This window comes from Acinonyx jubatus, chromosome C1 (genome assembly GCF_027475565.1).
Source record: "Acinonyx jubatus isolate Ajub_Pintada_27869175 chromosome C1, VMU_Ajub_asm_v1.0, whole genome shotgun sequence".
In the NCBI taxonomy this organism is placed as follows: Eukaryota; Metazoa; Chordata; class Mammalia; order Carnivora; family Felidae; genus Acinonyx; species Acinonyx jubatus.
The window spans coordinates 77,004,139-77,281,627 of NC_069381.1; the positions used below are offsets into that span (position 1 = coordinate 77,004,139).

The following is a 277,489-nucleotide window of genomic DNA, read 5'->3' on the forward strand; positions in this document are numbered from 1 at the left end:
TTCTTAATGTCTGAATAAAGAACTGAATATATTTTGCTTTATCTAAACCATATACATACATGCCCAAACCTATTTTTAAAAAGCTTTTAAAGCCAAACAACCAGCTATTTTTATTTAAAAAAATTTTTGTAATGTTTATTTATTTTTGAGAGAGAGAGAGAGACAGAGTGCGAGCAGGGGAAGAACAGAGAGAGGGAGACACAGAATCCAAAGCAGGCTTCAGGCAATAAACTGTTTACATCCAATCATTTAAAAATAGGAATTTATATACATGGTGAGTTTTGAGAATATAGTACTGTATCAGTTCCTGTATCAACGACAATTGGGGAAAGGCTAGATTTGAAAACAGCCACTTTTCTTTCATCAGATTTCCTCTACGTTCCCTTAGTCTTTGTGTATGTGTGTGTTTCCTTTTGACAGTTTAGAACATCAAGGTCAGAATGTCAGGAATGAAGCAGATAACAAAAAGAACATCCAGTAGAGCCTCAAAAGAAAATGCTTGTTCAATATTTGCAACTGACTAAAAGGGAAAAATATTGAAGTACATTGACTATCATAGATCTGTCAAAGCATTCAAGCCACTAAGTAGATTAGAAGGTTTGCTGCTGCTTATGAAACTGAGACATCTCACAAAAAACATTAAGCTATTCTTTGCACTGTCTCATAACAGCTTGTCATTCTACAACTAATGTGGAAATATGGCATTGCAAGGTTTATGAAATATATATATATATATATTTTTATTGATTCTATGCTTTCAAGTTCAAGCTTACATTTTCCATTCAGGAATAAATAATTTACAGAATTAATTTTTCATTATAACTTTCTCACAGCTGCTGAATTAGGGATGTTCTGAAACTAAACATGAATGTAAATTGAACATATTTCTGTGTAGGAATTCTAGGGAGTAGTGAATCATAGAGTTGAGCTGTTATAGAACTGCCAAATATATCTGTGTAGTCAGTTTCAATATATTTGGACCTGAATTGGGTAGATGACCTTTAAAAGCACAACTCAAACAGGCTTATTTATTCTGTTAATAAATGAATCACAGTAATACATAAGACTCCCAAATGAAAACTTGTTAGCGGGGTTAGCTGCTGAACATTCATTTCAAGTAAACACCTCTCAGACAAATTAGCCTGAACCAGAAGACCAAAGCTTGAAATAAATTAGTTCAAGCCTAACAGTAATAAGGCTAAGACTCTTAATAAAAATAGAAGACCCTTTGGTACCGTTCATATTATGGCTACTAACATTCAATGAAGTCTGATATGTTATCACTGAGACACAAACTAGAAGGTGCTTTATATGTCAGGGTGAATGATACTTCAACATTTAATTAGATTTATTAGTGCTTATTAGGTACCAGACATTGTTCTAGGTGCTAGGGATTCATCAGCAAACAAAACAGACAAAAGTCCATGCTCTTGTGGAGTTTACATTCTAGTGAGAGAAGAAAGGCTATAAACAAACAAACAAAAAAACATAATATGTAATATGTTAGAAGGTAGCAAATGACATGAAAAACAAACAAACAAACCCAGCAGGTTAAGAGAGATCAGGAGTGATTCTAATTTTAAATGAGGAAGTCAAGGTGGGCTTTATTGGGAAGACGACAGTTGAGTTAAGTAAGATTTGAAGGAGGGGAAACAGAGAGTGAACTATGAATATATCTGGTTCAAAAGCCCTGAAGCAGAAGCATGCCTAGATATGAGGACAGGAAGGTCTGAAACAGAATGTATCTGGGACAGAAAAAGTAAGTTAGAAAAATAGTAGTAGAAGGGGTTTAGATAGGTAATAGGGTAACTGGCTGACTTAGGCCATTGTCAGTCATCAGAAGGACTTAAGCTTTAATTCTGACTTCTATTTTAATAAGATTACCCTGGCTGCTATGTAGAAAAAGGACTGTAAGGGGCAAGGCATAAATAGGAAGATCTGTGAGGAAGTGATAGCAATAATCCAGGTGATTGGTGATGGTGGTTCAGACTAGGGAGGTGGTGAGGATATGGATATATTTTGAAGGTACAGGCCACAAGATATCCTGATGGGTGAGGTGAGGCATATAAGAAACAAGCAAGGTATTTATATTTAACAACATGAAAAGTGTGAGTTATTAGCTGCGATGGGGAAGACTAGGGGTGGTATAGGTTTGCAGAGGGAAATTAGTTCAGCTTTAGAAGTGTGAAATTTAAGATGTCTTTTAGTGGAAATATTAAATAGGAAGCTCCTTATACCAGCTGGAGTCCAGGGGAAAGGCTAAAGCTGGAGATACAAATTTGGGATTTGTCAGCATATGGATTATATCTAAAGCCATGAATTGATGAGATCACCAAGGGAGTGAATATAGCCAGAGAAGAAAAGAGGTCTAAGGACTGTATTGGGGGTTCTCCTACAAGGTTGGGTATTGAAGAAAAAAAAAGTGGCCAGTGAGGTACAGGAAAACCATGGTATGGGGTAAGAAGTATTTCCAAGAGGAGAAAGGGGTCAACTGTGACAAATGGTTAAGTAAAATTGGTATTGAAAATTGCTGGATTTAACAATGACCATGACAAGAGCAATTTCTTTGGCATGGTGGAAATGAAAAAGGCAGCCTCCTTATAGTAAATGTAAGAAAGAATTAGAGAAGAGGTATTAGAAACAGAAATTACAGACAATCCTTTTGAGTTTTACTATAAAAGAGAGTAGAAGAATGGATGGTTAGCTAGAATGCAAAGAGGGAACAAAAGATTTTAAGATGGGAGAAATAATGACATATTTATTTCCTAATGGGAATGGTCCAGTACAGACGAGAAAACTGATGTCGTAAGAGAGACAGGAGAAAATTGTTGGAACTATGTTCTTGAGTAAACAAGAAGAGATGAGATCTAGTGTCCATCTGCAGGGTTGACCTTATTTAAGAGCATGCACAGTTAATCTACCAAGACTGGGAGGAAAACAAAATCTGCGGGTAGAGATGATGATTGGTGGGTAGATGTGCTCATGAGCCTCAGTGGAAAGTTCACTTTTGGATGCTTTGATTTCTCTCATTTAAATAGTAAGGAAGACCTTCAGCTGAAAGTAGGGATGAGCAAAAGGTGCTAGAGAATTAAGGAAAGGAGAAGGTATGAAACAGTTATGCAGGAGAGTGGGAGAAGGAATGGACTGGGCAGATACTGTACAGCTGCCAGATGACATTAAAGGAACATTTGAATAATGATAGCATGTTAAACATATTGAGTGCTTGTTTTAGGCACGGCTTTAGGCTTACATATATTGATCTATGAACTAGCACAATTATTATTCTTAGTTTAAGATAAGAAAACCGAGAGGGGTGCCTGGGTGGCTCACTTGGTTAAGCATCCAACTTCGGCTCAGGTCATGATCTCTCAGTCCGTGAGTTCGAGCCCCACATCGGGCTCTGTGCTGACAGCTTGGAACCTGAAGGATGCTTCAGATCTTGTGTCTCCCTCTTTCTCTGCCCCTCCCCTTCTCTCTCTGTCCCTCCCCCACTCACACTGTCTCTTTCTCTCAAAAATGAATACATGTTAAAAGACATTTAAAAAAGAGATTGGTAAGGAAATTTTAAAAAAAGAAAAAAAAGATAAGAAAACCAAGAAGCTGTCACTTATCTGTGTTCACATAGCTAAGTTAACGGTGGAGGCATGATAGGAAGCCAGGCTGTTTGACTCCAGACACTAGGCTATTTTTCTTCACAATCAAATATTTGTTGATTGAAAAAATGAAGGATAAATTAAAGGAAGGAAGGATGAACTATCAATGCTATCTCCACAGTCTGTGGCTTTTTGCTAAATCATTTTTATACTTAGGTAACCTAAATGACGTTTTCCAGGTCTTATAACTGGATCTTTGTGCAGAGAAGGAACTGTAGTGGTAGGGATGTGGCCCAGACATCTGATAGATTTAGGTGTGAATCTCAGCTCTTTTTTTACTAGCTATATCACTTTGGCCAACTAAATCACTCTGAGCCCTAGTTCCCTCATCTTTAAAATGAAAATAACGTATACTTTATAGCATTTATGGAGAAGATCAATAGAATCATGTATGCAAAGTATCTGGTATAGTACTTGGTACAATGCAGGTTTTCAGTAAGATCAGTTTGCTTTTCCCTCTCTGTTCTGGTCAGTTGCCCAGAACTTCAGTATCCTCCCCAGAATGGACCCTTCTTTGCACTTGCCAGTTTCACTACCAGAACTAGAGTCTCTGCTCTCATTCCAGCTAAATCTCCTTGTGGTATTACAGGTAGAAAGGGAAGGCTATCCTGCACTCTTACTTGTTGGGAGCCTCGGCAGTTCACTCTTGGATGTCTCTCCTACCCCTTTACAATTAGCCAGCTAGAAACATGAGGGCCTTCCAAGAAGAGTCCTCTGGCAACCTAACCTTCCTGCCCCCACCAGCAGCTGAGTCAATTCCTTGAATGCCCAAATCCACAGGTGTGGCTGGAGTCAGGTCTTGATTAACCTGACCTGCCCTGTCCTGGCTTTAACAAACTGTCCAACAGGGGCAGCAAAACAGTGCCCCTAATTTTAATAATATCAGATATACAAGTCAAAATTTACAAAATAGTTACTGTAGGGAATAATGAATCCGTATTATAAGTGTGCTCCAAAGGATTTTTTCTGGAGCACTATTTTTCTTCCCAGCAATACATATTTTACTAAGGAAGACATAGTTTTGCATCCTAACCATTAAGCTCTAGACAAGTGGTGGATTTTTCTTTTTCAATTTTTACAATTGTGAACACCAGCGCATAATAATTTGCTGAGTTTCAGTTAGGTTGAAAACAATGGATTCCAAAAGAGCAAACACACAGGCTTCTATATGTTACAGTTACAGCTACTAATAAAAAAGTGAGTATTTTTTCATAATTTGGATATACCTGAGGTCACTGTGACCTTATGTTGTCAATAATAAAAGAATTGAGCCTAAATTTAAAAAAATTGTGAAAAATTAACTCCAGGCAAGTAAGTCCAACGCAAAAAACAACTCAAAAACAAACAAACAAACAAACAAACTTACTTTCTTCTAACCACTTCCTGGCTCCTTCAAATCTTGCCATTTAATGATCAGAAAAGGCGGGGCCAAAGTTAGCAAGGTCTGCGGCTGCGCGGAAGCGCAGCACATGAAGAGCAAGTTCTGCGGCTGGGGCGGCCACGAAGACGTCTGTGCTTCTCTGCTCTGCCGCCGTACTTCCGCTACTCTTGGAAAGTTCTGGAAGTTGGGAGGTGACGTGGCACCACGGACTTGCTGGTCGGGTAGGTGTGTTTACAGCCACTGCGGACCACGCTCTTCACGTTTTTTTTTCATTCTCCTGCCAGCGTGTTTTTTTTCCTCAGACTTGCCGGGTCCAGTTTTTACCTCAGAGATTTGGAGACGTGAGAGAGAATCCTCCCCACCATCCTTTCTTTTTGAGAGTCATATGGAACGGGGTTTCCTGAGGTTTTTTCCCATAGGGTTGTAGAACCTTCCTTTTCGGAACCCTTGTAGTCAAGTCTGCGGATTTATATTTACTTTAGGTATTGTTTGTATCCTGGTAGGAAGACTCTTAAGAACGGAAGCCGCCGTGAAGATAGTTGTGGTCCAACCTCTCACTTGTCAGTTAAGGAGACTGAGCGGGAACGCGATTTACAGGAGATTTTTGTGCAGTGTTAAGTTGATTTGAATTTGAAAACTTGGGGAAAACAAACGAAATCCTAATAGCCCAGAATCCTAGGGACTTGGAACGGGGTAATGCCTTAAGAGCGTGTGAGCTTTTTATTTTCAGACGAGGAAGCAGGCCAAGTGGAGGTGAAGGGATTTGCCCAGAGTTGCGGAGCTCTGGAGTGGATGAGTCCCCCCCCCCACCCCCCCGCGTGGCTGCTCGCCCGGGGGGCGTTTCCCCAGAGATACTGAAGGAGCCTTACTGCCGCAGCCCTGGTTGTCTGCCTCATTTCTATTCGTTAATTGTACACTCGTGGGGATCTGCGGACCCCAGTTCCTTTCTCACTTATTAGAAGTGCACAAAATTAACAAACCTCTCATAGCTTTACTTAAATTGTTTATAAAACCTACAATAACGGTGTGAATAATTAAATGGCTATATATTATGTGTGTATTATCAGGAGGATGATCGTTAGCTACACAGTGAATTGTATGGGAGGGGTAATTGAAGTTGCAGTCCTTCCTTTAACCAGCTAACCATTTACTCATCCAAAAACAAGTATTTTTTGAGTGTCTACTTCTGCCAGGTGCTGGAGATAAAGTACTATTCGTACAATAAATGAGGAAATTATGGAACATTTGGCTTCAACCCAGCAGGAAGAACTTTCTAATTATTAGAGTCATTCAAAAGTAGAATGAAACTGCCTTAGGAGATAACTAACTCACCGTAAACTGAAAGTGACTTTCATCTGGATTAGTTGGTTTCTGAATTTTGCTTTGAACTAATTTTATATTAAGTAACATGAAAAAGTAGATATTTGGTTGAGGTTAGGATGCTTATGTTTTAGGGGAAATGAAATATGTTTATAAATAATTTTGTTGGACAAAATGTGATAGGTGCTCAACCGAGATATTCTAAGGTGGATTCTGAGGAAGGAGAGGTCTCATTTAAGTTTGAGGGGCCCAGGGATAGTTTCTTGCAGGAGACAGCATTTCTAATGGGCTTTGAAAGAGAAGTAGGTTTTTTGTTTGTTTGTTTGTTTGTTTGTATGTTTGTTTTAATAGACTTCATTTTTTTACAATAGTTTTAGATTTACAGAGAAATTGAGGCAAAAGCCATAGTATTCCCACATACTGTTTTAGTTTCCCCTATTACTAACGTTTTATATTAGTATGGTACATTTGTCACAATTAATGAACCAATATTATTACATTATTATTAACTAAAGTTTATTCTGATTTCTGTAGTTTTAACTTAATGTCCTTTTTTTTCTGTTCTAGGATTCCTGTCACTATACCAAATCACATTTAATTTTAATGTTTTCTTAGTTTCCTCTTGGAGGTGACAGTTTGTCAGACTTTCTTTGTTTTTGATAACCTTGATGACTTTGAGGAGTGCTGGTCAGGTGTTTTTTAGGTTGCTCAATTACTGGAATTTGGTGTGTTTCTCACTTTAGGACTAAGACTATAGATTATTGAGAAGAAGGTTACATTGTATCATTGGTACATACTATCAGTGTGATTTATAGCTATTGGTGTAGACTTTGACCACCTGGCTGAGGTAGTGCCTGTCATGTTTTTCCAATGTCTTCTACCTGTCATGTTTCTCCAATGTGTCTTGAAGACATTGTCAGGAGATTTGTCACCTCTCCCCCATTTATTAATTTTTTAATTCATTTTAATCAGTATGGATGTGTGACTTCTTGTTTTATAGTTTGAAATATGATAAATGTTATGACTTTTATATTATTAATATAATTTAATATTATTTTATTATAATTTTACTTATTTTGCTACTCAGATTGTTCCAGCTTTAGCCATAGGAATCTCTTTCAGGTGATTCCTCTACTCTTTTTGACATACTTCTCTCAGTTTTAGTTTTTCCTTTGTTTTTTTAAATTTATGTCTGAGAGAGAAAAAGTGCACATGCACACGAGATAGGGAGGGGGATAAAGGAAGAGAGAGAGAGAGGGAAAGAATCTTAAGCAGGCTCCATACTCACTATGGAACCCAATGTAGGGCTCAATCCTGTGACTGTGGGATCATGACCTGAGCCAAAATCAAAAGTCAGACACTCAACTGACTGAACCACCCAGGTGACCCACTTTGTTTTTGTTTTTAATCACTTCCTTCCTTTCTGGCACTACAAAATACCCTAGGCTCAGCTTGTATACTTCTTGTCCCACTTCTTTTCACCATTTCTCCCAGGGATCTCCAGTTCTTTTTATTAGAGAAAAGTATTAGAAACCAAAGTCTGAGGCACCTGGGTGACTCAGTCAGTTAGGCACCTGACTTTGACTTAGGTCATGATCTCACAGTTCATGAGTTTGAGCCCTACATCAGGCTCTGTGCTCACAGCTGGGAGCCTGGAGCCTGCTTTGGATTCTGTGTCTCCCTCTCTCTGCCCCACCCCTGCTCAAGTTCTAGCTGTTTCCCTTAAAAATAAATAAACATTAAAAAAAAAAAACAAAAAAAAATTTGGCTGCTAGGTGTGATTGTTTCTGAGAAGGTATCATTTATTTTAGGCCCCTCTCAGATAACAAAGCAAAGAGATATATACATGTGTATGTACTAGTCTATCTATGTCCACCTATCTGTAAGTATTTTTATATATGTTCAGTTGTATCTCTATTAAGCTAATAGTGATTTCATAAGAGTGTTGCCAACACTAATCCATTACCACATGGATCATTCTAGCCTCGAAAGATTAAAAAAGAAATTTAAGCAAAAGTATGAAGAATGAACTTTTAAAATGCTGTTATGAACATTCTTGTACAAATCTTTTAATACATGTTGCATGCATTTCTTTCCAGTATAAACTTACAAGTGCAATTGCTAGGTGTGTATCTTCCAACTTTAGTAGATAATGCCTATCAAGAACTCTGAAAAGTCTGAAATTTTATCCTACTTGTAAGCTAACAAGTTGACCTGGTATTGTTTAATTGATGCTGGCAGAATATACATACATGATGCCTGGACGAGGAACAGGCTTTAAAAATCATGGCAAAAGTAGTAGCCACAGGTTTAGGTTCCTCATGGTTTTCCTTGGCTCCCAAATCCCAAAGTGGGTAGATGTGTTGGAATAACAGAAGTGGACCTAGATGGACACATGCAATTGGTTACATTAACAAAGAGAACACTTATTAATAAGCGGTGACAAGCTTGCTTACTGCATTTCTCAGTGTTGCTCATTGCAAATGAAAAATGATCTGGATAGAGTCAGGGCCTTATGTTCTTGGCATTTCAGAAAAAACCTTCAGGCACACTGGGGGCCCATTGAAGACTACCCCAGTAATCTCTAATTGTTGACAAAGTACAGCATTCATGATAAAAACCCTCAGCAAAGTAGGTTTAGAGGGAACATAACATAATAAAGGCCATATATGAAAAACTTATAGCTAACATCATTCTCAATGGAGAAAACTGAGAGCTTTTCTCCTAAGGCCAGGAACAAGAAGAAAAAATGTCTACTGTCACCACTTATATACAACATGGTACTGGACATTCTAGCCACAGCAAGCAGACAAGAAAAAGAAAAGACATGTAAGTTGGTAAGGAAGAAATAAAACTTTCATATTTGCAGAAGACATGATACTCTTTATAAAATCTTTATGAAAGATTGTGCCAAAACTGCTAGAATTGATAACCAAATTCAGTAAAATCACAGGATACAAAATCCGTATACAGAAATCTTGCATTTCTATACACCAATAATGAAGTAGTAGAAAAAGAAATTAAGAAAACAACCCCATTTACAATTTCACTAAAATAATAAGATACCTAGAAATAAACCTAACCAAGGAAATGAAAGATGTATGCTTTGAAAACTATAAAACACTGATGAAAGAAATTGAAGACAACACAAAGAAATGGAAAGACATTCCATGCTCATGGATTGGAAGAACAAATATTGTTAACTCTTTTTAATTTTTTTTAATATGAAATTTATTGTCAAATTGGTTTCCATACAACACCCAGTGCTCCTCCCAACAGGTGCCCTCCTCGGTGCCCATCACCCACCCTCCCCTTTCTCCCACTCATCAACCCTCAGTTTATTCTCAGTTTTTAAGAGTCTCTTATGGTTTGGCTCTCTCCCAATCTAACCTCTTTTTTTTCTCCTTCCCCTCCCCCATGGTCTTCTTTTAAGTTTCTCAGGATCCACATAAGAGTGGAAATATATGGTATCTGTCTTTCTCTATATGACTTATTTCACTTAGCATAACACTCTCCAGTTCCATCCACGTTGCTACAAAAGGCCATATTTCATTCTTTCTCATTGGCAAGTAGTATTCCTTTGTGTATATAAACCACAGTTTCTTTATCCACTCATCAGTTGATGGACATTTAGGCTCTTTCCATAATTCGGCTATTGTTCAAAGTGCTGTTGTAAACATTAGGGTACAAGTGCCCCTATGCACCAGCACTCCGTGTCCCTTGGGTAAATTCCTAGTAGTGCAATTGCTGGGTTGTAGGGTAGTTCTATTTTTAATTTTTTGAGGAACCTCCACACTGTTTTCCAGAGTGTCTGCCCCAGCTTGCATTCCCACCAGCAATGCAAGAGAGAACCTATTTCTCCACATTCTTGCCAGCATCTGTTGTTGCCTGAGTTGATAATGTTAGCCATTCTGGCAGGTGTAAAGTGGTATCTCATTGTGGTTTTGATTTGTATTTCCCTGATGATGAGTGATGTTGAGCATTTTTTCATGTGCCTGTTGGCCATCTGGATGTCTTCTTTGGAGAAGTGTCTATTCGTGTCTTTTGCCTATTTCTTTACTGGATTCTTTGTTTTTTGGGTGTTGTGTTTGATAATTTCTTCATAGATTTTGGATACTACCCCTTTATCTGATATGTCATTTGCAAATATCTTTTCCCATTCTGTCGGTTGCCTTTTAGTTTTGCTGATTGTTTCCTTCGCTGTGCAGAAGATTTTTATTTTGATGAGGTCCCAGTAGTTCATGTTTGCTTTTGTTTCCCTTGCCTCCAGAGGTTTTTGTTTCCCTTGCCTCCAGGTCAAAGAGGTTTTTGCCTGCTTTCTCCTCCAGGATTTTGATGGTTTCCTGTCTTGTCTTTCATCCATTTTGAGTTTATTTTTGTGTATGGTGTAAGAAAGTGGTCCAGGTTCATTCTTCTGCATGTCATTTTTCCCATCACCACTTGCTGAAGAGACTGTCTTTATTCCATTAGACATTCTTTCCTGCTTTGTCAAAGATTAGTTGGCCATACGTTTGTGGGTCCATTTCTGCGTTCTCTATTCTGTTCCATTGATCTGAGTGTCTTTTCTTGTGCTAGTACCATACTGTCTTGATGATTACAGCTTTGCAGTATAGCTTGAAGTCTGGGATTGTGATGCCTCCTGCTTTGGTTTTCTTTGTCAAGATCGCTTTGGCTATTATGGGTCTTTTCTGGTTCCACACAAATTTTAGGATTATTTGTTATAGCTCTGTGAAGAATGCTGGTGTTATTTTGATAGGGATTGCATTGAATATGTAGATTGCTTTGGGTAGTATTGACATTTTAACAATATTTGTTCTTCCTATCCAGGAGCATGGAATCTTTTTCCATTTTTTTGTGTCTTCTTCAATGTCTTTCATAAGTTTTCTATAGTTTTCAGTGTATAGGTTTTTCACCTCTTTGGTTACATTTATTCCTAGGTATTTTATGGTTTTTTGTGCAACTGTAAATGGGATTGATTCCTTGATTTCTCTTTCTTTCGCTTCATTGTTGGTGTATAAGAATGCAACTGGTTTCTGTGCATTGATTTTATATCCTACCACTTTGCTGAATTCATGAACCAATTCTAGCAGTTTTTTTGGTGGAATCTTTTGAGTTTTCCGTATAGACTATCATGTCATCTGCGAAGAGTGAAAGTATGACCTCCTCCTGGCCAGTTCGGATGCCTTTTATTTCTTTGTGTTGTCTGATTGCAGAGGCTAAGACTTCCAATACTATGTTGAATAACAGTGGCGAGAGTGGACATCCCTGTCTTGTTCCTGACCTTAGGGGGAAAGCTCTGTTTTTCTCCATTGAGGATGATATTAGCATTGGGTCGTTCATATATGGCTTTTATGATCCCGAGGTATGCTCCTTCTTTCCTATTCTTGACGTTTTTTATCAAGAAAGGATGCTGTATTTTGTCAAATGCTTTCTCTGCATCTGTTGAGAGGATCATATGGTTCTTGTCCTTTCTTTTATTGATGTGATGAATTGCGGTAATTGTTTTGCGAATATTGAACCAGCCCTGCATCCCAGGTATAAATCCCACTTGGTCGTGGTGAATAATTTTTTTAATGTATTGTTGGATCCGGTTGGCTACTATCTTGTTGAGGATTTTTGCCTCCGTATTCATCAGGGAAATTGGTCTATAGTTCTCCTTTTTAGTGAGGTCTCTGGTTTTGGAATCAGGGTAATGCTGGTTTCATAGAAAGAGTTTGGAAGTTTTCCTTCCATTTCTATTTTTTGGAACAGCTTCAAGACAATAGGTGTTAACTCTTCCTTAAATGTTTGGTAGAATTCCTCTGGAAAGCCATATGGCCCTGGACTCTTGTTTTTTGGGAGATTTTTGATTACCAATTCGAATTCCCTACTGGTTTTGGGTCTGTTCAAATTTTCTATTTCTTTCTGTTTAGTTTTGGTAGTGTATATGTTTCTAGGAATTTGTCCATTTCTTCCAGATTGCCCATTTTATTGGCATATAATTGCTCATAATATTCTCTTACTGTTTTTATTTCTGCTGTGTTGGTTTTGATCGCTTCTTTTTCATTCTTGATTTTATGTGTTCTTGTCCTTTCCTCTTTCTTTTTGATCAAACTGGCTAGTGGTTTATCAATTTTGTTAATTCTTTCAAAGACCAGATTCTGGTTTCATTGATCTGTTCTGTTTTTTTTTTTTTTTTTTGGTTTCGATAGCATTAATTTCTGCTCTAATCTTTATTATTTCCTGTCTTCTGCTGGTTTTGGGTTTCATTTGCTGTTCTTTTTTCAGCTCCTTAAGGCATAAGGTTAGGTTGTATATCTGAGATCTTTCTTCCTTCTTTCGGAAGGCCTGGATTGCTATATACTTTCCTCTTGTGGACTGCCTTTGCTGTGTCCCAGAGGTTTTGGGTTGTGGTGCTATCATTTTCATTGACTTCCATATACTTTTTAATTTCCTTTAACTGCTTGGTTAGCCCATTCATTCTTTAGTAGGATGTTCTTCAGTCTCCAAGTATTTGTTACCTTTCCAAATTTTTTCTTGTGGTTGATTTCGAGTTTCATAGCATTGTGGTCTGAAAATATGGACAGTATGATATCAATCTTTTTGTACTTACTTAGGGCTTATTTGTGTCCCAGTATATGGTCTATTCTGGAGAACGTTCCATGTGCACTGGAGAAGAATGTATATGCTGCTGCTTTAGGATGAAATGTTCTGAATATATCTGTTAAGTCCATCTGGTCCAGTGTGTCATTCAAAGCCATTGTTTCCTTGTTGATTTTTTGATTAGATGATCTGTCCATTGTTGTGAGTAGGGTGTTGAAGTCTCCTATTATGATATTACTGTCAATGAGTTTCTTTATGTTTGTGATTATTTGGGTGCTTTCACATTTGGTGCATAAATGTTTACAGTTGTTAGGTCTTCTTGGTGGATAGAGCCCTTGATTATAATATAATGCCCTTCTGCATCTCGATACAGCCTTTATTTTAAAGTCTAGATTGTCTGATATAAGTATGGCTACTCCGGCTTTCTTTTGTTGACCATTAGCATCATATATGGTTCTCCATCCTCTTATTTTCAATCTTAAGGTGTCTTTAGGTCTAAAGTGGGTCTCTTGTAAACAGCATATAGATGGATTTTGTTTTCTTATCCATTCTGTTACCCTATGTCTTTTGATTGGAGCATTGAGTCCATTGACGTTTAGAGTGAGTACTGAAAGATATGAATTTATTGCCATTATGATGTTTGTAGAGTTGGAGTTTCTGGTGGTTCTCTGGTCCTTTATAATCTTTGTTGCTTTCGGTATTTATATATATATATATTTTTTTTTTTCATCTTTTTTCCCCTCAAAGAGTTCCCCTTAAAATTTCTTGCAGGGCTAGTTTAGTGGTCACAAACTCCTTTAATTTTTGTTTGGGAAACTTTTTATCTCTCCTTCTATTTTGAATGACAGTCTTGCTGGATAAAGAATTCTTGGCTGCATATTTTTCTGATTCAGTACACTGAATATATCCTGCCACTCCTCTGGCCCGCCAAGTTTCTGTGGATAGGTCTGCTGCAAACCTGATCTGTCTTCCCTTGTATGTTAGGGACTTTTTTTCCCTTGCTGCTTTCATGATTCTCTTCTTGACTGACTATTTTGTGAATTTGACTATGATATGCCTTGTTGATGGTCAGTTTTTGTTGAATCTAATGGGGGTCCTATGTGCTTCCTGGGTTTTGATATCTGTGTCCCCAGGTTAGGAAAGTTTTCTGCTATGATTTGCTCACATAACCCTTCTACCCTTATTTCTCTCTCTTCCTCTTCTGGGACCCCTATGATTCTGATCTTGTTCTTTTTTAATGAGTCACTGATTTCTCTAATTCTTAAATCATGCTTTTTTGCCTTAAGCTCCCTCTTTTTTTTCTGCTTCATTATTCTCTATAAGTTTGTCCTCTATATCACTGATTCTCTGTTTTGCCTTATCCATCCTTGCCACTGCTGCATCCATCCATGATTGCAGCTCAGTTATAGCATTTTGAGTTTCATTCTGGCTATTTTTTACTTCTTTTATCTCTGCAGAAAGGGATTCTAATCTATTTTCGACTCCAGCTAGGATTCTTATTATCGTGATTCTAAATTCTGGTTCAGACATCTTGCTTGTATCTGTGTTGGTTAAATCCCTGGCTGTCGTTTCTTTGTGCTCTCTCTTTTGGGGTGAATTCCTTTGTCATTTTGAAGGGAGAAAAGGAATTAATGAGGTAGAAAAATAAAAATTAAAAAAAATTAAAATTTAAAAAATACTAAAATTTAAAAATTAAACACACACACACAAAAATTGAATAAATGATGCTAGATCCTAGGTGTGTTTTGGTGGGTGTTGAAAGTGGTTTGACAGATTAGAGAAAAAAGGGGGGGGCAGGAAAGGAAATCGTTTGAGAATTTGAAAAAATGAATACACTGAAGTAGACTAAAATGAGATGATGGGAGTAAAATAGAATTTGAAAAAAATTACACAAAAGTAAATATAGTAGAAAAAAATTTAAAATATTTTTAATAAAAATTAAAAATAAATAATTTTTTCTCTTTTTGTATTCAAGAAAAAGAAAAGAAACAAAAAGAAAAAAAATCATTTGAAAATTTGAACAAGTGCATACACTGTAGTAGACTAAAATAAAATGATGCAAGTAATATAGAATTTGAAAAAATTTACATAAAAGCAAAAAATATAGTAAAAAAATTAAAGAAAAATATTTTTAGTAGAAATTGAACATAAAAATGAGGTTTTTCTCTTTCTGCATTCAAGGAAAAGAAAAACAAAAAGGAAAAAAGAAAAAGAAAAAGAAATCGTTTGAAAATTTGAAAAGGTGAATACATTGAAGTAGACTAAAAGAAAATGATGGACGTAAGATAAATTTGAAAAAATTTACACAAGAGTAAAAAATATAGTAAAAAAAATTAAAAAAACATTTTTAATAAAAATTGAAGATAAAAATGATTTTTTCTCTTTCTGCTGAATTCTGTGGTTCAGGTTGTGCAGATTGTTGTGTTAATCCTCCAGTCAGTTTTCTAGGTGTGTAGGATGGTTTAGTGTTGGTCTGGCTGTATTTCATGGACACGAGAAACACAAAAAACTTCCATGCTGTTCTGCCATCTTGGCTCCTCCTAGACTTTAGATTTGTTGTTACCATTGGGTTCATATTATAACTTCTTATGTTATAACAGTCTATATCAATGTGATGGTTGCTTAAGTTTGAACACATTCTAAAAGCACTAAATTTTTACTCCCTACTCCATATTTTAGGTATATGTTGTCATATGCTACATCTTTTTATTTTGTATATCCTTTGACCAATTTTTATCAGTATAATTGATTTTACTACTGTTGTGTTTTAATGTCCACATTGGCTTTATAAATTATTAATCTTCCTTTATGTTTGATTTTATCTATGAATTTATTTCCTTTCATATTTTTTTTCCACTTATGGCCTTTTCTTTCTTCTTAAAGAATTATCTTAAACATTTTTTGTAAAGCTAATTTAATGGTGATGGACATCTTTAACTTTTGTCAGAGGATCTTACAACCTCTCCTGTTCTGAGTGATAAACTTGCTGAGTAGAGTATTCGTCACATAGGTTTTTTTCCTTTCAGCACTTTGAATGTGTCCTGCCTCTCCAGTCTGGTCTGCAAAGTTTCTTCCCAAAATCAACTGATAGCTTTCTGGCATTTTCCTTGTATGTAACTGTTTTCTTTTTTCTTGCTCCTTTTAAAATTCTCTATCATTATTTTTGTTGTTCTAAATATGTGTATTGGTGTGGACTAACTTGGGTTTACCTTTATATAGGCTGACTGTACTTCCTGGACTTGGATGGCTGTTTTCTTTTCCAGAGTAGGGAACTTTTCATCTGTTATTTTTTTTAGGTAAGTTTTCTGCCCCTTACTCTTTATCTGTTTATTCCAGGATCTCTGTAATGGGAGTGTTACTGTACTTGATGATATTGCTGAGTTCCTTTAACCTATTTTCATTTGTTATTACTCTTTTTGCTATTAAACTTGGTTGCTTTCCATTACTCTGTCTTCCAGATCACTGATCCTTTCTTCTGTATCCTCTAATCTGTTTGTTGATTCTCTCTAGTGTATTTTTTTTATTTCAGTTATTGAATTTTTAAGTTCTGACTAGTTCTTTTTTATATTTTATGTCTCTTTGTTGAGGTTGTTACTGAGATTGCTGTCTTTTTTCAAGTTGTATTTTTATGATCATTACTTTGAATTCTTTATCTCTGTTTCATTTAGTTCATTTACTATGATTTTGTCTTGTTCTTTCATTTGAGACATATCTTGTGTCTCCTTTTTGTCTAATTATCAGTTTTTGTTTCTATGTATTAGGTAAGTCACTTATGTCTCGTGGTCTTGAAAGAAGTAGCCTCATGTAGAAGATGTCCTATGGTGCCCTGTAGTGCAATCCCTCTGGGTCTCCAGAACCAGGCTCTCCAATGGTCTTGCTTGTGTCTGCTGTACTAAATGATAAATGTCATGTTTGTTCTGACTGTTCTGCCAACCAGCCGTTCCCCACCATTCTCCCTTGGGTTTCTCTATTCCCTGAGGCACAACAATATTGAAATTAGGCCAGTCAGTAACGCTACAGTGGACTCTGAGTGTTCATGTGAAACGAAGAGTCCACACACCTCACCTTAAATTGAAAGCTAGCAATAACTAAGCTTAATGAGGAAGGCATGTCAAAAGGCCAAGATGGGCTGAAAGTTAGGCTTCTTGCAGTTAACCACTTAGCCAGGTTATGAATGAAAAGAAAGAGTTTGTGAAGGAAATTAAGAGTGCTATTCCAGTCAACACACAAATGATAAGAAAGCAAAATAGCCTTTTTTTACTGATAAGGAAAAAGTTTTAGTGAGCTGAATAGATCAAACTAACTACTATAGTCCCTTAAATTCCTAATCCAGAGCAAGGCCCTAACTCTTTTCAATTCTGTGAAGACTAAGAAAGGCCAGGAGGTTGTAGAAGTAAAAATTTGAAGCTAGCAGAAGTTGGTTCATGAGATGTAAGAAAAGACCTCTCCATAAAAGTTCAAGGTGGGGGTGCCTGGGTGGCTTACTTGATTAAGTGTCCAACTTCAGCTCAGGTCATGATCTTGCAGTTTGCGAGTTTGAGCCCCACATTGGGCTCTGTGCTGACAGCTTGGAGCCTGGAGCCTGCTTCAGATTCTGTGTCTCCCTCTCTCTCTGAGCCCCCCTGCCCCCCCGTCTCTCTGTCTCTCTTTCAAAAATAAATAAACATTAACAATTTTTTTTAAGTAGAAGGTGAAGGAGCAGATGCTGATGTAGAAGCTTCAGCAAGTTATCTAGAAGATCTAGCTAAGATAATTCATGAAGGTGGCTACATAAACAACAGAATGTAGATGTAACTAACAGCCTTGTATTGGAAGGAGATGCCATCTAGGACTTTGTTAGCTAGAGAGAAGTCAGTGGAAGTCAATACCTGGCTTCACAGTGCCAAAGGATAGATAGGCTGACTTTCTTGTTAGGGGCTAATGCAGCTGATGATTTGAAGTTGAAGCCAGTGGTCATTTGCCATTCTGAAAATCTTAGGGCTTTTAAGAATTGTGCTAAATCTGTGCTTGTGCTGTATAAATGGAACAACAGATCTGAGTGATGGCACATCTGTTTATAGCATGGTTTACTGAATATTTCAAACCTACTTTTGAGATGTACCACTCGGAAAAAAAGATTTTTTTTAAATATTACTGCTCATTGGCATTGCACCTGATCACCCAAGGGTTTTGAGATGTACAGTGAGATTAATGTTGTTTTCTTGACTACTGACACATCTGTTGTGCAACTCCTAGATCAAGGAGTAATTTCGACTTTCAAATCTTACTATGAGAAATGCGTTTCATAAGGCTACCGTTGCTGTAAATAGTGATTCTTCTGATGGATCTGGGCAAAGTTGGTTGAAAAACTTCTGGAAAGGAGTCACCATTCTAGATCCCATTAAGAACATTCATGATTAATGGGAAGGGGTCAAAATATCAACATGAACCAGAGTTTGCAAGATGCTGATTCTTACCCTTATAGATAGTGGAGGGGTTCAGGACTTCATTGGAGGAAATAATTGCAGATATGGTGGAAATAGCAAGAGAAGTAGAATGAGAAGTAGAGCCTGAATATGTGACTCAATGGCTGCAATCAATGACTGAAAGACTTTCACTGAGGAGTTGTTTCTTTTATTTTTTAAGTTTATTTATTTTGAAAGAGGGAGCATGCAATCAGGGGGAAGGGCAGAGAGAGAGAAGAGAGAGAATCGCAAGCAGGATCCACGTCATCAGTGCAGAGCCTGACATGGGCTTCGACTCCACGAACCATGAGATTAAGACCTGAGCCGAAGTCAAGAGTCAAATGCTTAACTGACTGAGCCACCCAGGTGTTCTTGAGAATGTACTTCTTAAGGATGGGCACAGAAAGTGGTTTCCTGAGATGGAATCTACTCCTGGCAAAGTTGCTGTGCAGGTGGTTGAAATGACAACAGAGGATTTAGAATATTACATAAACGTAGTTGATAAAGCAGCAGCAGGGTTTGAAAGGACTGACTCCAATTTTGAAAGAAGATCTACTGTCGATAAAATGTTATCAGACAGCATCATGTGCTATAGGTAAATGGTTTCTGAATACAAGAGTAAATCAGTATGGCAGACTTCCTTGTTGTCTTATTTTAAGAAATTGCCACAGCCAGACAAACTTTCAGCAGCTACTATCCTGGTAAGTCAACAACCATCAACATTGAGGAAAGACCCTTCTCCAGCAAAAAGATGACATTCACTGAAAGCTCAAGATTACGGTTAGCATTTTTAGCAAAAAAGTATTTTGTTTTTCTAATGTTTATTTATTTTTGAGAGAGAGACAGAGACAGAGCATGAGCAGGGGAGGGACAGAGAGAGGAGACAGAATCTGAAGCAGACTCCAGGCTCTGAGCTGTCAGCACAGAACCCAACATGGGGCTGGAACTCAGGAGCTATGAGATCATGACCTGAGCTGAAGTCAGATGCTTAAATGACTGAGCCACCCAGGCAAGCCAAAAAAGTATTTTTTAATTAAGATATGTACATTTTTTAAGACATAATGTTGGGGCGCCTGGGTGGCTCAGTTGATTAAGTGTCCGACTTTGGCTCAGGTCACGATGTTGGGGTTTGTGAGCTGGAGCCCCACATTGGGCTGTGTGCTGACAGGTCGGAGCCTGGAGCCTGCTTCCAGTTCTGTGTCTCCCTCTCTCTCTGCCCCTGCCCCACTTGTGCTCTGTCTCTGTCTATCAAAAAAAAATAAATGTAAACAAAAATTTTTTAAAAAGACATAATGCTATTGCACACCCAGCAGACTATAGTATAGTAGACAGAACTCTCTTTTTAAAGTTTATTGATGTATTTTGAGAGAGAGCACAAGTGGGGGAGGAGTAGAGAGAAAGAAATTGAGACAATTTCTCAATTGGATGGGACGCCTGAGTGGCTCAGTCATTAAGCATTTGACTTCAGGTAATGTCACAGTTCATGAGCATGAACTCTGCTTTGGGTGAGCACGAGCCCTGTGTCAGGTAAGCACAAGCCCTGCTTCCTGCAAAAACATGAGTTCCACTTCTGGTGAGCCCAGCTTCTCTCTCTCCCTCTTTCTCTCTCTCCCTCCATCTTCCTCTGTCTCCCTCTCTCTCTCTCTGCCCCTCACTCACTTGCTCTCTCTCTCTCAGTCACACACACACACACACACACACACACACACACACACACACACACAAAGAAAAAAAATCCTAAGTATGCAAGCAGCCTGTGAGCTGCTAGTGCAGAGCCCAACTCAGGGCTCCTACTCTTGAAACCATGAGATTATGACTGAGCCAAAACGAAGAGTCAGATGCTTACCCTACTGAGCCACCCAGACGCCCAGTATAATATACATAACTTTTTTACTTTATTTCTATTATTATTTTTTTTAAATAGGCCCCATGCCTAGTGTGGAGCCCAAAGCAGGCCTTGAACTCATGACCCTGAGATCACAACCTGAACTCAAGATCAAGAGCCAGACCCTTAACTGACTGAGCGACCCAGGTGCCCCAAGCATATGTAACTTTTATATGCACCAGGAAACCAAAAAATTCATTTAACTTACATTATTGTGATATTTGCTTTACTGGGGGGGGGGGGGGATCTAGAACCTAATTCACAATTTCTCCGAGATATACCTGTATTTAGATTTCTCTTTTCTTATTTCCATATCTTCACTATTGAAATTTTTGTCTTATTAGAACAGTGTCCATTTCATATAGGCATCAAATTTGCTGATACAGAGTTGTTAAAATCTTTATAATATTTTTAACTTCTGAAAGTTTGGCAGTGATATTCCTTCTTATATTCCAGATTTGGTAGTTTATATCTCCTCCCTCCCCACTTCTCTCCTTTTTTCTCTCTGTTAGTTTAGCTAAATATCAATTTTTTTTCATCTTTTCAAAGAGCCAACTTTCTCTTTCATTAATTTTCTCTGGTGTTTTTCTGTATTCTATTTTATGGAATTCTGTTTTAATCTTTGTTACTTTTTTCTAATTGTTTTGGCTTTAATTTGTTCTTCTGGGTTGTTTTTTTTTTTTAATGGAGTAAGGTACTAACTTGAAATCTTCTTTTTAAATTTAGTCTTTTAAAGCTATAAATTTCCCTGGATACTACTTTAGCCATATCCTATGAATTTTGATACATTTTCTATTTCTTCTCACTCAGCTCAAAATAATGTCTAATTTCCATTGTGATTCCTTTTTTGACGCATGCATTTCTTATGTATGTTTAACTTCTTTATTTGAAGAAATTTGGTTTTATTGGTATTGATTTCTAATTTAATTCTCTTATGGTTAGAGGGCATGCTTTGTATGATTTTTGTTTCATGTGTTTTGGGTCTCTGTTAGATGGGTCTCTGTTAGATGTTACGTTTACAGTTGTTATATATTCCTGATATATTGACTCTTTTATCATTTTAAAGTATCTCTCTTGGTCTCTAGTGATGTTTCTTATCCTGAAGTCTATTTTGTTTTTTATTAATACAGCCACTCCAGCTCTCTTATACTCTTTGCATGGTGTATCTTTTTCTTATGACTTTCAGTCTGTTTATATTCTTGAATCTATGACAGCGTATAGTGGATTTTGCTTTGGAACATTTTTCTGTTCATATTTGATGTAATTATTCAATATGGCTGGATTTATGCCTATTATTTAAAATTTATAAGAGATATAATCCACATAACACAAAAATAACTTTTAAAGTGAATTAAAATGAATTTTTAAAGTGACTTAAAGTGAATTTTAAATTCAATGATTTTTAGTATATTCACTTTGCTGTACAACCATCACCACCATTAGGTCTGCCATTTTGTCATTTATTCTTTATAGGTCTTTTGTTGTTATTCTTCTGTTATTTTTTTTTTACTACGATTTTTGTGATGTATGAATATTTTTTTTAGTTTACAACTTTAATTCCTCTTTATTTTTTTACTTTTTGTTTTTTAGTTACTTTCTAAGTGTTTTTAGACTATAATATGCATCTTATTATTATTTCAGATTAATACTTCTACTTGGTACTATAAAATGGATTCTCCCACTGAGAGATGTTAGAAGTTAAATATATGAGATATTTATTACAATTAAAATAGTTTCTTTCATTGCTAGAAGCCTACTGTTAATATTACCAGTGTATCTCATCACTGATGTTATAGGAACATAATTCATTGATCAACTACTTAGTAAACCCCACTATGCTAAGTGTTAAGGGAATATAATAAGGAAGTAAATTCATATCTCAAACAAGTAGAGGGAAATTCTTTAATGATGTTAATTGGGAAAGATAATTATGGGATAATATTTGAGGTTTTGTAGATAGAGATGAGATTTACATTTTCAGAGATAAGAGGGGCATTTCATTGAGAAACCTGAGAAAATTTTGGAAGTTTAGAATATGGATGGTGTATGTAAGTGATGGCAATTAAAATACCACAGACATGGGGCACCTGGGTGGCTCAGTCGGTTGGGCGTCCGACTTCGGCTCAGGTCATGATCTCACGGTCCGTGAGTTCGAGCCCCGCGTCGGGCTCTGTGCTGACGGCTCAGAGCCTGGAGCCTGTTTCAGATTCTGTGTCCCCCTCTCTCTCTGACCCTCCCCCGTTCATGCTCTGTCTCTCTCTGTCTCAAAAATAAATAAACGTTAAACAAAAAAATTAAAAAAAAATACCAAGATTTCGTGCTTAAAATGGCAGATTGACCCCATTTGTTTATCTTCTCTTTTTCTCCAAAGGCTTTTGAAATGACAGTAAATATTTCTTTAAAAAGTTAACAAACACAAAGATATGAGGAATAAAATAGCAAATGAGAGATTTAAATGAGTAGGAGGAAGCTAGAAGACAGGAATGGTAATTGATTTGGTTATAAAAGAAAATTATCTATGTGTCTACAGAGGGAGAAATTAATGAGAAAAGAGGAGTTTTGCTTCATGGACCTCCTGAGAGACTGAGTACTGTACTTAGAAGCATCAGGTATTGGTGCCATCAAGAGCAGAATGTGGAAGAAGGAAAGATTGTTGAAAGTTTATATGCAAATCTGTTAGAACCTCCCTGGGTTCTCTTCTCCATCCTGAACGTCCAAGCAAATTCACTCTACAGTTCTCCTATGGAGGAGGCTGGAGGTTTGTTTTCTGGAGTAGTTCAGCTGGGAAGATGGATTTGGGAATACCAGGCCAATGTCTTACCTTATAAGAGATGTCTTCTCTGACCATCCCAACATAAAATAACAGCCTCCAGCACTTACTCCCCATATACCCTGATTTATTTTTCTCCATGGCACACATTACTACCTTCCATCACTCTCTCCTTATCACCCATATTTGTCTTTTGTTTTTTAATTGCTGGAATCATCCCACTAGAATGGAAGCTTCATGAGAGTAGAGATTTGTCTGTTTTGTTCACTGTTGTGTCCCCAGTCCCTATAATAGTATCAGATATGTACGTAAATATTTTTAATTAATAAATACAGAAATAAGAAAAATTAAGGATCACTAGACAGAAAACTCCAACACGAAAACTAGATAAGATAATCAGAAAAAAAGAGACCTGTAGAAAACAGACCATATGGACAACAGAAGAAAACTTTTTGAAGATGTAACTAATTACCTCAGGGAAATTACAGATTTTTGAGTTCATAAAATAAACAGATGCCATAAAGAAGAATGATCAGAGAGTAAGAAAGAACCTCTAATAACTATATATATCATATATATGATATATAATCATATGATATATATGATATATATCATACATGATTTGTGTGTATATATATATATATATATATATATACACCATATATATGTATATGTATATATGATAGTTTAAATTTTAAAAAACAAAACTCTTGGCTTCTGGTTGCCAGTCCAGCATGTAAAGAGCATGAAGCTAGTAACTCCATCCTATTAATTAGTAAAAAGGTGAACAAACTGAAAAATCAACAACTCTTCTTAAATCTGTCAGGGAAGTGAGATTACATGGCAAACTTCTGCACCCAAAATTTTAGAGGCAGAGAGATTGATACAAAGAATCACCTAATTGGAGCAGAAACCAATAAGCAGAAACCTCTGCAGGAACCAGTACTGGGATAGGAAAATCTAAAGTGTAATTGAAGAATTCCTGAAAGCACTGTGTCAATAAGTGCGGAGATCAAATCATTAGGGGACCCTGTCTTAGTTTGACCTGCCATAGCCATTCCCATAGACTGGGTGGCTTAAACAGCAGAGATTTATTTTCTTAAAGTTCTGGAGGCCAGAAGTCTGAGATCAGGGTGCCATCTTAGTGCTGTTCTGGTAGGAACTTGCTTCCTAGCTTGCAGATAGCTTTCTTGCTGTGTCCTTATATAGCAGGGAGAGAGTGACTGCACTAGCAAGCTCTAGCATCTCTTCTTATAAGGGCGCTGATCCCATCATGAGGGGCCCACACTCTTGATCTCATCTAAACCTTCCTATTTCCAAATACCATCACATTGAGGATTGGGGCCTCATTATGTGATTTTGGTGGAACATAATTCAGTCCATAGCAGGCCTCCGCATTTTGTTAGTTCTACCTCCAGGAGCTCTACCAGGTTCTCACAGTGAATATTGAAGAAAACTTCCTTTGTGCTTCTGGTTGGGGGCTGGGGGTGGGGGGTATTTTGAAATATGCAAGCATCCTGTTCTTTTTTTTTAATATGAAATTTATTGTCAAGTTGGTTTCCATACAACACCTAGTGCTCCTCCCAACAGGTGCCCTCCTCAATACCCGTCACCCACCCTCCTCTCCCTCCCACCCCCATCAACCCTCAGTTTGTTCTCAGTTTTTAAGAGTCTCCTATGGTTTGGCTCCCCCCCCCCTTACTTTTTTTTTTCTCCTTGCCCTCCCCCATGGTCTTCTGTTAAATTTCTCAGGATCCACATAAGAGTGAAAACATATGGTATCTGTCTTTCTCTGTATGACTTATTTCACTTAGCATAACACTCTCTAGTTCAATCCATGTTGCTACAAAAGGCTATATTTCATTCTTTATCATTGCCACGTAGTATTCCTCTGTGTATATAAACCACAATTTCTTTATCCATTTATCAGTTGATGGACATTTAGGCTCTTTCCATAATTTGGCTGTTGTTGAAAGTGCTGCTATAAACATTGGGGTACAAGTGCCCCTATGCACCAGCACTCCTGTATCCCTTGGGTAAATTCCTAGCAGTGCTATTGCTGGGTCATAGGGTAGGTCTATTTTTAATTTTTTGAGGAACCTCCACCCTGTTTTCCAGAGTGCCTCCACCAGTTTGCATTCCCACCAACAGTGCCAGAGGGTTCCTGTTTCTCCACATCCTCTCCAGCATCTATAGTCTCCCGATTTGTTCATTTTAGCCACTCTGACTGGCGTGAGGTGGTATCTCATTGTGGTTTTGATTTGTATTTCCCTGATGAGGAACGACGTTGAGCACATAGACCAATGGAATAGAATAGAGACTCCAGAATTGGGCCCACAAAAATATGGCCAACTAATCTTTGACAAAGCAGGAAAGAATATCCAATGGAAAAAAGACAGTCTCTTTAACAAATGGTGCTGGAAGAACTGGACAGCAACATGCAGAAGAATGAAACTAGACCACTTTCTTACACCATTCACAAAAATAAACTCAAAATGGATAAAGGACGTGAAGGTAAAGGACGTGTGAGGCAGGAAACCATCAAACCCTAGAGGAGAAAGGAAAAAAACCTCTCTGACCTCAGCCGCAGCAATTTCTTACTTGACACATCTCCAAAGGCAAGGGAATTAAAAACAAAAATGAACTATTGGGATCTCATGAAGATAAAAAGCTTCTGCACTGCAAAGGAAACGATCAACAAAACTAAAAGGCAACCGAAGGAATGGGAAAAGATATTTGCAAATTACATATTGGACAAAGGGCTAGTATCCAAAATCTATAAAGAACTCCCCAAACTCCTCACCCAAAAAACAAATAATCCAGTGAAGAAATGGGCAGAAAACATGAATAGACACTTTTCTAAAGAAGACATCCAGATGGCCAACAGGCACATGAAGAGATGCTCAATGTTGCTCCTCATCAGGGAAATGCAGGCATCCTGTTCTTAAAAATTCTGCCCTCAAGAGAAACTACTTTACCAGAGCCTAATCCTGTTGGGGTTTTATCATAGCCTAATCAACGTGGGAGAAGGGAAATACCCAGCTTTAGTCCCCTCCAGGCATCCTGTCTCACCTAACCAGAGGAAATACTGGACAAACACAAGTGAAATTCTCAGCTAAGGGGTGCAGGCTCCCAAAAAGACTGAGACCTAATAATAAGACTGTGGAATGCTTCTCCTCCCTGTACACCTTACCACTGTCACCAAAGGCCTGTGTACCAGAGTTTCTTTTACCAGGTACATCATGTTAGGCTTTAAACAAAAAATGATAAGGCATGCTAAAAGGCAGAAAACATAATTTGAAGAGACCATAAACATCAGAATCAGACACATCTAGATGCAGCAGGAATGTTGTAATTATTAGACTAGGAATTTAAAACAACTATAATTTATATGTGGAGGCTCTAATGGAAAAAGTAAACAATATACAAGAACAGATGGATAATGTAAGCAGAGAGGTGGAAATTGTAAGAATCCAAAAAGAAATGTTGGAGATAAAAGACAATGTAACAGGAAGAATGCATTTGATGGGCTTATTAGTATAATTGACACAGCTGAGGAAAGAATCTCTGAGCTTGAGAATATGCTAATAGAAACTTCCAAAACTGAAAAGCAAAGAGAAAAAAAGTCCAAACAATTGAGCAAAATGTCCACCAACTGTGGGACAATTAGAAGAAGTGCAATATACGTGTAATGTGAATATCAAAAACAGAAGGAAGAGAAAGGAAGAGAAGAAATACTTGAAGCAGTGACTAAGAATTTCCATTTCCCCAAATTAACGCCAGACACCAAACCACAGATTCAGATATCTCAGGGAACACCAAACAATGATAAATGCCAAAAAACTACCTAGGCATATTATACTCAGACTACAGAATATCAAAGATAAAATATCAAAGAAACCACCTTATCAGAGGAGCAAAGATACAAATTACATTACACCAGATCTTGCTGGTGCTGTCACTCTCTGTGCCATGTGAGGATGCAGCAAAAGGTGGCCAACTGTCTGCAAGCTAGAAAGAATGTTCTCACCAGAACCCATCTAGGATGGCACCCTGGTCTTGGATGTAATTGGATGTAAACCATGCAAGCAAGAGTGTGGAGTGAAATATTCAAATTATTGAGAGAATAAAACCATCCACCTGGAATTTTGTGTCCTGCTGTCTTCCTTCAAAAGTGAGGGAGAAATAATTTTTTTTCTCACATGGGCAGAAATTGAGAGATTTTCCTGCCAGTTGATTTGTTTTTCAAGAAATGGTAAGAATTTATTGAGAGAACACTTTATGTTAACTAACTGGAATTAAAATAAAAACTTTAAAAAATGAAAATAAAAACATCATACAACTTAAAACAAGAAAAAAAATTTCTTGAGAGAAGGAAAATGATAGTGTCAGGAACTCAGATCTATATAAAGAAAGGCAGAGCAATAGAGAAGTAATAAGTGAAAGTAAAATAAAAACTTACTTATCCTTAATTCATCTAATAGATAAAAGCTTTTTTCCCAAATAATAGTAACAACAATGTATTTGATGGTTATAGCTGATGTTAAGGTGAAAAAAAATGACAGCAGTGACATAAGGGATGGGAGGGTGGATTTAGGAATGTTTTTTATTATAAGGTACTTGTACTATTTATGAAGTGGTATACTGTTATTTGAAAATAAGCTTGGCTTGGGGCGCCTGGGTGGCTCAGTTGGTTGAGCATCCGACTCCGACTCAGGTCATGATCGCACAGCCTGTGAGTTTGAGCCCCATGTCGGGCTCTGTGCTGACAGCTTGAAGCCGGGAGCCTGCTTTAGATTCTGTGTCTCTTTCGGTCTCTGCCCCTAACCCACTCATATTCTGTCTCCGTCTCTCTCAAAAATAAATAAACATGAAAGAAAATTTAAAAAAAAGAAAATAACCTTAGCTTGGTTATAAATGTATATTGCACACTCTAGAGCAACCGCTGAAACATAGTAAAACAACAAAACAAAAAACAAGCCTTTAAGGTTGGTTAGGGAATAACCTGGAAAATGACAAGAAAAAAAAAATGAAAACAGGAAAAGACCAAGATCAAGCTGTGAGATCTAATACCCAACTGATAACAGTTGAAAAAAACAAAAACAAAATGAAATACAAAAGAATATTGGGAATATTAAATATTTGATTCTAGTTTTCTAGGATTGAGGAACATGAGTATCCAGATTAAAAGAGCTCGCTGAGTACTCAGTACAATTCAGGTAAAAAGATCTACCCAAAAACACATTGTTGTGAAATTTCAAAAGATTAGAGGTTAAGAAAGACCCAAAACATGAAGGTACCATAAAAGCTTTTGGAGAAAACAAATGAAAAATAAGTCACTTATACAGGAATAGGAATCAACATGGTATGTCCACAGCTACATTGGTTGTCTAGATGACAGTAGAGTAATATTTATAAAGTTCTTAAAGAAAACCTATCTAATAAGATATATATGTATATGTATATATACATACACCCACAAGCATGTATATAAGTACAAACACATGCATATATACATATAAGTATCAAATATGGAGATAGAATAAAGACTTTCAGACATGCAAGTGCTCAAAATACATCTATATATTATCTGTTTGCCTTGCATCTTTTTAAGAGAACTACTAAAGAATGCTTCATAAACCACAATGAGATACCACGACACACCTGTCAGAATGGCTAAAATTAACAACTCAGGCAATTACAGATGTTGGCAAGGATGTGGAGAAAGAGGAGCCCTTTTGTACTGCTGGTGGGAATGCAAACTGGTGGAGGCACTCTGGAAAACAGTATGGAGGTTCCTCAAAAAATTAAAAACAGGACTATCCTATGACCCAGCAATTGCACTACTAGGTATTTATGCAGAGGATACAGGTGTGCTGTTTCAAAGGGACACATGCACCCCAATGTTTACAGCAGCACTATCAACAATAGCCAAAGTATGCAAAGAGCCCAAATGTCCATCAATGGGGAATGGATAAAGAATATGTGGTATATATATATATACACACACACACACACACACACACACACACACACACACACAGTGGAGTATTACTCGGCAATCAAAAAGAATGAAATCTTGCCATTTGCAACTATGTGGTATTATGCTAACTAGAGGGTATTATGCTAGGAGAAATAAGTCAGAGGCAAATATATGACTTCACTTGTGGAATTTAAGATACAAAACAGATGAGCATAAGGGAAGGGAAGCAAAAATAATATAAAAACAGGGAGAAGGACAAAACATAAGAGACTCTTAGATACAGAGAACAAACAGGGTTGCTGGAGGGATTGTAGGTGGGGGGGGATGGGATAGATGGGCAAGGGGCATTAAAGAAGACGCTTGTTGGGATGACCACTGGGTGTTACATGTAGGGGATGAATCACTGGATTCTACTCCTGAAATCATTATTGCACTATATGCTAACTAACTTGGATGTAAATTTAAGATATATATATATATATATGTATGTATATATATATATGTATATGTATATGTATGTATGTGTATATATATATATATATTTAAAAAATCCTTCAGCAAAAGAAAAGAATACATCAGGGAAAGGGAAACATGGCTCTAACACAGGAGAGAGGTGAAGGGAAATCCCAGGATGACAGCTAATGAATCGGGCCCAGGTAAATATCCACTTTATATCTGCAGGAAAGGGAAGGGAACTCTAGGGAGAAAAGTGTTACTAAGGGATTATTTGTGTTGGTTTGAAAAAAGTGCTGAAGGTCTTATAAAAATGGTTTATTGTTTGGTTTGTGTTGAAAGGTTTGACTAAAGTAAATAATGATGGTAATAATGTATTTGTATTTTACTATGTATTATGTCATCTTATTTTTTTTAACCAGTCTGAGGGATATCAGCAAGCCAATATTATTCATCTTATAGTATGTAATTATATATATGTTAAAAATAGGCTTAGGGGCGCCTGGGTGGCGCAGTCGGTTAAGCGTCCGACTTCAGCCAGGTCACAATCTCGCGGTCCGTGAGTTCAAGCCCCGCGTCAGGCTCTGGGCTGATGGCTCAGAGCCTGGAGCCTGTTTCCGATTCTGTGTCTCCCTCTCTCTCTGCCCCTCCCCCGTTCATGCTCTGTCTCTCTCTGTCCCAAAAAAAATAAATAAACGTTGAAAAAAAAATAAAAATAGGCTTAAAGGCATTGAGTGATTACAGTGTTAGAGGTAAGACTAGAACCCTGGTCTAACTCCTGTTGTGTTTTTCCTATTATACAATCGATCTTCTACCAAAAGGTTTCAATGTATACCTTATGTTTGATATATTCCACATACGCTACACATCCTCACTGCATCATAAAAGCCATAAGCACCCATTTTGTCTTTTGCATTCTCCCCTCCCCCATCTACCCTCCCCACCAGTATTTTAACATATTCTTTCTTGTTCCTGACATTTTTTTTTTGTTTTAGTTTTTTACCTTTCACTGGACACTAAGGTGACACGAACCTTCATTCTGCCTCTAGAATTTGTCTTTATATTTGATCCTCCTGGCTTTTGAATTGTACCTTTCTCTTTTGTTTTCTTTTTTCTTTCCTTTCCTTTTCTTTCCTTCCTTTCTCTTTCTTTCTTTCTTTCTTTCTTTCTTTCTTTCATTCTCTTTTCTTTCTTTCTTTCTTTCTTTCTTTCTTTCTTTCTTTCTTTCCTCTTTCTTTCTTTCTTTCTTTCCTTTTTTCTTTCTTTCTGACAGAAAGAGAGCGTGAGCAGCGGAGGGGTAGAGAGGGAGGGAGAGAATCCCAATCAGGCTCTGGGCTGTCAGCATGGAGCCCAATGCCTAGCTTGAACCCATAACTGTGAGATCATGACCTGAGCTGAAACCAAGAGTCAGACACTTAACCAATTGAGCAACCCATGGGCCCCTGGGGAGAGAGAATCTTGAGCAGGCTCCACACCCAGCATGGAGGCCCATGTGATCTCACCACTGTGAGAAGATGACCTGAGCTGAAATCAAGAGTCAGATGCCCAAAAAACTGAGCCACCCAGGCACCCCTATTTTTTGTTTTGTTCTTTCTTTCTTTCTTTCTTTCTTTCTTTCTTTCTTTTTTTAATTTTAGAGAGCATGCGAGCAGGAGAGAGGGACAGAGGAAGAGAGAGAGAGAATCTTAAGCAGGCTCCATTCTCAGTGCAGAGCTGAATGTGGAGCTTGATCCCACGAACCTGGGATCATGGCCTGAACCAAAATCAAGAGTTGGATATTCAACTGAAAGAGTCAGTTGCCCCTATTTTCTTTTCTTTTTCTTTCTTAAAATATCTATCTCTCTTTCAATTTATGATTTATTTTTGAAAGAAAGGAGAGAGAGAGTGCACAGGGGAGGAGCAGACAGAGAGGGAGAGAGAGAATCCCAAGCAGGCCCCACACTATCAGCATGGAGCCTGATATGGGACTGGAACTCATTAACTGAGATCATGACCTGAGCCAAAATCAAGAGTCAGACTCTTAACCAACTGAGCCACCCAGATGCCTGTATTTTGCTCTTTTAAACATATTTGGAAATGAACTTTTATACATTTAACAATGGATGCAGTTTTTTTTCTTTTTTATTCTTTTTTAAATTTTTAGAAAAATGTTTATTTTTGACAGTGAGAGACAGAGCATGAGTGGGGGAGGGGCAGAGAGAGAGGGAGACACAGAATCTGAAGCAGGCTCAGGCTCTGAGCTATCAGCACTGAGCCCAACATGGGGCTTAAACCCACAAACCACAAGACCATGACCTGGGCCAAAGTCTAACTGAATGAGCCACCCAGATGCCCCATATTTTTTATTTATTTAAATTCAAGTTAGTTAACATACAGTGCAGTATTGGTTTCATGAGTAAAATCCATTAACTCATCACTTACATTGAATACCCAGTGCTCATCCCAACCAGTGCCCTTCTTAATCCCCATCACCCATTTAGCCCATCCTCCCACCCACCTCCCCTGTAGCAACCCCCAGTTTGTTCTCTGTATTTAAGAGTCTCTTATGTGGCACAAAAACAGACACTCAGATCAATGAAACAGAACAGAGAACCCATAAATGGACCCACAAACGTATGGCCAACTCATCTTTGACAAAGCAGGAAAGAATATCCAATGGAATAAAGACAGTCTCTTCAGCAAGTGGTGCTGGGAAAACTGGACAACAACATGCAGAAAAATGAACCTGGACTACTTTCTTACACCATACACAAAAATAAACTCAAAATGGATGAAAGACCTAAACAAAAGACAGGAAGCCATCCAAATCCCCGAGGGGAAAGCAGGCAAAAACCTCTTTGAACTTGGCCACAGCAACTTCTTACTCAGCACTTCTCTGGAGGCAAGGGAAACAAAAACAAAAATGAACTGTTGGGACCTCATCAAAATAAAAACCTGCACAGTGAAGGAAACAATCAACAAAACTAAAAGGCAACTGATAGGATGGGAGATTTTTGCAAATGACCTATCAGATAAAGGGTTAGTATCCAAAATCTATAAAGAACTTATCAAACTCAACACCCAAAAAACAAGTAGTCCAGTGAAGAAATGGGCAAAAGACACAAATAGACACTTCTCCAAAGAAGACATCCAGATGGCCAACAGGCACATGAAAAAATGCTCAACATCACTCATCATCAGGGAAATACAAATCAAAACCACAGTGAGATACCACCTTACACCTGCCAGAATGGCTAACATTAACAACTCAGGCAACAACAGATGTTGGCGAGGATGTGGAGAAATAGGATCTCTCTTGCATTGCTGGTGGGAATGCAAGCTGGTGCAGACACTCTGGAAAACAGTGTGGAGGTTCGTCAAAAAATTAAAAATAGAACTACCCTACAACCCAGCAATTGCACTACTAGGCATTTATCCAAGGGATACAGGTATGCTGTTTCGAAGGGGCACATGCATGCCAATGTTTATAGCAGCACGATCAACAATAGCCAAAGTATGGAAAGAGCCCAAATGTCCATCGATGGATGAATGGATAAATAAGATGTGGTATATATATACAATGGAGTATTACTCGGCAATCAAAAAGAATGAAATCTTGCCATTTGCAGCTATGTGGATGAAACTAGAGGGCATTATGCTAAGCAAAATTAATAAGAGAAAGACAAATATGACCTCACTCATATGAGGACTTTAAGATACAAAACAGATGAACATAAGGGAAGGGAAGCAAAAATAATATAACAGGGAGGGGGACAAAACATAAGAGACTCTTAAATATGGAGAACAAACGGAGGGTTACTGGAGGGGTTGTGGGAGGGGGGATGGGCTAAATGGGTAAGGGGCATTAAGGAACCTCCTCCTGAAATCATTGTTACACACTATGCTAACTAATTTGGATGTAAATTAAAAAAATAAAATTATTTAAAAAAAGAATCTCTTATGGTTTGCCTCTGTCTCTGTTTTTATTTTTCCTTCCCTTTTCCTATGTTCATCTGTTGTGTTTTTTCAATTCTACATATGAGACTGAAATCTCTTTTGTTCTTTTTTTTTATGTTTTATTTTATATTTGAGAGACAGAGAGAGAGAGAGAGCGCATGAGCAGGGAAGGGGCATAGAGAGGAAGACACAGAATTCAAAGCAGGCTCCAGGCTCCAAGCTATCAGCACAGAGCCCGATGCGGGGCTCGAACTCACGAGCAGTGTGATGATGATGACCTGAGCCAAAGTCAGGCGCTTAACCGACTGAGCCACCCAGGCGCCCCAAAATCTCTTTTCTTCTTGACTAGACTCTGCTGCAACTCATGGAACTCAGTGCCATATACCTCTTTTAGTTTAAAACAACTTTGCATCCAGTTGGCCTTATTTTAGGCAAGAATAAGCATTTGGAAAATATTTCAAATTCTTCAGGGATGATCCTTACATAATGGAATACCAGGTACCTACTTCCTGATGGCTGTTTGCTTCTGCCATATCGCCATCGAATCGGGTCATCCTCTTCAAAATATTTCTTGATACCCAACAAGATGTTTTGCAAACATGTACTTCTATTTGAATATTTATTATGATCTATGACGTGGTGCCCAGGGAAAAGTCCCAAAAGGTCATTTAATTCCTTTCTGACTACATATCATTCCATTTACTAAACGGACTTTCATCAGCATGAGATTTTCATAATGGGAAAAGCTCTCACCAAGAAAACAGCTTCTGTAGAACCTAAGCTTATTCATTTACTACTTAAGAATTTAGGAATTCTTGGAGCGCCTGGGTGGCTGAGTCGGTTAAGTGTCCGACCTTAGCCCAGGTCATGATCTCACGGTTCATCAGTTTGAGCCCTGTGTTGGGGCAGGAGCCTGGAGTCTGCTTTGGATTCTGTGTCTCCCTCTGTTTCTGCCCCGCCCTGCTCTCACTCTATCTCTTTCTCAAAAATAAACATAAAAAAAAAAAAAAAGAGGAATTTAGGAATTCTTCTGTTTACACAGGTTACTTTACCATTTGTACACTAACTGCAGATCTGGATTCATAGCATGGTTTTTTAAAAATTAATGTATTTAAATTCACATTAGATAACATACAATGCTGTATTGGTTTCAGGAGTGGAACTGATTCATCACTTACATATGACACCCAGTGCTCCTCCCAACAAGTGCCCTTCTTAATCCCCATCACCCACTTAGCCCTTTTCCCCACCCACCTCCCCTCTAGCAACCCTCAGTTTGTTCTCTGTATTTAAGAGTCTTTGACGGCTTGCCTGCCTGTCTGCTTTGATCTTATTTTTCCTTCCCTTCCCATATGTTCATCTGTTGTGTTTCTTAAATTTCACATACAAGTAAAATCACATGATATTTGTCTTTCTCTGACTGACTTATGTCACATAGCATACTCTAGCTCCATCCACATTGTTGCAAATGGGAAGATTTCATTCTTTTTGATCACTGAGTAGTAGCCATTGTATATATATACCACGTCTTCTTTATCCATTCATTATTTGATGGACATGATGTGCTCTTTCCATACTTTGGCTATTGTCAGTAGCACTGCTATATAAACATTGGGATGCATGAGCCCCTTTGAATTAGCATTTTTGAATCCTTTGGATAAATAACTAGTAATACAGTTGCTGGGTCGTAGGGTAGTTCTATTTTTAATTTTTTGAGGAACCTCCATACTGTTTTCCACAGTGGCTGCACCAGTTTGCAGTTCCAACAGCAGTGCAAAAGTGTTCTCCTTTCTCTGCATCCTCACCAGCATCTGTTGTTTCTTGAGTGGTTAATTTTAACCATTCTGACATATGTGAGGTGGTATCTCATTGTGGTTTTGATTTGTATTTCCCTGATGATGAGTGATGTTGAGCATCTTCTATGTGTCTGTTAGCCATCTGGATGTCTTTGGAGAAGTGTCTATACATGTCTTCTGCCCAATTCTTCACTGGATTGTTTGGTTTTTGGGTGTTGATTTTGAGAAGTTCTTTATAGATTTTGGATACTAACCCTTTATGTGATAGGTCATTTGCAAATATCTTCTCCCATTCCATCATTTGCCTTCTTGTTTTGTTGATTATTTTCTTTGCTGTGCAGAAGCTTTTCATCTTGACGAGGCCTCAATATTTTATTTATGCTTTTGTTTGCCTTGTCTCCAGAGACATGTCTAGTAAGAAGTTGTTGTGACCGAGGGGTGCCTGGGTGGCTTAGTTAGTTAAGCATCTGACTTGGCTCAAGTCATGATCTCGTGGTCCGTGAGTTCGAGCCCCATGTCAGACTGTGCTGACAACTCAGAGCCTGGAGCCTACTTCAGATTCTGTGACTCCCTCTCTGTCTGCCCCTTCCCCACTCACACTCTGTCTTTCGTTCTCAAAAATAAATAAACATTAAAAACAAAAAAACAAAACAAAAAAAATGAAGTTGCTGTGGCTGAGGTCAAAGAGGTTGTTGCCTGTGTTCTCCTATAGGATTTTGATGGTTTCCAGTCTCACATTTAGGGTTTCATCCATTTTGAATTTATTTTTGTGTGTGGTTTAAGAAAATGGTCCAGTTTTATTCTTCTGCATGTTGCTGTCTGGTTTTCCCAGCACCATTTGCTGAAAAGACTCTCTTTTTTCCATTGGACAGTCTTTCCTGCTTTGTCGAAGATTATGTGGTTAGACATTTGTGCATCAATTTATGGGCTCTCTGTTCTGTTCCACTGATCCATGTGTCTATTTTTGTGCCAGTACCATACTGTCTTGAGGATTATAGCTTTGTAATACAGCTTAAAGTCAGGAATTGTGATTCCTCCAGCTTTGCTTTGTTTTTTCAACATTACTTTGGCTTTTAGGGTCTTTGTAGTTCTATGAAAATTTTAGGATTGTTTGTTCTAGCTCTGTAAAGAATTCTAGATAGGGATTGCATTGAATGTGTAGATTGCATTCGGTAGTATAGACATTTTAACAGTATTTTCTAATTCATGAGCATGGATTGTTTTTCCATTTCATTGTGTATTCTTCAATTTCTTTCATAAGCTTTCTATAGTTTTCAGCCTACAGATTTTTACCTCCTTGGTTAGGTTTATTCCTAGGTATATTAAGGTTTTTGTTGCTCTTATGAATGGGATAGATTCCTTGATTTCTCTTTCTGCTGCTTAATTTTTGGTGTATAGAAATGCAACCAATTTCTGTACGTTGAATTTATATCCTGCGACTTTGCTGAATTCATGCATTGATTGTAGCCATGTTTTGGTGGAGTCTTTGGGTTTTCTATGTAGAGTGTCATTTCATCTGCGAAGAGTTAAATTTCAATAAAAAAAAATTGACTTCTTTTTACCAATATGCATGCCACTTATTTTTTTCTTGTCTGATTGTGAGTCTAGGACTTCCTTCCAGTACTATGTTGAACAACAGTGGTAAAAGTGATCATCCCTGTCATGTTCTTGACCTTAGGTGAAATGCTGTCACTTTTTCCCCATTGAGGATGGTATTAGCTGTGAGCCTTTCATATATGGCTTTTATGATGTTGAGGTATGTTCCTTCTTTCTCCCCTGCTTTCTCAAGGGTTTTTATCAGGAAAGGATTCTGTATTTTGTCAAATGCTTTTTCTGCACCTATTAAAAGGATCATATGCTCCTTACCCTTTCTTTTAATAATGTGGCATATCACATTGATTGATTTGAGAATATTGAACCAGCCCTGCACCTCAGGAATAAATCCCACTTGATCATGGTGAATAATTCTTTTTTTTTTTAATATGACATTTATTGTCAAATTGGTTTCCATACAACACCCAGTACTCATCCCAATAGGTGCCCTCCTCAATGCCCATCACCCACTTTCCCCTCCCGCCCACCTCCCACCAACCCTTAGTTTATTCTGAGTTTTTAAGAGTCTCTCCTGGTTTGCCTCCTTCCCTCTCTGTAACTTTTTTTTTCCTTCCCCTCCCTCATGGTCTTCTGTTAAGTTTCTCAGGATCCACGTAAGAGTGAAAACATAGGTATCTCTTTCTCTCTATGACTTATTTCACTTAGCATAACACTCTCCAGTTCCATCCATGTTGCTACAAAAGGCCATATTTCATTCTTTCTCATTGCCACGTAGTATTCCATTGTATATATAAACCACAACTTCTTTATCCATTCATCAGTTGATGGACATTTAGGCTCTTTCCATAATTTGGCTATTGTTGAAAGTGCTGCTATAAACATTGGGGTACAAATGCCCCTATGCATCAGCACTGCTGTATCCCTTGGGTAAATTCCTAGCAGTGCTATTGCTGGGTCATAGGGTAGGTCTATTTTTAATTTTTTGAGGAACCTCCACACTGTTTTCCAGAGTGCCTCCACCAGTTTGCATTCCCACCAACAGTGCCAGAGGGTTCCTGTTTCTCCACATCCTCTCCAGCATCTTTAGTCTCCTGATTTGTTCATTTTAGCCACTCTGACTGGCGTGAGGTGGTATCTCAGTGTGGTTTTGATTTGTATTTCCTTGATGAGGAGTGACTTTGAGCATCTTTTCATGTGCCTGTTGGCCATCTGGATGTCTTCTTTAGAGAAGTGTCTATTCATATCTTCTGCCCGTTTCTTCACTGGATTATTTGTTTTTCGGGTGTGGGGTTTGGGGAGTTCTTTATAGATTTTGGATACTAGCCCTTTGTCCAATATGTAATTTGCAAGTATCTTTTCCCATTCCATCAGTTGCCTTTTAGTTTTATTGATTGTTTCCTTTGCAGTATAGAAGCTTTTTATCTTCATGAGGCCCCAATGGTTCATTTTTGTTTTTAATTCCCTTGCCTTTGGAGATGTGTCGAGTAAGAAATTGCTGTGGCTGAGGTCAGAGAGGTTTTTTCCTGCTTTCTCCTCTAGGGTTTTGATGGTTTCCTGTCTCACATTCAGGTCCTTCATCCATTTTGAGTTTATTTTTGCGAATGGTGTAAGAAAGTGGTCTAGTTTCATTCTTCTGCATGTTGCTGTCCAGTTCTCCCAGCACCATTTGTTAGAGACTGTCTTTTTTTCCATTGGATATTATTTCCTGCTTTGTCAAAGATTAGTTGGCCATACTTTTGTGGGTCCAGTTCTAGAGTCTTTATTCTATTCCATTGGTCTATGTGTCTGTTTTTGTGCCAATACCATGCTGTCTTGATGATTACGGCTTTGTAGTAGAGGCTAAAGTCTGGGATTGTGATGCCTCCCGCTTTGGTTTTCTTCTTCAATATTACTTTGGCTATTTGGCATCTTTTGTGGTTCCATACAATTTTAGGATTGCTTGTTGTAGCTTCGAGAAGAATGCTGGTGTAATTTTGATTGGGATTGCATTGAGTGTGTAGATTGCTTTGGGTAGTATTGACATTTTAACAATATTTATTCTTCCAATCCATGAGCATGGAATGTTTTTGCATTTGTTTGTATCTTCTTCAATTTCCTTCATAAGCTTTCTATAGTTTTCAGCATACAGATCTTTTACATCTTTGGTTAGGCTTATTCCTAGGTATTTAATGATTCTTGGTGCAATTGTGAATGGATCAGTTCTTTATTTGTCTTTCTGTTGCTTCATTATTAGTGTATAAGAATGCAACTGATTTCTGTAAATTAATTTTGTATCCTGTGAATTTGCTGAATTAATGTATCAGTTCTAGCAGACTTTTAGTGTAGTCTGTCGGGGTTTCCATGTATAATATCATGTCATCTGCAAAAAGTGAAAGCTAGACTTCATCTTTGCCAATTTTGATGCCTTTGATTTCCTTTTGTTGACTGATTGCTGATGCTAGACCTTCCAACACTATGTTAAACAACAGTGGTGAGAGTGGACATTCCTGTTGTGTTCCTGATCTCAGGGGGGAAGCTCTCAGTTTTTCCCCATTGAGGATGATATTAGCTGTGGGCCTTTCATAAACGGCTTTTATGATGTTTAAGTATTTTCCTTCTATCCCAACTTTCTTGAGGGTTTTTATTAAGAAAGGATGCTGAATTTTGTCAAATGCTTTTTCTGCATCGATTGACAGGATCATATGGTTCTTTTCTTTTCTTTTATTAATGTGATGTTTCACATTGATTTGCGACTATTGAACCAGCCCTGCAGCCCAGGAATGAATCCCACTTGATCATGGTGAATAATTCTTTTTATATGCTGTTGAGTTCGATTTGCTAGTGTCTTTTGCATCCATATTCATCAGGGATATTGTCCTGTAGTTCTCTTTTTTTGCTGGGTCTCTGTCTGGTTTGGGAATCAAAGTAATGCTGGCTTCATAGAATGAGTCTGGAAGTTTTCCTTCCCTTTCAATTTTTTGGAACAGCTTGAGAAGGATAAGTATTACCTCTGCTTTAAATGTCTGGTAGAATTCCCCAGGGAAGCCATATGGTCTTGGACTCTTATTTGTTGGGAGGTTTTTGATAACTGATTCAGTTTCTTCACTGGTTATGGGTCTGTTCAAATTTTCTATTTCTTCCTGTTTGAGATTTGGAAGTGTGTGGGTGCTTAGGAATTTGTCCATTTCTTCCAGGTTGTCCAGTTTGTTGGCATATAATTTTTCATAGTATTCCTTGATAATTGCTTGTATTTCTGAGGGATTGGTTGTAATAATTCCATTTTCATTCATGATTTTATCTATTTGGGTCCTCTCCCTTTTCTTTTTGAGAAGTCTGGCTAGAGGTTTATCAATTTTGTTTATTTTTTCAAAAACCAATTCTTGATTTCATTGATCTGCTGTACTGTTTTTTTTAGATTCTATATTGTTTATTTCTGCTCTGATCTTTATTATTTCTCTTCTTCTGCTGGGTTTGGGGTGTCTTTGCTGTTCTGCTTCTAGTTCCTTTAGGTGTGCTGTTAGATTTTGTATTTGGGATTTTTCTTGTTTCTTGAGATAGGCCTGGATTGCAATGTATTTTCCTCTCAGGACTGCCTTTGCTACATCCCAAAGCATTTGGATTGTTGTATTTTCATTTTCATTTGTTTCCATATATTTTTTAATTTCTTCTCTAATTGCCTAGTTGACCCAGGCATACTATGGAGGGTTGACCCTCCATACTTTTGGAGGTTTTCCAGACTTTTTCCTGTGGTTTATTTCAAGTTTCATAGCATTATGGTCTGAAAGTGTGCATGGTATGATCTCAATTCTTTTATACTTATGAAGGGCTGTTTTGTGACCCAGTATGTGATCTATCTTGGAGAATGTTCCATGTGCACTCGAGAAGAAAGTATATTCTGTTGCTTTGGGATGCAGAGTTCTAAATATATCTGTCAAGTCCATCTGATCCAATGTATCATTCAGGGTCCTTGTTTCTTTATTGATCCTGTGTCTAGATGATCTATCCATTGTTGTAAGTGGGGTATTAAAGTCCCCTGCAGTTACCACATTCTCATCAATAAGGTAGCTTGTGTTTGTGATTGTTTTATATATTTGGGGGCTCCCGTAATCGGCTCATAGACATTTATATTTGTTAGCTCCTCCTGATGGATAGACCCTGTAATTATTACATAATGCCCTTCTTCATCTCTTGTTACAGCCTTTAATTTAAAGTCTAGTTTGTCTGATATAAGTATGGCTACTCCAGCTTTCTTTTGACTTCCAGTAGCATGATAGATTGTTCTCCACCCCCTCATTTTCAATCTGAAGGTGTCTTCAGGTCTAAAATGAGTCTCTTGTAGATAGCAAATAGATGGGTCTTGTTTTTTTTTATATCCATTCTTATACCCTGTTTCTTTTAGTTGGAGCATTTAGCCCATTTACATTCAGTGTTATTATAGAAAGATATGGGTTTAGAGTCATTGTGATATCTGTAGCTTTCATGCTTGTAGTGATGTCTCTGGTACTTTGTGGTCCTTGCAACGTTTCAGTCACATAGTCCCCCTTAGGATCTCTTGTAGGGCTGGTTTAGTGGTGATGAATTCCTTCAGTTTTTGTTTGGGAAGACCTTTATGTCTCCTTCTATTCTGAATGACAGACTTGCTGGATAAAGGATTCTTGGCTGCATATTTTTTCTGTTCATCATATTGAAGATTTCCTGCCATTCCTTTCTGGCTTGCCAAATATCAGTAGATAGGTCTGCCACTAGGCTTATGCATCTCCCTTTATAAGTTAGAGCCTGTTTATCCCTAGCTGTTTTCAGAATTGCCTCTTTGTCCTTGTATTTTGCCAGTTTCACTATGATATGTCGTGCAGAAGATCGATTCAAGTTATGTCTGAAGGGAGTTCTCTGTGCCTCTTGGATTTCAATGCCTGTTTCCTTCCCCAGATCAGGGAAGTTATCAGCTATGATTTGTTCAAGTACACCTTCAGCTTCTTCCTCTGTCTCTTCTTCTGGAATTCCTATGATACAGATATTGTTCCGTTTGATTGCATCACTTAGTTCTCTAAATCTCCCCTCTTACTCCTGGATTTTTTAATCTTTTTCTCAGCTTCCTCTCTTTCTGTAATTTTATCTTCTAATTCACCTATTCTCTCCTCCACCTCTTCAATCCATGATGTGGCCGCCTCCATTTTGTTTTGTGCCTAATTTATAGCATTTTAAAATTCTTCATGATTATTTTTTAGTCCCTTGATCTCTGTAGCAATAGATTCTCTGCTGTCCTCTGTGCTTTTTTCAAGCCCAGAGATTAATTTTATGACTATTATTCTAAATTCTTGTTCCATTTTATTGCTTAAATCAGTTTTGATCAATTCGTTAGGTATTGCTACTTCCTGGAGTTTCTTTTGAGGAGAATTCTTTCGTTTCATCATTTTGGCTAGTCCCTGCGGTGGCTCCAAACTGCAGGGCACTTCCCCTTTGCTCTCCAGAGAAACTTGTGTTGGTGGACGGGGCTGCAGTCAGACCCGATGTGTGCCACTAGCCCACTGCTGGGGCCACAGTTGGACTGGTGTGTACCTTATCTTCCCCTCTCCCAGGGGCAGGACTCACTGTGGAGTGCTATGGCCGCTGTCTGGGCTGTTTGCATACTGCCAGGCACAATTGTGGTGCTGCTTTGATGGGATCTGGCCAAGGGTGTATTAGAGGGGTGGGTCTGCAAGGTGCACAGGGGCAGGAGGGCCAAGCTTAGCTAGCTTTGCCATAGGTGGTCCCCTGCGGGAAGGGCCCTGCAGCACCAGGAGGGAGGCAGGCCCGTTGGAGGGATGGATCCACAGAAGCACAGTAATGGGTGTTTGCACGGTGCAAGCAAGTTCAGTGAGGGAAACTGGTTCCCTTTGGAATTTCAGCTGGGGGATGGGAGGGGGAAATTATGCTTGCCAGCACCTTTGTTCCCCTGCGGAGCTCTGTCCTCCTGGGGCTCAACAACTCTCCCTCCCAGCATCCTCTCACCATCCTCGCTCTCCGAGAGCAGAGCTGTTGACTTCTAACATTCCAGATGTTAAGTCCTGCTTGCTGTCAAAACTCACACAGTCCAGCCCCTCCACTTTTGCAAGCCAGACTTCGGAGGCTCTGCCTTGCCTGGTGGGCTGACCATCCACCACCCGGCTCCTCTGTCTGTGTAGCATGCACTGCCTCTCTGCACTTCCTACTCTCTTCCGTGGGCCTCTTGTCTACACTTGGCTCCAGAGAGTCCATTGTGCTAGTCTTCCAGTGGTTTTCTGGATTATTTAGGCTGATGTGGGTGGAATCTAAGTGATCAGCAGGACTAGGTGAGCCAAGCGTCCTCCTACGTCGCCATCTTTGGCTATTTGGTGAGTAATTCATTTAAGGTACTCTTTGGTTTGATTTGCTAGTATCTTTTTGAGAATTTTTGGATCCGTGTTCATCAGGGATATTGGCCTGTAATTCTCCTTTTTAGCGGGGTCTTTGTCTGGTTTTGGAACCATGGTAATACTGGCCTTATAGTAGAGTTTGAAAGCATTCCTTCCATTTCTATTTTTTTTGTTTGTTTTGGAACAGTTTGAGAAGAATAGGTATTAACTCTTCTTTAAATGTCTGGTAGAATTCCTCTGGGAAGCCATCTGGCCCAGGACTCTTATTTGTTGGGAGATTTTTGATGACAGATTCAGTTTCTTTGCTAGTTATGGGGCTGTCAAATTTTCTACTTCTTCCTCTTAAGTTTTGGTAGTGTGTGAGTGTTCAGGAATTGTCCGTTTCTTTCATATTGTTCACTTTGTTGGTGTATAATTTTTCATAGTATTCTCTTATAATTGTATTTCTGTGGTGTTGGTTGTGATCTCTCCTCCTTAATTCATGATTTTATCTATTTTGGGTCCTCTCTTCTTTTTGTTAAGTCTGGCTGGGGGTTTATCAATTTTGTTTATTCTTTCAAAAAAAACCACCACTTTTTAGTTTCTTTGATCTATTCTGTTTTTTGTTTGTTTGTTTGTTTCTATATCATTTAGTTCTCTCTGAGTTTTATTATTTCCTTTCCACTGCTTTGGGCTTTATTTGCTGCTCCTTTCCTAGCTCCTTTAGGTGTAAGGTTAGGTTGTGTATTTGGGACCTTTCTTGCTTCTTAAGATGGCCACAATTGCAATGTATTTTCCTCTTAGGACTGCCTTTGCTATATCCCAAAATGTTTGCACTGTATGTCCTCATTTTCATTTGCTTCCGTGTATTTTATTCTTTAATTTCCTGGTTAACCCATTCATTCTTTACTGGGATGTTATTTAACCTTCATGTATTTTTGAGGGCTTTCCAAATTTTTTCTTTTGGGTGATTTCAAGTTTCATAGTGTTGTAATCTGAAAACATGCATGATATGATCTTGATCTTTTTGTACTTGTTGAGGGCTGGTTTGTGACCCAGTATGTGATCTGTTCTGGAGAATGTTCCATGTACACTCAAGAAGAATGTGTATTATGGTGCTTTTTAGGGTGAAATGTTCTGAATATATCTGTTAAGTCCATCTGGTCCAATGTGTCATTCAAAGCCATTGTTTCCTTGCTGATTTTCTCCTAACTTCATCTGTCCATTGCTGTGAGTGGAGTATTAAAGTCTGTTACTATAATGGTATTATTATCAATGAGTTTGTTTATGTTTGTGATTAATTGATGCACATATTTGGGTGCTTCCATGTTAGCATAAATATTTACAATTGTTAGATATTCTTGATGGATAAACCCCGTTAATTATGGTATAATTCCCTTCTTCATCTCTTGTAACAGTCTTCGTTTTAAAATCTAGTTTGTCTGGTATAAGTATTGCTACTCTGGCTTTCTTTTGACTTCCATTAGCATGATAGATGGCTTTCCATCTCCTCACTTTCACCCTGCATGTGTCCTTAGGTGTAAAATGGGTCTCTTGTAGGCAGTATATAGATAGATCTTGTTTTTTTATCCATTCTGCTACCTTGTGCCTTTTCATTGGAGCATTTAGTCCATTTACTTTCAGAGTGATTATTGAAAGATCTGAATTTATTATTATTATCTGTAGATTTGGTGTTTCTGGTGGTGTTCTCTGGTCTTTTGTAGTCTTTGCTGCTTTCCACTCACAGGGCCACCCTGAGGATCTCTTGTAGAGCTGGTTTAATGGTCATTAACTCCTTTAATTTTCATTTGTCTTGGAAAGTCTTTATGTCTCTTTCTGTTCTGAATGACAGACTTGCTGTATAAAGGATTCTTGGGAGCATGTTTTTCCTATTTAGCACATTGAATATTTCCTGCCATTCCCTTCTGGCCTGCTAAGTTTCAGTGGACAGGTCTGCTACTAACCTTATGTGTCTACTCTTGTAGGTTAAGGACCTTCTCTCCCTAGCTGCTTTCAGAAGTCTCCCTTTATCTTTGTATTTTGCAGGTTTCACTATCATATGTCATGGTTTTGAGCTGTTTTTGTTGATTTTGAAGGGAGTTCTCTGTGCCTCTTGGACTTAGATGCCTGTTTCCTTTTCCCAGGTTAGAGAAGTTCTCGGCTATAACTTGTTCAAATAAACTTTCTGCCCCTTTTTCTCACTCTTCTTCTTCTGGGACCCCTATGATATGGATATTGCTTCATTTCATGGAATCAGTTAGTCCTCTATGCCTCCCCTTATGATCTAGTAATTTCCTTTCCCTCTTTTTTCAGTTTCATGATTTTCCATAATTTTAACATCTATTTCATCTATTCTCTCCTCTGTTTCTTCCATCTTGCTTCACTGTATCTAGCCTATTTTGCATCTCATTTATAGCCTTTTTAAATTCATGCCGACTAGTTTTTAGGTCTTTGATCTTTGCACAAGGATTTCTCTGGGGTCTTCTATGCTTTTTCAAGGCCACCTAGTAGTTTTAGGAGTGTTGATCTAAATTCTTGTTGATCTAAATTCTCAGATATATTGCCTATATCTATTTTAAGCAAGCCCCTGGCTATGATTTCTTCTTGACCTTTCTTTTGGGGAGAATTCCTCTGTCTTGTCATTTTGACTAAGTTTCTGTCAGTGTTTTGCATGTTCTAAAAGCTTGTTATGTTTCCTGCATCTGAGAGTACCACTATATTAAAAGGGGCCTGGCACTCCTGGCAGTGTTTCTGGTGTATGCTGTGTGCATTCTGCTGTTGCATTTTGGCTTCTCTTTCCCATTGTTCAGTCCTCTACAGAGCTTCTCATTACTTTCAGTGATGAATCGTCTGTACCTTTAATTAGGTGTGCTTTGCTTTGTTTGTTGAAGTAACCCTGAAAAAAAAGGAAAAGGGAGAAAACCCTGATGCCCTGCAATGGGAACCATTGTTTTTAGTAATTGTTAGTAGAGTTAAATAGAAAAAAATCAACTGAGTACATTTACCTTATGTTTTCACTCATATGTGGATCTTGAGAAACTTAACAGAAGACCATGGGAGATGGGAAGGGGAAAAAAAAGTTACAGAGAGGGAGGGAGATAAACCATAAGAGACTCTTAAATACTGAGAACAAACTGAGGGTTGATGGGGGGTGGGGGAGAGGGGAAAGTTGTTGATGGGCATTGAGGATAGCACTTGTTGGGATGAGCACTGGGTGTTGTATGGAAACTAGTTAGACAATCAATTACATTTTTAAAAAAAACCAAATTGGCTTTATTCCATGAATCATGAATTGGGCAGTATCCCAATTAGCAAGGGAAAGGAACTCCACCAAGCTGTGGGAAAGGGAAGGTTTTTTTTTTTTAATTGTTTATTTAGTTTTGAGAGAGAGAATGAGTGGGGAAGGGGCAGAGAGAGTGGGGGACAGAGTGTCTGAAGAGGGTCTGCACTGACAACAGAGAGACCAGTGTGGGACTGGAACTCATGAACCATGAGACAGGACCTGAGCTGAAGTAGGATGCTCAATCAACTGAGCCACCCAAATGCCCCAAAAAGGGAAGTGTTTAAAGACAGGAGTTGGAAAAAAATTATTTGCAAAGAATGCGTTTTTCAGGCAAGGTTACTTTCCTGAGGGGAAAGGAAGGGATTTACTGAGTGCATTATTTCACTAGTGCTGACCAAGTATTCAGTGTCAATTGGTTAAAGGTTACATTGTGGGGGGTGGGGGGGGGTGGTAAGTGAGGGATAGGGTGGTTGGGTGGTGAAACTGAAGTTAGGTTAGATATTAAGTCTTGGTTTACTGATGTGGGGTTTAGTGCAAGTGACTCCGTTTTGGGTCTACTATCTCCTTTTTAGCAATAGGAAGCGTGGTATTGATAAGTTTAATGTATAACAAGACATATTTTTAGTGTCAAATTTTAACTTTCAAATATTCTTTAGAATGTTTCCATTAACCTTGTTTGTTTGTTTGTTTCTTTCTTTCTAGAAAGCACCAGTGGGGGAGGAGCAGAGGGAGAGGGAGAGAGAGAATCTTAAGTAGGCTCTACACCCTTGGTGGAGCCTGATGCAGGGTTCGATTTCATGATTATGAGATCATGACATGAGCTGAAATCTAGAGTTGGACTTTAACCGACTCAGCCATCCAGGTGCCCCCACATAGTTTCATTTCTGTCTTCAATTTACTCATTCATCAAACATTTCTACATGTCCTCTTTCCTTTTACCTTTTTTCAGATTGTGGCACCGTTAGAAGCTGGGTTGATCCAAAGACAGACAGATGGCTGAAAATGGCACAAAAGAAAAAATAAAATGGACAACCACCATTATTATTAGCTCATCTCTTAAGGTAAATAGACATTTGGGCCATTGATCTTTAATTTAAAAATTAAAAACCATAGAACAATATTTTAAAAGATCCTTAGCTTGATTATCAAAGTTATGTGGATCAGCAAGCACATAAACTAAATGTATTTTAAAGATAAATTATAAATTTTATTGTATCTATTTTCAACATCTTACATCTCTAAATATTTGAGGGTTGGAAATTTTTTAAAGTTCTTTTTTTTCTTTATAAGCCTGTTCTAATAGAGATGTTAAAGGATTCCAGAAACAGTAACACATATGCACATATATATTATTTAAGGTTTTTAAAGAAATAAACCACAGAAACTGATTTTTTTTTACCTTAGTGGCATTAGGAGGAGGCTGTCTCCATAGTTTGGATGGGAGGGGATGGGAAGTTAAATGTCTGAAGGCACTTGGTCAGTCCACAGCTGTTTCTAACTCCTTAGTCAACAGGATTTCTCCATTGCCCTGGTATTTATCTGAACACTAGCTGATGTCTAGAGTGAAGGGGCAGGATATGACTATTCCACAGTAAAGAGGAGAGAGACAGAATAAGAGTTAAAATAAGATTTTTATCCACTCTGTCCTCTAACTGCTGCCTCAAGCTGCACTTTGCCCTATTAGCTTTAGCCACCTAGCTCCATAACACATACCAGTTTAGGACAGCCTTAAGTCTCACTGATTTTTTTTCATGCTTCTTTTTGTTAGGTTTCTAGAATTCATGTTTCTCTCTTAATTATATAGCTTTTTTAGACTGATTTTGAGAAAGGAAGCCAGCAATCCATGCTAATGTGTGAAGAGCAACTACTTTATAATTCATTTATTATGTTTAATCATCTTGTTTTTTCCTATTTGTCCCACCTTTTCTGTTTCTTTTTTCTCTCCTTTCTTGTTAGTTTTTGTGTTGATTGGTCAGTCTCTCTCTCTCTACCTCTCCCCCTCCCCCCATCACCATCTCTCTCCCTCTTTTACTAGTTTTGGAAATTATATGCCCTATTTCTACTATTTTAGTGGTTGCCCTAGAAATTTTAACATGTATACTTAGCTCCACAAAATCACAGTGAATAATTACCTCTATCCTCATCTTAAATCACAAAAGAATCTTAGAACACTCTTAGAACAAGATTCTTGTTGTTATCATATTTAGTTTAATTCTGTTTTTTAACTCCACAAAGTCTTATTTTCTAAAGTTAGCATTTGTTTAGACTTACTCATGTCTTTGCTGTTGTTTTTGCTTTCCTTTTTTTCCTTTGGCTCAGACTTCTCTTTTTAAATCACTTTCTTTTTATCTGAAGAATATAATTTAGAATTTACCTGTATGAGGATTTTCTAGAAGTAAAAAACTTACTCTCATTTTTTGTTAATATCAAAATATTTCTGTTTTCCCCTTGATTTTGAAAGATGTTTTAAAAGTCAATTTAAGTATAACTTACATACAATAAAATGCACTCATTTTAAATGTGAAGTTTGATGAGTTTTACAATCAAAATATAGAACATATGCATCACTCTAGAAAGTTCCTTTATGTCCTTTTATAGTAATTTCTTTTCCAGCCACCTGCCTCAAGTAAACCATTGATCTGATACTTATCACTATAATTGGTTTTGCCTATTGTAAAATTTCCTATAGATGGAATGACACAGTTGGTATTCTTTTGTGTCTTGCTTACATGTTGTTACATATTACAATAGTTTGTTTCCTTTTATTGTTGAGTAGTAGTTTACTGTATGAGTATACCCCAGTTTATTTATCTATTCACCAGTAGATGGACATTTGGGTTGTTTCCAGTTTGGGGCCATTTTTAAGTAAGCTGCTGTAAACCTCATTATATGTCTGTCTGTTGATCTGTGTTTTCATTTCTCTAGTAAACACATAGTAATGGAATTGCTGGGTCATATGGGTCAGATGTTTATTTTTATAAGAAACTGGAAAACTTTCTTCAGTTTTACTACAAATGAACACTGAATCTATTTCACTGCGTGACTAATCTGTGTAACTAAAATAAAAATAATGTGGGAATTATGGTTTTATACTCTCATCAGCAATGTATGAGAATTCCATTTACTCCAAAGTGAAAGATATTTTCACTAAATTTATAGATATTTTGTTTCAGCATATTGAGGAACTCATTTCACTGGATTCTGACTTCATTGTTATTGTTGATAAGATAGCATCAGTTTGTCACTTCCTTGAAGATTACCTGTCTTTCTTCTCTGACTGCTTTTCAGATTTTGGCATTCTGTGGTTTTAAGGTATAGATTTCTTTTTATCTTTTGAGGCTTCATGAATCTTTAAATTGTTATTACCAAGTTCTTATCCATCATCTCCTTTAATATTGCCTCTGTCCTATTTCCTTGCTCCTTCCTCTCTGAACTCCCATTAGATGTTTATTAGATCTTATCAGAATATTCTCCATGCATTTTGACTTCCCTTTCACTTCTTCTGTCTTTAGGTTGCAATCTAGGTAATTTAATCTGTCCTTTGTTCCATGTCAATATTTTTCTCTATTCCTATTGAACTCACCCATTGAGGGTTTTGTTTTGTTTTGTTTGACTTTTTTCAGCTTATGAAATACACATAGAGAAAAGTAGAAAAGGACATAAAAGTATATATGAACCATTTAATGGAGTTATTATAAAGAGAATACCATGTAGCCAATCGGGTCAATAAGTAGAACATTATTCATTTCCTTTTCTCCTCAGGACTTTTATTAATTATATCAATCAAACACAAATTATATTAGGTGTTTATAACTTATTAGTTATATCAAATGTGCATAACACTTACACTTTTTCTATAACCATAATTCCCGCATTTATTTTCATGTTGGTTACACAGTTAAATAGATTCAGTGTGTACTTGTAGTTTTCATGTAAAAGATATGTCTTTCCACTACTGGATTTTGTTCATGATTCATGAGACAAGCATTAGACACAGCTGAAATGTTCTTTCTCTAGAGGAGCCAAAATTGTCAGACATGGCTTTCAAAAATGTCCCTCAAAGTAGAAGTCTGTTCTTTTTTCATGTGTTTTGTTGGGAGTTATACATGTTTCCTACTTTCAACAAAGGAAAGTTTGCTATTGTTTCTCATTCTCCTTTGGTTTTTGTGTACTTTTCAAAGAAAGTAGGAGATACCACCATTTTTATTCTAGTAGTTCCTATATTTTTATATTTTAAATGCTGAGTCTTCATTTACCTTACACATAAATCTTTTTGTTTATTGCTAGTTTTTGCTTTAGAAAAATTCTTTGAAATAGAATAGTTGCATTAAAGAAAGAGACATGCACCATTTGAAGACTTTTGATATGTGTTGTCAAATTACCCTACAGGATGTTTTTATATACAGTGGCATCAGCAGTATATAGGAAGCTCAACTTATCCTCACCTATGACAGTTCCACATGTTATTTAAGAAAATCTTTGCTAGTTTGGTATTTTATATTTTATATTTCTTTGATTACAAAGGAGATTAAACATTTTTTCAGACACATTTTTATTTCTTCTGTAATTTTATCTTTCCTTTTTCTCTATTGGCATAAATAATAAATTTTTATTCTTTAAAATATTAAAAAATATAAAATTGTGTTATACTATTAAGATTTTTCTTAAGGTTTTTTTTTTTTGCCTTTCAATTTTATTTGGTATTTGTGAAATCATAAGTTGCATATTTTTATTTCTACTCTATCTTTAGGAATTAAGGCAGCTGTTTTTATTATAGTCAAATTTAACAGCTTCTTCCCTGAGATTTCTTAAATTGCTCTTATAAAATTTTTATATATCAGCCTTAAATATGTGTTATACATCTATACATATGCTCATATACAGATAATCATTATATAGTTTTGAATCTGATTCTGTTGTTTTCTCTTCAGTTGATGTATATATTAAATATTGAATCATTACCACACTTTTAAATTCATTGTAGTTGTGTGATATACCTTAAACTTAATAAGGCATGTTCCTTCCATACTGTTCATATGTTTCTAGAACGTATTTTTTCTTCTTGATCAGGGAATCATAAAACTATGGTGTATGCCCTGGCCTACAGCATGTTATTGCCAAGCCAATGAATTAAGCAGGGTTTTTACATTTTTAAAGGCTTATAAAAAAGAGAGAGAAAGAGAGAAAGAAGGAAGGAGACAGGAAGGAAGGAAAAGAAGAAGGAAAGAAGGAAGGAGGGAAAGAAGATGGGAAGGAAGGAGGGACGGTGAGAGAAAGAAAGGAGGGAGACAGGGAAGAAGAAAGGAAGAAAAGAAAAAAATGTGACAGAGATCATATGCAGCCTCACAAGCCTATAATATTTATTATTTGGCCTTCTGCTGAAATAGTTTGCCGAACTTTATTCTAGATGAACTTCAAAATCACTTTAAGTTAAAAAAATTTTCCATTCATTACACTTTTGATTTGAATTGAACTAATTTATTAAACGAGGGAAAAATTTATTCTTCCCATCCTTTGAACACATGAGATATATCGTTTTTTTTCAAGTCTTTATTTTCTCAGATAATTAAGAAATTTTTTCTTCATATTAATTCTGTTTCTTTTTAAGTACCTTGATAGTTGATGTTTTTGTTGCTATTATGAAATATTTCCCCATGTTTTCAATCTGTAAGTAGAAACTTTTGAGTTTGTGGTAATTTATTTTTATTATTATTTTTTTTAAATGTTTATTTATTTTTGAGAGAAAGAGAGAGCACAAGTGGGGGAGTGGCAGAGAGGGAGGGAGACTGAGAATCCAAAGTAGGTTCCAGGTTCTGAGCTGTCAGCACAGAGCCCCACACGGGGCTCACACTCACGAACCATGAAATCATGACCTTAGCCGAAGTCAGACACTTAACCAGGCGCCCCTGTGGTTGGTTGGTTACTACTTACTTACTTACTTGTTTATTTTATTTTATTTATTTATTTATTTATTTTACTTTATTTTATTTTATTTTTATTATGATTGCATTGACTCTATTTATTTATATTAAATATAATTTATTGTCAAATTGGTTTCCATACAATACCCAGTGCTCATCCCAACAGGTGCCCTCCTCAATACCCATCACCCACTTTTGTGGTTATTTATTCTTAATCACTGCACTGCATTTTCATAATTTATTATCAGTTGGTTCTATGGGATTTTCAAGGGAAGCAGTCATAATTTGTGATTAGAATTTCTGACAGCTATATCTCTTATTTTTATCTCATGGCCTTTTGCTGTGACCAAAACATCTAAAACAGTGTTTCTGATTTTAATGAGAATAATTCCAGTATTTTACTATATATGACGTACCTGTTGCTATAAAGTATTTACTGTATTGATATTCATCTAAGCTTAATTAATTATAAAATTTTTCTTTTAATCATAAATAAGTGTATAGTTTTTCAGTTGCATTGGTTTTTGTTGTCTCTTGAGAAGAACTTAAGGGACTAATCTTTTCATTTCTTGATTAAATTAATTGATCGTTGTGGATTTTTCTTTCATATTCTCTTAAAATTTGGTTTTCTAGTATTTTATTTTTGAATGAGTATTTACTAATGATTAGGCTGTGGTTTTCTCTTTCTGAGCTAGTTTTGTAGGGAATAGGGGGTTTCCTTTTTCATTCTTTTTTTTTTATTCCTTTTGTTTATATCTATGTAGTTATATAGCATGGAAATTTTAAGGTAAAAGGTGCTTTACTATTAAATTTTCTGTGCTGTTAATTTTTTTATGCAATGTAGAAAAATAGTGGTTTTGCTTAGTTAAGTTTTGCGCTATGTTATGAGTCTATTTCATAAATTATATATTTTTTCAAAAATTTACTAAATTATAGAGATAAATTTATTAAGTTGAAATTTATGAAATTGCCATTTCTGTGATTAAAATTTTCATATTGGCATTCATTTAATTTTCTCATTAACTATATCAGTTATTGAGTACCCTTTCTCATTTCTGTTTTTATTTATAGTTCCTTTCTAATGAGTAGATTTGGTAGACAGAATGTTAATTTTATAGAATATTGATAGGTGTTATATTTGTAGAAAGAAGTATTGGATTGTATTTGGAATTCTTGTATAAACAAATTTATACAATTTTTTTATTGCACTGTCTTAACAGCTGTTCATATGCTCAGATGCATTATAAATCCTCAAAAGGAGATAAAATAATATTCAGTGTTTCTAAGTATTAATTGAATAAGGAATACATTTTAATATCTCATGGGACTAATATTCCATAAAATATGCTTTGGAAAATCTAGTTTTAGCTCCTACTTATTTGAAAAATTAACTCTTGAATTTGGCTATTTTTTTTTCTAATTCAGTACTTTTTATTTTTATTTTTATTATTTTCTTTTATTATTTTTATTATCATTCTTTTAGTTGGCACCCCAGATAGCATATGAATTTTTTAAGTTTATTATTATTTTTTATTGAAGTGTAGTTGACACAGTGTTACCATATTTTCCAGGTGTATAGCATAGTGATTTGACAAATCTTGTACATTCTTCCATACTCACTAGAGGTGTAGCTACTAATAGAATATGATTAAAATTCATTAACATGGCATACATGGGTCCTTAGGTTATGCATGCATTTATTCCTAACACCATCTTCAAGTTCACTGACTTGTGTATACCTTACATACTTATCATCTAAGGATCCTACTTTTGGTTCTGAATGCCTGTTACTTTTTCTGTCCGTGCTTTTCTCACATTTATCTTCTTCCTTCACTTGTCTGCTTAATAAACTCCTTTCTACTTTAAAGGTTTAACTCATATTTTATGAAGCTTTTCTGACTCACGTCTGTTACATCCTTTTATAGTTTCTGGTTCTTAGCCAAATTTCTCAGTCTTGTCTTTCATCTCCTTGAACATAGTAAACATTGCTATTTTAAGGTATGGATCTGGTATAACTTCACTTTATGTATCCCCTGTGAGTCTACTTCTATTGCCTATTGTTTCTCATAGTTCTCTTCCAAGTATTTCATCTCTTTGTATGTCTGATTATTTTTGTGTATTGGAATTTGTATTTGAAAAATTGTAGAAATAATTTGAGGCCTAGAATAGTATTCTATTCCTCTAAGAAGCTTTAATTTTACAAGAGAATTAAACCCCTAAAACCTAAGCAGGGTTGCTACATACATTACAGGACATTCAATTACAATATTTGGGTTTTAGGTAAGCAATTAATTTTGTATAAGCACATCCCAAATATTGCATGGGACATACTTATACTAAAAATTATGTTGTTTATCTGAAATTCAAATTCAGCTGGGTGTTCTTTATTTTTATTTGCAAAATCTGTCAGTCCAAGCCCTAAAGCATCTATTGTATGTAATAAATGAATTACATCTAGAATGGTACTAGTTATGTGAGAATTGAAAGAATAGTCACTCAGATAATTTTCTTTGTAGTTCAAAAGAGGAAACCTGATTGAGAAAGGTTGCTCTAGGGAGTGGTTCTGCAAGATGGTTGTGAATACTAGTAATACAGTATCACCTAAAGACAATTTCTGGGATTAAAATGGTTTGAAGCTAGGCTATAGTCCCTGTGAGAGCTGTTCTACTTTTATCAGGAGCTGTGTTTAGCCTGTCAGCTCTTTCGGAATTGGCAGATGCCCTCAGGGAAAAGGTGGCCTAAATGCTGGTCTCATATCTTTGAATTTCTGTATGGATTTGGCCTTATAATTGTTCACTATCCTGCTAGCTCTCTGATGTATTCAAGAAGATTTTTTAAATTGTTCAGCTTTTCTAGTTGCTTCAGCAGGAGGTTTGGCTTAAATTGCTTAGTCTGCCATTGCTAGAATCAATGTATAGTTTTAAAACGGCAGAAATAAACTCATGGGAAGAGCCATAGTTGAACTCTAGGTCAGGATCTGTTTGGCACAAAATACTCTCTTTGGGACAGAAAGGAAGCATATATTTTGTACATAATTCCAGCCTGTGTACTTAAAATATACATGTTATAAAGCAAAATATAAAATTAATATACCTAAGGGATTTTTATCTACTTGGAGAATAATCAGCTTGAGCTGTAACCAATCGGGAAACCCTATTAACCACTTACATTTTAGTGGCTTGGATAAAATTATCTAAGTAATTACTTGTATAGAATAGAAAATGAGATGGTTTTTGAAATGGCATTCAAACAGAAGTCCTGTTGCTGTGTTCATACATGTTTTCTGACTCACCTAAGGCTTGAAGCATCTTAAAATTATAATAAAAGTAACTGTAGTATACACAAATAAATTGGAGAATTGGTTGTCTCCTTGTGGTATTTTGTACATCTGGCACTTCATGGTTCTCTGAGCCATCTAAGAAACTCACCACAACCCACCTTCCAATTTATATTAATGTATGCCAGGATCCATCTCCAAGTTGTGTTTTTAAAAGAACTTTGCGTTTGCTCTGCTTCTTATAGTTTAGTTCTTTAATACTGTCTTTTGTTTCTGTCTCTAAATAACATAACTAGTACACAATTCATTTCCAAACAGTGTGTTTCAGAACTAAATATTTTTGTTTTTACAAAAGTGTTTTCACCATAGAGAGCACATTTACTGTCTCCTTTGATGATCAGATATATAAGTGGTATAGTTATAAAAGAAGCTATTAAATTAATTTTTTCATTAGCTTTAACAAAAAATCATTGTAAGCATGTCTTAAGTTTATGTTTCTGAAAAAAATGTTTTTTAGAGTTGTGAAGTTGCAACTGCCCTAGATCGAAGCCACAAGATTCGGTATTCAGATTCAGTGGAAAATGGATCAATTATCTTTTCTCTTTCTGGTACAGTATATTTGCTGTCTTAAGTTTCTTATAAAATATAGAAGTATAAATTCTAATACTGGTAGTTCAGTAACCAGATAATAAGCTTAATGTACTATCTTTTCAGAGAGGTAAATGTATAAAACTATTACTGCTGCAAAAGTAGTGCATGTGGCTGATTACAACATGCATTTCTTTTTAGATTACAATTGTTGAACTAAAGCTGAACCAGTGGAGTGTGGTAGAAGATATTAAAAACTACTTGTTTTGGAACTAAGATGAAAATAGAACAAAGCCACCTCTCCAACAGTCAGTACTTAAAATGTTACCAGTATTAATGAAGAGGCCAACGTCACATTGGTCAAAAGCCATATACAAAAACAATATAGGAGAATGCTTTTTCATGATTTTGTACATGATTTTGATGAATATAACATAAACAAATACTAAAAGAAAAGAATCAAATGGAGACAAATAGAAGTTCCACGAATCATAAAACTGTACAATGGTCATGGGCAAAATAGAGGAAGGAATTAGATTAGGAGATGAGAAGCCTGGGACAATGGAAAGGGGGCAGCACAAAGCATAGTTTTGTGATAGGGAAATGACTGAAGTGATAAAAGGTGGAGGTAAAGAATTTTATCAGGAGGGTTGCAGACAGACTGATACTTTAGCAGAGGTTTTGGAAGACAGGCAGCTTTCAAAAGCTACTAGAAATAAAACTCCAGGCTGAAAGTGGTCCAACTTCAAACTCATCCTTCCTGGTTGAATAAAGAGCCCACTAGGGAGAAGTGAAATGTTCTTGAATACCTCCTATGTGCCTTGGCCACTTTATATACTGTATCTTATTGAATCCTCTCAACAAACCCATGAACAATTATTATTGCCATCTTACAGATGGGGGAACTTAGGTTCAAAGAGGTTTATATAAATTGCCCAACTTCACTCAATTAGTATATAATCACTTTCCTCAGATTGTCTACTCCTCATCATTTAAAGTGCTATAATTAGATCAAATTTCCTTTCAGGACTATTCTCACAGGCCTGATACTTTTTCAAAAATCCTAGGTAACTGCTTATCGAGTATATTAATGTATGTAATAGTTAATATTCTCTACAAAGGTTTCTTCAAGAAACAATTGAAGGCTTATCTTCCTTTGATTTTCAGCTTTAAAAAAAATCATTATAACACACAAAAAAACTTTTCACTAAAATTAGGCATTACTATGTATACAGTGCCATCATCAGAAATGACCAAAAACATTTTTCCTCTTATTTAGAATAAGCCATCCTTTTATATAGAGCACTTCAAAGAATTACCGAAATCATTTTGTAGTTTAAGAATTTTGTTATAGTAACTTCTGTTCCTTATGGGTTTAGGTCCTGTACATTTAACCAGCTATATGAATTTTTGTTGATTTTGTGGAGTTTACAAAATATTTTATTATTATGACAAAGTGATGTTTTATATTTTGTTCACCTTTCCTAGGAGTTGCATTTTTATTGATGGATGCTAAAGAATGCTTTACATCAGCTGAAGAAATATTTCTAGCCAAAATTGAGAAGTTTACTAATATTCACCAAAATAGCTTTTTGGTTCTGTCTGCTGCCTTCCATGGGCCTGAGGAATGGAAACTGATGTTCAGGATTCAGCAGAGGTATGGATGAATAGTACTATAGACTTTTCTTAAATTACAATATGCTCACTTTTGTTCTTAATCCTTTTAAACAGGTGAATTGCGTCTTGCCAAAAAATAAATGTTGTAATATTAACTTGTCACAGTTAACAAAATGCAGGCCTAATGGGTATTCCAAGAATGAGGGTAACAAGTTTCAGAGTTCATGTTGATTTCTGAGATTCTCCTGCAAGACCAAAATAAAAGTGAACATTTTAGTCTGTTCAATCCTGGCTATAAAGTTTATCATATCCTCTGTGGAATAGAGCAGGGCATAAATAAATGACAAGAGCTTTCTCTCTCCTTTCTGCTTACTTAACATATGTCTATATAAGTTATATAATGTATTTAACTTATGAATTATTTTTCAGATTCCTGGGTAGTAACTTACGGATACTTCCAGTACACAACACAGTAGATGTTATTAATCTTATGTGCACTATAGCTAAGGTGAGTCACCTGAGGAAAATGACACATACATAAAAACTCATAGATTTTAAGGTTCTTGACTTCAAAATGCACACTCTCTTGAGCAGGATTGACAAATACTGTTTCTGTTCCCCTCAGAGAAGTTGCTCTTTCAGCATGCAACTTTTGGAAGCCTGAACTCAGCCTCTCAAGTCTTCTCAATTTACTTCTGGTAGTCATTACCACAATGACTAATTTTAGGCCAAAAGAGCATTTGGCATATATACATTGTGTTAGTCCTACTGGTTACTTAAATCTTCCTTTAAGTTCTAAAATATAATTATTGATCAGGTTGTAGTCAAGAACTGTCAAAGTGCATTCTTTTTTAAAGTTTACTTATTTATTTTGAGAGAGCACGTGTGTGCATGAGCAGGGGGAGGGGCAGAGAGACAGAGAGAAAGAGGGAGAGAGAGAATCCCAAGCAGGGTCCACACTGTCAGCTCAGAGCCCCAGGGAGATCATGACCTGAGCTGAAATCAAGAGTTGGACACTTAAGCGACTGAGCCACGCAGGTGCCTCAAAGTACAAACATTTTATTTTATAGAATGATCTTCACAAGTTACCATTTTCTTTTCATGCTTGTCCTCTGTGAAGTGTGCCCTAGGCAGAGTTAGGTGTTTCTTACTCTTATACTTGGAACAGATCTTCATTAAAGCAATTCTTAAAGTATTCTTTTGACTTGTTTGAAATTCCTTAAAGACAGAGCTCAGGTATTTTTCTTTTACTGACTTAACTCACGCATAGTATTTAGCACAGAAGGTGATTTGATACTTGTTGAATAAGTGAAAGTTTATCTTTTTATATGACCCTGTAAAAATAATTTATTTCTGTAAATAATGTTGCATGTTTATAACTTCTTACAGATGGCCTCCAAACCATACATAGATAACATCTGCTATAGAATGGTAACAACTGAGGCTTACATCATTGAGCAAAGTCCTGTTTGGAAAACACTTCAAAAGTTAAAACTGAGTAGTGATTCATTTAACCCAAACTAGAGTATCAATTACAAATGTCCTTTTGGAAGAATATTAAAATAATTAGACCACTTAAATTATAATGTTAAAATATATATTTACTTTAAAGACTTTTAAAAATTTTAAATAAAATGGATATGACCAAAAATGATTTATTTTCAGTTTTGTTGAGTAATTCCTTTAATAATGTTTAGAAAACATTGGTACATACATATATTTAAAAAGTCAGATGCAGTTTTTTAATGATACAAATTAAGTTGGATGGATAAGTATTTACTACAAAATAAAAACACAGCATTTTTTAACTAGCCCCTTAGACTAAAAGGAAAGTCACATACACTTTTTAGCTTTTCAACAAAGGCTGCCAGTATTTTCTAAAATTAATCTTTGCAGATGCTTTTCATGTTGTAACTGCTGCTAGAGAGGTGGTGATGGAACTCTGCCCCCTAAGACTCCTCCTGAGGCAAGGAAAGGAAGGGAAATTAAGAGAAGCAGCCAACTGGCCCAACTGAAAACTTCTGTGTACACTTTTAGAGTGGTTTGATATCTTATTTGACACTAGGAGTTCTATTTTTTTTTTTATGTTTATTTATTTTTGAGAGAGAGAGACAGAGTGTGAGCTGGGGAAAGGGCAGAGATAGGGAGACACAGAATCCAAAGCAAGCTCCAGGCTCTGAGCTGTCAGCACAGAGCCTGACACAGGGCTTGAACTCACAAGCTGTGAGATCATGACCTGAGCCAAAGTCGGACACTTAACCGACTGAGCCACCCAGGTGCCCCAACACTAGGAGTTCTAAAATGTGTCATAGCATCTAACTGGAACATAAAGTGTATCAATGTATTTATAAACTCACTACAACTGTATGAATGCATAAAGGCAATTCAACTACATTTTATGAAATTATAACAAAATTATTAGTTTGTATTGGATTTTCAGTAGTAGGATTTAGAATACATATATGGGCATCATTACCATCTAGATAGATTATCTTTTTAAAACCAAAGAATAGTACTGATCCATAATGTGTCATCACAGAAACCAATAACTGAGAAAGGTTACATTTATTTTTCTAGTATTTTACAGAAAAGTTTTTATAAAGATATTAAATAATCATAATGGAAAATACAGTATTTTACTTGTTTTTATTTTGGGAAATGGAGGTTCATTTTATCCCAATATTTTCTTCAGGGGTAGACTTTGTTTTTATTTCAATGAGTTCTTCTACTCGAGCCAGAACACTTTCAATCAAATCAAATGTGAAAAGAGCTGAATGTAGAACCTGCAATGCCAAGGAAAGTTAGTGTTATATTAATGTTGCTGTTAAAACAAAAAAACAAAGTAGAAAGTCCTCAGCTGGATGTAGCTTAGGAAAATTTCAGATATACCTTAAGCTGCATTTCAGGTGGCATATTAGGGATCTCTTCTCCACCTACAGTTACAGAACAAAGATCTTTAGATTTCTGGACATCTGTTAAGGGAAGAAAAAAATTTAACCATTAAAAATCTCTCAGATTTCAATAATCAATTTATAACCTACTTTCATTATTATGTATCTGTTACACTAAAAAGAAATTTCTAGTAATGCCTTTAAGAAATATCCCCACAGATACATAGAAAAGAGCAGAAGATCATTATAGTAGAATTGCCGACTTTAAAAAGTAATTCTGAATCTGAGATTCTTTTTTGTAATTTATACAGATTTACTTGAGAGTGAGGTTGGCGGTGAGGACAGGTGGGGGGATGGACAGAGCCATACCAAAGTTAGTGAAATATACAAACAGAAATACTTGTAATACAGTTAGATTCTTAATCAGAATTTGATCTTAATCTGGTTTTAAACCAGAATATACTTCAATTTGTTTTAAATCTTTGTTAACCCAATTTCAATTTCAACTGGCTTTACAGATCTGTTAAAAATCATTTTAATTATAAATGAAATGACTTAACTGTCATGGTTCCTTGTTTGTTATAAAATAAACAACTATGATATTAGAGAGTTCTTTGTTTTGAATATACATAACACTTCTAAAATTTGACTAATTTTTAGACCTAACTAAAAATGAAATACACATTACCAACCTTGGCTATTTTCTTGGCTATTTTTAATTTCTGCTTCATAATGTGCTTTTGACATATTAAGTCCTGTATGGAGTGGCTTTAAGAAATTATTCTCAATCTTTCCAAGTTCTGTCCATAATCCAGTCTGTTCAGAAGAATTAATGAAAGAATTAGTTATTTGGTTCAACATTTTTTGATTGCCCACTATTATTAAACACATGTTAAGAGCTCAAGAAACAAAAATAAAATCTGATCCTTGCCTTCCAAGGTAGTTTACTATTTAATAACACATTCATGCATACATTTAGTTATTTTATGTGAATACCAATCAAAATAAAATACCAATCAAAACAAAAATGTACTCTGGATACTACACTCATTCCTACACCATCTGGACAGCTCCTGACTTTGAGATGTGTAACATACAAGTTTTATCCGTGAGAAAATTATTTGAGAATAATCCATATGATGAGACATTTCTTTTCCTGTAAAAACCATCCCTACAATGACTACCTTATATATTCCTTCAACTCATGATCTTTCAATTGATAGCCTTGTCACAGATCTAGTTCTAGAGGATTCTTTCCCTTCTCTATTAATGGAAACATTTCTAACATAAAGCTGTTAATGAACTTTCTAGTGATCCATATAGATAGAAATTTTACCTGCCTAGGACAGCTTAGGGTTATTCTGTCATCCATATTAGAAGTTTTTATGCCAAGAGCATTTCCTCTTATATTACTCAAAGGAGGGGAGTCACAAAGTCTTAATTTTATTAGAAAGGAAGAAAGGGAAATGAGAGGGGAGGGGTGGGTCATGGGAAAGAGAAAGGAGACAGGAGAGAACAAGAGGAGGTAGAAGAAGAGAGAGAAAATTCATTAATTTTATTAAAAGTTTCCAGGGGCTCTTTACAAAGGAAAATAGGTGAAAAAGGGAAACTTAGGAACCCAATTATCCTTAACTAAAAGTGGATCACTTGAAAGCCTATTTTGTATTCAAGTTTTGATTATTCAGTTCCAAATAGTATCTTTTATCATGTATACAAATATGTCATAAAATAGATTTTATTCATAGTTATATAGAAGTTCTTAAATGTTAATGTGCTAGTTAAAAATGTAGATTTCTGTGCTTTACTCGGAGACTTTGAGTAGATTTAGGGCTGAACCCAGGAATTTGCATTTATGCACATAAAAGAATACCCAGATGATTGTGATTAGGACCATATGTTAAGATATAATGATCCGGGGCGCCTGGGTGCCTCAGTCGGTTAAGCGTCTGACTTCGGCTCATGTCATGATCTCGTGGTTCTTTAGTTTGAGCCTTGCATTGGGCTCTGTGTGGACAGCTCAGAGCCTGGAGCCTGCTTCAGATTCTGTCTCCCTCTCTTTACCCCTCCCCCGCTCATGCTCTGTCTCTCTCACTGTCTCTCTCTAAATCAATAAACACACCAAAAAAAATTTAAAAAAAAGATACAATGATCCAAGGGGCACCTTCATAGCTCAGTCGCTTAGGCATCTTACTTGGGCTCAGGTCACAAATCTCTCAGGTTTGTGAGTTAGAGCCCCGCATTGAGCTCCGTGCTGACAGCTCAGAGCCTGGAGCCTGGTTTGGAATCTGTGACTCCCCTCGTCTCTCTGCCTCTCCCCCGTTCACGTTCTCTGTGTCTCTCTCAAAAAATAAATAAATGATGGGGCGCCTGGGTGGCGCAGTCAGTTAAGCGTCCGACTTCAGCCAGGTCACGATCTCGCGGTCCGTGAGTTCGAGCCCCGCGTCAGGCTCTGGGCTGATGGCTCGGAGCCTGGAGCCTGTTTCCGATTCTGTGTCTCCCTCTCTCTGACCCTCCCCCGTTCATGCTCTGTCTCTCTCTGTCCCAAAAATAAATAAACATTGAAAAAAAAATAAAAATAAATAAATGTTAAAAAAAAAAAAAAAAAAGATACAATGATCCCATCCAGGGGCACCTGGGTGACTTGATTGGCTGACCATCTGACTCTTGATTCCAGCTCAGGTCATGATCCCAGGGTGGTGGGATTGAGCCCTGCATCAAGCTCTGCACTGAGCATGGAGCTTGCTTATGATTCTCTTTCCCTCTCTCTCTCCCCCACCCGGGTTCATGTCCTCTCTCTCTAAAAAAATAAAATAGCCCTATCCAATGCCAATGAGGAAGAAAATTTTTAATTGAAAATGTTTTTTAATCCTAATTTTAAATAGTCATATGTGGCTACTACCTACTATATTGGACAGTGAAAATCTAGGAGGTCTTTATTAAGACTTTAGTTGTTTTTAATAGCAATTTATTTTAACATACAACACGTTATAAAACTTGTAATAAGGCAATAAAAACATGTGGCAAAATTAGGCTACAGCAAATCTGTTGGGAATTCTGTCCAGCTAATTCTACAAATCTTTCATATGATGAACTGTAATTTTAGAAGCATGTAGGAGTGAAGAAGTTGTGGAAATAAGAATATTCCCTCTCTTAAAATTAAGGTTACTAGGTCTTTAAAAAAAATACCACAAGGAAAATCATTTTAAGATTTCTTTTATCTTCAATGTCTAGAAAAAGTAACTTAAGAATTTTAAATAGTTACAATAAGGATAAAGATGTGATGTTCTCACAAATGCTTGCTTTTTTTCTAAAAAAATTTTTTTAACATATATTCATTTTTGAGAGATACAGACAGCATGAGCAGGGGAGGGGAAGAGAGAGGGACACACAGAATCTGAAGCAGGCTCCAGGCTCTGAGCTGTCAGTACAGAGCCCAGCGTGGGGCTCAAACTCACAAACCATGAGGTGATGACCTGAGCTGAAGTCGGACACTTAACAGACTGAACCACCCAGGCACCCAACAAATGCTTGTTTTTAATTTTTACCCAAGTAGACTCACTTAATGTAGTTAAATTCTTTCAGTTGTAAAGCTTACCTATATATTTCAAAATCCACTGGAGTCTATCTCACAAAAGGAAGACTAGGCAGTTCTGACACATAATGAAATTTATTGCCAGAACAGACAGGGACCTGTCAGGAATCAGCCATGACACTGAATAAATAAAGGAAGGAAACAAATAACACCCAGTTTTCCCCTTTCTCCTTATTTGAATATGATTCTTATTTATGAAGTATTATTTATTCTTATTTACAAAGCATACGATACTTATTTATGAAGTAGTATTGTAGAACTTCTACTGTTTCTAATATTAATACTGTAATAATAAGGAATGTGTGTCACCTGAAGTCCTCTTGCTCAGCAAATAATACACAAGGGATATGTTTCAATAAATGAAAACCCAAAATATGGATTACACAGGATTATATGTATGTGTATATATGCCAGATACAGTTATTTTCCTAAATGAAAAGCATATATGCCTATATTATACAATTCAATTTTTAAAAACTCCCAATTCTTGTAGCCTTTACAATCTCACATTGTTTCCTTTGACCTTGTTTTCATTGTACATATTATAAGCACAAATTATTTAGGACAAAGAATGGACAAGCAGGCAGATGGAAAAGGGTATGAGTAGATAGGACAGATAGTGAGGGATAAAATTATTATGGACTGTGTATTAGAATAAATTATTGTAATTTAAAACAACTAACATTTAACATATCATTAATAAAAACTAGGTTGAGGGTGCCTGGGTGGCTCAGTCAGGTAAGCATGTGACTCTTGATTTTGGTTCAGGTCATGATCTCATGGTCGTGAGATTGAGCCCCACATCAGACTCTGTGCTGACAGTGTGGGAGCTGCTTGGGATTCTCTCTCCCTCTCTCTCTGACCCTTCCCCACTTCCGCTTGTGCATTCTCTCTCTCAAAATCAGTAAGCTGGTTTTGCCAGTTGAGATGGAGGTTCAACTTAAAAACTGAGAACAAACTGAGGGTTGATGGGAGGTGGGAGGGAGGGGAGGGTAGGTGATGGGTATTGAGGAGGGCACCTTTTGGGATGAGCACTGGGTGTTGTATGGAAACCAATTTGACAATAAATTTCATATATTGAAAAAAAATAAATACACTTAAAAAAAAAAGAAGAGATGGAGGTTCAAGAAAAGTTTTGTTGAATCTGAAGTATGGGAGAAGGTGCCTATAACTTAGAAGAGATAAAGAGAAATGAAATAGGGTGAAGAGGGGAATGACATATGAAAAGAATAAGTCAGCTGACAGCAATCCAGAAGAGCAGGAAAAGAAATGGATGATTATTCAATTATGAATCACTTTGTTTTGTATTTGAATGATCCTCTTAATATCCCTGTATACCTTTCTGACTGCTTTTCAGCTTTTCATCTGGCTAGTTACCCTCTCAGCATGCTTAACTGATCAAAAACAGGTACTGGTAGGAGTCTTTTTGAATAAAACTACCCATAATTCAGCCTCACTAGGATATCATTTTGATTCTTCCTTAATCAAAATGTATAAAAACTCAGAAGCTGTCATTTTTTGATCAGCCACAGCACACAGATTTACCTGTCATGTATATACATGACCTATTATAACTGCACTTGGGAGAAATACTTCTTTGATGAACAAACAGGCTCTTAACCTGCCTCAAAGATAACAGGTTGCCCATCTTGGACTGAGTTTTTTTGCTAATCTCTTTGGTATAATAATTCTTATGGTAACTTGCATTGCAATACTTTGGGATATTTGAATCCCAAGAAATTTTTTTAAACCAGTAAATAATAAAGCAATCTTGTAAACTGGTTGTATCCTTTTCTTCACCATTTAATGTTCAAGCCAAATAAAAGGCATTATCTATGGGCATAATAGCAGATATTGCACAATGCTAAACTGCTCTGTTTTCCCTCTCTATGCAGAGGCCCATCTGCTGTCCCTGCAGTACAGTGTTCCATACCTAATAAATCTAACACTCCTAATCAAGAAGATATTATTTCTCCCTGACAGTCAAATTAGGTCATCTCTAGGTGTGGCCTTTCATGATAACTAAAAAAGTAAAAACTTACACCATACCCTAAGGACACCCTCCTGAAGCCTCAGGGCCTCCAATGCTGCTGAATATCACTTGTTAGCTTTTCTGTTTTTACCACAAGCTCCTTTAGGAATCAGGATATACTGTGATTCAAAGGTTCTGGCCATTGCCTGGGGTCATGGCTGTCTCTACCACTTACTAGGTATGGGCCCTTCTGCAAGTTAAAGATCCTTCCTAAGCCTATATTATTTGAAAAGCTATAAAAAAAAAAGGCAGAAAAGGACACAGCAAGCTTCTGATGACAACAGTGTTTTACATTTGATAAAGATTTGGATAAGGGGTGCCTGGGTGGCTCAGTTGGTTGAGTGTCTCTTAATTTCAGCTCAGGTCATGATTCCAGGGTTGTGGGACTGAGCCCCACATCAGGCTCTGCAATGAGTATGAAGCCTGCTTAAGATTCTCTTGCTCTCCCTCTGCCCCTCTCCTCTGCTCTCACTTTCTCTCTCAAATTAAAAAAAAAAAAAAAAAAAAGACTTGGATTAATCCTATCCATTTGCTACAACTCAGAGATATTCGCTTAAAATATGTGCATTTCATTTTATGTAAATGTTATCTCAAAGAAAAACTACAGACGGATATTTAACTCTATTGAAATATATGCTGAAATATGTAGGGGCAAGTATGCTCTCTGCATACAGTTTACTATGAAATGCATAAAAAATAGACTGATGAATAGATGGTAGAGAGATGGAGACATGATAAAAGTAGAGTAAAATGTTAATGGTAGCATCTTGGTGGTAAGTCAGTGTGATATTGTAAAATTATATTTCACTTTGGTTGTATGTTTGGAAAACTTCACTGCAAGATGTAGGGGAAAAATAAGCACCCTGTAGAGAATAAGCACTAGTCAACAATAGCAAGTAACTGTTTCTGGCTGAAGAGGGATAAACAGGTCAAAACCCTGCATCTACTAAATTCAGTCAAGAGGGAAGGAAATTGCTACTTACAAACTTCTCATTCCAAATCATGACTGACTTAAATTTTCTTTAAAAAAGCTCTCTGGCATCCTTACATAAAAACCAATTACTTTCATTTCTTTTATTACTTTCTTAAAAAAAAAAAAACTAAAACCAGATTAACAACACATGTAATTTAGGTAGTTACAATTTAAATAGAGATGACACATTGTGGGAAAACAACTATTAGAATAGGTAGAAAGAGAGGGGAAGATAAAAAGCAAATCTAATTTTACTGTATGACAAATCTTCCTCAAAGTTTTGTCTTCATTGAATACCTCTAATGATGCACTATTTAAAGAAAAAAAACAAATCACTTCCAAAGGGTGCTATTATCCACATTATCCAAAAGGTGCTATTAACAGATTTTAGTGCTGAAAATGCTTCAATTAGAGGATATCAAATTATCAGATGATTTTATTTTAGACATCTTAGACTTACAATCGTGAACTAGAGGTGGAGGCAACTGAGCAAGACACCCAAATATATGCTGGGCTCCAAAAGTTTAGTTAACTTACGACTTGCAACTTACCTACCTGACAGGGCTAAGCAATGCTTACAGCAAGATGGCAAGGGTTAAAAAAGAGAAATTGAAAGGGAAGCTGGATGTGAAGTAGTAAGAGCTCCTAAGAATTCACTTCATGTTTCAGAATTCTTACTGACATGCCTCCCAGACTTTGTAGCTGGGTAAGATATTAAATATTGGCTTGTGCATTTTGAATATACTCAGTTTAATTTTTAAAAATTTCACTTACTTGATTGTCTTTTTCATTATCTTTGATAACCAAATATCTCAATAAATTTAATGAAGCCATTATCCTGTTAATTAAAAACACATAACTTGTTATTTACAATACAGTATTATATAATCAGCAATTTCAATGAATAAAATAAGTTAAAACCTTGGGTATATTTTTACAATTATATTTGCCATTAGAAACTATTCCCTTTAACACATCTTTTGTAGTAGTAATTATCACTCTTGTTCTTCAAGTTCACAAAATACAACTGTGAAAATTATAAGGGAGCATTGTTATCTTTTAATACTTGAGAGTATCATCTCTTGCATCCTGAATTTTAAGATTCCTTTATAAATGCTTACAACCACTTATCATCCACTGTGTAGACTAAAAGTGAAATTACATGTTCTATATATAAAAAAAATGATATCCTTGGGGCACCTGGGTGGCTCAGTCAGTTAAGCGTCCAACTTCGGTTCAGGTCATGATCTCACAGTTTGTGGGTTCGAGCCCCCCGTTGGGTTCTGTGCTGACAGCTCAGAGCCTGGAGCCTGCTTTGGATTCTGTGTCTCCCTCTCTCTGTCCCTTCCCCATTCACGCTCTATCTCTCAAAAATAAATAAACATTAAAAAAATTGTTTTAATAAAAAAATGATGTCCTAGAAAACAAAACAATATAACCCAAACATGTAAGTCTTTTATGTAAGTTATACTGAAATTCTTAGTTTTCAGTCACCAATGCTTAGAGTTAGTTGCAAATCCTTATGAGCTGTACAATGGAATGCAGGGTACATCATAGGTATAAAATCATACTATTGGTCATGCTTTTGGAAAGAGGAGTTTTTAATTCTGTTTTTACATAGCATCTAATTACTAAAATATGAAAATCTTTATGTAATTTTATGAATTAACCATAACTCATAACAGGAAAATACACCTTATTTGTTTAGGTTTGCTAAGCAGGGGTTTCACATTTTTTTTAATTTACTATGTGAACCTTAGTAATGGTCAACCTTACCTATCTGAATTTTGAAGTAAATCTGTTTCAGCACCCTCTGGGAGAAAGAGTACCAAATCTAGAAGTGAAATCAGCTGTGGTCCTGTAAACCATTTGTTGTCATGTGTTTTCTGAAAAGCAAAAGAAAAATTGGGAAAGATTTTAAGTAATAGTTGGTAAATTCACGTGTTTTTCTAGTACCCTCACACTACAAAAATAAACATTACACATTTAAAATATGTTTCTAAACTTAAATTTTCATTCATTCACACTATTTCTAGACAATGGGAACAAATTGCCAGTTTGAAAACATTGATGCACTCTTTGTTTTCAGTATGAAATTACTATTCATAAACAGATTAGACTTAAGTTTCCATTGATATTTCAGAAGTACAGAGCAAAACAAAATCATATTCTCAGCTCAAAGAATTAATATAATTTAAATATATAGTTAATAAAATTTCAAAATTCATGTTTTTAAAAAAGAAATACTAGAAATGGTGAAAAAATATACCCTAATACTAGATATACATTAGTGTATTCCACAAATGAATATATATATCTCACAAAGTAAAAAAGATAATCAACACCTGAGCTATGCTCTTACCTTTAGTGACACATCAATTTGATTTTTGATATTTTGAATAATGAAAGCTTCCACACCTGAATGATTACTTGTATTCAATAAGCACCTTGAAAGCAAAATTACAATACATTTGAATTTATCCTGGACTCTATTATACTTAAACAATGCTGAAAATTTTACAAATTCAAATGGACCATGTGTTATTTCTAAAAATACAAAAATCTGTGAAGACAATTAGCAAGGTGATCAACCAATTGCCAAATTACTTGTTGTGGTTATTGCTCTAACTGGCAAATTCTATTTTCACTGGATCTTTCCAACAAGAAATTTCTATTAAATCAAATATGAATCTTTTGTGAATATAGTTGCAGTGATTTGACATGGCAAAAATGGGCACTAATAGCCTAAAATCTCCCAAAATTATTCCCTGTGAAGGTAGACTAGTCGTGTTAGATTAACTTAATTGCAAAAAAAGGAAACACAGTATGACTAGCTTAAGAAAGGGGGATTTCTTGGTAGGGACATAGGTAAATCAGAACAGGAAAACTGGTATTAAGACATAAGCATCAAATTATAATTTCATAAACCTGGCCTAAGTCTTATTGATAGAAGTAAAGATGGGATTAAGAATGCTAGTGTTGGCCAATTCCAAAAGAAGACTTACTAGCATTTTGACATTACCCAAATCGGTGTTTAACTCATTTTTACTACCAGGCATGTCAACAGACTAAAGTCTGCAGGCCAAATCCAACCTGTTGCCTGTTTTGTTTTATTGGAATATATTCACCTCCACTACAAAGGCAAAGCTGAATAGTTGCAACAGAGACTGAGTGATGCATAAAGCCTGTATTTGCTATTTGGCCCTTTACAGCTGCTCTTTAACTCAGAGAGTTGCTAGAATCTTTTCCTTTTCAAACAGCACAATTAATAATCTCTACTTTTAACTTAAAAGTGAATAGCCTATCCAAGTTATAACTCCAGAGCAATTAATTTCAACAGTGAATAATGGAGATTACTGACCTGTAAAGTTCCATCAGGAGATTTATCAATCTCTAATCTCTCTCTAGTCTATTTTAATTTTAGACTACTTCAATTAGTTGAGCTGAAATACTATTATTCATATGAGTCCATAATATTTAACTAACCCTTCTCTACCCATAGGGATAAGAGAATTTATTATAATATGGTTTCCAAGTACAGTCGATTACATGTAAAACATTCTGAAATACTGTAGCCTGGAATAATTAAATGGTATTAATTTGGTTTTTAATCAACTACAACCATTCTTGACAACCATTCTTGATACATACCTAAATAACGTATATTTGCCTTGTGAATCCAACTTGTTAATATACAGCTGAAGCATAGCTAAACTCTTTTTCCTCTAGAATCAAACAAATAATATTGTTACATAAACTGAATGAAGATTACAGTTGACTTTTCAACACAAGGAATTTGAAATGTGCAGGTCCACTTATAGTGCATTCTTTCTGGCATATAGTTCTGTAAATGTACTTTCCTTATGATTTTTTTTCCTATGAATTTTTAAATAACATTTTCTTTTCTCTAGCTTAGTTTATTGCACACATATAGTATATAATGTAACATACAAACCATATGTTTATGTTATCAGTAAGGCTTCTGGTCATTAGGAGGCATTATGGAGTCAAAAGTTATACCTGGCTTTTTGACTATCGCAGGGGGATGGCACCACTAATCTCTGCATAGTTCAAGAGTCAGCTGTAAATTATTCAAGAAAATTTCTCATTGTAAAGGAGCAGCTGGGTGGCTCAGTCAGCTGAGCATCCAACTCTTGATTTCACCTCAGGTCATGATCCCCAGGGTTGTGGGACTGAACCCCACATTGAGCTCTGTGGTGAGCTTGGATCCTGTTTAAGATTCTCATTCATTCATATTCCCTCTCTCTCTTTCCCCCCCTCCCTCCCTCCTGCTCTGCCCCTCTCCCTGCTCCAGCACACAGCCCAGCTCGCTCTCTCTCCCACTCAAAAAAAAAAAAAAAAAAAAAAAAAAAAAAAAAAAAATCTTCACTCTAACTCATTATTATTTATTTCCAAAACATTTACATACCAATGTCTCAATGGGGCAAAGCGTCATTACTTTGACTAGGCCCTGGAAATAAAAACAAAACAAACAAAAACCACCATTCAGATGATAATAGATTATATTGACAATAAACAACTATATTATCAATGGATACTAAAATTTCAGAGAAAGGAAGGTAGGAGATATAAAAATTAAGTAAATTTTTCTCTGAGCCTTTCGTTCCACTGTTACATCTGAGGAAGCAAAGTACAATCTGTTTTGTAAGTAATGTTGAATGGGGATGTTACAAAGCATAAATTTAGAAGTGTAATTTACAATTATGTCTAGGGTGGCAGAAAATGAAACCAGACATGGAAAATATAATCCATTCATTAAAAACAATCATTGTTAATATACTAATATCCATGTTTTCCTATTTAAATAGTAGAAAAACAGGTTTCTTCGTTAACATCTAAAGACCCACCTGGCTATGATAACTAACAGATAGTACTAAGCAAAATAAATCATAGGAGAGAAAAAATGTCTTTCTAGTAATGAGTCAATGCATGCCTTGATGGAGTCCTTAGGACTTGAGTTATGAGAAAAGTAAAGGAGCTTCATTTTTAAGGTCCCTACAGAAACAAAGTGTTTAAGAAGAAAATTACGTTTTTCCACCAGATGCTACACTATCAACTATGATAGCCACTGGTCACATATAGCTATTTAGGTTTAAATTAATTTAAATTAAATAAAATTTAAAATTCGGTTCCTTAACTCTAGCTACATTTCAAGTGTTCAATGTGGCTACTGGCTTTAATACTGTATCATACATAGCTAGAACACTTCCACCATCAGAGCAAGTTTTATTGGACACATGGCACTAGAGTTTTCAAAGGATATGGAGAAGGAAGTAGGAGGAGTCTGAAAAGACCTTTACTTAATTTTAGAATAGGAAAGGGGCTATTTCAGGATCAGAATACACATTTAACTGACCTGAGGTACAGTAAGAAAGCTCTTGATTTCTAAGTACTGGTGAAGTAAACTGTTGTCCTCTATTCTCAATAAACCATTCTCCAACAGATCCTATGGAGATACATATATAGCAAAGTCAACAGCTGTATTTGTGCAATGACTGTGTGTAAATTACAATGGGTGCAAACAAATCTTACCACTCCTTTGGAGAAAACAGACTCTTCTGTTCTGGAAGAGAATATTAAAATTTATCAACATGACTTTCTAAACTGTTTTAAATGATTCTTCATTTTAGGAAAAATAAAGCAAAAATTGAAATTAAAAGACTTTCAAAATATATATCATTAAGGAAAAATTCTATTGAAGAACTTAGTCAAAATTCTTAATCCACGTATGATCGGTCTTTTGACTTGGCTATTGACATCCAAATCCAACCCAAATCTACCCACTCAGGGCTTACTTCCTAGTATAACAAATCAACGGATCTTCAACAGTAAGTGCTAAGAAACCAATTATACATAATATGATATTATGTATTCCAGTTGATTAATCTGTAAAATCTTTTCAATTCTTTTTATATAAAAATAATAATTAAATGCTTTCCATTTGTGATCATATTTTTTTCAAGGTATATAATTTTTGTTAATTAAGTATTTAAGCTCTGTGGCAAAAAATATTATTTAAGGCCCAGGTTTTTATTCTAACCATGCAAGGAGTTAAAAGTGTTGTTTTTGTTCAATGACTAAATAGTCTGGAAATCTTAAGAATACAAAACGTAAGATTTAAATCAATACATATTCTCATTGTATGAATAAAATAGAGACTAAAAAGAATGTAAAACCATTAAGACATACATAATACAGTAAATTTACAGAGTTAAAAACTGCTTGTGCCAGGAGACCCTTGGAAATTCCTGCCTTGTAGGCCGAGGCTTTGGACATTTGCCATGTTACAAATCTTCCTTCACCTGGGAAGAGATGGGATTGATAAACTGTCACTAATGTTCCTATAGGATACTACTGAAAGGTCCTGACTGATCGCAAGAGATAATTTAAACATGTTACAAGGAAAGAACACAAAGCATATAGAGTTTTGCAAAATGCTTAAATATGTCTGAAAAAATTACACATATTTTTACTCTGTAATTTTTTTCAAAGAGAAAGACCTACATTCTTAATGCCTCAAGTAGAAGTTGTTGAATACAATCACTGTTAATAATCTGAGATATAAAAAGGTGGGGTCAAGACACCTCCTTCCTTTTAATGCAGTTCACATTGTGTCTATGAAGCAAAAACATGGATGAATTTCTTTTATTAACCACCTCGCTTAGATGGATAAGGCTGCAGTGGGACAGAGGTGTTTTAACTTACCAACTTTTGAAATAAGGGGAGAAACATCAGAAGCAGATGACTGGAAACTCCCTTAGAAGCTAATATTTTAATATTTAAAAGAGATTTCTGTTGTAAAACCTCTTTGACTCATTTTTGTTTCATATTTACATCACTGTTTTATAAAATAACCAATTAATTAATTAGGGTCTGGCAAAGAGAAGTAGTCTCCCCCACTTTTAACAAGAGCTACTTTAACACTATTTAATTCTGAGATGCCATCTAAATGATCTTACCTTTGCAAAAAGACTTCAATGTGCCCCATATTAAATTGCAATAGGTACGATGGGCTAAAACAGACAACATATATATGTATGTATATATCACCCACACGTATTTTTAGAAATTTTGTATACATCAATACTGTTAAAGGTTAAATTGTGCCCCCCTCAAAAAAGAAATGTTAGAATCCTAACCTCCACAACTTCAGCATATGACTTTATTTGGAGACAGGGCCTTCTTTTTTCTTTTTAATTGGGATGGGCAAGGGGGACAACAGGAACCCCCCCCCCCCCACCTGTGAGGTCATTCCTGTGAGCCCGAATCCAGTACAATAGGTGTTCTTATAATAAAGGGAAATGTGGACAGAGACATACACAGAGAGAATGCTATATGAACATAAAGCCAGATTGGAGTGACACATCTACAAGCCAAGGAACATCAAGGATTGCCAGCAAACCACTGTCACCAAGTGGAGAGGCACGGAACAGATTCTCCCTCACAGCCCTCTGAAGGGACCAATACTGCCCATACCTTGACTTGGATTTCCATCCTACAGAACTATGACAAAATACATTTCTGTTATTTTAAAGCTATCCAGTTTGTGGTGTTTTATTATGACAGCCTTCACAAACTAATATACATACCTAAGTCATTTTGATGGTAGTGTGATTAAGAGTATAGGCTCTAGGGATGCCTGGGTGGCTCAGTCGGTTAAGCATCTGACTCTTGATTTTGGCTCAAGTCAGTCATGATTGCATAGTGGTGAGATCAAGCTCCACATCAGCTCTGTGATGGGGATGGAGCCTGCTTAAGATTCTCTCTCCCTCTCCCTCTGCCCCTCTCCTGGGGCTTTCTCTCTCTCTCTCTCTCTCTCTCTCTCAAGTAAGTATAGGCTCTGGGGGAAGACAAAACTGTTTGAATCCACCTATTCCACTAATTAGTTGTATGATATTAAGTGGTATCTTAACTTGTCTAAGCCTGTTATTTTCATTTGTAAAATGAGAATACTCTATTTCATAGTATTATAAAGATTAGATAATGCATATAAAGCTATTGGCATGTTTAATACATGATGAACATGCAAGTGGTAGCCATTATTGCAGTATTTACACAGAAATATATCCCCAGGTACATTCATAAGTAAATATATAAATGTACACAAAGAAATACAACTATCATTTGCAAGACAAATACATAATCATTATTATGGATATTAAAGTCCAAGAGGTGTTATGTTATAAAATTATGTATCTTAAAAATAATTTTGATAAACTTTATGGGAAAAGAAGGGCAAGGTCAAGATAATTACAACAGGAAGATGCGACTGAAATTGGGTGATTAGTGAAGGCTTTCCTCATAAAGCGACATTTAAGGTTAAAGATGTTTGTTCTAAGCATATACAAAGGCCCTATAGCAGAAAGGTTTGTGACACATTTGAATAAAAAAACAAAAAAAGGTCTATGTTATTGGAGCATAGTAAACAAGAGAAAAAGTGGTAGAAGGTGAATCAGGGCAATCAAGCAGAGATCAGATAATGTATATAAGCTTGTCTTATATAAAGACTTTTAGACTTTAGAACAATAAAAAGCCAGTGAAGGGTTTACATTAAGGGACTACTCTTAAAGCTTCACTTTCTGTGTTGAAAATGAGTTGGATTAAAAGGGATTGAGGTTGGATATATAAATAACCACTCGGGACTACAAGAGTAATCCAGTTAAAAGATGATGGCATTTTAGATACCCACCCCTCCACCATGGGTAAATGAGCAGTTCCCTCTCTTATAGTACAGGGCGATCCCCAAAGCTTCAAAACCAAGCCCAGTTTCACACTCTTAAAAAAATTTTTATTTAAGTAATCTGTACACCCAACATGGAGCTCTTGAACTCACAACCCCAAGATCAAGAGTCAGATGCTCTTCCAATTGAGCCAGCCAGGCGCTCCCAGTTTCACACTTTGACTCTTGTCCCCACCATTATGTCTATTTCAATTCTCACCCCCAGCCACCACCTTTCACTATTGGAGTACTATTGGCTTAAACAGATTATAGACTATATGATAATAGAAATAGTTTTTGTTTAGGGGCACCTTGGTGGCTCAGTTGGCTCAGTGTCTGACTCCTGATTTCAGCTCAGGTCATGCATGATCTTACTGTTCATGGAATCAAGCCCCACATCAGGCTCTGTGCTGACAGTGTGGAGCCTGCTTGGGATTTTCACTCTCCCCCCATCCATCTCTGCCCCTCCGCCACTTACACTTTCTCAAAATAAATATTTAAAAAAATAGCTTTTGTTTATACTTCATTTAAAGTATTAGTATAATAATAAGTATGCTGGAAATTAGATATATGAGTTCGATACTCCTTTTACAATTACACGAATAAATCAAATACTAACTCCTACCTTAAGACCATTGGAAGCTGATCGATACTGATGCCCTGTACAAATACTAGATAGGCCAGAGAAGCCATAGAGTCTGCTAACTGTTTGTCTTCTTCTTCCTCAAATTCAAGATAATCCCATGTCTTCTTTTTCCTTCCATGATTAAAAATCATTTTGGGGAAAGGATGTCCAATTGCTGATAAGAAACCCTGTTGAAATGGATAAAAAAAGTAAGCTACAGCAGACAGACTCTAGTATGTTCTTCTCACCCTCCCGTGCCATATTCACATCCTGTATAATCCTCACCTCTTGAGTGTGAGTGAGATCTGTTGGACTTGCTTCAACCTAACAGAATATGGCAAGATACCACCCCATGATTAGATTTTGTTATGATAAGAAGTGAAAGGATTTTTTGCAGATGTATCTAAGGTTCCAAATCAGTTGATTCGGGGTTATTAGAAAGGTGACTATCTCTGGTGGGCCTGAATTAGTCAGGTAGAAGTCTTTAAAAAAGGGTCCAGTCCAGTCTGGGGCACCTGGGTGGCTCAGTTGGTTAAGTGTCTGACTCTTGGTTTCAGCTCAGGTCATGGTCTCCCAGCTTCATGGGTTCGAGCCCCACATCAGGCTCTGCACTGGCAATGAGGAGACTGCTTGGGGATTCTTTCTCCTCTCTCTCTGTGCCCACCCCCCCAACTTGCACTGTCTCTTGTCTCTCTCAAAATAAATAAACTTTATTAAAAAAAAATAAAAAAATAAAAAAGGGTCCAGTCCCTCCTTGAGAGTCAGAAACTCACCGCTGGAGGCATTAAAGAACTAAGCTTCCATGTTATGAGAGGGTCTATGGAGAGGGCTGTCTGTAGGAACAACCTCTAGAAACTGAAAGTGGTTCCTGACCAAATAGCCAACAGGAAAATGGGGACCTCAATCTATAGCTTCAAGGAGATAAATTTGCCAACAACCTAAGGGAAATGAGTGGGAAGATGAGAAAGTTCTGGAGACAGATGGTGGTAATGGTTGCATGACAACGTGAATGTATTTAATGCCACTGAAATGCACTCTTAAAAATGATTTTTAAAATAGTAAATTTTATGTTATGTATATTTTATCACAATTTTTTTTTAAAGTGCCTGAGGTATTTGAAAGCAATCTAAGAAATGTGAGACATACAAATACCATGAAATGATAGTAAACTAACTACTTAGAAGAAGATTACTCTAGGAACAGTGCTCCAGTGACCACTGTGAGGCTTTGGAAACTGGTGATATCTCATATCACAAGGGTTCTTGTGTCATAAGAGAAAGAGGACCACGAGTGGACAGGACTACAGTTTTACCTTTTTTTTTTTTTTTAAATTTTTTTTTTCAACATTTATTTATTTGTGGGACAGAGAGAGACAGAGCATGAACGGGGGAGGGGCAGAGAGAGAGGGAGACACAGAATCGGAAACAGGCTCCAGGCTCTGAGCCATCAGCCCAGAGCCCGACGCGTGGCTCGAACTCACGGACCGCGAGATCGTGACCTGGCTGAAGTCGGACACTTAACCGACTGCGCCACCCAGGCGCCCCTTACCTTTTTTTTTAAGGAGGTAAGAGTAGAGAAAAAAAAGACACTCAGGAAACATAAAGCCACTCCTATGCGTCTTATATTATTCCTAACTACAGTATACTAGAAAGCATCTGACCTTCAGAATCCAATGGAATTACCACCTATTAGCTATCAGATACTGGACAAGTTATGTAACTTCTCTAAAGCCTCAGTTTCTTTACCTAGAAAATGATATAATTCCTGTGTCAAATATCTATTGAGAACATCTACAAAAAAAATATGAGGAGAGCCTTAGTGGCTCAGTCAGTTAAGCATCCGACTCTCAATTTCAGCTCAGGTCATGATCTCTTGGTTCGTGAGGTCAAGCCCTGTGCTGGGCTCCGCACTGGGCTCCACACTGGGCATGGAACCTGCTTGGGATTCTCTCTCCCTCCTTCTCCCTCTGCCCCTCCCCTGCATAAGCTCGCACGCTCTCCCTTTCAAAAAGTATAAAAAAGTAAGTCCTAACATACTATAGAAGTCAAAAGGGAATGTCAAGAACAGCTAAATCAGAATACTGACTTTCCACATATTCACTCATTTATTTAATAAATACTTGAGTATCAGGCACTGGGCCTGACATTGTAGGGAATAATAAAGTCAAATAAGACTTTTCCAGCCTTCAAGGAAGTAAAATCTGCTGATCCCAGATGGCTCCATTAGTCATTTCAGAACACCAAAAAGAACCAGGGGAAATCATCCACAGTCACAAGAGACTGCTATTCAGCTACCAGATGCTAAATATATATACTGCTGTACTGATTTTCAAAGCCATGCAGTCTTGTTATAGCTGTAAGAAAAAAAGTTTACTGTACTAGGATTCCAAATGTCCTCTTAACCATGAAGCTCCATTTCTTCATTCAGCCAATATTAGATGTATTTTTTCCCAGAGTAAGGTTAGCCTTTTAAAAACCCATTATACATAGCCAGATTCTACAGTGCTACTTTGGGATCATCTGGGGTCCACCTGTGTCCAAATTAGGGCCTTCACAATCTACCCACACACCAGCAGTCTTGCTCAGACCCGGGATGTACCTGCCACTCTACAATTTCTCATGGCAGACTTGGCCCTTTTTTTAAAGCATGTTTCTATGCTGAAACCCTTGGGACATTCAAACAGTTCTCTATCAAAAAACTTCTGCCAGGGCACCTGGGTGGCTCAGTCAGTTAAGTGTCTCTTAATTTCAGCTTAGGTCATGATCTCATGGTTCCTGGGTTTGAGACCTGCATCAGGTACCATGCTGACAGCGCAGAGCCTGCTTGGGATTCTCTCTCCCTCTTTCTCTCTCTGCACCTCCCCAGCTCATGCTCTCTCTCCCCCAAAATAAATAAACTTAAAAAAAAAAAAGGCAAAACTTCTGCCAATGGTGGGACAGCTCAAGCTATCAATCTCAAGTGTTCCCACTTATCTGGACTTCTCCAGCATAGAAATGAAGGCACCTCCTCACTTTATCTCCTACCCTGATTTTACCTCTGCTTGATTGCTTTGTGCTTCCTCACTTCTAGAAGATCTTAAACTTTCTTCCCTATACCCTCAACCTTTTCATAGAATACTTGCTCTATCTTACTGCTCTAATTAAACCTGACTGATTTCTGGTGGAGGCTACTCATCCTCTCACACCTCTTACATAGCACAGCCAGGGAGGCAAGAGTGGGGAAGGGTGGTATAGGTAGAGGCTGGGTATTACCTTGGTTCTTCCTGTACTCTCAAGCAAAAGCACATTTTCCTTTGAGGTAGATACTGACCTTTTATTGTTCTTATCTCTGCCATATGCTGGTCATATGGCTGCCATATGCTGCCTGGTCATTTCCCCACATTCACTGAAGACTTTGGTACCTGCTCACAATCTTCTCTATCCAACTGCTACGATGTGGGAAAGTTCAGTGTTCACATAGGTAACTCCTCTAACAGTCCAGCCTCATGGTTCTTGATTTCTAAATTCCAGTGACCCTAACTTCTAATTCATTTCAGCACGTAATCCCATCCTGAACCTCTGTCAGCATTTGGAGCTATTCCATATTAGATACTAAACTCCAGCATTTCACTTTCTGACCATAACTTCTTATCCTGTCTCTCCTACCAACCTGCTTTTGTACCTCTGACCTTTCTAGTTCTGTGATCCCTTCATCTAACCTACCTATCTGTCCCCTCCTAACTTCCCTTCTTTCCCTGTCCAACCAAGACATTTCTGGTCATTTGAACTACTTACACCCTGTATTTCCTTTAGCTCCATCTACCCAATAAAATGCCAGCTTTGGAAAAAAAACTACCATCCACCTTCTCTACTTCCACACCCAGTCAACTGACTACTGTTGAAGAAAAAAATCATACACAAATACAGACTGTTACCACTATAGTTGTGGTCTTCAATCACAGCTGAGTGCTCAGACTAGTGACTAATGCTTTCATAGTCTTCTGCCATCTCTTTTCTTTTCCCTTCAGTATTCCAAACCTTTACCAGTTCCTTGAAGCCCCCATTTCTACCTCCTCATTCTTAAGAGATCTCCTTCACCTAGAAATCTGAGGCCAGTGGGTTTGATTCCTTTCAATTGTAATATTCCATTCCTGCAATAAATTTCGCTGCATACATACCCATTCTTACCTCCTCCAGGTGTCCTTACTCCTGTGGCCAGCTGTGTGCTCTCGAGCCACATTATTTCAGTTATCCCATTATACTTCTCTTTTCCCCCTCTAATGGTTCCTATCCCTTCGAGTCTATAAATACACATGCTCAAGCCTCCCTATCTCCCCTATTACCTTCCTACCCCACGTTCATGTCTTCTAGCTACTGCTTCTTTCTTATCCTTCCTCTTTTGAAGAACACCTTATACTAGCTCCCCCCTATTTCTCATTTTTCATGCACCCCTTTATCCACTCTACTGTTTTTTGTCTGCAACACTCCACTTAAACTGTTCTTGCTAAAATTATCAATGCCATCTTCCTAAATCCAATGGATGCCCTTCAGCTGTTACTTTACAGGTTCTCTCTGCTGCATTTAACACTACCAATCACTTCTTTCTTCCTGAAACTCTACTACCCCAGTTTCTGTGATACTTGTACAACCTCTGTGACCCTTCTTCCTTGGTCTCTTTGGTGGACTTATCTTAAGTGTTGGTACTCTGTAGGGTTCAGTCCTAAACCCTTTTCTTTTCTCACAATGACCTACCTCTTTAGGTGATCTCATCAAAGTATGATCATTATTCAAAATTTATTCCTTAAAAACCTGCTCTCTGGGAACTGGCTATATATTAAGAAATTTACTGCTAATCTTGCTAGATGTCATAATGGATTGTGGTTGTGTTTTTATAAGTCCTTACTAGTTAAAGAAGCACAGTTAAAAGACTTATGGAAGAAATGATAGATCTACGACTGGCTATAAAATACCATAGTAGGGAAAACAAAGGAGGATAGATAAAACAAGATTGGCAAAATGTCAAAAATTGTTAAAGCTGGGTAATGGGTATACCAGGGGTACATTATATTGTTCTTTCCACTTTTCTGAATGTTTTTAAATTACCTTAATAAAAAAAAATTTTTTAAGCACAAAACACCTTGTTCTTTGTTCTGTATTCTCTATCTCAGCTACTGGCACTTTCATCTGCCCAGTTACCCAAGCACAAAACTTATGAATCAACGTTTTAACCATTTTTCTAAATCCAATTAATGACCAAATTTTGTCAATTTTACCTACTATGAAGTTTTTTATTTTGCCCTCTCCCCTTCATCTCTACCATTTCTATAATCAGGATCCCACTAGTTCTCACCTAATTCCCAAAACACACCTAAGGATCTCCCTATTTTCAATCTTATTTCTGTTAAATTCAACCTCCACTGAAGTGATGAATCCAAAACAAATACATCACTCCCAGGCTTAAAATCCTATAACAGCCACCAACTTTCATAGCTATTTTCTCAAAATAGGGTACATATATTATATATGGTAATTTTTATACAATATCCACTGGATTATACTGTACTCTAATATTGCCAACAGTGAAGAGGCCCTGTTATGGTCGGTTATGTACTCCTTGGAAAACTCCTCCCTTTCTCTCCTTCTATGTCACTCTTAGCCTCTTCCCTACTATCTTGACCATCAGCATTAATTCCATTAACTACATAACCCTATTCATATCATCTCTCCTCAAAATCTAGTTCCCCTACATTTCTGACATCTCCTCTTTGAAACCCTTCTCCTACCTCTTAGATTTCAGATACCCTTCAGGTATGACCTGTGGAACTTACAGTTATCAGCAAAATTCATTCTTCTTGAAATGGTCTCTTACCTCTTTTGCTCTAAAGGTAACCTGACTCCTCTGACAACAACTACTTTGTCTGAAAACCTCTCACAGGTTGTTATTTTTTCACCCATATCCACTATATCAAGCCTGGAAGTAAAATACCTGTTCTCCTTGCTATTTCTAGGCCATTCTCCCCCTTCCTCTTTAAAACCCCTCTCTTCAACCCCTTTGAAACTTATTTCATATGACTGTATTAGATCTACCCCAAGGTCACACCATTAATTGGGTTTCTGACATTATTCTTAATCATAATTCTGTGTAACTTAAATGTACAACCAAAGATCTTCTAATATCCTGGAATCTCAGGTACTTCACTTTGGTCCAATGATTTCAGCCTCTACTTCTCCTAAGAACACTCACTCCATGGTCATACCCCAGACATTATTAATAACTAACTTTTCCACAGTGTAACTGCAAGCATCCTGTTCTTTAACCTCCAATCTTTTCAGGTCATTCCCTTTAGTAACCTAGCTCTGACAACTTGTCAGTCACACCAGGACCTACAATCCAGTGATCCCATCATCTATTCACTGTCTCTCACATTTAGTATATCCTAACTTCCCTCCTTACTCAGCTTAAATTCTACTGTGCGTCACAGTCACTTCCCTGCATACGTGCTCAATGCCATTTCCTCTCTCTTGCTTTGTAGAACTCCCACAGTTCTCAAAACCTGACCTATTTAAATCCACTTTCTTCCTATGTTGCACCTACCATCATACAGCTGAACATAGCTGAAGAAAACCCACAACCACAGTGGCTGCTCTAACCTGAAATTCATGACTATCAATCTCAAGTACATATTTTTCCATATTTCACATTAGTTCCCTAATAAAGAATCTCAGCACACTTAAAAATACTGGATACATTAAGCCAAATTACTTTTCAAATGAAATTTACTTATTTCTGGAGGTATTTTGAAAATATTTATCATGACCCTTAAAACTGAGGATATCCTTTGGCACAGAAATTCTACTTCTAGGAATTGACTTTAAGAAAACAACTAAAGAAATATATAAAGATTTCGTTAAAAGGATACTTATCACAGACTTAACAGTTAACAAAAGAAAACTGGAATTGTTCTATAATAATGAAAAACTGGAGAAAACCTAAGTGTTGAATTAGATGGCCCAGGTCAAACATATTATGCAAGGGAAAGACAATGGAAAATTATTCATAATATGCTAAGAGAAATAAAGTACATTCCAAAAGGGTATGTAGATAGACTCTTCTAAAAAATTATTTACATATATGTATAAATTTATTTATAAATATAAAAGCAAAGTCTAGAAGGTGTTAATTTCATTACCTAAATAATATTATTGATGTTTATCTTCCATCTTTTTATCTGTGTTCTACAAAAAATACATATTGCCTAATTAATAACGTATCAACGTACATGACCACATGCAGTACATGAGAATATAGCAGGACAACATTTTAAATTATAGCAGATTTTATGGCAGATTAAGTTAGCTGTACTTACTATTATTTCAGATGCAAAACATCTTAAAGGATCATTTCCAGCTTCTTTAGATTGCTCAAAGAATTGTGCTGTCAGCAAAGGGCATTTCAAGCTTTTGAAACAACTAAGGTGTAAGAAATGGGTTACTGTGAACACAGCATTTCCTAAGTATAAAATACCTAATTTTATAAACATATCCAAGTTAATTTTACATGAAAAATAACATAAGCACCAATAACTCAATGGCTTATAAAACCGGTGATGTAACATCCTTCTTACCAGTATTGGGGAAAGCCTGAGAACTCCTTGCTAGACTCAATGTGGTAAGACTGACTTCCATGTCTGGACTGTATCAATGATTACTGAATGTTTGTTTGAGGATCAGTGCTATTCTCCATGACGTAGATTTCATCAGGTCAAAGAAAAATTGGGACAATGTAATTTTTTTCATAGAGCTGTATTTGTTTTACTTACAAAACCAAATTTTATTCTATGATTAAGCCCCTCCTACTTCTTTAGTTTAAATATCTTTAGTTTCATGAAATAATGCATTTTATAAATGGTAAAAAAAAATTTTTTTAATGTCCTAACCTGAAAAAATAGAAAGCTAACAGTTTTAGTCTACAAAATTTAAAAGATAAAATCATTGGTCCATGTAATTAAATAGTCCAACACTGTCCAACAGAAATACAATACAAGCTCCATATATGATTTAAAATCTTCCAGTAGTCACATTAAAAAAAAAAACAGGGGGGGGTGGGGGTGGCGTCTGGGTGGCTCAGTTGGTGAAGCGTCCGACTTCGGCTCAGGTCATGATCTCATGGTTCATGAGTTCGAGCCCCACATCGGGCTCTGTGCTGACAGCTAGACCCTGGAGCCTGCTTCAGGTTATGTATCTCCCTCTCTCTCTCTGCCCCTCCCCCACTTGTGCTCTGTCTCTCTGTCTCCATTAAAAATAAATAAAATGAAAAAAAAAAACAAGGGAAATTTTAATAATTTATCTTATTAACTCAATATATCTGAAATACTACTATGTGAATATGTTAATATAAAAATTATTGAGGTATTTTGGCAGTTTTTTATAACAAGTCTTCAAAATGCAGGGAGCATTTTATACTTAGAGAACATCTTAATTTGGAATAGCCATATGTCAAGTGCTTGATAGCCATACTGAACAGTGCATGTTTAGTCTATAGTGCCCCCCAGATTGAATGCTATTGGGTACTCTTACCGTTTTTGTGGTCAAGTTGGATGTTTAACTGTCTGGTGCTGCTTCTGTTGCTTTCAAAGGGAGAGCAAAAACATAATTCCCCCACAGAAAGACCAGATTCTTTAGCTACACCTATTTCCCCCGATTTTATTATTCACTTGCTATGATGAGTAAAGCCAAGTCAAAGAAGAATATCAAGTAAATTAAACAAATGGATTTGGGTTTTTAATTTTTAAAAATGTAGAACATGGCATTTAATGAGGCATGGACCACTGAACCCCATAATTTTCTAAAATTCAAAATCTGAAACTAGACATCTACATCCAAGGCAAAAAAATAAAACAAAGAAATATAAATTAACTGAGCTATCAATTACTTAATTCCATTGTGAAATGTTACCAAAAAATATACTTACAATTTCAGTAATTCATCCTTTAACTTTTCATTTTCACTTTCCACTGAGTTTTCTTTGTCATTAATGACTTCTTCCACAAAAGGCTTAGTGAATTCTATTAAGGCCTTGCAACACTGACAAAGGCCATAGTCATCTGTTTGTATTTGTTCTTTTGAATATGGAACAGGAAGGAGAGATAGCTGACTCCAAAGAGTGGACAGCGCTAATCCAACTGAATATGCCTTGTTGTTACGAAGTTTCTGAATCACTAAAACAGAGACCAAGTTGTGACTTGAGGTAGCTCCATTAAGTATGCTAAACATGGGACAAGTCCAGTAAACACAGAATTATAACACACTTTTTAAAAAAAAATATTGTAACGATGATCACTGGGTTCTTCTCCTGAAACCAATACTACACTGTATGTTAACCAACTTGAATTTAAATAAATTCAAATAATAAAAAAATATATGGTAACAACTCTGAAATCAGGATAACATAGCTTAATTGGTAGTTTTTTTTTTTCCTTCTTAGTGGTGTATGAAATATTGGAGCATCTTACCATCATGGCACCTTACAATAGATGCCATGTTTAAGTATGTTTCTAAGAGTTTACATGGTTAAGGCAGAAACACTTCGTTCCACATTTTTTGGTCATTCTAAGTATCAAATAAGAGAAAGAAATACAAAGAAATATATTTATAAAATATAAAGCACTGTAAAAATGAGAGGTAGTATTATTAGATTTTCCTTTCTAGGAGATTTTGAGTATTTCAAGTGGTACACAGCTGCTTTATTCTCATTTAAAATGGATTTACTCTAACTTCTGACTCTGGGTCCTTCTATCAGATTCTGAGCTATATGTAAGTCATAAAATGAAGAAGTGGTCTCAGCTCATGGATACTGTCTGCTCTGGATGCTAAGGTCCATTGCTTAACAATAATGTTACTGCACTCAACCATAAAGACTTTTCTTCACTTGTTTCATTCAGCAGCACCTTTGCTATTCCCAGCCTCAACTTCCCAAGACAGAGGATGAGCAATGCCCCGCGTGATACGGTTTTTAACCAAGATACACGACCTATCACAATGCTAACAGAATGAGTACTGCAGACATCATAGAGGCAATCCTTTAAATATGTTTACAGGGAAATTTCTAGATATAAGTTGCAGATAGGAAGATTAGGCAAAAAGCTACAGATTACAACACAGTCCCTGAAAATAGCATGACATTCAACAAAATCTATTCTGGGTACCGTCTGTGCCGGTATTGTCATCTTTCTATAGGCAGCAGGATTCAAACAGGCACTGCTATTGCTAGTTTAAGCAGAGTACTCAATAATTAGTCATAAATTTTACTTTGATATAGTACTGACATTTTAGAGTAGTATCAAGAACTTAACACAGATAAAACAAGAAACTCTTAGATATCAAAATACTCATTACCTGTTTGTAATGGCTGAAGTAAAAGAAGAATTATCTGAGATATCTGTTTTCCAGAGGGCTCTTCAATCAGTTCAAGCAAACCCAACAATAATTCCTTTGGATTACATAACTATAAAAATATTCACAATTGAACCTGTTTAATACAAGTTGTATTTAAAGCCACATGATTACTAGTTTTAAAAGGCAGCATATACTGAGAAAATACCATTATTTTTGCTTAACAGTACAACACCTCATATAACTTAAAAAAATACACGAGCAAAACATAGAATCTGACTGTCAAATCACTATAAAACTAAAAAGAAGCAAGAATGAGTCTCTTAATAGACAACTACCTTTTGGAGACTTAAATTCCTTGCTAAAGGAGAAGTCAGAAAAACAGGGAGAAGGAAGAACTTGATTACCAGACTTCAGTTTCTTTTGATATTTGCCCGTCTACTCTGAAGGATACTATAGTAGTTTCTCAGGCTTCCAGCAAGTGGGGCCTTTCTATCTCACCCTGCCAGGGTATTTCTGAGTGCAGTCTTTTTTGTCCTTCCTGAACAGATGAAACTTTGCATTGTCTTCTGACTAGCCATAATCACCTCACTTGCCTTTTTTTTTTTTTTTATTAAAGTCCTCATTGTTAATAACTACTATCTAGATGGGGTTTCCTCTTTCCAAGTACTGTATATATTTTTATTTGCAGTGATCTCTAAGTAGACTCTTACAACGTCCTTTTCCTTAGAATTTATCTTTCTTTACCATCATTTTTTACTTTTAACTCTAACAACCTTTCCCCAAGGGTCTCTAAGGTTGTTGGTCACAACTAATTTGCATCCTATTACCATGTCCACCATTATCACTTGCATTCTAGGTTTTTTATATCCTTTTAGAGAACATACCACAGAGAAAAGAGCATTGGCATTTGCTAGTTGCAATGTTGCTAAAAGAACAGTGTGGCCTTGAATTGCCTCTCTAAACCTTGAATTCCATATCTATACAATAAGCTACTTATTAAAAATAGAATTTTTAGGTATCTTCTTCGAGATTCTGAATCAGTGGGTCTGAGATGAGGTTAGATAATTCTACCCAGAAATTTGGAAAAACGGAAATGGATTTGCTCATCCAATCAATAAGATTGGGCCTTTTCTCCAAAGAGTCCCCTCCTATATTTTCATTAACTAAAAGCTTTGTCACCCCAAATAAGCATTAAACATTAAAGGGAATTACAAAATACTGCTGGCTATTGTGACAAAGAGAACCTAATTTTCTTAACTTACCTTTACCAATAAATCAAGCATCAGAAAATAATGTTTTCTTTTCTCATCTTCCTTATTCCACAAAAGACATCGAACAACAGGACCAACAAGATTCCAGCCCATATTATTGATGATGACCTGTAAAAACATTTTCAGAGTAAAGCAAATACTGCCATCTATAGGACTCTTACACTGAGCTTTCTGATCTTGAAGGAGCTGAGAATTCCCGCTGAAGAGCTAAGATGAGACAAATGAAGTCTACAGCATTTCACCAGGGACTTCTTGGGGTTCGCTGCTAGCAAATACAACATTTTAAAATAGTTTTTTTTAATACTTTCACTGAAGAAATGTGAATGGGCATTTACTTTAAATCAGGCAAGTTCATGATTGAAATAGGTCTTCTATTTCTAACAAGAGAGTTAATTTATTTAATATAAGCAAATACTTAATTTTCATGGAGAATTTTGCTCTCCTAATTCATAAAGAAATCCACCCAATGCTCATGAACCTTTTAAATAAAGTTCCTTGAAAAATATGCAAACATGTTATAATTATGTAACTTATGTAAAAAGAAGGGGATGCCACCTCAGTTAATTTTTCTTCTACATAAAAGTTGCTTCTATTTTTCTTTTTTAAATTTTTTAATGTTCATTTGTGAGAGAGAGAGACAGAGTGTGAGCGGGGGAGGGGCAGAGAGAGAGCGAGACACAGAATCTGAAGCAGGCTCCAGGCTCTGAGCTGTCAGCACAGAGCCTGACATGGGGCTCGAACTCACGAACCGTGAGATCATGATCTGAGCCAAAGTCAGACGCTTAACCGACTGAGCCATCCAGGCGCCCCACAAGTTGCTTCTTTTCAAAGCAACTTGCTTTGAAAGCAAGTTGCTTTTTCTTTTCAAGATATTCCAGAGTGCTTATCACATAAATAAAAGTTTACCTTTTTAATTAGTGATTCACATTCACTATCACAACTACTATTTTCAGAACTATCAACAATGTACTCCACTTCTCTGGCTTGATTTTACTTCAACTCATCAGTATTTTATCAAGAATATACTACTATATGTCAAGTCCCTAAAATATTCTGGTGCTAGATATAAAACAAGAACGTATTAGATAAGATCTCTACCATCACAGAATTACATTCTAGGTTCACTCAAAAATAAAACAAACCCACACATTTGGGAGGAAGACAATTAAGTACAATACCTCCTCCATGACCCCACTCTCCTAAGATAAAGGTAGAGGATAAGGTATAGCAAGAGAAGAGTCCTTTCCGTCTAGGGAAGGCCTCTTCCCAGAAGAGGCAATGGCTAAGTTAAGGCTTATCAGGTAAGTCTGTCAGGCATAGGTAGCTGGGAAACACATTCAAGGCTCTGAAACAGCAATGTGTAAAGGTACCTAAGACTTAACATGTCCTAGAGAACTAGCAACAGAATATGTTAGGGTACGTGAACAAATAGCTTACAAAAGAGGAAATATTTTTTACCTTTTTGCTCATTTATCAATTGGACATTTCAGTGTTTGTCTTTATCAGTCTGCATGAGCTTCCTACATGTTAATATTCCCTTCTTATATTTATGAAAAATAATTATTTGGTTTTTTGACTGTCCTTATTTTTTACATAGCAAAATATACTTTTTGCCTTGGTCTTTTAGGTCTAAAATGGATTTCCTCCTTTAGAGATTCATAAACATTCATTTAAAATTAAATATATATACATTCCCCCTTTCTTTTTATTCAATAAGATTTATGCTAAAAATGTGGCATAAAATGAAGACTTAAATTGATTTTTTTTAAACAAACAGCAAAACAATCATCCTTTTTACTGAATAGGAAAGATTTCAGCTGATCTCTCAGAATATTCTTTTCATACTAGTTACTTCTGGCTGGCACACTCTTCTCACAGCCCCATATTTTATACCCCTCCTTCCTTCAAATCTCTATAATTTCACCTAGCATGGTCCATTCCCCAGTCATGCTTTACTTTTTTCTATAGTATTTATCTGTTTCTAACACACTATATACTTTATAGTGTAGATACCTGTCTTCATTAGAATTTAACATCTATATGGGCACTGATTTTTGTTTACTGCTATCTATTCCTAGCATCTAGACAAGGGCCTGTTACAAAATAGGTGTTCCATAAATACAGGCGAGTGATATCTATTACCTTTTGGTGTAACAAATTATCCTCCCTCCAAAGATTTGATATTCTGTTTTCTTCCATTTTTTTGTTGTGGCTAAACTTAATATTCAGGTCTTTAATCAGAAACATATTATAAACCTATTTTTTCCCAAGTTACTAAATACTTATTCCACCATTACTTACCATGACTATACTCGCTTTTTAAAACTTAACTGGTTCCTGTGAGACTTCTACTTTTCCAACTATGTACTTCTTTCCCTTTCCATTGGTCTACCTCTACCCTGTAAGTGATTCTCTGGGAATAATTATCAAGGAAATTTCAGTTTTGAGTAAGATGTTACATATCTGGACTGAAAAAAAATAATTTTGATAAAATGTTTTATAAACATCATCTCAGCTGCAAGGTATTTAGTTCCTATATAAATAGTGAATGGTTATGAGAAAGGAAAATAAATACTATCCATAAACTACACCTTTTTTAATTTAATACTACCTACAGAATAAGATTGTTATCCCCAAATGACAGATAAGAATGCCAAAGTTTAGAGATTACTGCCATGCCCAATATCTAACATCTAAATTGTGGCAAACCAAGATATGCATATGTCTGTCCAGGTCCAAAGCCCATGTGTTTCCCACTATACCACTGGTTTTCAATGGGGGCTATTTTGTTTCATATCTACCAGGGACATTTGGCAATATCTGGAGACATTTTTGATTGTCATTATGGAATGGGGGGGAGGGGAGAGTGGGAAGGTGCTACAAAATATCTATAGTATAAATGTTGAGAAGCCCTGTACTATAGGACAAAGTATTCATATACTTTTTTTTAAACATTTACACGAAGCAGATTAATAGTCAATTTTGATCAATCCTAATTGCATCACCTGGCAAGAAAATTAAGTTGCAGTCAGTTTGAAACCCTGTCTTACTGGGGCACCTGGGTGGCTCAGTCAGTTAAGCATGTGACTCTTAATTTCAGCTCAGGTCATAATCTATCTCACTGTTTTAAGATCAAACCCCACAGCATCTCCCAGCTGGGCATGGAGGCTGCTTAAGATTCTTTCTCCCCCTCTGTCCCTTCCCCAACTTTTCTCTCTCAATAAAACAAAACAGAACAAAACAAGAAACACTTGTCTTATCAATGTCTGAACCCTTGGATTTAGCAGACCACACATTACAAAGGTGATTTTCAAGCTATTAAGACTATTAAAGGGTACCTGGGTGGCTCAGTGAGTTAATCGCCTGATTCTTCTTGCTTTCGGCTCAGGTCATGATCTCATTGTGAGTTTGGGCCCTGAGATCAGCTTTGCACTGACAGTGAGGAGCCTGCTTGGGATTCTCTCTCTCTCTGCCCCTTCCCCCCACATGCACGTGTGTGCTCTCTCTCTCTCTCTCAAAATGGGTGGGCGAATTAAAAAAAAATTAATGTTTATTTATTTTTGAGAGAGAGACAACACGAGCAAAGGAGGGGCAGAGAAAGAGGGAGACACCAAATCTGAAGGAGGCTCTAGGCTATGAGCTGTCAGCGCAGAGCCCGACGCAGGGCTCAAACCCATGAACCACGAGATCATGACCTGAGCTGAAGTCAGACACTTAACTGACTGAGCCACCAGGAGCTCTCCCTCCCTCAAAATAGTGAGTCTTAATAGTCTTAAAACAATTTTTTTTGGCGGGGAGCCTGGGTGGCTCAGTCAGTTAAGCATCTGACTCTTGGTTTTGGCTCAGGTCATGATCTCACAGTTTCCTGAATTCAAGCCCTGCACCAGTCTCCGTGCTGACAGTGCAGAGCCTGCCTGGAATTCTCAGTGTTCCTCTTTCTCCACCCCTCTCCCACTTGTGCTGTCCCTGTCTCTCTCAAAATAAATAAACTTTAAAAAAAAGACTATGCTCAAAAATATTACAATTAATTTCTAATAGTGATGCACAAATCAGGATTTTAATCTCCTGTTTCTTGACTGAGCTCCAAACATTACTTTTCAACTGCCTGCTACATCTTAAACTTAACATTTCCAAAATAAATTTACTTGCACCCCTTCAAGAAATTCTCTCCTCTTCTTAAGTTGCCCTTTGCTATTCAGGATATAATATGTTATCCTCCCAGAGGCTAGAAATCCAGTCATTTTTGTTACCTTTCTCAATCCCACAATCAATTAGCCCCCTGTATCCCCTAAAACTTCCTTGCAAGTGCTACGCAGTGCTAAGTAGAGAATGGTTAAGAGCTCTGAAACCAAGCTACACAGGTCTGAACACTGGATGTCACATGTTTCCTTATCTACAAACTGAATTTAATAGTACCTATGGGATTCTGGGAGGCTAAATGAGTTAACAGATGTCAAGCATTTTAGACAGCACCTGGCACATGGTAAATGCTTAATAAATATTAACTATTGTTAATTTTATTATTATTTGCTCTAAGTAAAATACTCTCAAAGATTATCCTCGAAAATACAATTGGGAAACATCAAGGAGTTAAAGAAAATATTACATTTACTCTATTTGGGGCTACAAAGGTACTATAAACACATATCCAAAAAAATGTATTAAATTAAATGTCCTAATTTTTAAAAAAAAGAATTTTTTATATAAAAAAGGAATAAGCCCTTTGAACTACTATACATGATTTAAAAGTTTTAGTAATGTCCTAAACACCATCAAGGTGCCCTGGTTATAATCAGAGACCAGCATAACTAGTTTGTGATATCAACAAAAAAAACTTCCACATAAATAAACAGTACTGTAAATGAAGAAAGAGTGTGTTCCTGGAAAGAAGATGGTCTTTTCTTGCATAAGAAGGCAAGTACAAGGATACAAAATTTAGCAGTGTTTTCAATACTGTGTCCCAGGAAAAAGTTGTTCCTGATCCCAAAAAGATCCTTTTCCTATGTTGAGAATGATTTCTCAGATAATTATAGCTGGATGATAATGGCCAGTAAAGCCATTTAAGTCTTCCCCTATTCTGATTCTACGCACCCAAATACTATTATCTTACTTAATATTTGGTTTTCCATATACATCTGGCTGAAAGAAAAGAATGTGCTAATCACCAAAAATGAGTATCTTAGGCTGCCTGATACTTATAATACAAAATACAAATTAATAATCCAAATGCCACTTTTGATCTCTAAGCAATCCCTGTTTTTTTAAAGCACTTTACTCATACTTCAACTATAGCACTTATTTCATTTATTCTGCCTTCTTACTGCTAGTTGTTTACCTGTTTATCTCTTCTACCAGACTATTATAAACACTGTCAAGAATATAAATAGCCCTAATTCTTTTTTGTTTTCCACATTCCTATTGTAGAAATTTAAGTTGATTCTTAAATGTTTAATGAGTAAATGGGTGGAAGAATAATAACATCATGTGACTATTATCATTCTAATAAATACTAAAAAGTACTCATAAAGATTGTACTTACCTTATTCTTTTCATTTTGAATAATTTCTAATAGCTGCTCTATATGCCCTTCATCTATGCATCTTTGGCCTGCTAACTGAAATAGACCAAAATCTTCTTCTTTAAAGTCTTGTTCTTCTAGGATTTGCTGACAAAAACAAAATGAAGACAAAACAAACATGTTTAGGTGAATAAAAATTCAGTAACTACTTGCTATATCCTCTCTGGAGAAAAAGAGAAAATCTGTTTAAGTTCTAGGTAAGTTGCACACAAGCATATGTATGAAAATTAGGACAAGACTAATGAGTACCATAATGAATGATCTTGAAATCCACTCTGCCAAATAATTCTACAATAAAGATCAGTATTAAAAATTTAAAAGGTTACTTAGACAAGTAGGTCACTTGGAGAATAATCTAATCTGCCTTCTGGCCCTCCTGCTATTTATTCACAGGTCAAACAAAGCAAGGATTAAAGAAGATAAGCAATTTGAATGACCCTAAATGTAACTAAAAATAATCTGTGTCTTGCCCACATTTTAAAAGGTATTTAACTTTACACACACACACACACACACACACACACAAAATACTTACACATCTCTTTATTATGGATTGAAGTTCTTCCACAGCCATTCCTCTTTATTTTTCCTACTTTTGATGCTGAAATATAAAAGTTATCAGTGATATTAAAGCGTTAATAAGTTGTATTTCATTCTGATGAATTTCTAATAAATACAATAAGGAAAATGTCAAGTTTTAAAGCTGAAATGTTTTTATTGAAAGTATCTTAGCCTAAGGGGGTAAAACTGTTGCATCTATTAAGAGCACAGTTTTGAAAGATACACTTGAAAAAAAATTTTTTCTCTAGGGTACGCCCACCCAACAGGAGCGCAAATTTGGACTACGTAAATGGCTTAAAAAGGCAAAATATTTCTTTTCTGAAAAAATTTCCAGAAGGTGTTCCTGAAGTCAGTTCTAATCCTTAGGGAATTTAAAAAAAAAAAATTGTTTAATGTCCCACTTCACAAAACTTGTAGTCAACACAACTCACCCAGAGTGGGTGAAAGTTCAGATGCCCCCTGATCCGAGTGTGACCAGGGAGTTTCTCTAAGAGATGGCAGTCCCCCAAATAATCCAGTTAATGTAATCAGTACACCGCACGAAGGCGAGGCAACCTGCAGCTCTAAGGAGAGCACCGTTCCGTTCTCCCAGGCCATCGTTCCTCCCGGAGAGAAGGACAGGCCCGCAATGGGGGCACGGGTCAGCGGGGCTTCACGGCCGCGCGATCCAGGGCAGATAAAGCCCCAGCGCGCGTGCGGGCGGCATCCAAGGGAAGCCATTTCTCCCGATTCCTCCTCGCCTAGGCGTTCGGGCCCCAGGACCTCGCGGGGCCTTGCGGGCCGTGGAGCCGGGTCCTCTGCCGCTCACAGCTCGCCGCGAGCTCGGGCCGTCCCAGACTTCCAGGTGCGTCCACTTACCGGCTGGGCCTCTGGCCACTCTCAGCACCCCCCTTCGCTTCCTCCGGCCTCCCAGGCCTCTCTGCCGGCCCCGCCCCGCCCCGGCCGGCACCGCCCAGCGCTACGCGAGGGGAGGCGGAGCTTCGGGAGACGCCAGCTCCTGGTGTGACCCTCTGACGACGCTACCCATGGCTGACTCGGCTGGGCCGCGCTCCGCCCGCCTCAAGGCCCGGACTCCCCGCGCTTCTCGAAACGCCACAGGTAGGAAGAAGGGCCTCATCCCACGATTGGACCCTGGGAGTTGAACCCCTACAGGGTTCCAGACTAAAACCCGCGGGGCACACCCCAAAGGCTGCTCCAGGGGAGGAGGTCTTCAGGGCAGAGAAGGCCGAGAGCGTCCCTTCGCTGTCCTCGAGTCTTCTACAAAAGACCTCCGGCCAGACCCCCACCTCTTTACACTAGTGTCCCAAGAATTTTCCCCAGAATGGGCTGTCTCTGAAGGAGAGGGAGTAGAGGTGCTGGAGCCTAGAGCTAGGTCGCCAGAATGGGTAAGTGACCAGGGCAACGTAGGCAGGCCTTGTGCAGCTGGCTTTGAACCTCGCTCGCGCCACCCCACCTTCGAGATGTACTGTTGCTTAGGTCCTCGGATGATCCTCTGAGGTGTCAGACCCACGGTCTTTTCCTGCGAGCGAACATTCGGGGGATGGAGAGAGGTTGCCTCTAGAAGTACCCATAGCTCAGATTTTCAGGAGCCCGTAACCGTGTCACTGTGATACATAAGAAAATTCAATCCCAAAAGAGATACACTCCAAGAAAAATTGGGAAATAATTAACGGAAGTAAACTGGATTCCCTGCCCGTTTCATTTGTTTTACACACAGGATTAGAAAGTAATGTGTGGGAAAAGAAGAAAAGGTTGTCTGCGGTTTATTTGAGCAAGAATCTGCCCTGTAAACTAGTGTGTTTGAGTAGACATGACCTACTGTTTTTGTTTTTGTTTTTTTTTAATTGTAGGTGCTAAACAGACAAATGCCTTAAAACAAGAAGATACTTCTAAAAGGTATGAGAACTACTTGGACAACTGCATTCTCTTATCTGTTGATCTCATGTTAATTGAACTATTTTTAAAAACAATAAAGGCTGATACCATAGAGAAAATTATTATGAGAGAGAAGGGGAAGATCTGAGAATAACTATAAATTCTCCCATAGACTCTTTGTATCCCTCTACTCCAGGCTTTAAGAAAACCAAATCAAGACACTGCTAGTGTGGGTGTAAGTATCTGCAGAAAGATTTGTAAGGGAATAAACATTCCTAAATTAACCAGGTACTCCTTTTATACCTCTTCAGATACACTTTCTTTTTATTTCTTTATATGCTAAAGACTTCCAAGAAACCTTTTCTATTCTTGTTTACATCATGTCCATATCTTCAGCAAAAAGTCTTATTCTGTGTCTTGGCATTTCCTGAAAAGGCTAGGTTTATCTCCTGTCACAAAAAAGTTTTTAGAACAGGAGTAGTCTATGAAGATGATTAGAATACTTATGTCTGTGATTGATCTTTTTTATCAAGTATTGGCTTTCATTTACTCATTCTTTCAAAATTATTTACCGAGTATGAGATATGCCAGACCTGTGTTAGGCCCTGAGGATATGGTTTTGAGCAGAATAGACACAGTTCCTTTCTAGTGGAACAGAGAAATACCAATTAAATTATCACAACTGAATGCATAATTACAAGTTGTGATAAGTGCTGTAAGAGAAAAAACTGTCTGCCCCTCCCCTACTCATGCTCTCTCTCAAAAATAAATATTTTTTAAAAAGTGAGTGTGGCTGTTACTGAAGGTTTAGATAATTAACAGCTTGAGTCAGCAATTCTTCAGTGCAGGTTGTAGACTGATCCTAGTACAATGCATTGCTTTTACTGGTAGGCAACAATATGAGAAAAATAAAATGCTTTTCATAAAGCTAAATACATTTAATATAGAAAACTTTCTTTTAGTCTATGTTCATGTCTTTTATACTTTTTGGATGTAAGAATGGTCTTTATGAAATGGCGGGAGAACAGTTCTTAGTTGCAAATTTCTTTACAAGAAAAAAGTTTTTTTTAACATTTATTCATTTTAGACAGAGCACGAAGGGGGGAGAGGCAGAGAGAGAGGGAGGAGACACAGAATCTGAAGCAGGCTCCAGGCTCCGAGCTGTCAGCACAGAGCCAGACGCAGGGCTAGAACTCACAAGCCGTGAGATCACAACCTGAGCCGACGTTGGTCGCTTAACTGCTTAAAAACCCAGGTGCCCCTGTTGTAAATTTCTTCTTATTTTAATGCCCTTATTTGGCAAAAGAAATAGTTGATCCTATGTCATCTTCCTTTTTTGTGGAATGTTATTGTTTTTGTAGAATATTTTTGCTCCAGGCAAGGAATTAGAGTCTAAAGTCTTGGGGGTCACTGAAAATAGGGAGAAAAAATGAATACATTCTAGATCAAGGCCCAGGAGACCAGCAAAGGTAGTTCTGGTAGGAAAGGAGAAAACAGTACAGGAAAGGAGCAAATAAGTTACCAAGATGGTTGGATATCTCTGTTCCTATGGAAGGATTCTCAACCCTTTTGCACATTAGGATTATCTGGAGCACTTTTAAGAGAACACCAATAACTAGAGATTCTGATTGAATTAACCTGCAGTGGAACGCAGGCATAGGCATCTTTTAAAGAAATCTTCTCAGATGATCCTCATGTGCAAGTAGAGTTGAGAACCACTGTCCTAGAGCCGTTGTTTGATCAAATGGCCTCTGCTTTTATGTTCCATGATGTGTAGGGGCCAGCAAAGGCTGACAGTTCCACTGGTGCCAAGACAAGGAGCAGCTCTCTTGGGAAGATTGTGTTCCTCAACTACACAATTAGTTGAAACAAACCAAACAGTCACGTCAATATAGTTATTTAATAAGATTTTACAGCAAAATAAGAAAACACTTCTTTGCAGATAGGACTCTATCTTGTCAAACTGAGCTATCAGTTAACTTTTGAGACTTGACACACGTTTTTACTTGTAAGAACAGCTGAAGTTGTCGGTTTCCTCTCATATCTCTCCTGATTTCTAAGGATTTCAGAGGAAAAGCCTGTCTTCTTAGATACCCACAGGAATGATTGAGACAATATAAACGCTAACTGGCAAAAAGATATCACCTATTTTCTTCCTTGTGCTTTGATGCTTGGAAATCAGATAGTCCTGTTACTGTGGCAGACTTCTGTGTGTTAATCTTTTGAGACATATTCATCACAGGTAGCAGCGTTAAAAAATATAAATTTAAGTAGCCAAATAGCACATTATGTTTGTGCTGTATTATAAAACAAAATTGGCTGTGATAAAACTTGTAAGTAGAATAACTTAAGTTTTAATTTTATTTAATTTTAGGAAAGCAGAACTAGAAGCAGCTGTGAGAAAGAAGATTGAATTTGAGAGAAAAGCTCTACATATTGTTGAACAGCTTTTAGAAGAGGATATTACAGAAGAATTCCTAAGGGAGTGTGTATGTGTTAAATTGGGAAATTATTACTTTTGTAGTTTTAGATCTTTAAATCTGTGCAATATGAAACTTCCTTGTATTGTCAAAATCTTTGACTCTCCTCTCAGTCACTAGATGCAGGTAGTGTGCTATATAACTCATACATTTTAAAATAATCAACTATTATGCATTCCTTGTTGTATAATGAATTTAAAATGCACTAATGAAAAACAACATGCATATTTTACCCCTTAATAGTAGTTCTTTAAACAAGTCTGCTAATCTCACTTGATTTTTATCACTTTGCACTAATCATCCCAACGTTATTTTCCATATTCTGTGTGTTTCCTATGTTAGTAACAGAAGGTTGTTATTTTTGTTAATGTAATTCTATTAGTTTTGATATTTTAAAAACTTGGAATATAGATCATTTATGATTTAACGTATAACAGGATTGCAGTCTGCATTAAAAGTTTTTTCTTTAACAACTTTATTGCACTAAAATTTTGAATGGAAATTTCTCTTATATCCTCATAATCCTTAGCAAAATTAAAAAGAAAATTAAAACTCTGAACTCCCATTGCAAAAATAATTATTAATGTGGCTCAGAGATTTTTCTAAATAAGAGGAATATAAATATGAAGATATATATACTTTTTAAATTCTGGTGCTTTACTATAGTCTTTGTTTTTTATTGTTGCTTTTGGTTTGTTTCAAGTTGTTATTTAAATTCTATTTAGTTAATATGTAATATTGATTTCAGGAGTAGAATTTAGTGATTCATCACTTATATATAAACCCAGTGCTGATTATAACAAGTGCCCTCCTTAATATCCATTACCCATTTAGCCCATCCCCTTCCCACCTTCCCTCCATTGACACTCAGTTTGTTCTCTGTAGTTAAGAGTCTCCTATGGTTTGCCTCCTTCTCTTTTTTTATTCCTTTCCCCTATGTTCATTTGTTTTGTTTCTTAAATTTTACATGTGAGTTAAATCATGGTATTTGTCTTTCTCTTCTGACATTTCACTTAACACACCCTAGCTCTGTCTGCTTCATTGCAAATGTCAAGATACAATTCTCTTTGATGGCTGAGTAATATTCTTTTGTACATGTATACACATACATGTGTATATATACTTATGTATATGTGTATATATATATATATATATATATATATATATATATATATACACACACACATACACACACACACACCCCCCACATCTTCTTTACCCATTTATCAGTTGGTGGTCATTTGGACTTTTTCCATAATTTGGCTATTGTTAATAATGCTGCTATAAACATTGGGGTACTTGTGCTTTTTTTTTTTTTTTCCACTTTTATGTATTTATTTACCAAAACTTGCATAAACCTGACCTCATTCACCAACACAAAACATACAACCAGGACACACACACACACACACACACACACACACACACACACACACTCAAAGGCCGTGGAAGAGGCTGTCAAGTACTTTGAAGGACAGGAAGGAATGAACACAGCTGGGGGGACTTTTGATTTCAGTTGCAGTTGGGAAGGGCTCTGGTTCCACACACCGGGAAGGTAGAAGGATGAGAAAGATAATAAATAGAATCCTGGGCCCAGCTTGCTTTGGTACATTACAGGTATAGTCCTGTGCATGGCCCGGGCAGCACCCAGCCCTTAGCCAGCAGCAGGAGCCAAGGAGGCAGAGCCTGAGCAGCTGGTGCAGGCAGGTCAGACATGCAGCCAGAGGTCCCCTCCAAACAGCCCCCGGTGCTCCACAAGGCAAGAGGTAAGACTGAGCCAGGCTCTGAAGACCCTCGCTGTTCATGTCTGAGGAAATGGTCTTTTTCCTTTTCTGAACCCTCAGTGAGTGCGAAGTGCCCTCCCACACGGGTGGCTTCCTCTTGACCACACGCAGGTTCTGGCTGCAGCTCAGAGGCTTCTCTCGGGGTCAGGCAGGTGGCTGAGAGACTGCCTCTGTACCTGACCAACACTCATCCTCAGTGTCGCTGTCCTGCAGGCCCCCTGCTCTATAACTGATGGGCGGCCTGAGGTGAGGTACCTGGTCGTCCAGGTAGAGGGGATGCTGGTGGGCAGGGGCATCAGGGATGGAGTGCAGGTCCTGCATGGAGAAGCTCTGCAGCCTTCCAGCCAGTGCACCCTGACTCTTGGTGGTAGGCTGTACAGCAGTCGAAGCAGCAATGTTGAGACCCCTGTTTCCCAAAGCTGAGCATCGTCTCATAGCTGCATTCCTTGGCGTGCACGATGCAGGTATTTTGTTTTTTTGTGCAGTATTTTTGTTTCCTTTGGGTAAATACCTAGTAGTGCAATTGCTGGATCACAGTACTTCTGTTTTTACCTTTTTCGAGGAACCTCCATACTGTTTTCCAGGGTGGCTGTACCAGTTTGTGTTCCCACCAACAATACAAGAGGGTTTCCCTTTCTTTTCATCCTCACCAACATCTGTTGATTCTTGGCTTATTAATTTTAACCATTCTGACAGGTATGAGGTGGTATCTCATCGTAGTTTTGATTTGTATTTCGCTAATGATGAGTGATGTTGTGCATCTTTGCATGTGTCTGTTAGCCATTTGGATGTCTTCTTTGGAAAAATGTCAGTTCATGTCTTCTACCCATTTCTTCGCTAGATGATTTGTTTTTTGGGTGTTGAGTTTGAGAAGCTCTTTATAGATTTTGATTACTATTTATCAAATAGGTCATTTGCAGATATCTTCTCCCATTCTGTAGGCTGCCTTTTAGTTTTGTTTCCTTCGCTTTACAGAAGCTTTTTTATCTGGATGATAGTTCATGTTTACTTTTGTTCATGTTTGTTCATGTTTGTTCATGTTGTTCATGTCCACTAGTTCATGTTTACTTTTGTTTCTCTTGCCTCTGGAGATGTGTCTAGTAAGAAGTGGCTCCAGCCGAGGTCAAAAAGGTTGCTGTGTTCTCCTCTAGGATTTTGATGGTTTCCTGTCTCACATTTTAGGTGTTTCATCCATTTTGAGTTTATTTGTGTGTGTGGTATAAGGAAGTGGTTGAGTTTCATTCTTCTGAATGTTGCTGTCCAATTTTCCCAACACCATTTGTCCAAGAGACTGTCCTTTTTCCATTGGATTAGTTGCAAAGATTAGTTGACCATATAGTTATGGGTCCATTTCTGGTTTTCTGTTCTGTTCCTTTGATCTATATGTCTGTTTTTGTGCCAGTACCATACTGTCTCGATGACTATAGCTTTGTAATGTGGCTTAAAGTCTGGAATTGTGATGCCTCCAGCTTTGCTTTTTGTTTTCAAGATTGCTTTGGCTGTTCGGGGTTTTTTGTGGTTCCATGCAAATTTTAGGATTGTTCGAACTCTAAAAAATCTTGGTGGTATTTTGATAGGGATTGCATTAAATGTGTAGATTGCTTTGAGTAGTATAAACATTTTAACAATATTTGTGCTTCCAATCCATGAGCATGGAATCTTTTTCCATTTCTTTGTGTCCTCTTCAATTTCGTTCATAAGTTTTCTATAGTTTTTAGAGTATGAATCTTTTACCTCTTTGGTTAGGCTTATTTCTAGGCATCTTATGATATTTTGTGCATTTGTAAGTGGGATTGATTCCTTAATTCCTCTTTCTACTGCTTCATTTTTGGTGTATAGAAATGCAGTCAATTTGGGGGGACACCTGGGTGGCTCAGTCAGTTGAGCCTCTGACCTTGGCTCAGGTCCTGATCTCACAGTTTGTGAGTTTGAGCTCTGCATCGGGCTCACTACTGTCAGTGTAGAGCTGGCTTCAGATTCTCTGAACCCCTCTCTCTCTGGCCCTCCCCCACTCATACTCTCTCAAAAATAAACAAACATTAAAAAAAATAAAAAGAAGTGCAACATTTCTGTACATTGATTTTATATCCCGTGAGTTTCCTGAATTCATGTATCAGTTCTTGCTTTTTTTTGGTGGAGTCTTAGGTTTTCTACATAGAGTATCAGGTCATCTGCAAATAATGAAATTTTGACTTCTTTACTGCTTGTGATGCCTTTTATTTCTTTTTGTTGTCTGATTGCTGAGGCTAGGACTTCTAGTATTATATTAAATAATAGCATTGAGAGTGGACATCCTTTTTCCTGACCATAGAGGAAAAGCTCTGTTTTAACCCATTGAGGAATATTAGCTGTGTGCCTTTTGAATGACCCTGCAGCACAGGAATAAATCCCACTTAATTGTGGTAAATAATTCTTTTAACGTTATGTTGAATTCGATTTCATAGTGTCTTGTTGAGAATTTTTGCATCCATGTTCATCAGGGCTGTTGGCCTGTAATTCTCCTTTTTAGTGGAGTCTTTGTCTGGTTTTGGAATCAAGGTATTGCTGGCCTCGTAGAATGATTTTGGAAGTTTTCCTTCCATTTCCTTCCATTTCTGTTCCAAGTTGTTTTGGAACAATTTGAGAAGAATAGGCATTAACTCGTCTTTAAATGTCTGGTAGAGTTCCCCTAGGAAGCCATCTGGCCCTGGACTTCTGTGTGTGGGAGATTTTTCATTATTGATTGCTTTTTTTTTTTTTTTTTTTTTTTTGCTGGCTGTGAGCTTGTTCAATTTTGTTTCTTCTTATTTCAGTTTTGGTAGTTTTTGTGTTTTAGGAATTTGTCCATTTCTTCCAGGCTGCCCAATTTGTTGGCAAATAATTTTTGATAATCTCTTATGATTATTTGTGTTTCTGTGATGTTGGTTGTGATCTCTTCTCTTTCATTTGTGATTTATTTGGGTCCTTTCTTTTTTTGATAAGTCTGGCTAGGGGTGTATCAGTTTTATTAGTTCATTCAAAGAACCATCTTCCTACTTTCATTTATCTGCTCTACTGGGTTTTTTTGTTTTGTTTTGTTTCTGTATCATTTATTTCTGCCCCAGTCTTTATTATTTAGCTTCTGCTGGCTTTTGGCTTTATTTGCTGTTGCTCTTCTAGCTCCTTTAGGTGTAGGGTTAGATTGTGTATTTGAGATTTTTCTTGTTTCTTGAGGTAGGCCTACATGGCAATATACTCCTCTTATGGCCGCTTTTGCTGCATCCCAAAGGTATTAGACTGTTATGTTTTCATTTTCATTTGCTTCCATGTTTTTTTAAGGTTTATTTTTATTTATTTTGAGAGAGAGATAGCAAATGTGGGAGGGTTAGAGAAAGAGGGAGACAGCAGGGTCCATGCTGTCATCGCAGAGCCTGATGTGGGGCTCAGACTCACTAACCCTGAGATCATGACCTGTGCTGAAGTCAAGAATTGAACGCTCAACTGACTGAGCCACCCGGGCGCCCTGAGCTTCCATGTATTTTTTTTATTCTTTCTTTCATTCCTGGTTATTCAATTTATTGTTTAGTAGGATGTGCTTTAACCTCTGTGTATTTGTGGTCCTTCCAAATTTTTTTCTTTTGGTCACTTTCAAGTTTCCTAGCATTGTGGTTTGCAAATACGCATGGAGTGATCTCGATCTCTTTTTACTTGTTGAGAGCTGATTTGTGACCCAGTATGTGATATATTCTGAAGATCTTTTATGTGCACCCAAATGAAAGTGTATTCTGCTGCTTTAGGATGAAATGTTGTGAATGTATCTGTTAAGTCCACCTGGTCCAATGTGTCATTCAAAGCCATTGTGTCCTTGTTGATTTTCTACTTAGATGATCTGTCCATTGATGTAAGTGGGGGGTTAAAGTTCCCTACTCTTATTGTATTGTTACCAATGAGTTTCTTTATGTTTGTTATTATTTGGTTAATATATTTGGGTGCTTTAAGTTGGGGACATAATTATTTACAATTATTAGATCTTGTTGGGTAAACCCTTTTATTATGATACAGTGCCCTTCATCATCTCTTGTTACTGTCTTTGGTTTAAAATCTAGTTTATCTAGTATGGCTACTCCAGCTTTCTTTTGACATCCATTAGCATGTCATGATAAATGGTTCTTCATCCCCTTACTTTCAATCTGCAAGTGTCTTTAAGTCTAAAATGGGTATCTTGTAGCTAGCATATAGATAGGTTTTGTTTTTTATCCATTCTAATACTGTCTTTTGATTGGAGCATTTAGTCCATTTATATTCAGAGAGATTATTGATAGATTTGATTTAGTGCCATTGTATTATTTGTAAAGTTATATTTCTGGTGATGTTCTCTGTTCCTTTCTAGTCTTTGTTGCTTTTCGTATTTCTTTCCCACTCAAAAAAGTCCCATTTAATATATCTTGCAGGGCTGGTTTAGTGGTCATGAACTCCTTTAGTTTTTGTGTGTCTAGGAAACTCTTTATCTCTCCTTTTCTGGTTGACAGCCTTGCTGGATAAAGTATTCTTGGCTGCTCTTTTCCCATTCAGCATGTTGAATATATCATGTCACTCCCTTCTGGCCTGCCAAGGTTCTGTGGAGAGATCTGCTGCTAACCTTATTTGTCTTCCCTCTTAGGTTAGGAATTTCTTTTCCTTGCTTTCAGGATTCTTTGCTTATGTCTGTACTTTGCCAATTTTACTACAGTAGTCTTAGTGTTGGCCTGCTTTTGTTGATTTCGATGGGGGTTCTCTATAGCTCCTGGTCTTGGATGTCTGTTTCTTTCCCCAGATTAGCGAAGTTTTCAGCTGTAATTTGGTCAAATAAACTTTCTTTTCCTTTTTCTCCTCTCTTCTTTTGGGACTCCTGTGATACTAATGTTACTATGCTTTATGGGGTCACTGAATTCACTAAGTCTACATTCCTGATCCAGTATTTTCCTTTCCCTCTTCCTTTCAGCCTCATTATTTTCCATAATTTTATCTTCTATATCACTTATTTGTTCCTCTGATTCTTCTATCCTTGTGTTCATTATACCAGTCAGTTTTGTATCTCAGTTATAGCATTTCTTATTTCGGCCTAATTTTTAGCTCTTTTATCTCTGCGGTAAGGGACTGCCTGGTGTCTTCTATGCTGTCTCAAGCCCAGCTAGTATTCTTATGATTATTGTTTTAAATTCTATGGGGCGCCTGGGTGGCGCAGTCGGTTAAGCGTCCGACTTCAGCCAGGTCACGATCTCGCGGTCCGTGAGTTCGAGCCCCACGTCAGGCTCTGGGCTGATGGCTCAGAGCCTGGAGCCTGTTTCCGATTCTGTGTCTCCCTCTCTCTGCCCCTCCCCCGTTCATGCTCTGTCTCTCTCTGTCCCAAAAAAATAAATAAACGTTGAAAAAAAAATTAAAAAAAAAATAAATAAATAAATTCTGGTTCAGGTATATTACTTATATCTGTTTTGATTAGATCCCTGGCCATGACCTCTTCTTGTTCTTTCTTCTGGGATGAATTTTTCCATCTTGGCGTTTTGTCTAGGTCTCTGTCTTCTCTCTGTTAGGAAAGCCTGTTATATGTCCTGCTTCTAACAGTAATAGGTGTGTGTATTAAGAAGAGGTCATATACTGTCCAGGGCCTAGCACTTCAGGAAGTGTTTCTGGTGTATGCTGTGTGCACTCTGCCATTGTGTTTTGGGTGCTCTTTCTGTCCTCTGCAGAATTTCTCCTTGTCTGTAATGGGGAGTGTTTGTACCTTGTCCACTGTGTGATTAGTTTTAAGTATTTGTGTTTTGGTCAGCTTATTAAGAGTATAGATCCTGTTTCCCCTAGAGCTGACACTTTGCAGCATTCTGTGGTTAGTAGACTTGGTGGGTGTGGAGGACCGTTGTGCTGGTCTTCTGGGAGGGTGACCTGCTGCTGCTCTGACTCTCAGACATAATGACCCTAGTTCAGAAGCACCTGAAGAGCTCAGGGAGGACAGGACTTGGTGTAAGCAGCTCAAGCCTCTACTGTGGGCTCTTTACTGCTCACTGAAGTCCATCCATGCTAAATGGCATCAGCTGGCTCTCTAGTCCCCAGAGAGGGGAGTTTGTACCCACCACTGTTCAGGAAGTGCTCACAGAAGAGCAAACAATCTCCCGTCATTTGTCCCAAGCATTCCTCAGATCTCTTCCTTCACCCTGTCTGTGTCCGACTCATCTGCCCATCTGGTGGTGCAGTGCTACTATGGTTTATCTCAGGTGCGATGTCTAGGTTTCAAAATTCCATATTTTATGCACCCAGTGTGGCATGGACCTACTCTGATCCTCTGGGGAAGGGTCTCACAACACTGGGGCTGGTGCCAGTTTGTCCCAGAAGGGCAGTGGCACAAATTCACTGGGCTTGAAGTTTATGGTAAAACACAGCAAAAAGTCACTGTCCAGGTTAGCTGCCCTCCACAGCTGTCTCTGTTCCTATCCTAATGAATGGGGCAGCTCAGTGGTACCTGCCGGCCCTCTTGTCCCTGGAGAGGCAGTGCTACCTCTCCCAAATGCACTCCAAGAGGGGAAACTGTCTCTGCCAGTACAACCCAGGGCATCCTCAGACCATGCTCTCTGCTCCCTGGCCTCTGCCCTCCTTCTCCACAGGAGCACCGTTGTGCCCTACAGCCTCCACCCCAATGATGGGTCAGACTTCTAAAACCAGACTTTGAGCTCCACTGCTTGTAAAAACTTGGGATAATCAGCCCCTCTCTTTTTCCCCATCAGGGGTTTTGGCAAAATGTTTTCCTTGTGCAATGCCCTGCATCCTGCTCATTCCCTCTCTTTCTCTCCTTTCTCCTAATTAGGGCTCTCTCCTTTCTACAGCACCACTGATTATTTTCTCTCCCAAATCACATCTTCGCCCTTCCTGCCTTCCACAATATGTCCTCTTTTCTCCCCCTAGCTGTGCATCTTATTCTCTCAGTCCTAAGATCGATTTCCTGGGTGTTAAGAATGATTTGATATTTATCTAGCTGTGTTCCAGGGATGTGGTAAGCATAGGATCCCCCTCCTGCTCAGCCATCTTGACTCCTTCCCTCTAATGTGACAGTATTTAAATTGATACATGTAACTACATCAGAATCTGCATGCATGATGCCATAAAAACAAAGACAAACCAGAAATGCTTCATTTGAAACAAATACCTTATATCACTCTCAATAAAAAGTTGTTCAGTCCCTGGGAAAACAGAAAAACTTGTTCAAAAGTGATCTCAAAGTTATGAAACAAGAGTTGAGATTTGAAGGTGAAGATATCAAAGAAAGTATTTGGTGTTAGCTTATAAGTACCATCTCACCAGTCTCCTATACACATTTTTCAGAAACTGGAAAATTTTGCACAAAAATTTGTCAGGAATCACAATGACATGTTTGATACACTTTGTTTTTTAAGACTGTGCTTCAAAAATAGGTAAATTATATTTTATTTTCCATGGTTTATTTTTTAATATTTTTTTAAATAAAATAAACTTTTCAGTATTTTGCTTTGGTATAGCAATGACTATAGCACCAATTCTTTTTCCTGCCTCAGAATTACTTCATGAAGTACTTACCTACAATGATTCAATCTCCTGAGACAGAAGTTTTTTTGGGCTATTTTTGTTTGTTTTTTTAATAGCTAACATTTTTGAGTGCTTACTGTTTGTCAGATGTTTTTCTACGTTTATTACCTTTATTTTCTCCTCTTATTCTAACATCATATTTATAAGATAGACTGTTATTATCCCGGAATTTTCAGATGAGCTCTGTGAGGCTTAGAGAGCTGATAAATGAACTTTTCTAATAATCTAGTGGGGGAATGCCCCTCTCATTTCATTATAGGGGAAGTTCATCACACCTGCTCACTACAGCGATGTCGTGGATGAGCGTTCTATTATCAAGCTCTGCGGTTATCCGTTATGTCAGAAAAAACTAGGAATTGTAAGTAATTTTTTTAAATAGAAGCTTTAGGGGCACTTGGGTGGCTCAATTGGTTGGGTGGGTTGTGGGATTAAGCCCCTCATCAGGCTCCCCTGCTCACATGCTCTCTCTCTCTGAAATAAAAAAAATAAAGTATAATAAAGTAAAATAGAAGCTTTAATTTTTTATATTTAACAAAGTACTTTGTAGATAGTACAAGAAATAGAACTGAGGTCATGAACTAATTACCTGAATTAACCAAAGATTTGTAGATGATTTAATCTTACAACAAAGTTTATGTTTATTACTTGAATTCTTCTTAAGCTGTACTTTCTTTTCTTTAGGTACCAAAACAGAAGTATAAGATTTCTACCAAAACCAATAAAGTCTATGATATTACTGAAAGAAAGGTAAGCTTAAAGGCTTTTTTCAATGTGGCAGTTAATTTTTAATACACTAAATGGAATTCTAAAAATAATTGTTTAGAAGTTTGCCTTTTAGATGGTTGTCATGTTAAAAGTTTATTTGTGAATATTGCCTTCAAGGTGTTAGAAAAAACTGCTTATGCTTTAATTAATATTTGGACGTTTAAAAATTAAAAGTGTATACCGGCAAAATTCAGGCAAGTAAGTCATGGAATAGAATAGAGAGCCAGAAACAGATTAACCACATATGAGGACACTTTATATGTGACAACAGGAGTATTGTAGATCAGTAGAGAAAGGATGAATTTTTTTTAAAAATAGTACTGACAGAAGTAGTTATCCAAATGGAAAAAAATGGAAATTGATCCTTATTTCAGTGTACATAAAAAAAATCAATTTTAGGTAGGCTACAGACTTAAATTTAAAAGATAAACATCTTTTTGAAGAGAATATGGGAAAGTATCTTTATAAACTCAGAGAATTTCTTAAATAAGATAGAAATATTACAGACCATAGAGGAAAAATTGATGTTTTCTACATTAAAATTAAAAACATTTGCTTATTGGAAGTTTCCACAAAAGAGTGAAAAGATGAGATAAATTAGAAGGAAATGTATTTCTCACATATAACTGACTAAAGATTCATAACCAGGAAAAGACAGAAAACCTTGTAGAAATTTTATAGAAGGAACTTGATAATGAAATATGAAAAGATGCTCAGCCTTATTAATCAGGGGAAAAGCAAATAAAAACATTGATTTACAGTCTCCAAATTAGCAAAATTATAAAAATTTGACAATATTAGAAACTCTTTAACTGCTGGTTAAATAAAATTGGTGCAACTTTTTTGAGAACTTCTTTGGTATTATCTAGTAAAGTCAAGTTCACACATTTTTTATGACCAGGCTTTTCTATTCTTGGTATATATTTTAAAGAATTTCTTGCCCATTTCTTCCTAGTTGGGTTAACAAAATATATGATATACTATCATTCAACCTTCTTAAGGAAGGAAATACCGACACATGCATGGATAAACATTGAAGACATGATGCTAAGTGAAATAAGCCTGCACAAAAGGACAAATATTAAATGATCCCACTTACATGAGGTAACTAGAGTAGTCAGATACATAGTTATGAATGTAGAATGGAGATTATAAGAGGAGGCAGAAATGAGTTATTGTCTAATGGGTGTACAGTTTCAGTTTTGCAAGATAAAAAGAGTTCTAGAGATGGATCATGGTAATGGTTGTACTACGGTGAGAAGGTGTTTAATGCCGCTGAACTGTAACACTTAAAAACAATTTAGATGGTAAATTTTGGTGTATTTGACCACAATTTTTTTTAATTTTAAAAATTCTTAAAGTGCTTATAGTCACATTGTAGAGATAGCAGAAAAGTTAGAAACAACTCAATTATTCATAATAAATAAATGGTAATATACTTACACAATTGAATGTAATGTATATATAAGCCACAACTACAAAAATCTGAAAACTATAACTTGGAACAAAAAACTCAGAGAACATAACAGTATGATTACATTCAGACAAAGTTTAAAATTGGTTGAAACTAAATGGTATCTTTTGTAGGGATGTTTCTATAGATAGCAAAACTAAAGGAAAGCAAGGGAATAAGGAACACAGAATATGATAGTGGTTACCTCTGGGGAATGTCGAAAGTGATGCTATCCAGGATGGACACATAATAGAGCTTCGAAGGTACTATACCTTATTCTTACCTTGGTTGGTAGATTCATGGGTTTTCATTATTTTCTTTGAACTACATGTTTATGTTTTATACTCTCTTCTGTACATAAGTTAGTTGTGTTTCACAGTAAGAAAAAAAATTTTCTGATTTTAAAATGTTTTTCAGTGTTTTTGCAGCAATTTTTGTTACAAAGCATCTAAGTTTTTTGAAGCACAAATTCCTAAAACTCCAGTATGGGTTCGAGAAGAGGAAAGGTAATTTAAATCATTACATATACATTTGTTCATATATTCCAATAATTTCTTTCTACTTTTTGGGATGTATAGAGAGTAGTTGTAATTTCCTAAGAATGTTACCATCATACACATTTTCATTGTGGAGAAATGGTTATATTTTTAGCTTAGTTATTAAGGATTTTACACTTAAAATCAGAAAGTAAATATAAAAGTTGTTTCTTTGTTGTTTTAATCACAACACCTGAACTTTGCTTTCAGGTGTTTCAGAACTTTGCAAGTTATTTCTATTAACCCTATTAATATTATAATTCTAGAGTAAGAATGTTAAAGTTTTTCAGGATACTAAAACTGAGGATCCACTGAACTTGTTTTGTTGTTAGAAAACTATGTACTAAGGTTAAAAAGTTCAGGTAACTAATTCATTCAATCTTTATTAAAAATCAGTACAGTATTTTATAAATTTAAAGAAATCCAATTTAATTTTTAGCAAAATGTTTATGAATATTCCTGGGGTTTGCCACTTGGGAAATGTTTAAACATTTACAACATTTTAGTAGTTGCTGAATTTGAGAGAAAATTTATTATTGAGGGACAAATGCCATAATACAGTAAAGGTAACAAAAATTGTTATGTAATCAAACTGTATTGTCTAAATTCAGACAAGCTTAAATGAGATAAGGTCTCAACTCATGCTTCATAAAGAATATTATAACACAAGGCAGTGTTATTTGTGGTAAAATAGTATCAGTGCTAAATAAACTTAGTGACATAAATGTAATGTGATGCAAGGTAACTAAAGATATTTGCCTTAAAAAAAAAAACACCTCTTATTAAAGTCTTATCTGATGCACAAGGTAGTATGAAACCACTGTAGTTTGAACTAGCATCATTTGTACTTATGACAGTCCCTTTGTTGGCTGACACCTTTGCCTGCAGATCCAATGCTGTGTGGTTTAGAATATGTAAAACATACCACCCCATAGCCTTTGTTAATTGTATTACACATAGTGAAGACTAAATTGTTCACTATTTCTCCACTAGCCTTTCTTATTTGAAGAATAAAGGTTGTAGCATTGTCCAAGGTGAATGGGGAGCTACGAGCACTTTCTTAACTATCACTTTTTGTCTCTTTTACTCTCCTTTAGAGAAAGAGAGCGCAAGTGGGAAGAGGGGCAGAGAAAGAGAGGGAGAGAAAGAATATGAAGCACACTTCACTGATGAGTGTGGAGCCTGACATGTGGCTTGATCTCATGACCCTGAGATCATGACCTGAGCTGAAATCAGGAGTCAGACACTCAACTGACTAAGCCACCCGGGCATCCCTTTTTTCTCCTTTCCTAGCATTTCTTTGGCTAGATCTGCTCATCGCCTTTTCAACCTTATGACAGCTACACATATTGCTGTATTCTATTCCCCAGCTGTTAAGACCACTGTTTCCTTAAGTTATCCCTAACTTTGTTTCCAGTGATATCTTCTCTACTTGCTACTTTAGCTCATCCTCATCCCTGCTTCAAAACCATTTACCAAACTACCCTTCCTGTCATCTTTATATTCTTCAGATGTAGTTATTGGTACTTGCTTTAGCTAATTGAAAATAGTTCTTCTCTCTAACCTTTTTCTAAAATCTTCTTCTAATATGTTCATAATACCCACCTTTCCTAGAACATGAAGGTCTGTCACTTTATTTGTAGTTCTTGAAATTCTACCTTATCGATATGCCCTTCCCTACCTCACCAAAAAAGAAAAATGAAAATGGCTTTGGTTTCCCTCAAAAAACCATTTTAATTTACATGCAATGTTTGTAGTAAGTGCTTAGTACTGGCAGGCTGTCCATACCTGTACGAGCACACACACACACTTAATGAAACTCAACCTATGAGTTTAAATTGAAATTTTAATTGGATGGCATAATAAATATACAAGTGAAACAAATTTGTACTTATTCTAATGGGGACAAGTATTGGGGAGCCATCAAACACTTTTGAACAGAATTTGATCTGACATTGATGTACAAGATGAGTTAAAGAAGAAAGGATCATAATTAAAGAGCTGAAAGGTCCTTAGAAACAATTTAATCTAACATCTTTATCAAACAATCTCAGAAAAATTAAATATATTTCTTAAGCTTGTGATAGGTTCTGAACGTTGCTAGGATTCTATTATATTTCTCTTTGATTTGAAGTAACCAATAATCTATAAATAAACATTTGTCACAATGTACATAGTATTAACTGTAGCCCTTATTTATGTGTAATACTTGTCAGTATATAATCATATTAGTATCTTTTATATTTGGTTGCATGTTACTTTAATTTATAAATTCTTATGGGCATGAATTATGTCGGTTTATTTCATGAATCCACTAGAGGTCACTGTGTCTTCAGAGGATGTTTATTATATTTTATGTGTTCTAATGATCAGAATTCTAGAATTCATATTATTTTAAAGAGCTTTTCTAGCTGTTGCACATATAAGCTCTAGAGAAATGTGACTTTTTTTTTTAATTTTCTTTTTTTAACGTTTATTTATTTTTGAGACAGAGAGAGACAGAGCATGAACGGGAGAGGGTCAGAGAGAGGGAGACACAGACTCCGAAACAGGCTCCAGGCTCTGAGCTGTCAGCACAGAGCCCGACGTGGGGCTCAAACTCACGGGCTGCGAGATCATGACCTGAGCTGAAGTCGGCTGCTCAACCGACTGAGCCACCCAGGCGCCCCCAGAAATATGACTTTTAAAGAAAGTCTCTTCGCATATAGTATGGGGTATAACACTTCAAAACCTATCTCCTTTAAAGGGGAAAAATGGTTTCTTTTAAATAGCAGCATTTAGTATGGCAGAGATGTTTTTAATTAGCTTAAAGTAAGCCATCATCATAATAACTTGCATCACCTTCATAAATAAATCATAATCATAATTGTTTTATTGTTGATTTTATTTTATTGATATTAATAATTATTAAGCAATTTTAAATTTTAAAAATAAGAGCAAAATTTTAAATCTACTCAAAGAATTGAGTATTTTATTGCAATGATTTCCAAAATTTTTGACCACTATAAGTATATTTTATGTTATGATTCAGTACACATGTAACTGAAACAAAGTTTTATAAAATGATATTTATCCTCATTACTTGAACAGCCTGATACTTTCTACTCTATTGCTTTTTTCCTTTTAACGTTTATTTATTTATTTTGCGAGAAAGAGAACAAGCAGGGGAGGGGTAGAGAGAAAGGGAGAAAGAGAATCCCAAGCAGGCTGTGCTGTCAGGGCAGAAGCAAATGCAGGCTCCATTCCATGACCTCGGAATCATGACCTGCACTGAAGTCAAGAGGCAGAAGCCCAGTTGCATGAGCCATTCAGGTGCTCCTACTCTGTTGCTTTTTTTTTTTTTTTTTTTTTTAAATGCTGCTAGCAATCCACTTAATTGGTTGGTCAATTCTAATATGCAGTTTTAAAATTCTAATATGCAGTTTTAAAAGTACTCTTGGAGCGCCTGGGTGACTCAGTCGGTTAAGCATCTGACTTTGGCTCAAGTCATGATCTAGCGGTCAGTGAGTTCGAGCCCCACATTGGGCTCTATGCTGACAGCTCAGAGCCTAGAGCCTGCTTTGGATTCTGTCTCCCTCTCTTTCAGCCCCCCTCCAGCTCATGCTTTATTCTGTCTCTCAAAAATGAATAAACATTAAAAAAAAAATTTTTTTAAGTACTGTTTTGTTGTATCCAGCTTAGGTTTTTAGTTGTTTCACTATAGGAAAGTCTCTTATCAACACTAAGTCTCAGTTTCCTCATTGGTAAAGTAGAAAGTTGCAATTAAACTCTTAGTTCCCTTTAGTTCTAATGTTTTGCAGTTCTGAGTCAGTCAACTGCTACTGTAGTGAAAGTTTCCTAGATAGGAAATGTCTTATTTATAAAAAGTGGTGAAAATTAAAATTGTAAGCATAAGACTGGGAAAATTTTGTAGGGAAGTCTGTCTCATTTAAGAATTTAGAATAAATGTTACTGACTTGAATAATTTGAACTCTTCAGTCTATAAAGATAAAGGCTGATGAAAGATTGGAACAGAGTTCTTAAATTATGAAGAAACCCAGGAATATATTATAGCATGTTCAGAACAACTTGAAGTTGGCATCTTCAGGGACACTATGATCTTCCATACTCTTTGGAAACAGAATGTTGAATTTGACTCAATTTAGTCTTATATTGCTATGAAAGCTAATATAAATTTATTCACCAGACTCCAAAATACTAAAATCTTTAGTGTCCCTTAACACTGCTAAGATACTATTTTATACCATAGAAGGCTGTGTATCTCATTGCTTAAAATGTGTAAGTAGCTTTAAGAAGGATATAGAGAAATTCATGAATTCTAGCTCCATACTTCTCTTGAGGCTTTGGAGTCAGAAGGTGCCTTAGAGGTTTTCAAGTCCCTCATTTTTATTATTAAGATATGAAAAAATATGTGGAGTGTATCTTCAATGTCATGAAGAACAGCAGTGCTTCTCCCAAAATGTCTCCTGATGCCGTGTCAGAGACAGAACATTGACCTAGATGGACTGGGTCATGACGCAGTATGATGCATCTCATGTTGTGAGTTAGAAATTTTTCACCCACTTGGTGGCCAGAGACAGACCACATATTTGTTCCTCTTAGACAGTACGCTCATTTAGATAGTCATATAGTTCCATTTATAAATCCTGTTTTGTTCACTACAGGCTCTGACAAATCTTTGAAGGAAAGCGGTTTCTCTGTAACTTAAAAAATCAGGAGTTAAAACTAAGAAGGAAGGACAAATGTTGAGAATCAAATTATAGTTTAAAAGATCAAAATGGGGTGAATGGCTAATGCTGACAGAGCTAAAAGCGCCATCATGTGGCCCAGAGTAGGGGATTTTCACACATGCTTCTTGGCAATAAACAGTATAATCTCAGAGGTGCGGAAGCCAAAAACCTCTGCAGAACAACTTCTCTAACCTCTTCCTGAACAGCCACTTCTGTTGCTGGGTGTACAGAATAAAAACTTGTCTTAAAGAGGTTTTAACATGTCTCATATTATATTTGAAAAATTTCCACCACAGGGGGGAATTGTAGCCTGCTGCTTTTGTTAGTTTATGTATAGTACACATATTCTGAGTGATACAAACACATATATGTGCATATATACACACAAGGTTATTTTGGCACAAGTTATTTCTAGTTTTAGATTTATATTGCTAAAGTTGCAGTTAATCATGTAATTTATACTTCGGTGAAAATAACATTAAAATGTTTATGAAGAAGGAGTTTGAAGGTATTCTTTAACTAACATGATTTTTATTTTTTAAGTTGAGGTCCTATCAGATTGAGAATAATCCGGGGCAATGTAAACTTCGAGGGGAATGGAAGATACATAGAACAAAGAGAAATGGCACTTTTGCAGTGTCTGGGTGGCTCAGTTGGTTAAGGATCCGACTCTTGGTTTTGGCTCAGGTCATGATTTCACAGTTCGTGAGTTCGAGCCCTGCACTGAGCTCTGTGCTGACAGTGTGGCGCCTGCTCTGGGTTCTCTCTCCCGCGCACGCGTGCTCTCTCTCTCTCTCTCTCTCTCTCTCTCCCCCATGTGCTCTCTCTCCCTCCAAATAAATAAATAAACTTAAAAAAAAAAAAGAGGGGCACCTAGGTGGCTCAGTGGGTTAAGTGTCTGACTTCGGCTCAGGTCATGATTTCATAGTTCACAGTTTTAAGCTTTGCATCAGGCTCTCAGCTGACAGCTCAGAGCCTGGAGCCTGCTTTCAGATTTTGTGTCTCCCTCTCTGTCCTTCCACCACTTGTACAATCTCTCTCTCTCTCTCTCTCTCTCTCTCTCTCTCTCTCTCAAAAATAAACATTAAAACGTTTTGAAAAGAGACATGGCACTTTTAACAAATAGCTTTTGAATTTCATTTAAGGATAGAAAAGAACGCAATATAACTTAGTGCCTCATTTCTAAACAGCTATAGCAAAACAATAAAACAATTTTTATATTGAACCTTTCATTTAATAACCTTATTAAGTGCCAATCTAATTTATTTTAGTGTCACATATTATTCTCCATTTTACAGACTGGGTATCAGGGAGACTGTTAAGATTACTCATCAAATATCTAGAAACAATGTTCAATATAGTTTTCTTTACCTGAAGTAAGAAAAATGAAACAAAGGAGGGGAAAATAGTCACTTGTAAAGTATATTGAGTTCCTATGAGAAAGATTAAACAAAGGTAGTACCCTCACAACTTTTTAAAGTCTTTTTTCTGATTTTACAGGCAGCATGTTGTAGAAAGAGCTTGAACTTTGAAAGATCCAAATTCGAATCCTAGATTTACTAGTTAATTGCTTAACCTCTCAAAACTTCAGATTCCTCATCTGTAAAGAAAAAAAAGCCATAAGTTATATGAGGATTAAGTGAAGTTGTATAAAAAACAGCTAGGACAAAGTGTGGGTAGATGAAAATATTCTGGAAATGGATGATGGTGATAGTTGTACAAAAATACGAATGTACTTAATGCCACTGAACTATAATTAAAAATGGTTTAAATGGTAAATTTTATGTAATGTATATTACACCACAAAAAAAAAAAAGAAAGAAAGCCAAGGCCACCTACCATATGGTAGGCACTTTGTATATTCTGGCTTTCCCCTTACCTTTAGAAATTGAGGGTTTTTTTTTTTTTTTCTTAATTCTTAAGTGTTTTTCCTTAAATGTTGTTATGTAGCTGGGTATTTCTCATAAAATTATCTTAAACTGCATTCATGATTCAGAATAGTGTTTACATTTTGATTATCTCTTAATTCAGCCATACATAGACTTACTCTTATATGGGCTATTCTCCCTACAAGATCTTGAAATAAGAGCTTCCCGTTGTGACCACAACCTCTATCTCATCTACAGCTATCACTCTTGAGTATGCTTTGTAACCTCATTTTGACCTCCTGTCTCTACCTTAGCTCTATTCTTCTAGGTTGGACAGACTTTCATTAAATTTGTTTTCTTGAGCTCCACAGTCAGCAGTTACAGTATTGTCCATTCAAACAATCCCAGATTCTTTCTCCCTTAACCTTCTACCATGTCTACCTTCCCAAGTGACAGTCATCTTTTTTTTTTCTTTTAAAATGTTTATTTAAATTCTAGTTAGTTAACATAGAGTGCAATATTGGTTTCAGGAATAGAATTCAGTGATTTATCACTTACATATAACACCCAGTGCTCATTATAACAAGTGCCCCTAATACCCATCACCCATCTAATCCACGTCCCCACCATCAACCCTTAGTTTGTTCTCTATTGTTAAGAGTCTCTTATAGTTTGCTTCATTCTTTTTGTCTTCTCCCCCCCCTTCCTATGTTAATCTGTTTTGTTTCTTAAATTCCATTTATGAGTGAAATCATATGGTATTTGTCTTTCTCTGACTAATTTCGCTTAGTGTAACATACTCTAGCTCTATCCACTTGTTGCCAATGGCAAAATACTCTTTTGATAACTGAGTAATATTCCTTTGTATATATACGTATACCAGATCTCCTTTATCCATTCATCAGTCTTCAGTAGTCATTTGGGCTCTTTCCATAGTTTGGCTATTGTTGATAATGCTACTGTAAACATCAGGGTGCATATACCCCTTCAAGTCAGTATTTTTGTATCCTTTGGATAAATGCCTAGTAATGTGATTGCTGGATTATAGGGTAGTTTTGTTTTTGCCTTTTTGAGGAACCTCCATACTGTTTTCCAGGGTGGCTGTACGAGATTGCATTCCCAACAGTACAAGACGGTTTCCCTTTCTCTGCAGCCTTGCCAATACCTGTTATTTCTTGTTATTAATTTTAGCCATTCTGACAGGTGTGAAGTGGTATCTCATTGTGGTTTTGATTTGCTGCTGATGAGTGATGTTGTGCATCTTTTCATGTGTCTGTCAACCATTTGGATGTCTTTTTTGAAAAAATGTCTGTTCACGTCTTCTGCCCATTTCTTCACTAGATGATTTGTTTTTTGGGTGTTGAGTTGGAGAAGCTCTTTATAGATTTTGATTACTATTTCTCAAATAGGTCATTTGCAGATATCTTCTCCCATTCTGTAGGCTGCCTTTTAGTTTTGTTGTTTTCTTCGCTTTACAGAAGCTTTTCTATCTGGATAAAGTCCCACTAGTTCATGTTTACTTTTGTTTCTCTTGCCTCTGGAGATGTGTCTAGTAAGACGTGGCTCCGGCTGAGGTCAAAGAGGTTGCTGTCTGTGTTCTCCTCTAGGATTTTGATGGTTTCCTGTCTCAAATTTTAGGTGTTTCATCCATTTTGAATTTATTTTTGTGTGTGGTGTAAAATTAGTCTAGTTTTATTCTTCTGCATGCTGCTGTCCAACTTTCCCAACACCATTTGTTGAAGAGATTGTCCTTTTTCCATTGAATATTCTTTCCTGCTTTGTTGAAGATTAGTTGACCATGTAGTTGCAGGTTCTTTTCTGGGTTTTCTATTCTATTCTCTTAATCTATATGTCTGGTTTTGTGCCAGTACTATACTGTCTTGATGACTGCAGCTTTGTAATGTAGCTTAAAATCTGGAATTGTGATGCCTCCAGCTTTGCTTTTTGTTTTCAAGATTGCTTTGGCTATTTGGAGTCTTTGTGGTTCCATGCAAATTTTAGGATTGTTTGTTCTAGCTCTATGAAAAATCCTGGTGGAATTTTGATAAAGATTAAATGTGTAGATTGCATTAGGCAATATAGACATTTTAACAATGTTTGATTCTTCCAGTCCATGAGCATGGAATGTTTTTCCATTTTTTCGTGTCCTCTTTAGTTTCCCTCATAAGTTTTCTATAGTTTTCAAAGTACAGACCTTTTACCTCTTTGGTTAGGTTTAAATTTTTTTTTTTATGTTTATTTTTGAGAGAGAGAGGGAAAGGGAGAGAGAGAGATGGAGTGTGAGCAGAGGAGAGGCAGAGAAAGAAGGGGAACACAGAATTTGAAGCAGGCTCCAGGCTCCACACTGTCAACACAGAGCCTGACGCAGAGCTTGAACCCACAATCTGCGAGATCATGACCTGAGCTGAAATCGGACACTTAACCGACTGAGCCACCCAGGTGCCCCTCTTTGGTTAGGTTTATTGCTAGGTATCTTATAGTTTTTGGTGCAATTGTAAATGGGATAGATTCCTTGATTTCTCCTTCTGCTGCTTCATTATTGGTATATGTATTAATGCAACAGATTTCTGTACATTGATTTTTATATCCCATGACTGTGCTGAATTCATGTATCAGTTTAGCAATTTTTTGGTGTAGTCTTTCAGGTTCTACATAGAATATGATGTCATCTACAAATAGTGAAACTTTGATTCTTCCTTGCTGATTGTGATGCCTTTCTTGTTGATGTTTTTCTTGTTGTTTGATTGCTAAGGCTAAGATTTCCAGTACTTTGTTAAGTAGTAATGGTGAGAGTGGACATCCCTGTCTTATTCCTGACCACAGAGGAAAAGTTCTCAGTTTTTCCCCATTGAGGATGATATAAGCTGTGGGTCTTTTGTATATGGCCTTTCTGATTTTAAGTTACGTTCCCACTATTCCTACTTTGTTGAAGGTTTTTATAAAGAATGATGCTGTATTTATTTTGTCAAATGCTTTTTCTGCATCTGTTGAGAGGATAATATGGTTCTTATCCTTTTTTTTTTTTAAGTTTATTTACTTTTGGGAGAGAGCATGCAAGTGGGATAGGATCAGAGATAGAAAGAGAGAATCCCAAGTACGCTCTGCACTGTCAGCATAGAGCCCGACATGAGGCTCGATCCCACGAACTGTGAGATCATGACCTGAGCTGAAGTCATGCTTAACGGACTGAGCCACCCAGGCGCCCCAGTTCTTATCCTTTATTTTATTAACATCGTGTATCACGTTGAGTAATTTGCAAATATTGAACCATCTCTGCAGCCCAGGAATAAATCACACTTGATCATGGTGAATAATTCTTTTAATGTACTCTTGGGTTTGATTTGCTAGTATCTTTTTGAGAATTTTTGCATACATGTTCATCAAGGATATTGGCCTGTAATTCTCCTTTTTAGTGGGCTCTTTGTCTGGTTTTGGAATTAAGGTATTGCTGGCCTCGTAGAATGAGTTTGGAAGTTTTCCTTTCATTTCTATTTTTTGGAACAATTTGAGAAGAATAGGTATTAACTCTTCTTTAAATGTCTGGTAGAATTCCCCTAGGAAGTCATCTGGCCCTGGACTTTTGTGTATTGATTTTTCATTACTGATTACGTTTCTTTGCTGGTTATGGGCCTGTTCAAATTTTCTATTTCTTCCTGTTTCAGTTTTGGTAGTTTCTATGTTTCTAGGAATTTGTCCATTTCTTCTAGGTTTTGCCCAATTTGTTGGCATATAATTTTTCATAATCTCTTATGATTATTTCTTTTTCTGTGGTTTTGGTTATGATCTTTCCTGTTTCATTCATGACTTTATTTATTTGGGTCCTTTCTCTTTTTGATAAGTCTGGCTTTGATAAGAACAAGCTCCCAGTTTCATTTATCTGTTCTACTTTTTGTTTCTATATCATTTATTTCTGCTCTGATCTTTATTATTTCCCTTCTGCTGGCTTTTGGCTTTATTTGCTTTTCCTTTTCTAGCACCTTTAGGTATGTGGTTAGGTCTGTTTTGAGACTTTTCTTATTTCTTGAGGTAGTCCTGTATGGCAGTATACTTCCCTCTTATGACCACTTTTGCTGCATCCCAATGGTTTTGAACTGTTATGTTTTCATTTTCATTTGCCTTCATGTATTTCTTTATTTCTTCTTTAATTTCCTGGTTATCTCATTCATTGTTTAATAGGATGTTCTTTAACCTCCATGTATTTTGTGGTACTTCCAAATTTTTTCTTGTGGTTGATCTCATGTTTCATTGTGTTGAGGTCTACAAATATGCATGGAATGATCTTGATCTCTTTGTACTTGTTAAGGGCTGATTTGGACCCAGTATGTGATCTGTTCTGGAGAATGTTCCATGTGCACTCAAAAAGAAGGTATATTCTGCTGCTTTAGGATAAAATGTTCTGAATGTCTGTTTAGTGCATTGGGGTGCATTCAAAGCCATTGTTTCTTTGTTAAATTTCTGTGTAGAATGATATGTCCGGTGATGTAAGTGGGTGGGGGGGTCAAAGTCCCCTACTACTATTGTATTGTTATTGATGAGTTTCTTTATGCTTGTTATTAATTGATTTATAAATTTGTTATTGATACATATTTATATATGCTTGTTACTAATTGATTTATATATTTCTATATTAATTGACTTATATATATATTTATATACTAATTGATTTATATATATTGAATTGTATATATATATATAATTGCCTCCCAAGTTGGAGGAATAAATAATCTAGTTTTTTTGATAGAAGTATGGCTACTCCAGCTTTCTTTTGATGTCCATTAGCATGATAAATATTCCCCATCCCCTAATTTTTAATCTGCAGGTGTCTTCAGATCTAAAATGAGGCTCTTGTAGGCAGCATATAGGTGGGTCTTGTTCTGTTTTTTGTTTTTTGTTTTTTAACTTTTTCAATGTTTGTTCTTGAGAGAGAGAGAGACAGAGCACAAGTGGGGAAGGATAGAGAGAGACAGACAGACAGACAGAATCTGAAACAGGATCCAGGCTCCAAGCTTTCAGCACAGAGCCTGATGCAGGGCTCAAACTCGGGAATGGTGAGATCATGACCTAGGCTGAAGTCAGACGCTTAACCGAATGAGCCACTCAGGCACCCCCCTGGTGGATCTTGTTTTGTTTTGTTTTTTTATCCATTCTGATACCCTGTATCTTTTGATTGGAACATTTGGTCCACTTACATTCAGGGTGAATATTGAAAAATATGAATTTAGCCATTGTGTTACCTGTAAATCTGGTGTTTCTGGTGATATTCTCGGTTCCTTTCTAGTCTTTGTTGCTTTTGGTCTTTTTTCCTCCCAAAGAGTCCCCTTTAATATATCTTCTAGGGCTGGTATACTGGTCACAAACTTTAGTTTTTGTTTTTCTGGGAAACTCTTTATCTCTCCTTCCATTCTGAATGATGGCCTGCTAGATAAAGTATTCTTGGCTGCACATTTTTCCCATTTAGCATGTTCAATATATCCTGCCATCCCTTCTGTCCTGCCAAGTTTCTGTGAATGAGTCTACTGCGAACCTGATCTGTATTCCTTTGTAGGTTAAGGACTTTTTTTTCCCTTGCTGCTTTGGAGATTCTTTCCTTCTCTGGGTATTTTGTGAATTTGACTATGATATACCTTGGCGATTGCCAGCTTTTGTTGAATTTCATTGGAGTTCTCTGTGCTCCTTGGATTTCATTGTCTGTGTCCTTTCCCGGATTAGGGAAGTTTTCAGCTATAATTTGCTCAAATAAACCTTCTGCCCCTTTTTTCCGTCTCTTCATCTTCTGAGTCCCCTATGGTATGAATGTTATTACGTTTTCAGACGTCGCTGAGTTCCCTAAGTCTACCTTCGTGATCCAGTACCTGTTTTTCCCTCTTCTTTTCAGCTTCATTATTTTTTGTGATTTTATCTTTTATATCACTGATTCATTCTTCTGCTTTGTTCATCCTTGGTATTATGGCATCCATTCAGGTTTGCATCCTGGTTATAGCATTTTTAATTTTGTCCTCATTGGATTTTAGTTCTTTTATGTCTGCAGTAAATGATTCTGTAGTGTCTTCTATGCTTTTTTCAAACCCAGTTAGTGCCCTTATAATTGTTTTAAATTCTAGTTCAGACATCTTCTATCTGTATTGATTAAATCCCTGGCTGTTACTTCTACTCCTGCTCTTTCTTTTGGGGTGTATTCCTACATCTTGTCATTTTGTCCAGACAAAATATGATTTGATCTGCTTGTTAAAAGAAGCTAGATCTAAAAATAAAAGCAATATTTGTATTTATATAGTTATATATATATTTCTATTTTATAATATATATTTATATATATTATATATATATAACTAATTTATATATTATAAATATATATATATACGTATAAAACTAAAAAGTTAAAAAAAATAAAAAGGAATCTAGACCCTATTTCCCCTAGACCTGAAGCTTTGCAGCATTCTATGATCAGTGGAGTTGGGAGTGTACGAGGGGTTTGTGCTGGTCTTCTGGGGCCAGCTTCTGTGCTGCTTCTCAGGCCAACTTGCCCTCATTGAGATACACCTGCAGGGCACAGCAGGGTGCAGCAGGGCTGGGGCTTGGCGTAAGCAGCTCAGGTCTTTACTTGGTGGTGCTGGTTAGCTCACTGAGGTCAGTCAGTGCTGATGGACGGGGGAGCAAAATGGGTTTGCTCAGCTCTCTTATCCACAGAGCAGAGAGCTTGCACCCACCACTCTTCAGGAATCCCTCACAGAAGAGAACACAATTATCTCCCTTATGTCCCAGGCTGCCTTCACCCTGTTTATGTCCAAGTTGTTTTGTCTCAGACCCATAGCTGGGTTTCTAAACTCCAAATTTTAGGGACTTGGTTGGCATGGCTCCAAGCTGTTCCTCTGGAAGAGGGCCTTGCCATGCTTTTGCCATTTGCCAGCTTGTCCAAGACAGCAGTCACACGACCACACAGTGGTTCAGATCTTAGGCAAAGCAGAACAGAAAGCCTGCATCAAGATTCACTGCCCTCTTCCTCAAAACACTAAAAACAGAACTACCCTACGACCCACCAATTGCACTACTAGGCATTTATCCACAGGATACAGGTGTGCTTGTCTCGAAGGGACACATGCACCCCCATGTTTATAGCAGCACTATCAACAATAGCCAAAGTATGGATAGAGCCCAAATGTCCATCGATGGATGAATGGATAAAGAAGATGTGGTATGTTTATGTATATATATATGTATATGTATATATGTATGTATACACAATGGAGTATTGCTCAGCAATCAAAAAGAATGAAATCTTGCCATTTGCAACTACATGGATGGAACTGGAGAATATTATGCTAAGTGAAATTAGAGAAAGACAAAAATGATATGATATGACTTCACTCATATGAGGACTTTAAGAGACAAAACAGATGAACATAAGGGAAGGGAAACAAAAATAATATAAAAACAGGAAGGGGGACAAAACAGAAGAGACTCATAAATGTGCAGAACAAACAGAAGGTTGCTGGAGGGGTTGTGGGAGGGGGGATGGGCTAAATAGGCACTAAGGAGTCTACTCCTGAAATCATTGTTGCACTATATGCTAACTAATTTGGATGTAAATTTTAAAAAATATAAAATAAATTTAAAAAATACAAAATAAAATTTAAAAAATTAAAAAAAAAAAAAGATTCACTGCCCTCAGCCAGTGTTTCCACTGCTGTGCCTGGCAACAGCACAGCACATTGGTGCCATCCATTCTTCTGGCCCTGGAGAGGCCTTGCAGCCACTCCCAAGGGGAGTGGAGGGGAACTGTTTCTCCTCATGTGACCCAGGGGATCCTCAGTCCATGCTGTCCACTCTCGGTTCTCCACTCTCCTTCACCATAGGAGCACCACTAAACCGGGCTGGACCCCTGTAGTGGGCAGACTTCTACAACTTCAGATTTGGGGTTCCACTGCTTCTAATACCTTGTGGTACTCTATATAAGCAGGGCTCCTTCCCCTCCACAGCACCCGCAGTTCTTACCTCCCCCAAATCAAGTCTCCGCAGCTCCTACCTTCTACAATTCTACTTGTAGACTTGCAGTTTTGTTCTCTCAGTCCTCAGATTGATTTCTTGGGTGTTCAGAATGATTTGATTTTTATCTAGCTGTGTTTGAGGTACTAGGCAAGCTTAGGGTCCCCCAATTCCTCTACCATCTTAACTCCTCCCTCACCCTTTTTTTCTGTGGTTGGGTTCCTGATCTTTATTAAGTTCTCAAGTGCTTTAGATAAGCTGTCTCATTTAGAACATTAGTGCTTTAAATAAGCTGTCTCAGTCCTTACAAGACCCCTTGGAAGTGTTATTACTCATTTTATGGGTGGTGGAACTGAAGCTCACAGAGGTTTAGTGACTAACCCAGAACACTAGGCTCATTTATATAGATCTGGAATTTAAACCCAGATCTGACACCAAAGCCTCATGCACTCTTTCAATTCCTTTGGCCCTGTTCCATTTTATTCTGTGTAATCTCACTCATGTGTTCACATGTTTTTTTCTTTGTTTCTTATTGACTCTCTGATAAGTTCTCACATTTTCTTCTCTCCTTAAACTTTGAACCCAATCCCCAACTCATTATAGATAATTTAACCTACCACTTAACTAAATGATTGAGTGCATCCAGCAGAATTTCCTTCAACGTTATTTTCTTATCCTCTCTCGTTTCTCTGCCTCATTGCTTATACTTTCTATGTTCCTGATTCTTTTCTTCTGTCACCAAGGCTTGCTTCATGATTTATTCCTATTTTCTCACTCTTTCAAGCTCTCCTCTCAAGTTGATTATTTTTCTTCTACTTTAAAAAGGTTGGTAGGGACAGAACCCTGAAAAATATCCATTAAGTTTAGCATTTCTATGGTGATTGGTAATATTAGCAAGAGACATCTCAGTAGAGTAATGCATACAGATTCCAGGAGGCAGAGGGCTGATGATTGAATAGGAGATGTGGAATTGAAAACCAGTGCAGACTTCTATAAAGAAAGGTTACAATGAAAAAGGGAGTGGGGGGAGCTGTATGATTGAAGGACAGGGTTTGTTGGTTTCTGTGTTTATTTTCTCAAGATAGATTTAAGTATGATAATATCCTAAAAGGCAAGAGGAAAAAGGGAAAGGTTTATGGAGTAAAACCTCAGATCCATAGAGTTAGCCTTAAAGGCTTTTATATATAAACTATATGAATCTTTATAGACCCAACTGAATCTAAAGCTTTTCTTCATTGGCTCAACAAGCAATTTTTATTTCTTCTGTAATTTGTTGTAGCAGTTCATGTATCTCTCATGATACTTAACATATATTCTCTGAAATTATATGATGCAAAATATAGTTAAGAGCCCTGCTGTCTTGATTTGATTTCTGGCTTTACCACTTACCAGTTATGTGGCTTTCCACTACTTATTCTTTTAGTACTCAAATTTTTTTATCTGTAACATGGGGATAATAGTTGTAGCTACTCATTCTTGTGAGGATTAACCTTTGTGAAGCTCTTAGAACAGGCGTTTTTCTCCTACTAAATTGTAACGTCCTTAAGAATAAGAACCTGTTCTTTATATTACTTAATATACACAGCATAATTCATACATATAATAGTTCAGAATTTTATTTTTGAAGGAATAATAGAATATATACCCTGCATTTGTAGGATAGCTGTTGAGTGTAAGAGTCCAATTGAGAATCACTGTCTATACATATTTTCTTACCTATAGAGATACTCAGACCCTATAGGACTAAATGCCAGGCAGCTGCAAGGCACTGAACCTTGACAATTTTAGCCAGGAAGACTTGGATGGGGATGTGGGATAGGAAGAATGAAAGAACTACAGGTACCTGTGAGAGGCAATAAAATCCTGTTGTAAAAGTTAGCATATTATTTAGGCCAAAAAAGCTCTTAATGAGAGTTATAAATATCCCCTGGGGCAATCAAGGCTAGTCACCATCCAAGTAGTCCTTTGCTTTGAGGAACACCAACCCAAGGTAGCTTCTATAACTAGAGTTTTAGTGAGTAGAAGAAGTAGTGTAAACAGGGTAATATTGGGTGATTGGGAAAGGATATGCCTCAATTGGCTGAGGGACTAAGGAAAAAAACAAAAATAGATTAAAATTTTACTCTCAGTCAGCTCATTGCCCATTGTCTTATTTTGCCTTTCCTTCTAAATTTTTTATTATTGGTCTTGGAGAATTCCTGAACTACAGGGGAATCTCTAAAGCAGGGATGGCAAATATTGGTTTCATCCCATATGTCTCCTGATGTGTGGTGCTTAGAAGGAATATAATGGGAAAGAATGCCTTGATTAGTTAGCGGTGCCTTCCATAACTTAAGGAGAGGATTGGTAGGAGAGTCCGTTCATAGCAATGCCTCTTCTGCTTAAGACTGAACACAAGATAAATGGATTATCTAGGCAGTATTATGTGGTCAGCTCTGATGCTTAATTATATAGAAAAATATCTTTAACTGACATTTTTTGATTAGCAGCCTTTCAATGTCATAACTCGAATAACCTGTGGTTCCAGCTATCCATTTGGCTTAACTTTTTTTAATTGAAATGCTTTTTTGCAATATCATGGCCTTCATTGGAACCCTATTTTGTCCTTTAAATGGGATTAATATTCAATGCCTTAGCTTCTCTTTCATGTATGTCTAGTTTCTTATATTTACTTTTTTTTCTATTAATAGACTTTATTCCTTAGAGCAATATTAGCTTCATAGCAAAATGGAGAGGAAGGTACAGAGATTTCCCATATACCCTCCTTACCCCTACCCTTGTATAGCCTCCCTCATTATCAGCATCCCCCAACAAAATTGCTCATTTGTTACAATTGATGGGCCTGTATTGACATATCATTATCACCCAAAGCCCATAGTTTACATTAGAGTTCACTCTTAGCTTTGTACATTCTATGGGTTTGGACAAATATATAATGACTTGAATCCAACATTAATTACATTATTATACAGAGTAATTTTATAGTCATAAAAATCCTATGTGCTCCACTTATTCATCTCCCACCTGTCATAAACCCTGATCTTTTTTTTAAAATTTTTTTTCAACGTTTATTTATTTTTTGGGGGACAGAGAGAGAGCATGAACGGGGGAGGGGCAGAGAGAGAGGGAGACACAGAATCGGAAACAGGCTCCAGGCTCTGAGCCATCAGCCCAGAGCCTGACGCGGGGCTCGAACTCACGGACCGTGAGATCGTGACCTGGCTGAAGTCGGACGCTTAACCGACTGCGCCACCCAGGCGCCCCCAACCCTGATCTTTTTACTATCTCCATAGTTTTACCTTTCCCAGAATATTAGGTAGTAAAATTATACAGAATATGTTCTTTTCAGGCTGGCTTATTTCACTTAGTAATATGCATTTAAGTTTCTTCCCTGTCTTTTTCTAGGTTGATGGTGGCTAGTTTCTTTTTAATGCTTAATAATAATCTGTTGTCTGAATTTACTACAGTTTATTTAACCGTTCACCAACTGAAAGATATCTTAATTGCTTCTAAGTTTTGGCAAAATGGATAGAGCTGCTGTAAACATCCGTGTGCAGGCTTTTGTGTAGATGTAAATTTTCTTATTTATTTGTTTATCTTTAATTTACATCCAAGTTAGCATATAGTGCAACAATGATTTCAAGAGTAGATTCCTTAATGCCCCTTACCCATTTAGCCCATCCCCCCTCCCACAGCCCCTCCACCAACCCTCTGTTTGTTCTCTATATTTAAGAGTGTTTTCTGTTTTGTCTCCCCCCCACCGTTGTTATATTATTTTTGCTTTCCTTCCCTATGTTCATCTGTTTTGTATCTTAAATTCTTCATATGAGTGAAGTCATGTGATATTTGTCTTTCTCTGACTAATTTCACTTAGCATAATACCCTCTAGTTCTATCCACATAGGTGCAAATGGTATGTAGATGTAAATTTTCAACTCCTTTGGGTGAATACCGAGGAGTAAGAGTTCTGGATTGTATGGTAAGAGTATGTTTAGTTTTAAAAGAAATCACCAAACTGTATTTCAAAGTGGCTGTACCATTTTGCATTTTCACCAGGAATGAATGAGAGTTCTCTTGCGCCAAACATTCACCAGCATGTGATGTTGTCAGTGTTCTGTATTTTAGCTATACTAACAAGTGTAGTGGTATCTTACTGTTCTTTTAATTTGCAGTTTGCTGATGACATATAATGTAGAGCATCTTTTCATATGCTTACTTGCCATCTTTATATCTTCTTTGGTGAGGTGTCTTTTAATGTCTCTGACCCATTTTTATTGAGGTGTTTTCTTAGTGACTTTTAAGAGTTATTTGATATTTTGGATAATAGTCTTTTATCAAGTATGTCTTTTGCAAATATTTTCTCCTAATCTGGTTTTTCTTTTTATTCTCTTGACAATATCTTTCACAAAGCAGAATTTTTTTAATTTAATGAAGCCTGGCTTACCAGTTTTTTCAGTCATAGATTGTGTGTTTGGTGTCCTATCTAAAAAGTCATCTAGTTTCTCCTATATTATCTTGTTGGAGTTTTGTATAGTTTTGTGTTTTATATTTAGTTCTATGATACATTTTGAGTTAGTTTTTGTGAATGGTATAAGTCTTTGTCTTGATTTACTTGTTTGTTTGTTTGTTTGTTTGTTTGTTTGTTTGTTTTAGAGAGAGAGAGACAGAGACAAAGTCCAAGCAGTGGAGAGGGACAGAGGGAGAGAAAGAGAATCTCAGGTGGACTCCGCAGTCAGTGCGGAGCCCAACACAGGGCTCAATCCCACAACCCTGGGATTGTGACCTGAGCTGAAATCAACAGAGAGGCCCAACACACTGAGCCACCCAGGTGCCCCTTGATTCACTTCTTTACATGTGAATACTCAGTATTCCAGTACCATTTGTTGAAAAAATGGTCTTTTCTCCCTCATATTGCTTTTGCTGCTTTGTCAGAGATCAGTTGAATATATTTGTGTGCATCTATTTCTGGGTTCTCTATTCTGTTCCAGTGATCTATTTATCTGTTCTTTGACCACTACCACACTGTCTTCATTGCTGTAGCGTTATAGTCTCGAAGTCAGGTAATGTCAGTTCTCCAACTTTGTTCTTCATTATTTTGCTAGCTATTCTTGGTCTTTTGCCTCCTCCCAAACTTTACACTCAATTTGTGATATCCACAAATAACTTGCTGGGATTTTGATTGGGATTACATTGAATCTGTAGATCAAGTTGAGAATGACATCTTGACAGTATTGAGTCTCCCTATTGATAAACATGGATTATCACTCCATTTTTTGTGTATTCTTTGTATAGTTTTCTTTTTTAAATTTTTAATGTTTATTTTGAGAGAGAGAGAGAGAGAGAGAGAGAATGGCGGGGCGGGGGGGCAGAGAGAGAGGGAGACAGAGGGTCCAAAGTGGGCTCTGCACTGAGAGTGGAGAGCCCGATGCAGGGCTTGAACTCACAAGCTTTGAGATCATGACCTGAGCTGAAGTTGCTTAACCAACTGAGCCACCCAGGTGTCCCTGTATATTCACTTTTATTTAATCCATTTTTGTAATCTTTAGAAGTCACTTTTCCTGAGTCACTTCAGAAATATTTTATAGAGTTTTCCTGTCCTCTTGGAATCACTTGCTATTTGTTCCTTTTTGTATTGGCTTTCTAAGAGCTTTTCTCTCTGTCTTTTAAATATCCATGATGCCCAGCCAAATGTAATTTCTGGTATTGCATAGAAAAATTATTCCTAGAATTGAATTCAATCACCTGATCTACATAGTTCATATCCATACTACGATACAATGCTTTCTCAGAAATTAGAGCAAAAATTCTTATTGACTGCATAAAGGAAATAGAGGAGAATTGTGGTACATAATTCCTGCCCTCAAGAAGCTTGTAGTTTGGTAAGAAACCACACTTAAACATATGAAAAGTAAGACTTTTAGATAATAATTCTAGTATTAAGCCATAGAGGAGTACCTGATTAACATATTAATTGAATACGTAATACTGACTCTGGAACTCATAGGAGAGAGTGATTTACTTTAGTCAGGTTAGTCAGGGAAAACTTTATTACACTCATGGAAATTGAACTTAGTCCTAAAATATGAACAAATTTTGGATAACAGATTAATCCATATTTCTTATGGATGAGTTTCACAATACTTTGTTCTTCAATTTTTTCTTTAAAACTTTAAATGAACTGTTTCCTTTTAATTATATTTTCTATCCAATATAGTTATAACAAACACTTGAAAATGTTTGACATACCAGCTGCCTTCAATTTTTTATTCCTATGTTTTGTCACAGGGATCCTGATTTTCAACTGCTACAGGAAGGACAAAGGTATGGTTGAATCAGTATTACTTACCTTCTATATATTTATGTTAATAGAAACATTAAGAGTAAACCAGGTGATACGAGCTTTTGGACTTCCTGTGTTGATGCATGAGGTAAGTGCCCATTTTAGCCCACACAAAGAAATATTTGCCTTGTACAGCTTTTTCTTTTGTGATAGTAAGATGATGTGTTTGATCTGTATGATTTATTGTACAGCTGTTCCTACAATGAAGTCTAATTGAACCTGTTGAAATACGACACAAACATAGCTTCCATCTGAGATACGGTGCTTCTTTGTCAACTAGATTATGCCAATTACATTTGTTGAAAGGTTTTTTTCGTCTTATTTTATAGGATTTCAAAGCTTAATATGCCAATTATGTATTATTTGGAAGAGTGTCTAAAGCATTAATAGAAAAATTCCAAGTTGTGATATTTTTCTTAACTGTTCTTGTAGTGTTGCTTGCCCAATCGTGACTATTTCTCAAAACACATTCTTATATCTTTTATCAGCATAAATTTTCCTGGTTTTTAGCCACTATTTTAGTACATAGAATTGAGCACAAGTAAGAGATATTTATTTATTGATATATATTTTAAATTTATAGCTTCAAAGTAATATTGAAAAATATAGTTACTTTAAAATTCCAAGAGAAAGTATGAAACCTATGAAAGTCAAATTCTTCTAATTTTTTTTAACATTATGCTTACTTCAGGTACAAGAGACAGTCTCGTGGCTATATAGGTTAGATTCTAACTAAAAAATGGTATCTAATACTGAATAAACTTGTTATCTTTTCTTTATTCCCATCCACAACCTTACTGTTTTGTTTTGTTTTTTTATGTTTTATTTATTTTTGAAAGAGAGAGGGGAAAGTGCAAGCAAGGGAGGGGCAGAGAGAGAGGGAGACACAGAATCCTTAGACAGGCTCTGGGCTCTGAGCTAGCTGTCAGCACAGAGCCTGACACAGGGTTCGAACGCACCAACCATGAGATCATGACCTGAGCCTAAGGTGGACGGTTAACTGACTAAGCCCCCACAACCTTACTTTCAACTCTGTTTTTCTTTTTCTTTCTTTATACTTCCACCAAGCATGCTTTTTTTTTTTTTTTAATGTTGCATTATTTTATTTTAGTCTATTTTTTTAATCATTTAAAAAATGAATATCCTTTTGGGGGAGCAGTTTTAAGTGTATAGAAAAATTGCTTGAAAAGTAGAAAGTTCCTACATACCCTCACAATTCCCTGCCCCCACTTACACAGAATTGTTATCCTAAAAGAGTTCTTTTAAAGTTCTGATATGTGCATTTGCTGGAGAGTAGTTTCTCACCTAACATTTCCTATCTCAGGTTTGTATAGACAAAGCTACTCTTTTCCTTCACCTTTTCATAATTCTTAATCTTTTTAAAACCCAGTTGAAAATTGAAGCAGGGAGCCTAGGTTGCTCAGTTGATTAAGTGTATGATTCTTGGTTTCAGCTCAGGTAATGATCTCGTGGTTTGTGGGATCGAGCCCCACATTTGTGCTGACAGTGTGGAGCCTGCTTGGGATTCTCTCTCTCCTCGTTCTTAGTCCCTCCTCCCTCTCTCCCTCTCTCTGTCTCTCTCAAAATAAGTAAACATTAAAAATTTTTTTTAATTAAAAAAAATGAAAATTGAAGGAACATAGTCAAAGGGAAAACTACTGTCTTTTATTTTTAGCATTCTATAATAACTCTGGGTTTTCAAATACAGTATCTTTCATTGACAAATATTAATTTTCTTTATTTTTTGCTAAGACTTTCTTGTGATTTTTATCTATGGAATTTTCTGTATAACTATCAACCATAATTGGGAAAGGTTTAAACATGTCTTTTTATCTTGTTACCTTTCAAAACCTAAACAGAGTTTCTGTAATACATTTTTTTGAGAAAGCAGGAATGAAGTTTTCAAAAGAAAACCTTTTTTTAAAAAGTATATATAAAATAGTCACAGAATAGTAACAGGCAGAGGCACCTGAGTGGTTCATTCGGTTAAGTGTCCGACTCTTGATCTTCGCTCAGGTCTTGATCATCAGGTCATGAGTTTAAAAAAAGAAAAAAAGAAAGAAAGAAAAAGAAATGTAACAAGCAAAAATCAAAATAATTCAGTAGGATGAAATTATCAAGGTTTTTTTTTCTTTTTGCTGTACTCCTTTAACACTTTAAAAAACGGGAAAAAAGAAAGAAGATGGTAGAATTATATCAAATAAATAAGATGGAGAGAAATCATAGATTATATAGCATTCTTCGAAAACATGTATATGTGTATATGTGTGTATCTACGGAAATACATATAGATATATAGATAGATATATATATAATCTATAGGCAATGCTTGAAAGTTACAAAATATAAATAACTGGGACGTTTTGCTTTTTCATTACAGTTATTTTGTTTCTTTCCTTCTACAGTGGCCATTCTGGAAAGGAAGTACAGCTATGCACTAAGGCCATTAAAACATCAGATATTGACAATCCTGGCCATTTTGAGAAACATTATGAATCTAGTTCTTCTAGCACTCATAGTGACAGTAACAGTGACAATGAGCAAGACTTTGTTTCCTCCATTCTACCAGGAAACAGACTGGTAGATGCAATGGGTGTAAGTCCAAAGCTGCACAAAAAAAGCATAATGAAAAAGAAAGCCGGCCATAAAGCTAACTCCAAGCATGAAGACAAAGAACAGACAGTAATAGATGTCTCTGAGCAGCTAGGCAATTGCACATTAGATAGTCAGGAGAAAGCTGTTGCTTGTGAACTTCCTTCACAGAAAGTAAGTGCTCAGATTTCTCCAAATAGTCCTTTGCAAGAAAAAGTAGAAGTTTCAGAAAATTCTGGAAATAAATACAGTAGTTCAAAAGTAACTCTAGTAGGCATAAGTAAGAAAAGTGCTGAGCATTTTAAGAGAAAGTTTGCCAAATCAAACCAGGTTTCTAGATCAGCCTCTAATTCAGTGCAGATGTGCCCTGAAGTTGCAAAGGCAAACTTACTTAAAGTCCTGAAGGAGACTTTGATTGAGTGGAAGACAGAAGAAACTTTGAGGTTTTTGTATGGCCAGAATTATGCTTCTTTGTGTCTGAAACTCTCTTCAGCCTCTCTGGTTAAAGAAGAAGAACTTGATGAAGATGACATAGATTGTGACCTAGACAAACATTCTCCTTCCCTGCAGGGATCTCAGAATAGCTTGGATGAGTCTTTACCTTTTAGGACTTCAGATACAGCCAGTAAACCACTACCAAGTTATGAGAATTTGAAAAAAGAAACTGAAACCTTAAATCTAAGGATAAGGGAGTTTTATAGAGGACGATATGTTTTGAATGAAGAAACTACCAAATCACAAGACTCAGAAGAGGTATGTCTTAATGATGATGGGTTTTGGGGGCACCTGGGTGGTTCATTCAGTTAAGCATTGGACTCTTGATTTCAGTTTAGGTCATGATCTCACAGTTTGTGAGATCGAGCCCAGCGTCAGGCTCTGGGATAACAGCCTGGAGCTTGTATGGGATTCTCTCTCTCCTCTCTCTCTGTCTGCCCCTCCCCCCACTCATGCTTTTTTTTTCTCTCTCTCAAGATAAATGGACTTAAAAAAAAAAAAACGATAATGAGTTTTCTATGCTGCTAGCATATGAAACACTCACCATAGCAAACCTTGGAACAGGAGTAATACTGAAGAAATAATTGTTAAATTTTCAAGTTTGTTTAGTTCAGTTTTTTGTTTTCAAATGCCATCCCTAGGGACTCCTTGGTGGCTCAGTCAGTTGAAGGTCTGACTCTTGGTTTTGGCTGTGGTAATGATTACATAGTTTCATAGGTTTGAGCCCCGCATCTGCCAGTGCAGATCCTGCTTGGGACTCTCTGTCTCTCCCTGTCTCTGCCCCTCCCCTGCTCGTGCTATCTCTCTCTCTCTCTCTCTCTCAAAATAAATTAATTTTATTTATTTATTTTAATGTTTATTTTTGCAACAGAGAGAGACAAAGCCTGAGCAAGGGAAGGCCAGAGAGAGAGAGATACAGAATCCGAAGCAGGATTCAGGTTCTGAGCTGACAGCACAGAGCCCAACGTGGGGCTTGAACCCACGAACCATGAGATCATGACCCGAACTGAAGTCAGAGGCTCAACCAGCTGAGCCACCCAGGCGCCCCTAAATAAATTAATTAAAAAAAATTTTTTTTAAATGCCATCTCCAGTAGTGGCATAATTGTTTTCCAAATAAGTTGAAATTCGCCCCCAGAAAATTTCACAAATGTGTAATATTTTTCTCCAGTATAGAAATAGCCTAGAATTGGGGGACAGAGTTTTCTTTAAAACCTAGTTCTTCATATAATATGTAGACTCTCTGAAGAGGTTTATTTATCTATTTTTGTACCAACAAATATTCTTTGTATTTTGGTATTTCAAATTTCTGCATGGGGTATATATCTTTGTATTTTATTTCCAATAGAACTGTATACAGTGGAGTAGACTTACTAGCTGAATGGTAAAGTATTTGGGTATTATTTACCAAGCAGGCCAATTTAAAATAATATTAATGAAAATAATATAGTAAAGGAGACTTATTGAGAAATAATGGACATAAGAGAAAATAGAGCATACCAGGTAAACCTAGGTTTTAGTATTAGCTATGTCATTTATTACTGTATGAAAATTTGGTCTCTTGAGTCTGATAGCTTTCCTTGCTCACTTGTTAAGAATTTAAAAAATAATGTATGTAAAGCATTTATCACAGTGCCTTAGATAAAATTGATGCTCAGTAAATAGTAATTCTCTGTAGAGACTAAATGTCTCTTGGGGGGGTTCTCTCAGTATTTCTCTTACCCGTTTTTGGTTTGATGTGTAGCTTGGGAAATGAAGTTATTTGGCATGAAGAGGAGTACGTGATAACCTTATTTTTATGACAAAACTTTGTTACTAAAGATTTGTGAGTAAATGTGGCTCTAAATTTAAGAACACATTTGGAGATTTAGAAAGAGGATGAAAGTGGAAATAGAGTAAAAGTTTAGAAATTTCTTATATAGAATGCTACCTAGCCTAGTACTATATTTTGAATCACTTCAACTGTATTATTAGACAGTATTCATAACTTTTATAATCAGCCTGAAGAAACCTGATCTCTGTCACTCAGCTGCATAAACTACCTTAATATAACATTCGTTTTATCCTTTTTGTGTTTATAAGCTTTAAACAGGAAAAATACCTAAGAAAGAAAATGAAAATTGACTATTCCTTTGTTGCATAACATTAAAACTTTTTCGTTCATGTAAAATACAGATAGTAAGTGTACAACTCGTTGAATTATCACAAAAGAACACAGCCTTGTAATCATTACCCAGGCCAAGAAATTTGAGTAAAACAGAGGCCCAACTATGTCTTCTCCTGATTATATCCTCTTTCCAAATTGAATAACTATTATAATAACATACATTAGTTTTGCCAATTTTGAACTGTATTAAATGAATTCACATAGTATATATTCTTTGGTTTTCAATTTATTTCATGCAACATTATGTTTGTGAGTTATTTATGTTGTTCCATGCGGCTATACTTCATTCTTTCATTGCTGCATAGCATTCCCTTATAGAAATATATCCCAATTTATTCATATTAATGGGCATTTAGGCTTTTCCAGTGTGGGGCTGTGGTGCCTGAGCTTTCTTGTTTATATCTCTCTTCTAAGGTATAGGTATTTATGTTGGGTATGTATATCATTTTGGGGTCATAATATATGTGTATATACAACTATACTGGATAATGCCAAACAGTTTTCCAAAATGGTTTTGCAGGTTTATATTCCACTGCCACTATATGAGAGTTTCCATGACTCCACATTCTTTACCAGTACTTGATATTGTTACTTTTCACATTTCTGGTGGTATTACTTTTTGGTTATAACACATTTCTCTGATGATTAATGAGTTGTGCACTGTTTCATTTGCTTTTTGACCTTTTGGAGTGTCTCTTTTGTTAAGTATCTTTTCAAGTGTTTTTCCCATTTATCTGTAGGAATATCCAGGTATTTTTTTCTTACTGATTTTGTAGGAATTCTTTATTCAGGATTCAAACCCATTTTTAATTGGGTGTATTACAAATATTGTCTTCTACTCTGAGACTTGCCTTCTCACTCTCATTAATGATATCTTGAGTTCAGTTTATTAATTGTAGCCTTTAATGACTTCTCTAAGAAAATAATCTTTGTTTATCCCGGGTTATTTCATCTTCTAGAAGCTTTGTTTTTCCTTTCATATTTAGATCTGCAATTCACCTGGAATTGATTTTTGTTTATGATGAGAAGAATGGGTCAGATTTCATTGTTTTCCTTTGGGAAAATGTGTTTACATTAAAGTTTGAGAAGCACTATTGATTTTTGCAGGGTGGGGGTGTTGTTCATTAGTTACTGAGAAAGATGGGAGAGATGGGTCAAAAATCTGTCACCATAATTATGGTTTGATTATTTCTCCTTTTAGTTTAGTGAATTTTACTGTTAGTATTTTGAGACCATGTTATATGGTGTTTAAAAAAAAAGATTGTTATGTCTTCCTGGTAAATCAAACCTCAGTATTATGGAGTGACTTTTCTCTACATTGATGATTTTTTTCTCTTTTACTCTACTTTGCTGGCATTAGCATTCTTCATTAGTATTTTCAAGGACTATCCGCTTTTACTTAGGCTGGTAATCTTTATTATGTGGAGAATTTAGCCTATTTACATTCGGTATCCTAAGTGATATGTTTGGGCTTAAATCTCATCCCACTCATTGCTTTCTGCTTGTCCCACCTGTTCTGTGTTCTTTCTCTCCTTTCTTTCTTTGAATTAAATATCATTATTTCATTGTTTACCCTCTGTTAGCTTGTTTTAAATGTTATTTTACTAACCATTAAGTGGTTACTGTAAAGAGTAAAACTTGAATTAACTGAATTATTATAAAAGTCTAATATAAGTTAATTTTTTTGCTTCCTTAACAGTCCCTTAGAAACTTCAATTCTATTTACCCTCTCTTTGCTTATGTGCTCTTGTTGTCTATTTTTATTCTCTCTGTATTTTTTTTAATATATTTTTTTTAATGTTTATTTACCTTTGAGAGAGAGAGAGAGAGCACAAGTAGGGGAGGGGGAGAAAGAGAGGGAGACAAAGAATCCATAGCAGGCTCCAGGCTCTGAGCTGTCAGCACAGAGCCCGATGCAGGGCTTGAACCCATGAACCATGAGATCATGACCTGCGCCAAAGTTGGACACTTAACCAACTGAGCCACCCAGGCGCCCTTTGTCTCAGTATTTTAAATCGTGTAAGATTATTAATAGTCAATATTCAGTTGGAGTTATCCAATTAATTACTCTTCTATTGTTTTTCCTTCCTGCATCTCTATTCTTCCATTACAGATTATTTGTCTTGGGCCTGAAGAATATCCTGTATTTTGATTAGTGCAGTTTGCTAATGATAAATTTTCTCAGTTTTTGTCAGAAAATTCTTTATTTTACTTTCATTTTTGAAGGAAATTTTTCTGGGTATTGAATTCTAGATTAGCATTTTTTTCAGGCAATTGAAAATATTTCTTTGTCCTTTGGCTTTCATTTATTTCTCTTATTGCTACTTCTTTGAAAATACTGTTTTTCTTCTGTTAGCCACTTTTAAGATTTTTTTGTCTTTGGTTACTGTCAATTTAGAATGCTTGGCCTACATGTGATTATTATTGTATTTATTCTTTTGGCACTTGTAACACTTGAATCTTAATTTGGTTTCTTTATCAGTTTTGGAATAGTCTCAATTATTATCTCTATAGATACTTCTTCTGTCTCATTCTTCCTTTCCTCTCTGTCTGGTACTCCAATTACAGACACGTTAATCTTTTTCCGCTGTATCTTCTGTGTCTCATATTCTTTTGCGCTTTGTATTATGTATGTATGTGGGAGGGGGTGTTAGGTGTGACTGTGCTTTATTCTGAATAATTTCTAAATCACTATTCTCTCTTCAGTCTTTTTTACTATATTATTAAACATACTCATTAAGTTCTCACTTTAGAATACTGTATTTTTCAGGGTGCCTAGGTGGCTTAGTCAGTTAAACATTGATTTCATTTGGTTCAGGTCATGATCTTGGTTTGTGAGTTCAAACCCCACGTCAGGCTCTGTGCACAGCACAGAGCCTGCTTGAGATTTTCTCTCCCTCTCTCTGCCCCTCCCCTGATCACATGTGCATGCATGCTCTCTCTCAAAATAAGTAAATTCAAAAAAAAAAGAATACTGTATTTTTCAGTTTGAGAATTTTCCTTTGGTTCGTATATATAGTTTTCAGTTCTCTACAGAAATTTTCAGTCTTGTCATTTTTCTTTAAATACATCAACAGTTATTTTGAATAAAGCTGATAACTTCATCGTCTGGATTCCCTGGGGGTTGTTTTCCATGGGCTAAAGTTTCAGATTTTGACCATGTTGTCTTGTTTTCTTACTGCTTTATTATATGGCAAACATTGTATATTAAAAATTACAGATAATTTGAGACTGAAGTTAAAACAGATTTATGTTGGCTTCTAGCAGATGATTTGTAGTTGTCCCACATCTTGCTTAATCCAGTCATGGATTAAAATGATTTAAAGCTGGGCTTCAGTCTCTGTAAGAGCCAGTCTGTTTCCTATTTATTCTTAGTCTTAGTAGTCCTTCTAAGTCAGGCTTTGGGGGAGAGAGTTGTCAGTACAGTCTCGGCATTCCCCAAGCTCTAATGCTTATTAGAAGATGCTCAAGTTCTCAGTATCTGAATTGCTTCTTTTGGAATTAGTCACTGCCTCTCTGGAATTACCTTCTGTAGAATCTCTGGCCATAATTATTTACTGCCTTGTTAGTTCTCTGATGTTTTCAAACAAATATGGGTATTTTCCCAGTGTTTTTTCAGTTCTCAGCAGGAGGAATGGTTTGAATTACCTTGTCTGCCATTTCTAGAAGTGGAATTCCCCATAATATATTTATAGTATTTGCTAATTTTAAAACTTTAATCTCCAACATTTGTATAGCATTTATCAGTTTACAAATTTCTTTCATGTACATTTTCTCATTTAATAAAGAAGGTATTAGCATCCCTTTATACAGATGAGAAAACACTCTTAAAAGTAGGCATAGGACTTAAGTTTACATCAACCTAATGACTGAACCAATACTCAAATTTAAATCTTCTAATTCTCAAGTCTAGTTTTTATTCTGCCATTCCCTAGGTGTAAACTTTTGTTTTAATGTTTATTGTTCTTACCAGAGAAAGAATGTACGTTTATGATTTTGCTTTGTTTTGTTTAAAAATGTGATTCAGCAAGATCCCACCTTTCCACTGATAGATTCAAGTTCTCAGAACCAGATTAGAAAACGCATCGTACTTGAAAAGTTGAGTAAAATGTAAGTATGTAATTGTCATTCCACTTTTACAATATTTTGAATTAATTTGGTATTTGTAGGTTCATAATTTAGATTAATTTTTATCCTTCAATTTTGAACAGTTTGAAAAATGTGAAAAGTTTACATGGATGTCTTTGCCTGAGAAATTGGAATTTTTAATTGCCAAGGAAATATTGAAATTAAGTTTTGTGCAGAAGACACAGAAGCACATAATAAAAGTTGAGAATATGGGAGTAGAAAACCAAACTATGTCACCTCCACTTAATAATCCAGTGAAGTCAGGGAAAAAATATCAAAGCTAGACCATTTAAATACTGATTTGTGGTATATGTGTCATATCAGTTTCACATGTGAATGAAACTTTATGAAGTTTTAACGGTCTGTTAACTCACTCTGCATACATATTTATTTATAGAACCATTTCACACTCAGCAACTTAAGAGTTTTTGTTCAAGTCAACTTTGCACTTTAGTTTTAAGCTTCCCGTCGTGGAAATTATTTTTCTTGTAATTGCCCAGTGATGAATGAGATTTAAAAAATTGTAATCTTGATTTGTCTTTCAAAGGAAGTTTGAAAAATCTTTTTTCCAGAGGTGTAAGGGCTGTCTTGAACTTTTAAATCTCCACTTTCTTTCTTGAGGAGAAAAATGTAAGGGTGTTTTCAGTCATTGTTTAAGGTGTGCATATGGATTAGGGGCACCTGGCTGACTCAGTCGGTACAGCATGTGACTCTTGATCTCAGGGTTATGAATTCGAGCCCCATTTGGGTGTAGAGATTACTTAAAAATAAAATCTAAAAAGTGTGCATATAGATTAGTCTTAATTTTGTAGTAGTTCAAAACTAAGAAAAACATAATCTTCTGGAAGCCTTGGTATTTTGAGCAGCTTGCTTCTGTAAGTTTTACATTTTAAATAATTATTTAAATTAATATTTGTTGAGTGCCTATTATGTTAAGCTTCTCGTAGACAGTAAAGCTGTTTTTAGTTTTGCCTTTTATATGGTCCTATACTTAGACATTGTTTCTGTGTAATAGAAACAGGTTAGAAATAGAAATAGGTTAGAAAACAGTAAAAGTCACTATCTGTCTGATTCATAGGACAAGAAGATATCAATCCTTGACTGTAGTTATATAGATTTGAAACGTTAGTATGGATTATTGATACTGGTATGTAATCAGTAGATAAAGATTTATCGGAAAATAATTTTCTAGACATTTCAGCTAATGAAAGGACCCAGTTTTAAATTTAAGACCACATAGCTATGCCATTGAAGGAATTCTATTCCTCCTGGGTTTTGGCTGCAATAGATGACAAAAGGAGCCCTGCCAGAAGACCAAATTATTGTTAATAGCTCAAGAACTAAATGTGAGAAGAGGTGGAATAACTTTAAAGAGAAAGAAACACAAAGAACACTAAAAACAAAATAATTATTGACACAGAGGTTTTTTTGGTTGTTTATGCAAGTAGTTGAGGTTTTCTTTGTTATAAAATGAAGATATTTTTAAAAATAATAAAAAAATAAAAATAAGACCTTTTGGTTTTTGATTAGAACAAACCAATTGTAAACAGACTTTTTTTTGTTTTTTGGATAACTGGAGAAAATGAAATATGTACTGGGTATTAGGTGATATTAAGGAAGTGTTAATTTGGTTAGGTATGATCGTTTTATTATGATTTTGTAAGAAAATGCTGCTGTATTTTTTAAAAAAGAAAGAAAATGCTGTTGTATTTAGAGATAAATAAGGAAATATTTAGGGATCAAATTACATGTCAGGGATTTACTTTTTTAATTTTTTTTTAATGTTTATTTATTTTTGATAGAGAGACGGAGGGAGGGAGGGAGGGAGGGAGGAAGGTACAGAGAGAGAGGGAGATACAGAATCCAAAGCAGGCTCAGGCTCCAGGGGTCAGCACAGAGACCGATGTGGGGCTGGAACTCACAGACTGCAAGATTATGACATGAGCCAAAATTGGTACCTCAACTGACTGAGCCGCCCAGGTGCTTAGGAATTCACTTTAAAATGGTACTGGCAAGGAGAGGAAAGAAGGAAGAAAAAAATGCAGTAAATATAACAAAATATTGGGAGGTTGAATTTGGAAATAGATAATAGAGTTGCTATTGCTGTTTCCTCTGTTTTGAAATATATCTGAAACTTGCATAATTAAAAAAGTCGTACATACTTATTGCAGCAGATTGAGGCAGTGCAAAATTGTATAAGAAGGAAGATAACCTATAATCCCTAGTAATGTTTTGATGTTTATCTTTGACGTATACATGATGTCTGGTGTGTGTATATTCATTCCCTTTGGTTCTCTCTGTTATAGTATAAACTTGGAAGGAATGAAACGTGTTTGAAATACACAGTATATCAGATACAGTATCATTATATATAAGTTTTTATAAAAATGGGGCAATACTCCATAGGCATTTTTCACTTAATATACCATATTTTTCCACATTATAAATATGTAGATTTATATTATTTTAAAGGTTTTATTATATTCCATTATATGGAATATTTGTATATCATAATTATATGTGTATATCATAATTTATGATCATCTGTTGATGGACATTTGTTTCCATTTTTCACTACTAAAAATATTTCTGCGTAAGCAACTTTTTTATGTTATCTGATTATTTCTTTAGGATAAATTTTTTCCTAGTAAAACTCTTGGGTCAAAGACTAGCCGCATTTAAAACATTAACATATATTGTCAAGTTGCTCACTAAAAAAATACTAATTTTTACTCCCACCATAAGAATTTAATAAGGAGAAATAGGCCACACTCCTAACTTAGTCTAATATTCAAAAGTAAAGGTAAGAAAAACCCGAGACCAGAATACAGATAGTAGCCAAAACAATGTTTCTCAGTGTCTCATACTGTAGCATAGACTGTGACTTGGAGTGTGGGGTTATTATGAATTATATCCTTATGACTTCTCACCAGTCACATCCTAGCTTAACTGCCTCTACCTAAGTGCCATTCTTACGTATGGAAAATCCAGACTTAGGCAAACCTCAAAGAGTATGTGTGTATAATTAAATTATATTTTAAAATAAATGTATTTTTTTTTATTTTCAGAGTGCCTGGACTTTTGGGGCCTCTTCAGATCACATTAGGAGATATTTATGCACAGCTTAAAAATCTCGTTCGAACTTTCAGGTTGGTGTTAATATTACAGTTTTCCTTCTCAGTTATTTTGACTTCATGCAGCTGTCTTGCAGAATCCATAGGTAGACTGTGTTACCCACTGATATATCACAGCCGCTAACTCAGGAAATAAATGGGTAAGCCCTGGCATGCTGCCATGGCCAACTGCTCCATCCTAGGAAATCCTGTGGGGGCTAGACTAATAAAAAGCATAGCTCCTGGCTGGGTTTGCCCACAGTGTTATTGAACAAACTTGGATAAACTCATCCTAAAAGGAGCCAATAACCGAAAAGGGTTTGGAAAAGAGAAAGGAAGAGATTTATTTTGGGTGCCAGCAGCCAGGGGAGGTGGCAGACTTAAGCCTTAACAACCAGCCTCTCCACCAACAAGGACACCTAGAAATTTATAAGGAGAGGTTTAGAGGGATACATGCAAGAAAGCAGGCAAGGAGCATATAATCATGGGTCAGGGTTGGTATGTGTTCAGCCCATGATCATGGGCAGGGAAGGAAGGGGTCATGTGGGGTGTGGTCTTCTAGCATTCCTTTGCTATCAGGCTTTTCTGGTTGGGCAGTTTGTATGCTCTGGGACTTTGCAAAACACCTTCATCAATGTCTCAAGAAAGTGCAATATGATAAAAATACAGTAAATTTTAATTAAAGCATGATTTATGTTAAGCGGTCTTGTCTAGTTCTGGTTTTAACTGTTGGGGTCTGTAGATGAGCAAGAGGGCTTTCTAACAAAGGCATGAATAAAGTAAATGACTTACCTTCAGTGTCTTAGATCTAAGAATAGTGCTCTGTTTTCTTCTCCACTAAACATTACTTTTATCTTTTATTAAATTCAATACCTTATTTGTTCAGACTTTGAATATAGTTAGTTTTGGATAGTTTATTTATAGAATAGACTAAAATTAAGAAGGAAAATAAGGTCTCACACAAAGGTGGTTAGCCAGGAATATACTGGATCTTATTCAGTAAATATATATCTGATGACCAGCACTGTGGTAGGCACTATGGGCAATACAAAAGAAACATTATGCCCACCTCAAGGAAGAACTCGCCTGTTAGAGGATAACTTGAGCACTGTGAACAGTACAAAACCATGGGTAATTTAATATGGAACAGATTTGAAGTGATAAGAAGTATTAAGAAAGAAAGAATAGGGAATATCCATTGTGAAGTAGAGTTGGGATTTTTCTAAAACTATCAAGGTAAAAACATTCCCAGGCTATACCTGTATTCTCTACCAAGAAGCGTAAGGATAAACCTCTAAATATGCTATTGGTAGAGGTGCACCAAATACACATTTCAGCCAAATGCCAGTGACCAAATATGAAAAGTAGTATTTGCCGGTAGCTAAAACCAGATAGCACCAATATAGACCAAACTTCTAGAGTAGAAGAATCATTTCATCCAATAAATAAATTACCACTATGGTTTATTGTTATCAGAAGTAGCAATATTTTAGAAGTTTAAAATTAAGGTACAGAAATAATTTCTTGGCATTGTTAGCTATTAGATTTCTCTTGTAGTCACTGTACCCTATACCAGTAATACCAAATATCCATTCACTTTCAACTAATGCATTTAAAAACAACACTGACCTTTTTGTGTGCCAGAAAGGGATTCAGAAAACTGTTTTTCAATAAGGTGTGTACTAGAAGGATCTAAGATTCATAGTTTAGACAAATCTCAAAAAACTTTATCTTCCACCTCTAAAAAGGATCATTTGTACCACTTCATGTTTAAATACTTAGCTTTGTAGACTCAAGACTACAGGAGGGTTTTTTCTTTTTTTTTTTTTCTTTTTAATATTTATCTATTTTGAGAGAGGGAGAGCACGAGCAGGGTAGGGACAGAGAGAGGGAGAGAGAGAATCCCAAGTTAACTCCTCACTGTCAGCACAGAGCCTGATGTAAGGCTAGATCTCACAAACCATGAGATCATGACCTGAGCCAAACTCAAGAGGTGGACACTCAACTGACTGAGCTACCTAGGTGCCTGAAGAGTTGTTTTAAAACATTCTTGTGGAGTCTTTTCCTGTGAAGCCTGACTAAACAGAATGTGTTTGGGGTGCCTCAATTTATTCAACATTTCTGTCTTAACATTTTTATTATCTTAATTAGAGATTACAATGAGATTATTTCATATCTGTTTACATAATTTAGGTATTTTTCAACTCCAGATATTTTAAAGTGACATTTTTTTAATTCATCATCACAAGATGCCAAGAATTGCCCAATAGGAAATCTTCTTGAAAGATTTGTAACTTAAGTGGAAATAAAATTTAAATGTAGCTCTTAAAGCTATTAAAGACAACCAAGTCAGTTTTTAAAGATCTAATTGGCATTAAACGGTGATTAATGAATTAGGTAGCATTCCATCTAACAAAGAGAAAGATGATCCAAGGGAGTGTACAATTAGAAGGCTTTTATAGGCAGAAATGGGGCAGGATAAGGAAGTTATTAGAAAAAAAAGGATTGTTTCAGGCAAGGTCACCTTCCCTTAGAGGGAAAGGCAAGGGGTCTTACCATGCATGTTACCTCATTAGTGGTGATCAGAAAATTCTAGACTGATTGGTTTAAAACTCTATTCCTGGGAGAGTCTGAAACTACAATTGGTGTTAAGTCTTGGTGGGGCTGAGCATAAGGAACTCCATTTGGGACCTTTTGTTCCTTTTTAACAATGGTTCTTTTCCTTTATATATACATAATACAGTTCTGCAAAGATTGAATTATGATGACAGGTAATCTCTATTATTCTGTCTTAACATTATTTGAATTTATATAAACATTTTTTCCAGGGCACCTGGGTAGCTTAGTTGAGCGTTCAACTCTTGATTTCAGTTTAGGTCATGATCTCACAGTTCATGGGTTCAAGCCCCATGTTGGGCTCTGCACTGACAATGAGGAGTCTGCTTGGAATTCTCTGTCTCCCTCTCTCTGTGCCCCTTCCCTGCTAGCTCAGTCTCTCTCTCTCTCTCTCTCAAAAATAAACATTAAAAAAAATTTTTTTTTAATTTTTTTTCCAAGATAACAGCGTTCTCCAGAAAGTAATCTATTTAATGTATTTACTCTTTGAATTAACTGTTAATCTATTTAGCTAAATAATTAAAAATTTTTACTAATTGTTTTATACATAAACCTAATGGTTTTCACAGGCATCATTAATTACTGCGACATTTTATTTTTCTGACTGACAAAAACACATAAGGACTTTTTTACTTCATCTAGAATGTTTAGATTTGAAAGTGAATGTTCAGTTAATAACAGTAAATGTGAATGACATGATTGTTCTTATTACTGAGATTGTTAATACTTACTAGATATCATGGAAACTATGCAATCACAAGATCATTGATCACACACAAATGTAAGAATGCCAGAAGTGATGATCAGATTGGCCTCAGCCTTTGGAAGACTGACTAAATGTTTTGCCAAATACCAAGACCAAAGTCAAACTTCTCTGCATCGGTCTTAGTGATGAAGAGAGAGAGGTTTGTTTTCTATCACAGAACCATGCACCCAAAAGAAAAACAAAAGTGTTTTTCAGCTGTCTACACTAATGATAATGTTTGAATAGATGTATACAATGTGAAGTACAACTTTAGGATTTTTTCAGGATTTATCAGGAAGCAAATATGGTATTAACAAAAAGGATAGCTGAAGGAAGATGAAGACTCTCATTGATTTTTAAAGAAGTTGTTATGCAGTTTCTTGCAAACAGTGTTTATTTAATCACCATTCTAAGGAAACTAGTAAAGTCACTGAGACATATCATAAGAGATATTAGAATGAGACTTTTGATCTTTAACTACAAATACTAATTTTGTGCTTAAGTTTTACTCTGCTCATTTAGAATACATTAACAATTTAATTTACTCTGACTATATTTTCTAGTGCTGTTTTTATATAAATCTAATTGGATATCTTCTTTTTTAAAAAAAACTATTCATAGGGGCGCCTGGGTGGCTCAGTCCGTTGAGCGTCCAACTTCGGCTCAGGTCATGATCTCACAGTTTGTGAGTTTGAGCCCTGCATCGGGCTCTGTGCTGACAGCTCAGGGCCTGGAGTCTGCTTTGGATTCTATGTCTCGCTCTCTCTCTGCCCCTCCCCTGCGCATGCTGTGTCTCTCTCTGTCAAAAATAAACATTAAAAAAAAAATTTAAAAAAACTATTCATAGGTTCTCTGAACTTACTAGAAACCCATTGGAAATATTAGGCTACAAATGCAAGATTGCCCATTAATACTCTCATATGCCCTAGGGATTTAGGAATTTCTAATTGGAAACCACAGTCCAGGCCATTATTTTTGGCCTTCCGAAGCAGCCCCAGTAATAATGTTTGGTCCATGTCAGTACGTGTAGTCAGTATGGTACTCTATGTGCTAGGTACTTGGCATTTACATATTACTTAATTTCCAAAAATAGTGACATTATCCTCATTTTACAGATAAGAGATGAGAGGTTAAATAATCTCAAATCACACAACTAGTATAGGCATACCTCCTTTTATTACCCTTTGCTTTATTGCTTCACAGATACTGCTTTTTACAAATGTAGGGTTTGAGGCAACCTTCCATTGAGCCAATCTATCCATGCTTTTTTTCTAACAGCATTTGCTCACTTTATCTCTGTATCATACTTTGGTAATTCTCATATTTTAAACTTTTTAATTGTTATATTTGTTATGGTACTCTGATCAGTGATTATAGCTCACTGAAAGCTCAGATGATGGTTAACATTTTTTAACAATAAAGTATTTTTAATTAAGGTATGCATGTTGTTATATTAGGCATAATGCCACTGTGTATTTAATAGACTACAGTATAGTGCAAACATAGCTTTTATATGCACTGGGAAACCAGAAAATTCACTTGCCTTGCTTTTTTACAGTATTCACTTTGTTACAATGTTCTGAAACTGAACCTGCAATATCTTTGAGGTACACCTCTGGCTGAGTATCCTCTAAAATCAAGAGGATAGATCTTTAGTGTGATCACCACAAAAAAAAAGGGGGGGGTGAAAATGGTAACTGTATGTGAGGGGATGATAGGTTGATTGTGGTGATCATTTCATGGTGTATGCATAGATCAAAACAAGTTGTACAGCTTAAATATATACAATTACTATGTCGATTATTCCTCAGTAAAGCTGAAAAAAAGTTTTTTTGATATGCCATTGTGTCCCTCAGTAGTCATTAGTATCAAAGATATATAAAAAATAAGTCATTTCATTAATAATTTCTCTAAGATCCCAAGTAAGAACTGTATTTGAGAGGGTTCTGTTACCTATGAAACTAAGTCTTCTGTGTCATCTAAGCTAGCTGAGATGCAGTGTTCATCAGTCCTATAAGAGGTAGCTAACAGACTGCACATAGGGGACTTTCAAATGTCGTTTTCTACTTACAATTTATAAACTATTTTATCACCTTTTTCTGTTATTCCTATTGTGTAAGCCTAAGTCCTTTCCAGTTACTTTCTGCATTATTTACATTAAATTAAAATAAAACCTATGTGAAACAATATGATATCTGAGATTTGCTTCAGAAGTATTTACACTAGGGTGATGTTGAATATGGGGTTGTGTAGATGAAACATGATCGTCCAGGAGTTGATCATTGTCAAAGTTGTGATGAGTATATGGAAGTTTTATATATGTGTGAAATTTAATAAAATGGTAAAATAAGCCAAAAAATTATGCATTGTTTTAGTGTTAGGGGATGTTTTAAAAACCTTGATGTTAATTAAGCTAAAAATTAATTAGCTTAATTAAAAATATTTACTCTTTAGTACCTACAGGTCAGTATTTATAGCTTTAATAAAAATTGCTTAAATTGGCTTTGCTGCTTTTTAGGAAATGTCAATTACTTAGAGTACAGAATTACCTCTAGTAAGATCACTCATGGGGTCTTCAGATTCTGGTAGGACAACTTCAGCAGGTATGTGACTATTTATAGGCTCAGGCTTCTATGTGAAGTCTCCAAAAAAAATTGCCATATTGACGACAATGATTAATGTTGAGAGATCTTTTCAGTCAATACTGGCAATTGAAAAGAGTTGGCAGAAATAACTATACCCTTCTCTTTGAAATGATAATCAATAATAGGAACTTGTAAAACAGTGATTCTCAAGCTAGTTGTGCATCAGAATTACCTGGGGAGCTTTTAACAGCTATACATGCCTGGCTCCACCCCTAGAGATTGAGTTTCATTTGGTCAGGTTGGGCCCAGACATCAGTATCCTTTAAAAGTCCCCCAGACGATTTTAATGTACAGCCAGAGCTGAGAGCCTGTTAGAACTTACACATAAAATAGCTTTTTCAGCTCTTTGAAAAATCTTCCCCTATGAATAGAGCTGTCCTTTCTGTTGAATTGCATCACAGTCATTTATCTGGAATGCTACTTTGATTTACCTACCATAGTGGTTTCATCAGAAGTTGCTTGGTAAAGATGCACTGTCATCAGTGTTGGATCAAGAAACTTTTTCTAAATCAGATTTGAATTAAAATTATATTTTGATACAAAAAGACCTTGTCATATTTTCCCCAGTGCCTGAAACAGTGGTATAGAGCAGGCTGTCAATACACTTTTTGCTGGAAGAGTAAATGAATTCATGGAATGTTACATTTGCCTTAACTTAGGGAGATTTGAATACAGTAGAAAAGCAATTTCTATTTAACTGTTTTTGCCATGTTTCGATTTACATGCTTATCCTTTGACCTTTTTTGGTCATATTGTAGCTTCTGTTTTAGTTGCTACGGACAAAGCAGTGAACAAAACAGACAAAAATTCCTTCTCTCATGGAACTATTCTAATAGATATGTAAAAATTTTAAAACAATATGTGTATTATTATATGGTGATATGCTCTTTCCCCTTTCTCAGTTCATTCTCTTCCTTTTCTCCCCAGAAGCAGAAGAGGGGATGATACCGAGGAGGGAGATAGTTGTGATTTTAGATAGGCTGGTCAGGGAAGACCTCATGGAGAAGATGCCATTTGTAGAAAGATCTAAAAGTTGGTGAGAGAACAAGCCATGTTCCTATCTCTGAAAATATATTAGGTGCAGCAGGCCTGGCTTATTCACAAAATATTAAGGATGTTAGTGAGACTGGAGAAATGAGCAGAAGCAAGAGTAAAAAGAGATATGGTCAGAGAAGTACAGGGCGGGGAGTGGGTGTGGTATAGATTATATAGGCCTCGTAGTTATGGTCATTCTTTCACTTTTCCTCCAAGTGAGATGGAGAGCAGTTGGTTGATTCTGGACAGAAGAATAACATGATATGACATACATTTTTAACAGCATCATTCTGGCTGCTGATTTGAGAATTGCAATAACAATAGATGGGCAGAGGCAGAAAGTCTGTTTAGGATGCTGTCTTGGTAATCTAGGCAAGAAATGATGTGGACCAAGATGAAAGGAGTGGAGATAATAAAAAGTAATCAAATTCTTTTTTGAAGATAGTATCATTGGGATTTGGACATGGGACATGATGTCCCATGGTTGGACATGGGACATCAAGAGAGCCAAGGTTAACCACAGGATTTGTGGCCTGAGCAACTGGATTCTGGAAGGATTCCATAGCCATCCTATAGAGGTGGATCTGTCTGCAAGAAGACTTGGTTTTGGGGGAAGAAGAGGAGCTCAATTTTATCTATGCTAAGTTTTGAGATGCCTATTAGATAATCAAGTGGAAATGTCAAGGAGATCATTACATACAGAAGTCTGGAATTCAAGGAAAAGATCCAGGCTAGAGATCATAAATTTGAGAATTGTCAGCACGTAGTTATCTAATATTTAAAGCTATGAAACTGGATAACATCACTAAGGGAATGACTATATAGAGAGAGAGATGAGAGACCCAAGGGCAGACGCCGTGGAGTAATCCAAAATCAGAACTTCTGAAAGAGTGCAGAGTTCCTCCTCTGTAAATTGCCTGCTTATATATTTTGACTGTTTGCTTATTGGCTGGGGATTTTTTTTTAAGACTATTTTTTTAAGAGCAGTTTTAAGTTCATAGCAAAATTGAGAAAAGGGTACAGAGATTCCCTATAACACCCCTTGCCTCCACACATGTATAGCCTCCCACATTAGCAACACCCCCAACCAGAGTTACGTACTTGCTTCAGTTGATGAGCTTACATTGACAACATCATTATCACCCAGAGTCCATAGTTTACATTAGAGTTCACTCTTGGTGTCAAATAATCTATGGGTTTAGATAAGTGTATAATGACATGTATCCACCATTTACTAACATAGGGTATTTTCACTGCCCTAAAATTCCTCTGTGCTTCACCTATTTGTCACTCCCCCCACGCAACCCACCCTATTCCACACACCCCTGGCAACCAGTGATCTTTCTACTGTCTCCATAGTTTTACCTTTTCCAGAATGTCATGTAGTTGGTATGTAGCTTTTTCAGACTGGCTTCTTTGCACTTTAGTAATATGCATATAAAGTACCAACACATCTTTTGGGAGTTTGATAGCACATATCTTTTTAGGGCTGAATAATACTACTAGATGTACCACAACTTATTTTTCCATTTGCCTACTGAAAGACGTTTTGGTTGCTTCCAAGTTTTGGAAGTTGTAAATAGAGCTGCTATACACATCTGTGTGCAGGTTTTTGAAGTCATAAGTTGTTGACTCCTTTGGGTAAATACCAAGGAACATGATTAGTTTTGTAAGAAAGCACCAAGCTCATCCAAAGTTCCTGTACCATTTTGCATTCCCATCAGCAATGAATGAGAGTTCCTATTGCTCCACGTCCTTATAACAGAGCCGTACATTTGACTAATTATATCATGATGTCAATGTGGATTTATCAGTGTAGCAAATGTATGACCTTGGTGAAGTGACTTTGATTCAGCATTTGGTTTTGTCAGTGTTCAGGATTTGGGCCATTGTAATTAGTGTATAGTATCTTATTTTAAATTGCATTCCCCTTGAGATGTGATGTGTCTTTTTATGTGCTTATCTGTCATTTGTTTATCTTTGATAAGTCTGTTAAGGTATTTGGACTATTTTGTACTTGGGCTATTTATTTTCCTACTGTTAAATTTTAAGAGTTTTTTGTATATTTTGGGTAACCATCCTTTATCAGATGTTACTGGCTGTTTTTTTTTCCTTACTGATTTATATCACTTTTTTATTTGGAGTAATTTTTCCAAATGCTTTATGAGAAACTAAATTACTACAGTGTATATTGTTGTCATCAATTGCTGAGTGATAGAGTTAGAAACTGATTTTAAAAACTTTTTTTTGATAAAGGTCTAGTCTTCGGGTGTGGAGTTTGGTGAGCTCTTTATAGATTTTGGATACTAGCCCTTTGTCCGATACGTCATTTGCAAATATCTTTTCCCATTCCTTTGGTTGCCTTTTAGTTTTGTTGGTTGTTTCCTTTGCTGTGCAGAAGCTTTTTATCTTCATAAGGTCCCAGTAGTTCATTTTTGCTTTTAATTCCCTTGCCTTTGGGGATGTGTCAAGTAAGAAATTGCTAACCCAGTGAAGAAATGGGCAGAAAACATGAATAGACACTTCTCTAAAGAAGACATCCGGATGGCCAGCAGGCACATGAAAAGATGCTCAACGTCGCTCCTCATCAGGGAAATACAAATCAAAACCACACTCAGATATCACCTCACGCCAGTCAGAGTTGCCAAAATGAACAAATCAGGAGACTATAGATGCTGGCGAGGATGTGGAGAAACGGGAACCCTCTTGCCCTGTTGGTGGGAATGCAAATTGGTGCAGCCACTCTGGAAAATTCCTCAGAAAATTAAAAATAGACCTACCCTATGACCCAGCAATAGCACTGCTAGGAATTTACCCAAGGGATACAGGAGTACTGATGCATAGGGGCACTTGTACCCCAATGTTTATAGCAGCACTCTCAACAATAGCCAAATTATGGAAAGAGCCAAAATGTCCATCAACTGATGAATGGATAAAGAAATTGTGGTTTATATACACAATGGAGTACTACGTGGCAATGAGAAAGAATGAAATATGGCCCTTTGTAGCAACATGGATGGAACTGGAGAGTGTTATGCTAAGTGAAATAAGCCATACAGAGAAAGACAGATACCATATGGTTTCACTCTTATGTGGATCCTGAGAAACTTAACAGAAACCCATGGGGGAGGGGAATGAAAAAAAAAAAAAAGAGGTTAGAGTGAAGAGAGCCAAGCATAAGAGACTCTTAAAAACTGAGAACAAACTGAGGGTTGATGGGGGGTGGGGGGGAGGGGAGGGTGGGTGATGGGTATTGAGGGGGGCACCTTTTGGGATGAGCACTGGGTGTTGTATGGAAACCAATTTGACAATAAGCTTCATATATTGAAAAAAATATCTAGTCTTATAATTTATTGTCAACTCTTATTTCTATAAATTATGGATTATAACATTTCTTCATTGCCTCCTGCCAGCCTACCACAAGGTAGAAAGATACTAAAGATAAATTAAAATCAGAAATTGCTTATTACCTTGTTAGCTTATTTAATGAAATGTTGGTTAGGGGAAAATACAGAAGAAGATATGTTTATAGGGAAGTGTGTGTATATTTTAATAAATTATGCAATTTAGTTTCCCATGTTGTTCCTATACTCCCATCTTGTCTAACAGTAATATTGTTATAAATATATAAAAGTAAGACTAGAGCACTTTCTTTTGAGATGGTCATTATCCAATACTGAAGATTAAGCCACAATATGCTATTGACTCTATCAAACATAAAAAGAATAGAAAATAGTGCTCTTTGGAAATATGATGTTATAAATCTGATTCTATCTAAAAATAGAAGGTTCTTATATTTAAATGTAACAATCCTTTGGTAAACTTTATCTTCCTGTCTTACAGGTTAACAAATAGAAATATTATACACAAACCTGCAGAGTGGACCTTAATTGCTGTGGTGTTGTTGTCATTGTAAGTACTATTTCAGATTTTAACTCTAAATAGTAAATAGAATTTTGACTGGGGAAAAACAAAGTTGTTCATTGATTTTATAAGCATCATGAGAAAAGATACCTCTATTTTGTGCCTTATTTTCCTGTCCTATATGATAAAATAACTAGTGTAAAGTGATATGCCAGTATTTTCACAAGATTTAATTATTCTCTTTATATTTTTTACCATATTTTCTTCCAAAGGCCTTTATCTTTGCAAATATGATTTGTTATATTTTGAAAGAGAACAACTCCATGTGGAATATATATGGAATAGCCCTTTAATTTCATTTTTAACAATGCATTTTTATTAGCATTGAATGGGCCTCGTTTTATAACTGTAATTTTACCAACACATCCAATGTTGTTTCATTTGTCTCAGCATTAATCGCTTTGGGAAAGTTTTATTTTCCAAACTAATGTACATCTTTAAAATCAAACAGATTAAAGGAACTAAAGTAGATAGTACAGAAGCATATATAAAACATTTAATACTCATTCACCTTTTAAGAAATCACTGGTGGTTTCTAAAGCTGTTTCTCGGTAGGGTTAAAACCTTCTAGTAAGTGTAGTGTTTTTCAGCTTGAATTGCAAGTCTTCTTTTGAGGACCATTCATTACTGCATTACTGTTGCTACTTGGAGCTTGTTAAGTCATTGAAGCCCATAGGACAGTGAATACTTTACTGGACACTCATAGGTCAAGAAGTGTTATGAGCCAACCTCATAGCATCTCCAGCCCTGCTCTCTCTTTCTTGATATTTCTTCAGTCTGACATGTTACTCTGGCTTCACTGTCCCAAGGAAGGCTGTGCTGGGAGGCATTAGAGTAGGCTTCAGTGAGCCAACATCTGTGTCACCCAACCAAATACAACTCACAAGATTCATTAAATCAGAACACAGAAAATAACTTTACTTGAATGCCTTGATAATAAATTTTTTATCAGCCGTAAGAACAAATCTTTTGTCATTTCTACTATTCAGGGTCCCAGTTGAATTGGTTATTTGTGAAACAGATCTTATTAATATTTTAGAAAGTTCTTTCCATTTTATGAAATTTGTAAATATTTTGGTCACTGGCAAAAAAAAAAAATATCAGTAACTCTGCTCACCCACCATATCCTATGCCTGCCAATAAACCCTCATAGATAACTGTTTAACTGTACTTCTGCAATTCATTATACTAAAGAGGAAGTAACTTTTTTGGTTGACAAGTCACAGGCCTGGGCCAAGCAGTAATCTCAGAATCTTGCTTTCTAAGCCAGTAACTGGAAGTATTATCTTAATGAGCAGCTGCTTACTGAAGACACACGTTATTAGGTCCTACTTTTTTTTTTTTTGTATCAAACTCTTGACACATATTGTCCAAAATGTATAGCAATGAACAAAAAAAGTATATAAAATGAAATAATAAAGACTGCTGTTAAAATTTCAAATTATTCCCTACAAAAATAAACCTCTAGTGTTTGATTTCAATGTGGCACAAAATATTGAAAGCTTTGCTAGTTGTTTTATGCACTGACTTCCCTAACTTTGGATCTAGTATAGGGAACCTCTTATTTCAAGGGTCAGTGACCCATAAAAATAGTAACTTAATTGAATTCAAGAAAGAGACTGCACATCGTAGTTGCATTACATGTTGCACGTTACACAATCAGTCTTGGGATAGCAGTAAACCCTGTTTCCTTTTCTCATTCACCTTAAATTCTTATCTTTCATTATGTGTTAACCACTATCTAGATCTACCTGTCTTTCTCCTAATTCTTTGTCCTTTTGATACCTGGACCTGTAAAATCCTGCCCAGTTAGGGCTCTTTCAGCTTCTTTTAAAATCCTTGGTCACTGTAGACGCCAAGTCAGCTGCTTCTTTCTTGGGTTTTGCCCTTCAAATATTATTTTCTCATAATTCTAACTTTTGCCATTGCCCCTTCTTGCAGGCTATTTCTGATCCCTTCCATTTTGCTTTTGCACCTTCTTTATCTTCACTAGCTGAGTCTCCTTATTTTTTGCTCATCAGCTCTAAGACTTTTGTCTCCTGTCCCAGTATTATTTTATTTATTTCCTCTTTTCTAAGGAAGTCCCCTTTAGCTTTTCATATTTCTTCCCCCAAGAGAATCTCTGGCTCAATTTATAGCCCCTTTCATTCTTAGCCTATTAAAATACTACTCCCATTTACTTCTATAAAGTATAATTATACTTTAGATTTGTACCTCTCTTTCTGCCCACTTAACAGTTCACAATTTTGGGAAAGGCATTTTGTCATTGGGGGAAGAAAAAGCAGGCTTGAGGACCAGCATTGGATAAAGAATCTTAAACACAGTGAAAAATTTGGAGACTTTAGTACCCAAAGAGACATGCACATAAACAGGTAAAGGAAGTAACATACTCACACATCTGTGGACCAGTAACCCCACCACTCAGCCTTTTAATTTATTGTTGCTAAAACTGATAATAGCATACATGGGATTATCTTTTTTTTTTTTTTAATTATTCTATGACTTAGAAAACCTTTGCATCTATTCTCAAATTTCCAATGAAACTTGTTTAGCCGTTGCTTGCAGATATTTCTGGAATTCATGTTAAAAGTGAACTCCTTACAAATCCTTATAGCTAGGAAAAAGATTCTGAATGGCAGTTGTAGTCACTGAAGATGAGTGTAATAAGATAGTATGTTAATTATTATAACAATAGTTCTATTCTTTGTATACTAACATTGCAAGGTTTTGTTACTAATAGCACTTGTTTAATGAATGAAAGCTGTTTCAAAATTTTTCTTGAAAACCACTTTAAAAAGTATACATTTTATTAGTATGTTGCTGTGCTGGCTCCAGTCTAACTCTTGCAGAGGGGGAAAAATCAATATTTTAGGCAAAACATGATAGTCCAGAAGAAAGAAAGAAGGCTGGTTCTTCAATTTTTACATCTGTATGCTTAAAAGTAAATGAGGTGTTTTTGTGTCAAATCATATTTTCCTGGTAACTTCCCTTGCACTTTCACAGGTGTATTAACATTTTAAAAATTTGAGGGGCACCTGGGTGACTCAGTTGGCTAAGCGTCCAACTCTTGATTTCAGCTCAAGTCAATGTTTAGTGAGTTCGAGCCACACATCGGGCTCTTGCTGACACCTTGGTGCCTGCTTGGGATTCTCTCATAACAAATAAACTTAAAAAAAATTGGAACCACAACATGCAATTTGTCAGTGTATACTGATGGGAATTTTATACCAATATAATCTCAGGAAGAAATTGATCAAATTGAGTTGTACACTTCATCTTTGCACACTTAGTGAAATACACCTATCTATAAAAATAAATCATGACCTATTGCCATTTCATTTAGATTTTTCACAAATTCCATACGACTTGAATAGCCACTGTGACTGCAACATTTATGGATATATATATTTTGTACTCAGACCTTAAGTAGTTACCAAGAACACACAGAAAGACTTTTTAAATCAGAGCTTAAACAGTATACACTTACTTAACAGTGAAGAAATTAATTTCCCTTTAGTCCTTTCTTATTTCTTTAATAAATGTTATAATTAACAAAGATTCTCAAGAACTCCTTACATAAAACATCTGTAATACTGAAAATTGACCCAGTTCTTTTTTTGTTGTTGTTTGTTTTTAATAACTCATTAGAAATATGGTAAAGTAACCTGGTAATTGGTGTTATGCTTAAGCACTTACAGTAATTTTTTATCTTAGCTGAACTTTATCAGACTTTACTCTTATATACTGTATATTGAAACAATACAAAGTTGAATCTGCTTTTGCCACAAAAATAATGCTCTAATATTAGACTTTTTCCACAGTCTCAGTGCATGATTTTTCATAAAGATGTGTATAAATAGATAGATAGTCTGCTATAAATATTTTAGTGCCTATATACAGTGTAAAGCTAATGAATTTATATAATTTTGATGTGTTTGCCAAATTAGCAAGCATAAAAATTAATGACATTAAAGTGCATTTTGTGATGCCTCCTTATAATGATATCATATTTGTTTTTATATTCCTCATAATTCTCATCCTACTCTTAATACAGGAAAAAAACAGAAACTGTAGGATCGCTTTGCATCATGGTCTCAGTACTCAGGATATTCTCCTTGAGAAAATTTTGACTGGTATTTTGTGAGAAGATTTTATAGCCATAGGACACCCCCATCAGCTTGATCCCTTCTCTCCTTTTTCTCTTCCTTTTGCTCTTAGTCTTCCCAAGTCATCTTTGACTTCTCATTATCCTTCAGCCTGTAACACAAGAGGGGACTGTGCAAATGTTGACTTAAAGCTGACAAATAGAGAGAAAGGTCCAGACTAGCAGCCAAAGAGAAGCCAGATAGAAGTCTATGGAGAAGCAAATTAACTGGCCTGACTTACTTTATGTACAGCCCACATGTGAGAAATGAGAATCAGTTTCCTCAATGTCCTTTTGTATTTAAAATACTACTTTTCCACCCAAGTTAACCTTTGTAAGTAGCCACTACTTTGTATTATGATAATCTGAGGTTAATTGTAGCATAGGAGTCAGGTGTCTTTTAGTGCGTAGCCAGTTAGGGGGTATATGTTATGGTCCATGGGAATGATTTGGTTATCTAATGAAGGAGATGAATACTTTTTATTACCTAGAAAGAAGAGAAGGTAGAGAGTGACTTCTGGTAATCTAACATGGATACATGCTCTTCCTAGTTTTATGCCCTTGATGTTCTGTAATGGAAAGCTTTCAAGATCATCTCCAAAAATGTCTGCTTTCATTTTATTTATCTGAACTGTTTCCAGTGAACTATGGCCCACTTCCTAGGCAGAGACCATGCAATAGTATATTCCTCCTAAAAGCTTTTAGTATTCCTATCGTTAAGGGAGTAGCATGTAAGTCCTGAGAAATGGTATTTAAACAAGCTCAACTTGACCATGATCACTAAACAAAAGCCTTCGCTGGATATGGGCAGCCACTTTAGGTAATCATCATACACATAGACACTCAGGAGAGTCACTTCCCTAGGGTACCAGGCATGAACAGAAAGATGTGACTAAGGCTTTTTGCCTCAGCAGATTTTTTTTTTTAGCCTACCCATCACTAATTTCCTTAGAGAAGTTTGTGAGCATACCATGAAAAATGAAGACGTAGTTCCTTAGAAATTTTTTGGTTCTCAGAAGTATTCTAAGGCCTTTCTTCTAACATTTGGTTCTAAGTAGTTAAGACCATATAGTGGAAGATCATTGAAATAACTTTTTTTTCCATATAATTATGGAATTTTTTATATTTAACTGAATTTTTATCAAGATATAATTCATATAACATAAAACTCACTATTTTATAGTGTACCATTCTCTGGGTTTTAGTATATTTGTTATATTATGCAGCTGTCACCACTGTCTAATTCCAAAGCATTTCCATCATTCCAAAAAGAACCCTCATACCTGTTAGCTTAGTCCCAATTTCCTCTTCCCTCATCCCCTGGTAACCACTAATCTGTTTTCTGTCGCTATGGATTCTGAACATTTCATACAGGTGGAATGATATAATATGTGGCCTTTTGTGTGTGGTTTCTTTCACTTAACACAGTGTTGTCAAAGTTAATTAACACTGTAGCATGTAACAGTACTTTGTTCCTTTTTATGTCTGAGTAATATTCCATTTTATGGATATACTACATTTTATTTATCCATTAATCAGCTGATGGACCTTTAGGTTGTTTGTACCTTCTGGTTGTTATAAACATTTGTGTATAAGTTTTGGTGTGAACATGTTTTAGTTCTCTTGTGTATACATCTAAAAATAGAGTTACCATCATATGCTAATTCTATTTAATCTCTGAGGAACTGCTAGCCTGTGGAACAGTGGCTTCAGTGTTTTACATTTCCACTGGCAATGTATGAGGGCTCCATAGATTGAACTATAAAGGTCTTCTCTTCTTGCCTCAAAGCCAGTAGTCATTTTAGAGGCTTACATTAACAGTTTTTCCAAAACTTAAATATGCACATTTTGATTGATTTTAGACCTTCATGGACTTGTAATATCTATTTCTTATGTTCTGGGAATTTCTACTTAATATGCAAAATGACTACCTACGACCGCCCCCTGCTTCCAGAATGACCATAGTGTTGAATATGAGACCATATAAATTGAATGTCTGAATCGTAACAGGTGGCATATTTTTGGATTCTTCAGTATCCATAAAATTCTTTTTTTGTTTTTTTTTTCCCTTGTGTAAATCTTGGATTTGTTTATCTTATGATGTTTACTATCACAGTACCATTGTCATTGTGAAGTTTAAGTGTTTGTTTACTGATGATTAAACAATAATTAGATTATTTCTAACCCCACATATTTATTGCTGAGAGAGATTTTTAAATTGAAGTGACTTTAGGAATCCAGATTTTTTCTAAAGAAAAAATACTTGTTTAAATTTTTAACCAAAGCCTACTTTCCTCAGTGATTTTTCCCCTCAGAATTCCTTGTAATTTTGGCAAGTTTATAATGGTTAGTGTTTTTATCCACAAGTAGCTGAGAGTCCCCATCCTCAAGCCACAGTTTACTAAGGATCCATAGCAAAAGGGTGTTCTGTCTAGCTTCCTCATCCCAAGCAGCAGCAGTGGGAACATTGGTGACAGCAAGTATCAGGCAGTACCTGGCCCTTGCCAGTCACAACCTTGACTTGCAGAGTCAGTGTCCACATCTGTCAGTGACATTTTGACATCCTGACTGAGCTCACTGAGAGGACAAGCCAGGAGAGGCTAGGAGTCAAGAGGCTTTAGGACACTGTTACCCTAGCCTCAGGGTTGGGCACTGTAAGAGTGAGATCATGGTTGCATATGGACACCACTGGTTGGTTCCATATCAGTTCTAGGGCATTGAAAAAAAAAGTTAAAGCCACTATTCTGAAAGAATTGTTGCATAACAACAATTATGAAGAAAAACTTTTCCAACCCTCATCTACAAAGCTGCTCTATAGGTTTGTCACAAACAGGATTTAGATATAAAGTTTAAAGTCACTATAGCCCAGCCCTTTAAGCAAACCTGTATGTAATATATCACTACAAAGTGAGTTACAAAGAACTTGTTTGCTTTGAATTAGAAATATCAATGGAAAGCATCCCTGCTTCCTTATTAATAGGTAATCCTAAAGCATTAAATACAAACATTATCAGGACATAAACCATCTGTTATAAGAAAAACATTTTATTTTATTTGGCTGGCATAGTCTTTTATAATCAAAGTTTTTATCTCAGTTTCCTAGATAATAGTTATGAAGTAGAAAGCCCATAATGACATACTTCTTCAGGGTATTTTCTTCTTTTCTACCTATTTTATTTTTCTTAGAATTCCTTAATAGCCTCATCTGCCTCTTGATTTTGGGACTTTAACTTTGTGCCTAGGATAGAAGTAAATGCAATTTAAATGTATGTAAATAATTTTTATTAATCATTTTTAATAAATGTAGTTTTGTTACCATACAGACTACCTTTAGCTACACAAGGGCCTCTTAAAACCCTAAATTCAGTCTCATTCTGGATTATATCCTGGTTTGTTGTTTTTTTTTTCTTGTTGGCAAAATGAGAGGTTAGGCTATATCTGGGTTAAATGAACTTAGCAGTGTGAATTCAACCATGAGATAATATATGTAAGAAATTATTCTAACGCAATAGGCCAAAGGTTACTGAAGGAGACAGTGAGGATGAGTATATTTACTGTAGGAAGCAATTTAATTTTGCTGATAGAGCCATAGTAACACTGCCTCAGTATTATTACTTAATGATCTTAGTCATTAAACTTGCCAAAGAAATGCTTTGAGTGATATGGCTAGTCACTCTGTGGAAAGATTACAGAGCACTCATTTAAGTCACTGGGAGGAACCCACCCCCCCCATCCCCCACCCCCAGGATTCCTTTACTGTCTTTCTACCTCAGAGTGACATTATATTAGCTGACATTATATTGCTTTCTTCATCAAAGCTGAGGAAACTGCCCTGTACAAAAGGAAACAATGGAGTGGTTTAGTACCTCAGCATTATACTTAACAGTAGTGAAAAGCAAAATAAAATGTGTAAGCTGATTATTTTAATGTAAAAATATGTTTTAAAACTAATTATGCTTACAGAATCATCACTACAATCTATGGACCTCTTTTCCCTCTTCTACATTATTATCCTTTACACTTTATGTGGTTATAAGTGCTATCAGTGAATAAGGATGTCTAGAAAGAACTTTGATGTGAGAATTTCGAATTCTTTGTTCAGATCACATTTAAGGAAATGTTTAAAGTGGTTCTAGAGTAATGTTTTCCTTTTTTACTTCCTACTTTTTTTTTTTATTCACTGATGAAAAGATCTCAAGTGTTCATTGATAAATCTTCTTTGAACTAGATATTGTAGGGCGACCCGAGTTTCTTCTCTGAGATAATATCATCTTATTATTAGCTAAAGAATTGATAAGCACCTGCTTTGTAGCTCTGATTTTTCTTCTAAAGAGTTGGTTTAGTCTTTTTTTTAAATGTCTCTAATACCATGCCATGACAATCAACATAAGTAGAACCCATATATACCAGAGAAGGAAATGAGACCCACACTTTGTTGTAGCATTATAACTATAAATTAGTGTAGAAGCTGGCATCTACACAATAATTGAAAAGATTCCAAATAGTTAGAAATCTGAATTTAAAAATAGACAATGTTTATTGAGCAGCTGCTTCTGGTAAGACTGTCTCTTAGGCTCTGTGGGGGATACAAAGGTTAAACAAAGCCTCTGCACTGAAAGACTTTACAGCCTACTGGATTTTGAGGAAAAGGGGATATGAATGTGTACAATAAAAAGTTAAATGTATCATATGGGCAAAAAGGAAGCATAGACTTGGGAGTTCCAAAGAGACTAAAGATCTGGACTAAAAAGATTTAATAAAAAAAAAAGAAAGTTTCATAGCAGCGGGCTTTGTGTTGACCCTCCAAAATAGAAAGGGTGTCAAGAAATAGAAATGAAAGGATGAGGGCATTCTGGAGGTACTTCTAGCATGAAAAAAAAAAAAACAAAACAAAAAGCAAAAGGATTTCTTGAAGAGTACAAAATAACTGGAAAGAGTGATTGGAAAGTTGGGTCTATTACAGAGATCTTTTCATGGCAGATAAACTTACTTCAGTGGAGAGTGAAAGTCATTTTTTTTTTTTTTAACATTTATTTATTTTGAGAGGGGCAGTGAGAGAGGGAGACATAGAATTAGAAGCAGGCTCCAGGCTCTGAGTTGTCAGCACAGAGCCTGACGTCGGGCTCAAACTCACAAGTGGTGAGATCATGACCTGAGCTGGAGTTGGACGCTCAACCGACTGAGCCACCCAGGTGCCCCGAAAGTCATGTTTTAAGTTTTGAGCAGAGTACTGTCATGAAGCCCGTGCTTTAGGAAGATCAGTCTTGCAGAGATCTAGAGTCACATCTGATTGTGTCTTCTACCCTACACCAGTATTTCATCCACTTCCAATTGCTCTTAAAGAAAAACTTATTACTGTGGCCTCTGTGGCCCTGTGCAGTACAGCCCCTTCTTCTCCAGCCTCCCCTCACACCACCCTACCTTGTTCTTCTCCTTCCCAGCACACTGACCCTCTTTCAGCCCTTCTCATCACACTCTCTCACCATAGGACCCAGGCTGTTCCCTATGTCCAGGACCTTCTTCCCTCCCCTCTTCGTTTCGTTAATTCCCCTTTATCTTTTAGAACTTGAGGAAGTGTTTCTTCCTCAAGAAATCTTTCTTGACTTCCCTGACTAGAGCAGGTATCTTTACAAATAGGGTTGTTGTTGTTTTGTGTTTTGTTTTGTTTTGTTTTGTTTTTATAACACCATGCACTTATCTTTCCTACACTGTTCTGTTTTCAATTTTATTTTTAATTGCCTGACTACTTGATTAAAATCTGCCTCCCTCATTCAACTTGAAGATTTTAGGGGCTGGTTCTTTGTCTGATTTTATTCACCATTATACACTTAGCTTTGTGTTTAATTATAGATTCACAATAAATATTTGGCAGTGAATGAGTGAATGTATGAATGAGGTTAATTAGGAAACTATCCTTCCTTGCTCTTTGTTGACCCCTTCCCTCCTGCCTACAACTGCTTACACCTCTTTAAAGCTTAAAAAAAACAAAACAGAAGAAACAATTTTATCCTTTGTTCTTAACCTCACTGACCCCCTCAGACTATCATCTATTCACTGGACAAACTTCTTTAAGAACTAGTTTGCTGTCAGTGATTCCAGTGCTTTTCCTTAATCTCATGCATTCTTACTCTTGCCCACATCATTTATGAAATTGATTTTCTCCGACTCCACTAGTAGCAGCCTAGTTAACCAAAGAGCAATGAGGCAGTGAACTAAAATGATTACAGTGAGAATTAAATGGGAGAGACCTGTAGATGATAAGAGACATTACAACTCGAGAATCGACAAGTTTTAGCAATGTGGGAAGTGGATAAAAAACAATGTCAAAATATAGGCACACTTCATTTTATCAGGCTTCACATTATTGCACTTTGCAGGTAATTGCATTTTTTACAGATTGAAGGTTTGTGGCAACCCTGCACTGAGCAGGTCTACCAGCACCATTTTCCAACAGCTCGCCATCTGCTCACTTCGTGTCTTTATGTCATATTTGGGTGATTCTCGTAGTATTTCAAACTTATTATTATTATATTTACTATGGTGACCTATGATCAGTAATCATGACTCACAGAAAGCTCAGGTTATGGCATTTTTAAATTATTTTTTAATTAAGGTGTATATGTTTTTAGACATAATACTGTTTCACATAACAGACTACAATACAGTGTAAACATAACTTTTATATGCAGTAGGAAACCAAACAATTCATTTGACTTTATTGTGATACTCACTTTCCTGCAGTGGTCTAGAACCAAACCCTCAGTATCTCCTCAGTATGCCCATATTAAGACAGATGACTGGGAAAATACTGGTGCCTTTAGGGGAATGGGTAGGGGGAACTAATTTTAAGAGATGGTGCATTTGGGGCACCTAGGTGTCTCACTCGGTTAAATGTCCAGCTTCAGCTCAAGTCATGATCTCACGGTTCATGAGTTCGAACTCCACATCGGGCTCTGTGCTAACAGCTCAGAGCCTGGAACCTGCTTCAGATTCTGTGTCTCCCTCTCTCTCTGCCCCTCCCCAACTCACACTGTCTCTCTCTCAGAAGTAAACATTTTAAAAAATTTTAAAGAAAGAGAGAGAGATGGTTCATGTGATTCAATACCTGCTCTTCAAGCACTGAGACTATTCTTGTTCAGTTTAGGGTTCAGGCAGATTATTTAGTTGGGTGGTTCCCCAGTTAGGTAGTTGAAAATGTGGAATTGGATCTAAAGAATGATAAGGAGTTCACCCATGTCCAATGCCCAGGCTTAGCAGCCACTCTGTCCAGAGTTGGACCAGCACCCTAGCGTGGACCCTGAGCACTGTGGGAAAGGCATTAGCACCCAGGGGCCACGGCACAGTTTGCTGGAAGGAAACTTGGGTACATCTGTAAGGAGAGGAATAGGATGGACCTGAGGAGAAGCAGTACAGGAGGGCATTGTGGATCCTTTGGAACCAAGGACTGGAATGCACATGTGAGACCTCTACCAACTGAGGGTTTCACGAGCACACTCCTTTGCCAAAATCTTGGTGAATAGCCTTTCACTGTACAATTGTGTCTTAGACATTGTGTTACTTGTTGTCATGATCGTGCTTGGCTGGATGCTTTTTGTCTCACTTGCGTGTTACATGGGCACATTTCCGGAGTTCATGCCTCCAGCTTTGAAGTGGAAAGAGAAGTGGCCTATTCAGTAAATCAAGGCATGACTGAGGAGCTGGACTTTGGATGAAGAACCACAACTATAAGGGTTCAGGATACTTATATCCCCCAGGAGGGACCCTGGTGGAAATAAGCAAAGTTGATCCTAAAGTAATGCAGCTCTGAAGCTCACCTGACCAGCTGTACAGTTCCCATTGTTGCAAATCATTTTGTCACATTTTATGTAAAAAGTTAACAAACATTAAAAAAAAGTGGTAAGGAAAATCAGATACCTAGATTTTGGAGTAAGGACTGAAATGGTGACTTGGCAGAGATAGAGGGTGTTAAATGTGGAGCCAAGATGAGATAGAACCTGTGGAACAGCTGCATCCATGCCAAGGATGCCTAAGCACTACAGAGATAGCAGAAAGAGAAGGAAAATGGGCATTTTTGAACATCAGCTATGGGCAGCACCATACTGGGTTCTTTACATACGTTATTTTATTTGATCTTCACAATCCAGTGAGAGGTCAATAGTGGTGTCCCACCTCCCAGAGGAAGAAACAGACTCTTGGAAAACAAGTACTTTGTCCAAGGTCACACCTGGGACTCATACTCAGACCTTTCTGACTTGAAAATGCGTGTGTTTTCCTCAGCACAATGTACTTCAGAAAGGTATGTATCCAACCAGAACACTGTCAAGGAATCCAAAGCAGGTGTGAGGTTTAAGAAAGAAGTGGTAACTACGTTTCTGAGAACCAGGTATTTATCCTCTGTTGAAAAAAAGGCTATGGCTTTGGCAACTAGGTAGGTGACCTTCAAGAAAGCAGTTTTGTTAGAATGATAGGCATTGAGACCAGATTGCAAGGGTTACTGTAGTAGACAGTTGTAGCATATGTTGACCATTCTTTTCATATGGTAGCCAGAAGAGGAAAGGGAAGCAACTATAACCTGATATGACATGGTAAATCTTCAGAAAACTTCTCAGGATAGTGGAGGCTTGGGCATGTTGGTGGCAGGGGGCAAGGAGATGTTAGACAGGCAGAATTGGGAATACTAAAAAGATACAGGGTAATTGACAGGATACAACCCATGAAGAAACTGGGAATGTCATCAAAGGCAAATTTGCCTATTAATTTTTCTTCTCTAAACCCTGTCACCCACCTCTCTTTCCCACTTTTTCCTCCACATGTTTCTCTCTCCTTGCCTTGAATGTGAGTAATATTTGCTAACATTCTGCTTCTGTACAAAAGTGAATGAACCAAACCTTATACATTTCTTCTTCCAAAACCCATATGGGTATTATTGCTCCATTACTTGCTCTGATTGTTATCCCCCTCCACCACAGGTCAGTGATCTTCCCTAGGAGAATTAATTTAAGGCAGCTTTTCTAAGCTTGACCTAAATACAGCCACTATGTTTAATTCTGGTGACTAACTTTTTTTTCATATTCATGATTTTTACCTTCCCTTTCTTCTCATCTTTCATGATCCACAAATCATTCCTGGGGACTTATACGTGTACTTCATTCTCTCTCTCACACACACACACACACACACACACACACACACACACACACACACAGACATGTTTCCAAATGAAAATAAGAGGCTTTCCCTTCATCCAGACATTTTTGTTTGGACAATGTGTAAGCAGTAGTAAACCTGGAAAGGTGCCTACAGTAAGTGAGGTGAATTTGAAACTTTTTTCTTACCAAAACATAATCTCCTTCAGCCAAGGACAGTGTCTAGATGACTTTTGTCTCCTTAGTGCCAAGCACTCGACATCTCAATCTGGCACTTATTAAGTAAAGTACTCAGTGAGTATTTGTAGAATAAAGCAAATGAATGGAGGGATAGGAAAGACTTGGATAAATTATTATTGATGTTATGTACTTAAACACAGAATTGGTAGCACTGGTAAAATTGCATTGCACAGGAAAAACAAAATAGTTGCTTACGATTACGGGTGAAAGGAAGGACAGTGACCCTGTGTCTCTGTAATGATTCATATTTTCCAGGGTGGGTAGTCTGATAAGGGTGTGACTATTTAGCCTAAAAATAATTGCTACTTTTAACCAAATCTAGCATTGCTTTTTTGCAAATAGATTTTTATAAAATCTTGAATAAAATTAATGAAAAACAAAGCTAGATATAAACATGAGATTGTTTTTTAACTCCTATAATTATAAAATTAGTGAACATTTAAATTTTTTAAATGTTTCTTTGATTTAAAAACTTGATTGATTCCAAATACTGCTTTTCTCTTACCTTCCATGAACTTACTCTTTTATCTTCTGTGGACTGATAAATGATAAAATGGAAGAATCAGTTATAGAGCAGTTAATCATCAAGTATAGCATGGCACTAAATCCTTTATTTATCTGGTGCATCACAGACACAATTCTGGAGAATTCTTTAAATGTTTTACATGTTGGTATTTGTTCGTTGAATTGGAAGAATTTATCAAATATTAATGGGTCATAATGGAAAATTTTACTCTAGAGGCAAACTCTTTCTTTAACTAGCTTTATGAATGTATTTTATTAACTAATCTTGCAAACTTGAGTGAAAGTTTTAAGGAGAAAAAATGATTATTCCCAGGTGTATCGAGTGTTTGTTAAATTCAAGATCCTAATTGCCTAGTGTGTTTTTCCTCTGTTGTCTTTCAATACTTCCGTGTAGATTGTTTATTATAGACACTTAACACCTTTTTAATATTCTTCCTGCCTCTGACTTTTCTCATTCTGATAGTTCTAGTTAACACTAAAGTAACATAGTTCTTGGAGGCAAAATTCAAATGTCTCCATTTTACTCCGTGTTTAAGTATTTTTATAAAGCTTTAGAGAAGATTTTAAGGCCAAAGGGTAAAACGAGTCTTGATATTATATTACTACTGTTTGTGTTGATCCATTATCCATTTTGAATGAGGAGTTTGAGAGTTAGCTTTCTTTCATTTTAGTACAACTAGAAAAGGTATACTCTGTCTTAAAACATGGACATATCAAAATAGGCAAGTCTTAATACTGAATATTCCAGTGGAGCAGAAGTACCTAGAAAACTACTACAAACTGCTTGGTGAACACCTACGATTTCTGTGGAAGTGAAACCATGTTCTAGTAACCGAATTACCTGTATTATTTCTGAGTTCTATTTATTTACTGATTTTTTTTTTCCGTTGAGTTTTTTGGGCCCCACATTATGATGTTGTTTATCACATGAAGGCTTTTAATTATAGTGAGTGGCAAATCAGCTACACTGCAAAAAATGTTTTGTAAGAATAAAGCAATCACCAGGTTATAAGTAGTATTCTTACGATTTCATTGCAGAGAAATATGTTGCTCATCTGACAAGAGATTTACAGAACTTTCACATGCTCCCAGTTCCCAAAACTATAAAATTAAATGCCACTAACAAATTCTCTGCAGCTAAGGTTATACATTACGATATATGGTTTACCCTTGAACAACATGGGGTCTAGGGCACTGACCCCTGCCCCCTCTAGTCAAAAATCCACATAAAACTTTTGACCCCCCCCCAAACTTTCCTAATAGCCTGCTGTTGACCAGAAGCCTTACCAGTAACATAAGCAGTTGATTAACACATGTTTTATATGTTGTATGTGTTATGTACTGTCTGTTAAAATAAAATGAGAGAAAAAATTATTAAGAAAATCATCAGGAAGAGAAAATACATTTACAGTACTATATACCTTATATTAAAAAAATATGCGTATAAGTAGACCATGTAGTAGTACAAACCCACGTTGTTCAGGGGTCAACTGTACATTAAAAGTAGGAATAGATATGTATTCTTTACCCAAGGGGAAAAAATGTACATTTGGAAAAAAAAAAAAAACTCTTTACATAATTGGAAGAAATACATAATCCTTTATATCTGAGATTAAGATGAAGTAGAGTCAGCAAATGTTGATTTCTCTTTTGAGAAACTTTATGATAAGGGTAGGAGAGAAATTGAACAATTTGTTTTGAAAGGACACTAAAGCATGTTTAATAGGGTGTGGAGAAGGAGCCAGGAAAGAAAAATAATCTGAAATTGAGAATGAGATGGAGGGGTAGATATATACCATGGAATAGGGTCACAGAGGAGGCACAAAGAAATGGGATCATGGTCACAGGCAGATGGAATAGCTTAAATAGATGGAAGAAAATAAGTGAAGAATAATGTGGCTGTAGATAAGTTTGTAAGTAGCAGGGAGAGACTGTTAATCATGCCTGACAACTTCATTTTTCATGAACTAGGATATGAGGTTGTGTTCTCAGAGTCAAGAGATGATGGTTGAGTAGAGTGAAAATAGTGGTACCAGAGTAGTCATTAAGAGGATCTGGAACAGGACCTATCCCAGGGCCAGAGAAAATCGACAAGTGACACTGAGTGTTCAGAAGTGGCCAGAGATCATGGATTTGTAGTGTTACCAGTCTCCTTCCTGCCACTCCCTACCCCCAGTTGTTGGGAGTCAGCCATGCTGCTGTAGGTGGAGAAAGCCAGCTGTACCATTGATCTCAGCTTATAGTTACCATGAATAGGAGAATTAAGGATGCAAGAGATTCAGAAGAGTGCCGGTGAAAGGTTCAAGAAATCACAAATATAATTGGTAAAGGATAATGGAGTTATCTTAGGAAGAAAATTGTTCATCCCAGTCAAACATTACTTGTATCTCTTCCCCCAAAGTTGTATCTTCAGCTCTGACATTTCTCTTAAGTTGCAGACAAAACTTTATTTTTTGCTGGACATCTGCATTTGGATATCCCTCAGGCAATTCACAGTGTCAAATCTGAGATTTGAGTTCATCTTTGAAAAGTCCCTTATTTCTTTTGGTGACATTTCCATCTTTGTAATTATCCAGAATTGAAAGCTGACTAGTTGGTGCTTCTCTTGCCCTTATTTCCCATCTACTCAGTTGCTCAGTCCTGCCTTTATAACTTCTCTTACCCAGTTGTTTGTCTCCTTTCCCAGTACTGCTGACTTACATCAGGCTTTCATTACTTGCCTAGACTCCTGCAATGAGAGCCTTCCCAAACAGGTTTCCTTGCGATGTGTCTCTACTTTTGACTAGTCCATCGTTTCTCCGCCTTTAAGAATCATTTCACGATTAGGGCAGGCCTTTGTTCAGAAACCTAGTGATGCCCCATTTCCTACCATGTAATTTTGCTTGAAATTCGAGGCTCTCTTAAAGTGGTCCCAAACTGCCTCTACAACTTATTCTTCTGTGTTCTTAAATTGCATCCACTGTTTCCCCCCTACAAACATCTTTGTTAGCACTCTGAACTGTGTTTAAAATGCCTTTCCTCTTGAGATCTGTCTGTCCTAGCCTCCAAGGCCCGGTTTAGATGTCACTGCCTCCTTAGAAGCCTTCCTTAACGTCCCAGAGGTAGAAACATCTTCCTTGTATAAATTCCTATAGATGAGACCATCCTTTGTGTCTGTATTAGCTTCAACTTTGTTATATAGCTGTTTATGCAAAAATCTCATTTCCCTTGCTATTTAATTTCTTCCAACTGTGTAAGTAACAAGTGTAACACATAATCAGAATTGCACAAATTTATACAGTTGAGAAATTTACAGTGGTTCTCAATATTAGTTGTACATTGGAATCACATTGGAAGCTCTTTAAATATATCAATACCTGATTCAAAGATTTTAATTCATTGGTCTGGGATGGGGACTCGGCATATGTATTTTTTAAGTTACCCAAGTGATTATAATTTGTACAGACAGAATTGAGAACCGCTATAGTTAATTATAGGGCAATTATTAGTGTGCTAGGGCTAGGCTGAATCAGTTGATTGAGCTATGTCTGCTAGGATTTACTTGCTTCAAGGCACTTCTTAACTTTCTTCTGAAGTTTTCAATTAGTTAATGGTGTTGGAAGGTACTTTTTGGCTGTCATAGAGAAAAGATGAATTAGAAACAATAGACTTGTCAGTTTTCATCAGCACATTTTATTTTGTAATGACAGATTTCAGAAATTATTTGAAGAGCATATACCAACTGGGCCTTTGAAATAATAAGGTATACTCAGTTCTTAAAATGAATCAGACATGTGAGTTTGTGTGGTATAGTGGTTAGAAGTGTGGACTAGTGGGAGTTCTTCTGGGTTATTTGCTCATCTCTCACTGACTGTGTGACCTTAAGAAAGTCACTTGGGCCTCACCTTAGAGTTAACACTTGCTGCAACTTCACAGAAAGGTTCAAGACCAACCAGTTAGTTTCATAAAGAAAAAAAAATCCTTTTACAAACTTGGAAATCACTGATGTTTCATATGTTTGATTCAGGAGTTGAGATCTTGCCACAAAGGGAATAAGTGGGGAAAAGAACTGGCATTTCTTCAAGGGAAATGAATTCATTTGCTCTACTTTAGAAACCTACCCACCACCCATTTTAAAGTATCTGAATTCCTTTTCAGTTGTAAAGCCACGTTTCCTGTCTACATAAAAACATCACCAGTAGTTTAGGAAAGTGCCATGAAGTAGTACCTCTGCCCAAGACCCAGTCCATTTTGATATATGGGAAAAGAAAAGCTGTTCCTCAGGGATGGCTTTTTGGTTCTTTCCCTGTGCCTAAGTGTGTTTTGTTAACTTCAGGGAGGAAGCCAGGGGCCACAGATTACAGAAATGTTTTTACAGAGTCATTGACAGAGTTGAATATTCTTCTTCATTCTCCCTAATAAGAAATAAGCAAGGTGGAAAAAGAGTTATGTTAAATAGGAAATCCTAATTACTTACATGCTAAGGAGCCCTGAATTATACAGATAAAATTCCTTTTCAAAGTTTATACCAGAAATTTCTTTTTAAAATCTGAGAGGTGCATTCTGCAAAATGCCTTGGGTTTGGGTGAACCCTCAAATTTCTGAAAATAGATGACATTTTGACCCACTGTGTTACATACTGGTCACAGCTTTCTTTTGTTTCAGTTTTGAGTGTGCGTGTGAACAGACAGAGGTATTCTGGTTTAATCCTTATCATTTAGCACTTGTTCATGTAGAAAAGGAGGGAAAATCCCAACTCATTTTTTTAGTAGAAGATAAAATGTGGATGAAATAACAACTGTTACTCAGGAAGAAAGGAATAACAAGACTTCACGGGTAAGCAAGATGCCTTTGTGATAAAGGTGTCCAATTTTAGCACTATTCTTAACCAGTATGACCCTGGATAAGCCCCTTTCCCTGTCCAAAGCCTCAGGTACTTCAGCTGTCAAAAGAAAACTTGGTGGATAGGTTGAGACTAAATCACACTTGAGGAAATTAAGTGAGTGGTATAGGCTTATAAAATAAGACTATGCAGTTAAACTTCATCTTTTAGAGTCTACACTTACCCAGGCCATTATTAATAAAGATACCTTATGTGTTCCAGAAGACTTTTGTTTTTGTTTTATTCTAAGCCTCCCAAGGGTCAAGTATTGTAGTTATCTGTTCTCTTGTAACTGGCAAAGTGACAAGCCAAGTACCTGTGCATGCTGCTTACCTTCTCCTTCCCAGCATTAACTTCTGAAGGATAAGAGTGAGTGTTTAAACATTTCTTTTAAGCCCAGCATTATCTTTTAGCAGTCTCTGCATGTTCATCACCTCTATGCGTGGTAATCAGCAGAACAGGTTTCCCTACTGCAACAGAACTCTGTGTGAACCCAGTAATTTCTCAAATCTGATAGGTATAGAAAAGTATGTGGCTTTTCACTTCCTGTCCCTTCCTCCAGCCCCAAACCATGCTTTCTGGTGACATTTATTCACATAGACATTCTCAAAGCTTTTTGTTAAGACTGTTGACTTTGAGGAGTGTTGTTCAGGGTCATTTTATAGCCTACCAGTTTTGATTCTGTGAGTTTGGAAATCAGTGATAAAGACTCAGTGAGAAACTCTAAGACTTGTTGATTCTCTCCTAGTTTTGAGGGCAAGGTTAAAGGATGTTTGTGCTATATTACTTCAGGCAAGTGCCTGTGTGATTTTCACACATTTCACCCAGATTATTCAGGAAAGGATAATCCAGACTGTATCACGATTTCCAGTGTTCCAGATCTGCATTATGTGTTCTCCAGTGTGAATGAGTGCAATGAGTAAAGCAGTAGGCACCACGATGGGGAAGGCCATTTAAAAATTCAGGTTCATTACTGACTTTTATTGCACTGCACGAGATGGATAACAGAGTTCCCTCAGTTGTTTAGCTCTACTGTTCACTAAACCACAGCTTTAACTCTTTATATAGCTTTCACTGTTGAGAGGATACAAACCAGTGACACAATTAGAGGGGACTTCTCAGGCATAATCAAGCATTTGTACACTTCTTTGGGTGCCTGACTGTCTCAATCAGTGGAGCATGTGACTCTTGATCTTGGGGTTGTAAGTTAGAGCCCCATGTTGGGTGTAAAGACTACTTAAAAATAAAACCTTAAAAAAAAGTTTGTACAGCTCTAAATCCTTGGCTATAAGAGTTTTTCTTAAATGCCACTTTCTAATTAAAAATATCTCTCTTGTTTCAGTTGTCAGACTTTCAGAGTCCTCTCGCTACTGTGTATAATTCTTTTAACCAGATGTTTGATAGCTCAGTAATAACAAGTGGAAGGTACTTGTTCTAACCTGACTTGCATTCTCTCTCTTTGAGGTGTAGCATATGTGAAGCTGTCAGCTAAATAAAGGTCCTTTCAATAAGATGCAGTTTGCCACTTGGCTTTTTGCTTTTGTTGTTGTACCATTTACCATATGGTAAAGAACTACCTATATAAGGCTGCCTGTCTTTTCAGAATAGAGATTTGAATCAGTGAAGTTTTAAAGAGAAGCTTCCTTCCTTGTTTGTGATTTGTACATTGCAAAGTATTATGTCGTTTTTTTCTAATTATATTCTCCAGCATAGAGACTGTGGTAAGCCATACTTTTAGTGTCACTTTTAGAGGTTTTTATTCCTACTTAAAAGCACTTGAAGGAAATAAATTGAAACATAAAAATGTTTTGTTTTTACTTATGACCAATCACATTTTCTGTTGATTATTTTAAAGGTATTTCCTACATTGGGGCACCCGGGTGGCTCAGTCAGTTAAGTGGCCAACTCTTGATTTAGGCTCAGGTCATGATCTTGCATTTGGTGAGTTCAAGCCCCACGGCAGGCTCTGTACTGACAGTGCTGAGCCTGCTTGGGATTCTCTCTCTGTCTCTTTCTCTCTGCCCCTCCCCTACTTTCATGCCCTCTCTCCCTCAAAATAAATAAACATCTAAAAAAAAGGTATTTCCTACATAAAACACATAGTTAGGTACCAACTGGAGTGTATTACTTTTTTTTTTAAGTAGAGTAGTCATTTGGGCTTTATTTATTTTGTTTATTGTGGTGTTCTTTAATATTCACTACTATGCATTTCAGGACTAGAACAGAGGCATGAGTCCCTTTCAATGTGTAATAGGGATTAGAGTTCTTTAGTGAAAAAGTTAGATAAGTGATTAGCATGTAATGATTAATAGTGCACAGATAAGGAGTTAAGAGGAAAGGAGGAGTCTGGGGAGTCAGTTAAATAAAAAAAGGGGGGGAGGGGTATTTGATAAGATTCTGAGATGGTACTTCAAAGATAACATAGACACGAAAGATTTTATTTTGAGGTATCTTTCTGTGAGGTGGGAAGTATGTTGTTGTTTTGAAGTAATGAATTTGGACAGTATATATATTCTGGGGCAGTACATTATAGGAAAATGAGAAGCTAAAAGGGGGTTTAGGGAAAAATACCAATCTGAATAAGGAGCAGTCAGATGGCATTCATGAGGAAGGATTAAAAGGACTTGGAATTAATTGAGAACTGTTTTCAAGAATATGAAGAAATGACTTTTAAGAGCTTGCCCCCAAAAAAGTTCCATGAAGGAGAAAACAAAATTCTGCAAGAGACATTTAGTTTATATATGAGGAACAGTGTCTAGAACGTAAAGTTTGTTATCCATTGCAACATGGCTGCACACAGAGGTGTAGAATCCCCCTCCTTGAAGATCATGGAGATAATTTATTTATAGTCTCGTGTAAAGGGATCAAATCACTATGTTAAGGAAGGATCAAATGTGTTTTCTTAGATCATTTAACTTTTTTTTCTTTTCATTTTTTTTTTATTGAAGTATAGTTGACATGCAATGTTAAATCAGTTTCAGTTGTACAACACAGTGATTCAAAAACTCATACATTACACTATCCTCACCACAATTATGGCTATTATCTGTCACCACACAACACTATTATGATACCATGGACTATAACATACCTATGTTGTACCTTTTTTTTTTTTTTTTAAGTTTATTTATCTTGAGGGAGAGAAAGAGAAAGAAAGAGTATGAGCCAGGGAGGAGCTCATTCTGTCCGGATGATCTATCCATTGATGTAAGTGGAATCCTTACATCAATAGTAAGTAATTAAAGTCCTCTACTATTATTGTATTCTGTTATTTTGTCCCTTTATGTCTGTTAATATTTGCTTTATGTATTTAGGTGTTCCTGGATTTACAATTTATAGTTGTTATATCCACTTGTTGGATCGATCCCTTTATCACTATGTAATGCCCTTCTTTGTCTCTTGTTACAGTCTTTGTTTTAAAGTGTATTGCTACCCTCATTTTTTTTTTCCACTTTCATTTGCATGGTTATATGTTTTTCCATCCCTTTACTTTCAATCTGTGTCTTTAGATCAGATGTGAGTCTCTTATAAGCAGCATAATAGATGGGTTTGGTTTTTTATCCAATCACCCTATGTCTTTTGATGGGAGCATTTAGGACATACACATTTAAAGTAATCATTGGTCTCTGCCCCTCCCCCGCTCATGCCCTGTCTCTCTCTCTCTGTCAAAAATAAATAAACATTAAAGTAATCATTGGTAGGTATGGCCTTATTGCTATTTTGTTATTTGTTTTCTGGGGTTTTTAATAGTTCTTCACTGTCCATTTCTTCCTTTGCTCTCTTCCCATGTGATTGATGGCTTTCTTTAGTGTTAGGCTTGGATTCCTTCTTTTTGTTTTTCTTGTGTACCTGTTAAAGGATTTGGGTTTGTGGTTACCATGAGGTTCATGTGTAACATCCTAATTCTATAGCAGTCTGTGTTAACTTGATGGTTGTTTAAGTTCAAACACATTCTGAAAGCACATTTTTCCTCTTCCTCTTCATGTTTTACATATTAATGTCATATTTTCCATCTTTTTATTTTATTAGTCCCTTTACTAATTTTTAGATATAATCGGTTTTACTACTTTTTAAAAAAATTTTAATTCCAGTGTCGTTAATACACAGTGTTATATTAGTTTCAGGTATATAATAATAGTGATTCAACAATTCCACACATTACTCAGTGCTCATCACTATAAATGTACTGTTAACCCACCTCACCTATCACCTGTCTCTCCCCCCACCAACCTGCCCTCTGGTAACTCTCTCTTGGTTGTCTGTAGTTAAGAGTCTGTTTTTTGGTTTGTCTCTTTTCTTTTTCCCCCATTTATTCATTTGTTTTCTTGAATTCCACATATGAATGAGATCATATGGTATTTGTCTTTTTGGGACTGGCATATTTTGCTTAGTATTATACTCTCTAGCTCCATCCATGTTGTTACAAATAGCAAGATTTCATTCTTATGAGCGAATAATACTCTGGGGTGTGTGTGTGTGTGTACTTCTTTATCCATTCATCTATTGCTAGATACATGGGTTGCTTCCATAATTTGGTTATTGTAAGTAATGCTGCAATAAACATTGGGGTACACATATCTCTTCAAATTAGTGTTTTCTTATTCTTTGGGTAAATACCCAGTAGTGCATTACTGAGTTGCAGGGTAGTTCTATTTTTACCTTTTTGAGGAACCTCCATACTATTTTCCACAGTGGCAGCACCAGTTTGCAAAGCCACCAACAGCACAAGGTTTCTTTTTCTCCATATCCTTGCCAACACTTGTTTCTTGAGTTTTTTTATTTTAGCCATTCGGACAAGTGTGAGATGATACCTCATTGGGGCTATTTGCATTTCCCTGATGATGAGTGCTGTTGAGCATCTTTTCATTCATCTGTTGGCCATCTGGATGTTGTCTTTGGAGAAATGTCTGATGATTTTACTACTGTGGTCTTTTTTTTTTTTTTTTTTTTGTTTAATGTCAGGCTTGAACCCATGACCCTGAGATCAATACCTGAGCTGAGATCAAGAGTCAGATGCTCAACCGAGTGACACACGCAGTGGCCCCACTACTTTTGTCTTTCAGCGTTCACACTAGTTTTATTAATGATTGATCTGCTACCTTTACCGTATGTTTGCTTTACTCAAGAAGTGTTTTCTTTTCATAAGTTTCTAATTATGATTTTTCTTTTTAGCTTAAAAAGTCCTTTTAACATTTCTTGTAAGGCTGGCTTAGTGGTGATGAACTTTAACTTTTGTCTGTCTGGGAGACTCTCTCCTATTCTGAATAACCTTGCTGGGTAGAATATTCTCAGTTGTAGGTTTTTCCTTTCAGCGCTTTGACTATATCCTACCACTTACTTTTGGCCTGCAAAATTTCAGCTCATAGCTTAATGGGGTTTTCCTTACATGTAACTATTGCTTTCTCTTGCAATTTTTTTTTTTAAGATTCTTTCATCTTTGACATTTTAATTGTAGTTTGTCTTGGTGTAGATACCCTTGGGTTCATCCTATTAGGGGCTCTCTCTGCTTCCTGGACCTAGATGTCTCGCTCCTTTTTCTGGGACCTCCTATAATGTTAGTACACTTGATGGTGTGCTAGAAGTCCCTTAACCTATCCTCATTTTAAAAAATTATTTTATTATTTTGTTGTTCAGCTTGGATGCTTTTCATTACCGTCTTCCTGATTGGTGAGCTTTTCTTGTGCATCCTCTAATCTACTGTTGAGTCATTCCATTATATTTTTCATTTGCTGCTGCATTCTTCAACTTTGATTGGTTCCTTATACTCTCTGTATCTTTGTTGAAATTCTGAGTTTATCCACTCAAGTTCAGTGAGCATCTTTATGACTGTTCTTTGAACTCTTTATCATGTAGACTGCTGGTGTTGGTTTCATTTATTTCTTTTTCTGAAATTTTGCTTTGTTCTTTCTTTTGGAGCATATTCCTCTGCCTCCTTTTGTTTGACTTTCTATGTTTCTGTGAATTAGGCAGAAGAGCTGTTTCTCCTAGACTTGAAGTACTGGCATTGTGTAGGAATATCTCTGGTGTAGACTGTCTGTGACTTTAGCTGGTTGGCTAATGCTGTAACCAGTGTAGGCTCAGAGCTCTGGGCATTCCAGGCATGTAGCACTCTGGCAGGGTAGATGAAGTCAAAATGGGCAGCAGGGGTTGGAGGGTGGGTGGGAGGGAGACCCACAGTGCTCTGTGCATAGGGCACCCTAGCAAGGTGGCTGGAACTGAATGGGCACAGGGTTCCCTGGTGGGATGGCAGAAGCTGAAGCAAGCGTGAACAAGGTAGTCCTAAGGCACCCCACACAGGGGGCACGCTGCCGGGACAGCTGGAACCAAAGTGGCCTTGGAGTCACAGGGTGCTCCTTGATGGGACAGCAGGAGCTAAATCAAGTATAGGCCAGGGGTCCCAAGGCACTCCATGTGAGGAACATGCTGGCAGGATGGCTGGAGCTAAGACACACACCAGCCAGGTCTCAGAGCTGTCTGCACTTGAGGGGCCCTGGCAGGACAGCTGCTGCGGGCTAGGAGGTCTCAGGGGCAATCTGTGCAGTAGTTGCCCTGGTGAATCATCTAGAGTTGAAACAGGTACAGGATGATTTGGGCCCTGTTGCCTTGACAAGACAGCTGGAGCTGTAGTGGGTGCTGTCTAGGGGTGGTTCAGTGTGCACTGCACTGTGGCTACCTTGGGGAGACTGCTAGAGCTGGTGTGCGTTAGGTTGCCCAGACCCTGATTTGGTACATGCTATGAAGGGGCAGTGGGGACATAAACAATGACATGCACTAGTACCTTTGACGCCACAGCATTCCAGCAGCTCCCTGGCCCTTTGCCAGACTCCCTGGGGCTCATTCCTTTATATACTAGTTGTCCTTGTTGTCTACAGCCTTTTTTCCTTGTAGCAGGGCAGGTGGGGCTAGTGTGGTTTAGGGGACTGGGGCTCAGTGAGCAGCAGACCAACTCCAGTGCTTGTACCCTGCTTCTGTCTATGCCATCAAGGGAGAGAGGGAACATAAACAATGATACTGGCCAGTACCTCTGACCCACGGAGCATGGTCTAGCAGCTCCCTGCTCTTTATCTGATGCTCTAGAGAGCTGGTTCCTTTATATTCTAGATACCCTTTTAAAGTGTGGCTTTTTTTTTCTGTGCTATAAGGGCTGAGATCTACTCCTGGTCCCTCAGTACTATCCTTCTCCACTGCAGTTTGCAACATCAGGGCAGGATTCCTGTTGTTTATGTCTCCATTGCTCCTTTCTCTAGGTGGTCCCTCAATCCTTGGCGGGCAGGAGCTGTTCAGTCAGCCCTCAGTTCTTTAAGAGGAATTGGTCTACATGTAGGTGTAGATTCAGTGTGTCATACAGGAGAGGATCTGAGGGTCTTTTCTACATCACTGTCTTCCCACATTTTTTTTCTAAACAAAACATTTAGGTGTATTTGAACACATAATGAAGTTATTATAATTTAAGCCCTTCAAGTTTGCTAGAGAAGTATCAGAAATATTCCTAAAATATTTTATAACCCTGGCACTTGATAGAACAATTCTCCTAGAAGCTGCTTCTTGATCTTTTCATTTTCTGTTCTCATATGGGCACACAGGTTGAGAAATCTAGTCACCATTTACATCTAAGCTGAGGGGTAAGTTTTAAAACATACGAATGGCACTTTGAGAAGTTATTGAGATTTTCTTTTCATATATGAACCAAATACTAGTCTCTTTGAAAGCCAGAGGAATTCTTTTGGACATGCCATGTAAGTACCGTTCTTAAATATACACAAAAGCTAGGTTTGTATGGAGTTGACATATCCGAGCTACCTCCTCTGACTTCTTGGTTTTATTTTAGCTAACGTTATCCAATCCCCAGTAACTTTGGTCTTATTGCAGGGTAGGAGAAACTTGATACACGTGAGAAAAGCCAGAGTTGACTTCTAGTTTCCACCTTCACTGCAGGAAGATGCCTCAGGAATAGCTGGCCACAAATGCCAGTTTGCCCAAGTGCCTGCTTGGGCTTGACATTGAAAGCTTGGGTTGTCCTGTTTCCTACCTTTGGGTAATACCTGTAGACAAAGCTTATAAAATGTGAAAAACTGGTACTGCATTCTCTAGCTGTAAAGAAATATAGGAAAGGTGGGGAAGGAATACACTAAAGTGGTTTTCCCATGTAGAACTCTGGATTTCACTGGAAGAGTCATCTAGTCTCCACTTCTTGCTAAGATACCTTGAGGAATATAGAGAATTTACCACCTTCTCAAAGTGCCAGCCATCTTTAGATAGTAGTAACAAATATTTCCTTTTACTTGGCTTTCTGTATGAGATGGCTAAGCAAGGAAGGAATCTGTCTCTCAGAAAATAACATTTTGCCTTCCACACTCACTACTGTGGAATTGCTCCACGCCGATTCCTTGAGCCTTATTGATTTAAATCAGAAGGTTATTTTATTTATATTTGATGTGCCTGGTGGCAGTGCCCAGTGTTAAAGCATCTGGAAGACCTTTGTGGTAAGTGTAAGACTGTTTAAGGATAAAAGAATTTTCTCCCCAAAAGCTCTCCAGAAATATAACTTACAAAGGCTGATGCTTTAGTATATAATTGTTTGTATAAGTATATAATCTCGAGAACATGCATAAGTATATAATTACATATCATTAGTATATATATTTTACATATATATGAAAAGTAATGGTTTTAATCTTTGGTAAGCATGATTTTTAAAAAGTGAATATTTAATGACATTTCATTGAAAATTACTTTTGAGAATATTATATGTAATCTGTCTTGAGGAGTATTTGCTGGAAATGCCTTAAAGAAGCAGTGTTCCTTAAAAAGCTTGTATTAAATGCCATATAAGATGTAGTTCATCTGTTTAGTGTTCTAAAAATAAAAATGTTAAGGTTTCATCCAAAATACAATCCTATTTGTCTTTATCTTTTTTATTTTTCAGGTGATATAAACATTCAGTTTAGTTTAAAAGCAGTTCTCACCTCCAAGCTTCTTTGCACAGCCTCCTTTCCCCAAGTGGAAATACTTCATTTTCATTTCTGAGAAGAACTTGGTGGCTTTTTCTGGGGTAATGAAGAACATGTTATAGATTCAGGCTTTTAGGTTTATTTCCATACTTAACAATATGCTTGATCTTTCAGTCTTTTCCTGAGATTTCTCCTCTGCTTTTATTAGTAAAGCCTTCTGTCTCAGGGGGTTTTGTCATAGCAGATAGATGAAGTCTCTCCAATTTAACAAAATTCCCTCTGCCATGTAGAAGGCAGGAGCCCCCTTAGTCCTTCTTATTTTGTGGATATGCATTTAATATTTTTGTTTTTTTCAGACTGACCCCGATTCTTGGCATTCAGAAGCATTCTCAGGAAAACGTGGTGTTCACACAGTTTATAGAGACTCTGCTTAAAGAATTACATTTAAAGAATGAAGACCTTGAAAGCTTAACTCTCATATTTAAAACCAGCTGTTAACCAGAGTGGTGAGTTGGATTGTGTTTTACTTTGGTTTGTTTTTTTCATTTGTTGCCCATTTGGAATCTTTTTTCCTATTAGAAATATTAAAAACTAAGGATAGACCTCAAGATATCCTCAGTTTGTTAAGGAAAAACATGGTATCCCTTCTTTCCTAGCTGCCCCATTCACTTCCTCCCCACTCCTGTTACTTTCTGCCCCATCCTTGTTGTTATTCCTCCTTAGAGGCGATTGCAGCTAGTTCTTCATACTCAAACCTAGATCATCCCTTATGTCCCATCTTACTCGTTAAAGTACATTGCTATTTCCTGGGAAGAAACCTAACCACTGTAGCCATCCACTGAGAACTTCCTCCTACTTCCCTCTTGAAACCATTCCCAACACAGCCAATAGCTTAGTCATCTCCTTTGCAGGTAAGCCGGTGAATGTACAAGTCCTGCTCTGTTGAATCCGGACCTTGCTCCCTGGCACATAGCCGTCCTCTACTCTCCCAGGTTCTTGCCTTTTTCACAACTATCAGAGTGTCCCCTCTTTCATCCTGCCTTAATCATACCTCTCCCTTTCCTCCTTTTACTTCTCACTTCATTCTCTCAGGTGCTCAGATAAGTATTGATTTAATGTTAAGATTGAAGAAATTTAGCCAAAACTACAAATGAGACCTTCTCAGGGAGCTTTTTTTTTCTTTTTAACTTTCAATTTCTTGAATTATACAAGCTTACTGTAAAAATTAATACAGAATTGCAAATGTAATTTTAAAAAGGAAAATTCCCCTCTCTGCCTCCAATCCTATCTACTTCACAGAAGCACATTTGATATATATCATTTTATTTTTTATAAAAACAAAAACAAAAAGCTCTTCAAGCACATCTTTAAATTTATGAGAAGGAGAGGAATTTTGGCAGAGAAGAAGGAACAGCATCCCTTTATTGAACCTGCTTGATAATTGAACATAAGGAGTCAGCACAGTCACTACTGCCCAATTTATTCCCAGTGGCTTTCAAATGACCCTGCTCCCCTGAGGACCTTGTAAAACAAAGGCTTTTACATAGGGAATGAGCTCAGGTTGACCTGTGTAAACATCAATTCAGAGGCCCTTCTAAAAATATAGTGAAGTTGGAGTTTGTTTCATTGAGCTTCAGGTAAAGAAAATAACAAAGAATGCCTTACCCAGAAGTCCTCCCTATTTAATGAATAATACAATCAAGAATCATTTTTAATTAACATATTTAAAACTTGTATATAAACAGATGGCGTTAAAGTATTTTTGAGGACTTTTGACAATAGATGTTTTAAGTGGACTTAACACTTCCTTTGTAATCATTGTTTACTTACACAAATAATGTAAATAATCAAAGGTAAACCTTTGCCCAGACTCAGTATTATAAGGGATTCTGAATGAATGGGCCCTCATTACATCATTTTCCCTATGAGAGACAGGGAGAGTCCGGTTAAGATGGCAGAGAAGTAAAGGGACCCTGGATTTTCCTCCTCCCTCAAAAACAGCTGTATTGAGGTCAGATTACTTGGAACACACAGGAGATAGATCTGTGGAGTAGCAGAAGGATCTAGCAGATGCAAGGTGTGTCTATGTGAATTGGGGAAGATAAAATAGCAGAGCCAGGGAGGGGAGGGAACCTTTTTCTGTGGAGAGACAAAAGAAGAGAAAGAGAGGGGTTGTGAGAGTACAGCATCGTGTTTGCACAAGAGGAAAACCTCTCTGGACCATGGACTGGGGAGTGAGAAGTACTGAGTGTACCAGTTTTTCTTCTGTCAAAAGCTTTTGGACCCGAAACTGTGAGGTTTCAGAAATGTGTTACTTTCTCAGGAGCAGAGCCATGGTGCATGCTCTTGGGGAGGAGGACCCTGGCCCCCAAGGGCATAGCATGGTGTAGCAATCTCTGATCCCTTGGGCCCACTGGTAGAGAACAGTCCCCTTCCTGGAGTACTTTTGGAAGAGAGTTTATTGCCACCCCAAGGACAAAAGTCCCTGCAGGTGCCAGCTTAAGGTCTTTAATCAGAAGCGGGGAGAGGCTTTATTCCAGGAGTGGGGAGCAAATCTGCCTTGTGCTGGATGCTTTAAGACTTTGGGTTTTGAATCCCAGCTGTTCACCAAGGAAAAATGCAAGAGAGTTTTGGCGCAGGGCAAGCTGACTTCCCTCGCTAATCCTTGAGGGCTGCCTGAGAAGCAGGGGTTGAAATCCCCAGTCCTGGTACAAAGATTGGGGTGGCATCATTTTACGCACCCCCCCCCAAACCCAACATGGTGGGACTTCAGAGAGCAACACAGTGGCCCCCAGTGGAAGTGAGAGCCACTTATACCACACCCTACCCCTCTGTGCCAGCAACTGTTTATTTACTGGGTCAAAAGTGATACTAAAACGCTTCTCCTCCAGACTAGCACAGCACCCAGGCACCAACAGAAGTCTGTTTTTTTTTTTTTTTAACCTCTTCCTTTTTTCCTTTGGAATCAGGCTCATAGTTTGCTTTTTTTTTTTTTTCCCTTTCTTTTTCTTTGGAATCAACCTTATAGTTTCTGATTGTCTGTTTGGGTTTTTTTTGTTGTTGTTCCTGTTCCTTTTCTCTTTTTATAGGATTAGTTCCCCCCACCCTTTTTTTCCAGGGTTATGTCAACCAACAAATCAAAGCTTACCTAGAGGTCCAAACACTTCACCGCTGCAAACAAGGAAGAGTTCTGACCAGTGGGAAAGAGCAGCCAAAACAACAGCAGAATGCACATACCATACACCAGAGTATGCTCCTAGAGTGTCAGGCCCTGGACAGTGTATGACTCCTCTTTAATATAGTAGTACTCTCAGATACAGGAAACATAACAGGTTTTTAAGACATGTAAAAGACAGAAACTTAGCCAAAATGACAAGATGGAGGAATTCTCCCCAAAAGGAAGATCAAGAAGAAATCATAGCCAGGGGCTTGCTCAACACAGATATAAACAATATATCTGAACAAGAATTTAGAACAATAGTCATAGGACTACTAGCTGGGCTTGAAAAAAGCATAGAAGACCCCAGAGAAACCACTGCTGCAGAGATCAAAGACCTAAGAACTAGTCAGGATGAACTTAAAACTGCTTTAACTGAGATGCATAACAAACTGGATATAGTGACATTGAGGATGGAAGAAGCAGAGAAGAGAATAGGTGAAATAGAAGATAAGATTATGGAAAATAATGAAGCTGAAAAAAGAGGGAAAGGAGGTTACTAGATCACAAGGGGGACTTAGAGAACTAAGTGATTCCATGAAACTACATAACATCTGTATCATAGGAGTCCCAGAAGATGAAGAGCGAGAAAAAGAAGGTTTATATGAACAAATTATGGCTGAGAAACTTCCCTAACCAGGGGAAGGAAACAGGCATCCAAGTCCAAGAGACTGAGAATCCCATTCAAAAATCAACAAAAACAGGTCAACACCATGACATATCATAGTAAAACTTGCAAAATACACAGAGAATTCTGAAAGCAGATAGGGACAAAAGATTCTTAACCTACAAGGGCAGACACAGAAGGTTAGTGGCAGACCTGTGCAATGAAACTTAGCAGGCCAGAAAGGAGTGGCAGGAAATACTCAATGTGCTGAATAGGAAAAATATGCAGCCAAGAATCCTTTATACAGCAAGGCTGTCGTACAGAATAGAAAGAGAGATAAAGAGTTTCCCAAGCAAAAACTAAAATAGTTTGTGACCACTAAGCCAGCACTGCAAGAAATTTTAAGGGTACTCTCTGAGTGGAGGGAGAAAAAAAAAAGAACCAAAGTAGCAAAAACTACAAAGAACCAGAGAACATGACCAGAAACACCAACTCTACAGATAACACAGTGGCACTAAATTCATATCTTTCCGTAATCACTGTGAATGTAAATGGACCAAAAGCTCCAATCCAAAGACATAGGGTAGCAGATTGGATTAAAAAAAAAAAAAAAACGGGGCACCTGGGTGGCTCAGTCAGTTAAGCATCCGACTTCAGCTCAGGTCATGATCTCACAGTCCTTGAGTTCGAGCCCCAAGTCAGGCTCTGTGCTGACAGCTCAGAGCCTGGAGCCTGCTTTGGATTCTGTCTCCCTCTCTCTCTGCTCCTCTCCTGCTCATGCTCTGTCTCTATCTCTCTCTCTCAAAAATAAATACATTTAAAAAAAATTTTTTTAATCTATATGCTGCTTATAAGAGACTCATTTTGGACCTAAGGACCCTTGCAGATAGATGGTTCTCCATCCCTTCACTTTCTATCATGCTAATGGAGGTCAAAAGAAAGAGTAGCCATACTTAGACAAACCAGATTTCAAAACAAAGACTGTAACAACAGGTGAAGAAAGGCATTATACCATAATTAACGGGTCTGTCCACCAAGATCTAACAATTGTAAATATTTATGCCACCAGTGTGAGAGCACACAAATATACAAATTAGTTAATCACAAAGAAACTCCTAGATAGTAATACAATAATAGTAGGAGACTTTAATACCTCACTTACAGCAGCAGACAAATCATCTAAGCAGAAAATCAACAAGGAAACAATGCTTTGAATGACACACTAGACTGGATGGACTCAACAGATATATTCAGAACATTTCATCCTAAAGCAGAATAACATACATTCTTTTCAAGTGCATATGTAACAATGTCCAGAATAGATCACTACTGGGTAACAAAACCAGCCCTCAATAGGTACAAAAAGACCAAGGTCATACCATGCATATTTTCAGATCACAATGCTATGAAACGTGAAATCAACCACAAGAAAAAATTTGAAAGCCCTCAAATACATGGAGGTTAAAGAACATCCTACCAAAGAATTAATGGGCCAGCCAGGTAATTAAAGAAGAAATGAAAAAATACCTATGAGGAAACAAAAATGAAAACATGACAGTCCAAACCCTTTGGGATATAGCAAAGGCAGTCCTAAGAGGAAAATACATTGCAAAACAGGCCTATGTCAAGAAGAAAGGGGGTGGCCTGGGTGATTCATTTGGTTAAGTGTCTGACTCTTGATTTTAGCTCAGGTCATGGTCTCACAGCTTGTGAGTTGGAGCCCCTGCATCAGGCTCTGCAACGACAGTGTGAAGCCTGCTTGGGATTCTGTCTCCCCACCCCGCCCCCCACCGCCGTCCCTCCCCTGCTCAAGCATGTGTTCTCATTGTCTCAAAAATAAGCATTTTTAGAAAATTAAAAATTAAAGAGGGAGGAGAAGTCCCAAATACACAACCTAACCTCACACCTAAAGGAGCTAGAAAAGGAGCAGCAAATAAAGCCCAAAGCCAGCAGAAGGGAAATAATAAAGATTAGAGCAGAAATAAATGATATAGAAACAACCAGTAGAACAGATCAATGAAACTAAAAGCAGGTTTTTTGAAAGAATCAATAAAATTGATAAACCCCTAGCCAGACTTAAGAAGAGAGGACCCAAATAGATAAAATCATGAATTAAAGAGAAATCACAACCAACACCACAGAAATACAATTATACTGTGAAAAATTATATGCCAACAAACTGAACAAAATTCCTAGACATTCACACACTACCACAACTCAAACAGGAAGAAATAGAAAATTTGAACAGGCCCATAACCAGCAAAGAAATTAAATCCGTTCCCAAAAATATCCCAACAAATTAGAGTCCTGGGCCAGACTGCTTCCCAGGGGAATTCTACTAGACATTTAAGTAAGAGTCAATACCTGTTCTTCTCCAACTGTTCCAAAAAATAGAAATGGAACAAGAGCTTCCAAACTCAATTCTATGAAGTCAGCTTCATCTGGGTTCTAAAACCAAAGACCCCACTAAAAAGGAGAATACAGGTCAATATCCTTGATGAACCTGGATGCAAAAATTCTCAACAAGATATTAGCAAATCAAATTCAACAGTGCATGAAAAGAATTTTTCACCATGATCAAGTGGGATTTATTCCTAGGCTGCAGGGTTGGTTCAATATTCACATATCAATCAATGTGATATATTATACCACAATAAAGGAGAAGAACCATATGATCCTTTCAATAATGCAGAAAAAGCATTTGACAAAATACAGCATCCTTTTTTGATAAAAACCCTCAAGAAAGTAGGGATAGAAGGAACCTACCTCAACATCATAAAAGCCATATAGGAAAGACCCACAGCTAATATCCTCAGTGGGGAAAAACAGCTTTCCCCCTAAGGGGAGAAACACAACAGGGATGTCCACCATTGTGGTTCAACATAGCACTGGAAGTCCTAGCCTCCGCAATCAGACAATAAAAAAAAAGACATCCAAATTGGCAAAGAAGTCAAACTTTCACTCTTCACAGATGGTATGATCTACATAGAAGATCTACATAGAAAACCCAAAAGCTTCCACCAAAAAACTGCTAAAACTTAATACGTGAATTCAGCAAAGTTGCAGGAAGTAAATTCAACATATAAAAATCGTTTGTATTTCTGTATGTTGATAATGAAGTATAAAAAAGGAAAATCAAAGAACCGATCCCATTTACAATTATACCAAAAACCATAAGCTATCTAGGAATAAATCTAACCAAAGAGGTAAAAGGTCTATATACTGAAAACTGTAGAAAGCTTATGAAAGAAATTGAAGAAGACTCAAAGAAATGGAAAAGTATTTCATGCTCATGGATTTAAAGAACAAGTATTGTTAAAATGTCTATACTACCCAAAGCAATCTACACATTCAATGCAATCCCTATCAAAATAACACCAGCCTTCTTCACAGAGCTAGAACGAACAAACGTAAAATTTGTATGGAACCACAAAAGACCCCAAATAGTCAAAGTAATATTGAAAAAGAAAACCTAAGCAGGAGGCATCACAATCCCAGTCTTTAGCCTCTGCTACAAAGCTGTAATCATCAAGACCGTATGGTACTGGCACAAAAACAGACACACAGATCAGTGGAACAAAACAGAGAACACAGAAATGGGCCAACAAATGTATGGCCAACTAATCTTTGACAAAGCAGGAAAGAGTATCCAATGGAAAAAAGTCTCTTTAGCAAATGGTGCTGGGAAAACTGGACAGCAACATGCAGAAGAATGAAACTGGACCACTTTCTTATACCACACACAAAAATAAACTCAAAATGGATGAAAGGCCTAAATGTGAAACAGGAAGCCATCAAAAATCTTAGAGGAGGGGCACCTGGGTGGCTCAGTCTGTTAAGCATCTGACTTTGACCCAGGTCATAATCTCATGGTCCGTGAGTTCAAACCCCGCTGTCAGCGACCCTGAGCCTGGAGCCTGCTTCAGATTCTGTGTCTCCCTCTCTCTCTGCCCCTCCCCTGCTTGTGCTCTCTCAAAAATAAATAAACGTTAAAAAAAATTTTTTTTAAATCTTAGAGGAGAACACAGGCAACAACGTCTTTCACCTCAGCTACAGCAACTTCTTACTAGGCGTGTCTCAGGAGGCAAGGGAAACAAAAGCAAAAATAAACTATGGGACTTAATCAAGATGAAGAGCTTCTGCACAGCAAAGGAAACAACCAACAGAATGGGAGAAGATATCTGCAAATGACATATTAAATGGTTAGTATCCAAAATCTATCAAGAATTTATCACACTCAATACCCGAAAAACAATCCAGTGAAGAAATGGGCAGAAGATATGCATAGACACTTTTGCAAAGAAGACATCCAGATGGCCAACAGTCACATGAAAAGATGCTCAACGTCACTCATCATCAGAGAAATACAAATCAAAACCACAATGAGATGCCACCTCACACCCGCCAAAATGTCTATAATTAACAAAGAACCCTTTTGCACTGCTGTTGGGAATCCAAACTGGTGGCAGCCACTCCGGAAAACAGTATGGAGGCTCCTCAGAGGATTCAAAAAAGCTGCTTCAAAGGAGCACATGCACCCCTGATGCTTATAGCAACACTATCAGCAATAGCCAAAGTATGGAAAGAGCCCAAATGTTCACCAACTGATGAATGGATAATGAAGATGTAGTGTGTGTGTGTGTGTGTGTGTGTGTGTGCGCGCGCACGCGGAAGTACTCCACACAATGGAATACTAACTCAGCAATGAAAAAGAATGAAATCTTACCATTGCAACAACGTGGGTGGAAGTAGAATGTATTATGCTAAGTGAAATAGGCAGAAAAAGACAAGTATCGTATGATTTCACTCCTGTGGAACGTAGGAAACAGAACCAATGAACACAGGGAAAGGGAAGGAAAAATAAAAACAGAGGGAGGTAAACCATAGGAGACTCTTAAATACAAAGAACAAACTAGCAGTTACTAGAGGGGAGGTGGGTGCAGAATGGGCTAAATGGGTGATGGGTTATTAAGTAGAACACTTGTTGGGTGAGCACTGGGTGTTATATTTAAGTGATGAATCACCGGGTTCTACTCCTAAGACCAATACTACACTGTATGTTAAGTAACTTGAATTTAAATAAATTTTTTTTAAAGGCTAAAAAATAGAAACAGCTTTGAGTAGGTAGTTGAATTTTTTCTCTGCATGATTTCTATAAATCATAAATTCACTTGTGTATAAAGACTAATGTCTAATAACCTTTTCATTATTAAATTACTATTAGCAAGTATGTGTTAATGCTTTTAATTGCAAATTTAAAAAATCTAGCTTTTCTTATGATAGAATGTTAATTATCTTTTGCTGCTTAACAAATTACTCTGAAGACTTTAAGCCACTACCATTTTTTATCTGACACTTTCTATGAGTCCAGAATATGGAAACAGTTTAGCTTAAGGACTCTGGCTCACAGTTTCTCATGAGTGTGCAGTTAAGCTGTTAGGGCTACAATGTCATCTGAAGGCACAACTAGAGTAATATTCCCTTCCTAAGGTCACTCTTGTGGTCGTTGGTAGGATTTAGGTCCTCACAGGCCGGTGAACTTGGGCCTCAGTTTTTCATTGGCTGTTGTCTGGAGACCTCTACATAGTATACCTCACTACTTCTCATGTGCTTTATCCTTACAGTGAGCAAGATGGAAGCTACAGCTTTTTTGTAACTAATCTCAGAAAGTGACATCCTATCAGTGTAGTCAAATGTACACTGTACATCAAATCAGTGTAGTCCACTGTCTTGGTAAGAGTCTTGAACTTCACACTAATTGAGGGCACACCTGAACCAATCCATATGCCCATGGGATTGCTATAAACTAACCCCATCATTCTGGCAAGGGATGGGGGTGAGAGAAGAGGAATTTCTTACTGATCTAGACCCATCACAGCCTTCCCTCAACTGAATATGAGTTGGGTCTATTCCACATAAACCACTATTGCTATGTAATGAGGAAAAATGGAATATATTGGGAAGACAACACAGTGTTCCCAAAAGCTACCAAAATATTTTAGGTGTTTTCTTCAAACTGTCCTTTTTTTTTTGCTTCACAGGTATAATCCATGAAGACCAAATAGAAGATGAACTTCATCATTTCTGGAATTCTAGCTACAATAGTGATCTGGTGGTGACTGATTACTAGCTTTGTTCCAAGAAAGACCTTTATCTTCTTAGATTTCAGCCCCCTGCTTCCCAGTTCCTAACTGTACAGTGACTTCCCCCACATAGAGGAGAACCATTATTCCAACAAGGATAACTAAGTACTTGTATCCCTAACTATAAGACATAGTATTTTTATTTGTTTGAAAATGAAAAATGAGGTTTTAAGTTGAAACTTTAATAAATCTTAGTGACCTTATTTTTTTCTGGATGATTCTAGCCATTGTATCAGTTCACAAAATAATTGAGAAAATTCTCATTTTGGCCTCCTGGTCTAAACTCTAGATTTTAAGAATAATAAAGAGGTCAATAAATGCAATCTAAGATGAAGCCCTTTGGAAGTCTTGTCATTATATTTATTTATTTATTTTTAAATGTTTATTTTTGAGAGAGTAAGCAGGAGAGGGATAGACAAGAAGACAGAGAATCCCAAGCAGACTCTGTGCTGACACTGGGGCTCAATCCCCAAACCATGAGATCATGACTTGAGCTGGTATCTCAAGGGCCAGATGCTTAACCACCTGAGTCACCCAGGTGTCCCTAGTCATTATTCTTTTAAAGAAACTGTGCTATAAAATGGTCCTGAGCAATTTAGTTAACCCTACAAGTCCAAAACAGGAGTATCTCAGAATTTTCTGGACTCGCAAAGAAATAAAAAATTAAAAGGAAATTGTAATTTATTTTCAAGAGACAATCTCTGGAATTTATACCGCTTTTTTCAAAATGTCTATCAAGCATGCAAGTTAGCAAGGCCTCCAGACCAGTTAAGGGGGGCTCAGTTTGGGAAGCTTTACTGGAGGGCCAAGAAACAAAACAAGGTCTATTCCCTTGGACACTAGAGGAAATGAAAGCTGCTAAAAGTCCAACCATGGAAAGGGTCCAAAAAGCAGCCTCATAGGGTGGGGAACATAGTGGATGAGAATCTACAGTAATCAATATAGTGTGGTATTGGTAGGCACAAAGATCAGTGAAGCAGGGGGTCAGGTGGGAAGATGGCGGAGTAGGAGGACCTTAAGCTTGCCTTGCCCAAATATACAACTAGATAGTACTCACATCAGTGTAAATAACCCAGAAAATGACCCAAAGACTGACAGAATAAATTCCATAATTCCATAAATGGTAGAGAAGAGGCCAAATCAAAGAAGGTAGGATGGTCTGGAGTGAAATGAACCAGGCCTTTCACACTGGGGAGTCCATGAATGTGGAGGACAGATCCCCATATCTGCATTTGAAAGTGAGAGGGTCCAAATGTCTTGAGTTCTTAAAACCAGTGAGACTTAAAGCCTGGAATTTTAAAAATCAAGCTCAAGTCTGGGAGAGACTAAATGGCTTTAGGAAGCAGAGTCCCTGCCCTTAGCACAACAGGGGTGCCTGGGTGGCTCAGTCAGTTGAGCATCCAACTCGATTTCAGCTCAGGTCATGATCTTGCAGTTGTGGGGTTGAGCCTTGTGTTAGGTTCTGCACTGAGCATAGGGCCTGCTTGGGATTCCTTTCTGCCCCTCTCTTTCTCAAGTAAATAAAAATAAACATTGAAAATAATTTTTCAAGACAGCACAACAAACAGCCTATACAGATACAGCACAAAACCAGCAGTTTGAAAAATGCCAGGGGTAGACAGAGGGAGAGTGATTTGTTCATCTCAGAGCATGGCCTGGAGAGACCGGGATCACGGGCAGACCCCCTTCCAGGACAAAAGAACTGGCAGGTGCCATTCCCCTCCCCACCCCCAGCATAAACAACAGCTACCTGCAGGAACTAGTGCAGTGTGGATACTTGTTACCTAACTTAATTACACCAAGCCCCACCCTTCACATTTCGGATCCACCTTTCCAGTCATGGCCGCCTTAGTTCAGTCACTGCGAGGCCCCTCCCCCAGAAGACCAGTGGAAATTCTGCCAACACCGTGTCTCCTGACTGGCACCTTGTGCAGAACTCTGTTCTCACAGGTGCAGGTCTCATTTCACAAGCAGACCACCACACACCTTTTTAGATACTGCCCACAGTACACAAAAAGCCTCTGTAGACAAGTGGACTGAAGAAAAAGAGGCCAACACTCAACAGCAGAGCATACACAATACTCCCAGGAAACACTCTCTGAAGCACCAGGCCCTGGGAAACAGGCACTACAGGACCTCTTCTTTATAAGGCTATTATCTTTAAGAGCACAAGAAGCAGCTGACTTGCCTAACACAAAGAAACAGACACAGGAAATCAGACAAAATGAGATAGAGAAATAGTTCTCAAATGAAATAATAGGACCAAACCACAGCAAAAGATCAAAGTGAAACAGACAAAAGTGATATGCCTGATAGAGAATATAATGATTTTAACAATACACACCGGACTTTAGACGAGTGGAGGACATCAGTGAGACCCTTAACAGAAATAAAAAGCAGCTAATCAGGGATCAAGACCACAATAAATGAAATGAAAAATACACTTGATTGGGTGGCTCAGTTGATTATGTATTAAGCATCCAACTCTTAATTTCAGTTCAGGTCATTACCTCACAATTTGTGGTTTTGAGCCCCACGTTGACCTCTGTTACCAGCACAGAGCCTGCACAATAAGTATTTCTGTAGGAAAAAAAAAAATCAGTCAAGGGATTCACAAAATGAAATAATGTGAAATATGATACCATATACCTAAAACATGGAGGGGAGAGGACTAAAGAATGGGTTTGAACTTAAGTGACCATCAACTGCTATATGCAGAAGATATTCTAGATAAACCTAATGTTAACTACAGATCAAAAACTAGCAATAGATATGCAAAGAATAATGGGAAAGGAACTCAAGTATATCACTGAAGAAAGCCAACAAAGCACGAAAGAGCAAGAGGAATCAGAGAAAATCTATAGAAACAACCATAAATAAGTAATACAATGGCTATAAATACATATCTATCAATAATTACTTTGAATGTAAATGACCAAACACTCCAATCAAAAGACATAGGGTGACAGAGTGGATAAAAAAAAAAAAAAACAAAAAAACAAGATCCATCTGTATGCTACCTACAAGAGACTCATTTCAGACTGAAAGACACTGCAATTTGAAAGTGGGGGATGGAGAAATATTTATTATGGAAATGGATGTCAAAGAAAGCTCAGGGAGCAATACTTAGACAAAATACACTTTAAAACAAAGTCTGTAACAAGAGACAAAGAAGAATACTATATACTAAGAAAGGGGATAATGCAACAAGAGAAATATAATTGTACATATTTATGCAACCAGCATGGGAAACCCCAAATACATAAAAGAACAAACATGAAGGAATTGATATTAATATAATAACAGTAAGGGATGTTAACACCCCACTCAAACTGATGGACAGATCATCCAAACAAAATCAACAAGGAAACAGTGGATTTGAATGACATATTGGACTAGATTTAACAGACATATTCAGAACATTCCATCCTAAAACAGCAGAATCCCCCCTGCCTTTTTTTTTTCAAGTATATATGGAATGTTCTCCAGAATAGATCATGTTAGGCCACAAAATAAGTCTCAACAAATTAAAAAATAAAAATATCAAAGTCCTATCCTCCATCTGTCCTACCACAACAGTATGGAACTAGAAATCCATGACACAAATCTGGAAAGAACACAAATACATGGAGTTAAATAACATGCTGCTAAACAATGAATCGGTCAACCAAGAAATCAATGAAGAGGGGCGCCTGGGTGGCTCAGTCGGTTAAACGTCCGACTTCGGCTCAGGTCACAATCTCGCGGTCCGTGAGTTCGAGCCCCGCATCGGGCTCTGGGCTGATGGCTCGGAGCCTGGGGCCTGCTTCCGATTCTGTGTCTCCCTCTCTCTCTGCCCCTCCCCCGTTCATGCTCTGTCTCTCTCTGTCTCAAAAATTAAAAAAAATAAAAAAAATAAATCAATGAAGAAATAAAAAATGACGTAGAAACAAATGAAAATGAAAACATTCCAAAATCTCTGGGATACAGCAAAAGTGGTTCTAAGAGGGAAGTTTACAGCAATACAGGCTTACCTCAAGAAGCAAGAAAAATCTCAAACAACCTAACCTTAAAACACCTAAAGGAACTAGAAAAGAAGAACAAACAGAACCCCAAACCAGTAGAAGGAAGGAATTGATAAAGATTAGAGAAGAAATAAATGAAATAGAAACTTAAAAAACAACAGAACAGATTATTAAAATCAGGAGTTGGTTCTTTGAAAAGAACAACAAAATTTATAAACTTTTAGCCAAGCTCATCAAAATAAACAAAAGAGAGGACCAAAACAAAGTCACTAATGAAAGAGGAGAAATAACAATGAACACCTCAGAAATACAAACAATTGTAAATTCTATTACAATATAATAATTCTATTATGAAAACCTATATGCCAACAAAGTAGACAACTTAGAAGAAATGTATAAATTCCTAGAAATATATAACCTACCAAAACTAAAGCAGGAATAAATAGAAAATTTGAACAGATCTATTACCAGCAATGAAACTGAATCATTGATCAAAAAATTCCCAAATACAAATCCAGGAGCAGACAGCCTCACAGGCAAATTCTACCAAACATTTAAGGAAGAGTTAATACCTGTTCCTTTCAAACTATTCCAAAAAATACAAGAGGGAAGAAAACTTCCAAATTCATCCTATGAGGACAGTTATCACCTAATACCAAAACCAAATCAAGATGCCACAAAAGAACTACAGGCCAGTATCTCTCATGAATATGCATGCAAAAATCCTCAACAAATTTTAGCAAACCCAATCCAACAGTACATTTAAAAAAAATCATACACCATGATCAAGATAGATGCAAGAGTGGTTCAATATTTGCAAAACAATCAATGTAATACATCAATAAGAAAAAGGATAAAAACCATATAATCATTTCAACAGATGCAGGAAAAGCATTTAACAAACTACAATTCATTCATGATGAAAACCCTCTGCAAAGTAGGTCTAGAGGGAACATACCTCAACAATGACGGTCATATATGAAAAACCCATGGCCAACATCATACTCAAAGGTAAAACTGAGTTTTTCCCTAAGAGCAGGAATAAGACAAGGATGTCCACTCTCACCACTTTTATTCAACATAGTACTGTAAGTCCTAGCCACAGCAATTAGACAACATAAAGAAACCAAAGGCATCCAGATTGGTAAGGAAGAAAGAAAAGTTTCACTATTTGCAAATGTCATGATGGTATATATAGAAAATCCTGGACTCCACCAAGAAACTACTAATGTATGAGTTCAATAAAGTCACAAGATGCAAAATCAATGTACAGAAATCTGTTGCATTCACATACACTAATAATGAAGCAGCAGAAAGAGAAATTTAAAAAAAATCCCATTTACAATTTCCCCATAATAATAAAAAAATATCTAGGAATAAACTTTACCAAAAAGGTGAAAGACCTGTACTCTGAAAACTATAAAATACGGATGAAAGAAATTGAAGATGACACAAAGAAATGGAAAGACACGCCATGCTCATGGGTTGGAAGAACAAGTATTGGTAAAATGTCTATACTACCTAAAGCAATCTACACATTTTATGCAATCCCCATCAAAATACCTATAGCGTTTTTCACAGAACTAGAACAAACGAACCACAGATGACCTTGAATAGCCAAAGTGTTCTTGAAAAAGAAAAAAACTGAAGGTTTCACAATTCCAGATTTTGTTATATTGCAAAGCGGTAGTAATTAAAGCAGGATAGTACTGGCATAAAAACTGACACATGATCAATGGAATAGAACAGAAAACACAACTATATAGTTAATTAATCTTCAACAACAGAGGAATGAATATGCAATGGGAAAAAGACAATCTCTTAAAGGGTATTGGGACAAAGCATATTGGGTATTTTTCACAGTCATGCAAAAGAAAGTAACTGGACCACTTTCTTACACCACACCCAAAAATAAAGTGGATTAAAGACCTAAATTTGAGACCTGAAACTATAAAAATCCTAGATGAAAGCACAGACAGTAATCTCTCTGGCAATGCTCATAGCTACATTTTTCTAGATATGTCTCCTGAGGCAAGGGAAATAAAAACAAAAATAAACTATTAGGATTACATAAATCTAAAAAGTTTCTGCACAGCAAAGGAAATAGTTAAGAAAACTAAATGACAACCTACTGAGCCAGAGAAGATATCTGCAGATGGCATTTCTCATAAAGGGTTAGTATCCAAAATACATAAAGAACTGATGCAACTCAATACCCACAAAACAATACAATGAAAAAATGATAAGACATGAACAGACATTTCTCTCAAGACATCCAGATGGCCAAGAAACACACGAAAAGACACTCAACAGCACTCGTCATCAGCTAAGTGCAAATCAAAACCACAAGGAGGTATCACCTCATATCTGTCAGAATGGCTAACATCAAAAACACAGGAAACAACAAGTGTTGGCAAGGATGTGGAGAAAAAGGAACCCTCTTGCACTGCTGGTGGGAATGCAAATTGGTGCAGCCACTGTGGAAAACAGTATGGACGTTCCTCAAAATATTAAAATTATAATCCAGTACTTGCACTACTGGGTATTTACCCAAAGAATACAAAACACTCATTCAAAGGGATATATACACCCTTATATTTATTGCAGCATTATTTGGAATAGCCAAACTATGGAAGCAGCCCGTGTGTCCATCGATAGATGAATAGATAAAGAAGATGTGGTATATGTATGCAATGGTATATATTATTCAGCCATTAAAAAAAGAATGAAATCTTGCCATTTGCCATGACATGGATAGGGCTAGAGCATATAATGCTAAGTGAAGTAAGTCAAAGAAAGACAAATACCCTATGATCACAATCCTCTGTGGAAGAAACAAAAGAAGCAAAGAAGGAAGAAAAAAAAGAGAGGCAAACCAACAGATTCTTAACTATAGAGAAGAAACTGATAGTAACAAGAGGGGAGATGGGTGAGCAGATGGGTGAAATAGGAGATGAGGATTAAAGAGTACACTTATCATGGTGAAATAAAAGATCCATGGAACAGAATTGAGAGTCTAGGAATAAACCCTCATATTTATGGTCAATTAATTTGCAATGGAGAAAGGATGGTCTTTTCAACAAACAGCGCTGGGTTGTCTGATATCAGATGCAAAAAAGATGAATTTAAACCCTTACCTACCACTATATGTAAAAATAAATTGAAAATGGATCAGAGACCTAAATATCAGAGCTGGTAGTATAAAACTTGTAGAGCAAACAGGAGAAAACTTACATGACATTAGTTTACAATGAGAGGTGTTAAATACATTGTCAAACATACAATCCATACAGAAAACTTTAAATTAGACTTTACCAAATGTAACAGGAAGGAAAACTTCCAAACTCCTTCTATGAGACCAGCATTACCCTGATAACAAAACCGAAGACACTACAAAAAAACAAACAAGTCAGTGTCAATGATGAAATACATGTAAAAACCCTCAACAAAATATTAGCAAACCAAATTCAACAATACATTTAAAAAGTCATTCACCACAACCAAGTAGGATTTATGCCAGGGATAAGAAGGTGGTTCAATATTTGCAAATAAACCTTACACATCACATTAATAAGAAAAAGGATAAAAACCATAGAATCATTCCAATAGATGCAAGAAAAACATTTGACAAAGTACAGCATCCATTCATGAGAAAGATTCTCAACAAAGTAGGTTTAGAGGGAACATATCTCAACATAACAGAAACCGTATGTGAAAAACCCACAGCTAACATCATACTTAATGGTGAAAAACAGCTTTTCCTCTGAGGTCAGGTCAAGACAAGGATGTCTACTCTCACCACTGTTATTCAACATAATACTGGAAGTCCTAGCTGAAGCAATCCAACAACATAAATAAATAAAAGACATCCAAATCGGCACAGAAGAGGTCAAATTTTCACTCTTTACAGATGACATAATACTATATCTAGAAAATCCCAAAGACTCCACCTCCCCCCAAAAAAACTATTAGAACTCATAAACCAATTCAGTAAAGCTGGAGGGTACAAAACTTATAGAAATCTCTACACTAATAATGAAGTAGAAGAAAGAGAAATTAAGGTAATAATCCCATTTAAATGGCACCAAAAAGAATAAAATAATGGTAGGTCTTTCACCTCCTCCTTGGTTAACAAGGTGAAAGACCTGTACTTTGAAAATTATAAAACATTGATGAAAGAAATTGAAAGCCACACAAATGGAGAGATATTCCATGCTCATGGTTTGTTAGAATTTGTACTGTTTAAATGTCCATACTACCCAAAGCAATCTACAGATTCAATGAAATCCCTATGAAAATACCAACATTTTTCACAGAACTATAACAAATAATTTTAAAATTTGTATTGAACCACAAAGACCATAAATAGCCAATGCAACATTGATAAAGAAGAACAAAGCTGGAGGTATCCCAATTCCGGATTCAAGATATACTGCAAAGCTGTAGTAATCGAAAGAGTGTATCAGTACTGGCACAAAAACAGACAAATAGGTCAATGGAACAAAATAGCCCAGAAATAAACCTATGCTTATATAGCCAATTAATCTACAACAAAGGAGGCAAAAATATACAATGGAGAAAAGACAGTCTTTTCGATAATGGTGCTCAGACAACTGGACAGCTACATGCAACAAAGTGAAACTAGACCCATACTCACTCATACACAAATTAGACTCAAAATGGTTTAAAGACCTAAATGTGAGCCCTGAAAACTCCTAGAAGAAATCATAAAGAACCATAAAGAAACCATAAAACTCCTAGAAGAAAATACAGGCAGTAATCTCTCTGACATCACCTTTAGCATCTTTTTCTAGCAGTGTCTCCTCAGGCAAAAGAAAAAAAGCAAAAATAAACTACTGGGACTACACCAAAATGAAAAGGCAACCTACTGAAGGGAAGAAGATATTTGCAAATGATATATCCAATAAGGGGTTAATACCCAAAATATATGAAGAACTTGTCCAACTCAGCCCCAAAAACTCAAAACAAAACAAAACAAATTCCAATTAAAAATGGCCAAGAGGGATGCTTGGGTGGCTCAGATTAAGCATTTGACTTCGGCTCAGGTCAGGATCTCACAGTTTTTGAGTTTGAGCCCCATGTCGGGCTCTGTGCTGACAGCTCAGAGCCTGGAGCCTGATTCAGATTCTGTGTGTGTGTGTGTGTGTGTGTGTGTGTGTGTGTCTCTCTCTACCCATCCCTTCTCTCTCTCTCTCTCTCTCTCTCTCTCTCTCTCTCTCAAAACTAAAGGTTAAAAAAAATTAATAAAATAAAATGTTTAAAAAAATTTTTTAATGTTATTTTTGACAGAGAGTGACAGAGCATGAGTGAGGGAGGGGCAGAGAGAGAGAGAGACACAGAATCCAAGGCAGGCTCCAGGCTCCAAGCTATCAGCACAGAGCCCGATGCGGGGGTCGAACACATGGACCATAAGATCATGACCTGAGCCGAAGCTGGACACTCAACAAACTGAGCCACCCAGGCACCCCATAAAATAAGGTATTTTTTAAAAATAGGCAGAAGAGGGGTGCCTGGGTGGCTCAGTCCTTTAAGCACCCAACTCTTGGCTTTGGCTGAGGTCATGATCTTGCAGTTCATGGCTTCAAGCCCCGCATTGGGCTCTACACTGATGGCACAGAGCCAGCTTGGGATTCTCTCTTTCCCTTGCTCTCTGCTACTGTCCACTTGTGCTCATGCTCTCTCTGTCTCTCTAAGTAAAAAAACATTTTTTAAATGGGCATAAGAAAAGCATACCAAAAAATCATAATCCAGTTAAAGATGGGCAGAAGACATGAACAGACTTTTCTCCAAAGAAGACATCCAGATAGCCAACAGACACATGAAAAGAGGCTCAACATCACTCATCATCAGGGAAATGCAAATCAAAACCATAGTGAGATATTACCTCACACCTGTTAGAATGGCTAAAATCAAAAACACAAGAAACATCAAGTGTTGGCAAAGATGTGGAGAAAAAGGAACCTTCTTGCAGTGTTGGTGGGAATGTAAACTCGTACAGCCACTATGGAAACCAGTATAGACGTTTCTCAAAAAATTAAAAATAGAACTACCATATGATCCAGTAATTGCACTACTGCATATTTACCCAAAGAATATGAAAACACTAATTCAAAAAGATATGTATACCGCCATGTTTACTGCAACATTATTTACAATAGCCAAGTTATGGAAGTAACACAAGTGCCCACTGATGGATGAATGGGTAAAAAAACAGGTGTGTGTGTATATATATATATATATATATATATGTAAATATATATATGTAAATATATATACACACACATATATATACACACATATATGCATATGTGTGTGTATATATATACACACATATGTGTGTATATATATACACACATACACAATGAAATATTAATCAACCATAAAAAATGAAATCTTGCAATTTGCAACAACATGGATGGATCTAGAGCACAAAATGCTATGCGAAATACATCAGAGAAAGACAAATACTGTATGATTTCACTAATATGTGGAATTTAAGAAACAAATGAACAAAAAAACAAAAAACATACTCTTAACTATAGAGAGCAAACAGAGGGTTACCAGAGGGGAGGTGGGTGGTAGATGGGTGAAATAGGTGAAGGGTATTGAGTACGCTTACAATGAGCACTGAGTAATGTATAAAATTGTTGAATCACTATATTGTACACCTGAAACTAATACAAGACTATATGTTAATTATACTAGAATTAATTTTTTTTAAGAAATGGACAGAGGACCTGAATAGACATTTTTTCAAAGATGACAGATGGCCAACAGACACTTGAAAAGATGCTCAGTGGTACCAATCATCAAGGAAAAGCAAATCAAAACCATAATGAGGTATTACCTCAAACCAGTACAATTGACTAGAATCAAAAAGAGAAGAGTAACAAGTGTTGACAAGGATGTGGAGAGGAAAGCCCTTGTGCTCTCTTAGGAATGTAAATTGGTACAGCCACTGTGGAAAACAGTATGGTGCTTCCTCAAAAAATTAAAAATATAAATACCATATGATCCAGTAAACCCACTGCTGGGTATTTAGCCAAAGAAAACAAAAATACTTAAAAACTGAGAATAAACTGAGGGTTGATGGGGGGTGGGAGGGAGGGGAAAGTGGGTGATGGGCATTGAGGAGGGCACCTGTTGGGATGAGCACTGGGTGTTGTATGGAAACCAATTTGACAATAAATTTCATATTTAACAAAAACAAAAAAAACCCAAAAATATAATTCAAAAAGATATATGCACTCTTATGTTTATTGCAGTATTATTTACAATAGCCAAGATACAGAAGCAACCTAGTGTTCATCAAAAGATGGATAAAGAAGATGTGGTATATATAGACAACGGATTACTACTCAGCAATAAATAGAATGAAATCTTGCCATTTGTGACAACATGGATGGATGCAGAGGGTATTATTCTAAGTAAATAAAGTCAGAGAAAGACAAATACCAAATGATTTCACTTATATGTGGAATCTAAAATACAAAACAAATAAAAAAGAATTTTAAATATTGTGATCAAACTGGTGGTTGCCAGAGGGAAGCTGGGTGGGAGGATGGGTGAAATAGATAAAAGGGACTAAGAGGTACAAATTTTCAGTTATAAAATAAATAAGTCATGGAGATAAAAAATAACAACATATGGAATATAGTCAGTAGTAATATTGTGGTAATACTGTATGGTGACAGATGGTGACTACACTTATGATGAACACTGACTAATGTATAAAATTATTGAATTAATACATTGTGCAACAGAAACTATTAACATTGTATGTTAGCTATACTTCAATGAAAAAAAAAAAAAAGACCAGAAACAACAAATGTTGTCCAGGATGGGAGAAAAGAGAACCCTCAAGAACTGTCAGTGGGAATGTAAATTGGTAAAGCCACTGTGGAAAACAGTATGGAAGTTCCTCAAGAAATTAAAGTAGAAGTACCATATGACCCAGTAAATTCCACTTCTGGAATTTATCCAAAGGAAACAAAAACATTAATTCTAAATGATACATGCACCCCTATGTTCACTACAGCACTATTAAACTGATAAAAACAGATACTACACTTGATCTTAGCCAAAAGGCCGAGAAGTGATTCACTGCAGCACTATTTACTGTAGCCAAGGTATGGGAACCACCAGAGTGTCCATTGACAAATGAATGGATAAAGAAAATGTGGGGAGGGGCAGGTGGGTGATGGGTATTGAGGAGGGCACCCTTTGGGATGAGCACTGGGTGTTGTATGGAAACCAATTTGACAATAAATTTCATATATTGAAAAAAAAATGTGGCATATATAGTCAATGGAATATTACTCAGCCATAAAAAGGAAGGAAATCTTGGTACTTGCAACAATATGGACGGGCCTTTAGGGCATTATACTAAGTGAAATAAGTCAGATGGAAGAATACAAATATCATATGATCTTACTTGTATGTGTAATCTACAAATAAAAATTTTTAAATATTTAAAAACCAAGCTCAAAGATACAGAGAACAGATTGGTGGTTTCAAGAATGGTGGGGCATGGGGAGGGTTGGTGGTGAAATGGGTCAAAGGAGACAAAAGGCACAAACTTCTAGTTATAAAGTAATTAAGTCCTGGGAATATAATGTACAGTATGGGGACTATAGTTAATAATACTGTATTGCCCATTTGAAGTTTGCTGAGAGTAGATCTTAAAAGTGCTCATCACAAGAAAAAAAAACGTAAATCTGGGCCAGGTGTGGTGACAGATGTCAACTAGACTTACTGTGGTGATCACTTCACAACATACACAAATATCAAATGATGTGGTACACCTGAAATTCATAAAGTGGTACAGGTCAATTATACCTCAAAAAATTTTAAACAAAATTGTTAACAATCACAAATAAAGAAGGGCCCCTCCATCTGTCCTACTAATGACCAGGGTATAGAGGGGAAGAAGCTGCTGTATCCCACTGCCCCCCACTCTGGGCCCAGAGACACCTCTTTAGTTTTCTCTCACACCCTGCAGGGGTAGGGCCCTCAAGTAAGGACACAGGAGCTCACTACTCACTCATTAGGAAGCAAAATGGACTAATGCCCAAATGGACCACAACCACCTCTGTCACCCGGTCACCACACAGCTCTGGGGCTATTGCATGTGCCTCTCACACACTCCTGCCAGGTTGAAGTTAGTTCAGGAGGACCAGAGCAGATTTCAGTTCAGCTCAAAGAACTGTGCTACATCTTTGTTTCTAAATGTCATTTTCCAATAAAAGGATACAAGCCCCCTTGGGAAATTGGCCGGTTCTAAGGCTGGGGTAGGAAAAATACAAGACAAGCCTGGAGCATCTTATAGTACTGCAAAGCCAACAAGTGCTTACTACTGAAGAAAGGCATGCATGGCCCTCCACAGCAGGCTGGTCTGCAGCTCCCACTGCTCAGGCCACTGAGTGGGTAGGAAAAACCCTGGGTGATTTTAAGCTTTTCGTCCACAGGCTTTTAAACAGAAAATGGAAATAAGGTCAGAAAATAATTATCAGTTTTAAAATAAATCAATGAATAATACTGTTTGTAGATAGTACTCCTTATAGAACGTGGAGTTAGTCCACCCTTTGAGAGTGGTTTAAACTTAGTGACCTGCTTCCACAGAATAGGGAAAGGAAACACAACACCTTAACCAAGTGATGAAGTTCATATCCCCCGTGCTATCATGTGCCCCCTGATATGTGTGATGAGAAAGGACTTCACTTCTACGGTATTCTTCCCCAAAACCATAACCTGGGTCTAATTACACAAAAACAGACAAATCCAGTTTGGTCACATTTCTTCATGAAATTTGGATAGTACCTCTTATGGCACAAAGTCATGAAAACAAGGAAAGACTGACCCGGGGAGACATGTAAACTAAACACAGTATGGTATTCTAGTCTGGATCAGAACAGGAAGAGGACATTAATAGAAAAACTGGTCTGGACGTTAGTTAATAATAATAAACCAATACAGTTCCTTAGTTTTAATAAATGTACCATGGAAGTGCAAAATGTAAATAATGGGGGAAATTGGGTAAGGGGTATGCAGGAACTCTGTATTTCTCCACAGCTTTATATAAATCTGTAATTATTTCAAAATAAAAAGTTTATTTTATATATAAAAAAAAGTACTGGCTGGACATGAGAAGGGATGCAAAGACAAGGCAGTCATCGCCCTCAGAATCGTCAACCTTCCTATGGGAAGGAGACATGACAAGGGTAAATGCGTTGAAGAGGAACATCCATCCTGGTTTGCTTGGGATAGTCCCTACTTTATTATCTCAGCATCATTGATTACAAGCATCCCTTTTACTTCCAAAAGTATTCTGATTTGGACATTAGATTTTTTGGTCACACCACTTAAAAGTACAGGGTACGGTGAGGTGGTCAGAAATAAGTGGAACATCTGTGATGGCATGGAAGGATGGATGGGGGTAAGAAGTGGAAATAGGGGGATAGGAAGGCAAAGGTATGACCCAGGCAGGGGCAGCCTCAAGAGGAAAGGCCCAGAGGCAGGTAAGACCCACCATGTATTCTTTTTTAAGACACAGAAGTCTGAAGTTGGAGAAAACAGAAAAACAGCAAGCATGATTAAGAAGATGGGGTCAACCAGGGTCTGGACTAGAACTCTACTGGGACAGTAAAGTATTTTCAAGCAGATGGGAGGGAAAGGGACTTTGCCACCCTACAAATGAAAAACCTACAAAATCAATTTTCTTGAGAAAGATTCTTTCCCACCCCCTTTACATACCTAGTCTTCCCAACTCTTCCTATACTTTCTCAAGGCCCTTGATATATATACTGAGCTCCAGCTCACCCAAGCTAACTCTCAACGGTATCGTGAGACCCCTCTGATACAGATATCACCATTTGCTCAGCTTGCGGTGTACACAGGACTGAGCAGCTTCTTCCCTGGCCTTGGGTGTCTGACCCAAACTGCGGTTCAGTCATATGCTCTGCTGACTCAGGGGGTACACGTCTCCTCTCCAGAACACCACTCCTTGATTTCCATGTGGCATTCTTCATTGTTGAAGTAAAGTGTTACCTTCAAAAAGCATAACCCCCAGGTCTTCTTGTGAACTCCTAATTTCAGAGAACAGGAAGAAATGTTTTACAAAAACCCTGTTGCTCTTTCAGGGAAGAGGACTTGCATTCTAAATAGCTTTACTATGAAAAATAAACTGTGATTCAGTTTCACTTTCTATTTAAATGCTTCAGGAACTAATTCGTATGCTATTATTTTCAGAGAATGATGACTTTATGTGTTTTTTAAATTTTGCCCTTTGAATCATTTCATTCCCATGAGATTCTCAAACACTTAAAAACCCCACCAAACTTAATGTACTTAGTGGAGTCTCTGTATGGTATTATTTGGCATCTTCTGCTTATAGGCATGATAAAATAAACTAGCTGGTCTTCCTACTCCTTAGCAAAGAAGAGTGATTCGCTGAAGATTTACCGAGACCAAGGTAAGTGATATTATTCTAAAATATGAAAATCTTTAATAACTGCGTATTTTATGCGCTGGTAGAAAAAAGAAGAGTAAGGATGTCTAGAAGCTCACCTCTACTGGGATGTGGGTAGAGTGGGGGAACAGGGGTGACTTTCCTCTGCAATGTGCCCAGGAGGCTTGAGTGAGGTTGGGCCTAGCTTCTGGGGCATCTGCAGCCCAGGTCTTCCTCTCATGGCGGCTAAGAGGTATGGGGCAGTGACTGCATCAGGATGCCCCATGTGGCTGGTGATAAAATTCTCTGATGAAATTTGTTCTTTCTCAATGAAGCTCTCTTTCTCTGGGAATTCCCAGATCCTTTTCCAATTTAAACTAGCAGAATAGGAACTTTCATAAATCTGGGCCATCCAGCTCTCTGCTCTCTAAATTTTCAAGCCTTTGCATGCCCTTCCCTCTGCAAAAATATTTTTGGTTTGGAAAACTGCCAGTGAAGTAACTGAGAGGTGGAGTTGGACCAAACACCTTTAGATGAGAGCAGGGACACCTCAGGGGCCTGTGGAGAGAAGCCCGCTCCAAGGTGCCAGTTTTCATTTGGCTTCCCAGCACCTCTGCAGTCATAACCAAAGCAAAGGAGAATATTGCATGACTTCAGAAGAAAGCCGGCCACCTTGCAACATCTTCAGGAAATTCTGCACTCCCCTAGGGCTTGCAAAACTCCCTATGTCTTGCAGACCAAAGGCAAGATCTCAGTCATCTAGCTCTAGTTTGCATAATTAAAAAAGTGGAAGCTGGTTATTTTCTGAGTGACCCTTGGCCCAACCAAGCTCTCAGGGCCTGTGACAGAAATAAGATAGCAATGAAATGAACTGTTTTAACAGTGAAAACTCATACTATTTACATGAGTAGGAAAAGCCAGGCCTGTGAATGTCCATCTCCTCTTACCTACAAGGTTCACACAGCCAAAACAGCGTCCACTGATGGTGCTATAACGTTATTCTTTTGAAGATGGCACATATACAACTTAATGTAATTTCATGCCATGATCTGTAAGGCTTTTCAGAGAAAAAATTTACTAACATCTTCTATAATACCTTTTATCTTCCTTTTCGATGTGGAAAAGCATAGCCTGTGATCTGTTAATTCGGTCCCTTTCACATCTTAACGTCTTTCTGGTCCTTCTCCCCTTGTCCTATTAATATGTTATCCAACTTAGGGGGAAAAAATTAAAACACAGAAGTTTAGAGCTACATCTAGTATGGCCACACAGAGGAAGAGAAAGTCCACCTTCAAAGTAAACAGAGCAGCTCTACCTCTTCCATATCGGGCATGCAGACAGATTTCCTTTGTACAAAGAGTCTTGCTACTAGGGGGAAAAGTTTGAAAATCACTCAGCAACTCTAAATCCCTCACCGTAAAGAAGCACAAATCAAGACACAGGGAGGTTTTCCTGGCACAAGGTCACTTTTAGCAGAGCCACTGCTTGGAAACAAGGTTTCAAACTCCTAGTTTGTGACAACAAAAAACCCCCTACTACCTTAGGAGGGACAGAGGAAGCTCCACATGGGCCTCTTTCAATCAAAAGCCACCTGGGATGAGGGCTGCCACTCTGTCTGCGGGAGCTAAACTGAGGTCCCTCAACCTCCACCCCCACTTCTGTTGCAGAACAAGGGTCACTGCCACAGGGGGAGCTGAACCTGTGGACAGGTTCTGGTTTGAGTCAGAGTACAATTTGGTTTTAAGGCCCAGAAATTTTTTATTTGGATCCTCCAAGCTTGGTTAGAGGTTGAAAGACCATGGGGCCACCTACAGCCCTTGGCTTTTCCAAGTTTGGGAAAACAACTCCATCACAATAGGAGTTTCTCGGAGAAAGCTGCCAGGACAGGGAAGGAATATTTACTAAGTGGGACAGGAAGCGACTGCTGAAGACCTTTTTAACCCACTTCTGTAAGGTTCACTTCGATAAAATCAGCCAGTCAACATGCCTATCACAACTTTGTTCTGTTATTAAAGCCTTGAGTTTTTTGTACAAAGTGACACATACACACAAGAAAGCTAGCTTGCTCATGTTGGTCAAACTGAAGATATCTACAGAAGTAGGGTTCTGGGCCACTTTGGAGGTGGGAGTAATAAATGTAACATTAATATAAAGGTCTGTCAAGTTTCTGGATTCTTTTTTTTTTTTTTTTTTTTGAATACATGAAATTTACTGACTGGATAAAGCCAGTCTTCATCTTGTTCAGCTCCAGGCCCTGGGAAGAGGGCTGGGCTGGTGGGGTAAGTACAGGATGGGCAGACCTGACCCTGCAGCCTAAGTTATTTTAGCATCTAGGCAGCCTGGAGTTTAGGCACAATGGAGTTTTAAGAAACTGTCCTCTCCCCCCACACACAACCAGCATTCCTGGGGAGCATCCTAACATCTGCCCGGGGTTTCAAAACCATGCACATTCATTCATTCATTCAACCAAAATTTACTGAGCACTCAATTCAGGCCAGGTCTTTCCTTCCGGAACTACTCACTGAGTACCTTCCATGGTGTTCTGTGCAGTTTCTCGAGGAGATATGGAGGACTGCATTCTGCTTACTCCCACTCCCCATAGGAGCTTATGGTTAGCCTGGGCTATAAAACAGCAGAATGGGAAAAGGCTGGGATTTGTGGCCAGACAGACCCAATTGAGATCCTAACATTGGGGCAATTGGCAATAACTAGTTGCTTGATCTTGAGCAGGTGGTTAAAGTTCTCTGAGTCTCAGCTTCTTTAGATGAAAACGGCAGATAATACAATTTATTTCTTATGAAGTTATTTGTTTAATGGGATATAAAGACATGTTAGGTAAATACATATGGACCACCAATATTAGGTAAAAACCTTTTTTAAGATTCAGTACAATTTTTATTTTAATAATGCTTGTACATAATTACAACAGTAACACCTACAAAGCTCTCACTTTGAACCAGGCACTATTCCAGATATTTTACATAGATTAAACTAGTTCACCCTAACAATAACTTTCTGAGGTAAGCACAACAATTATGTAGTTTTCAACAAATGATGTAACTGAGGAACAGAGAGGTTGAGTGATTTGCCCAAGATCACACAATCAGCAAGTGCCAGTACCTGGCTTCAAATCATGTCCATATACATACAGTTCAGTGATTCAGAAAATTCTGGAAGACTTACTATGAGAAGCAGCCACTCTGCATTTCTTGCCCTGTTGTTCCCCCTCTTTCTATGTAACTAGTGCTTATAAAGATGAAGATTTAAGTCTCTTTCACCATTCCTGGAAACCACCACACACCACTCACACACCACACTTCTCCTCTTCCACCCTTTCAGTATCAATTTTTAGTTGGATTAATATTCAATGCTTATATCCCTATCACCTGTAACACTACTACAGGCAAGCTCTGCAGTGTTCCATCATTCTCCTTCCTCCTTACACAACTAGTAACTAAATACTTGTCTTATTACTTTGCTTAGTTTCTATGCACCTTCCACTAACCCATCTCCAAACTTTCCACTGTGTTAATCTCCTCTTCATCTATTCAAACACATCGTAAGTCCCTGGATCCCTTGAACACACCTTTCCCAGAGCCTTTCTGCTCCAATCTAGACTGGATGCTTCTAGTCCTGCTGTGTAGCCATATCCCAGGAGCCCCTTTCATCATCCCTAGAATTCCTTTAACTTCTTTCTTGGGCCAGTTCCACCTGGGTTTTTTACCTTTTCATGAAGTTGAAATTCTCAATTTTTCTTTTTTTAAGGATAGCTTTTCTTTTTTTTTTTTTTTAAATGTTTATTTATTTTTGACAGAGAGAGAGCGAGAGACAGAGCATGAGCAGGGGAGGGACAGAGAGAGAGAGGGAGACACAGAATCCGAAGCAGGCTCCAGGCTCTGAGCTGTCAGCACAGAGCCCGACGTGGGGCTCAAACTCACAGACTGTGAGATCATGACCTAAGCCAAAGTCGGATGCTCAACCGACTGAGCCACCCAGGTGCCTCTCTTTGTTTGTTTGTTTGTTTGTGGCTTTTGTATCCTACTTAAGAAATCCTTGCCTACTGTGAAGTGGTGATATTTTTCTACAATTTCTTCTAGAAGTTTTATAATTTTAACTTTTATGTTTAGGTCTGGGATCCATTTTTAGCTGCTTTTGTGTATGGTGTGAAGTAAGGGTTGAGGCTCTTTATCTCAATATAGATACCACTTGATCCAGTATCATTTCTTTTAAAAACTCTCCTCCCTATCGAAATACATTGGTCTTTTTTTAAAAACTCAATAGACTATTTATGTGTGGGCCTATATCTAAACTCTCTATCATCTTCTATTAACCGTTATATCTATCCCTATGCTAGTACCAGAATGTCTTGATAATTGCAACTTTATAGGGAGTCTTCAGATTAAGTAGTGTAAGACTTCCAACTTTGTTCCATTCAAAATTGTTCTGGCCATTCTAGATTCTTTGTGTTACCCTGTAAATTTTAGAATCAGCTTGATTGTGATTGCACTGAATCTACAGATCAATTTGGAAAAACTGACATCTTAACAACATTAAGTCTTCTTGTCCACAAACATGGTATATCTCTCCATTCATGTAGGTCTACTCTAATGCAGTAATGTTTGGTAGTTTTTAGTGTACAAATCTCAAATCTTGTAAAATGTGTCTTTGAATATTTCATGTGTTTTTGTTTGTTTGTTTTTTAAAAAATAGACTTCAGTTTTTAGAGCAGTTTTAGGTTCACAACAAAATCCAAGTACAGAGAGTTTCTATGTAACCCCTATTTCCCCTCACATACAATCTCCCCAAGCTAGGGTGTTTCATATGCTATTGTAAATGGTATTTTTATTTTTACTTTTGAAACAGTTTAAGTATTTTTTTAAAGTTTATTTATTTAAGTAATCTCTACACCCAACATTGGACTTAAACTCATGACCCCAAAATCAAGAGTTGCATGCTCTTCTGACTGAGCCAGCCAAGACCCCTATAAGTGATATTTTAAAAATTCCATTTCAAAATTATTCATTGCTAGTATACAAGGGAAAAATTAAACATTAACTTGTATCCTGTGAACTTATCAACGTACTTATTAGTTCCAGTAGTTTTTCTGTAGAATCCTTAGGATTTTCTACATACCCCAATCATGTCATCTGCAAATAAATACTATTTTACTTCTTCTTTGCCAATCTGTATGTCTCCCTTTACTGCTATAGCTAGGACCTTCAGAAAGATATTACATATAAGTGGTAAAAGCAGACATCCTTAGATCTTAGAGAGAAAATATTTAGTCTTTTACCATTAAGTATAGCATCAGTTGTAGGTTTTCATGAGAGGCCCTTCACCAGGTTGATGAAGTTCCCAGGCATTCATACTTTACTGAGAGGTTTGTGCCTTTTTTTTTTTTTTAGTTTATTTATTTATTTTGAGAGAAAGAAAGAAAGAGAGCGCGTACGCATGAGTGGGGGGGAGGGGCAGAGAGAGAGGGAGAGGGAGAGAATCCCAAGCAAGCTCCACACCGTCAGTGCTAAGCCTGACATGAAGCTCGAACCCATGAACCATGAGATCATGACCTGAGCCAAAATCAAGAGTCAGGTGTTTAACCAGCTGAGCCACCCAGGCACCCTGAGGTTTATGTCTTTTTAAATCATAAATAAGTGTTGAATCTTGCCAAAGGCTTTTGATGCATCTATAGAGATGATATTTTTTCCCTTCGTTTCTGCTAAGGTTGTAAGTTACGCTTGTTTGATATATAAATATTAAATAGCCTTGCATTCCTGGGATAAACCCCACTGAATCATAATGTATTTTCCTTTTAGTATTCATTTTGCTAATAGTTGTTAAGGATTTTACCTATGTCCATAATGGATATTGGTTTGTAATTTTTTCTTGTAATGTCTCTCTCTGGTTTTGAAATCAAACTGATATTGGCCTCATAAAATGAACTGAAAAGTTCACTATCTAATTTTACTTTCTGAAAGTTCTCCATGGCTTAACGATTGGTATTATTTCTTCCTTAAATGTTTGATAGAATTCACCAGTGGCACCATCAAGAATTTCTGGGAGAATTTAATATAATTTTAATTACTTTTATTATTATATTGATATTCAGGAATATTTCTCCCTGAGTCATTGTTAAAAATTTGTGTCTTCCAAGGAATTATCCCATTTCATCCAAGTTTTCAAGCGTATTCACATAGTTATTCATAATATCCTTTTCTTATCTCCTTAGTTAATGTAGGATTTTAGAAATGTTTTCTCTTTTCCAAGATCCTGATAATTTGTGTCTTCTTTTTCTTGATTATTCTATTTAGATGTTATCAATTATATTGATTTTTAAAAATCAAATTTTTAGTTTCATTGATTTTCTCTTTTTTCTATTTTTGATTCATTGTTTGCTGATCTTTATTATATCCTTTCTTCTACTTCCTTTGGGTTCAAATTGCTCCTCTGCTCCTAGCTTCTTAAGGTGGAAGTCTAGATCATGGGTTTGAGACCTGTCTTCATTTCTAAGATAAGCTATAAATTTTCTTCTAAGGACTGTCTAAGCTGCATCCTATAAGTTTGAAAACTTTCATCTTCATTTAAAATATTTTAAAATTTCCTTGTGATTTCTAACTTTACCTTTACATTATTTAGAAGTGTGTTGTTTTTTCTGAATATATATTATTAATTTTTAACTTAATTCCACTCTTATTAGGGAACGTACGTACTCTGTATGATTTAATTGTTTTACATTAATTGAGATTGGGGTTTTTTTTTTAATGTTTTTTTTTTTTTTTGAGAAAGAGAGCATGAGCAGGGGAAGGATGAAAAGAGAAGGGGGCAGAGAATCTGAAACGGGCTCTGTGCTGACAGCAGCAAGTCCAATAAGGGGCTCGAACTCATAAAAAAGCGTTATCATGACCTGAGCTGAAGTCAGATACTCAACTGACTGAGCCACCCAGGCACCCCTGTTTTATGGCTCATAATATGGCCTACTTCAGTGAATGTTTCATATGCACTCGAAAGGAATGTGTATTCTGCTGTTTTTGGTAAAGTATTCTGTAAATGTCAACTAGGTTGAGTTGGCTGATAGTATTGTTTTTTATCTTCTATATCTCTATTAATTTTTTCAGTTTGTTTGAAGGAAGAATATTGAAATATCTAACAATAATCCTGAGTTTGTTCATTTCTCTATCAATTTTTGCTGCATTTATTTTGAAGCTCTGTTATTGGGTGTACACACATTTAGAATTGTTGTGTCCTCTTGACCAACTGTACTCTCAATTATTATGAAATGACCCTATTTATTCCATGTGACATTTCTTGTTCTAAGGTATACTTTGATATTAACATAGTCATTCTAGTTTTGTTATGATTGGTGCTTACATGGTATAAGTTATCCATCCTTTTAATCTATGTGTATGTTTGTATTTAAAATGGGTTTCCTCTGGACAGTGCACAGTTGGGTCTCGCTTTTTTTTTTCTTTTTTTTATTATCTTTAATTCCAGTTAGTTGACATACAGTGTTATATTAGTAAAAATATGGAACGCTTCATGAATTTGCGTGTCATCCTTGCGCAGGGGCCATGCTAATCTTCTCTGTATCGTTCCAATTTTAGTATATGTGCTGCTGAAGAGAGCACAGGGGTCTTGCTTTTTTAATCCAGTTGGTCTGACCATCTCTGCCTTATAAGTGGGGTGTTTGGATTCTTTATAATAAATATAATTATTAAGATGGTTGGGCTTAATTCTACCATCTTCCTATTTGTTTATTTGGTCCTATCTGTTCATTATTCTTTTTTTCCTTTACTCCTGACTTAAAAAAAAATTTTTTTTAACGTTTATTTGAGAGAGAGACAGAGAGAAAACACATGTGTGCAAGTTGGAAAGGGGCAGAGAGATAGGAGAGACAGTGCAGAGCCTGACATGGGTTCAATCTCGCCAACTGTAAGATCACATAACCTAAGCAAAAATCAAGACTCAGACACTTAACCAACTGAACCACCCAGGTGCCCCTATTCCTGACTTCTTTTGTAATAATTGAATATTTTTAGCCCTCCATTTAATCTACAAGATTAGTTTATTAGCTATACCTCTTTGTTTTAGAAGTTTTTTTTTTTAGTAGTTACTCTAGGATTTAAAACATGTATATTTTACTTATTATTTACATTTTCATTTTACACATATTTTGAATAATGTTTATTATATCACTTCTGGCATAATGTAAAAATGTCATAACAAAAATATACTATCATTTCATTTCTCCCATCCTTTGTGCTACTACTGTCACACATTTCACTTCTACAGATGGTCTAAATCCTACCATGCATGTAATTTTTGCTTTAACTTATAAACTATAAATACATTTTAAAATGAAGGAGAAGAAAGTGTTTTATATTTACTCATATATATGCCATTTCAAGCACTCTTCATTTCTTTGTGTAAATCCGTATTCCCACCTGATATTTTCTTTCTGCCTGAATAATCTTTCACATGGTGCAAGTTTCTGGACAACAAATTCTTTCGACTTTTGTTTGTATGAAAAGCCTCTTTCTTTTTGTTTTTTGTGGGGTTTTTTTGTATGTTTTTTTTTGTTTTATGCCTTCACATTTGAAAAATAGTTTCACTTATGTCCAAATTGTATTATTTTTTTCTTTTGGCACTTTAAAGAAGCCATTCCATTTTCTCCTGGCTTGCATAGCTTTAGACATGAAGTCTGTAGTAACTCTTTTTTTTTTAATTTTTTTTTTTAACGTTTTTATTTATTATTGAGAAACAGAGAGACACAGAGCATGAGCAGTGGAGGGGTAGAGAGAGAGGGAGACACAGAATCTGAAATAGGCTCCAGGCTCTGAGCTGTCAGCACAGAGCCCGACGAGGGGCTCGAACTCACAAACCATAATATCATGACCTGAGCTGAAGCTGGTCGCCCAACCAACTGAGCCACCCAGGCACCCCTGTAGTAATTCTTATCTTTGTTTTTCTGTACGTACTGATTTTTATCTTTAGCTCTTTAATATTATTTTTTAACAACTTGATTATGATATGGTTTGATGTGAGTTTTTGTGTATGTAAGTTTATTCTATTTAGCATCTTGTATCTTTGTCTTAGCATTTTTATCTAATTTAGAAAATTTTTCGTCATTTTTTCTTATTATTTCTTAGTATTTATGGTGCACCTGGGTGGCTCAGTCGCTTGAGCATCTTACTCTTGATTGCAGCTCAAGTCATGATCCCAGGGTCGTGGGATCAAGCCTCACATTGGGGTTGTGCTGAGCATGGAATCTGCTTAAGATTCTCTCTCTCTTTTCCTCTGACCCTCCCCCACTCACACACACTCTCTCTCAAAAATAAATAAATTTATTAATTAATAACTTAAAAAGAGATTTCTGGAGAACTTTTCTGTATAACTCCCTTTTGTATGGAATTCTTCCTTACAACTTTCAGTTGCCTCAGTTTCCCTGAACTCCAATCTCTCTCTTCAACTAAGTGTGACCACCATGGAAAACTTGGGATTCCCCTCCCAGCTTCGTGATCTGGAATGTGCTTCCAGGTAGAAACCTAAGTGATAATAGAACTTGCCTCATTTTTCTCTCTCTCTCAGGAATCACAATCTGTGCTACCTCTAGTCCAATATCAGAAAACAGGTGTTTCATACTCTTTATAAGAGTTTCCAGTTATTTCTGTGGCAGGATAAAAGTGGCCCCTATTAGTTCATCATGGATTAAAACAGAAGTCCACTTTATGCTTTACTAAAAATCCATTTACTGACAACTTCTGGAAGGGAGTGGGGAGTAAACATGTGTTCAATCCAGCATGTTTAGCCACCCACCTTAATTTTAAAACCTGTAAATAAAACAATAATATTTTTTAAATTAATAATTACTCCAAACAGTGAGAGAGACTAACTGCTTTCAACTTTTTACCAATGTGTCTACAGTCAGCTCAATGAGGATTGGCTTGAATCAGGTTCCACACCTAGTTGCTTTCTTTACTTACTTTCAACAGGATCTTTTGATAAAAGAATTGTGCCAAAAGTTTGTTCTGCTTTTTCTCTAAACCCAATATTTATTATTTTCTTAGGCTGGTTATTCAAAGATCTTCACAATTATATGACTTATATGTAATTTTCCATCAAGAAGTACAATTTTGAATAACACTTTTATCATTTTGGTCTCTTCTTTACATTTACTGACAAAATTAGCTTCCTACACTCACTCTAGGAAATATTACTTGATTTACCAGAGAGGTAATCGTATTTTGTTTAAAAATTGTGTCCAAATTTGGTGACGTTTTGCCACTATAGGGCAAAGTGTTACAAGAAACAGTGTCTTTGGGGACCATTACAATGCAACAAAGTCCAATTTTCAAACATTCAGCAATGTATTTCCTAACTGAACATCTCTTTTCTAGATAATATACTAACTCAAAACTCTCATAGATTATTTTGTCCTAGCTCATACAGATTCATGCTGTATATTCATACTGTAACCATATTCAATAAATATACTTACAGAATTATTCTGTATTATACTATTGATAATATTATCTTCATCATTAACTGTACCCTTCAATTACTTTAGATTCATAAGATTTAATACAATACGAAAGTAACTTTAAAAACATAAATGTTTATAACTAAGAATTTTAACACTAACAAGATGTGAAACACATTATACAAAATAATCTATAATTGATCACTGAAATTAGCTATGATGAACTGACCAATACAGTTGCAGTGAATATCATAAAACAATTATTAATAAGGTAATAGAATTTCTATAGAAATCTTAATTACTCTTACATTTAAAATTAGTGAAGTGTCGGGCACCTGGGTGGCGCAGTCAGTTAAGCGTCCGACTTCAGCCAGGTCACGATCTTGCAGTCCGTGAGTTCGAGCCCCGCGTCAGGCTCTGGGCTGATGGCTCAGAGCCTGGAGCCTGTTTCCGATTCTGTGTCTCCCTCTCTCTCTGCCCCTCCCCCGTTCATGCTCTGTCTCTCTCTGTCCCAAAAATAAATAAACGTTGAAAAAAAAATTTTTTTTAATTAGTGAAGTGTCAATGGAGTACTACATGGCAATGAGAAAGAATGAAATATGGCCCTTTGTAGCAATGTGGATGGAACTGGAGAGTGTTATGCTAAGTGAAATAAGCCATACAGAGAAAGACAGACACCATATGTTTTCACTCTTATGTGGATCCTGAGAAACTTAACAGAAACCCATGGGGAAGGGGAAGGAAAACAAAAAAAAAGAGGTTAGAATGGGAGAGAGCCAAAACGTAAGAGACTCTTAAAAACTGAGAACAAACTGAGGGTTGATGGGGGGGTGGGAGGGAGGGGAGGGTGGGTGATGGGTATTGAGGAGGGCACCTTTTGGGATGAGCACTGGGTGTTGTACAGAAACCAATTTGACAATAAATTTCATATGTTGAAAAAATAAAAATAAATAAAAAATAAAAATAAAAAAATAAAATAAAATTAGTGAAGTGTATGTGAACAAAATTGTTTGATCATTTTTTTCTCTCAATTCATCACACCAGTTGCAAACTCCTTGGCAAACCACCAGAGTTTCATAGACCATCTCTGTGAAACCCTGTTTCAAGGATAGGCATTTTTATTTCTAATTAGTGGTAGTATTTACTGATTTTCAGTGATTCATACATAGAAGACACCTAATATCCATGTAATAAGTTATTAAGCAACATATTTTGGTTTCATACATGTTAAGTACTATTCTAAACTCTGAGGATATAGCAGTGAACAAGACAGATATTGTTTCTATTCTGGAGGTACTTCCTATCTAGTGAAAAGAAGGAGACAGTACAAAGAAAGCAGATAAGTTCAGAACATCTTAATAATATAAAGGAAATAGTGTAATGAGATAAAGTGTGACTTAAGGAGTTACTTTGAATTGGGTATTCAGGAAAGACCTCACTGAGGAGGTTACTGTTGAACAGAATGCTGAGTGATGAGAAGGAAGTAGGCATTGAGGAGCTGAGACCATTCTAGGCAGAAGGCTTAGCAAGTGGAAAGGCCTTGAGGCAGTGGGAATGGTTTGGCCTTTTTGGGAAATGGAGAGAAGGCTGAGGTGTCTGAAGCAGAATGAACAAAAGGAATATGGGATAAGAAGAGGCTGGGAAGGCACCCATGTACCAGAAAAGCAGAACCTTGTGAGCTGTGGAGATGAGTTTGGGAAGCTACTGGAAGACTGTAAACAGGGGAGTGATTGAACTAATTTACCTTTATAAAATATCACTTAATATTCCACAGAGTACAGAGGAGTTGGAGAGAGGCAGAGTGAGAGCAGGAAGACCAGTTACAAGGGTATTTAATAATCCAAGCTAGAGGTAACTAGGGTGGGAAGCAGTACAGATGGAGAGAAGTAGATGGATTTGGGAAGTATTTTTCATATAGAGCAAGTAAGACTTGTCAATGCATTGAATGAATTAATGCATGAGATAATTAATGCATAGTCACTAAAATGGGGAGATCTGAAAGGAGAAAGGTCAACATGTGCTACAGAAGCTAAGGAAAGCTTTCTGGAGAAGGCAGAATGGGAGCTGGGCTTGCAAGATGAGCTAGCTATGGCTGAGAAGTTCAACAGTAGGGATCCAGTTGCAAACAAAACCAGTGAGGTGTGAGTGAGCTTCAATGTGTCTGGGGACTCATGAGAAACTGCCTGCTAGCTAGATATTGAGGAATGAGCAGGATAGTGGGGTAGAGTGGAATGGGAAGGGGCTGGATCATGGAAGATCTGAAAAGCCCAGAAGGGTGAACTCTGTCTATCCCTATCCAACCCCCAGAACAGCTGTACCTTGGACTTGTACCAGGGAGACTGACAATGAGCCTTTTCTCCAAATTCCATGCCTGAGCCCAGGTACCCATCTCACTGCTTTCCAGGAGAGGCCCCAAGTGCTCACTGATCTGCCCAACATCAAGGTGACCTGGGTGAGCTGGGAGCTAGAGCAAGTCCCTGCTATATTTACCATCCCTGGCAGATATGGCAACACCTAACACTGTAGAAATGCTTCAGATAACAAGTAAATTATCCCATAAACTCTGAGCTAGAGGCATCAGTCTGTCTCTGACAAAAGTGATGGGTTTTCCCCAGCACCAGATGGGAAGCACCCCCAGGACTGCCTTGGAGACCGCCCACACCCAGGGCTCTGCCTCCTCCTTCTCTCAGCAGTCCATAAGCCTAGCCTTTGCTGTCTCCACAAAGGAAGGAGTGTGTCTCACAACTCCATAACAAGACCCCTGTTACACCCAGAGAGAAGGCGTGGATTTTAAAATGCCAGACTCTCTAAGAGACCTCATTGGGCCAGTCAAGCTTAGATTCATAGATTCTGCTCCCTCTGTGACTGTACCAGATACTTCCCTACCACATGTGGTTCCAGCTCAACTGTGAGCTGTACAGGAAGAAGGATGCTGCCTCTCTCATACATACTCTTCCCCAGAAGCTGACAGAGCATTTAGAACACATTTTCTAAAAAATAAAATAATAAAATAAAATAAAATAAAATAAAATAAAATAAAATAAATAATAAATGATTGGCTGTGATGTGGACATAAGGGATGGGACACAAAAACTACTCAGTGCTTAAATAGCTCCCTGGAAGTCTGCCCACCTCCTTGATGGAAACAACAGCTGCCTTTTACTTGGTTGTGTATAATGTATGACAAAGGTGCTAGGCTTTTGCTTATTTCCCACATTATCTCATTTAATATTCACATCTACCCTTTAAGGTGTGCATTCCTATCCACATTTTTCTGATGAGTAAACTGAAAGGCAGATGAGGTCACATACTAGCAAGAGGCAGAGCCAGGTCTCCTACCCCAGACTAACCAACCCCAAAGCCCTCATCCTTTCAGATCATAGTCCTAAAGCAATTCTGTGGGTGAAAGCACAGGAGTCTCCCACCTGCCACTCTGGAGGGCAATTCAGCAGCCTGTAGCTCCCCCTCCCACCTCAGCAGGAAGCCGTTTATCAGATTAACAACCCACCTGCTCCCACAGCAGAAAGCAGGGCTCTGAGGAAACAGAACTGGGCTTAGTTGGGCTCTCTGTGGGGACCAAGGACCCAGGAACATCTTGGGCCTTACAGCAGGGAAGCCACTTTGTGCTTTTTCCCTTCCAAGGAGGAGACTAGAATGTGTTCTATGACCTCATTGTTAGCATGAAGTAATAGGAAGAAAACAGGATTTGAAGCCAGACAGATGTGGGTTTGAGTCCTGATAAGCTTTATGATCTTGGACAAGCCACTTTGACTCTCCATGTTTCAGTTCTTTCAGCTGAAGAAGAGCTTAATGCCACTTCCCTCATGGGATTGTCTTGGGCATTAAATGAGATGGCAGATCTAAGGAGCCCACAGCACAGCTGGCACCCAACAGAGCTGTCAAGCAAGAGCTCTCCTTTCCTCTCAACTGGATAGGGCAACCGTTAAGGGGCCCACTTGTCAGATGAGCAAACTGAGGTGCCAAGAGATTGAGTAGCCGACAGCTAGGAGCAGAGGTCATCTCCTAACTCACAAAATGACACTTTTTCACTCTTTCTTTCTTTCTTTCTTTTCTTTCTTTTCTTCCTTCCTTCCTTCATTCCTTCTTTTCTTTCTCTTTCCTTCTTCCTTCATTTCTCTTTCTTTCTTTCTTTCTTTCTTGCTTGCTTGCTTCTCAAAAGCAAAAACAGGTAATTCTCCCCAAATCTGTTTTGCCTTGAATATGTAGCTGTTTGGGTGCTCCTCCTCTTCTCCTTGCTTCCCTTCCCCAAATTCTTATCTCACCAGTCTCTTTACACACAAATCAGACTGATCATCATAAAGTAATAGAGAAGCTCACAGGCAGAAGGAGAGGTGAATACAATTCTCTCCACAAGCAAGACAAACCCTCTCTGTTGATGCAAAATCATGACTCACTCGAAACCTTTTATGATGGCCAGATGCTGAGCACATCTAAATTGCTTCAAATTGCTTCTACAGTGTATATTAGTGGTGGGGAGGGGAACAACCAACATCTATATATATTTATACATTTACCAGGAAATGTGTTTATATTGTTTTCCAATCAGGATTTACCACAAGCTAGGAGTTCCACCCTTAATGAATAGGCTAAACCCAGCCCATTGTCAACAGAGAAAAAGTTCACCTCAAACATAAAAGATTTTAAATCAAATTAGATGTTAGAAGAGCATGATTCTCAGCATTATTGGGCAGCCAGAGTTATCTGGCAGGGTGAGTGATGGTTGTTTCTGGGCTCAAACTTTATCCCAGAAGCCTTGGAAGCTAGGCAAGGGAGACTTCCAAGGAAGGAATGGATCTCTTTTTGACCTGCAGCTGTTCCACATTTAGGTTGTTGGAAATTCCTGTGTGGTCTGTAACCACTCAGAGCCCATCCTTGAGCTGACCCACAGCCAGGAGCCTTGTACTAGCCCAAATCACTCTGGAGCCACAGCTTGGAACTTCTCCAAGACAACTTGGCCCCAGAGATCCGTGTGGACTCCCCATGCCCAAATGTTACATCCTTTAGACTTTACATCACTGTCCAAACTGTAAACCTTCTCATTTGTTCTCACATTCTCAACCCCATACTGTCCTATGTATCTTCTCCCAAACACTAGCTGCTCCTCTTTCCTGCAAATCCTCTATGCCCACTAGAATCCTTTATCCCAGGGCAAATCAATCCCCTTCATCCTACACCTCATCACATAAGGTTCTCTTCTCTTCTTGGACCCCCCTGAGACCTATTTATCCCTGACCACAAGCACCTTCTACAGCCATCCTGAGGGATGATTTCTTGTTCTCTCATGTCTACATATCTACCTGGTTCAACAGATGAAGCCAGGAGGTGGGATCAGAGTCCTCACATTCCTATGTGTTTCAAAACCAATACTCTCCTCCTATGTAATTCCTTTGGGGTTCAAGCTATCTAACTACACCAACTTCCCTGAATTTCTCTGTATCCCTACTCCTGCCATCCTCCTGGAGCAGGTCAGTGTGCAGGGGGAGAACCCTCCAATGCCAAATGTTACCTTCCTTGCATTGAATGATCCTCATCACCCTTCCACATCAATCACTCACTGCTACACCCACACTGTTCATCTCTTCACTGCCAAACATGCCATTTTCAGACACTGCCTCCCAGCCATCTAGCTGTGCATCTATGTTTCAGCCTAAGACCACGAATCCCTTGATGCCTCTTATTTCTCCCAGTCTATCGTCCTCTATGCAGCCTTCTTTCCTTTCCAACCAGACTTAAACTGTTCTCTCTCCCACACCCTCCATGCCTGGCACTCCTATTCTTCTGCAGCCCCTCAATCCCCTGCACCATATTCCATTCAACTGCTCCTTCTCCTTTCTGCACTAGCAGCTGAGAGCTACAAAAGAAAACACATGCCCTCACCTCCTTACAAACATACCTGCATCAGAGACCACTGGTTGCTAATCCCAATATGTCTATTATCACCATTTTAGAATCTTGACTTGGAATAAAATCCTTATAGTCTTTAGAATTTTTATCTTAAATAAAAATATTTCCCAGCATCCCTTGGAACTAGACATAACCATATAATTCAGTTCTGGCCAACAGAGTGAGTAGAATTAGTGTGTGGCAGCTTCTAGGAAATTTATGATATACCTTCAATGTGTCCCTTGTCTCTTCTTCCCTTTTCTCCATCATCCTACTTGGCAGATGGATGTGATGCCTGGAGTTCATTTTAGACCATAATGATGAGGACCACATCTGAAGGATAGCAGAATATAAAGATAGAAGTAGATTGGGTTCCTGAGGACTATAGAGCCCAAATTGCATACAAAATACTTCTTAATGTAAGAGAGAAATAAACATTATTCTATGTAATCCACTGTTTTTTTAGGTTTCTGTTATTCACAGCTGCTCATAGTGGAACAAACTCCCACTAACACAATGCCGTGAAGACACAACCAATTTTTCTTCTTATGTTTGGTGTGCTTCCTTTCCTAATATCCTCAGGCTCCAGGCCAACCCAGCCCTGTGCCCACAGACCCCAACACATTCAATTCCCACCCACTCCTCAATCTTACCATGTAACCTTACATTTTTTGGTAAGATGGCTGAATATAAGATGAACATAAAAAATTATAACTTTATTTTATTGGCAAATATCAGCAAAGGAAATGAGGAAAGTATTACATTTAAGCAACCAAAATTATAACACATTTAGAGATCTATTTAGTAAGAAAGAAATGTATTGGAATGAAATAAATGTATTCCATTTATGCTACATTCTTGAGGAAGAAGACCTACTGGTTTAAAAAGTAGGTCTTTGAATTCCTCAAATTGATATGTATATTGAATTCTAACTAAAATCCAAACAATACTTGCAATGAAATTTCATAAAATTATCTTCAAATTCATATGAAAAATAAATGGCTAAAAATAGAGAAGAAAATCATAAAAAGAAGAACAGTTAAAGAGTGTTGCCTTACAGAACATAGCATAAAGCCAAACAGAAATGGAAAATTGGCGAGTAAAACAAAATATAAAATCTATAATCAAGTCATATTTATGAAAAGTTAACACATGATACAGGTGGAAGTTCAATTTGGTGGGAAGAAAATGGACTATTTAATAAATGATATTGGCACAATTGGTTATACATATGGGAGAAAGTACAATGGACTCTAATCTTACATATTGCACACAAAAAAATCCAAATGGATAAAAATGTAGAGAGCAAAACAGTGAAAAATAATATTGCAAGAAAACTTTGGAGACTATATTATAGACTAAGGATATGGGAGACTTTCCTAACAAAGACTGGAAACTTGGAGGCTCTAAAAAAGATCAAAGATTTATTTCACTATAAACTTTACAACTTTTGTACCAAAAACAAAGGCCACAATGAAAATACGTGGGAAAATATTTGTAACACAAATCTTAAAAGTGGATTTTTATAAAAACTAGGTGAATATGGGAGCACCTGGGTAGCTCAGTTGGTTAAGAGTCTGATTCTTGATTTCAGCTCAGATCATGATCTCACAGTTTGTGGGATGGAACCCCACATTGGGCTTCATGCTGACAGCACAGAGCCTGCTTGGGATTCTCTCACCCTCTCTCTCTGTCCCTCCCCCACTTGCACCCTCTGTCTCTCTCTCAAAATAAATAAATAAACTTTTTTACAAGTAGGTGAATATGATACAAAGAGTATATTAAAATGACCCCGGGGAGCCTGGGTGGCTCAGTTGGTTAAGCATCCAACTTTGGCTCAGGTCATGATCTCGCAGTCTGTGAGTTCGAGCTCCGCATCGGGCTTTGTGCTGACAGCTCGGAGCCTGAATTCTGCTTCAGATTCTGTGTCTCCTTCTCTCTCTGCCTCTCTCTTTCTCTCTCTCTCAAAAATAAACAAACATTAAAAAAAAATTTTAATAACCCCAAGAGCATGTGTTTATGTGTGGATGGGTGTGTATGAAAAGACTGTGCTGGAGCTCCAAAGGGTCCTCCATGAATAGAACCCCTCTTTCTTGTCCAAAATCCTGATGAAGTGGAAAGTAAATAAAGAGTAAATATGGGAGCCAAAACGTTCTATTTTTAATGATAGAGGCTAAGTTCCCTAGCCTATATTCCCACAAGGCTGTCACCCCTTAAACCTTTCCTCTATTAAATTCTAGGTTGCTCACAGTGAAGCTGCATACTTCTATCCTTCTTCATTCAGTCTCTAGAAAAGAAGGTGGCTCTTCTGGTAACTCTTAATGCCTCTGGTTTCTCCTTGGTTCATTGTTCCTGAGTCTATGCCCATACCTGAACCAATCACAGTTAACAAGTAGAATGAGACATGAGAATTAATTGGCTTAAACAACTAGACTTTTGCCTGGAGCTGGAAAAAAGGATGTCAGTCATACTAACTAGGAGACTATGAGATGAATGAATTTCCCAAATGGGGAGTCCAACAACTTCCTGCAAGAAAAGAGGGAAAACAGAAGTGTAGAATTAACCAGCAAATGCGCCCCCTACCCAACCTTGGAGTGTGAGATCCCCAGTCTTGAGGAGTCACGTAACAGGCAAGCTGAGACTGAAGGAACAAAAAGGAGTTAGCAGTGAAAAGAAGAGGTAGAAGGCATTCCAGTCAGCAAATAGCATGTATAAAGCTCTGGAGGCAAGAGATACAGGACACAGACAAGAACCACTAGTATTTCAGTATGCCTAAAGGACAGACCTGGCATCCCTTCCCTCAAAAACCAAACAATACTGAGGTCACATCAGTAAACATTTGTGGACTGCAGGACTAGCACTCCCTGTGATTCAGCCTCACCCCTGGACACAGCTCCTTACTCCAATAGTACCTTAGCCCCCCATCCCTGTTCTGCAGTGCCCTCCTCAGTCTCAAGGAACCCACAACAGCCAAGAAGGACCTGGGCCCCAGGCTGCTAAGCCTCCAGAGATGATATGCCCCATAGGTGTACTCTGGCTACCAGATCCCAAAACGACACAGCAACTAGGGCTGATGAAGGACTAGGAGAAGACCAAGGGTAGTTACAGTTGCCTGAGAGAAATTTGCAGGAAGTTCAGCTGAGTAAGACTTTCCAAAGCCTTGGTTGGCCTCCTCCAGAACCCTGAAAGGCTCAATTCCTCCAACATAAACTCTGAAGCCATGGCCTCCCTTTCAAGGCATATGGAAGTGAAAAGACCCACAGTGTCTAAAAATCTACATGCTGGGTTTGTCACTATCTCCCTAGAAGCTAAAGGCCTCTGTTCAGAGGCTCCAAGACACAGACCTTTTCCAAGTACCCGTGAAGGGTCTAGGGAAATGGCTGGTGTTAACCATACCGTACCCACCAGGTCACCAATGTGCACAGTGTGTAAGAACTTGGACTTTGCACTCACACAGAAGTGGATTTGAATTGGCTCGCTACTTGGCTCTACTACTCACTTGGTGACTTTGGGCAAGGTACTTTACATCTTGATCCTCAATTTTCTCATTTGTAAAGTGGAGATGGTAGTGTTGATATGAGCATATATGAGATGCTAACTGTGAATATTTTTCATAAATATCAGTTCCTTTCCTTCCCTTGATGCCACCAGGCTCCTTTCCCCACTTTTGGATACTTTCTGTTTTTCTTCAGACTCTATTTTGTCTCCCATTCTTGCTGCGAACAGACGGTCAGGAAGTTTCATAGTCCTGTCTGCTTGAAACAACTGCCTCCCAACCCAAGGCACTTGCACTTCAGGAGACACAGGCAGTAATAAGAGTCACAATCATTCAGTCATGTGAACTGAACACTGCCCGGTTTTATGTCAAGTGTGGGGGAATGCCATGGAGAATAAGGCATAGACTATTCCTCAAGAAACTCTATCCCAGTGGGAGAAAGCAACACAGAAGAGTTTATAATAATGCAGCACAATAACTTAGGTAAAAGGGGACATACCTACTGAGTCTGGGAGCATAAAGGAAGAGATGATACATGAGATAAATCTTAAAAGTATCAGTAGGTGTCAGCTGAAAGAGGGAAGATGAGGAAAGAGAAGAGAAAACATGAGAAAATTAAGGAAAGGACATAGAGCCTGGAATGTGCAAGGAAATGGGAATTTCTGGATTTCTGGAAAATAAAGTGGCATACAGCCTACAGTAGGTGCCTAGTTATGTTTGGATAAGCGTAGAAAAAAAGTCTGATGGGAAATACTCCAAACTGTTTACCCACAATGAGGTTGGAAATATGGGAGACGGGAGTCTTTCAGTTTTTACTTTATATCCCACTAACTACACTGTCTCAAATTGTCACAAGTGTGTGTCAGTTTTATGATTTAAAAATACACCTTTTTGAAAATGCAAAAACAGTTAATTTTGGTTACAATACATAGAACAACTTAGAGTGGGGCAAGTCTAAAGCAGAACAACCAGTTACAAGGCTACTATAGGTGATGAAGTTCTAAACCAGAGAAGTTGCTATGGGGATGGGGAGAAGGAGAAGTCAAGGGTGTCAAGCCTGTAGAGTTTTGTAGGTAGTGGTACTTTTACTGAGACAGAGACTATGAGGGAAACAGATCTGGATTAGGAGAGCATATGAAGTAGAGGCAGTGAGAGCAGTTTTGTCCATGTGACCACTGAGGTACCCAGGGAATATCCAAGTGGTACTGCCCAGCTGGTAACTTGAATGTATGGTCTGACATTTGGAGAGAGAGCTAGGAGATATGAATTTGAAAAGTACCAGCATGTAAATCACAAAAATCCATGAGGATAGATTATATCTGTCTATCCCCAGGAAGAGTATGGCAAGGGAGAAAAAGAGAGGGTCCAGGAACACACCAGCCTTAAAATCAGGTGGAAAAAGAACTCATGAAGGTGTCATGGAAGAAACAGCCAGGGGGCACCTGGATGGCTCAGTCAGTTATGAGTCTGGCACAGGTCATGATCTCATGGTTTATGATTTCAAGCCCCACATCTGGCTCTGTGCTCAGCGAGGGGCCTGCTTGGGCCTCTGCCCCTCCCCTGCTCGTGCTCACTCACTCTTTCCTTCAAAATAAATAAATAAACTTAAGAAAAAGAATAAGAAGAAGGAATAGCTAGAGGAGTAGGAAGAAAACCAAGAGGTCAAAGTGCCTTGGAGGAAAAAGTTTTGAAGAGGGAATGGATAACTGTGTCAAATGCTTCTGAGAGGTCAAGGAATTAAGGATTCAAAAGTGACCTTGACATGCCCATCAAGATGTCTGGGTTTCCTGCAAGGTGATCTTAGGTGGGAGAGGTAGGCAATGGAGCCTCCACCCTGCTTATGGCTGTGTCTGAGCCAACATTTACCCTTTGCTTTCTAGTCTCAATGGTGCAGGACCCAAATCTTGTCACTATACTCTCATCCAGGCCGGGTACATTCTGAGTTCTAGAAAGTCTCTTTAGATAGAAAGGGCTACAAACCACCAGTGCAACAAACATACTACACTCTCTCTTTGGCCCTGAACAAGCCACACTTCTTCAGAGGGCCTCAGTTTTCCCATCAATAATTTAGAGGGTCAGAGGGAATCATTTTTAAGGGCCCCTTTCAACCTGCATATTCCATGACCCAATAAACCACACGAAGAGACAGATTCCTATCTAGCCTTTTCTGAGCAGGGGACACCTTAAAATCTGATGCAAAAAGCTTGCTCAGAGGTCACAGCCTCTGTGTTGATTAGCCATAGGTAAGAAAGCATAAGGCCTGCTTGAGAGACTCCCTCAGTCTGCATTCAGGTGCAGGACCTATAGTTAACTAGATTTCAAACACAGTGAAGAAAGGATATCACACTGAATAGATGTTTGACTTCAGAGAAAGCCCTGCTCTTTAAGCCCCTCTTTGGTGCCACTGTACAATGAGAGACAGCATAAGACTGGTGACTAAGCCCAGCTTCAGATCTCCACTTAAGAGCTGTGTGACCTCAGGCAAGTTATCTAGCCTTTCTGTGTATTGGTTTTCTCTGCCACTAAATGGGGATAATAATAGTACCTACTTCATAAAATTGATATGATGATTAAATAAGTCAATATTTATAAAGCACATAGAACAGCCCATGACACATAATACATGTGATTGTTAAGTAACATAATAACAGTACACACATACATGCATATGCTGATTGACTCTACGTCTCTGCTTTGTCTTCCAGGATAGCCACTTCATCTTCCATACACAGCCCTCAGACAGTTCCAGGCACCCCTTCACACTAGCAAAATGGATAAAAAATTCTACCTTAGGTCTTTACACTTTATCATGAAGAGGAATAGAAGCGTGTCTCTTCCAATAGGTGTCACAGAACCTAAAGTTTTTTCTTAAAAAAAAAAAAAAGATTTCCTGTTTGCTGTAATTGGGTAATGTGGCCAGTTTAGACCTACCCCTTCAGGTAGGATTAGGTCAGTCCCACTCAAACCCATGGTTCAAGACTGAGGCAGTGGACAGGTCCCCAGAGGAAGATCAGAGTATGATTTGACCATGGGATGAAGATTTTTTTTTTAATGTTTATTTATTTTGAGAGAGAGTGTGTGTGTGTAAGCACATAAGCAGGGGAGGGGAAGAGAGAGAGGGAGAGAGAGAATCCCAAGGAGGCTCCACACACAGCAGAGAGCTTGATGATGGGCTCAATGTCATGGCTGTGAGATCATGACCTGAGCCAAAATCAAGAGTTAGATGTTTAACCAACTGAGCCACCCTAAGGGATGCAGATATTCACTATAGTTTCTACTAGATGACAAGCACCAGGCTACACATTGGGAATATAATCCTCAAAGTCACAATTCCTGCCCTCCAGGAGCTTACAGCCTAGAAAAAAACCATTATAACACAGCACAAGGAGAGAAGCACAAACATGACAGCATAGAGGAAGGTCACCCTAGTTGGCCAGGCCAGGGGGCAAAGAGGTATAAAAGAGTGGGAGTGGAAGCTGTCATGGAGCTTCCTGAAGGAGGTGAATCTTGAAAGAGAAGTAAAGCTTTATCAAGTGAGGAAGGGGGAAATGAATTTCCAAGCACAGAGCATCACATGATCAGAGGCATAGAAAATGCAAGCAATTCAGAATGACTGGAACATAAAGTACATGTAGGGTTGGGGAGAGGGGGCAGCAGTTAGGGAAGAGTGGTGTGATGTGAGATGGAGAGGCCAGCAGACCCCAACTCAGGTCAGATTTGTGTTGAGATCTATGTAGCAATGGCATGAATGCAATAGTTGAAAATCTGAGGTAAGTAGAGAATAAGAAAAATATCATGCAGAACAAAAGGAACCAGGAAAGAGTCTGAAAATGAGTTACCAGGGAGGTAGAAGCACTCAAGTAAAATAGAAAAAAACATTTTTAAAAGGAAAAGACTGAAAGTGGCAGCTGTTGCAAAGAGATGAGGCAGGACAGGACCTGAAAAGACTTGTGATTAGTAATTGATGTTGAACTTGCCCTCTGACAGGGCAGCTTTAGTGATGGTGGACAAGCCAGGATTGCTTAGAATTCAGTAAACAGGAGTTTAAAGTGGAAGAGATGATAGTTGGCTACTCTATCAAACACTTATATTTTATGATAAAATATGTATTCAAATACTTAAAATATGCATTCAGGAAGTTCCCTTCATAAATCTGTACTAAAAAAAATAATCAGGACTATGTGCAAAGATTTATTTACAAAGGCTGTACTGTTATGTTAATTATAGCAAATAATTGTAAATAATCCTATGATTATGACTTAAAATGGCTAAATAAATTACCAAGCATCCATACAATGGAAATTTTAATGCAATGATTAAAAATCATGGTTAGAAAAACACTGACACAGGAAAAATATCAAGTTACAAAAGAGAACATCCAGAATGCCCTCAAAGTCTAAGTAAGTCTCAAAGTCTTAGAAATAAGATTGGAAGGATATAAACCAAAATGTTTACATTGGTGGTTACTTCTAGAAGTGTGACTATGGGTGTCTGAAACATGTTTGATTATTTGTACTTCCCAATTTTCTACTACTATGTTACTTTTGTGATGAGAAAAAAAAATTAAGGGCTTGCCAGTAATGAAAAAAGAATGGGATTAACTTCAAGAGAAATACGGTTGGGTTTCTTATAGGTTGAGGAAGACTGGAGTCTGTTTATGTGTGAAGGGAAAAGAAGAGGAAAAATAGAAGCTAGGAGAGAGGGAGTAAATGCAAAAGTCAGGCTCTGAGAGATAAAGGGGAACCTGGGGATGAGGGCTCCAGGGAGACAGGTGAAGATGGCAGAGGACAGAAAGGCAGTGGCAAAGAGACCTGATCACGGATGCATGATCACCTGCCTCTCGGTGTGGAGAGTAGGGAGATTAAAGCGATGGAGGAGAGTGGAAAAGGCTTACAACAGCTGCTGTGGGGAATTAGGAAGTCAATTAGCAATAAGTGAAGGGATTGTAGAGAGGCTCCAAGGGAGGGCCCAGCTGCCACTGAGGAGCAGGACTTGATCCCACCGCCAGTTAATATATTAGCTGCAGCCAAAGAGAAAATGTGTGGTCCGAATCCAACCAATGTCCAACGAATATCCAGAAAATGTGACCCAGAATAACTGCCACACTAAGGACCATATTAATGTATTAACTAATTTAAGCCCTGCCTCTTCCAGTTTGATCTCAGGCAGTTGTATATCTTCACTGTAACCATTATTTTAAAAAATAAAAAAAGGAGGTGGGCAAAGGTAGTAAAATGAAAAGGGATTTAGGGAAATTACACTTTATCAGGCAAAATGATTAAGTGTTAATGATTTCTTAGATAGGACACCAAAAGCACAAACAACAAAAGAAAAAATAGATAAAATAGACTTCTTCAAAATTAAAACTTTTGTGCATCAAAGGACACTATCCATAGAAAGAAAAGGCACATTTCTCTACAAAATGGAAAAAATATTTGCAAATCATATCTCTGATAAGGAATTGATAACATATAAAACCTCTTACAACTCAACAAAAATAACCCAGTCACAAAGTGGGCAAATGACTTGAATAGCTATTTCTCCAAAGAATATATACTAATGGCCAGTAGAAAAGGTGCTCAATATCACTAATCACTAGGAAAATGTAAATCAAAACCACAATGAGATACCACTTCACACTCATTAGGATAAAGATTATTTCTGGAGCGCCTGAGTGGTTCAGTTGGTTAAGTGTCTGACTTCGGCTCAGGTCATGATCTGGCAGTTCCTGAGTTTAAGCCCTGCTTTGGGTTCTGTGCTGACAGCTCAGAGCCTAGAGTGTGTTTGATATTCTGTGTCTCCCTCTCTCACTGCCCCTCCCCAGCTCACACTCTGTCTCTCTCTCTCTCTCTCTCTCTCTCTCTCAAAAATAAACATTAAAAAAAAAAAAAGATACTCTGTTAACCTAAACAAGGAAGTAAGTTGAGGCAAGGTCAAATTATCAGAAATTTGAGTTTATTTGGGAATAGCAGAGGGAACCACAATTTGAGAAGCATGCTATAGCAAGCTACAGGTGAGTCCTTTGAGGGTTTGGGGCAGGCTGTATTTATGAGCAAGGAGTGCAAAGAGGGGGAAGTCCAGCCAGAGTCCAAGCAGCAAGTTCATTGGCTTGGGGATGGGGAGAGATTCTTGGTGGATGTTCATTAGTCAGGAGAGAAGTCTTGATCTTCTGTAAATCAGGCATTTACAAGAAATCAGTCTCTCAGTTAAATTCTATTCTTCTGAGGAAGGATGCATGAGAGTCTCCATTTCTTATGCTCCATTTCAATTTTATGTATGTATGTATGTATGTATGTATGTATGTATGTATGTATGTTTATTTTTGAGAGAGAGACAGAGTACAAGCAGGGGAGGGGCAGAAAGAGAGGGAGACACATAATCCAAAGAAGGCTCCAGGCTCTGAGCTGTCAGCACAGAGCCCGATGCAGGGCTCGAACCATGAGATCATGACCTGAGCTGAAGTTAGACGCTTGACCAACTGAGCCACCCAGGTATCCTTCCTCCAGTTCAATTTTAGATTGAAATCCTCTCACAACTCCATTAACACATTATTTATTTAGCCATCTCCTTATTGATGCACATCTAAATTGCCTACAATTTTTGTGCAATTACAAAATTTAAGTAAAATCCCTTGAATATTTATCCTGGTAAGCTCCTGTAACTATTTCTGCAGGAAAAATACCTAAAAGTGAAATTGCTGAATCATGTCATAGACTTTTAATTTATGCTACTTAATCATGTTTTATAATCCACGTGGGCCAACCTAAATCTTTCTTGGAACAAGGTATAAACATAGGATGGGGATTTTACTTGCCATAGACACAAAACTGAAAGAGGGAACTTTATGCCTGTTTAGAAAGCCCACATAACTGCAAGTGAGTGGGTCAGAAATGTTTGGTGGAGGCAGGACAGATTGATAGATTTTACTCTGTGTTCTTCACTCTCCTTTTTACCTTTATTCTTATTTAGACAATAGCAAACCATTTTGGATAACTGCCTATGGCTTGTACCAACAAATAGAAGGAAGACATTCCAACAGATGAGGCTGCCCAGCAAGAGAACTCGGATCTCCTGAGATAGCTCCCCATCACTGAAATTGTTCAAGCTCAGGTGAAATGGTCCAAAAGACAGGCCATACAGTGTGGTAGTTGAGAAAGCACAGACCCTGGAGTCAGGATGCTTGGATTTGAATCCTGGTTCTGATAATTAGCTGGGAGATCTTTTCCTTTTTTTCCTTTTCTTTTCTTTCTTTCTTTCTTTCTTTTCTTTTTTTTTTTTTTAAGCTGGGAGATCTTGAGCAAGTTAATTACCCTTTTGTGCCTCAGTTTCTTTGGTAGTAAAATAGGAATAACGGTACCTACCTTACAGATTGTTATGCATCGCTTGTTCTCTCCATGTTTAAAAATACCTTTCAAAAGAAACATAGAGGAAGTCAGCTTTCTAAGATTAAATGCCTTGTAGCAGTTTTAAAAAATCCCCATAGAAGTTAAATCCAAAATGAGGTTGGGAGAGGGAAGAAGACCTAAGGATAAGACACTGATCAAGAATTCTGGCTCCCAATCCCCCAGCAGTAGGTGAATTCTAGTTGTTTGGGGGAGCAGCATCTTAACAAGGAAATTAATAAACACAGGAATTAGAAAGACTATTATGAGAGAGAATTCAAAGTACTTTTAGGAAATTCTCTGGAGGGAAGTAGAAAGGCATGCATCATATCACACCATGGTGAAATGAAAAGAAAACCGGATGGCAGTCAGGGACTGAGGTTTTCGTTCTAAATCTGACATTGTGCCACCTTGGCCAACTGACTTCACCTGTCTGAGCCTCATTTTCCTTTAAACAAAATCATCTCTCCATACTTTACTCTCATCAACTCTCAAGATCTTTGACTCTAGCAATCAGTACTCAAGTTGAAAAGATTTGATGGTCTGGGGCCTCACACTGAGACAAATGAAAGTCTGTAGAATGCCAAACCCCCCCATCAAGAAGGCAAATCAAGAGAATCCTATGGGGTGCCTGGGTGGCTCAGTCAGTTGAGTGTCTGACTTTGGCTCTGGTCATGATCTCACAGATAGTGAGTTTGGGCCCTGTGTCAGGCTCTGTGCTGAAAGCTCAGAGCCTGGGGCCTGCTTTGGATTCTGTGTCTCCCTCTCTCTCTCTACCCCTTCCCCACTCATGCTCTGTCTCTCTCTCTCTCTCTCTCTCTCTCTCTCAAAAATAAATAAACATTTAAAAATAAAAAAAATAAAAAAATAATAAAAAACAAGAGAGAACCTTAGAGGGCTGATGTGGAATTGGTTGCCCACTGAGGACTCTGTTCTTTAGGGAACAATTTGGCTTAGTTGTCTCTTTCAAAGTCATAGAACCACAGACTGCCAGAACCAGAAACCACCCATTCTCACCTTCTCATTCTGCAGTTAAGAAGAGGCTCAGAAAAGTTAAGTTACTTGGCATAGGTCATGCAGAAGGACATGGCAGAGCCAGGAATAGACATCAACCATCTTGATAGATCAGTTTTTCCTACTACCCTTGCTGTCTGGAAATGTGGGAGCCCAGGACCTAGCACACAGCAAGTGATCACTTATATTTGGTTTTTAGTTGAACAGCATCCTGGACACAAGCAGGGCTGGTGGCTACAGTAATCAAAGGAGACACTGGTTTCAGGTGCAGAATTAAAGGGGAGGGGTCAAAAACCTCAATACTCAAAACAATATTTTAATGCACTATTTAAAAATTAAAAGTCAATGAACAAAATACAAAATATAAAAACTTTAAAATAAAGACAGAATCCGAACGTGCATTTGTACAACAGTGCCTCAGCTATCTTGTCCTAATCCCGACCCTGACTCCAATAAAATTTTGCTTACAAAAAAAAAGGTTGACAAGCCACAGCCATAGTTTGCAGATTCATTTAAAATATTGCATTAAAACATTATGTATCCTGATTTCTGAACTTTTTGATGCCCCCTTAAATTTCATGCCTAAGGCAAGTGCCGCACTTTTTTCACCCTAGTACAGCCTAGGCAACACAAGGAATGTCTGGCACCCAGGGCATGCTCTACCTAAAATCCAAGGTTTCCTAACCTTGGTTCCATGCCCCACCCCCCTCCATGGGAGTATGCAGATAGATTCTAGGGATCCATGAATCTCCTCAGGTTATAGGCAAAGTACTGTGTTCACAGGTCTTTTCCTGGGAAAACAAAAGGTCCTTAGTCTTCATAGTTTCAAAAGGACTCCAAAAAGGCTAAGAACCCTGACACAGAATGAGGCAGGAAGTTTCCTTCTTATACAAAACCACCCCACCTGCCACTTTCCTGTGTTTTCATCTCTCTTTATTATTCTCCCTACATAAAATGTACATCTATAAGAAAAAGCTAATATGTTCATTCTCACACAAGTGCAAAAGACAGGATAAGACACAAAGCCCTGAGCAATGTTTATTCACTGTAGCTCAAAAGCCTTGGGCCAATATTAAGAGCCTCTCAAGGAAGCAATTTAAGTAATAGGTAAATGCTTCAGGGGCACATCTCCCTGGCCCTCCACCTCAAATCACAAGTCTGAGAGACTTCCGTAACCCTTCCCAGGTGTTTCTCATCCACAACCAACATCCTTTCAACAAGACAAGTCATGAGGAGTAAGGAAAAATAGCACCGGCTAAAAATGAAAGGATCTCTGCGAAGCCAGCAGCCGAGCAATTCTGTAAAAACCCTTCACCAGGCTTCACTTGGAGGAGAATTTCCTAGACAGGCCTCAGAAAGTCTCAGACACCAAGTACGCAAGACCGGAAGCGTGGGGGCGGGGACCGGCGCAGGGACTCACGGGGAGGAAGTAGATTACCCAAGAGGCCAGCCGGCCCTGATTGAAGGTTGATAAATGGTTGCCTGTTTCACGCTACCTCTGTTAACTGCAATCGAAGTGGCAAATATTTACCTTGGAATCCGACTGACTGAAAATATTTGGTTGGAGCCAGATGCGTCGCGTGTCTGTCCCTGAAATATTAGCCAAAGGAGTGATTTAAGAAAATAAAATGGTGGGTGGGGTGCCTGCCTGGCTGAGCTGTTTACTTTCCTTCTGCAGAGCGTGTGGAGCGTCTAACAATCCCGTAGGGAATGTGAACAGCTGGGAAGCAGGCCAGACTGGGGGAGAGAGAGAGGGTCTGTTTTGCTTTGGGCAGATAGTTTTACATAAATCAGAGATGTGGAAATATACATCTTAAGGCTCTTGGTAATGCTCTCAAAACAATTTACCTAGGAGAAGTAAACTGTGAAGTGGTTGTGTTAACATCTTTAGTTCTAAAGCACGTCTAAAATAAGGGCACTAGTTACTTGGGAACAGCAACTCCTTTTAGAAATGCTACTGCTTTCTAAGCAGCTTATCTGTCCTGAGGTGTGGGCGAGACAATTCATATAGCTTAGGGTTGAACAAGATGCTTACTATGCACCTGGCACTGCCGTCAGCTTTATTGGCCCATTGTCTAGCAATTCTCAGAACCAGAAGAAACCTGGGATGAGTTACCATTAGCTAGCTCCATTTTCCAGGTGAGAATCAGCTTCAATCAGAAATGTTGCATGAGTTATCCAAGACCTCAGGACTCATTAGTTGACAGAGCTGGGATTGGAACCCAGACAATCTGACACCTCCACTCTTTGCCTTCCCTTGAGTGCACCAGTTATTGTGAGATGCATCTCTGGCCTGTAATTCTACAGGGGAGGGGAATGAGATTCATGCTGCTGATTGGGGAGGTTTTACCTGTCTGTGGCCAACAGTAACCTCTGGGAAATGCTGCTTGTGAGAAAAGTAGAACTAAAAATAAATGTAACAAAAATAAACTACCAGTAAAATACTTTTTAAAAGAGAAGTCAATATTTTATCTCTTCTTCAAATGTAAAGAGAATACAAAGTATATGGGGGTGTGGACTCAAGTAATAGAATCTTTGTCTCCCCCAAGGGCAGAAACAAAGAGTCAGAGGAGGCAAACTGAGTACCTGATACCCATTACAGAATGTGCCCACTTTCTCCAACCTTCCTTAACCTAATCTTAATCTAGAATCTGTGTCTAAAGATAAGAAATTTTAAAGAAATTACGTTAATCAAATTGTTACTTTGAGAACAACTAATTGTTTTTAATTGAACTAATTTTTTTTCTAGATTGGATTCTGTGTGTTAACAGAAGCCATTTATTAAAATATAATTCCCGACTTCCCAGTCACTTAGCCTAGAAGCCTTCAAATTATCTTAGTCTCTGCCTCACCTTTGCTACACCTAACCTACACCTAACCCTATCTCTCACCCTAACCCTACAAATGACCCGCACTCACCCATGGGGGTTTCAGTGGCTCCTTCTGCATTGAGGTGACCACCTGGCTCTAGCCTGGCATTCTAGGCACTCCTTGATCTGTCCCAGCCTAACTGGAAGCTCAGTTGTGGGATCCAGGAGAGCTTGAAATCTAATTCCATCCCCACTACTGAATAACTGAGGGTACTTCCCTTCTCTGTCTGCCTTAGTGCCTTCGTCCATAAAATGAAGGTGTTGGGATAAATGATTCACTGGTCCTTATAATTGGAACATTCTTTGCATCTGCCCCTTAAGCTTCTTTCCTGTGTCTTTCCTTCATGCACCATGTGCTTTAGCCCCAATAGACCCAGGAACCAGCACAAGCCCTGCACATTCCTATTTCTGCCTTTCTGCCTTCATCTGGACTGTCCCTCCTCCTTTATTTCCAGATGACCAAATCCTATTAAAGACTCACATATAATGCCAACAACCTCAGGAAGCTTCCTTGATTCAGTCTAGGAATTACATAATCTAGTAGCTTTTGAGCCTAGTATCTTTTAACCTAGTATCTCGTTTTGAGCACAGAACCATGTTTGGAATGTTCATATATTTTCAGGGTCCAGGTCACCTTTGTATCCTCCCCAGTGCCAGGCTAAAAGAAGACATTTAGTTAAAGAGCAGCTGGTAATAAATGGGAACAAACTGTTAGTTGATATTAACTACTAGAAAGTAGAAAATACCTATTAAATGTGAGCTATTGTTTTTAATCCAGTGATAATTATAGATGTTTATAGAGTAGAATGAATGAAATAAATTGCAAGACAAAAAAACCTATGAAAATATGTCAAGTTTTGTTAGGCTGGGTCTAAAGACATAAAGTAAAAGGACATACACTACTTAGTAACATCCAGAAAACTGAGGCAATATTTGGGGTCAACTTTTCTAGTTGTATGCAGGTAGACATGTTTAAAATTTAAAGAACCATAGAAACCTTAAACTTAAACAGGTAGTCTATAAGAGATTTTAATCTCAACACTGAAATTCTCAATTCTTTCTGTTGCAATAAACATCTTAACATATTGAGTACTTTTTAAAAATTTAAACTCTAAAATAGAAAAGTAACCTGATTTATTTATCAATTTAACCAAAAATAATATATAAATAAATTTCAGATTTAGTGCTCAAATATCACAGTGAGCTACCTCAAGTATTTAAAAAAAATTTTATTTTTATTTTTTTAATTTTTTTAACGTTTATTTATTTTTGAGACAGAGAGAGACAGAGCATGAATGGGGAGGGTCAGAGAGAGGGAGACACAGCATCTGACACAGGCTGCAGGCTCTGAGCTGGCAGCACAGAGCCCGACGTGGGGCTCGAACTCATGGACCGCGAGATCATGCCCTGAGCCGAAGTCGGCCGCTTAACCGACTGAGCCACCCTGGCGCCCCCCCCAAAAATTTTTTTAATGTTTATTTATTTCTGAGACAGAGAGAGACAGAGCATGAGTGGGGGAGGGGCAGAGAAAGAGGGAGAGAGAATCAGAAGCAGGCTCCAGGCTCTGAGCTATCAGCACAGAGCCCAATGCGGGGCTTGAACTCACAAACCGTGAGATCATGACCTGAGCCAAAGTCAGTCGCTCAACCGACTGAGCCACCCAGGCAGCCCTCAAGTATTTTAATATATAAATGCCTACATGTACAACATGTCCTGTTGAGAACACAACCATTACAAATGATTGGAGGCAATAAGCTGCTATTGCAGGCTGTAGGAAAAAATCTGCAGCTGTGGAAAGAAAAGGTCTCTGTCTTGAGTAAAAAGCATTTGACCATGAACGCAACTGGGTATCAAAACCTTACTTTGGCTAATGAGAGAGTACAATGTCAAGAACAGGGGGGCAGGGAATGGAAAAATGTTTCTAGCACTGCCTTTCCCCCTTCCTTCCTCCCTCCCTTCCTTCCTTCTTTCCTCCCTCCCTCCCTTCTTTCCTTCCTTCCTTCCTACCTCCTCCCTCCCTCCCTCCCTTCCTTCTTCCTTTCCTTCTGACCCAAAAGGAATACAACATCATACAAAATTTAAAGTTGCAGATATAACACATATAGTGAAATCTCCCCAGATTCCATCCTACTTCCCCCCATCCCTAAATAATCATTGTTAACATTTTGGCACATGTGCCTCCGTTTTTTCCCTGCATTTGCTAACATTATTTTTGTTACTATTGATTTTTCCAGAATGGGATCATAGTTTATATGTCACTCAGTGACTTTCTTTGCAACAAGTCAAATCCCTAGCATTATGATATTATGGATGTACCCACGACTTTGCTGATGGATTTTTACTGATATTCCACAGTTTTAAACAATGCTCTCGTGTACGTCCTTGTATACATATCCTTTTGCTTATGACATTGCTTTCTGACAGGGCAGACCCCATTTTTAAGAGCTGCAGAGGAGAAGCTTTAGTTCAGCAGTTTTTTATTGATAAAACAGTTCATCAGTGGAGCAGTTTCAAGGCAGATTAGATAAAACTATACTTGGGAACAGAAGGACTCACACCACACCCAAATTCAAAGGGATTTCTCAAGAGGCAGAGAGCCCTCCTCTCTCAGCAGCTATCACACTACCAGGTTTATCTTTGGAAGTTGAGCCAGTTACCTTCCATACCTGAGTTCCCTCTGCAATACATAGATCTGGAGGGCATTAGTGTATCACATGTATGTAAAATGCATGAAGCATGGGCGTTCACATTTGTGAATTAGAATGATGACAGGTAGGGAGATTCAAGAAGTTTAATATTCAAGATTTTCAGCTGAGAGGAGTGTATTTGAAAAGTCCTTGTGTAACTGGGGGAAGGGAGAGTGGCTTTGTTTGATAGCTACATACTGTCTGCAGCCCAACTCCAGTGTGTTGGTGCAGAACTCTGAGCCTGCCACCTTTTCTGAGAGCCTCTGTAATTCCTTCCACTCTGGCTGGGAAGGGTGTCTTTAACACATCTCCTCTGAGTGGAGGCTTTGCTCTGACCATCTTCAGTGGCCTCCAAGCTTGTCAGGCTCTGATATGAGCAAGAAGAGCCACCACTTCCTATCTGGTAGGGGACCAAACTTACTGTGAGTGCCTGTGGCGAGATGGCCACTCACTCAAATAAACCGTTTCTGAACGTGTTTGGTTTTTGGCCGGAGTCAGGAGATTTCCTCTTTCTTTTGGTCAATGAGGATTTAAAAATAAAAAAACATCCAATTTGAACCTCTCCTCCAGCACCCTCCGACTCCTCATTCTACAGATGAGGAAACTAAGGCCAGAGTGTAAAGTGACTGGCCCAAGGCCCTGTGAGTAACAGTTTCTTAATTCCTCCAGATTACTGCCTGTCTTTTAATTAGCATTAACAGCTTGTTGTCATCAGGGAACCATCAGCATTAGCAGAACTTGTCTGTTAAAGAGTCTTTGTCTTGAATGCTCCAGAGAGATTTATCAGAATAGAAGTAACAGTTGTGCTTGCTTTGGCAGCACATATACTAAAAATTAGAACAATACAGAGAAGATTAAGCACGGTCCCTGTGCAAAAATGACACGTAAAGTAGAAATAAGTTATAGTAATAATAAATTATCATACAATAAACGAATAAGGATAACATGCCAGATGCTGTTCTAAATCTTCTAGATCCTATGACTGTTACTTTTTCCCCTCTTTCTTGCTTTGCCTTCTCTTGATTTTTCGTTCTCTAATTTGATTTCTCTGTAATTGGTTGGAAAGTGTGTGTGCTTGTGTTTATTATTTATAAACTAGCTGGCTTAGCATGCTGATTTAACAAAAAGTCTGAAGTTAATACCTTTACCTTACTCCTAAATAATGAAGGATGATTTTAATTCACGTATAAGTCTAGTATTTTAATTCTGGTCTATCCCCTCCCCACAAAATTAAGAGTATGTTGTGACATGTTTTTCCATAGTCAATGTTTGCTGAGATACGCCCTCATATTTACCAAAATGTTTTTGTTCAATGTTTTTTTCTTACATCTCAGGCTTTTCATTTTTTTTATTCTGTGAAAGTACATCTTTTATGATTTCATTTAGTGATTGTTTTTGGGTGATGCATGTTCTCCAGTTATTGAAGGGGAGGAGAAGTTTTATTGGTTTTGTTTGCCTGGAAACAATATTCTTTATGTAATTATTTTCTTGAAATATAGCTTCATTGAATGTGGAATTCCAAGGTCGACAGCTATTTTCTCTTAACATAATGAAGAAATTCTTACACTGTATTCTCTTCCTTAGTTGCTCTTATAAAGTGAACTGTCAGTCTAATTGCCCTTTTTTATAGGTGGTTTTCTTTTCTCTTTGACTGCTTTAAGATCTCTCTCTTTCTCTTTCTCTCTGTCTCTCTGTCTTTCATAGATTCATTTGTATTCTGCTGTTTCACTATGATGTGTCTAGGAGAGAATTTCTTCTTACATATGATGCTTGAGATTCACTGAATTTTCTAGATCTAAGAAACACTGGCTCTTTTGCATTCTCATCATTATCTCCTTCTGGAACTCTGCTGGACTTTCACACCTTGGCCTTAGTCTTTTTATAACATGTCCCTTTTTAAATCTCACTCTACTACATGTAGATAATTTCTTTAGATCCAGTTCTCTAATTCTTTCTTCAGCTATACTTGGTTTCTTTTTAATGCATTGAGGTATTTTTGTACAACTTTACTGAGCCATAATCAACATACAATAAACAGCACATATTCAAAGTGTACACTTTGATAAATTCTGACATGTGCATAAACTCATAAAACCGTCACCACAACTAATATAATGAACAAATCCTTTACCCCTCAAAGTTTACTCATGTCTTTTTAAATTTTTTTAAAGATTTTCGGGGTGCCTGGATGGCTCAGTCGGTTAAGAGTCCGACTCTTGGTTTCAGCTCAGGTCATGATCCCATTGTTTCATGAGTTTGAGCCCCACATCGAGCTCTGCGCTGGCAGTACTGAGGCTGCTTGAGATTCTCTGTCCCTTTCTCTCTGCCCTTTCCCCACTTGTGCTATCTCTGTCTCTCTCAAATAAATAAATTTTTAAAATTTTTTTTAAAAAGTCAATTCAAATTTTTAAAGATTTTCTTTTTTAAGTAATCTCTACACCCAATGTGGGACACAAACTTGTAACTCTGAGATCAAGTGTCACACACTCCACCGACTGAACCAGCCAGGCATCTCTCCTAATGTCTTTTTGTACTGTTTTCTCCAGTCCTTCCCTACCACTACCCTTTATCAATCAACCATTAGTTCACTTTCTATCATTATAGATTAATTTGAATTTTTTGGAATTTTATACATATGGAATTATATAGTATGGCTCCTTTTTGTTTTTTGTTTTTTTTTTTTGGTCTGATTTCCTTCACTCAATAAAATTATTATGAAGTTTATCCATGAACATTGTTAAATCTACACATAGTTCATTTATTTTTATTGCTGAATAGTACTCTGTTGTATGGATATGCCATAGTTTTTATCTTGTCACTTACCATTGGACATGTCCAGTTCTTAGCCATTGCAAATAAAGTTGCCACAAACAATCATGTACGTCTTGTTAGGGACATGTGCTTTCATTTTTCTTAGGTAAATATTTAGTAATGGAATAGCTGAATTATATGGTAGGCATATGTTTAGCCTTTTTTTTTTTTTAAGACACTGCCAAAGAGTTTTCTGAAGCGGTTGGGTCATTTTACATTTTCATCAGCGGTGAATGAGAGTTCCAGTTGTCTACATCCCGGCCAGTGTGGTATTATGAGGTTTCTTTCTATTAGATATGTAGTTATATCACGTTATGGTTTTAATTAGCATTTCTCTAATGACTAATGACATTGAACATCTTTTCCTGTGCTTATTTGCTATCTGTATATCTTCTTTAGTGAAATGTCTGTTTAAATGTTTTGCCTATTTTTAAATTGGGTTGTCCCTTTCTTACTGAATTATAATAATTCTCTACATATTCTAGATACAAGAATTTTGTCAGATATATGTATATCTTGCAAATATCTTTTTGACAGTCTATAGCTTGCCTTTGCATTTTTTAAATTGTGTTCCTTGAAGAGCTAAAGCTTTTAATTTTGATGAAATCTAATTTATTGATGTTTTCTATTAGAGTCATGATTTTTATGTCATATTTTTTAAAATATTTGACAAATTCAAATAGGATTGTCATATATATAAAATATATATATTATATATATGTATATACATATAATTTTAGAGTGTGTGTGAGCAGAGAGTGGGGGGAGAGAGAGAGAGAGAGAGAGAGAGAGAGAGAGGGAGAGAATCTTAAGCAGACTCCATGCTTAATGCAGAGCCCAACACGGGCTTGACCCTGGTATCATGACCTGAGCCAAAATCAAGAGTTGGATGCTCAACCGACTGAGCCACCCAGGTAGCCCTATCTTATATAATTTTATGTAGAAATTTCATAGTTTTAAATCTATGTTTTAGTCAATGATATATTATTTTTTATATGGTGGGATGCAGAATCAAAGTTGATATTTTTCCATACGGCTACTCAATTTTTCCAATACCTTTTGTTGAAAAAATTATTCTCCTCTCCTCTACCTCTCCCCCATTGAATTACTCTGGTACCTTTGTTGAAAATCAATTAACTTTATATGCCTGAGTCTCTTTCTTGACTCTGTTATATTATGTTGATTAATTTGCCTAACTTTACACCAATACCAGAGTGTCCTAATTGTTGCAGTTTTTTTTTCTAATTGTTGTTTTTTACTAAGTTTTGAAATCCAATAGTATAAGTATTGAAGCTTTATTTTTATTTCTGTTTGTCTTATTTTCAAAGTTGTTTTAGTTATTCTAGGTCCTTTTCATTTCTATATAGATTTCAGAATCCTTTGGTCAATTTATCAAAAAAAAGTCTGTTGGGATTTTGACTGGGATAGTATTAAAACTTTAAATCAATTTGGGGAGGATTAGTATTTTAATAATCTCTAGTATTCTGATCCATGAACATGATATATTTCTCTCTCCATCTTTTTAGGTCTTCTTTAATCTCTTTCACCAATGTCCTGTAGTCATCATGGTATAGTTATTATATTTTTTTGTCAAATTTATTCCTATTTCTTATTTTTATGCTGTTGTAAGTGGTATTGTTCTTGTAATTTTAATTTCTAACTCTTTATTGCTTGTATAGTTGATCCTTAAACAATCACAGATTTGAACCATGTAGGTCCACTTATACATGGATTTTTTTTACAGTATAGTACAGTACTGTATTTTTTTCTCCCCTAACAATTTCCTTTCTCTGGCTTACTTTATTGTAAGGATCCAGTACATAATACATATAACATATAAAATATATGTTTATCAACTGTTTATGTTATTGGTAAGGCTTCTAGTCAACAATAGGCTATTAGTAGTTAAGTTGTGGGATAGTCAAAAGTTACATGCAGATTTTTGACTGCATGGGGGTCAGTGGCCCCCCCCCCATATTATCAAGGGTCAACTGTATATAGAAATACAACTGAGTTTTGCACTATGATCATGTATCCTGAAAATGTGCTCAACTCACATGTAAGTTCTAGTAAGTTCTTTTTGTAGGGTCCATGGGATTATCTACAAAGATAATCATGATGTCAACAAATACAGTTTTTTTTTCCTCTTTACTAATCCATTTACCTTTAATTTGTTTTTCTTGACTTGCATACTGGCTAGAAATTCCACTACAATGTTGAACAGAAGTGGTAAGACCAAGCATGTTTGCTTTGTACTTGATCTCAGGGGGAAAGAATTCGGTTTTTCATTATTAAGTATGTTAGCTGTAGATTTTTTATAGATGTCCTTTATTAGGTTGAGGAAGTTCTCTTCTATAACCAGTTTGCTAAAACTTTTTAGCAGAAATAGATGTTGAATTTTGTCAAATGCTTTTTCTGCACCTATTGAAATAAACATACAGTTTTTCTTTTTTTTTTTTAATTTTTTTCAACATTTTTATTTATTTTTGGGACAGAGAGAGACAGAGCATGAATGGGGGAGGGGCAGAGAGAGAGGGAGACACAGAATCGGAAACAGGCTCCAGGCTCTGAGCCATCAGCCCAGAGCCTGACGCGGGGCTCGAACTCACGAACCGCGAGATCGTGACCTGGCTGAAGTCGGACGCTTAACCGACTGCGCCACCCAGGCGCCCCAACATACAGTTTTTCTATTTTTTAGCCCATCAATATGGTGAAAAAAATTTTTAAGTTTATTTATTTATTTTAGAGAGCGAGAGCAAGCAGGGCAGGGGCAGAGAGAGAGAGAGAGAGCGGGAATCTTAAACAGGCTCCCCACTGCTAGCATGGAGCTGATGTGGGCCTGAACTCACGAAATGGTTTAACATTTTAAAGTTAACTAATGTAATTCACCATATCAAGGTGCCTGGGTAGCTCCGTGGGTTATGCGTCTGACTCTTGATTTCTGCTCAAGTCGTGATCTCATGGCTCCTGAGTTCAAGCCCTGCATCAGGCTCTATGCTGACAGTTCATAGTCTGCTTAGGATTCTTTCTCTCTATCCCTCTGTCTCTCTCTCAAAATAAATAAATAAACATTAAAAAAAATAAAATGTTAAACCAAGCTTGCATTCTTGGAATAAAACTCTCCTGGTTATGATATATTATCCTTTTTATGTATTGTTGGATTTGATTGGCTAAAACTGTTAGAATTCTTACATCTATGTTCATGAGGAATATTGGTCAGTGGTTTCCTTATAATGTTTTCTTTGGTTTGAGTATCAAAATAACGCAAGCTTCATAGAATGTTATGAGAAGTATTCACTTGTCTGGAAGACTTTTTATAAAATTTGTATTATTTCTTCCATAAATGTTGGGTAAAATTTATCAGTGACACCAGTCACAAGTAGTGTTTTCTTTTGGAAAGACTTAAGTTCAATTTCCTAAGTAGAAATAGAGCTAATTCAAATCACCTATTTCTTGAGTGAGCTTTGGTAGTTTGTGTCTTTCAAGGAATTTGTCCACTTCTAAGTTTTTTAATTTATTGGCATGAATTATTCATAATTTATTCATATCTATAGAATCTGTAATGATACCACCTCTCTCATTCTTGATTTGGCAACTTGTGTCTTCTTTTATTCCTGCTTAGTGTGGCTAGAAGTTTATTTTTTCTGTTTTCCATTTCATTAGTTTCTGCTCTTGTCTTCATTATGACCTTTATTCTGCTTACTTTAGGTATAATTTGTATCTTTTCTGGTTGTTTAAGGTGGAAACTGCTGTTATTGACTTAAAATTTTTCTTCTTTTCTAATATAGGTATTCAGTGCTATAGATTTCCTACTAAGCACTGCTTTATTGAATTCCAGATATTTTAATATGTTGTATTTTCATTATCAGTTCAAAATACTTTCTAACTCCCCTTTTAATTTCTCTGACTTGTATATTAGTTTCTAAATATTTGGATATTTTGAGATATCTTTCTGTTATTATTATTATTATTTTTTTTTTTGATGGGGAAAGAGAGAGAGGCAGAAGGAGAGAGAGACAGAGAGAAAATCTTGAACAGACTCCATGCTCAGCATGAGCCTGATGTGGGGCTCAGTCTCACGACTATAAGATCATGACCTGAGCCGAAATCAAGAGTTGAACACTTAACCAACTGAGCCACCCAAGTGTCCCTCTGTTATTGAGTTATTTAATTTCATTATGATCAGAAATAAACTTTGTATAATTTGAATCACTTTAAATATATTAGTACTACTTCTATGTCTCATATGGCAAATAATTTTTTTACTTAAAAAATATATATGTTGTGTGTACTTCAAAAAAATGCTTATTCTTCTGTTGTTGGATGTAATGTTCTATATTTGTCAATTGGAACAAGTTTTTTGATAGTGTTGCTTATGTCTAGTCTACCAATTATTGAGAGAGTAGTGTTGACTCTGACTGTAATTGTGGATTTATCTATTTTTTTTCCTTGCAGTTTTGCTTCATGTATTTTGAAGCATTATTTTTAGTTGCATAATATTTATGATTGTGGCATTTTCTTGAGAAACTGTCTCCTTTATCTGTAAGAAACATCACTCTTTATCTCTGATAATATTTTTGCTTTGAAATCTGTGTTGTCTGATATTAAAATAGGCACTCTAGCTTTCTTTTAATTAGTGTTATCATGGTATATCTCCTTTCATTCTTTTACTTTTAACCTGTTTGGTTCTATATTTGAAATAGATTGTGTGTGTGTGTGTGTGTGTGTGTGTGTGCACAGCATATAATTAGATCTTGTTTTTTCTATCCACTCAGATAATGTCTGACTTTTAATTGGGATTTTTTTTTTTTTAAGAAAGTAGACTATCTATACAGGAAAGTTCCTTTCTAATGTAAAACGGAGTTTAGAGAAAAGCTGGTCAGTGCTGGCAGGGCAGCTCCATATGATGAAGTTCTGGGGTGTTGGTGGGGCTCGTGGATTCTGGAGCCAATGACCAAGAAGGAATTCTTGAAGATGTGCAAAAAGGTGATTTTATTAAAGCATGGGGACAGGACCCATGGGCAGGAAGAGCCGCTGGGATTTTTTTTTTTAATTGGGATCTTTGGAACTGTGCTGCCCAATACAGTAGCCACTAGCCACATATCCCTATTTAAATTAACTAAAATTAATTAAAATTTAAAAATCAATTCTTCAGGCACACTAGCCAAATTTCAAGTGCCCAATAGCCACATGTGGCTAGGAGCTTCAGTATTGAACAATACTAGTTTAAATCATTCATCTTTACATATAATGGAATTACTGATATGGTTAGGTTTGAGTCTAACATCTTGCTATTTGTTTTCTATTTCTCTCATTTGTCCTTTATTCCCTTTTTATTTCTGGAAGCTCTATTTGCTTTCAAATATGCTTGGTCATTCTTTATTGTCATTTTTCTCTGCTCATAATTTCAAATATTCATTTAATTTCTTTAAATATATTAAACATAGATTTAGGAAATCTATTTTGTGTCAATTCCAACATCTGAAATATTTGTGGGTCTATATTTGCTGAAATTTGCTTTGATGGTTCTCATTCATGGTGTCTTGTTTCCATTGTATATTTTGTGATTTTTAAAAACATATAAGCTGTCCATTTTCATTGGAACCAACCAGTAGGAATTCTTTTGAAATATGAACTAAAGTTACATTCCTCCTGAGAAATTTGCTTTTGTTTCTATCAGTTTCCTAGGGTGCTACCAATGTGGGACTATAGTTAAATTAAAATTTTAACTTAAAATCCAAGTGAATCCTGACAGAAAACACATGTGAGGACCAACTAGGTTTATGAATTCTCAAGGAAGAATTCTGTCTCATCCACCAGCACCAAGGTGAAGATAGGCATTTCTTCATTATCTCTTGTGCAGTGTGATTTCTTATTCAGCCTTGCACTGAGGGTGTGATAAGGTGGCTTTCCTATTTGTTTCTCCACCTTGGTCAGCTAACTTGTAACTCCTGGCTCCATGCTGTGATTCATACAGCTGTCGAGGAGGAAAGACTCCCTCGAGTTTGAAAAAACGTTCAGAGTGATAGCTGGCTGGGCACTTGTTTCCTGACCAGATTTCCTACTTTCATTACTGGTTTTGAAATCAACAAATTCTTTACTTTGGATGTATTTACAATTATTTAAAAATATTATACCCAGAATTTTAGTTGCTTGCTTCAAACTGAAGGGTTGTTCAGAGTATTTAATCCATAATACTACAAGAAATGGAAATTTCCAGCTCTATTATTTTTCCAATTGGATGCTAGGTGATAAATTTCAGAGGCATTGGTTAACAATAAGAGCATAGCAACTATTATATGTTGAGTGCCTACTCTGGTTCAGGCATTTTGCACATAAAATCTCCAGTCTTCACAATAATCCTACTAGTAGCTTTATTCTTTCCATTTAACAGATAAAACAATGAAGGTTAAATTATCCAAAGTCACACAAGTAGTCAGCAAAGGAACCTGACCTCTGCTCTTTGCGATCAATTCTGATCTCCTTTTCAAGCTGCCAAGTCTTTTCTCTTAATATTGAAAATACACAGTAGCTTTTATATTTAACAGCAGGCAGTGAAAGCAGGTTGAGCAGAGAAGAGATTTTTAAGGGATAAGATTTTCCACTTATGTCCCAATATGTAGCCTCCCATCATTTCACCCTATATTTCTGAAACAGTGCTTCATCAGGTTCAAAATGCTCTGCAGTGAAATGGTCATGCAGAAACTTGCTTCATAACATTAGAAGCCAGAACTCTCAGATCTCCCTATTTCCATAATATCCCTAAAGCTCCAGGTGAATCTTCATTTGTGCGAGACACAGAACCAATTCTTTCATCTGAATTCTGTTTTAGACCCTGACATACCCAATGGGACTTTCTCATAACTGCAGCCCGTAGATGTCATTTTTCTTCATTTTGGGGGTTGGTGGCTTTTGTCCTTAGCAGCTGTGGCCTTAGACTTTATCTGGGTTTGCAATCAGGAAGCTGTGATACTTCCTGAGACTGTTCAGGGTACAATTTACACAATACAAACTGAGTTCACTTTCTTCACTTTGGAGTTGCGCTGGGGTCCTTAATGGGTTGACTGTACTTTGTCGAGTTTTCTACAGGTTGAATCCAGCAGTTGGTGAGAACCAACCTCTGTGGTTTACAACCACTTTTGTTTCCTGAGCAACATACACAGAGAATTTGGAAAGAAGGCAATGATTAGGATTGGAGTCTAGAAAACCGTTAAGAAGGAGGAAGTTTATCAACTCAGTGGGAGTAAATCTCCAAACCACTTTCAGAATGCTAACACGCAAACACTGTTTCTTGTTGCCATGACCAATCAGTAGGTTGTTGAAGAAAACCAGTCCAATACCAGAGGCAGAGAGAAGTTGGAGAAGAATCATCATTTTTAGATATTCAGATTCCTTGGCCAAAGAGAGTCAGGAATGACACTGATTGGTGCCACTTATTATATACAAGCTTTTTCATTTGTAAAATGCTCCCAAAGCTGTGACCATCATTCTGTATTTAAGAGTTGTTTCTATACTAACTACATTTTGAAACTCTGTGATGAACAAACCTATTTTTATATTTTTTGATGTAATATTTATACCACTTTTAAAAATTATTAAAATTCCTATGATTAATTATTCCAATTACTAAAAGAGGATAATTATGTAACATGACAGAAGTACTAATTATCACTACAATGGCAATCATATTACAATATATAAATGTGTCAAATTAACATGTTGTACACTTTAAATTTATACAATGTTGTATGTCAAATATATTTAAATGAAAAAAATTTTTATAAGCTTATTACTGAGTTTGTGGGTTAGGAGTCTTGTTTCTGGGTCTTCCTCCTTAGGGTCCTATCTTTGTTCATTTTGGTGAGAAGACTGGGGTAGGAGAGGGGCAAAGACACAAGTCAGAGGCTATGTGAGCAGATTTGGTAAAGAGAAACAGGTGAGGCCAGGAGTGGCCTGAGGTTTGGGATCATGTCTAAATTAGAGGTGTTCAACTTTGCTGATCTCCACAAACAATGATGATCCAGAAGTAAATGTCCACTACTCACTACTTGACGACCAAACAGTGGTGCTTTTGACAGCTACAGTATCTATCCTTTGAAATCCAATGTATTATTATTATTATTATTATTATTATTAATTATTTGAGGAAAGACAGCACAAGCAGGGATGGGGCAGAAAGGGGGGGGGAGAGAATCCCAAGCAGGCTCCAAATGGGGTTCGAACTCATGAAACTGTGAGATCATGACCTGAGCCAAAACTGAGAGTTGCATGCTTAACGGACTGAGTCACCAATGCACCCCCAAAGTATTGTTTCACTAAGCCCCACAAAGTCTCTGTGAAGTGAATAAGTAGTGGGTAGTACCATGTCCATAAGAAAAAGGGGTGGGGGCAGACATCTAGGCATGAGACTGCTGACTCTCACGAGGCTGGACTGTCTCCTCACCCATCACACCCACAGAAGACCCGGCTTCAAATCTTGACTCCGACACTTAGTACCTGTGTGACCCTGAGCAGCTACCTCTCTGAGTTTCAGTTTACTCATCTATAGTACAGACATAATGACAACTACCTAATAGGAATTTTGAATTGGGAAGAAACTGGCAAAGAAACTTGACACAGTATCAGCACTTAAGAGATGGGTGTCTCTTCCCCTCCCCCAACATTCACAGAGCCTAATTTGTCATTGCATGTTTTCTGTACTTGGATTGGAACAAAAGTATCTGAGTGTCCCTGAGGCTGGCATACATGCTGTCAAACTACACTCCATTGAAGACGTGCTAAGCAAGGTATTTAAGAAAGTGACCACATGGGGGAATAAAAGAGACATTTATAATGGCAACCAAAACAGAAGAAACCCACAAGGACACGATGAAAACTGAAACCACAATAATCTCTAAATAGAGAAGTAATAATTGTAGCCTATATTTAAGTGTACGGGAAGCAAGGGTTTGGGGAGGGGGTGCTTGCCATGGAGATCATGCTTATTTTTTCAAAGTTTGTGGAGAGAACTGAGCTGATTTTTCTTTTTTAAGTCACAAAATGTTTCAGGTATTTCTAGTCTTACCCCAAAATTATACAAAAAAAAAAAAAGAAAGAAAGAAAAAATAAAGCATGATGCTGAGGGGAATGTGCAAAAGTAGGAGTATACAGGTAGAGTCAATGGTATTGATAAAATTGTGGTTTTTAAAGTTGGGCTGGGATCATGGTTGTTCAATTTTATTATTACACTCACAACTTCTAATTTCACTACATATATTCTTATTTACATAACAAATGTTACATAATAAAAATGTTTAAGTGAACTGGAAATTGCTCAGTGAGTTCCACAGCAATAAAAAGAGAATAATCAATATCTGCAGGGAGATTTTATCCGCAATCAAAGGTGATATGTGTAATCCCACTTCCCAAGTGCTGCCAGAAAACATATTTGCATTTCTGATTTTAGAATCAGTAAGTCTGTGAACAAAGAGAGTATAGCTTTACTCTGAACATCAGTAAAGGCTGGATCAGGTGTCTGATACAACTGTATTTATTCAGGGACACAGAGAAGCCTGGTGTCCATCAGGCAGATGGAAATAACTTGGGTGATAGTATCAAAGGGCACCAGGCAGTACAATAGTTTCAGGCTTGGGAAAGATGTCCATAAATTGCAGCCCTCAGCAATGAGTGGCTAATATCTTAAATATCCTTGTGAATTGTTTGAAAGAAGAAATATATTTCTACAAATTGAATGTTTGTGATTTAGTAAATTGACTGATTTAGTAAGTAGGAATATCAGAATTTACATAATAAAAATTTGTCATGATCTAATTAAGAAATAAAACCAATCAATGACATCAGCTGGTTCCAGAGAAGGGTGCAAATCATCTGAGATCAGCACTGAGAGCCAGGTTGCCTGGTTCTGTGTCTTTTAACAGCCTCAGCCAATATAATACTTCATAGGATTAAATGAGAAAATGTATGCAGAGAATTTACGGTTCTTAGCAGAGTAATTCTTAGTAAGTGGCAGTTACTAATATTAGAAGATGTCAATGATGATAAAAAAAAACATTAATGGTAGCAGGGCTATTATTGAGGGCCTTGTCTATACCAGGCTCTTGACATATATGATAGGATTTTCTTACTCCTTTTTTTTTTTTTTTGGCTGTAGATTTATCTTACAAATTGTGTTTAATTTTTAGGGTGGGTGATGAGTAAAAGAAACCAGATTTTTCAAAGAGATAATGATGACAGTGAAACTGAAAGCATAAGCTAAGGAGGAGACATCAATCACACTTTTTTTTCAGGGACAAAAAGAGCTTCAGGATGTCCAGATTGTATCTGATGCACAAATAAGGAGTAAAGCTAATTCCTATACCACATGGGACTAAAAAAAGACCGCTACACTCTCTAGTTAAAAAATGGCTGCTCATACTCTGAAACTGACCATCATGCCACTTAGGCATAGTTTGGCACATAGTCTACTATGATAATGTGGAGAAAGTACAGCTCATCTGCATGCTGACAGCAGATGCCCTGTGGACTGGAGAAACAGTACTTGCACTCTCTGTGTTAACTTTCTGGGCCCCTAAGCTTAGGTTAAACCATGAGGGAGAGTCTGTTATTGGCCTCTTGCTTGTTATTCCAAAATTCCTAGTGTCAACAGTAGACTCAGGTAAGATTAAAACATTACTCGGTAGTTAAATATACGAATGTATTACTAACATACTTCCCCCAAGAAATTCTATTGCCCTGAACTTAGACTAAAACTTCAACAATTTTTAAGTAATATTTATTCATTCAAAACATTATATTATTACAATATGCTAGGCATTTTGTGTAGGTCCTGAGGATGCAACAGTAAATAAAGCAGACATGATCTCTGACTTTGTAGAGTCTAAAATCTAATGGGGAGTCAGGTAATAAATAAGAAAACAAACAAATTGCAAATCATCAGAAAATGCAGAAAAGAAGAAAACTTGTGAACATAATCACTCTGACATAGCTCAGCCTTTTGTGAAACCCTCTTCTAGACTATCTAGGGCTGGGTACTCTAGAATCTTAGGGAAGAAGCCCATGGGTCATCACTTTTCACACCATGAGAACTGGAAGAAGAGGGGATGAGGAGGAAGTTTCATGGCCACATTAATATTTGCACACACACCTGGTAAAATGGTACCATGACCTAGGGCAAGGCTGCACCTGTGAGAGGTAGTTGTCTTGATCTTTGGGAACTTCAGGCAGTGAATAAACTTCCCAGAGGTTGCAGGTGTAGACTAAAAAATCCTTGGGGAAATACTGATCACTGTTCTTCCCTCTTGGACTGTCAGAGATCCCCTCCAAGCTGGGTGTTTTCAGGGCCCAGCCAGAACTTTGATAGATTTATAGAACATAGATGGTCAGAGCTGGAAAGTCCCTTAGAGAGCACTTAGTCCATCCTCCTCACATTACAAAGAAGGAAACAGGCTCAGAGAGGAGATAAGCCCAGATTTAAAAGCTAGTTAGGGCCCCAGCACAGACTGGCTAGATGCTCAATGGTCCCGTTTTCTCTTCCTTGACACAAAGGGAGATTATATTTTCCAGTCTCCTTTGCAGTTAGATTGGGATCATACGTTGGTGCTCTGGCAAATGGAATACAAACAGGAGTGACCTATCCCATTGTCCAGTCTGTATTTTTTTTTAAGTTTACCTATTTGTTTTGAGACACAGAGAGAGCATGAGCAAGGGAGGGGTGGAGAGAGAGAGAGAGAGAGAGAGAGAGAGAGAGAGAGAGAGAGAGAGAGAGAGAGAGAGAATTCCAAGCAGGCTCCGCACTATCAGTACAGAGCCCGACATGAGGCTAGAACTCACGAACTGTGAGATGATGACCTGAGCCAAAACCAAGAGTCGGACACATAACTGACTGAGCCACCCAGGTGCCCCCCAGTCTGTCTTCATAAAATTCCCATATGATCTTCTAAACACTTTCTAGCTTTATCATCAGCCAGCTAAATGCAGATAATCCAGCAGAAGACTCCAAGAAATCCTTAGAAGATGGCAGCACCACTAGATAGCCACAGATAGGAGCAGAGATATCTTAATCACCTGTGAAGGCAGCAACCTGAACCCACTTAAACCAATAAATAAACTTTACTCTGTAGGCCACTGAATTTTTGGAGTTGTTATAGCAACTAGCACTCTGTGTAGTATAGAGACTGTGATGGTTAATTTCATGTGTCAACAGCCAATAATAATTTGGTCAAACATTATTCTGGGGTGTCTGTGAGAGTTTTCTGGATGAGATTAACATTTGAATCGACAGTCTGCATAAAGCAGATTTTCATTCTCAATGCACATGGATTCCCCCAATCAACTGAAGACCAAACCAACTGAATAGAAACAAAAGGTTCATAGGGAATTTTGTTTGCCTGCCTGATGAACTGGGACATTGGTCTCCTTCTGCCCTTGAACTAGAATATCCATAATCAGCTCTCCTGGTTCTCAGGCCTTTGGAATCAGACTGGAACTGCAACAAGGGCTCTCCTTCCTGGGTCTCCACTTGTTGACTGCCAATCTTAGGACTTTCCAGCTTCTGTAATCACGTGAGACAATTTCTCATAATAAATCTCTCTCTCTCTCTCTCTCTCTCTCTCTCTCTCTCTCTCTCTCTCTCTCTCTCCCTCTATTTCTGTCTCTCTCTATCTCTGGAGAGCCCTGATGTATACAAAGACTGTACATCAGACCTCCTGACTTCTGATTCAGTGTTGCTTTTCACAAAAGTATACTGTTTCTCCAAGCTAATAGAGAGAATATTACCTAGGAAACTTCATACTCACTTCCCATACCTGGAACCCCCCCATCTTGGACCAACAATGACCAGTGAAAAATCAATCTTCACGTGGATGTCAGGGGATCCTTAGTGACATACAAAGTAAAGTTTGTGCATGCCCTGGGATCAGCCACACCTCTGACACTAGTGCTGGGACTGCAATGTGACTTCCAGTCTACTGTCTACTATTTCATGTGCCTTATAAGAGCACATGGGCCCAGCAGCCTGTCAGCTAGAGAACTCTATCCTGATCAGTACTTTTACATACCAATAATGATCTGAGGCTTGAATTGTAAATCAGATAAAAATTCAGTAAAGTTTTAGTGTTGTATGACTTTGCTATAATCTGATTTTCTTTAATGTAATAACCTGTACATGGTACATAGAACCACAGTCCATTAACATAAACTTATAAGCATCTACTGACTAGAATTGCTTATTTCTGTCCTTTCTGAATCACAGATGAAGAGACAGGTTACCAGATGGAATAGCTAGTCACAAAACCTCCGTCCTTGGCCAATTGGTAACATGGAATAATCTGGATCTCTTTTCCATAGCTCCCTGATGTTAACTCTCTCAGGAGTGAAAGGATTTAGTTGGACATGCTTGAAATATGCCTCTATAGTTGTCAGGTTTTTTCTTTTTTAAAGATTTTATTTTTAAGTAATCTTTACAGCAATGTAGGACTCGAACTCACAACCCTAATATGAAGAGTTGAATGCTCCACCAACTGAGCCAGGCAGGTGGCCCTATAGTTGTAAGTTTATATAAACCCTTAGGAAAAAGGGAAGAACCAGGGCACCTGAGTGGCTCAGTCAGTTGAGTGTCCGACTCTTGATTTCGACTCAGGTCATGGTCTCACAGTTCATGGGTTCAAGCCCCGCATCAGGCTCTGTGCTAATAGCATGAAACCTGCTTGGAATTCTCTCTCCCTCTCTCTGCCACTCTCTGGTCCCCTGCTTTCATGCACTCTCTCTCTCAAAATAAATAAGTAAACTTTTTTTTTTTTTTTAAAGAGAAGGACTTAAAACCAGAGAACCCTTGGACTGGAAAAGTTTTAGAGTCCACTTGATTCTATCTTTACTTTTAAATTTTATTTTATATGTTCTTTTATATAGTACCTAAATATGTGATGTAACCAATAACCATATCAAGATAAATCAGAAAGATGGCATCCAAAAATATGATGCTGTCTTGGGACTCCCTCAGCTGCATTAAGAACTTGTTACTCTTGCTTATTGGGGTCCCATGCACAGTTTTAATACCAGGAAAGAGTAAGACAACTTTGTGTGAAATCTCTGGGAATGTATATCCAAGAGGTGAAAACAAACAAGTCTACCAAAAGGTAATGAGAGGTTGGTTTCTAACTCTTCCAAAAAGTTATAGGAGATATTCAGTCAGCCATCCTTACCCTAAAAACAACTAAAGATTTGCCATAGCAGCAAAATCTTATTGAGGCATACCATTCAGTTCTTTTTCTCAGAAAGTGCAACCTAGAAAATCGTCTAATTCATGTTAAAAGACAGAATTGAAACTATGCTTCCTATTTTACCAAAAAATTAAAAAAATTCTCAATGAAGTTCATAAAACTAACATCAAGAAACAAATCTAACTTCCTGTTTTTGTTTCTCCTCTATAGTTACAACAAATTCAGCCTTAAAAAACTTTCAAAATTAGGATTTTTTCCTCGAATACCAGAAAATTAACAAGCAAAGTAAAGCAGTATCTTATTCTTTTGGACAGAGTATCTGAGTACTTTTCTCCTTCAAGCGTGTGTGTGATCAAAAGAACATACACACATGACACACACACACATCAAACAGTATCAGAAACCAAAGTTTTCATTGGAAATTATATTTTACTCATGTCTGAAAGACTTTAAAAAAGTAAACAATATTCAGTTGATTCTGTTCACAAAGATACATACCTAAAGCATAAGGACAAAAAAAGCTTTAAAAGGATAGAAAAAAAATACAATGTAAAAACCAACCAAAGGGAAGGTATCATAACTATATTATCATAGGGAACTAGGAAATATACATTCTTTGCAAGCACACAGTACCTATAGAAATTGACCAAGGATAAGGCTACAAAGTAAATCTCAGCAAATATCAGAGAATTAATATGCAGGTCATGTTCTCTGATTAAAATGTAATTATAATTCACTAATAAAAAATTACTGGAAAAAATAATTACAAATTTTAAATGCGCTTCTAATACATCTGTCAAGTAAGGAATCTTATTAGGTAAAATGTAAAAATAAATGACAATGAAAATATGCTGTAAGAACTAATAATATAGAGACCTTTGACAAAATTGTTAAGAAAAAAGATAATGGCACAAAAAAACAATACCACAGTGAAGTACTGAACATAATTATAGGTATATGAGATTTTTTTTGCATCAAGAATACTATGATTTTTTTCTACTATTTCATACTGTTTTCATAATGATTGATTTTTAATATGGTGGCAATTAATTTGAATACTTAGAAGAAACAGAACATTTCCTGAAATATATAATCTATCACAGCTCATTTAAGAAGAAAGCAAAAATCGAAATAGACATGTTGTCACTAAAGCTTAACATATAACCTCCTCTATAATGCTAAGCAAAATAAGTCAGTCAGAGAAAGACAGATATCATATGATTTCACTCATATGTGGAATTTTAAAAACTTAACAGATAAACATACGGGGAGTGAAGGAAAAATAAGATAAAAACAGAGAAGGAAGCAAGCCATAAGAGACTCTTAAATACAGAGAACAAATTGAGGGTTGATGGGGGTGGGGAGGGTGGGGAATGGGTTAAATGGGTGATGGGCATTAAGAAGGGCACTTTTCAGGATGAGCACTAGGTGTCATATGTAAGAGATGAATCACTGGGTTCTATTCCTGAAGCCAAGACTACACCGTATGTTAACTAACTTGAGAATAATATATATATATATATATATATATATATATATATATATATATATACACATATATACATATACATATGTATATATAGTATATATATATATATATATATATATATATACTCTCTTCTTTCCCTTTATGTGCACACACACACACACACACACACACGCATGCATGTGCACACATAAAGGCCCAGATAAGTTCTATCAAATACTCAAGGAACATATAATCTCAATCTTCCATAAATTGTTCCAGAAAACAAAAAAAGAGGAAATGCTGCCCTATTCATTTTGAAATGAGTTAAACCTTGATATCAAAACCACATATGGGTAGTATAAGGAAGAAAGATTAAGCCAATTTCACCAATAAGCATAAATGCAAAAATCCTAAATAAAATTCAGCAAACCAGGGGCTCAGGTCATGATCCCAGGGTTGTGGGATCCAGCCCCACATCAGGCTCCATGGGATGCTTAAGATTCTCTGTCTCTTTCTGTCTCTCTCTTTCTCCATCTTCCCCTCTCCCATGCTCGCACTCTCCTCTCTTTCTAAAATTAAAAAGATACAGTTCACAAACCAAATCAGTAATGTAGTTTTTAAAAAATAACCAAGTCTCAACTTGTTCCCCACCCCCAGCAATGAAAGGATAGTTTAACACTAGAATATCTATAAATATCATTCACCACATTGACAAAGTAAAGAATAAAACCCATCAGATTTAGAAATAACACACTTTTCTCAACAGATGCCCCAAAATTATATAATAAAATTAAATGCCCAGGCATACAAGCAGAAATTCTTACCAAACAGAAATTATTAACCCAATTTTTAAAAAGTTGTCTACCAAAACCTACCCAAAATAGCACACTAAATTGTGAAAAATTAAAAGCATTTAGGGGCGCCTGGGTGGCTCAGTCGGTTGAGCGTCCGACTTCAGCTCAGGTCACGATCTCACGGTCTGTGAGTTCGAGCCCCGCGTCAGGCTCTGGGCTGATGGCTCGGAGCCTGGAGCCTGCTTCCGATTCTGTGTCTCCCTCTCTCTCTGCCCCTCCCCCATTCATGCTCTGTCTCTCTCTGTCTCAAAAATAAATAAACATTAAAAAAAAATTAAAAAAAAACAAAGCATTTCCCTGGAAGTCAGAAATAAAACAAGGATGTCTCTTATTCTGCTCCTGTTCGATGCAGCCTTGTCTACTGCAGCAAGTCAAGAAGAGTATGTTAGAAAGGCCAAACAAGCCTTTCAACAAAGCAAACAATCGTTTGCATATTTTATGACTGTCTTACATAGAAAATCTGAAATGATCTACAATACACTAAAAAGAAGGTTCAGCAAAGTTACAGGATACAAGATCAATATACAAAAAAATAATAATTTTGTTCCCACACACCAGCAGCAGATAGTTAGGAAATGCAGTTTTAAAAAATAATTATAAGAGCAATGAACCAAAAAAAGACGAAATTATGACAAAAATTAAATGTTATTAAAAGACATAAAAGAAGACCTAAATGAATGAGTAATATACCTTCCTTATTTTTGGATAGGAAGAATCAATATCAAAAAGATTTCCATTCCCAATTAAATAATAAATATAGTACAAATAAAAAAATCCAACATAGTTTTTCACAAGCAAGAGCAAACAGACAAAGGTAGCCAAGCTATTCCTGATGAGAACAAAACAGGTCAGAGGGAAACCTTTCCTACTAGTTACTAAGAGTTTATTTTAGGTTTAATTAAGATACTATGGCTTTGGCATACAGATAGATAAAATGACCAATGGAACAAATTAGGGAGCCCAAAGAACCATACAGAAATAGAAACTTGATATATGACAGAGGTGGCTTTACGTTTCAAGGGAAAAGGATGTAATCCGCAATAATGTTGGAGTAATTGGTTATCTGTGTTGGCAATAAAAATTTTAGTTAGATTCTATTTCATATCATAACATATAAGTAGATTAAAAAGCTAATGTTATCAGAGAGGGAGACAAACCATAAGAGACTCTTAAATACAGAGAACAAACTGAGGGTTGCTGGAGGGGAGGGGGATGGGGAGGTGGGCTAAATGGATGATGGGCATTAAAGAGGGCATTTGTTGGGATGAACAGTGGGTGTCATGTGTAAGTGATGAATCACTAAATTCTATCCCTGAAATCATTATTACACTATATGTTAACTAATTTGAATTTAAATTTTAAAAATAAAGAAAAAAGCTAATTTTATAAGTAAATATTTTAATGTTTTTAGAAAACATAGGGAATGAGCTTATGACCACCAATCAGGGAAGAATTTCTGAATTAGGATATAAAAAGCATAAACCACAAACCAAAGACTGATATATTTGAGTACATTAACACAAAAAACAAGCAAATCCTCCCTTCCACCAAAACAAAAAGGCAAGCTATAGACTGGGACATGTGGACAACACATTTAACAGAACAATGACTATTTAGAATATATTGTAAAATATAAATTGATATAAAGCAAACAACCCAACCAAAAATGGACAAAGAACATGAAAAGGCATCTCACAGGAAAGGAAACCTGTCAGACCAATAAACTTATGAAAGGATGCTCAACCTCACTAAGAATCAGGAAACGCAAATTACAATAACACTTCACATCCATCTGATTGGCAAACATTTTTAAAGTCTGACAAGATCAACTGTTGGTAAGGTGCAGAGAAACAGGAATTTTCCTACACTGTTGGTGGGAATGTAAATTGGTATAACCACTTTGGAGAGTAACTTGGTAATATCCATCATTTCCACTCTCCCAGGAATATACCCTAAAGAATCTCGCTCACAAGGAGATATGTGAAAGATTGTTTGCTTCAGAATTATCTGTTAAGAGAGAAAATTGGAAATAACTAAAACTCTCCCAACAGGAGAATACAAAAATAATCACCAAGTATTCATACAACAGAATTCTTTATGCAGCATTTAAAGAAATGAAGAATACTGCATGTACCAAATGGACAAATCTCAAAAATAAAATATAGAGAAAAAAAAAAGTAAGGTGCAGAAGGATACATACACTATGATACCATTTATATTAAGTTAAAACATGCTAAGTAGTATTATATATAGTTTATGGTAATATGTATAAATAAAGGTATAAAAATAGTCATGGCAATGATATGTACCAACTTTGGTAAACTAGATGCCTCTGAGGAGAGAAGAAAGGGAATGGTGTTAGGGAGGAATATATTCCAGAGGATATTCAACCATGTCTGTAATGTTTTATTTTAAAAATAAAACCCAAAGTAAATATGGCAGAATTATGTTTATTATATTATTTATAATTTCCCATATGTTAAAATGCTTTCTTTAGGGGCGCCTGGGTGGCTCCGTCAGTTAAGCGTCCAACTTCAGCTCAGGTCATGATCTCACGGTCCGTGAGTTCAAGCCCCGCGTCAGGCTCTGTGCTGACAGCTCGGAGCCTGGATCCTGTTTCAGATTCTGTGTCTCCCTCTCTCTCTGCCCCTCCCCTGTTCATGCTCTGTCTCTCTCTGTCTCAAAAATAAATAAATGTTAAAAAAAAATTTTTTTAATGCTTTATTTAAAAAGTGAATAACTTTGGGGTGCCTGGTGGCTCAGTCAGTTAAGTGTCCCACTTTGGCTCAGGTCATGATCTCATGGCTTGTGAGTTCCTGCCCCGCATCGGGCTCTGTGCTGACAGTTCAGAGCCCGGAATCCGCTTTGGATTCTGTGTCTCCCTCTCTCTCTGCCTCTCTCCTCACTCGTGCTCTGTCTTTCTCTCTATCTCAAAAATAAATAAACATTAAAACAAATTAAAAAGTGAATAACTTCAAAGTAAAACTTCAGGATCTTAATTACTGATGAAATCCTGATAAATACTAAAATTTCAATAAAACTTAACCATAAAAATTGTCAAAATTCTCATTGTAAAATATAAATATTTCAGTTTTATGTGTCCATATTACAAATAAATATGAGCTATCTAGACATAAATTGTAAATTCCCCTGATCACAGGGTTAAAAATATAAAAATATAAATATACACACACGTGGGTAAAGATTGGAAAGCAACACTGAAAATAAGCTACGCATAACCTTCCAAGCTAGAAGGGTTTGGGGTGACACTTAACTTTTTTATTAAAAAGTTTTTTAATTTAACAAATGGAATGTTGCTAAAATAAAACCTTTTTAAAAAAACTTTTTACTGTAAAAATAATATAGCAGCAGAGATTTAAACAAATAGTTCTCTAGAAATGTACAGTACAAAGTCACATCCTTTTAGGCCTTCCTCTAAATTCTTTTCTTTCTGTTAAACGACCAGGTTATAAAACAGGCACACAACAAAATGATGTGGGTCAAATCACTATTGCCACCCAATTTTCAAGGGCAATAGCAGTCAAGAATTCGTCTGGGAGAGATACTTTGCTATGCCTTTAATTAAGGTGGGGCTTTTAAAACTCAATTGTTCCATTCGTGTCTCAAATCAATCAGATGAAATTCACCTTTTAGGTGGCCTGAATCCTGATAGCTAGGCACACTTGATAGGTAATTTAATCATCTCTGGTGTAGACGAACGCAACCTGAAATTAGCTAGTGAAAGAGTTGGTCTTCTCTGAGATAGCTGTGCTTTTCCACTTTTATGCGAGAGCTGAGCTTCACCAACTGGCTAGCTGGAGGCGTTATTAAAAATTTAGTGAAAGAAACAAAGGTGTGCTCTGGTGTCTCTTGTTACCCTTTCTACTGTTACTCCAGCAGACAAAAGGCATAGAGCCTGCCTCATGAATAATGTGACATGGAATATTCACAATCTATTTTTAATGGAGGCAAGTAATAACATTAAGAGAGATATTTGCAATCTTCAAATTTCACACAGTAACAGGTGCAATAATTTGTTTTGATTCTGAACTGAGGATATCAAGATATATTTTTTTCTTAAAAAGGCGTACTGTTAACATCAAAATTACAACTTCTCATTTATAGCAAAAACAAGGATTATGAAAATGGCCCCAGAGTTCTAAATGTCATCAGAGAAGGACAGGACAGATAACTAGATTTCAATCAGTCTACTTACCTCTTGACGCCAACTTCTTTACTTTTCAAACCAGTTGGAAATAATCAACCAGTATGCACAGTGAATTCTGTGCGAAGGACATTTTGTGATCTTTATTCCCTGGGAGTTTTGTTTCCCAGGACACTAGGAAGAGGTTTCTGGATGCTGTAACTGTTCAACCATCAGTTCTGGAAAATTATCTTCAACTGCATTATAAACAAATGTAAATTTTGAATGAGAGTAAACTGACATGGAAAGACATGGTGTTGAAAACCAACTAAGCACAGCCAAGGACTGAGATTTAGAGAGACTGGAGAAAAGCAGTCTTGCCCCCTTACCCACCAACTCAGAGAGCGTCCTATGTGTTCAGTTGGTTTCCTAAAGTTTCAAGCAATTTATCTTTCCATTGTGCTCTAGAAAGCAGAGCTGGTCAGAGTTAAGCAGAATTTTATTTTCTCTGCTTATTTACCTACTACCTCAGCAAATACCTACTGATCTCCTATTGGTGTGACAGGCACTGTTCTGGGAGCTGAAGATTCAGCAGTGACAAAGTAAATAAAGCTCCATAGGACACTGTGCTCACTGCCGTACCCAACCACCTAGAACAGTGCCAGGCACATACTAGGCTCTCAATCAGTATGTGTGAAATTGATTTGAATCGAAATGCACAATCTACTGGTGGTCACCACAGGCCATGCATACCTTGGCTGAGAGATGTTAGAATGAGCACAGGTAGTTGGAATTTAGGCCAGGACCTTATTCTAGTTTCATTTTCTTAAGGACTGATTCATGCAAGAAATTCCCACAGGTGGGATAGAGCCAGAAATAATTCAAATTCCAATTTTACTACCCCTCCCCTGATGCATCTTTATATTTAGACTTGCAGTAGGTGAGGCAACTAACCAATATCACACACTTTCTATCCCCTCCAGTCTCCACAGAATCAAAGCAGGCAGGGTTGGATTAGGATGACAGAACCATATCCCCATTTTATGGTCAAGGAAACTGGAATCAGGGAGGCCAAAGGAGTTGCCTAAGTCACACAGCATGTTGGTGACAGAGCTGTGACTAAGACTCAATTTCTGGACCCACGAACTGTGATTTCTTTATTCATATGGGAGCCTTCTGACCTATAAACAAAACAAAACACAAAAAACAAACAAACAAAAACAACCCTGAGGTCCTCAGAAGGATCTATGTATATGAGGACCATCAGGGACTCTATAAGACAGGAGCTTAGTTTTGTATACCTAGTTTTTCTGTTAAGGAAGAAGGATTTTTGAGGTATAGAAGGGAAAAGCATATGAAAATCCGAGCAATTGGATCTTACTCTCTTCTGGAGATTGGCTCGTCTGCTTTACTTTTAATACCTCACTATAGCTTCTTCAGGACCAACTCCCACTATGGACTAAAACAAGTCTTTTCCAAATTCCTTACCTAAATGAGAAGCCATAGGTAAGAGTCTCAATACTTTATTAACTTAAAACATCACTCTAATAAATATGTATTAACAAACAAAATGCACTCCAGAAGATCTAAAAACATTTACAAACCTCATCAACGTAAAAATACCACTTTGTGTCCTTCTAGTACACACGGAAGATCACTTCACATGCCTGCTAGCTTAGACATCTTAAAAATATCAGTGTAACAATCAAAAACTGAATATACACACAAATCTTGGAAGTATCTGTTCAGCCTTTTTTGTTTGTTTATGCTTGATAAAATCCAAATATGTCAGAAAAGAAGGTTCAAGATTCTATTTGTCTTCTCCGAATTCCTTTGGAGGGAAAAATCAGACCCAGCCACTCAGAGGTGCAACTGTTAGCTTTTGAAGGGCAGGGGCAAGGGCCATACCTTTAATCTCTGGCTCCCTGATATCTAGGCCTGCAGCCTGTGGTCAATAAACACTTGCTGAGTGAACAGATGGTTTGTTGTCCAGAGGTGCTGCTCTGATGAAGTCTTCACAGCCTCCTGCAGGAAGGACTCTCCTCTCCTCTCACCACCAAGTGATTTTTTTTCTTCTGCTCCCTCTTGAAACAGGCTGGAGGCGCCTGGGTGGCTCGGTCGGTTGGGCAGCCGACTTCGGCTCAGGTCATGATTTCGCAGTCTGTGAGTTCGAGCCCCGCGCCGGGCTGTGTGCTGACAGCTCAGAGCCTGGAGCCTGTTTTGGATTCTGTGTCTCCCTCTCTCTGACCCTCCCCCGTTCATGCTCTGTCTCTCTCTGTCTTGGGAATAGATTAACGTTAAAAAAAAAAAATTAAAAAAAAAGAAACAAGCTGGACAGCGTGTTTTGTCATTTCAAAAGTATGAAACTCCTTCCCCAAATCAGTTTCTGAACCATTCTTCAAGTGGGAGAATTGATTCTTCCAAGATTTACAGGCAGCACCCAATAGAAAGGGGTTAACAGACTCCCCAGAAAGAAAAAAAAAAGTAACACTCATTTTTCATTCTAGATAAAAACATTAGCACGTGTCAACCTTGTAAATGGTGATTCCTCCTCTTCCACACAAGTATCTGGGGTAGGTCAGGAGAAGGAAAGAAACCTGAAGGGTTGTCCTGTCTGTGGAGCAGGGCTGGGAATGAGAACTGCAGAGCCCAGGATTTTATCTGAGCCCCTCTTGACTTTTGAGTCTTCCTTCTGGTGTGGGGGAGCCTATTCGGCGTGTTCACAGCCCAGTAAGTTACTTGGTTCCCGCTCTGGGCTGAACTTTGTAAAGGTAATTTATCCCCTCTTGCAGTTCCAGGAAGTAAGGTGGAGGGGCTCACCTTGCTGGGATCTTCGGACTGGCTCCGAGGGCCTGAAATGTCGGAAGTGGATGATAGCAAGTGGGGAGGCTGCCCTCCGTAGTGTTGTGTAATGCTTGCTGCTTGCAGCCAGCCAGGGCCCTCATTTGAGCCCATGCTGTGTCTCCCGGTGCCGCCTGAGGTCCACCTTCCTCTGGAAGCCCTTCCCACAAAGGTCACAGCCAAAGGGTTTGAAGCCTGTGTGCTTGCGGCTGTGGGTGATGAGGTTGGAGCTCTGGCTGAATGCCTTCCCACACACCTGGCATTTGTGGGGCTTCTCACCTGCAGGGATGGAGGAGGGGAGGAGAGGAAGTATGAGTCTATGATAAAGCTAGAGGGGACTCAATGTGACCCACATGCTCTTAGCAGCAGCTGGCTGCAACGCAGTCTGAGGCCTTTAAGTGACGTGGAGGGTGACGTGTTGCAACTCAAGTCCTGGGAAGTCATGGGTGCACCAGGTGAAAGGGAGACTTTCTGAGTGGGGGTTCCCAGCAAAAGGCCTCAAACCGTTTCCTGCTAAACGGAAACAGAGCAAAGGCCACGTGCCCAGACTCACAGCTGAATCCACCCTGGCAAGGCACCCCTGACTTTAGAAGCAGAGAGCTCCCAGAGCAGATGTTCGATGTGGGGGTGGGGGCCTGTCCTTCAAACATGTGACTCTGTTCTTATTCAGAGGAAGTTTTCAAATCTGAGTTTCCAAGTGGGCGTTGGTTTGTGTGGACCAGTGAGCCTGTCTTCTTTCTTGCTCTTGAAGGACAATAGAATGTATCTGAAGCACAGACATTTCTCAAAGTCGTATTTTTAAAATCCACATTTGGGTCACGAAGTATTTCTCAAGATGGCTGATCCTTCTATCTTGATTTTACTTTCTTTTTATAAGGATTCTTTATATCCTAGCAAATCTTCACCACAGATTAATAAATAACAAATAAAAAATGTTTGGTCTTTCCCCCCAAACCATGTGCTGTTTAACATTTGGGTAAATGGCATGCATTTTCACATAGCCTCAGCATGGCATTATAGTCAGGGCTTGGTCTTGGAAAAGTGCAACAATAGATGAAGTTTGTTTTTGAGGAGACTTCTATCCCTCTTGCTGTGCCCCTTTCTGTCTTCATGTTTCAGATTTCCTTGATAAGGAAGCACCCATCAAAACTTACCCTATCCCTTTAGGGTCAAACAAATCTGAGAAACAAATTCTAGCTAAGATGTAAATGTTTGATAAGGACTTAATGTTTCATTCAGTCAAGATCCTATTGCATTTTGGTAAGTGTTTTAAATACTTTTACTCAAAAGGAGTGAGTTACATGGAAATTTCAGACAAGGGTCCACGATTAAAATAGGATATTTTTCTGAGTTTTCTGATGGGGGCATCTACACTGCCCAAACATATTTATAAACATCAATGGTCGGTGTTTGGAACACACTGGAATTTGCTTTACATCAGTATTCATATTCTAGAATACAACAGCCAGAATTCTGGGTCCCTTGTAAGTGTATTATTTACTATTAAAGAGACTGCACCTGGCATTAAAACTGCCACCTATACACAATCAAAATGTTGCAGAAAGAGTCCAAGATTGGAAGCCAGAGCATTCCATGGCCTCAAGATTTACTCTTAGCCTGGCCTGTGCTAAATCATTGCATCACCCTGAGTTTCAGGATGGCAAGACTACTTTATGGGGTGGCAGTAAGGATCAAAAAAGGGCTAGATTTGAAAGCAATGTGTAAATAACAAAGTATTATAATAGGTAAAGAATTATCATTGTTATGTCATGAACTTGCTGAAATTTTGAAAAGAGCAATAAGTAAATAGAAGTTTTCTACATCTACCAACCTTCATGACTCTGAAAATACAGTAACCAGTGGTCAAGATAATAGATATTTGAAATCAAGCAGACCTGAATTTAAGTCCTGGCCCTGCCACTTGCTATTGGGGCCCTGGACAGGTTACCTAATCTTTCCGTGCCTCACTTTCCTCATCTCTAAAATGGAGATATGGAATAGTCTCTACCTCCCAGAGTTTTTGTGAGTATAAAATGAGACAATGCACTTGAAAAGTGCTTAGCAGACAGCTCAGTAATATTTACCATTGTTTTTTCCCTCCTCAATCAGGATAAGCTCTTAGATTGCAAAAAAAAAAAAAAAAAAAAAAAAAAAAATGCAGCCAAAAGGCCACACATAAGTCCCTCCCCTAAAAGGCTGGGTGGGAGCTCTGCAGAAAGTCCTCAATCTCTGGAGCTTCATATCTTACCCTGCTCTGAGCAGTTGGAGCAGCAGTTAAACTGCTGGAGGAAAATAGTCTTTGCAAGTATAAAGAGCCTGAGGCTGATCAGCTTAGTGGTTCTTCAGATGCAACCCCAAATCAAGGCCCCTTTGGGGGAGAACGTTGTTCGTAAACAAACTTAAGAGAATCTGCCTGCTTGTTTTCTTGCATACACTTCAGTGATTAACTCTGTCTGGAAGGTACCGCTCATTCTGCAGCCAGAATATCACAGGAAAGGTGAATTGTATTGGTGGGAAGAACAATGCTCCCCCACTCCAGCCCTCACCAGGTGTTTTTCTACAAGCCAAGGGCCTTCAGCTTACCAGTGTGAATGAAGGTGTGTTTCTTCATGTCTGACTTTTGGTGGAACCTCTTGCCACAGTACTGACAAGGGTAGGGCCGGGTGTCTGAATGGATAAGCAAGTGTGTGGACAGCGTAGATGACCTCTTGAAGCTCTTGCCACAGATCTTACAGTCAAAGCTTCGTTCCTGTGGATAGAAAGATGTGGCATTCCTACTGCAGGCATCTAGGCTGCCATCCTCCTCACCACTAACCCAACCATAAAGTCCCCAGAGCCAGGGCTCTCCTTTTCTTCGGGCTCCCCTTCCACTTAGCCTGCCTCATCATTCTCTCTCCCCGGATTTATTTCCAATCTCTACCCCCTCCACCCCACCCTCTTCCCCTTTAACACTTTTTCTACCCACTTTTCACCCACAGCCCTCCACACCCCATGGCAAAAATGTATCCCCACCCTGCTTTTTTGACACCCATTTACAAACACTTCTCCACCCTCCTCAACAGGAGGCTTAGACCTCAGTCAGTTGAGACCACTGCCCCCTCTGGCCAGTGCTGAGAGAGATGGAAGAATACTGCTCTTTTTAGTAAGTCTGTACGTGAGCATTCTCTTGTCATAGTTACTTGTACACTTAATTGCTTATCTACTCTCTGTCACTGAGCTAAGCTGAAAAATTCTGTGGGGGCATCCTGTCAGGGACCTGATGTGTTACAGGATTCTCACGTGCCTAGCAACTGGAAGTTGGACAACAAATATTAATAAAGGAATGAATGAAAGAACAGCAGGACAAATATGCTGCTGGATACTCTAAATGAGCTGACATCCCTTCTTTTCATTTGGGAGGGATCAATGCTGATTAAGTGACAACCATTTGGTGATAAGAAGCGAGGCAAAAAACAAACAAACAAACAAACAAACAAACAAACAAAACCCAGAGCTAATAAATCTGATATATCCGCAGCAAGAGTGCATACAAACCCTCCTCAAACCCAAAGTAATGATCAGGATCACCCTCTGGAGGCTTACAATGATGTGACACCAAACTCTAGGGCTGCCTGGAAGCCAGAGCCCGCCACCTTTCCCTACACACCTACATCCGGGCAAAGTGCCTTGGTGGAGGAGACTGGGGGCAGTCCGGGGACGTCCAAGGGAAAAGATGCCAAGCGGAGAGTGGCAGGTACTGCACTGAGAAGCGGAACATCCCCGAAAGCGAACCTGAGCAGGGCCGCGCGCGGCCTTGCGCCCCGCGCTTACCTGCGAGTGCACGGCTTTGTGCTGCTCCAGGCTCACCGCGTGCCCGAAGGTCTTGCCACACATCTCGCACGCAAAGGGTCTCGTGCCGCTGTGGGACCTGCGCACGTGCACCTCGAGCCCGTGCGGCGTGGAGAACACCTGAGGCGGGTGGGGCCGGGGAGAAGGCCGCTGAGAGGGGCCGAGGGGCGCGGGCCAGGGGCGGGGGCGTGGGGCCAACTAAGCCAAGCGCGCGGGAGCCTCACCTTGCTGCACTTGATGCACTTGTAGGAGTCGCCGCCCAGCAGCAAGCGGGTGCACAGCAGCTCCGACTCCACCTTGACGCCGGCGCCCTTGTCCGCGTGCAGCCCGTGGCCGCGCTCAGCGTACAGCCCGCCGGCCGCCGCCGTCGGCCGCTCGTACAGCCCTGCCGCCGGGGGCCCGAAGTCGCCGTAGAGCCCCAGGCCCGCGCCGCCGGCAGCGCCACCTCCTACGCTGCCTCCCCCGGGCGCCCCGGCCCCTGCGCCGCCCGCAGCCCGCTCCGGGCCGTAGAGCGCCGCGGGGTGGCCTGGCTCCGGGGCGCGCTCGCAGAAGAGGCCCAGGCCCGCACCGCGCTCCAGGGCCGCGCACGGCCGGTAACTGTGCACCAAGTGCCGCAGGTCAGAACCCGCTAGGCCGCTCCACGAGTATGGCTTGAAGGGCAGGGGGAAGGGTTGGGCTTCGTCCAGCGACGGGCACACCGATTTCTCTGAGGCTGTGGAGGCACAAGGGGGCGTCCGGTCAGGCTTCAGACGGCGGGGCGGACGCCGCCCAGCGGCATCTGCCAGCCGCCCAGCACTGGTGGAGTACTCCGTGCGCCAGGCGCCGCGGTAGGTGCCCTGACGCCCCCAGAGTAAAACGCGGACCGGGTCTCTGGGACCTCGAGGATCGCTGCAGGCGGCAGGGCAGCAAACGGATAATTAAAATGGCATCGGTCGAGGAGATGGGTAAATTTAGTGCCAGGGCAGCGGAAACGCACGACGTTAGGAGGGTCTTTTCTGGTGGGACCGGAGCAACTCGCGGTGCCAAGAAAACAAGCGCGCCACGCCGTCTGCGCTGATAACTGCTCTGAGCTGAGCTGAGCAGGAGAAGGCGGCCCCCCTTAGGGCCCGACAGCGCTCCTGCGCAGACTGCCCAGCGCCCAGCGCCAGCACTCTCCCGGCCCCTACAGATTCCCACTCGTCTTTTTTCTTTCCGGGATCGATAAGGAAGGAGGGAGAGGACAAACAAAATGCAGCCCGGCCTACCGAAGACATCTGTCTGGGAAAAAAAACGGGGAAGTATTAACATTCCTAACAGTTCCTTCAATACCCAGTGCAAGTAGCAAAGGGACAGCGGGAGAAAGTTTGGAGCTTGAACTACCTGCCACATACTCCCCATTCTCATTCTTGTCATAGCTTGATGGTGAAAAAACCACATTTCTCAGAGAAGAATTGACAAGGTTTAGCCACCATCTGCCAGTGCCACAGCTTTCCCACATTCGAGGCCTCTGTGCCGCTGCCCAACGTGAATTCTGCTACAACCAGACACCCAACGTATCCTTTCCCTATTTGCATACGGATTTACAAATCTGTTCCCACACTGCACACTCCAGGCTAGCCGTTTTAATGAGAGGATGCACCCCAAGATTCCCGCGGAGAGATTGCCGCGGCACCCCGTCTTGGAGGGCGGTGTCCTGCACAGCCATGAAGAATCATGGGGTTGCAGGCTCCCAGACATATTCGCTGCAGCCATGGCTTTAGCCAGGTCAACACACTGAGGGATGGGGTTGGGACTATCTTTTAAAACTAGTAAAGGCAATCTGGAAATAACAGGCACCTGGCAGAATGCAGCTAATGTGTGTTCTCCTTCCCCGATCAGAACCCACGACTCACTCCCACCCAAAGTGCACAAAACTTTGCGCAAAACTCCATTGCTGTCTGGAAATGTAGCCAACCGACTGGTCTCTAAGGCTGGGCCGGCCAACCCCACCGAACGAAAAATCAAACAGGCCCCCAATCCGCGCCTGCAAAAACTCAGAGGAGGGCAGAGATTTCCGGCCCGACCCGTCCCTCCCGTTTAGCGCCCAGCTCTGCCAGGCCCGATGCTTGCGGGAGCCAGAGGAATTTTTAAAGACTGCCCAGGTTTCCGTTTGAGACTCCAGCGTCTGGATTTGGGGATCCTAGCTCTTTCTAAGCAGTCAACTGATCAGAAAACGAAATGTCGAGGTTGCTGCCTGTCGAGACGACTCATTTATTTTCTCTCACCCACCATCTCCGCCAAACGAACGTTAGAGATTAACAACCCGGGTCCCGCCGCCTCGGATCCAAGCAACAGACCCCGCAAACAGGCTGACGCAGTCCCAGAAAAGCCAGATGCCTCCCCTACGGGCTCCTTACCCCACGAACACGCGCTCTCCTGTCGGAAAGACCCTCCGCCATCCATTTAGCATCTCTGAACCCAAAGCTGAGTTAGTTTACTTTTCACCGTGGGAACCCTGCTGCCCCGGCCCCAGAGCTCCCAACCGGCTCCTACCTGGAGACACAGAGGGCGACGGAGGCCTCCAGAAATCCTCAAACTCTGAGCTCCGGTCGCAGACGCTGCCCTCACAGCTGCCCGGAGATGCGGAGGCTCTGTCAGGGGCCTCAGTCATCTGTGAGTCGGGGGACAAACGACCCCGGGGCTCTGTCTTCGCCCCTCCTGCGCTCGAGGTGCTGTCTGCGGAGAGGAGGCAGGATAGGAGCTCAGGCTGAGCCCTGAATGGGGCCAATGGTTCTGAAGTGGCGCCTCCCCAACCCGTGGCACCCGGGCGTCCTCTTTTTTTCCCAGACCTGGCCGGGAACCCTTCCGGATCCGAGGGCCGGAGCAAAGAGGCCGTGGCACCTAGGCGACGAGCCCGGAAGGGACCCGGAAGGTTGGAAACAAAAAAGGCAGCAAAGGAGGCTTCAGGGTCGCCCTGCCCGGCTCCTTTGGGGATGGTGTGTCAGGGCGCACAATCTACGTCCCTGAGAGCAGCCCCTCCCGGTCCGCGCGCGCCCCGCACCTGCTCCGCCTGGCGCCAGTACATTCTCCAGGCGGAGGGAATAGTCGGGTCCCGGGGAGCGCGGCTGGTGGTAACTGTGAGCCTTCTTGCTCTTGACAAGGAACGAACGCGGCATGGTGGTCCGGCGCGCTCCCCACTCCGCTGCCTGGAGCCGCCGTCAGCCCACTGTCACTTCGAATTCTTGCTCTGCCCCAGTCAGGCGGAGACCTGCCAAAAGAGAAGAACCCTGTGGAAACGCGGGTCCGCACGCTCCTGGGCCGGGGACTGGGGAGCCGGGTGGAAAGAGAGCTTCAGCCGGGGAGGAGCGAGGGAGGCCTGCGGGAGGAGGGGCTTGGCCCCGCTGCGCCGCGCTCACCAGGTGGCACTCGGACAGGTGGCGCGAGCCCGCCGCCGCCGCCACAGCTCAGCGGTAAAACCCGTCCCGGGGCTGAGGCTCAGGCCTCTTCCTTCTGCTCGGCCCACACCCCTTGGCCCCTCCCCTTTCCTAGCAAAACTCGCTCCGTCAAACTCTCCGGAGAGCCGATGTCCCCAACTGGCCAGTTACCCCAACTCAACCACTCATTTGCCTGCCTGGCCTAGTTTTCGGGCTGGGGAGTAGAGCAGCGACGGGCTGATCACTCCAGGGCCGAGGGATCGGGGACCAAGAAGGGGCTACAAGCCAAGCACTCCAAGAGCCCGCTACAAACCGAAGGCGGGTGGTGGGAGAGGAGGGGCGCACTAGGCTGGCTGAGCAGAGGTTGGGAGAGAGCAGCAGAGGGGCTGAGAGCAGCAGAGGCTGGAGAAGGAAGGCAGAAGAGAAGAGGAACAGGAAGGTGGCGGGAGGGGAGATGGCAGAGGACTGACCCCGGCCCCGGGTGGAACTCGCATACCCGTGATCTCCCTCGCTCCTCAAGCGAGGAAAAGGTTGGCCTGGAGACGCGAGTGCGGCGGGGGCAAGCAGAGTCTGGGGCGAGACCTAACCTCGGAAACCAAGTCCTAGGAAAAAGCATTTTTTCGTTCTGCTCACCGAAAACCTTGTCTAGGGGAAGTCGAGCCCGACTTGTGCGCGATGGCTGTGAACTGCCCGGCGTCTGTAGTCCGCGGAGAAACAACAGATTATCCAACGCGGAGAGCGCAGGATGCGCTGCCACGGCCAGTGCGCCGGGGTCCAGGAGCGGGCCTGGGAGGGAGCTAGCTGCCCGCCGCGCCGCTCTCATTAACCCCCAATCAGTTCACCTAATCCCGGGGTCGAAACCTGAGCCCGGCGGTGAGGCGGGGCAGAGCCTCCAGCTCCGCTTGGGGCCGCTCGGGGGCGGAACCAGGCAGGCAAGGAGGTCTAGGGAACTCGAAATTTGCCTTCCTCTCGGAGTGAAGGCGATGGGCGCCGCGTTCACCTGGGAGCTGCAGGCTCTTGGGGGTACAGCAGCTCTCCATGGTCTAGGCTAGTTCAGTAACAAGGGTGCTGGGGGACCACAGGCGGGGACAAGGATCTCGTCCTTGGCCTTCGCGCGTCTTAGGCTGCCAGACTAGGAGCTACGCGGCTCTCAGAGCAGGATGCAGGACACTAAGACTACCTGTTGGCGCTCCGAGCTGAAAACGAGTTCTCAGGGACTCGTTCCCTAGAGGGCATCCCACGTCCCACTGTGGAGTGGGGACAGGCTTGGGAGAAGAGTCGTCTGGGACGTCTATCGGAATCCCAAGGGACCTTTCCGGAGTCCTAAGAGCCAGAAGGCCCCTGGGAGTGAGGGTGCCACCCGCCACGGTCTGAGTCCGCCCCTAGGATCGGGACTTCAGGAGGCTTGGGGGTGCTGGGGCTGCCCCAGGGCGCAGTCCTGCCACCACAGTTTTCCCTGGGCCTCTGCGTGAGCCGCCACTTCGGCCTTATAGACACCACAAACGCAAAAACGAATTCCTTAGGCAGCCATGAAACTCAGAGGTAAAGGAAAATGGGGCGAAACGGTCTTGAGGG

The 277,489-nt window shown here is 37.8% G+C and overlaps 5 protein-coding genes, 2 long non-coding RNA genes, 3 other non-coding genes and 1 pseudogene across 31 annotated transcripts in view; 4 read left to right on the forward strand and 7 right to left on the reverse strand.

Moving 5' to 3' along the window:
• The first annotated feature begins 5,097 nt into the window (after positions 1 to 5,097).
• On the forward strand, positions 5,098 to 59,426 carry CC1H1orf146 (chromosome C1 C1orf146 homolog). Of its 4 annotated transcripts, XM_053214441.1 has the most exons (8): positions 5,106 to 5,255; positions 15,963 to 16,045; positions 16,156 to 16,232; positions 47,319 to 47,430; positions 56,085 to 56,175; positions 57,644 to 57,812; positions 58,202 to 58,280; positions 59,162 to 59,426. In XM_053214441.1, exons 4-8 carry the CDS (start codon positions 47,362 to 47,364, stop codon positions 59,294 to 59,296), a joined length of 543 nt encoding a protein of 180 aa, XP_053070416.1. In that variant the 5' UTR covers positions 5,106 to 5,255; positions 15,963 to 16,045; positions 16,156 to 16,232; positions 47,319 to 47,361; the 3' UTR covers positions 59,297 to 59,426. The 4 variants fall into 4 exon arrangements, with proteins under 4 accessions (XP_014919959.1, XP_053070418.1, XP_053070416.1 ...); XM_015064473.3 differs by lacking the exons at positions 15,963 to 16,045; positions 16,156 to 16,232 and having other exon boundaries at positions 5,098 to 5,255; XM_053214443.1 differs by lacking the exons at positions 15,963 to 16,045; positions 16,156 to 16,232 and having other exon boundaries at positions 5,105 to 5,259.
• Positions 59,408 to 95,365, reverse strand: GLMN (glomulin, FKBP associated protein). 4 transcript variants are annotated; one of them, XM_053214440.1, is made up of 20 exons: positions 95,267 to 95,365; positions 94,383 to 94,448; positions 93,809 to 93,934; positions 88,261 to 88,377; positions 86,999 to 87,107; positions 85,575 to 85,821; positions 83,971 to 84,073; positions 76,626 to 76,813; positions 74,241 to 74,294; positions 72,814 to 72,844; positions 72,638 to 72,727; positions 71,690 to 71,731; positions 70,912 to 70,985; positions 69,623 to 69,707; positions 69,037 to 69,146; positions 68,035 to 68,098; positions 61,356 to 61,479; positions 60,662 to 60,744; positions 60,413 to 60,555; positions 59,408 to 59,733 (listed from the first exon to the last, which is right to left on the reverse strand). In XM_053214440.1, the coding sequence occupies exons 2-19, from the start codon at positions 94,419 to 94,421 to the stop codon at positions 60,439 to 60,441; spliced, it is 1,803 nt and encodes a 600-aa protein (XP_053070415.1). In that variant the 5' UTR covers positions 94,422 to 94,448; positions 95,267 to 95,365; the 3' UTR covers positions 59,408 to 59,733; positions 60,413 to 60,438. The 4 variants fall into 4 exon arrangements, with proteins under 4 accessions (XP_053070415.1, XP_014919917.2, XP_026914406.2 ...); XM_015064431.3 differs by lacking the exon at positions 59,408 to 59,733 and having other exon boundaries at positions 60,301 to 60,555; XM_027058605.2 differs by lacking the exons at positions 59,408 to 59,733; positions 95,267 to 95,365 and adding an exon at positions 94,840 to 94,978 and having other exon boundaries at positions 60,301 to 60,555.
• RPAP2 (RNA polymerase II associated protein 2) lies at positions 95,285 to 196,747 on the forward strand. 13 transcript variants are annotated; one of them, XM_053214427.1, is made up of 15 exons: positions 95,285 to 95,506; positions 96,259 to 96,304; positions 98,658 to 98,772; positions 108,355 to 108,453; positions 108,777 to 108,842; positions 110,731 to 110,819; positions 121,751 to 121,813; positions 131,715 to 131,750; positions 134,175 to 135,114; positions 141,050 to 141,132; positions 144,219 to 144,299; positions 155,148 to 155,216; positions 177,267 to 177,375; positions 183,452 to 183,601; positions 192,961 to 196,747. In XM_053214427.1, exons 1-14 carry the CDS (start codon positions 95,434 to 95,436, stop codon positions 183,527 to 183,529), a joined length of 1,947 nt encoding a protein of 648 aa, XP_053070402.1. In that variant the 5' UTR covers positions 95,285 to 95,433; the 3' UTR covers positions 183,530 to 183,601; positions 192,961 to 196,747. The 13 variants fall into 13 exon arrangements, with proteins under 13 accessions (XP_053070402.1, XP_053070404.1, XP_053070403.1 ...); XM_053214429.1 differs by lacking the exon at positions 192,961 to 196,747 and adding an exon at positions 192,544 to 192,945; XM_053214428.1 differs by lacking the exon at positions 192,961 to 196,747 and adding an exon at positions 186,214 to 187,718.
• LOC106968100 (receptor expression-enhancing protein 4-like) lies at positions 100,184 to 101,022 on the reverse strand (annotated as a pseudogene).
• On the forward strand, positions 165,097 to 167,808 carry MISFA (mitochondrial sheath formation associated). The gene has a single exon (XM_053214444.1). The coding sequence runs from the start codon at positions 166,939 to 166,941 to the stop codon at positions 167,047 to 167,049; it is 111 nt and encodes a 36-aa protein (XP_053070419.1). The 5' UTR covers positions 165,097 to 166,938; the 3' UTR covers positions 167,050 to 167,808.
• Positions 177,248 to 183,646, reverse strand: LOC128313928 (uncharacterized). Its single transcript, XR_008295049.1, has 2 exons — positions 183,111 to 183,646; positions 177,248 to 177,993 (listed from the first exon to the last, which is right to left on the reverse strand). It is a non-coding gene; the product is annotated as an uncharacterized LOC128313928 (long non-coding RNA).
• An 8,244-nt stretch (positions 196,748 to 204,991) lies between the features above and the next one.
• LOC113599708 (U2 spliceosomal RNA) lies at positions 204,992 to 205,187 on the reverse strand. The gene has a single exon (XR_003420618.1). It is a non-coding gene; the product is annotated as a U2 spliceosomal RNA (small nuclear RNA).
• Positions 205,188 to 216,048: 10,861 nt separating this feature from the next.
• Positions 216,049 to 216,155, reverse strand: LOC113599726 (U6 spliceosomal RNA). The gene has a single exon (XR_003420626.1). It is a non-coding gene; the product is annotated as a U6 spliceosomal RNA (small nuclear RNA).
• Positions 216,156 to 230,804: 14,649 nt separating this feature from the next.
• LOC113599078 (uncharacterized) lies at positions 230,805 to 238,182 on the reverse strand. The gene is made up of 3 exons (XR_008290837.1): positions 238,056 to 238,182; positions 235,769 to 235,815; positions 230,805 to 231,169 (listed from the first exon to the last, which is right to left on the reverse strand). It is a non-coding gene; the product is annotated as an uncharacterized LOC113599078 (long non-coding RNA).
• A 4,981-nt stretch (positions 238,183 to 243,163) lies between these two features.
• Positions 243,164 to 243,272, forward strand: LOC113599646 (U6 spliceosomal RNA). Its single transcript, XR_003420564.1, has one exon. It is a non-coding gene; the product is annotated as a U6 spliceosomal RNA (small nuclear RNA).
• Positions 243,273 to 267,360: 24,088 nt separating this feature from the next.
• The window catches only part of GFI1 (growth factor independent 1 transcriptional repressor), a 10,868-nt gene continuing 739 nt past the window's right edge, over positions 267,361 to 277,489 (reverse strand). The window contains exons 1-7 of one of the 4 annotated variants that reach the window (XM_027058600.2): positions 276,548 to 277,489; positions 275,542 to 275,748; positions 275,034 to 275,216; positions 272,747 to 273,234; positions 272,505 to 272,642; positions 271,278 to 271,443; positions 267,361 to 268,973 (exon numbers count right to left, since the gene is read on the reverse strand). The exon at positions 276,548 to 277,489 is cut by the window's right edge and continues 661 nt beyond it. In XM_027058600.2, coding sequence (XP_026914401.1) covers positions 268,795 to 268,973; positions 271,278 to 271,443; positions 272,505 to 272,642; positions 272,747 to 273,234; positions 275,034 to 275,216; positions 275,542 to 275,656 — 1,269 coding nt within the window. In that variant the 5' untranslated portion in view covers positions 275,657 to 275,748; positions 276,548 to 277,489 and the 3' untranslated portion in view covers positions 267,361 to 268,794. The other 3 variants (XM_053214445.1, XM_027058599.2, XM_053214446.1) reach the window with 3 other exon arrangements.

Bases quoted from the DNA above. Each gene is read 5' to 3' on its own strand.
- CC1H1orf146 (XM_015064473.3), top strand. From the start codon at position 47,362: ATGGCTGAAAATGGCACAAAAGAAAAAATAAAATGGACAACCACCATT. The intron at 57,813-58,201 runs GTATGGATGAAT...ATTATTTTTCAG, and splicing joins ATGTTCAGGATTCAGCAGAG to ATTCCTGGGTAGTAACTTAC. The intron at 58,281-59,161 runs GTGAGTCACCTG...AACTTCTTACAG, and splicing joins TTATGTGCACTATAGCTAAG to ATGGCCTCCAAACCATACAT.
- GLMN (XM_053214440.1), bottom strand. From the start codon at position 94,421: ATGGCTGTGGAAGAACTTCAATCCATAATAAAGAGATGT. The intron at 85,822-86,998 runs GTAATGAGTATT...TCTCTGTTTTAG, and splicing joins ACTTCAGCCATTACAAACAG to TGATTCAGAAACTTCGTAAC. The intron at 84,074-85,574 runs GTAAGTATATTT...CTTACACCTTAG, and splicing joins AAGGATGAATTACTGAAATT to TTGTTTCAAAAGCTTGAAAT.
- RPAP2 (XM_053214427.1), top strand. From the start codon at position 95,434: ATGGCTGACTCGGCTGGGCCGCGCTCCGCCCGCCTCAAGGCCCGGACT. The intron at 110,820-121,750 runs GTAATTTAAATC...GTACTTGTTAAG, and splicing joins TGGGTTCGAGAAGAGGAAAG to GGCTGATTTGGACCCAGTAT. The intron at 135,115-141,049 runs GTATGTCTTAAT...AATGTGATTCAG, and splicing joins AATCACAAGACTCAGAAGAG to CAAGATCCCACCTTTCCACT.
- MISFA (XM_053214444.1), top strand. From the start codon at position 166,939: ATGATCGTGCTTGGCTGGATGCTTTTTGTCTCACTTGCGTGTTACATG.